The sequence below is a fragment of the Bos javanicus genome, chromosome 3, assembly GCF_032452875.1.
Source record: "Bos javanicus breed banteng chromosome 3, ARS-OSU_banteng_1.0, whole genome shotgun sequence".
NCBI lineage: Eukaryota > Metazoa > Chordata > Mammalia > Artiodactyla > Bovidae > Bos > Bos javanicus.
The window spans coordinates 93,426,630-93,629,461 of record NC_083870.1 but is presented as its reverse complement, the minus strand read 5'-3'; the positions used below and the strand labels follow the sequence as shown (position 1 = coordinate 93,629,461).

The 202,832-nt window shown below is 38.8% G+C and overlaps 1 protein-coding gene and 1 pseudogene across 2 annotated transcripts; both read left to right on the top strand.

Annotated features, from left to right (window-relative positions):
* Window positions 1-422: 422 nt before the first annotated feature.
* LOC133244577 (sterol carrier protein 2) lies at window positions 423-119,940 on the top strand. 2 transcript variants are annotated; one of them, XM_061411939.1, is made up of 16 exons: window positions 423-608; window positions 5,854-5,908; window positions 10,955-11,026; window positions 12,038-12,169; window positions 13,395-13,459; window positions 29,122-29,248; window positions 42,530-42,593; window positions 48,295-48,381; window positions 51,890-52,040; window positions 53,137-53,284; window positions 62,682-62,789; window positions 80,653-80,806; window positions 92,431-92,524; window positions 108,809-108,938; window positions 115,867-115,946; window positions 118,280-119,940. In XM_061411939.1, exons 1-16 carry the CDS (start codon window positions 540-542, stop codon window positions 118,373-118,375), a joined length of 1,632 nt encoding a protein of 543 aa, XP_061267923.1. In that variant the 5' UTR covers window positions 423-539; the 3' UTR covers window positions 118,376-119,940. The 2 variants fall into 2 exon arrangements, with proteins under 2 accessions (XP_061267923.1, XP_061267925.1); XM_061411941.1 differs by lacking the exon at window positions 48,295-48,381 and having other exon boundaries at window positions 451-608.
* Window positions 119,941-163,165: 43,225 nt separating this feature from the next.
* Window positions 163,166-197,676, top strand: LOC133244575 (sterol carrier protein 2-like; annotated as a pseudogene).
* The last annotated feature ends 5,156 nt before the right edge of the window (window positions 197,677-202,832 follow it).

Here is a 202,832-nt window from a genome sequence, read left to right as displayed (position 1 = left end):
TCATGGCTAGTGACAGGACTTTGGTTTTATTTTAGACATTCATATAATAAAACCCGTCCCTCCTCCCCCGTAGTGTATCTCTTCCAACTTCTCGACCTATAGGATACAGAGCAACTCCCAATATTTCAAAATATTTCCTCAGGCTACTCTCGTGAATCCAGTCTTCCTTCAATCTCAGGCCTTGCTGCAGGCCACAATAGCCCTCAGCATAGAAAACCTAAACCTGAAGTTTTGGTACTAGGCTATAGAGCCTTTTTCAAGGGCTGAAAGGGACGGAGTCTCCAACCAACCGGTGAATTCTCGCCTTGAACTTTGTCCGCTTAAGTCCCCTAGCACTTCCCTCCCTGCACGGTCATCGCCGGTGTCTCCGCGCACGCGCACGTTTCCAGTTCTGCCCGCCCCGCCCCGCCCCTCGGCCGCCTCCTGTTGCTTCCCTGACCCCAAGAGCTCAGGCGGAGCTGCAGCTTCAGTCTGTGTCAACCTCAGACCTGAAAGCTTTACGTCCGCTGCGCCCGCCTGTGCCCACAGTGGTTCGAACAATGTCTTTGGCCGCTTCACAGTCTCTGCTCCGGAATCGGGTGTTTGTGGTGGGGGTTGGGATGACCAAGGTAAATAGAGCCGTGAGTCCCCGGAGGTGGGCTCCATGCTCCGCTCAGCCTGGGTGAGGCCGCGGGAGCCCTGAGTGACCGGGAAGCGGGGGTTGGGGTGGGTTGTGGGGTGTCAGGACTTGTCGCCGTCCGTCTGTCTGCCCTTCCTACCGGAGGGCGCCACTGGCTTCCCACCGCCCAGCTCGGCTCCTTGTCTGTGAGGCATCAGAGTGGCGACTCGGATGGGTTGTGATGTTGATGTCTCTGCGGAATCATAATGTCTCAGTGTTGTTCTGCGGCTATATGTTCCTCCTTCTTCCCTTTTCTTCCTGGGGCGCAGTTTGTTAAGACCTCCTCAAGATGACCCAAACTCCGCACCTCCTTTGAATATGGGTGGAAACCTAAGTTGTGTGGACTTGTAACTGAGGCAAGGTTTGCCCCATACCCAGGAGGAAAGCAGGTCGTGAATGTCGCCAGCCCTGCACTTCCAGGAATACTCCGTGTTGGATCCCTTCTCAGTTGCAACTGTAGGAGTAGAAATCTCAGTGATGCTCAGCGTCTTGGCACAGGTGGCAGGTTTTCTACATCCTCCGACTTTTGCGTTTCTCGCATGGTACTCTGCTTGCTACTCAGGAGGCCAGAGGCAGCTACAGTCTCACTTGATTGTATTTCTTGACATGCTCACTACCTTTGTGCTGTGCTGCTGCTGCTGCTAAGTCGCTTCAGTCGTGTCCGACTCTTCGAGACCCCATAGACGGCAGCCCACCAGGCTCCCCCGTCCCTGGGATTCTCCAGGCAAGAACACTGGAGTGGGTTGCCATTTCCTTCTCCAGTGCATGAAAGTGAAAAGTGAAAGTGAAGTCACTCAGTCGTGTCCGACTCAGCGACCCCAAGGACTGCAGCCTACCAGGCTCGTAGAGAAAACAACAGAAAGCAAAGCAACAGAGGCATAACAAAGTTTGGGACGAAACTATCAGTACTTTAGCATCACCTCTGTGTTCTGTGCTCTGTACTCTAGTGATGCTAAAGTACTGATAGTTTCGTCCCAAACTTTGTTATGCCTCTGTTGCTTTGCTTTCTGTTGTTCTCTCTACTTAAGACCATTTGTCTTCACTTGGTTAACTTGTTTGCATTTTTAATACTCCCTTCCCAGGACGGAGCTCGGTCCCTACCTCTTTTGTCTGTTTTTTTTTTTTTTGGTCTTTTATATTTTTTCCTACCTCCTTTTGAAGAAAATGGGCTGCTTTTCTGGGTGCCTGATGTCCTCTACCAGCATTCAGAAGTTGTGGAATTTACTGGGCGTTTAAATGTTCTTTTGATGAATTTGTGGGGGAGAAAGTGGTCTCCCTGTCCTATTCCTCCGCCATCTTAGGACCACCCCCTTGTTTGCATTTTTTAAAAGATCAATTCAGATCTTCTAGGAGAAGTTCTGATTCTCCTGACTGTCCCATAGAGCCCTGTACTTAACCTCTGTCTTAGTACTTTATATTTTATCCTGAAATTCTGTTTATATGTCTATATTCTTCTTTTGCATATAGCCATCTCCCAGGTTAATTAATTGCTATACCTCTGCTGCTGCTGCTGCTGCTGCTGCTAAGTCACTCCAGTCGTGTCCCTCTAGCACTTTGAAAATGCCTTGTGCTTGAAGAGCTCAGTAAGTGTTAGTTGAACACTATTAAATGCATGTGCTTTGTGACAGAGGGTTCCTATGGGAAGTTCTCTTTCCACGAAAACAACCTTAAACTTTTAAGGTCCTGCTCTGTGTTTCATAGACAGCTATGTATGGCAGAAGGGCAAGGGAAATCTAGGGGCTCTTTTTATAAGGGCAGTAATCCCATTCTTTTTAAAAAAATTTTTATTTATTTGGCTGTGTCAATTCTTAGTTACAGCACATGGGATCTTTAGTTGTGGCATGTTGGCTCTAGCTCCCCAATCAGGGATCAACCCAGGGCCTCCTGCATTGGGAGCTCAGATTCTAAGCCACTAAACCACCAGGGAATACCGTCAAAAAAAAATTTTTTTTTTTTAATTTATATACTAGTCCCCTCTTGAGGGCTCCATCTACATGATTACCAAAGACCCAAGTTCTTAAGGAATGTATAATATGGAGAAGGAAAGGGTAAACCATTTAAATATGATGTATTAGGACATTTTGGAGAAGGCAATGGCAACCCACTTCATTACTCTTGCCTGGAAAATCCCATGGACGGAGGAGCCTGGAAGGCTGCAGGCCATGGGATCGCTAAGAGTTGGACACAACTGAGTGACTTCACTTTCCCTTTTCACTTTCATGCATTGGAGAAGGAAATGGCAACCCACTCCAGTGTTCTTGCCTGGAGAATCCCAGGGATGGGGAAGCCTGGTGGGCTGCCGTCTATGGGGTTGCACAGAGTTGGACACAACTGAAGCGACTTAGCAGCAGCAGCAGCAGGACATTTGGTTAAGTGTAGTAGATTGGAAATATGAATTTATCTCTTTTGGTGCTTTCCAACTCTCACAAAAAATGACAGTAAAGAAATTAAAGTATTAACCCATCGGGGTAAAGTGACTAGGAGAGGAAACAGTAGAACGATGTCAGAAAAACAGTGGATGATTAAAAGCTGATGGAAGTGTGGTTATTGATTCAAAACAGAAACTCAGAGCTCAAGTTCTTGAAGAAGGATTATACTGGTTGAGTCTTCCTTCAGAACTTGAGAAGGTTTAGGACCTGCATGTACTAGATGTCAAGTAAGGTGGGAATGAGAGGAGGGAAGAAAAGCACTTCCCTGGTATAATTGGATTCCAAGATCCTTTTTACCACTAGGTCACTATCAGTTCCTTGTCAAGGTATTGGAGACTTGTTCTCTGGAGAAACTGAACTGATGCGTCTCTAGAATCATCTGACCTTTAGGTTTAGTGGAAGACAGGAGTGAGGCCCAAGTTGAAAAAAGGGAATTAAATGGAATTCTGTATAGTATTAAATGATAGTAATTACCAGCCCTGTTCCCAGAGCACTGGTGATCAGATACATGCTAGCTTCAGGGCAAATTTTGGAAATTATGTGAAAAGACTCCAGAGAAAAGTCAGATTATCACTCTACTCAAAGGGAAAGATTTTAATGGACTTGAGTATAGCAAGAGTATGAAAAGTTGACTGATATTCTTTTAAATTCAACATTGCTTTTAGCCTGTCAGAAACTCCCACTTTTCACGTTTTAGTCTAGTATTAAAAAAGAATATCCACAATTATCTTAAAAGGCCATTAAAGTCCTCCTCCCTTTTCTAATCACATATCTGTGTGAGGTCAGATTTGCTTCATAGACTTCAACCTAAAAAATAATGCCAAAGGTTGAATGAAGAATCAGCTGTGTCAGATGAAAGAATTCACCTGCCTCCTATGAAAGCAGATATTAAAGAGAATTGCTCAAGTGCAAAACAATGCCCCTCATCAGTTTTTCTTGAGGGGAATATAATTATTTTTAATAAAATTATTTATGTTAACATATAATGGTTTTTTTTTTCTGAGTGAATTGTTATTTTAAATGTCCTGTTATACGTGCTAATAGGGTAAATATTGGTAACTATAACCCTCATGATCAAAGTTCTGGCATCTTCAGTGATTTTTAGGAATGTAAAGCTGTCTTGAGACTGAAAAGTTTTGAGAATTACTGGTTCTAATCATTGAGTACTAAGAGCTACTAACAACACAAAGAGAGAAAATCATATGCTTCCAGATGAAAAAATAGACCACTACTGATAGTTTTGCCAGAGAGATAGAGTGAGTCTGTAAGATTCTGGATCCAGCTGCCAATCTGTGGGACAGAGAACAGAGGAACAGGTTGAACTGTATGAGTATGCGATCTACAAAGTCCAGAGTGTGGGAAACTACTGTCCCAGCATCTGGGTTCTTTAATAGATGTGTTGAGAGGAAAAACATGTAGTGGAGGGGAACCTGTAAATTAAAAGAGAATTTAAAAGACCCATAATTTTTTTTAAAAGGCAAGGCTGAAATATAGTGTCCAAGACACTTGGGTGATAGAACTACGAAATACTACAAGGAAGCAATTATTATAAGGATCAGGATAATAATTACTTTGGGGGTGAGGCGGGGTTGAGGTAAGGGACAGCATGTTTAGAAGAGTGTGTGGAGTGGCAGGGAAAGTTCTGTTTTTTAGTTTGTGTGGTTGTTGTCAAAGATAAAGGTAGACACTAGGTAAAGTGTTAGGGCAGATTTTAATAAATAGTATGCTATTGCAAAAGTCCAATGTGCAGTAACTTTATATACATGTGAGTAGAGAAGAGGAATCAGAGAAGCTTGAATAGAATTTGGTGAAGGAGAGAATATTTGTCAATGATTTGTACAAGAGTGTTTGCTTAAACTTTAAAAAATGAGGCAGTTAACTCCAGGAAAAACAAAACAGATTGCTCAATGAACCACATATAATCATAATATACAAGCTGGCTCAATAATAAGCAACATTGTCTTAATAAGGTAAGCACTATGTAATGATTTAATTTAAAACTTATGTTTCCACTGTATAAGGAGGATGAAGAACTGTAAATATATAAGTGAGGTGGTCTAAGAGACCTAATTCTCATTGTCCCTTATTGAAGACTATGATATAATTTCTTAAATTGATAAGTCAAGAAATAATAGTATCAGAATATTTAGAAATGTGACATTTTATAAAAGAAATATCTGAAAGGATTGAAAATGGATGTTTTGGGAGCAAGTAAGACTAGTGAGTGGAGGGCAACAGATTGCTATTTTTATTATAGGCTTTAGGGTAGGTTTTTATTTATTTTTTGCATTTCTTAGGAGAAGGAAATGGCAACCCACTCCAGTGTTCTTGCCTGGAGAATCCCAGGGACGGGGGAACCTGGTGGGCTGCCGTCTATGGGGTTGCACAGAGTCGGACACGACTGACGGGACTTAAAAGCAACTGTTGACTTTCCTTTTCTTTTATTTACCTAGCTCCTACTCATCCTTAAATACCTTATTTAAATAAATATCAGTTCCTCTGGGAAGGCATTCTAGTCCTCTGAGGCTGGGTAGTTGTCTCTCCCAGATCATTCTGTACTTAGGACCCTGTTGCATAATTGCCTGTCTTCCATTAAATAAGTTCCCTGTGGGTACAAACTGTATATTATTTATTATCAGAGTCCAGCAACACTGACAGAGACTCAGATTTTTTTGTTTAAATGACTAGATGAATGTATTTCTGTGGTTCTCTCTTGTGAGAGACTATCACCATAGTGTTTCCTTTTGTTATCTTCTGTATTTCTAGTTCACAAAGCCTGGAGTCGAGAACAGAGACTACCCTGACTTGGCAAAGGAAGCAGGTAAAAGAGAATATTTAGATCTTTGAACATTGTAGTTTATTGTGTGGTCTGTCTTGATTGTGGAGCAGCCTTGCAACCTTCACGGGAAGTTTTTTCAGGGCCAAGCAGTCTAAGCTTAGGTATCAGTTGTTTAAAGGGAATTCTGGCTTCCAGAGATTAAATTGCCAACATTCAGTGGATCATAGAGAAAGCAAAGGAATTCCAGGAAAACATCCACTTCTCCATCATTGACTACATGAAAGCCTTTGACTGTGTGAATCACAACAAACTGTGGAAAATTCTTCAAGATTTGAGAATACCAGACCACCTTACTTGTCTCCTGAGGAACCTGTATGTGGGTCAAGAAGCAACAGTTAGCACCTTACATGGAACAATGGACTGGTTCAAATTGGGAAAGGAGCATGACAAGGCTATTGTCACCTGTTTATTTAACTTACATGCAGAGTGTATCATGGGAAATGCCAGGCTGAATGAATCATAAGCTGAAATCAACATTGTCAGGAGAAATATCAACAGTCTCATATATGCAGATGATACCACTCTAATGGCAGAAAATGAAGAGGAACTAAAGAGTCTCTTGATGAGGGTGAAAGCAGTGAGTGAAAACCTGGCTTAAAACTCAGCATTCAAAAACTAAGATCAAGGAATCCGATCCCATCACTTCATGGCAAATAAAAGAGGAAAAGGTAGAAGCAGTGACAGATTTTATTTTCTTGGGCTCCATAATTACTGTGGATGGTCACTGCAGCCATGAAATTAAAAGACGCTTGCACCTTGGAAGGAAAGCTATGACAAACGTAGACAGCATATTAAAAAGCAGAGACATTGCTTTGCTGACAAAGGTTTGTATAGACAAAGCTATGGTTTTTCCAGTAGTCATGTACGGATGTGAGTGTGAGACCATAAAGAAGGCTCAGTGCCGAAGAATCGATGCTTTCAAATTGTGCTGGAGAAGATTCTTGAGAGTCCCTTGGGACAGCAAGGAGATCCAACCAGTCCATCCTAAAGGAAATCAGTTCTGAATATTCATTGAAAGGACTGATGCTGAAGCTGAAGCGCCAAAACTTTGGCCACCTGATGCGAAGGGCTGACTCACTGGAAAAGATGTTGATGCTGGGAAAGATGGAAGGCAAACAGAGAAGAGGGTGGCAGAGGACAAGATGGTTAGATAGCATCACCGACTCAAGGGACATGAATTTGAGCAAACTCCGGGAGATAGAGAGGGACGGGGAATCCTGGCATAGTGCAGTCCATGGGGTCACAGAGTCGGACCTGACTTAGCGACTGAACAACAAAGGCTTCCCACACATGGAGACCTTGGAAACTTCGTGGTCCCATGAAGTTGTTTAGGTACAGTCCTCCTGTGAAGCCTTCCCCTTCCTCCTTTCCCTGTCAGATTGTTGCCAGGCAATTCAGAAAAGATTATTCTCATTTTTCATTAGACACTCCTTGTCTCTCCAAGTACTTGTGCACTCAGTGTTCATAAATTAGATTTCATTTCAACTCCATTATACAGGTCTGTGTTTACTATACGGGAATCAGAGCATCTCTGTCCCCCAAAAGGAAGGTTCATGAGATTTGATTAGCTGATGTTGATTCTCTAGGTGTATAATATTCATTCAGTGTTTATCGTTTGGTTGTTAAATCTTTTCCTCCTGACTATTGTCTCCAAACAGCTTCTACTTTTCTTTGAAATAGGAAATGCTTTAATCAATTTTTCTATGTATTTTTTGTCCTATTTCTTTTAGTTAGTTAAAAGTGGTTACTATAAAAATATATGGATGGAATATTTTGATTATAAGATGGTAATGTTGAAATGAAGTTATTAAGTTTGAGTTTACCTCTGGAATTGTCTAATAACAAGAAATTCAGCTTGATTGCCTCTATTTACTGATTACAATTTTCTTCTTTTGCAGACATTGTTAGGAAAATAAACTCAATTTAAAAAAAGGAATTTTTATGTAGAATATACTTTTAAAACATAGCTTTGTTTTTATAAAACCCCTTGGTTCCAACTGTGAGAAGTGAGAGGGAGGTGAGAAGTGCAAAAGGGTGATTCTGTTCACGTATCTGATGTAGTTCCAGGTGAGTATGTTCACCTTCAGCCTACATCAGTCATGTTTAGTTCAACATGTATCTAAACGTCACTTGGCGGGGAAGCCCCTGAGATCCTATAAATGATTTTGTTCTCAGCCCTTTGGGCTTACCTGTCAGCTGTGGTGGTGAGGCAAGAGAATTGGTTTAAGGGAAGTCTTACCCTCTAATTCTCCAAACTGGTTTAGGAGGAGGTTCTGCTACCTTCCCTGCCCTCATTATTTCCTAAATGCATAGTGTAGAGGGAAGCACAACCAGCAGGATTGTGTCCTGTCACATTATTTAGAGACTTCTTACTCTTTACACAGTCCTGCCCATCTTCTTTCCCTCAGAGAAAGGTTAGGAATCCCTCTGCAGCTAAATGCAAAGTGGTAAAGCCACACCACGTAACTCTCTGAAACTGTTTCTGATGTTGAAAGTTACTTCTGTGCTTCCTTTGTTTTCTAATCTCTTTAACATTTTTACTTAATAATGATTTAAATCTGAAAATATATGAAGACAACCTGGTGTTAGGAGAAAATGTTCAACAAATATTAAGGAGTACATCCGGGTCACTTGGGAAGATTCAGTCAAAGTCTGGTGTACAGATCTCAGAGCCTTTGCCCTCTAGTAGGGAAAATAAGGCAAGTTCACATACATGGTGAGTAGACCATGGGAGGTGCAAGATGCTTTGGCCACTTAGAGGAGTATCAGAGCACAGGCTAAACTTACACCTTTTCACCATAACTCATTCTCTCCTACTAATTATAAGAGCAATGCATGTTATTTATTGGAACATAGATATATATGTATATAATAATGAAAACAAAATTTGTAACCCAAGCCTGAGACAGTGCACTAAGTCGTGTCCGACTCTTGCGACCCCGTGGACTGTAGCCTGCCAGGCTCCTCTGTCTAGGGCATTCTCCAGGCAAGAATACTGGAGTGGGTTGCCAGCCTAGCAGCTGTTAATATCTTGGTGTGTTCTCTTTTAATATTTTTTTTCTATGGCTTTCTGGGATCATATTCTAAATGTGTATCATATTTCTAAAACTTACTATTATAAGCTTTTCCCTGTCACTTAAAACTGAAAAAAATTAAATTTTCATGTTTCTTTGTATATTTATGCCATATTAAAATTTTTTTTAATTGTTTATTTTTAATTGAAGGATAATTGCTTTACAATGTTGTTGGTTTCTGTCACACATCAGCCTGAAACAGCCATAGGTATACACATGTCCTCTCCCTCTTGAACTTCCCCTCTCCCTCCATTCTGACCCACCTGGCTAGGTTGTCACAGAATACTAGGCTGAACTCCCTGTGCTACAGAGCAGCTTCCCGTTAGCTATCTGTTTTACACACAGTTACATAGATATTTCAGTACTACTCTCAGTTCGTCTGACCCTCTCCTTCCCCCGCTGTGTCCATAAGTCTACTCTCTATGTTTGTAGGTTCATCAGTATCATTTTTCTAAATTCCATATATACACATTTATACATGATATTTGTTTTTCTGACTTACTTCACTCTGTATAACAGTATGCTATCATTTTTGTTGTATATTTGCTTTACAGCTTTTTGACATTTTAGAAGAATGATAGTGAACATCTTGCTGAACACAAATATTTGTTCTCATCACTGGTTATTTTTGAGGACAAAGCCTAGAAGTAGACTCATTGGAGCAATGAATATAAACAGTTTTATCAGTCTTGACAGATTATTTTTCAGACCATTATTAGTTTTACTGGGATCATATGAGAATGCTCTTTTTTTTTTTTTTTGCTCGTACATAAAGCAGGAAAAGAAAGCTGGTTTGACTAAATCAATCCCATGGTCAATCATACATATATCTTCTTAAGTTAAAAAATCTTTAAAGTGATACATTCATTTGGTTAGAACACACACACACACACAGACACACATACACACAGATGGTTTATACTTCCCAGACCTCTTCTGGGGCAACTTCTTTTAACTGTCTTGGCTTTAGTTCTTCTGTTGGTTATCTCCCTATCTCTAAATACTCTTTCCACCACAATTGTTCTCCTTTTCAATTTATCAGTTTTAGATATCTGTTTGCTTCTCACTATGGTAGATGAGGATTTAGGTCAACCTTTTCTCTAGCTTCCACTCTCCTCTTCTTATTTTCATAATTTTTCTCAATTCCTCCAGTGGTCATTTCTACACCTTTGGATAGCTTCCTTGAAGCTTCTTTTCTTGTTCCATAGACAGGGTCATCTCTTGATCCTGGCTTTGTAAGATGATCGTATGAATGCTCCCACAGTTCCCCTCCTCAGCACTGACATTCTATCTTATTTTGCCCTCTGGATGAGCGATAGAGCGACAGAAATGAATAAGACACCTTGTCATTAAGGAGCTTTAAGACTCTTGGGGTTTAATATATTTATAGTTAGGTGTACAGTTAGAATAGGAAATGTTAAATATCAAAAAAGTGGTGTGAAAAAGTGTTACAATAGCTTACAGGAAGAAATGATAATTTTTTTAAAAATTATTTTTTATTGAAGGATAATTGTTTTACAGAATTTTGCTGTTTTCTGTCAAATCTCAACATGAGTCAGCCATACATAGGTATACATATATCCCCTCCCTCTTGAAGTTCCCTCCAAATGATAACTTTTGAAAGGTAAGATAACTTCTGAAAGGCTGAGATGATTTGATGAAGGATTTTCATTTGAATCGATCCCTGGGTTGGGAAGATCCCCTGAAGAAGGAAATGGCAACCCACTCCAGATTACTGCCTGGAAAATCCCATAGACAGGTGTTGGGAGGATCCTGGCGGGCTGTAGTGCTTGGGGTCACAGAGAGTCGGACAGAAACAGCAACTGAACACACTAGAGTTAGAGAGTGACTAAACAGCAGCAACACCCTAGAGTTAGCTTTACTCTGGTCAAACTCTAAACTTATTTTTACTCACTTAAAGTGCTATGTGATAAAACTTTTTTTGTTTTTATAGGCCAGAAGGCTTTAGCGGATGCACAGATCCCTTATTCTGCAGTGGAGCAGGCATGTATTGGCTATGTGTATGGTACGTGGAGACTATATATTCTAAAAGTTGTTCACCTAAGTCTGTCATCAACTACATAAACAATACAGAAGAATTTGTGAATTTTAACCCTCAAAACTCAGAATTCAGGGTCTTATTTTCATTATTTTTAGAATTTCCTTATGTGTCAGCCTAGTTTAGTACACATATATATTTTGCCAATATTGTGTTGCCAATAAAGGGGACAAATTTACATTTCTTTTTCTTGGGGATGGTCTTGATCATTGCCTCCTGTACAATATCAGGAACCTCTGTCCATAGTTCTTCAGGCACTCTGTCTATCTGATCTGATCCCTTGAATCTATTTGTCACTTCCACTGTATAATCATAAGGGATTTGATTTAGGTCATACCTGAATGGTCTAGTGGTTTTTCCTATTTTCCTTAATTTAAGTCTGAATTTGGCAATAAGGAGTTCATGATCTGAGCCGTAGTCAGCTCCTGGTCTTGTTTTTGCTGACTGTATAGAGCTTCTCCATCTTTGGTGGCAAAGAATATAATCAGTCTGATTTCGGTAATGACCATCTGGTGATGTCCATGTGTAGAGTCTTCTCTTGTGTTTTTGGAAGATAGTGTTTGCTATGACCAGTACATTCTCTTTGCAAAATTCTATTAGCCTTTGCCCTGCTTCATTCTGTACTCCAAGGCCAAATTTGCCTGATACGCCAGAGATTTATATCTGATAATACACATGAAATATTGCTTCCTTTATCATGTAACCCTACCCAGATTGAGTTGTTTGCTATTACTTGGTCATTTCTCTACTTTCCTACCTCTGTGTTATATAAATAAAGTGCATATATATATACTATGTTTTGAAAATTTTTGTATTTGCAGAATAAGTGGTGCTTCATGCTGAAACTGTTTCTGAGTAAGATGTCCATGTTTTATGTTAGACAAGGGCATAATACTAGAAAAATATAATGTAGTGTTATATTGCTTTGCAGCTCCATAATTGTCATGTTGCATAGATAATTTTCTTTTTTCTATGTAGGTGACTCTGCCAGTGGGCAGAGGGCTATCTATCACAGTTTGGGACTGACTGGAATTCCTATAATCAACGTCAACAATAACTGTTCTACTGGTTCAACTGCTTTGTTTGTGGCCCGGCAACTGATTCAGGGTGGTGAGAAGTGCCTGTTTGTCTAGTGTACTTAAATAGATGTAGGGTTATTGCCCTTCTTTTATGATGTCTCCATATGACCCTCAGAGGGATTGCTTTTTAATGTATTTTTTTAAATAAAAATTTTGATATATACTTTATATAGCACAAAAGTGTAGAATTCAGTGTTTTCAATATGTTCCCAGGTTTATGAAACTATCAGCACTGTTTAATCTTAGAACATTTGTATCACCCATAGAAGAAAGCTCTACCCATTAGCGGTCACTTCCCGTTTCTCCCCACAACCCTTGGCAACCACTAATTTACTTTCTGTCTCTATGGATTTACATATTCTGAACATTATATTAATGAAATCATATAATATATGACCTTTTATGGCTTTTTTCACTTACCGGAATATTTTCACAGTTCATTCATGTTTTAGCATGCATCAGTACTGCATTCTTTTTTGTGGCCAAATAGTAATCCATTGTATGAATATACTACATTTTGTTCACCCATTTATCAGTTGATGTACACTGTGCTATTTCTACTTTTTGGCTTTTATGAATAATCCTGCTATAAACATTTGTGTACTTTTTTGTGGCCATATGTTTTCAGTTCTCTTGGGTATATATCATAGTCTGTATTTCCAAATGTTCTAGGCTCCCTCATTAGGCCTTTTATTCTTCTGATTGTTGATTATTGCTCTGCTACTTGGTATTTTAATTGTTGGAGCTTTATAATGTCTCACTGTTGGATAATACTAGTAGCCCTTTTACCCCCTACCTTGTTATTTTTTTTTTCTTTTTTTAAAGAAAAATTTTTGCTTGTTTTGCTGTTCATTTGAACTTTAACATCATTTTTAGAAGCCCCCTCTTTCCAAAAATAGTTCTGTTGAGATTTTGATCAAGATTCTTTAAAATTTTTTAAAATCTTATTTAATGTTTAAAAATTCACAATTAGCTATTTGTATTCGTTCTTCACTGGAACATATTTCCACATTAATAAAAAGTTTTGTTAACGCTCAAAATCAAGGAAGAAGTATATACTTTATTGATTTTTCCTTGTATCTAGAGGTGTATAAGAATTTTCTCTGTAATTTTCACTTATTACAAATTTTATAACCCCTACACTATGTTTTTACATTTTGTGTACATCGACATACTTGTTTAAATAGAAGTATTTAAGGGTATTTTGTTTGAGTCTAGAAATTTAATTTTTCAAGATAATTACATTTTCTTTCAAGGTCTGGCAGATTGTGTCTTGGCTCTTGGGTTTGAAAAGATGGAAAAGGGACCCATTGCAGTAAATGTGAGTCTCAATTATTTTTATTTCAGAACTGTTATAACACTATGAGAAAACTTTGCCCATCTGACTGCCATAAATAGAGCTCGCAAAAGCTGAAAAATGAGATTGTCTATGTATGCATGCATGTGTGCTGAGTCACTCAGTTGTGTCCAGCTTTTTGCGACTCCATGAATTGTAGCCTGCCTGTCAGGCTCCTCTGTCCCTGGAATTTAAGGCAAGAATACTGGAGTGGCTTGCCACTTTCTTGTCCAGGGAATATTCCTAATCCAAAGATCAAACCCTCATCTCCTGGGTTTTCTGCATTGGCAGGCAGATTCTTAACCACTGCACCACCTGAGAAGACCATATGTATGCATCGGTTCAGTTCAGTTCAGTTCAGCGCTCAGTCATGTCCGACTCTTTGTGACCCCATGAATTGCAGCACGCAGGCCTCCTTGTCCATCACTAACGCCTGGAGTTTACCCAAATTCATGTTCTTTGAGTCGGTGATGCCATTCAGCCCTCTCATCCTCTGTCATCCCCTTCTCCTCCTGCCCCCAATCCCTCCCAGCATCAGGGTCTTTTCCAATGAGTCAACTCTTTGCATGAGGTGGCCAAAGTATTGGAGTTTCAGCTTTAGCATCAGTCCTTTCAATGAACACCCAGGACTGATATCCTTTAGGATGGACTGGTTGGATCTCCTTGTAGTCCAAGGGACTCTCAAGAGTCTTCTCCAACACCACAGTTCAAAAGCATCAATTCTTTGGCGCTCAGCTTTCTTCACAGTCCAACTCTCACATCCATACATGACCACTGGAAAAACCATAGCCTTGACTAGACGGACCTTTGTTAACAAAGTAATGTCTCTGCTTTTTACTATGCTATCTAGGTTGGTCATAACTTTCCTTCCAAGGAGTAAGCATCTTTTAATTTCATGGCTGCAGTCACCATCTGCAGTGATTTTGGAGCCCCCCCCCCAAAAAATATGACACTGTTTCCACTGTTTCCCCATCTATTTACCATGAAGTGATGGGACAGATGTCATGATCTTAGTTTCCTGAATGTTGAGCTTTAAGCCAACTTTTTCACTCTCCTCTTTCACTTTCATCAAGAGGCTTTTTAGTTCCTCTTCACTTTCTGCCATAAGGGTGGTGTCATCTGCGTTCCTATTTGGAACCAGTCTGTTGTTCCATGTCCAGTTCTAACTGTTGCTTCCTGACCTGCATATAGGTTTCTCAAGAGGCAGGTCAGGTGGTCTGGTATTCCCATCTCTTTCAGAATTTTCCACAGTTTATTGTGATCCACACAGTCAAAGGCTTTGGCATAGTCAATAAAGCAGAAATAGATGTTTTTCTGGAACTCTCTTGCTTTTTCGATGATCCAGCGGATGTTGGCAATTTGATCTCTGGTTCCTCTGCCTTTTCTAAAACCAGCTTGAACATCTGGAAGTTCATGGTTCACGTATTGCTGAAGCCTGGCTTGGAGAATTTTGAGCATTACTTTACTAGCGTGTGAGATGGGTGCAACGGTAGTGTGAGCGTTCTTTGGCATTGCCTTTCTTTGGGATTGGAATGAAAACTGACCTTTTCCAGTCCTGTGGCCACTGCTGGGTTTTCCAAATTTGGTGGCATATTGAGTGCAGCACTTTCACAGCATCATCTTTCAGGATTTGAAACAGCTCAACTGGAATTCCATCACCTCCACTAGCTTTGTTCGTAGTGATGCTTTCTAAGGCCCACTTGACTTCACCTTCCAGAATGTCTGGCTCTAGGTCAGTGATCACACCATCATGATTATCTGGGTCGTGAAGATCTTTTTTGTACAGTTCTTCTGTGTATTCTTGCCACCTCTTCTTAATATCTTCCCCTTCTGTTAGGTCCATACCATTTTTGTCCTTTATTGTGCCCATCTTTGCATGAAATGTTCCCTTGGTATCTCTAATTTTCTTGAAGAAATCTCTAGTCTTTCCCATTCTGTTGTTTTCCTCTATTTCTTTGCATTGATCACTGAGGAAGGCATCTCTTCTTGCTATTCTTTGGAACTCTGCATTCAAATGGGAATATCTTTCCTTTCTCCTTTGCTTTTCGCTTCTCTTCTTTTCTCAGCTATTTGTAAGGCCTCCCCAGACAGTCATTTTGCTTTTTTGCATTTCTTTTCCACGCGGATGGTCTTGATCCCTGTCTCCTGTACAATGTCACGAACCTCCGTCCATAGTTTATCAGGCACTCTGTCTATCGGATCTTGTCCCTTAAATATATTTCTCACTTCCACTGTATAATCATAAGGGATTTGATTTAGGTCATACTTGAACGGTCTAGTGGTTTTCCCTACTTTTTTCAATTTAAGTCTGAATTTGGCAATAAGGAGTTCATGATCTGAGCCACAGTCAGCTCCCGGTCTTGTTTTTGCTGACTAGATCCTGGTAATTTAGACAGTAAAGAATCTTAGAGATAATTTTGCTCAACACTTTTATTTTGTGAAACTTATGTTCATACAAGTTAGATCATTGAATCTGAGATGGACCTGTGTATTTAATTTGAAACATTCAAATTTTATTCATTCATTAAAAAATTAATTCCATTCAGCAAACTGAAGAGTGTCAATAAAGTGGGACTTCTGTTTTCCATAATGACAAGTCAGGTTTTTAAATCATTTCTCCTAATGATCACAACTGAAATATTTGAATGGAATAGAAATAAGATACCCTGAAGACACTGAAGAACTAACAGGAGAGGAACTGCAGGTGAATGCCAGAAAATTAAGATCAGCATTAGAAATTGTTTTTGCCTCAGAGGCCTTTGATCAGGAAGCCTTGACCTTCCATTTTGATGGCCCCCTAGGATGAAGGGGAAAGTAGTCGAAGCTCAGGTGCTCCAAAGATGAGAAATTTAATACCCACTCTCCACCTTTAACTGGGTGGACTCTGTAGGGGTAAACCTTTTAGGTAAAGGTGAACACAAAGTAAAATTGCCCCCTTTGATCTGATCTGATCCCCTACATCCTCTTTTTCCCTTCAGGAGCTTACAGGGAGAATTGCCTTGGCACTGAGCTGAGCAAGGGAGAAAAAAAGAGGACAAAATAACCAGAAAACTTTTCACTGAGAATTAAGAAACCAAAGGCTATTTTTATCTGGGACTGCTGCCAAAATGCTCATTTACCTGGGTGGTGAAAGAAACATCAGGCTATGAATTGAGTCTGGACTTAGGCTCAGCAGGTAAAGAATCTGCCTGCAATGTGGGAGACCTGGGTTCAATCCCTGTGTTGGGAAGATCCCCTGGAGGAGGGCATGACAATCCACTCCAGTATTCTTGCCTGGAGAATCCCCATGGACAGAGGAGCCTGGTGGGTTACAGTCCATGTGGTGGCACGGAGTTGGACACAGCTGAGCAACTAAGTACAGTACAGCACATGAATTGAGTCTAAGTTGGTTCCAGTTTGGTACCAATTACTTTCTACCATTAAGTTGCACTCAACAGAAGCAACTGCAAATTTTCTTTTGGAGGAAAGCATCTTCCTTCTAGGCTTTGAGATCTATTCAAGTAAGTTTTCAAGGACCTGCAATTAAAGATAACCAAGTGTTAAAGAAACAAGGTACCATATTTGAGGACCAGGAGAAAAAAGGAACGGTAAAAAGTGATCTCTGCAGACCTCTAAAGCTAGATACATTGGATACAGATTTAGGCATACTGGACGTGAGTTTGAGTGAACTCTGGGAGATGGTGATGGACAGGGAGGCATGGTGTGCTGCGATTCATGGGGTCGAAAAGAGTCGGACTCGACTGAGCGACTGAACTGAACTATGTTTAAAAAAAAGAAAAGCTTGAAAATACCTCAGGGGTATAAGAAACTGCAAAAAGGGATATTGTAGGCTTTAGAAAAATACCAAATAGGATTTATAGAACAAAAATGAAATATTTAAAATTGAAAATTCAAAAGATAGGTTTGGTAGCCAATTATACATGATTAAAAAAGAATTTCTAGTGAAATGGGACTAGAAATAATTATTTAGAGTACACTCTAGAAAGAAAAAAGTTTGAAAATAGGCAGGAAGTTATGATATATGGAGAATAGTGTGATGTTATAATAAACAGATAATTGGAATTAATGGGGAGAAGTGGTGAGAGAGAAAATAGGGCATAGGCATTTTGTCTATCTTTTCAGAAAATTAGCTGTTAGTTTCATTTATCTTTTTAATTTTCTTTTAAGCCTCTATTTCATTTATTTCCTCTCTAATCTTTGTTATTTTCTTCCTTCTAATGATTTTAGGCTTCGGTTATTCCTTTTTTTCTAGTTCCTTGAGAGAAAAGTTAAGTTGTTTATTTGAGATCTTTCTTGTTCTTAATGTAAGCATTGTTTTGAATATCCCTCTTAGAACTGCTTTTACTGCATCCTACAAATTTTGATGTATTGTATTTCCATTTTTGTTTGTCTCAAGGTACTTTATGATTTCTTTTTTGACTTATTGGTTGTACAGTAGCATGTTGTTTAATATCCACATATTTGAATTTTATAGTTTTCTTTCTGTAATTGTTTTCTACTTTTAAACCACAGTGTTTTGAAAAGATGCTTCCTGTGATTTCAGTCTTAAATTTCTTAAGACTTGTTTGTGGCCTAACGTATGATCTATCCTGGAGAACATTTTGTGTGTGCTTGAGAAGAATGTGTATTCTGTTGATTTTGAATAGAATGTTCTACAAGTCTCTGTTAAATCTATCTTGTGTAGTATCTTGTTTAAGGCTGGTGTTTCCTTATTGATTTTCTGTCTAAATGATCTGTTTATTGATGAAAGTGGAGTATTAAAATCTCCTACTATTATTGTATTGCTATCTATTTCCCTCTTTAGATCTGTTAATATTTGCTGTATGTATTTAGGTGCCGCTATGTTGGGTGCACAAATATTTACAAATGTTATACCCTCTTGTTGGTCTGACTCATGTATCATTGTATAATGACCTTCTTTGTCTCTTAGTACAGTCTTTGTCCTAAAGTCTATTTTGTCTGATGTAAGTACAGTCAACCCTTGAACAATACAAGTTTAAACTGCATGGGTCCACTTTTACATGGATTATTTTTCAGCAGCAAATACTACAGTACTACAGTTGGTTGAACTTACTGATGTGGAACCGAAGATATGGAAGAGCCATGGATATGGAGGAATTGCACTCATAAATTATATATTATATGCAGACTATAAATTATATGCAGCTTTTCAACTGCATGGAGGGTCAGTGCCCCAACACTCATGTTGTTCAAAATTCATCAGTATATATCTACTGTAGCTTGGTTTTGGTTTGCAGTTGTGTGGACTATCATTTTCCATCTCTTCACTTTTAGTCAGTGGTATCCTTACATCTGAAGTGAGTCTCTTACAGGCTGCATATAGTTAGGTGTTTTTAAAAAATCTGTTATTAACTGTGTGTCTTTTGATTGGAGAATTTAGTCCATTTACATTTAAGGTGTTATTGTTAAGTATAGACTTACTGTGGAGAAGGAAATGGCAACCCACTCCATTACTCTTGCCTGGAAAATCCCATGGACGGAGGAGCCTGGTAGGCTGCAGTCCATGGGGTCGATAAGGGTCCGACACGACTGAAGCGACTTCACTTTCACTTTTCACTTTCATGCATTGGAGAAGGAAATGGCAACCCACACCAGTGTTCTTGCCTGGAGAATCCCAGGGACGGGGGAGCCTGGTGGGCTGCCGTCTATGGGGTCTCGAAGAGTCGGACACGACTGAAGCGACTTAGCAGCAGCAGCAGCAGCATAGACTTACTGCCATTTTGTTAATAGTTTTCTGGTTATTTTGTAGGGTATAGGTATTATTTGAAGAGATAATGGTTAGCATATAACTTGGACTGGCAAAGGACACTAATCTATAGATTGAAATTCCAGTGACTCCAAAGTAGAATAAATAAAAAGAAACTCATATATAGATATGTCACAGTGAACTGCAGAACAAAAGAAAAAAAAAGCAATACAAAAGTAAAGAGAATAGTGGGGTTTAATATCTTTGTTTTGGGGCCACACTGCATGGCTTGTGGTATCTTAGTTCTCCAACCAAAGATTGAACTTGGGTCATCAGCAGTAAAACACAGATTCCTAACCACTGGACTGCCAGGGAATTCTCTTTTAGTATTTTCTTTGTATGGAGACTATCAGTACAACACAGGTTATAGACATTCTTTTTGTGTATCTATGGATACTGAGTTTGGACACATTAGCTTTAGAATAATTTTACCTTCTATTTGTGAAAAAGTAATTAGAAAATTATTAAATGAGTGTTTTAAGCAATTTGAAGCAACTTCTAAATGAATTTTTTGACAATTTTAAGACTAAGGGTCTGTAAATTTGGTTATTGACATCATTTTAAAGAGTTGTATTTTAGTTAAGAGTTTCCTTCGTTGACTCAGTGGTAAAGAATCTGCCTGCTAATGTAGGAGATGCCAATCCCTGGTACAGGAAGATCCCCCAGAGAAGGAAATGACAATCTACTTCGGTATTCTTCCCTGGGAATTCCCACAGACAGAGCCTGGTGGGCTACAGTCCTTGTCAGATATGACTTCGAGACACTCGCCCACCACCATTTTAGTTAAACCATAGTCTCTTCATCTTAAAAGTAGTCTTAATTTTAGTAATAATCATTTGGTAATGGTTTCTACTTTTTAGTTTTGTTTCTCCAGTGTTAACTGTATAATTTCTTATATATATATGTTTTCCCCAAGAGGGGAGTTGTTTCTTTAATTATATACTTAATGATTCTTTAAAATATGAGTATCTAGGAACTGATCTCTCTGGTAAATTCAGATTTTCCTGTAGAAGGTGCTACATTATAAAAATAGAATCATTGTTAGAAAATGAGTTGAAGACTTTTAGCCTTTCACTTGGGATTATATTGTTACCTAATGCATGAGATCAATCTCATTCAATTTTCTGTGTTTTAACATTAAAGGACCTCTACCCCATATTAATTTAAATCCATGTAATATTATCTCTTAGAATCAAAAGAGTGGTTGGAACATCACAGGCCTTCCAATCAACAGAAGCTATTTCCCATTTTCCCTTAGAGAGCATTTTAAGAAAATGGTTTAAGCTAAGTTGGGTCTTAAATATAATTAAGGTATAGTAACAATTTTTTTTTGTTTTTGGTGGTGTGGTGTAGGTTTTGGGATGTTAGTTCCCCAACCAGGGATTGAACCTGGCCCTTGGCAGTGAAAACGTGGAGTCCTAACCACTGGACTGAGAGGGAATTCCCTAAAATTGCTATATAATAAATAAGAATAATAATAAAATAAAGGTAATTAATGATCCTCCTGGAGGAGGAAATGGCAACCCACTCAAGTATTCTTACCTGGAGAATTCCATGGACAGAGGAGCTTGCAGGCTATAGTCCATGGGGTCGCAAAAAACTGGACACAACCAAGCACATACATACACAATTAAAGGTCAAGGAAGACAAGTTGTTTCTAGTTATGGGATAAAACATCATAAGCCAAGTCATGAATGTTGGAATGAATATAGTAGGTTCAGGGGACAGTTTGAAAAACTGGATTGCAGGGTGGCAACAGGAAAAGATGCCAAATAAGATGGTTAGGTGATTGGCTAACAGAGGCACTTAATATTTATGTCACATGATAAATAGATGTTTTTTTTCCGTAGTTAATGGTAGGTACCTTGATAACTTTTATTAAAACTAGAAAATAGTAAAATTCATCCATAGTCTGGCAATTTTAAAAAGTAAATATGTTAAAAGTCGTTTTCTGATTGTTTAATATTGTTCAAAAGTATATATGTTAAAAGTCATTTTCTGCTTGTTTAATCCTATTCTTCAGAGGTAACCAGTATATTTATATGTCCTTTCTTTTTTCCATATTTATAGAGGTATCTAAATATATTCATGTACTACACTACACACACATACATACTAACAATGTTAAAAAAATTTGACATGTATGTGAAGAAGATGAAAAATTTTATACATATTGCTCTTTCACGTTACAAATGGACAGATTTCCTGGTTTGAACATGTTGATAAACTTCCTTATTTTTTTAAGAAATTATTATAGTTTTTAACTGAAGGATAATTGCTTCACAGAATTTTGTTGTTTTCTGTCAGACATCAAATGAATGATAAACTTCCTTATTTTTAACAACTTTCTAGTATCCTTTTTCATGGCCATAAGGTTTTCAATTGATCCCTTCTGCTTTTCTGGTTAGATGGTTTACTTTTAATTTTATACGTGTTTTGTTTTTTTGTTTTGCTGTTACAGTGCTCCAGTCAACATTCTTGTACATAATATCTTTACTTTCTCAAGCAGTTCTGTCTTTTTTTTATCCTTTTTTTCCCTCCCACCATCCTCAAGCTAGTACTTCTGTAGGACAGAAGTAATTTAGACAATGTTTTAGTTAGAGGTGGCCCTGAAGATGTTGTACCGGTAAAGTGAAACCATAAAGCCCAAAGTGAAGTAATTACCCAGTGCCATACGACCAAGTTAGCAGTTAGTGATACAACTGTTGGAGAAGGCAATGGCACCCCACTCCAGTACTCTTGCCTGGAAAATCCCATGGATGGAGGAGCCTGGTAGGCTGCAGTCCATGGGGTCGCTGGGAGTCGGACACGACTGAGCGACTTCACTTTCACTTTTCACTTTCATGCACTGGAGGAGGAAATGGCAACCCACTCCAGTGTTCTTGCCTGGAGAATCCCAGGGACGGGGAAGCCTGGTGGGCTGCCATCTATGGGGTCGCACAGAGTCGGACACGATTGAAGTGACTTAGCAGCAGCAGCAGATACAACTGAGACCAGGTCTTTTGATCCAGAGGTGCTTAGCTGAAACTGATGCCTCCTGGCTTGTACCAGCTTGCAAGATCTGATTATGCATGCCTTTTTTTTTTCTATCTTTGCTTTCAGTGACATCATGCTAGCATATTCAAATTGGTCACTGCAGGATTATTTACACCCCCAAAATCAACAAATACTATCAGTAAGACCTCCTTCATCCAACATAATGAGGTGGATGAAACTGGAGCCTATTATACAGAGTGAAGTAAGCCAGAAGGAAAAACACCAATACAGTATACTAACGCATATATATGGAATTTAGAAAAATGGTAACGATAACCCTGTATACGAGACAGCAAAAGAGACACTGACGTATAGAACAGTCTTATGGACTTTGTGGGAGAGGGAGAGGGTGGGAAGATTTGGGAGAATGGCATTGAAACATGTAAAATATCATGTATGAAACGAGATGCCAGTCCAGGTTCAATGCACGATACTGGATGCTTGGGGCTAGTGCACTGGGATGACCCAGAGGGATGGTATGGGGAGGGAGGAGGGAGAAGGGTTCAGGATGGGGAACACATGTATACCTGTGGTGGATTCATTTTGATATTTGGCAAAACTAATACAATTATGTAAAGTTTAAAAATAAAATAAAATTAATTAAAAAAAATATTTACTAGGAAACCACTGATTTAAATCTACCATCTTTCTACTTGTTTTCTTTTGTTCAATATCTTCTTTATTCCTTTTTTCCTCTTTGTCTTCTTTTCTGTTCATTGAGAATTCTTTATAATTTTATTTTGTCTGTTTTATGATCATATTAACTATACCTCTGGAGCTTTGTTTTTAGTGGTTTCATTAGGGTTTACATTCATCTTTAACTTATTCATAAACCCCCTTTAAATAATGTTATGACTGTTCACTGTAGTATGTTACATGAATCTTACAAAGTGTTTTTTTGGTTGCCTCTTCCTAGAAGCACATTTTACTATACATGTTATAAGCCCCTCCTCAGTGGGGCTTTTTGTCTTAAATAGTCAATATTTTTAAATTTTAATTAAAAAATTTTATTTATAGCTGCACTGGGTCTTCATTGCTGCACATGAGCTTTCTGTAGTTGCAGAGAACGGGGGCTGCTCTAGTATGTGGGCTTCTCATTGCAGTGACTTCCCTTGTTGCAGAGCATGGACTCTAGAGCCCAGGTTCAGTAGTTGCGGTGCATGGGCCCAGTTACCCCAAGGCACGTGGAATCCTTCCAGACCAGGGATCAAACCCCTGTTCCCTGCATTGGCAGGCAAATTCTCAGCCATTGGACCATCAGGAAAGTCCCTCATCAATTATTTTTTGAACAAATTCTTAAAAAAGGAACCCTTATATTTTTTTCCACATGTTTATCATTTTCAGTGCTCCTTATTCCTGTATTATTGATCCAGAATTTCCTTTAGGATTATTTTCCTTCTGCCTGGAAAATCTGCCTTACCACTTCATATAGTACTGATTTGCTGGTGATATATTCTCTCAATGTCTGTGAGTTCTACTAGGTCTTTATTTACCTTTTTTTTGAAAGATATATTTGCTGAGTACAGAACTCTCTGTCAGCTTTACTTTATCTTGGTTCACTGTCTTTTTGGCTTTCACTGTTTTCAATTTAAAGTCTGTTATCATTCTTATTTTTTGTTCCCCTATACTTAATGTATATTTTACTTTGGTTACTTTTAGTATTTTTCTTTCTCACTGGTTTCATACAGTTTTATTATGATGTACCTTGGTGTAGTTTTATCATGTTTTGTGTTATTGGGGTTTGTTGAGGCTCTTGACTATATGAGTTATAGTTTTCATCAGATTTGAAAATTTTTCATCCATTATGGCTTAAACTATTTTTTTCTGACTTTTGTCTCTCTCCATTGTCTCTTTTCCTGACTCCAGTTACAATATCTCTAAACTTCTTGATTGTTGTTCCACAATTCACTGATCTTGTTCATTTTTTTTAAGTTTTTTTTCCTCCTCGTGTTTTAATTTGTTACTTGCTCAGGTTTGCTAATCTGTGCTGCATTGTTTAGTCTGTTAATTTCATTGAGTTTACTTTTCAGACAATATATATTTTAGCTCTAAAAAAATTTCGACTCTTTTTTATATCTTCCATATTTTTCTTTGTCATGTTCATGCTTTTTTACCTTGAACAAATGGAGTATGTTTATAGTAATGTTGCAGGAAGAGGGACCTCTTCCAGGGCCCAAGAGTGGGCTCTTGTCTAACACTTGGAAATGAATTATCTGAGGAGACGCACGTGTTGACAAAGCAATATGACTTTATGGGGAAGGGGCACCCAGGTAGAGAGTAGTAGGGTAAAGGAACCCAGGAGAATTGCTCAGCAAAACTTTCAGTCTCAAGTTTTATGGTGATGGGATTAGTTTCTGGGTTGTCTTTGGCCAATCCTTCTTTGATTGGCCAAAGACTCAGTCTTTCCTGGTGGTGCACACATTGCTCAGCCAAGATGGATGCCAGTGAAAAGGATTCTGGGAGGCGGTCAGACACCTTTTGACTTTTCCCAAACTCTTCCGGTTAATGGTGGCTTATTAGTTCTGTGTTCCTTACCAGGACCTCCTGTTGTAAAATAACTCACACAAATGATTACTATGGTGCCTGGCCAGAGTGGGTGGTTTCAGTCAGTGTGCTTCCCCTAACAGTAATTGTTTTAGTGGAGTTTATTTATAGTAATTGTTTAACATTAAAACAATTCTGTCATCTGTATCATTTCTATTGATTGATTAATCCATTCTTTACAGGTTGTAGTCTTCATTTCATTGCATGCCTCATAACTTGTGATTGAATGTTAGACATTATGAATTTTGCTTTGTTGGGTGTTAACGGAATTTTTGTATTCCATTAACTATTTAGGAGTTTGTTCTGGGATAGTTGTTTTTTAGAAGTGGTTTGATCCCTTTGAGATTTGCTTCTGTGTTTTGTTAGGCAGAATCCAGAACAGTCCTTATTATTCCAAGGCTGAACTGAAGCTGCTATTCAAACAGTAACCTCAGGATTCCATTGATGCTCTTTGTGTTAGGAGATCTTTCCATTGTGGTTTTGAGAATAAAACTATTCCTGGCCCTACGGGAACATTGGGAATTATTGTGCCTGCTCCTTTTCAGTGACTCTTTCCCTGGTCTTATTAGTTTCCTCATATTCATGTGTTGATTCACTAAAGACTCAAGGGGAGCTCTCCAGATTTTCAGAGAGCTCTCCCTCTCTTCTCTGTGAGTTCTTTCAGAGATCCCTGTACTAAGCTTTATGTTGTCCATTGTTTGAAAACAGTCACTTTGTATATTTTGCTAGTTTTTAAATGTTTAAGATAGAAGGGTAAATCTGGTTTCTGTAGTCCATCATGGCTAAAAGCAGAAGTGTATATAATTGTTTTCATTAACATCCCTTTCAACATAGATATTATTTTCCATATTTAAAAAATTTTTTTTAGACTTCTTTTGACAGAAAAACTTTCCACTGATGGAAATCCAAACATAATTTTATATACTTATTTTAAAGATTTCTGTGTTCACAGATTCCACGGGACCCATTTATCAACTGATTTTATCTTTATCCTTTGGATTGGCAAGTTGCTTATCATATCTAACTAACTAATTCTCCTTGCATAAGCCTATTCTTTCTTAATATTATTTTTTATATTTATTCATTTGTTTGGCTGCACCGGGTCTTAGACCCTGCACACAGGATCTTTGATCTTCATTATGATGTGTGGGCTCTTTTCGTTAAGGCATGTGGGGTTTAGTTCCCCGACTAGGGGTTGTTGACTGAAAAGATGCACAATATGAGAGTTTTGAGTTAAGTTTTATTTGGGACAAAATCAGGACTGCAGTCCAGGAGCGGGTACCTCAGATAGCTCTGAGAGACTGCTCCAAAGAGGCAGTCAGACAAGGTCAATATATGATTTTGGTGAAGTGGGAGTTCAGTGCAGTCAAGCGCTTGCTTTACAAAAGGTTTTCTACTGGTCAGAAGGAGCTGATGTCACCCTGAAGGGATTTAGTGCTTTTCTACACATGAAGAGATGCAAAGACTGGGATCATCTGAAAAGATCTAACTATATAAACATCTGTTCTACCAGATTCTCTGGAGCACAGAGTGCCTCACTCCACCCTGAGCTCACTCTAGGGGAAGTGCTAAAGGTCGACAGATGCAGCAGCACAGGCTCAACCTCCACAGAGACAGATGGCAAATGCCTTTGTTTTGTTGTTCAGTTGCTGGCAAATGCTTTTGGCAAGTGCCAGTTTGTAGTTGACAGGATGAAAGTTGGCTCCCCTGCATTGGGAGTGTGGAGTCTTAGCCACTAGACCACCAGAGAAGTCCCTCTTAATCTTTTTTTTTTTTTTTTTGAGTTTTTTTGAATTGGAGAATTGGGAACATCCCCTGGAGATGGGCATGGCAACCCAGTCCAGTATTCTTGCCTGGAGAAGTCCATGGACAGAGGAGCCTGGCAGGCTATAGTCCATGAGGTCACAAAGAGTTGGACATGACTGAACAACTAACACACACACATAGTTGATTATAATGTTTTGCCAATTGCTGCTGTACAGCAAAGTGACTCAATTATGCACATATATACACTCTACTTTTTGTTCTCTTCCGTTATGATTGATCACTGGATATTGAATGTAGTTCTCTCTGCCATACATTAGGATCTTGTTGTAAACGTAACGTCTACCAACCCCAGACTCGCAGTCCACCCCTCTCCCTCCTCCTGGCCTTTGGCAACCACAAGTCTATCCTCTAGTTCTTTGAATCTGTTTCTGTTTTGTAGATAGGCTCATTGCACCATATTTTTGACTCCACATATAAGTGGAATCATAGTATTTTTCTTTTCTTTCTGATTTACCTCAGTTGGTATGATATTCTGTAGTTACATCGATGTTGCTGCTGCAAATAGCATTATTTCACACATTTTTGTGGCTGAGTAGTGTTCCATTGTACATACGTACCATATCTTCTTCATTCATTCATCTTTTGATGGACATGAGGTTGTGTCCATGTTTTCTCTATTTTGAACAATGCTGCTATGAACATAGTAGTGCATGTATCTGTTTGAATTATAGTTTTGTCTGGGTATATTCCCAGTAGTGGAATTGCTGGATTATATCGTAGTTCTGTTTATAGTTTTCTGAGACACCTCCATAGTGTTTTTCATAGTGGCTGTACCAACTTACATCTTCACCAACAGGGGATAGATATGAGGGTACCCTTTTCTTCACAGCCTCTTCAGAATTTGTTATTTTTAGACTTTTTAATGATGGCCATTCTGACAAGTGTAAGGTGGTACCTCATTGTAGTTTTGATTTGCATTTCTCTAATAATTAATGGTTTTTAGAAAAGGCAGAGGAACCAGAGATCCAGTTGCCAACATCTGCTGGATCATGGAAAAAGCAAGAAAGTTCCAGAAAAACATCTATTGCTGCTTTATTGACTATGCCAAAGCCTTTGACTGTGTGGATCACAATAAACTGTGGAAAATTCTGAAAGAGATGAGAATACCAGACCACCTGACATGCCTCTTGAGAAACCTATATGCAGGTCAGGAAGCAACAGTTAGAACTGGACATGGAACAACAGACTGGTTCCAAATAGGAAAAGGAGTCTGTCAAGGCTATATATTGTCACCCTGCTTATTTAACTTATATGCAGAGTACATCATGAGAAATGCTGGGCTGGAAGAAGCACAAGCTGGAATCGAGTTTGCCGGGAGAAATATCAATAACCTTAGATATGCAGATGACACCACCCTTATGGCAGAAAGTGAAGAGGAACTAAAGAGCCTCTTGATGAAAGTGAAAGAGGAGAGTGAAAAAGTTGGCTTAAAGCTCAACATTCAGAAAATGAAGATCATGGCATCTGGTCCCATCATTCCATGGGAAATAGATGGGGAAACAGTGGAAACAGTGTCAGACTTTATTTTTTGGGGCTCCAAAATCACTGCAGATGGTGACTGCAGCCATGAAATTAAAAGACGCTTACTCCTTGGAAGGAAAGTTATGACCAACCTAGATAGCATATTCCAAAACAGAGACATTACTTTGTCAATAAAGGTCTGTCTAGTCAAGGTTTTGGTTTTTCCAGTGGTCATGTATGGATGTGAGGGTTGGACTGTGAAGAAAGCTGAGCGCAGAAGAATTGATGCTTTTGAACTGTGGTGTTGGAGAAGACTCTTGAGAGTCCCTTGGACTGCAAGGAGATCCAACCAGTCCATTCTAAAGGAGATCAGTCCTGGATATTCTTTGGAAGGAATGATGCTAAAGCTGAAACTCCAGTACTTTGGCCACCTCATGCAAAGAGTTGACTCATTGGAAAAGACTCTGATGCTGGGAGGGATTGGGGGCAGCAGGAGAAGGGGAGAGAAGATGAGATGGCTGGATGGCATCACCGACTCGATGGACGTGAGTTTGAGTGAACTCTGGGAGTTGGTGATGGACAGGGAGGCCTGGCGTGCTGCAAATCATGGGGTTGCAAAGAGTTGGACATGACTGAGTGACTGAACGGAACTGAACTGAACTGAAGAGCATTATTATTTACATTTTAATCATTTTCATCCTCATTACTTTCTATTCCCTCTTCCTTCAAATATGAATGCTAGATGAGCCGGGAATTTATCTGTTTTGTTTATTGTTTTATCCCCAGAACATTTAGCAGTTATTTGCACATAATGGGATTCTTTATACATGTTTCTTTTTTTTTTTTTACTTAAAAATTATTTATTTTTAATTGAATGACTGATTTTAGTCATACTGTCACTTTTTGGCTTACTCCACACTTCTAATTAACAAACATCTTAAACACTGTAATAGTTGAAAGAGATACGTATCATGTCGAGTACTTATGAAAAAATTTTTTTCTTCTCTCTTAGATTCAAGATAAGGCTAATCCAATTGATAAACATGTTGAAGTCATGGTCAATAAGTATGGATTATCTCCCAGCCCAGTTGCTCCTCAGATGTTTGGGAATGCTGGAAAAGAGCACATGGAAAAATATGGTATGTTAAAAAAATTTAAGGCTTATTTTTAGTTATATACACATATTTATTAAGGAACTGTAGAGGATGCCAGTTTGTATAAAATATGAAATGGTTTTTCAATTAAGTTGAAATAGCCTTTGTTGAATTTAGTTGTATTTATACAAATGACATCATATTGGAAATACCTTGGATGTTCCAAAACAAGACACTAAAGTAGGAAAAATAACATAAATCTTCAACCATGGACTATAAATTGAGGCTTATCAGTTTTGAGTACAGTATTCTCAGTACTTGAATCCATCAGGAGTCCATCATCATTTGTCAATCCATAGTGTTTTATTTTAAATTTAATTAAATTAATTTATTTATTTTTGGCTACACAGTATCTTCTTTGCTGCATGGGCTTTTTCTTGTTTTGGCAAGTAGGAGCTACTCTCTAGTTCAGTGCACAGGGTTCTTACTGAGATGGCTTCTCCTGTTTTGTGAAGCGTGGGTTCTGGGGCATGTGAATCTTCAGTAGTTGTGGCACATGGGTTTACCTGCCCCGTGCCATGTGGACTCTGCCCAGACCAGGGATTGAGCCCATGTCCTCTGCATTGGTAGGCGAATTTTTAACCACTGAAGTACCAGGGAAGTCACATAATGTTTTGGGAGAATGAAATTGTGTAGTTGATTTTTATTTTGTAGGTGAGCATCCTAGCTTTTTGACTGATGATCAGTGATTGATCTGCATTAGCCAGTTAGTTAAAGCATGGGGTAGTGCAGAAAGAGTTTTTTTTGTTTTTTTTTTTTCCTTTAATTTTTATTATATGACCCTGTGTTCTGTGAGATGAGAAAGAAAACAGTTATGCTTGAAAGTACAACATTCCTATTCTTTGCAGGAGAAATACCATAGGTTTGATAACCAAGATCAAGTAATCAGAAACGAAAGAAATCTTCAAGGAAGATGGTAGGATGGCATAGAGGAGACTGATAGTTTGGGGCCATGGGAATTTTCTTCCTTGTAGCTATTTGTTACCATTTTAAATTCTGTTCATTCCAGTCTGGCTTCCCCTCTTTCTCAATGCTACCACTGATCACCACATTGCCATAGGAAGTAAATACTGCTCAATACTGTTTTAATAGACCTCAGCACCATTAGTCCCTTTTGATCACTTCTTTCTTAAAACATTTTTCTCTTGGCATTTGTAACACCTCATTCTTCTGATTTTCCTTACCTCTTTGGCTATTCCTTGTCCATTTCCTTTTGAATTAAATAATTTATTTAAAATATTTAGCTCTTACTGTATTGCAGGCATTGTTCTAGGCACTGAAATATACAAGTACTGTTGTTCGATCGCTCAGTTGTGTCTGATACTTTGCAACTCCATGGACTGCAGCACGCCAGGCTTACCTGTCCTTCACTATCTCTTGGAGTTTGCTCAAACTCATGTCCATTGAGTCGATGATGCCATCCCACCATCTTGTCCTCTGTTCCCTTCTTCTCCTTTTGCCCTCAGTTTTTCCTAGCATCAGGGTCTTTTCTCATGAATTGGCACTTTGCATCAGGTGGCCAAAGTATTGGAGCTTCAGCTTCAGCATCAGTCCTTTCAATGAATATTTAGGCTTGATTGCCTTTAGGATTGACTGGTTTGATCGTGCTGTCTAAAGGATTCTCAAGAGTCTTCTGCAGCACCACAGTTCAAAAGCATCAATTCTTAAACGCTCAGCTTTCTTTATGGTCCCACTCTCACATCTGTACCTGAATACTGGAAAAACCATAGCTTTGAATTTGTGGACCTTTTTGGCAAAGCAGTGCCTCTGCTTTTTAATACACTAGGTTCTTCATAGCTTTTCTTCCAAGGAGCAATTGTCTTTTAATTTCATGGCTGCAGTCACCATCCACAGTGATTTTGGAGTCCAAGAAAATAAAGCCTGTCACTGCTTCTACTTTTTCCCCATCTATTTGCCGTGAAGTGATGGGACTGGATGCCATGATTTTTGTTTTTTGAACATTGAATTTTAAGTCAACTTCATCACTCTCTCTTACCTTCATCAAAAGGCTCTTGAATTCCTCTTCACTTTCTGTCATTAAGGTGGTGTTATCTGCATATCTGAGGTTTTTGATATTTCTCCCAGCAATCTTGATTCCAGCTTGTGCTTCATCCAGCCCCTCATTTAGCATGATGTACTCTGCAAGTAAGTTAAATAGGCAGGGTGACAGTATAGAGCCTTGATGTACTCCTTTCCCAGTTTTGAACCAATCTGTTGTTCCATGTCCAGTTCTAACTGTTGCTTCTTGACCTGCGTACAGATTTTTGAGGAGACGGGTAAGGTGTTTTGGTATTCCCATATCTTTAAGAATTTTCCACAGTTTTTTCTGATCCATACAGTCAAAGGCTTTAGTGTAGTCAGTGAAGCATAAGTAGATGTTTTTCTGGAATTCGCTTGCTTTTCTCATAATCCAGCAGATGTTGGCAATTTGATCTCTGGTTCCTCTGCCTTTTCTAAATCCAACTTCTACGTCTGGAAGTTTTCAGTTCACGTACAGGTGAAGCCTAGCTTGAGGGATTTTGAGCATTACCTTGCTAGTGTGTGGAATGAGTGTAATTTTGGTTTAGTTTGAACGTTCTTTGACATTGCCCTTTTTTAGGACTGGAATGAAATTGATCTTATCCAGTTCTGTGGCCACTGCTGAGTTTTCCAAATTTGATGGCAATGAGTGCAGCATCATCTTTAGGATATGAAATAGCTCAGCTGGAATTCCATCCCCTCCACTGGCTTTGTTCATAGTTTGGCTTCCTAAGGCCTACTTGACTTCACACTCTATGGTATCTGGCTCTAGGTGAGTGACCACACCACTGTGGTTATCCAGGTCATTAACACCTTTTTTTTTAATGCAGTTCCTGTATATAATCTTGTCACCTCTTCTTAATCTCTTCTGCTTCTATTAGGTCCTTATCATTTCTGTCCTTTATTGTGCCCATCTTTGCATGAAATAGTCCCTTGGTATCTCTAATTTTCTTGAAGAGATCTCTAGTCTTTCCCATTCTATTGTTTTCTTCTATTTCTTTGCATTGTTCACTTAAGAAGGCTTTCTATCTCTCCTTGCTATTCTTTGGAATATCAGTATTCCAATATCTGCAAATATCCAATGTCTGCATATCAATTAACTATTGCTGTGTAACAAACTACTCCCAAATTCAGTTTTTATTAAACAATGATTATTATCAAAGTTTACAAGTTTGTAGATTGACTGGGAAACAGTGGATCTACGGAGAAGGAAATGGCAACCCATTCCAGTATTCTTGCTTGGAGAATCCCATGGACGGAGGCGCCTGGTGGGCTACAGTCCATGGGATCGCTAAGAGTCGGACACGACTGAGCGACTTCACTTTCACTTTTCATTTTCATGCATTGAAGAAGGAAATGGCAACCCACTCCAGTGTTCTTGCCTGGAGAATCCTAGGGACCAGGGAGCCTGGTGGGCTGCCGTCTATGGAATTGCACAGAGTTGGACATGACTGAAGTGACTTAGCAGCAGCAGCAGCAGTGGATCTAAGTCATGCTCAGCTCTTTTTGTCTGGGTTGATCATATGAGTGTAGGTTGGGTGTCCGTTTTACTCCTGTTTGGCTGGGTGTCTCATCCTCTTCCTGGGACCAGCGGGCCACCTCTGGCATGTCCTTTTCATAGTCACAGCAGAAGCAGAAGAGAGTAATCTGCAATATGCAAGGTATTTTGAGACTTGACCAAAGCAAGTCATATGAAAAACTTGGAATCAAGGGATAGGGAAATATACTCTACTTTTTTAAAGGTAGGAATCTGCAAAGTCAGATCATAAAGGGAAAAAGAATTAGGGATATCAATGAAGTCATTCTCAAGCAACAAATAAGCAGAGGAGATGTGTGGTATTTGCTTAAATTTCTAGTATGGGGAGACAGTAGCATATGAACAAAATAAAGATAATTTCAAATAATGATTAGTAGCTGTGAAGAAAATAAAACAAGGTAATGCATTTGTTGGGGGGGGCTAGGGTAGTCAATGATGGAGTGTTTACCTGTATATCCAGTTTTCACCTTCACATCTCTGCTTGTGTGTGTAACAGATGTCTCAAATTTCACATGTTTATGGGCAGACTCAAAGAGTCAAGGAATCATGGTGGTGACTGAACCCAGCATTTTTTAAAAATATGAAATTTGTTGTTGTGTAGTATAACTCAAGTCAGAGAAATGCACGCAACATAAATATACAGCTTAGTGAATTCTCCCAAAGCCCATATCTGTAACCTAATTTACCTCCCAGGTCAAAAATAGAATGCTAACACCTAAGAATCCTCTCTGTAGAAAATTTGTATCTTAAAAATTTTGTGGCTTTCGTTTTTATTGTAAAAACTTGTTTGGTCCTCCTGTCTACAAATTACACCTGCAAAATCTCTTTGGGTCCTTTCTGAGATGGCTGAGGGGCAACCTTCTTAAACTCCTAAGCAGTCCTTTGAGAGGAATTGTGAGGCACAGCTCTTTTCTCTTTAGAGAGCTTTTTTTCTGTATGAAAAGTATTCTGAGGCATCGTCTTTGTTTTTTTCTGAGTCTTAAAAGATTTGTCACAACCTGGACTTCATTTTTGGACCATGCTTTTCTGGCAGTGCACTGGCTTTGATCTTTGCTCAAAGACTATTTGTTAATTTTAGCATCTTTTACCACTTTGAGAGTCTGAGAATTTTTAAAACTATGAAGTCCTGGATTGTTTTTGTTTAATAGTCCTTTCTGCAATATAGCATTATAGAATTTTACTATAAGCAGCAAGAATCAGTCATGCGGCAGTTTCAATATTTTGTTTATTATCTAGTTTCTACATAACTTTTGGTAATAGTAGTATTATAATTTCTGCTTCTATTGTAACAGGGGTCTCCTTTTCCTCAGTTTTCAGGAAGATTTTGTTCTTTTGTAAACTGTCATCTGCAGCATCCTCAGTTTCTTTGGTTTCTTCGAGGCACTTCAGTTTTTTTCACTAGCAATGTTCCAAACTTTGGAATTAGAATGGTTCCAAAGCCATTCACATGTTTTACATTTTTGTTCAGTATAACTCCATTTCCACTGTATTAGTCTGCTTGGGCTGATATAGAAAATATCATAGACTGGGTAGCTCAAACAAGGAAATTTATTTCTCATAGTTCTAGAGGCTGGGAAGTATAAAATCAAAATGTATGATAGGGTTTATATCATACTAAAGCCTCTTTTCTTAGGTCATAGGTGACCTCCACCTCACTGTGTATTCACATGACCTGTTCTTTTGTGTGGGTGCAGAGACAGAGGGAGAGAGAGAATTCTCTGTGTTCTTTTTTTAAGGATTCTTATAAGAGCACTAATCCTGTCTGGAGAGTCTCACCCTCATGACCTCATATACCATGATTATTATACCTCTGCAAATACCCATCTCCAAATACCATCACATTGGTTGTTAGGACATCTGCAAATGAATTCTGAGGGGACACAGTTAAGTCTATAGCATTCAGGTACCAAAATATGTGTTAATATTATAAATTACTGTGTTACAGTGAGACTGTTTAAAAACCATTTCTTGTTTTAATTCCTGCTGTCTAGTCTTCCCATATGTAAGCTCACTGGCCTTTCAGTGTGTTCAATAAGCCAAATTTATTCCTTGTACCACAGTCTTATATTTTCTTTGGCTACAGTGCTCTTTATTCTTTTAAGGTCAACTCTTTTTGCTGTTTAGGTCTTTAAAAAAAACCTCTTATATCTACAACACTTTACAGAAGTATTTCTGCTTAGATGTCTGATAGATCTTTCAAATTTAATAGGTCTGAAACTGAAATACTAATTGTCTCCTTGAACTTCCACCTTCCCCATTGTTTCCTCCTGAAGTTTCTCCTATCCAGAAAATGATAACTCTGTCTTTCTAGGACCTATGACCCGCCTTTTCATTTTTCTTGTACTCAATATTCAATATATCAGCAAACCTTTTTACTCATTTCTCAGAATATCTATAAATATGAGAAATAGAAATATTTCTCTACATTTCCCCCACTTCTGTAGTGCAGACTATCATAATTTCTCACCTGGAGTATAGGAGTCTCCTAAATGGATTTTCTGCTTCTGCACATGCATCTGTACAGTCAATTTTTTCTTTTTTCCAGATCAGTGCTTTTCAAATATAAACTAGATCATTTCATTCCTCTGCTCAAAACTCTATTGTGTTCTTACCACACTCAGATTGAAACCTTCAGGTCTTTTTATGGCCTACAAACTTCTGTATGTTCTGACTTTCAACCCTCATTTTCTCTTTGACTTCATTTCCTACCATTTTTTTTCTTTCACCTCTCTGCTCCAGCCTCAAACACAGTAAGCACATTGCTACTTCATTCAGGGCCTTAGCCTTGCTATTTCAACTTCTGAAACACTCTAAGATATCAGTGCTAACTTTCTTACTTCCGTCAGGTCTTTGCTCAAATGTCATCTTCTGCTTTCTTTCATCACCCTCATTCCCAGAATTGCCTATCCTCTGTCTTCTGCTTTAACATTTTCTATAGCACTTATAAAAATCTGGCTCTATGTATTTTCTTATTTCTTGAATGTCTCTTCCAACCAGAATTGAAGTCCACAGTTCAGTCAGTTCAGTCGCTCAGTCTTGTTCGACTTTTTGCAGCCCATGGACTGCAGCACGCCAAGCTTCCCTGTCCATCAACAACATCTGCAGCTTGCTCAAACTCATGTCCATCGAGTTGGTGATGCCACTCAACCATCTCATCCTCTGTTGTCCCCTTCTCCTCCTGCGTTCAATCTTCCCCAGCCTCAGGGTCTTTTCCAGAGAGCAAGCTCTTCGCATCAGCTGGCCAAAGTATTGGAGCTTCAGCTTCAGCATCAGTCCATCCAATGAATATTCAGGACTGTTTTCCTTTGTGATTGACTGGTTTGATCTCCTTGCAGTCCAAGGGCCTCTTCTCCAACAACATAGTTCAAAAGCATCAATTATTCGGTTCTCAGCTTTCTTTATGGTCCAACTCTCACGTCCATACATGACTACTGGAAAAACTATAGATTTGACTAGACAGACCTTTGTTGGCAAAGTAATGTTTCTGCTTTTTAATATGCTGTTTAGATTTGTCATAGCTTTTCTTCCAAGGAGCAAACGTCTTTTAATTTCATGGCTGCAGTCACCATCTGCAGTGATTTTGGAGCCCAAGAAAATAAAGTCTCTCATTGTTTCCATTGTTTTCCCATCTATTTGCCATGAAGTGATGGGACTGGATGTCATGATCTTCATTTTTTGAATGTTGGGTTTTAAGCCAGCTTTTTCACTCTTCTCTTTCACTTTCATCAAGAGGCTCTTTTGTTCCTCTTTGCTTTCTGCCATAAGGGTGGTGTCATCTGCATTTCTGAGGTTATTAATATTTCTCCCGGCAATCTTGATTCCAGCTTGTGCTTCATCCAGCTCAGCATTTTGCATGATGTACTCTGCATATAAGTTAAACAAGCAAGGTGACAGTGTACAACCTTGATGTACTCCTTGCCCAATTTGGAGCCAGTGTGTTGTTTCATGTCCAGTTCTAACTGTTGCTTCTTGACCTGCTTACAAATTCCTCAAGAGGCAGGTCAGGTGGTCTGGTATTCCCATCTCTTGAAGAATTTTCCGGTCTGTTGTGATCCACACAGTCAAAGGCTTTTGTGTAGTGAATAAAGCAGAAGTAGATGTTTTTCTGGAACTCTGTTGCTTTTTCTACGATGTAACGGATGTTGGCAATTTGATCTCTGGTTCCTCTGCCTTTTGTAAATCCAGCTTGAACACCTGAAAGTTCTCGGTTTACATACTATTGAAGCCTCTCTTAGAGAATTTTGTGCATTACTTTGCTAGCATGTGAGATGAGTGCAATTGTGCAGTACTTTGAACATTCTTTGGCATTGCCTTATTGGGATTGGAATGAAAACTGACCTTTTTGAGTCCTGTGGCCACTGCTGAGTTTTCCAAATTTGCTGGCATATTGAGTGCAGCACTTTCACAGCATCGTCTTTTAGGATTTGAAATAGCTCAACTGGAATTCCATCACCTCCACTAGCTTTGTTCATAGTGATGTTTCTTAAGGCCCACTTGACTTCACATTCCAGGATGTCTGGCTCTAGGTAAGTTATCACACTATTGTGGTTATCTGGGTCATGAAGATCTTTCTTGTATAGTTCTTCTGTGTATTCTTGCTATTTCTTAATACCTTCTGCTTCTGTTAGGTCCTTACTGTTTCTGTCCTTTATTGTGCCCATCTTTGCATGAAATGTTCCCTTGGTATCTCTAATTTTCTTGAAGAGATCTCTAGTCTTTCCCATTCTATTATTTTCCTCTATTTCTTTTTATTGATCACTGAGAAATGCTTTCTTATCTCTCCTTGCTGTTCTTTGGAACTCTGCATTCAGATAGGTATATCTTTCCTCTTCTCCTTTGCCTTTAGCTTCTCTTCATTTGTCAACTCTTTGTAAGGGCTCACTGATTTTTGTTTGTTTTATTCCCTGCTCTTTGACTGTTACTTAGAAGAGTGCCTGGCATAGAACAGGTATTCTGTAATTAATTAATCTTAGAGGCCCTTTTCTTCATCATTCTAATTAAAGTGGATCCCTCCTGTTATTATTTTTAATAGATAGTTTCCTATTGCTTTCCTTCATAGCACTTAGCTCTATTTATATTCATATATTTATTGTATGTAGTTTTACTTGTTTAATTTTTGTGTTCCTTATTTCTCTTATAAACTTGTTTGAAAGTAGAAATTATGTTTATTTTGTTTACCTTCAATCCATGCAGCCTAGCAACAGTGGTTGGCATGTAATCTGGCCAGAAAAAAGGGTTTTTCCCCTCTTTTTTTCCTACAGTCTCTAGGATATTTAAATGTTCAGTAACTGTTTTTTTTAATGAATGAATGAATACATTTCCATACGCATATTATCTCATTCAATTCTCACAACAATCCATTGTAGGAAATGTTATTATTGTACTGTTATAATTGTACTATTAGTACAATTGTTACAATTGTACTATTAAGTACAATTCTGGCTTCAGGATCTCATATATATATTTAATATATATCTCATATATATATATATTATATATATATTTTTTTCTTTCTCTTTCATGGTTTCCTTCCTTCCTTTCTTTCTCTCTCTCTCCCCCCTTTGTTTCTTCCTTCGTTTGTCTTTGTTTCTTCCTTCCTTCCTTTCTTTCTTTAAATGGTGTTGAGAAAGTGTCCTTTAATTCTTTCAAAAGATTACACCACCTTGGATCTCCTGTACTTTTCTCACCCTTCCCTATAGTCATGATTTGATTTATTGCAACATTTTTTTCACTTTTTGCAGCAACATTTCAACATTTTTCTACAAGTGTTTCACTCTTAGGGGGAGTCTTTCTCTTCTGGGTGGTAGTTTCAGAGCAATTGTAAGCCTACCACTAACTCCCCACTCCTCTCCTCTGCAGTGTTTTCAGACTGCCCTTCTTCCCTAGAGGCATCCTGTGGACGTGAGAGCTGTTACTGTGGAAGTTATGGGCAGATATTTGGTTACTTTTCTTTTCACCTTTATCTTTTTTTTCCACTTATAGGTAATTTGAAGTTTTGTGTTTTCTTTTGTCTAGTTATGCTGAGGGTATGACTTTGTGCAGTTTTATTTGTTCTTCTTGTTTATTGGTATTGTTTTTGAGGATACAGAGATTTTGGCCACTTCCATTGCCCTCAGCTAGCTGGAAATCCTGTGTCTGGTGCGTTTTCAATCTTTTCTAAAGTTTTACATTAGTCATAGTAGTTGGACAGTTTTTTCTAGCCTAAAATTTGAAGTATAAATGTACGAAATGTTATTCTTCATCCAGTAGATTTCTAGTGAATTGTAGAATTTCATTGAGTTTCAAGTTGTCACTTGAAATTGCCATTTTTGAATGTGTCCTAGAAATGAATAGGTAAGAATGTTTGTAGTAGCTTACATTCTGCCATAGAGTCAGGAGATTTTTGTGGCTTCAAAGTTTGATTCCAGGAGATTGAGATCTTCTTATACCATGCATATTCTTAAAACAACCAAAAGTGTGAATTGGCAGTTCAGAATCAGGAGTCAGCAAGCCCTCTATCTGTGTCCTGGCTTCATAAATACATGGTAAGGGATTGGCCGAATATTTTTCAAAGGGTTGCTACCTTGTATAGATTAATTTGATCCCATAGTAAGAAAACAAGAAGGAAAGACATAATATCTACTGAATATCTCCATTTTAGACACTATACCAGGTGCTTTTATATAGTTTATCTGCCCTTCTTCCTATAAATCCGTGTATGAATTGCTTATAAATCTTCTAATGGATGATAGTAAAGCATTTGTACTTCCTGTGACAAGAAACTTGCCACAGACACTACTCATTCCATTTTTCTGGGTGATTCTAATTGTTACAGTGCCCTTTTTCATGTTGAATTCAAATCTCTCTCCCTATAGTTTCTGTCTTCTGAGACTCATATTAATAGAACAAGCCTCTTTCACCTTATTGCCTGTCAAATATCTGAAGCCAGACAGACCTTGTTCCTTTAACTGTTTCTCATTATGTTACTGAAATGCACGTCCATGTGCCTGATGCACAGAGAGGCCAAACAAGTCTGAAATTTTAGAGTTTGGAACAGAGAAAGGTTTATGGAGGAGATGCAAGAAGGGTGGCTCATGCCTTAAAACCCCAAAAGCTTTCATCAAATCTCTTTTATAGGAAAGGTGAGGAGGGGTGTGGTTAGTTATCGTAAACTTCTTGGGGCCACGTCCTTTGTTCTAGAAGTCAGGTCATAGTCAGGTAATGAAGTTCCTGTAAATCTCTACCAGCAAATGTTATTTTTTTCTTCTAATAAGAACGGGCAAGGTCCCAAGGGCCAGTTTCGCCCTCTGAAGTCCTAGTCCTGGCTAAGAGGAGGAGGTAGACCTCAGTTGGTCCCCAGACCCTGCCCAGCTGTCATCACTGAGGGAGCCAGGCACCCAACCCAACTGGCCCTGAGGCTCCTCATGTCTCCCAAATGGGGAGGAGGAAGTGGGTAGGGACAGGTCCCACAGACTGTGACCCAGGCAGACTGCCATTGCTATTAGGTCTCAGAGACAGGAATGGGGGAGAGGTTCACTGCTGCTTCAAGGCCTGGCCCTGCCAGTGTGTGATCTTGGGGAGGGTTCTAGAGCCTTGCAGGACATAGCCCCTACCTGTTCCCTGGGCCCTCCAGCTCATCCACTGGTCCAAGGCCAGGTGAGCTAGAAGGCCCCTGGAAGAAGACCGGGATTTGCCTTTTAATTCACTCTACACCTGATGACCACCACTCCAATGGGCTCATTGACAGTTGGCTGTTTATGGGAGGGGCCCACTAATGATATTGCAGTAACCTTTGCCTCCTAATGACTGCATGCTAATGTCTGCACTTGTCTGGGTTCTATTACAATTGTTTCATTACCCACATCACCAGACTAATTCCTGTACTGTGATCGCATGTAAGCTTTTCTGGTAATCTCATCACACTGGTGATTCACATTGAGTTTATAGTGGAACAGACCCTCAGAGCTTTTCTCATGGCTGCTGCTCCTTTTCTTAGGCAGTTTTGGGTATTCAAGAATAGAACTGGGCATTTAATTAATTATATTCTGAGCCATCTCATTGATAAATCTCTTCGAAGTCTATTTGAATCCAACATTGTAGCAGTCTCTCCCAGTTTCAGATTTGATGAGCATAACTTTAATTTTCTAATCCAATTTTTAGAAATATTACCCAGAGCATGGCTGAAGTTAGAGATTAGTAGTAGAGACTTTTCTCTAAGTTACTACATTGATCAGTGCCTTTCATTGATCAGCGATTCTGTGTTCTGTTGGCTCTTAAAATCCTCTTATGATGTGGTCAGTTAAGTTGGAAAATGCTTCATACTTTAACTCCCTTTTGGACAGTCATAATACACATGCAATGGTAAAGGCTCTGAATGTTTTGCCATAAAGAAATTAGTTTAACTTTGTTTAAGCAAGTGCTACATAAACTTGACAGAAGAATCTGTATATTTTTAATAACATCCCCAAGCCCCTGAAAACCAAAAGGAAACAAAGCTCACTTTACAGTATTTCCTTATCTTGTCCCAAAAGATGATCTTAAAGATTGTCCATTGTTGGGACTTCCCTGGTGGTCCACCTGGCTAAGACTTCATGTTCCCAGTGCTGGGGGGCCTGGGTTCAATCCCTGTTCAGGGAACTAGATCCTGCATGCTGCAACTGAAAGATCCCACATGCTGCAACTAAGACCTGGCACAGCCAGATAAGCAAAAAATAAAATAAATACTAAAAAAGAAACTTCAGTTATTAAAAAAAAAAGATTTTGTCTTTTTTATCTAGATGCTATGTTTCATTTGATCTACTAGCCAATATGAAAAAGATATCATTAATAATTTGATATGGCTTGTTCTTACTGAACTCATACCATCTGTTTCTGGAGCACTCACTAGTGTTACTGGTATGAAATAACCAGTGTGGTCTCTGCCTTCTTCCATTTTTATTAGAATTGAGAGAATATTCGCTTAGTTATATGTGTCATTTCTGCTCTGAGGATTACCCTCTTTGATAGAGAGAAAACAGAAATGGGAACTCTCCACGTTATTATGCTGTCTATGAACATAATATTATCAACTCCAGTCAGTGGACTTTTTCCTTCCTTGGTCTTTCTGCTCCAATGGAGGATTCAAAATCTATTTTATTCTTTCATCTCCTTAAAAATAGTAAAAAAGATTTTTGCAGATCATGCTTCAGTAGCGTGCTTGCTTTTGTTTTCTCATAGTAATCTCTAAACTTTCTGTTAATTTGAAAAGCACACACTTTTTCATTAGACTGTAACTTTTCTATAGGCCCTCCTGCCTTATTATAAGGAAAAAGAAGATCAGGCCCTGGAAGTTATGAATTGGAAAATTCACTTTGTCCAGGGGATTGGGATCTTTTGGCATGGGGATTGAACTTCTTGAAGAATTGCTGGCAGTGCTTTCCTGCCTTATAACCACTCGGCCCTAAACTGTAGTTTCTGGTTTTTGAAACTAGATCCTAGTTGTATGAGGTAGAATAGGCCCGTTTGAACTATTTTCGTATCATATGATTATTAGTTGATTCAATTCATTAAATATACCCATTTAATTATAAAGAAATGTTTATCTGAAGGGTCAGTGTTGAAGTTTTCAATACTAATATCTGCACATGGGAACATGTGGAAATATTTAGCAGGATACTGAGTTCCACTGCGACATTTGTTAATAAGCAGCAGGAAGACATTAACTTGCTAATAGAAGTTTGCTTTCTCTACAGGAACAACACTTGAACACTTTGCAAAAATTGGATGGAAAAATCATAAACATTCAGTTAATAACCCGTAAGTATTTCGGAGACAAGAAGTAGTGAAAATATGGGTTATTCGCTTATGTAATGTGCAGCTTTATAGTTGAAAAGCAAATGCAAGAACTCAAAGATGTCATTAATAACTTGAAATTTTTTTCCTTAGGAAAAGCTTGTGCCCAAGTAAACTTTTGACTACTTTTCAATTTAGATTTTGGTCTGTTTATATTTTTGTTGTTGTTGTTTAGTATTTGGGATGCCATTTGAGTTTAGTGGCTCTTTTAAGAAAGAATGTGAATGGCTTATGTTAAAAGATGTAATTTGTCATTGGTTCCAACCCTAGTACATGAAATTTATTATAATAATTTTAATTGGAAATAACCAGGCCCCATTTTAGAACATTTTTAAAAACGTTTCCTAGTTTGTTTTGATCAATTAGAATGTTTGTAAAACATTTGTTGGTAGTTTTAATGACTTTATATTACATTATTTGTGTTTTAATCATGTTAGTTTCATTAACTCTTACTCTGGTACAATAATATTGTGATTTGTATAGTAAAATATAGTCTGAAGTAAAATTACATTATATGTATTACTGATAATTAATCTTTGAATCCCTAATACCTAGTGAAATGTGTGGCTCATGGCAATATACTTAAAGGTTCCTAAATAAAATAGGTTCATTGGGAATTGAATTAGTGCCATACCACTGGAATCTCTACAAAAGCAATGCCACTAGGCAATAAAAGAATAGTGGCTAATTTTATTAAATGCCAACTCTGTGTCACTGTGCTGCGTACTTTTATGTATATTTTCATTTAATCCTCTCAAGGACCCTATAAGGTAGTTATTTTTATTTTTATTTTATAGATGATGAAAATGAGGCTTACTGAAATTAGGCACCTTGTTCAGTATCATCCTAAATAGAGGCAAAACAATGTTTATATTTTTCCTTCTAGACTATAAACTTCTTGAGAACAAGAATCATCTCTTATCTTTATGTTCTTAATGTTTAGTGCAGAGTCTGGAACATAATAGGTGCTCAGTAAATTGTTTCTGAACTATTAAAATTTACCATGTTTAATAAACATAAAACTATGATAAGGGAGATTTTATATCACAGTGGATCATTACCACCTATGTCTAATACTTCATGCTACTTCTCATTCATGTTCTTCTCATTCTTCTGATTTTAAATTGATGTTTGAATTCAAGGCATACCTAACTAACGAATAATATCCAATCCCATGCCCTAAATCTAAGGGTATTTTGTGAAATAAAGGGTATTGTGGAAGGTTTGGTTAATTCCCTTGCTTATCTAATAAAATGGCATTTAAGATAAGAAGCCTGTTATAATTTGGCCGCATTCTACTTTATTGGTCTTATTTCCTTCTTCCCTGATTATTCTCAATCTCTCCCTTCACCAGATAACTTGGTATTTCCTAAGTGTACTATGTAGTGCTTATTTCTGTGTTTTTAGTTATGTGTTAGCTCTCCCTGGAATGTCTTTCTGTCTTTCTGTTGTTTGATGAGTATCTACTTATTCATCAAGTCCCATTCCAAGTATCATTGCTTCTCCTAATACTTTCTTAGAACTTCCTGGTCATAATTATTTTTTCTTATAAGCTTCATTGTACCATCTGTATACCTCTATTATAACATATCACACTGTATCTTATTTATAAATCTTTTTCTCTGATGATGATGGTTCTTGAGCAGAGATTATATCTCTGTATCTTTTCTGTATCTTTCGTTCCTATTAGGGTATTGGAACATAGTATATGCTCAACAAACTTTGCTGTTACTGAAAAGCAGTTAGGATGAGCTGTCTTAAGCTCATAAATATGATCTAGAATTGACTTCTTTGTCCTCAGAATCTGGAGAACCATTAAAAGTCCTTGTCATTTCCCAAAACAGGTAAGGAACTATACCAACATACTGAGGAATTGACAGTACTGTAGTTCCTGGCTTTGAGGCTCCAAAGCTCAGCTCTGGACTTTCCCCAGAGAAGCAAAGCTTCTAAGTCTTGCTGCTACTGCTGCTGCTAAGTCACTTCAGTCATGTCTGACTCTGTGCGACCCCATAGACGGCAGCCCACCAGGCTTCCCGTCCCTGGGATTCTCCAGGCAAGAACACTGGAGTGGGTTGCCATTGCCTTCTCCAATGCATGAAAGTGAAAAGCGAAAGTGAAGTTGCTCAGTCGTGTCCGACTCTTAGCGACCCCATGGACTACAGCCCACCAGGCTCCTTCGTCCATGGGATTTTCCAGGCAAGAGTACTGGAGCGGGGTGCCATCGCCTTCTCCGTTCTAAGTCTTTCTTTTACTTAATTCCTTGCCTAACCAGGCACTCATTTATCCACTCATTACAGCATTCTTCTAAAGGAATTTCATTCACTCAGATAATATGTATTCAGTAGCTTGCTATATGTAAGACACTCATTAAGCTGCTAGTGTTATAGCAGTGAGCAAGAAGGATAAGTTCCATGTCCTCATGGATCCTCTGCTATGTATTATAAGTCCTCAATTCTGTTGAATAGGCCAATATTATCTCTGAATTTCAGCTTCTTCATTTAGAACTCATTGAAACAGCCCAAGAATAGCCTTCTATTTAAGTTGCTAACTTCTTATACTAGATTTTGCTTGGCTAGTGAAGAAAGATAATTCTGTGTTTGCTAATCAGTCATTAGAAATACCTTGTAACGTATTTCTAAGAAGGTTAAGAATTATTCTCGAGTGCTTCCTCACAAATTATAAGAACACCTAAAGGCAGTGAGAATCTGTGATCAGTAAATAATAGGATTAGGGGTAGCTTCTGCCACTTGAGCCTTCAGACCTGTGTCTATAATTCTGTCCTAGTTGTCTTCACTTAGATGTCCCATAGGTGCCTCAGAGTCAACATGTCCATACAGAATTTCCCATTTCCCCTCCACAGTGTTTTTCCTTTAGTATTTTTCCTCTTGGTGAATCACATCAACATATATCCAGTGATTTAAGGTAGAAAACTAGAAGTCATCCTTGACTTTCCCTTCTTCCTCACTGTCCCATATGAAATGCAGATGAGCAGGGATGAATGGTTGCCTGGAGAATCCCAGGGACGGGGGAGCCTCGTGGGCTGCCGACCCTGGGGTCGCACAGAGTCGGACACGACTGAAGCAACTTAGCAGCAGCAGCAGCAGCAACAAGGATGAATGGAATCCTAGTGATTCTGTCTCTTTACTATCTCTTGAATTCGTTGGTTCACTTCATCTTTCACTTGTAATTTCCTATTTTAAACCCTTGTCATTTCTTGCCTTAGTTATTGCCCTAATCTCTTCGTTGATTTACCTGCTTTTGGTAATGTCTTTTAACTGTCTCTTTTCCATTACACAGCCTTCTTACTGAAATACAAATCTGGTCATGTCACTCCCCAGCTTAATCTCCTTTATAAGTTCTTTCTTGTTTTCAGTATCAAATGGAAACGCTATATACTGGACTTTGATGATCTGATCCTGTTCATGTCTCCTGCCCCAGGTGCTGACCTTTTTGCCAGGAATTCTCTGTCTCCCACTTCCTCTTATTTGCAGCCTTGGAAAGGAAGCCTTTTTGGTATCTGGGTTTGATGCATATCCTGTTGCTCCCATGGCACCTTGTATAACATTTCTATCATGGCATTTATCATACTAGAATGGTGTTTTTTATTGCTGTGGGTTCAGACTAAGCTCCTTGAGAATAGGGACTGTGTTCATATCCCCATCATCTAGTACAGGATCTGGGTTAAATAAAGTCCTTTTTTGAAAGTTGGTGATGGACAAAGTTGACATTAGAAGCAAAGGTATAGATAGTAGTGTGCAGATCTGAGTTACATGGGCTTTGTTTCTAAACACTGGAATTGCTTGTTAACTTTCACAACAGTTGGATTTTGCTTTTGGAAACTCCCCTACTGTGTCTATTTGTTTTTGCCAGAGCAATTTCTGAAACCATTTTATTATATTGTTAGATGCACCAAACAGGGTAAAAATGAGTTTCTTCTTTGCAGTGATCAAAAAAGGAAATGTGTTTTAAAAAATGTAGACATTTTATTAAAGACTCTGTACATTTATTTAGGAACTCTGTTAGCCTTTATTAAATGTAGTTGTATAATGTCATTACCACAAAAGTTGGCTGAATTGCAAGTCATTTAGTTGTACTTTTAAGGAAATAGTGTTTTTATAATTCTCCAACTGGCCTGACACCAGCTGGATGTATTGCGATTTAATTCTGGTACTAACCACCTGGAGTTAATACACACACATGAATTAAGGCTTCACAAGACTGCCTTCATGTTAGATGGCAGTCTGAGCAGGGCCCCCAGGCCACCTGCCCTTTTGACCAAGTGACTATTAATTCAGGGATTCCCATGATCCTCTCATGTTTGATAATTCAGTAGAATGACTCACAGAACCCAGAAAAGTACTGTGAAGTGAAAGTCTCTCAGTCGTGTTTGACTCTTTGTGACTCCATGGACTGTATAGTGGGTAGCCTTTCCCTTCTCCAGGGGATCTTCCCAGCCCAGGGATCAAACCCAGGTCTCCCTCATTGCGGGCAGATTCTTTACCCACTGAGCCACAAGGGAAGCCCAGGGGAACCCAGGGATCAAACCCAGGTCTCTCACATTGTAGGCAGATTCTTTACCAGCTGAGCCACAAGGGAAGCCAGAAGGGAAGAAGAGTACTGTATGTACTTACAATTAAAGTATTATCATAAAGGGGTTTCCCTGCTAGCTCAGCTGGTAAAGAATCCGCCTTCAGTGCAGGAGATGCTGATTTGATTCAGTGAGGAAGACCTGGGTTTGATCCCTGGGTTGCAGGAGGGAAAGGCCACCCACTCCAGTATTCTGGCCTGGAGAATTTCATGGACTGTATAGTCCATGGCATCGCAAAGAGTTGGACATAACTGAACGACTTTCACTTCACTTCACTTCACAATTGAGGAACAGTCAAAAGAAGAGTCACATAAGGTGAGGTCTGGAAAGGTTCCTAGTGAAGAGCTTCCATGCCTTCTTCCTGTGGTGTCGCAGCACATCACCGTCCTGGTATGTGAAGGTACTCACCAACCAGAGGGCTTCACCAAGCTTCAGTGTCCAGAATTTTCATTTGTTGTTCAGTCGCTGTCATGTCTTATTCTTTGTGACCCCATGGACTGCAGCAATCCAAGCTTCCCTGTCCATCCCTGTCTCTTGGAGTTTGCTCAAAGTCATGTCCATTGGGTTTTCATTGGGGTTTCATTATGTAGGTATACTCCATTAAATCTTGGCCACTTGATTGAACTTGATCTCTAACTGTCCCTTTTTTGCCTAGGGGTCACACTGGCTCAAAAGTCCAAATCCTGTGTTGGCATGGGTGGTCTTTCTGGTGACCAGGCCCCTGCCTCACCCCTTCCTTATCCACCAGCTAACAAGGGGACCCATGGAAGTCACCTAATTAGCATAGCAAACATACTCCTGTTACTTAGGAAATTCCAAGGGTTTCAAAATTTCCATGCCAGAAATCCAGGACAAAAATTAGACACAATTTTTATTATATAATGTGGTATTTTAGAGTTAGGAATTTAAAAAATTAATTCAAATTACTTATTTAGAAATGGTTGATGAAAGCATGTCTTTTGTTTTTGAAAATAATATTTCCATATTAATCTCTCTTTAACTTCTAAACCAGAACATCTTCAACAAAAATTGAAATTGCTACCCCACATTCTGTAACTATTTATTTTATATATTTAGGTATTCCCAGTTCCAAAAGGAGTACAGCTTAGATGAAGTGATGACGTCTCGAAAAATTTTTGACTTTTTGACAGTCTTACAATGTTGGTAAGAAAAACACATTTTAATATTTAATAGAAGTACTATCCCTTCTCCCCGACTCCCACCCCTTGGGTAAACCTTAGGCTCTGTATCTGGGTATATCTGTGTCTGTACGTGCTTTTATAGAACTCCTGTGTATAGAACTCCTAAGTATAGTCCTTACACTGGAGTGAGCACCCTTACTTTCTGTTTTTGTCTAGAGACAGGCTGTCTTTTCTCTTTGAATATTATATATTTTACTTCCTTCTCTCATGCCTTTCACCTACTCTGTTCTAATAGTGTTTATTCATTTAAATGCAACTTGGGACAGTGGAAACCAAAGATTTTTCCCTTGATCATTTCATTTCCTCTGTTGTATATTTCTACTGTAGGAAATTTTACTCAATTATAGTAACTAAGAATAAAGGTAAAACAAGAAAAAAGTTGTAGCTCTAATAATGATAGCAGCCCCATCTTGAAAATTGCTTGACATTATCTGTCTCCTAGAAAACTGAATTAATATTGCATAGCTCCCACCTATGTTTAATAATCACCTGGGTGTGTCCTGGAGATCCTGGCTGGGATGCAAATGAACAAGTGGTGTTCGTTTTGATCTGTTGCAGTATAAAGATCTGCCCATTTTTAAAGTACAACTCAACTCAGAGAGAGCTTCCCTGATAGCTCAGTTGGTAAAGAATCCACGTGCAATGCAGGAGACCCCGGTTCAATTCCTGGGTCGGGAAGTTCTGCTGGAGAAGGGATAGGCTACCCACTCCCGTATTCTTGGGCTTCCCTTGTGGCTCAGCAGGTAAAGAATCGGCCTGCAATGTGGGAGACCTGGGTTTGATCCCTGGGTTGGGAAGATCCCCTGAAGAAGGGAAAGGCTACCCACTCCAATATTCTGGCCTGGAGAATTCCATGAACTGTACAGTCCATGGGGTCCCAAAGAGTTGGACATGACTGAGTGACTTTCACTTTCACTTTCAATTCAGAGAAAGCTTCTTGTATTTGCTACCTTCTTTCACAGCCTGCTGTAAGGAGAAGGCCTATTTTGAGATCAGTTCAGTTCAGTCACTCAGTCATGTCCTACTCTTTGCAACCCCGTGGACTGCAGCACACCAGGCTTCCCTGTCCATCACCAACTTCCAGAACTTACTAAAACTCATTTCCATCGAGTTGGTGATGCCATCCAACTATCTCACCCTCTGTAGTCCCCTTCTCCTCCCACCTTCAATCTTTCCCAGCATCAGGGTCTTTTCCAATGAGTCAGTTCTTCACATTAGGTGGCCAAAGTGGGAGTTTCAGCTTCAGCATCATTCCTTCCAATGAATATTCAGGACTGATTTCCTTTACAATTGACTGGTTTTATCTCCTTTCAGTCCAAGGGACTCTCAAGAGTCTTCTCCAACACCACAGTTCAAAAGCATCAATTCTTCGGCATTCAGCTTCCTTTATAGTCCAATTCTCACATCTGCACATGACTACTGGAAAAACCATAGCTTTGACTAGATGGATTTGTTGGCAATATGCTTTTTTTGAATATGCTGTCTAGGTGGACTTCCCTGGTGGCTCAGACGGTTAAGCGTCTGTCTACAATGTGGGAGACCTGGGTTCGATCCCTGGGTTGGGAAGTTCCCTGGAGAAGGAAATGGCAATCCACTCCAGTACTATTGCCTGGAAAATCCCATGGACAGAGGAGTCTGGTAGGCTAAGTCCATGGGGTCGCAAAGAGTCAGACATGACTGAGCGATCTTCACCGTAATCATTGCTGTCTAGGTTGGTCATAGCTTTTCTTCCAAGAAGCAAGTGCCTTTTAATTTCATGGCTGCAGTCACCATCTGCAGTGATTTTGGAGCCTAAGAAAATAAGTCTGTCACTGTTTCCATTGTTTCCCCATCTATTTCCCATGAAGTGATGGGACTGGATGCCATGATCCTCGTTTTTTGAATGTTGAGTTTCAAGCCAGCTTTTTCACCCTCCTCTTTCACTTTCATCAAGAGGCTCTTTAGTTCCTCTTTGCTTTCTGCCATAAGGGTGGTGTCATCTGCATATCTGAGGTTATTGATATTTCTCCCGGCAATCTTGATTCCTGCTTGTGTTTCATCTAGCCCAGCATTTCTCATAATGTACTCTGCATATAAATTAAATAAGCAGGATGACAATATACAGCCTTGATGTACTCCTTCCAATTTGGAGCCAGTGTGTTGTTCCATGTCCAGTTCTAACTGTTGCTTCTTGACCTGCTTACAGATTTCTCAGGAGGCGGGTCAGGTGGTCTGGTATTCCCCTTTCTTGAAGAATTTTTCACAGTCTGTTGTGATCCACGCAGTAAATGGCTTGGCTTAGTCAATAAAACAGAAGTAGATGTTTTTTCTGAAACTCTTGCTTTATCAATGATCCAGCAGAGGTTGGCAATTTGATCTCTGGTTCCTCTGCCTTTTCTAAATTCAGCTTGAACATCTGGAAGTTCATGGTTCATGTATTACTGAAGCCTGGCTTGGAGAATCTTGAGCATTACTTTGCTAGTGTGTGAGATGTGTGCAATTGTGTGGTAGTTTGGGCATTCTTTGGTATTGCCTTTCTTTGGGATTGGAATGAAAACTGTCCTTTTCCAGTCCTGTGGCCACTGATGAGTTTTCCAAATTTGCTGGCATATGGAGTGCAGCACTTTCACAGCATCATCTTTTAGGATTGAAATAGCTCAACTGGAATTCCATCACCTCCATTAGCTTTGTTCGTAGTGATGCTTCCTACGGCCCACTTGACTTCACATTCCAGGATGTCTGGCTCTAGGTGAGTGACCACACCATCGTGATTATCTTGGTTGTGAAGATCTTTTTTGTATAGTTCTTCTGTGTATTCTTGCCACCTCTTCTTAATATCATCTGCTTTTGTTAGGTCCACACCATTTCTGTCCTTTATTGTGCCCATCTTTGCATGAAATGTTCCCTTGGTATCTCTAATTTTCTTGAAGATATCTCTAGTGTTTCCCATTCTATTATTTTCCTCTATTTCTTTGCACTGATCACTGAGGAAGGCTTTCTTATCTCTCCTTAAGCAGATCACAAAAGTCTTAACCAAACCATGGATTTTCTGGTATCTCCTATTCCATCATTTCCCATTTTTCAAAAGGATTTCAGGACTGATTATTTGAGAGAGAACAAAGTTGGAGCTAGTTAGGCCTAGAGTAAAATCTTTATTGTATTAGCTTAGAAATAACATTGTGGACTCCTCAGAAGTCACCAGAAAATACCTTGTGTGTCTGCAAAGGCAAACCTGGAATTCTTTGCAGTAAGAACTTTTGGGGAGAGACCCATAGAGTCTAAGCAGTGATCGGCAGCCTTTAAGTTCTTGCTAGAGGTTCAATCTTCAGATGAGAAGCATGTGTAATTTTTAACTACGGGTATTACTAGGACAGTCCAGTGACCAGCAAGCATCCTCTCCCTGCCTGTCTTTCCACATTGTAAGAACTCCTAGTCTGAAATCCTAGGATTGAAGTGAACAGGATATCAATAACCATTTTACCTCCTCTTAGTCCCACTTCAGATGGTGCTGCCGCAGCAATTTTGGCTAGTGAAGCATTTGTACAGAAGCATAACCTGAAACCCAAAGCTGTGGAAATTTTGGCTCAAGAGATGGTGACTGATATGCCAAGCTCATTTGAAGGAAAAAGCATTATTAAAATGGTGTGTCTCAGGTTCTGTTTTATTAATCAGTTGAGGGATTTCTTTTTAAAAGTTTAAAGTGACATCATGTCATCAGCTCTGAAAGTTTATTTACTTGAAAAAAATTGGTCTAGAAAATTTAGTATTGTAACCCATCATTTAAGAATCTAAGGGAAAATCACTTATGAGAACATATGGACTTCTAACTAACTAGTGTTCTATTTTAAAAAATTATGGAATGATTAAATATGCCCAGAACTCCAGTCTTATAGAATTTAAAAAAAAAAAAAAAACAAGGATGTTTTGAGGAACTTTTTGACCCTTAGCACTTTAAAAATTCTGACTGCAGATTGAGTACAAAATGGAGGAAGTAAAAAAAATGAGAATTCTGAGCCAGAACTCTAGGTTGAATATTTGAAGATACATACATATATACATATAAAAATATGCATTGTGTACACACATATATGTAAGTAAGCATATGGTTTACATTAGAGTTTATAAAATGATTTTATAATAAGTCTTTGAATTTTAAAATGTTTCTATAAGTTCCCCAAGATAGGGTATGGTAGAGGTAGAACTTAGGTTTTTCCAATTGTAGTACATTTTCCATTATATCACAATTTTATTGCTTGGAAAAGAGTTGAGTTTGCAAGTTAAAGGGTGTTAAAAGCATGAATATTGGAAAAATGATTTGAATCCTACATGATCTTCTGTTGATAAAAGAAGATTATTTACTTTCATGTAGAAATTCACCCATATTTTTCAGTGAATCATAATAGTCTCTTGATAAATCTCTTCAGTCTACCACAACTGTATATTGTGGTTTAACAGAGTTTTGTAACAGCACTGGATATGGCATGAGGAATTATAAATCCTTTTTATATATCTGATTTAAAATTCTATTCTTTATAGTACAGAATTTAATGTATATGTCCATTGTCTCTCCTGGATATTTTATTTGGACTTTCTGTATAATATAGAATTAACTGAGATTTCAACATTTATGGACAATCCTTAACTGTAAAGGTTATACATATATTAATCTTTTATAATCCTTACATGAAAGTCCCTGTTTTGATACCTTTAATTTATTTATATATGATTTTGGTTTTAGGTTGGTTTTGATATGAGTAAAGAAGCTGCCAGAAGGTGCTATGAGAAATCTGGCCTGAGACCAAGTGATATTGACGTAATAGAACTTCACGATTGCTTTTCTGCCAATGAACTTATTACTTACGAAGCACTGGGACTGTGTCCAGAAGGTAATATCTCTGATGAGGTGCAGATTAACTTACTACATTTCACTAAGAAAATTTCACTTTCATCATCGAAACAAAATAATTCACTAATTGCTTTCCCTTCTATGTTGGCTCTGCCACACTGTGCTAAGTGAATGTAAGCTCTCTTAATGCTGGACTTTAAGAATTGTAGTTTTGGACAGTACCAAACAAGATGACAGAATATATAAATGGTTTAATTTATGTAAATCAAGGGTACTTGTAATACACTGTTAAGTAAAAAAAAAAAGAAAAATCACTTATGTAATTATAGGTATTTCAGATGTGTTTGAACAAAGACCTGCAGAAGGGAAAATGAGAAGACTAGTTGGTGGGATCTGGAGATTTTTTTTGTTTGTTTCTAAAGTGGTTGTACCATTTTCCACTACTACTAACAGTATGTGAGATTTTACTTGCTTCATGTTCTTGTCAACAGTTGATGTGATCAGTTTTTAAAATTTGAATCATTTAAGAGACTATATACTGATGTTTTAATTTTCATTTTAATTTGCTTATCCCTGATTACTAATGATGTTGAGCATCTTTTCTTGTGTTTGTTGATATTTCATGTATCTTTTGTGAAGTGTTTGTTCAGATCTTTTGCCTTTTGATTATTGGGTTAGTTTTCTTCTTTATTATGTTGTAAAATTTATATATATTCTGGATACAAGTAATGTATCTGATATATGTGGGCTGTGAACTTTTTCTCCCAGTCTGTGACTTGTCTATTGTTTTTTTATTTTTGGCTGTTCTAGGTCTTTATTACTACACTTGCTGTCTTTTTGTTTTATTAATGATGTCTCTTGCAGGACAAATTTAAAACATTTTGATTATCAGTTACATATATTTTAATCAATTTTTAAAGATTTATTTTTTAATGGAAGGATAGTTGCTTTATAGCAACTATTGTTTTCTGTCAAACATCAACATGAATCAGCCATATGTGTACATGTATCCCCTCCTTCTTGAACCTTCCTCCCATCTCCCTCCTCATCCCACCCCTCTAGGTTGATACAGAGCCCCTATTTGAGTTCCCTGAGACATAGCAAATTCTCATGGGCTATCTATTTTACATATGGTAAGGTAAGTTTCCATGTTACTCGCTCCATGCATCTCACCCTCTCCTCCCCTCTCCCTGTGTTCATAAATCTGTTCTCTATGTCTGTTTCTCCATTGCTGCCTTGCAAATAAATTCAATGGTACCATCTTTCTAGATTCCACATATATGCGTTATTATATGATATTTATCTTTCTATTTTTGAATTACTTCACTCTGTATAATAGGCTCTAGGTTCATCCACCAATTAGAACTGACTCAAATGCATTCCTTTTTATGGCTGAGTAATATTCCATTGTGTATATGTACCACAACTTCTTTATCCATTCATCTGTTGATGGACATCTAGGCTGCTTCTGTGTTCTAGTTATAATAAATAGTGCTGCAGTGAACATTGGGTACCTGTGTCTTTTTCAATTTTGATTTCCTCTGGGTGTATGCCTAGGAGTGGGATTTCTGGATCATATGGTGGTTTTATTCCTAGTTTTTTAAGGAATCTCCATACCATCTTCCAAAGTGACTGTATCAGTTTATATTCCCACCAACAGTGCAAGATGGTTCCCTTTTCTCCACACCCTCTCCAGCATTTATTGTTTGTAGACTTTTTGATGATGGCCATTCTATCTGGTGTGAGGTGATATCCCATTGTAGTTTTGATTTGCATTTCTCAAATAATGAGCGATGTTGAGCATCTTTTCATGTGTTTGTTACCATCTGTATGTCTTCTTTGGAGAAATGTCTGTTTAGGTCTTTCCCCACTTTTTGATTAGGTTGTTTGTATTCCTGGTATTGAGTTGTATGAGCTGCTTATGTATTTTGAAAATTAATCCTTTGTCAGTTGTTTCATTTGCTCTTATTTTCTCCCATTCTGAGAGTTGTCTTTTTATCTTGTTTATAGTTTCCTTTGTTGTGCAAAAGCTTTTAAGTTAATTAGGTCTCACTTGTTTACTTTTGTTTTTATTTCCATTACTCTAGGAGGTGGGTCATAGAGGATTTTGCTTTGATTTATGTCACTTATGATTTATGTCAGTGTTCTGCTTATGTTTTCCTCTTAAGAGTTTTATAGTTTCTTGTCTTACATTCAGGTCTTTAATCCATTTTGAGTTTATCTTTGTGTATGGTGTTAGAAGTGCTCTAATTTCATTCTTTTACATGTAGCTGTCCAGTTTTTCCAGCACCATTTATTGAAGAGGCTGTCTTTGCCCCATTGTATATTCTTGCCTCCTTTTTCAAAAATAAGGTACTTATAGGTGCATGGGTTTATTTCTGGGCTTTCTATTTTGTTCCATTGGTCTATATTTCTATTCTTGTGCCAGTACCATACTGTCTTGATGACTGTAGCTTTGTAGTATAATCTGAAGTCAGGAAGGTTGATTCCTCCAGCTCCATTCTTCTTTCTCAAGATTGCTTTGGCTATTTGAGATCGTTTGTGTTTTCATATGAATTGTGAAATATTTTGTTCTAGTTCTGTGAAAAATGCCATTGGTAATTTGATAGGGATTGCATTGAATCTATAGATTGTGTTTGGTAGTATAATCATTTTCACAAGATTGTAGTCATTTTCACAAGATTGATTCTTCCTACCCAGGAATGTGGAAATCTCTCCATCTGTTTATGTCATCTTTGATTTCTTTCATCAGTGTCTTAAAATTTTCTGTGTACAGCTCTTTTGTCTCCTTAGGTAGGTTTATTCCTAGATATTTTATTCTTTTGTTGCAATGGTGAATGGGATTGATTCCTTAATTTCTCTTTCTTATTTTTCATTGTTAGTATATGGGAATGCAAGTAATTTCTGTGTATTGATTTTGTATCCTGTGACTTTGCTAAATTCACTTTAATCAACTTTTTAATGGTTCAGGCTTTTTATATTCTAAGAAACTCATCTACCCCAAGATTGTAAAGATTATCTTCTGTTTTTATTCTAGGGTTTCTATAGTTTTAATTTTACTTTGAAGTATATGATCTATTTTGAGTCAGTTCTTATGTTTGGTATAAGATAAAGGTTGATACTGTTCTTTTTATTCCTATACTCAACCATTTATTGGAATGACTTTTCTCTCCATTGAATTGCTTTGGCAGCTTTGTCAAAAATTGCCATATACATGAAGATCCATTTTTAGATTCTATCTTCTGTTCCATTGATCTCCATGTCTATCTTTCACCAATATCAAATTATTTTTGGCTACTATGTTTATTCTACTCTACTATATTAGATGGGATAAGTTCTCCACCTTTGTTCTTTTTAGAAATCATTTTGCATGTTTTAGGTCCTTTGTATCACCATGTACATATCAGAATTAATTTGTCAATTTCTATAAAGTAAAAAGCTTGTTGGAATTTTCATTGTGATTTTATTGAGTCTTGCATCTGTGATTTTATTGAGTCTTCCCATCACTTCATGGCAAATAGATGGGAAACAATGGAAACAATGGATTTTCTTGGGTTCCAAAATCACTGTAGATGGTGACTGCAGCCATGAATTTAAAATATGCTTGCTCCTTGGAAGAAAAGCTATGACCAACCTAGACAGCATATTAAAAAGCAGAGATACTACTTTGCCAACAAAGGTCTGTCTAGTCAAAGCTATGGTTTTTCCAGTAGTCATATATGGATGTGAGAGCTGGACAATAAAAAAGACTGAGTGCCAAAGAAATGATGCTTTTGAACTGTGGTGTTGGAGAAGACTCTTGAGAGTCCCTTGGACTGCAAGGAGATCCAACCAGTCAATCCTAAAGGAGATCAGTCCTGGGTGTTCATTGGAAGGACTGATGCTGAAGCCAAAACTCCAATAGTTTGGCCACCTCATGCGAAGAGTTAACTCATTTGAAAAGACCCTGATGCTGGGAAAGATTGGGGGCAGGAGGAGTAGGGGACAACAGAGGATGAGATGGCTAGATGGCATATCTGACTTGATGGGCATGAATTTGAGCAAGCTCTGGGAGTTGGTGATAGACAGGGAAGCCTGGCATTCTGTAGTCCACAGGGTCACAAAGACTCAGACACGACTGAGCGACTGTACTGAACTGAGCTAGATTCATTTAGAGAGAATTGTCATCTTAACAGTGTTAACTCTTTAAACCATTATATGTGTATATCTCCTTTAGCTTCTAACAGGATGCTTCTTGTTTTCAGTATAGGTCTTTTGTTAGGTTTTATTCCTTGGAATTAAAATTCCAATGATTTTTGGTGTATTTTAACCTTCATTTCCCAATATCTGCTGATAGTATGAAAGAATGCAATTGATTTGAAAAAAGGTTGAAAACTGTGACTTTGCTAAATCCATTTATTCTAATAGTTATTTTCCAGATTATGAGTGATTTTTCTATGTAAACAATCATGCCATTTGCCAATGACAGTTTTACATCTTCCTTTCTGATATTTTTATTTTTTCTTACCTTACTGCAATGACTGTGAGCTTTAGTATCATATTGAATAGAAGTAGTGAAAGTGGTCATCATTACCTTGGTCCTGATCTCAGGGGATACAATTTAATCTTTCACCATTATGTGTGTTAGACACAGTTTTTTTGTTTGTTTGTTTGTTTTGTTTTTGTTTTTGGCTGTTGTTGATGCCATTTATCATGTTGAGAAAGTTACCTACTATTCTTTGTTTGCTGAGTTTTTTTTTTTTTTAAATCATGAAGGGGTGTTGGATTTTAAAAATTCTTCTACATCTATTAAAATGATCATATGGGTTTTTCCTTTGTTTTGTTGACATGAATTACATTGATTGATTTCAAATGTTAAATTAAGCTTGTGTTTCTGGGATTAATTTTACTTGGTCATATTATTTAACCTTTTAATATATTGTTAGATTCAGTTTACTAGCATTTTGTGAATAATATTTGCTTATATATTCATGAAGTATATTTATCTATAGTTTTCTTTTCCTAGTTGTTTTATGCTGATCCCTGAAAATAAATTGAGTAGTGGTCGCTCATTCTAATTTTCTAAAATTGTTTGTATAAATTAATGTTACTTCTTCTTTGACTATTTCATAGAATTTACTGGTATAATCACGTAGTTTAAAGTTTTCTTTGGCAGTATGTTTTCAACAAATTAATATTTATTAATAGAGACAGACATATTTATATTTTTTGTTTCTTCCTGTGTCTATTAATTTTGGCAAGATACCTTTTTTCAAAAAAGTTGTTTATTTCATTTAAGTAGTCAGATTTGTCAGCTGAAGTTGTTCAGAGTGTTCTGTTTTTATTCTTTTAATTTCTATAGAATCCATGGTTACTTTTTTTTATTCCTGATGTTGATGTTTTTTGTTCTTTATCCTTTTTTTCCTTCATCTGCCTACCTAGAGGTTTGCCACTTTTGTTGAGCTTTAGCAAGATTTGGCTTTTGACTTTGTTGTTGTCTTTTTTCCCCCTCTACTTCACTGATTTTTGCTTTTCATTATTTCTCTCCTTTAATTTACTTTGGGTTTACTTGACTTTTTTTTTTAAGTTTCTTATGACAGATGATTTATTTTAGATCTTTCTCCATTTCTAATGTAGTATGTAAAGCTATATGTTTTTCTCTGAGCAGTATGTTAGCTGCATTCCACAGATATTTTTAAAAATTTATTTATTTATTTTAATTGGAGGCTAATTGGAGTACAGTATTGTAGTGCTTTTTGCCATACATTGACATGAATTAACCATGGGTATACATGTGTTCCCCATCCTGAACCCCTCCCACCTCCCTCCGCATCCCATCCCTCAGGGTCTCCCAATGCCCCGGCCCTGAGCTCCCTGTCTCATGCATTGAACCTGGACTGGCAATCCATTTCACATATAGTAATATACATGTTTCAGTGCATTTCTCTCAAATCATCCCACCCTCGCCTTCTCCCACAGAATCCAATAGTCTGTTCTTTACATCTGTGTCTCTTTTGCTGTCTCACATATAGGGTCATCATTACCATCTTTCTAACTTGCACATATATGCGTTAATATACTGTATTGGTGTTTTTCTTTCTGAGTTACTTCACTTTGTATAATAGGCTCCAGTTTCATCCACCTCATTAGAACTGATTCCAATGCTTTCTTTTTAATAGCTGAGTAATAGTCCATCCAACTAAAAAGCCTCTTGATAAAAGTGAAAGAGGAGAGTGAAAAAGTTGGCTTAAAGCTCAACATTCAGAAAACTAAGATCATGGCATCTGGTCCCATCACTTCATGGGAAATAGATGGGGAAACAGTGGAAACAGTGTCAGACTTTATTGTTCTGGGCTCCAAAATCACTGCAGATGGTGACTGCAGCCATGAAATTAAAAGACACTCCTTGGAAGGAAAGTTATGACCAACCTAGATAGCATATTCAAAAGCAGAGACATTATTTTGCCAATAAAGGTCTGTCTAGCCAAGGTTATGGTTTTTCCAGTAGTCATGTATGGATGTGAGAGTTGGACTGTGAAGAAAGCTGAGCGCAGAAGAATTGATGCTTTTGAACTGTGGTGTTGGAGAAGACTCTTCAGAGTCCCTTGGACTGCAAGGAGATCCAACCAGTCCATTCTAAAGGAGATCAGTCCTGGGTGTTCTTTGGAAGGACTGATGCTAAAGCTGAAACTCCAGTACTTTGGCCACCTCATGCAAAGAGTTGACTCATTGGAAAAGACTCTGATGCTGGGAGGGATTGGGGCAGGAGGAGAAAGCGACAACAGAGGATGAGATGGTTGGATGGCATCACTGACTCGATGGACGTGAGTTTGAGTGAACTTCCGGAGTTGGTGATGGACAGGGAGGCCTGGCGTGCTGCAATTCATGGGGTCACAGAGTCGGACATGACTGAGCGACTGAACTGAACTGAATAGTCCATCATGTATATGTACCACAGCTTTCTTATCCATTCATCTGCTGATGGACATCTAGGTTGCTTCCATGTCCTAGCTATTGTAAACAGTGATGCAGGTAACATTGGGGTACACGTATCTCTTTCAATTCTGGTTTCCTCGGTGTGTATGCCTAGCAGTGGGATTGCTGGGTTGTATGTCAGTTCTATTTCCAGTTTTTTAGGAATCTCCACACTGTTCTCTATAGTGGCTATACTAGTTTGCATTCCCACCAACAGTGTAAGAGGGTTCTCTTTTCTCCATACCTTCTCCAGCATTTATTATTTCTACAAAAGGTCCACAGGTTTTTAATATCCATTGTCATTTAGTTCAAAATATTTAAAATGTCTCTTTAATGTCTAATTTTGTCTTTGACCTGTAAACTATTTAGAGATGAGTTGTTTTGTATCCAAATATTTTGAATTTTCATAGGTATCTTATTGCTTTCTATTGTAATTTTGTTGTAGTCAGAGATTATGCTTTATTTGGTTTTGATCCTTTTAAATTAGTTGAAATTTATTTTATGGCTCAGCACATGGTATATACTGGTGAACTTACATGTACTTGAAAAACAATGGTGATTTCAAGATTGTTAGATGTAGTGTTCTATATGTGTCAGTTAAATCAAGATGATTGATAGGACTTTTCAGATCTTCTGTGTCTCCACTAATTTATTAGATGTGCTCTATCACTTGCTGAGAGAGGGGTGTTAGAATCTCATATTGTAGTTGTACTACAGTTGTGGAGTTATCTCTTTTTTTAATTTTATCAATTTTTGCTTTTTTTATTTTGAGGCTCTGCTATTTATGGTTTTTACGTCTTCCTGATGAGGTTTTTTTTTTTTTTTTTCATTATCAAGTATTCTACTTTATCTCTGGTTATATTCTTTGTCTAGAAGTCTCTTTTATCTGACTAACATAGCCATGTCAGCCTTCTTATGCAGCAACCAGAGAAAAAGCTGTGCAGCAGCAAAGATCCAGCACAACCAAAAATAAATATATAAATAAATGATTGTGTGTATGTTAGTCACTTAGTCATGTCTGACTCTTTGTGACCCCATGGACTCTGGCCTGCTAGGCTCCTCTCTCCGTGGAATTCTCCAGGCAAGAATACTGGAGTGGGTTGCTGTTTCCTTCTCCAGGGAATCTTCCCAACCCAGGGATCAAACCCGGGTTTCCTGCACTGCAGGCAGATTCTTTATGGTCTGAACTACCATCAAAAGCTATTAGATGCCTCTGGTAGCATCACCATGACCATTATCATCATTATTTGGACACATTTCACCTCTCATTACCAGAAATATCATCTGGAAGAATATTTTATACTATGCATGCATTATTGTTTACTCCTTAACCACCTGGATGAATGACCACAGAATTGATAAGAATGTTGAGGCTGCCAAGCATGTGATGTAATTTTTTTTCTTTAAGCTTACATTCACAGATGTAAGCTGCAGATGGTGACTGCAGCCATGAAATTAAAAGACGCTTACTCCTTGGAAGGAAAGTTATGACCAACCTAGATAGCATGTTGAAGAGCAGAGACATTACTTTGCCAACAAAGGTCCATCTAGTCAAGGCTATGGTTTTTCCTGTGGTCATGTATGGATGTGAGAGTTGGACTGTGAAGAAGGCTGAGCGCTGAAGAATTGATGCTTTTGAACTATGGTGTTGGAGAAGACTCTTGAGAGTCCCTTGGACTGCAAGGAGATCCAACCAGTCCGTTCTGAAGGAGATCAGCCCTGGGATTTCTTTGGAAGGACTGATGCTAAAGCTGAAACTCCCATTACTTGGGCCACCTCATGCGAAGAGTTGACTCATTGGAAAAGACTCTGATGCTGGGAGGGATTGGGGGCAGGAGGAGAAGGGGACGACAGAGGATGAGATGGCTGGATGGCATCACTGACTCGATGGATTTGAGTCTGGGTGAACTCCGGGAGTTGGTGATGGACAGGGAGGCCTGGCGTGCTGTGATTCATGGGGTCGCAAAGAGTCGGACGCGACTCAGCGACTGAACTGAACTGATGCTTAACAGTGTTTTCAGCCATTTTATTTCATGAAAGTGCTCTTTTTTTCTCTCTCTCTCCCCTCTCCCCACTGTTGTTTACTAAGAATATTTCTATATCATGTAATGTACAGTTGAAAATGGAAATGAATACATTTTGGCAAAATTATGAATTTTTAAACCTAGTATTATTTTATTGTGTCTATTTCAATGTTTTTCTTATGATTCTCTGAATCTCTGTTATATTAAGAGCAATTTTGGAAGCAGAGAGCTCTTAGGAACTAATAGGAGCTTTGTTTCATGCAGGAAATGTTCTGAAAATATAAGCCTTTAATACCCAATATTTATTACCTCACTTTTAGAAGTGTGCATGTCAGTTTGATGTTAGTTTGAGCCATCAAGAAATGTTTGGTCCAAGAAATTCTTGGCTATCCATAAGTTAAAAAAAAAACATATCATTTATCCCAATGTTATTTTTTACATTTATTTTTCCTTCTGTAGGTCAAGGTGGAAAACTGGTTGAAAGAGGAGATAATACTTATGGAGGAAAGTGGGTCATAAATCCTAGTGGCGGATTAATTTCAAAGGGGCACCCACTTGGAGCTACAGGTAATGATACACATAGATTTCATAATTTTTAAATCATTTTTGGCATAAGTGTGAATGATTTGGTCATTGATTTAAGTGAATGATTTTATTCTCTGATTTTGGTATGCAGTGTTTTAAATGACTATTTAACTATGATATTTTCAATTTTTGTTAAGTATAGTATAGTTCAAAAATCTTGATTAATTGTTGAGAATTTGAATTAGTTGAAACTCTAAGTTCAACAAAAGGCATATTTAAAAGTCTGATTATTCTAAAATAGGTGTACAACTTAATTAACAAGATGTTTCCAAATAGGGATACTGCTAGATCTGCTAGATAGGATCATCTGAAATAAGCACATTATTTACGTATAGTTGCATATGTGGTTGGTGTTGTATAGAAATTTTTATAGAAAGTTATAAGAATTTTACTGTGGCTCTACTACTAACTGGCCATATGACTCTTTTGATTAATTTTCAGTTGTTAATGATTAGTCAGTCACTCTGACTCTTAGTTTCCTTAATTGTTAAATGAAGAAATTGTACAAAGTGGTTTCCAAAATAGCTTAGCACTAAAATTCTGAGATTTATTTTATGAAGACAGGTAGGTTTTGTATTTTTTTTATATTGTCTTATGTATTAAGTAAAATTGTATAAATTATCAGAAATTCCAAAATAGAGAAGAATTAGAATTCATAGTGTATTTATTTCAGCAATTAATTTTGGTTTATTTCTATTTATCACTCAAATTAGGTAATCTTATAAACTAGTAACAAAAATGAGTGTACATTGATAGAGTGTACATTGATAGAAATAGGTAGACAGGCACATACAATTGTAGTATAATATGCCACTTTTTGTTTTCTATTCTGTCTGTTCTTTGATTCTTTTCTCTCTTTCATACTATCTTGTTATTAACTAAATATTTTTTAGTATTTTATTTTCTCTCTTCTATTGAATTGTTTCCTTTTCTCATTTTTTTAGTGTTTGCTCTAGGATTTACAACATGCATCTTTAATTTACCATGGTCTACCTTCAAATAATGTCATAAAATTTCACTTATAGGAATTTTTCTAACAGCGTATTTCCATATACCCTGATACTGTGCGCTATTATCATCATACATTTACTTCTGAGTGTATTATAAACCCCACACTATACTATTACTATTATTATTGCTTTAAATAGTTTAATATGTTTAAAATATCTTTAAAAGTAATCTAAAAATGAGGTGAATGAGAGTGATGTTACTAAGAGTGGCAGAATAACAACATCTGAAAATACTCTCTGTTACAAAATTACCAAGAACACTTGAAAAAATTGTCAAGATCAACTTTTTCAGTTGATTAATTAACAAAGGCTTACAACAGTCTGAGCAACATTTATTAAAAAGAAGTCAACAGCTCTATCTGTAAGAACAGCAAGCTTTGTGGCACTTTTTACTTGCTCTGATATCAGTCCTTTTCTCCAGCTCCATGGTAGCCTTGCAAACAAGAGCCTGCAGTCATGGTGAAAACTAGCAGATTACCCAGCACTAGAGAAGGCAAAATTGAGCTGAAGTTCTTTCAAAGCCCCATACTTAGAGGCTTGTCATTATTTGACCTGTCTGGAAGTTCTTTGGTAAACCATTCTCAAAAAGCTTGCCTTTGTGTAACCCAAAGAGAACATGCCCAATGCAAACAGTATTTTCCTCAGAGTGATTTGTCAAAAACAATCAGCAACAACTGTTTAACAATGTAGTTGCTTAAGATGTCAAAAACAGATGGAGCAAACAACAAATTAAACACTCCCACCCCAAAAAAAAGCTTAAAAGGAAAGCTGGTGAATGAGTTGTCCATTTTGTTGTTGTTCAGTTGTGTCCAACTTTTTATGACCCAATGGACTGCAGCATGCCAGGCTTCCCTGTACTTCACTATCTCTTGGAGTTTGCTCAGACTCATTTCCATTGACTCAATGATGCCATCCAACCATCTCATCTTCTGTTGCCCCCTTCTCTTCATGCCCTCAAGCTTTCCCAGCATCAGGATCTTTTCCAGTGAGTCAGCACTTGGCATCAGGTGTCCAAAGTATTGGAGCCTCAGATTCAGCATCAGTCCTTCCAATGAATATCCATGATTGACTTCCTTTATGATTGATTGGTTTGATCTCCTTGTAGTCCAAGGGACTCTCAAGACTCTTCTCCAGTACCATAGTTTGAAACCATAAATTCTTTGGCACTCAGCCTTCTTTATCATCCCATTCTCACATCCATACATGATTACTGGAAAAACCATAGCTTTGACTATATGGACCTTTGTTGGCAAAGTGATGTCTCTACATTTTTTTAAATTTATTTTTTTATTGAAGGATAATTGCTTTACAGAATTTTGTTGTTTTCTGTCAAACCTCAAGAAGAATCAGCCATAGGTATACATATATCCCCTCCCTATTGAACCTCGCTCCCATATCCCTCCCCATCTCACCCCTCTAGGTTGATATAGAGCCCCTGTTTGAGTTTCCTGAGCCATACAGCAAATTCCCATTGGCTATCTTTTTTACATATGATAATGTCAGTTTCCATGTTACTCTCTCCATATATCTCACCCTCTCCTCCCCTCTCCCCTGTCCATAAGTCTATTCTCTATGTCTGTTTCTCCACTGCTGCCCTGTAAATAAATTCTTCAGTACCATTTTTCTAGGTTCCGTATATCTGTGTTAGAATACAGTATTTATCTTTCTCTTTCTGATTCACTTTACTCTGTATAATAGGTTCTGAGTTCATCCATCTCATCAGAACTGACTCAGATGCGTTCCTTTTTATGGCTGAGTAATGTTGCATTGTGTATATCTACCACAATTTCTTTATCCATTCATCTGTTGATTGACATCTAGGTTGCTTCCATGTTCTAGCTATTGTAAATAGTGCTGTAATAAACAATGGGATACATGTGTCTTTTTCAACCCTGGTTTCCTCAGGGTATATGACTAGGAGTGGGATTACTGGGTCATATGGTGGGTTTTATTCCTAGTTTTTAAAGGAATCTTCATACTGTCTTCCATAGTGACTATATCAATTTACATTCCCACCAACAGTGCAAAAGGGTTCCCTTTTCTCCACACCTTCTCCAGCATTTATCGTTTGTAGGCTTTTTGATGATGGCCATTCTGACTCGTGTGAGGTGACATCTCACTGTGGTTTTGATTTGCACTTCTCAAATAATGAGTGATGTTGAGCATCTTTTATGTGTTTGTTAGCCATCTGTATGCCTTCTTTGGAGAAATCTCTGTTTAGGCCTTTTCCCCACTTTTTGATTAGGTTGTTTGTTTTCCTGGTATTGAGTTATATGAGCTGCTTGTATATTTTGAAAATTAATCCTTTGTCAGTTGTTTCATTTGCTGTTATTTTCTCCCATTCCAAAGGTTGTCTTTTCATCTTGCTTATAGTTTCCTTTGCTGTGCAAAAGCTTTGAGTTTAAGCAGGTCCCACTTGTTTACTTTTGTTCTTATTTCCTTTACTCTAGGAGGTGGGTCATAGAGGATCTTGCTTTGATTTATGTCGAGTGTTCTGCCTATGTTTTCCTCTAAGGGTTTTATAGTTTCTGTTCTTACATTTAGGTCTTTAATGCATTTTGAGTTTATCTTTGTGTATGGTGTTAGGAAGTGTTCTAACTTCCTAAGTGTTTCATTCTTTCACATGTAGCTGTCCAGTTTTCCCAGCACCATTTATTGAAGAGGCTGTCTTTGCCCCATTGTATATTCTTGCCTCCTTTGTGAAACATAAGGTACCCATAAGTTCATGGGTTTACTTCTGGGCTTTCTATTTTGTTCCATTGGTCTATGTTTCTGTTTTTGTGCCAGTACCATACTGTCTTAATGACTGTAGCTTTGTAGTATAATCTGAAGTCAGGAAGGTTGATTCCTCCAGCTCCGTTCTTCTTTCTCAAGATTACTTTGGCTATTTGGGATGTTTTGTGTTTCCATATGAATTGTGAAATTTTTTGTTCTAGTGTGAAAAATGCATTGGTAATTTGATAGGGATCACATTGAATCTGTAGATTGTGTTTGGTAGTATAGTCATTTTCACAAGATTGATTCTTCCTACCCAGAAACGTGGAAATTTCTCCATCTGTTTATGTCATCTTTGATTTCTTTCATCAGTGTCTTATAATTTTCTGTGTACAGTTCTTTTGTCTCCTTAGGTAAATTTATTCCTAGATATGTAATTTTTTTGTTTCAATGGTGAATGGGATTGATACATTGATTTCTCTCTGATTTTTCGTTGTTAGTATATAGAAATGCAAGTGATTTCTGTGTATTGATTGTGTATCCTGCAACTTTTATAAATTCATTGATTAGCTCTAGTAATTTTCTGATACTAGCTTTAGGGTTTTCTATGTACAGTATCATGTCATCTGCAAACTGAGAGCTTTACTTCTTCTTTTCCGATCTGGATTCCTTTTATTTGTTTTTATTCTCTGATCGCTGTAGCTAGGACTTCCAGAACTATGTTGAATAAAAGTGAACACCCTTGTTTTGTTCCTGATCTTAGGGGGAATGCTTTCAGTCTCACCATTGAGAATAATGTTTGCTGTAGGCTTATCATATATATCTTCTCTGGTGGCTCAAATGGTAAAGCATCTGCCTACAATGCAGGAGACCTGGGTCCGATCTCTGGGTTGGGAAGATCCTCTGGAGAAGGAAGTGGCACCCCACTCCAGTACTCTTGCCTGGAAAATCCCATGGATGGAGGAGCGTGGTAGGCTACAGTCCATGGGGCCGCAAAGAGTAGGACACGACTGAGCGACTTGCTTTCACTTTTCACTTTATCATATATAGCCTTTAATATGTTGAGGTAGGTTTCTTCTATGCCCATTTTTTGAAGAGTTTTAATCATAAATGGGTGCTGAATTTTGTCAAAGGCTTTTTCTGCATCTATTGAGATAATCATATGGTTTGTATCTTTCAATTTGTTCATATGGTGTATCACACTGATTGATTTGAGTATATTGAAGAATCCTTGCATTCCTGGAATAAACCGAACTTGATCATGGTGTATGAGCTTTTTGATGTGTTGCTGAATTCTATTTGCTAAAATTTTGTTGAGGATTTTTGTATCTATGTTCATCAGTGATATTGGCCTGAGTTTTCTTTTCTTGTATTGTCTTTGGTTTGGTATCAGGGTGATGGTGGCCTCGTAGAATCAGTTTGGAAGTGTTCCTTCCTCTGTAATTTTTTGAAGAGTTTTAGAAGGATAGCCATTAGCTCTTCTCTAAATGTGTAATAGATTTCTCCTCTGAAGCCATCTGGTCCTGGGCTTTTGTTTTTTGGGAAATTTTTGATCACATCTTCAATTTCCGGGCTTGTAATTGGGTTGTTCATAATTTCTGTTTTTTTCTGGTTCAGTCTTGGAAGATTGAACTTTTCTAAGAATCTGTCCATTTCTTCCAGGTTATCCATTTTATTGCCATATAGTTGTTCATAATAGTCTCTTATAATCCTTTGTATTTCTGCATTGTCTGTTGTAACCTCTCCTTTTTCATTTGTAATTTTTTTGATTCGATTCTTCTCTTTTTTCTTGATGAGTCTGGCTAAAGTTTTGTCAATTTTGTTTATCTTCTCAAAGAACCAGGTTTTAGTTCTATTACTCTTTACTATTGTTTCTTTCATTTCTTTTTCATTTATTTCTGCTTGGATCTTTATGATTTCTCTCCTTCTACTTATTTATTTATTTATTTTTGTTCTTCTTTTTCCAGTTGTTTTAGTTGTCAAGTTATGCTATTTGATGCTTTTCTTTTTTCTTGAGGTAGGATTGAATTGCTATAAACTTCCCTCCTAGAACTGCTTTTGCTGCATCCCATAGGTTTTGAGTAGTTGTGGTTTTCATTGTCATTTGTTCGTAGAAATTTTTTGATTTCCCTTTTAATTTCTTCAGTAACCTGTTGATTACTTAGAAACGTGTTGTTTAATCTCCACATGTTTGTGTTTCTTACAGTTTTTTTCTTGTAATTGATATCTAGTCTCATAGTATTGTGGTCGGAGAAGATGCTTGATATGATTTCAATTTTGTTAACTTTACTGAGGTTTGATTTGTGACCCAAGATGTGGTCTATCCTGAAGAATGTTTCCATGTGCACTTGAGAAGAAGGTATATTCTTCTGCATTTGGATGGAATGTCCTGAAGAAATCAGTGAGATCCATCTCATCTAATGTATCATTTAAGACTTGTGTTTCCTTATTAATTTTCTGTTTTGATGATCTGTCCATTGGTGTGAGTGGGGTGTTAAAGTCTCCTATTATTGTATTATTGTCAATTTCTCCTTTTCTGTCTGTTAGTGTTTGTCTTATGTATTGAGATGCTCCTGTGTTGGGTGCATAGATATTTACAATTGTTATGTCTTCCTCTTGGATTGATCCCTTTGTCATTATGTAGTTTCCTTCCTTATCTCTTGTGATCTTCTTTATTTTAAGGTCTATTTTGTCTGATATGAGGATTGCTACTTCAGCTTTCTTTTGCTTCCCATTTGCATGGAATACATTTTTCCATCCTCTCACTTTCAGTCTGCACATGTCTTGAGGTCTAAAGTGGGTTTCTTGTAGACAGCATATATACAGGTCTTGTTTTTGTATCCATTCAGGCAGTTTGTGTCTTTTGGTTGGAGTATTTAATGTATTTATATCTAAGGATTTAAAGTAATTATTGATATATATGTTCCTATTGCCATTTTCTTAATTGTTTGGGGTTTATTTTATAGATCTTTTTTCTTCTCTTGTATTTCTTGACTATATAAGTCCATTTAACATTTGGTGTAAAGTTGGTACTGAATTCTCTTAACCTTTGCTTGTCTGAAAAGCTTTTGATTTCTCCATCAATTTTGAATGAGATCCTTGCTGGGTACAGTAATCTTGGTTGTAGATTTTTCCCGTTCAGTACTTTACATATATCCTGCCATTCCTGCCAGAGCCTGCAGAGTTTCTCCTAAAAGATCAGCTGTTAAGTGTATGGGGTTTCCCTTGTATGTTACTTGTTGCTTCTCCCTTGCTGCTTTTAATATCTTTCTTTGTGTTTAGTCTTTGTTAGTTTGATTACTATGTGTCTTGGCATGTTTCTCATTGGGTTTATCCAGAATGGGACTCTTTGTGCCTCTTGGGCTTGATTGACTATTTCCTTTTCCATATTGGGGAAATTTTCAACTATAATCTCTTCAAAAATTTTCTCATACCCTTTCTTTTTCTTTTCTTCTTCTGGGACCCCTATTATTCGAATGTTGGTGTGGTTAATATTGTCCCAGAGGTCTCTGAGACTATCCTCAGTTTTTTTCATTCTTTTTACTTTATTCTGCTCTTCAGAAGTTATTTCCACCATTTTATCTTCCAGTTCACTGATTCGTTCTTCTGCTTCAGATATTCTGCTATTGATTCCTTTGAGCGACTTCACTTTCACTTTTCACTTTCGTGCATTGGAGAAGGAAATGGCAACCCACTCCAGTGTTCTTGCCTGGAGAATCCCGGGGAAAGAGGAGCCTGGTGGGCTGCCATCTATGGGGTCGCATAGAGTCGGACACGACTGAAGCGACTTAGCAGCAGCAGCAGCAGAGTATTTTTAATTTCAGTAATTGTGTTGTTTGTCTCTGCATGTTTATTCTTTAATTGTTCTAGGTCTTTGTTAATTGATTCTTGCATTTTCTCCATTTTGCTTTCAAGGTTTTTAATCATCTTTACTATCATTCTGAATTCTTTTTCAGGTAGTTTGCCTATTTCCTCTTTATTCATTTGGACTTCTGTGTTTCTAGTTTGTTCCTTCATTTGTGTAGTGTTTCTCTGCCTTTTCATTATTATTATTTTTTAACTTATTGTGTTTGAGGTCTCCTTTTCCCAGGCTTCAAGGTTGAATTCTTTCTTCCTTTTGGTTTCTGCTGTCAAAGTTTGATCTAGTGGTTTGTATAAGCTTCTTATAAGGTGAGGTTTGTGCTGAGTTTTTGTTTGTTTGTTTTTCTTCTTATGGGCAAGACTGAGTGAGGTAGTAATCCTGTCTGCTGATGATTGGGTTTGTATTTTTGTTTTGTTTGTTGTTTAGATGAGGTGTGTAGTGCAGGGTGCTATTGGTGGTTGGGTGATGCCAGGTCTTGTATTACAGTGGTTTCCTTTGTGTGAATTCTCACTATTTAATACCTTCTAGGGTTAGTTCTCTGGTAGTCTAGGGTCTTGGAGTCAGTGCTCCCACTCCAAAGTCTCAGGGCTTGATCTCTCTTCTCAGTCTCTCTACCAGCCCCCTCTGCATTCACACAACCAGTGTCTTCTTTTTAATAAACTGCCTAGATTCATCATAGCTTTTCTTCCAAGGAACAAGTGTCTTTTAATTTCATGGCTGCAGTCACTGACTGCAGTGATTTTGGAGCCCAAGAAAATAAAGTCTGTCACTCTTTCCATTGTTTCCCCATCTATTTGCCATGAAGTGATGGAACCGGATGTATCTTAGTTTTTTGAATGTTGTGTTTTAAGCCAGTTTTTTCACTCTCCTCTTTGATCTTCATCAAGAGGCTCCTTAGTTCTTCTTTGCTTTCTGCCATTAGGGTGGTGTGATCTGCATATCTGAGACTATTGATATTTCACTGAGCAGTCTTGATTCCAGCTTATGATACATCCAGTCTGGGATTTTGCATGATGTATTTTGCATATAAATTAAATAAGCAGAGTGACAATATACAGTCTTGATATACTCCTTTCTCAATTTTGAACCAGTCCATTGTTCCATGCCTAGTTCTCACTGTTGCTTCTGGACCTGCATACAGGTTTCTCAGGAGGAAGGTAAGGTGATCTGGTATTCCCATCTCTTTCAGAATTTTCCACAGTTTGTTGTGATCCACACAGTCAAAGGCTTTAGCATAGTCAATGAAGCAGAAGTAGATATTTTTCTGTAATTCCTTTGCTTTTCCTATGATTAATGGATATTGACAATTTGATCTCTGGTTCCTCTGCCTTTTCTAAATCCAGCTTTTACATCTGGAATTTCTCAGTTCACTTACTGTTGAAGCCTAGCTTGAAGGATTTTGAGCATTACCTTGCTAGCATGGGGAAGACTGAAGGCAAGAGAAGGGGATGACAGAAGATGAAATGGTTGGATGCATTGGTTGGATGGCATCACTGATTCAATGGACATAAGTTTGAGCAAACTCCAGGAGATAGTGAAGGACAGGGTAGCCTGGCATGCTGCAGTCTATGGGGTTTCAAAGAGGTGAACACAACTGAGCAACTGAACAACAACAAGGGGAGTGAGTGCAATTGTGCAGTAGTTTGAACATTCTTTGGCATTGCCTTTCTTCGGGATTGAAATGAAAACTGGCCTTTTCCAGTCCTATGACCACTGCTCAGTTTTCCAAATTTGCTGGCATCTTGAGTGCAGCACTTTAACAGCATCTTCTTTTACTATTTGAGCTCAGCTGTACTTCTGTCACCTCCACTAGCTTTGTTCATAGTAATGCTTCCTAAGGCCCACTTGACTTCACACTCCAGAATGTCTGGTATAGGTGAGTGATTACCCCATTGTGGTTATCTGGGTCATTAAGACACAATTCTTCTGTGTATTCTTTTCACTTCTTTTTAATATCTTCTGTTTCTGTTAGGTCTATACCATTTCTGTCCTTTATTGTGCCTGTCTTTGCATGAAATGTTCCCTTGGTATCTCTGATTTTCTTAAAGAGATCTCTAGTCTTTCCCATTCTATTGTTTTCCTTTATTTCTTTGCCTTGTTCACTTAAGAAGGCATTTATCTCTTTGCTGTTCTTTGGAACACTGCATTCAGATGGGTATATCTTTCCTTTTCTCCTTTGCCTTTCACGTCTCTTCCTTTCTCAGAAGCCTTACAGCCTTCTCAGACAACCATTTTGCTTGCTGCATTTCGTTTTCTTGGGGATGGTTTTGTTCACTGTCTCCTGTACAATGTTGCAAACTTCTGTCCAAAGTCTTCAGGCACTCTAAGTTGCTCAGTCATGTTTGACTCAGCGACCCCATGGACTAAAACCCACCAGGCTTCTCCATCCATGGGATTTTCCAGGCAAGAGTACTGGAGTGGGTTGCCATTGCCTTCTCCAAAATTTATTTTTCTTTTTGTTGAATTGTAAGAATTCTTTCTAGTCCTGTGTAAAAGTTCTTTACAAAATATATGCTTTGCAAAGATTTTTCTCCCAGTCTGTGACTTTCCTTTTCATTCTCTTACTAGTGTCTTTAAAGAGCAAAAGTTTTTACTTTTGGCTAAGTCCTATCTAAGAAATCTTTTTCTAACCTTGGGTCACAAAGATCTTTTCCTGTGTTTTTTTCCCTAAATGTTTTATGCTTTCAGCCTTACAGTTAGATTTGTAACCCATTTTGAGTTAATTTTTATGGATGATACAAAGTATTAATTTGAGCCCATTTTTTACATGGTGATTTCCAGTTGTTGGAGTGCCACTTATTGGAAACTCTGCTTTATCCATTGTATTGCCTTTGTCAAAGATCTACTGATTTAGTTCCTAAATATGTGGGCATTATTTCTGGTTCCTCTTTTCTTTCCAGTTAACCAATTTGTCTGTCTTTACATGAGTACCGTGCTGTTTTGATTACTATACCTTTATAACAGTTCTTGAAATTAGGTAGCTTTAGCCCTCAATTTTATTCTTTTTCAGAGTTGCTTGGCTATTCTAGCTTCTTTGCATTTCTATAGAAATTTAAAATCAGCTTGTTGATTTCTACAGAAAACCTTCCTGTAATTTTTTATTAGGGTTAAGTTGAATGTATAGATTTATTTGGGAGTGAATTGAGACTCAAACAATAGTGAATTTTCTGACCCATAAACAAAATATATATCCCCATTTATTTAGGCCTTTAACTTTTTCCAGAAATATAGTTTTCATCATATAGGTCTTGCATATCTTTGTCAGATTTATCCCTAAGTATTTCATATTTTTGGTGCTGTTGTGAATGGTATTTTTTTCAGTTTCAAATTTTTATTCCTAGTATATAGAAATATAATCAAATTTTTGTATATTCATCTTGTAGCCTTGCCAAAACTGACTTGTTAATTTGAGTAGTTGTTTAAAAACGCTATCAGGTTTTCTGCATAGATAATCATATCATCTGTGGATAAAGACAGTTTTACGTTTTCCCCTGTATCTTCATGAAATGGTCTTCTTTGCTCTGTCAAGTCTTTGCACTGAGATCTACTTTGGCTGATTTAATATGGCCACTCTAGCTTTCAATTTTTAACCCGTGCTAACATGGTAGGCCTAATGCTAAAGCTGAAACTCCAGTACTTTGGCCACCTCATGCGAAGAGTTGACTCATTGGAAAAGACCCTGATGCTGGGAGGGATTGGGGGCAGGAGGAGAAGGGGATGACAGAGGATAAGATGGCTGGATGGCATCACCGACTCAATGGACATGAGTTTGAGTAAACTCCAGGAGTTGGTGAGGGACAGGGAGGCCCAGCGTGCTGAGATTCATGGGGTCGCAAAGAGTCGGACACGACTGAGCAACTGGACTGAACTGAACTGAACATGGTATACCTTTTTTTTTATCTTTTAAGCTTTAACCTATTTGTGATTTTATGTTTAAAGTGCATTGGCAGGATTTAGTTGGTTCTTGTTTTTCTGCTCTGCACTGGCAATGTCTGCTTTTGGTTGGGATATTTAGACTGCATTTGATGTGATTATTAATATGGCTGTTTATGTTCTCTTTGTCCTAGCTGCTCTTTATTCCTGTTTCTCTCTTTTTTTCGGCCTAGTTTTGGATTGCTTTTTGTTTCTCCATTTTATCTTTATTATTATGGCCTATCTTCAAGTGTTATTATACTACTACACCAGTAGTAAAAGAACATTACAACAGTGCATTTCCATTTCTCCTGTCCAGGCTTTACAATACTGTAGTTGTGAATTTTTCTTTTACATATGTTATAAAGCCCACAAGAAATTATTATTTTTGTTTAATAAGAAAACCTTATCTATTTAAGGTTAATGTAGTTGCCGCTTTATTCCTTTGAGTAAATTCATATTTCCACTTGCTGTCATCACATAGAATGTGCTTTTTCAGTGTATACTGAGTCCATTAAAGCATTTTGCCCTTTGAAACTCAACAAATCTTTGCTTTCTCAAAAAGCCAGGCTCCAACAATAGAAAAACATGCTTTTTTATGTTATTTATGCCAAGACTTTTAGATGTCTAATTTGAAACTAAAGCTGCTGCTGCTGCTGAGTCACTTCAGTCGTGTCCGACTCTGTGCGACCCCATAGACGGCAGCCCATCAGGCTCCCCCGTCCCTGGGATTCTCCAGGCAAGAACACTGGAGTGGGTTGCCATTTCCTTCTCCAGTGCATGAAAGTGCAAAGTGAAAGTGAAGTCGCTCAGTCGTGTCCGACCCTCAGTGACGCCATGGACTGCAGCCTACCGGGCTCCTCTGTCCATGGGATTTTCCAGGCAAGAGTATTGGAGTAGGGTGCCATTGCCTTCTCCAGAAACTAAAGCTAAATGATTACTTTTTTGTACTTGGCTGTCTTAATGGCATATGAAGAGTTATGTGTTCAAGGAGGCAGGACGAACAAAAGAATACAGATAATATCTCAAGATATTATTTCCTGTAATTTTTTTCATTCTGTAGATTTCCATAGCATTTTGTACTCATCTTAATAGCACTGTGAATCCTCTGTATCTTCAGTACTTAGTGGAGTGGTTGATACGTGTTTAAATAGTTTATTTTCAGTAGCAACCAGACTTTATGCCTATGTAGCTGAGTCCTAAGCTATTTATTTTTATATAAAAAGACTGTCCAACATCTTCTGAGGAAATTTTTGAAGCAAGATGGTAGTAAAATGAGGTAATAAGGTTAAAAATTTTTTTATCCTTCACAAGAGATTTTAAGAAGTATGTTACCATTTGAATATACTTCTTTGACAGGATGCCTATTCCTGTGCCCATTCACAGTTTATAAAAGTATCATGTTCATGTTTGATAGTCTGTTTTTTTCCAAGGAGAGGAAAAGTATGGTTTTCGATTCAGTGCCAGAAATTATCCAAGGAAGGAAAATTAAAAAAAAAAATGTTACTCATGTAAATGCTTTTGTAACTGTCTGCTGCGCCTTCTTGGCAAATGGATTTCTGAGGCCAACTTTTGACTTCCACCCTTTACAGATCTATTATAGATTCTAGAAGTATAAGAAGTGCCAGCTTATTCTGAAGCAGATAAACAGAAAGCTCATATAATTAGTATGTTTTCTCAGTGTCAGTCCTCTTTTGTTAAAAGCAAATAAATAAGTTAACATCAATCTTTATTCCCTTCCTTCCTTCTTTTCTTGCCACATGTGAGTTAAGCAAATCATGAGTAGAGATTTAATGCAGTGTACCACATCTTCTAAAATATCAGTGGTAGGTGTGACTGAGATGACTGCAAAATCTGGTGCTTCCAGGGTATTCATGTTCTCTCTCTCTCTGTCCCTCCCCACCCCCTCCACTCTCTTCTCTTTCATTCCCCTTGGCTGTCTTGAATACCCTCTAGCCTCATTACTTAACTTTCTATTTCTAGGCTGTGTTCCTTTATATGCCTATCTTATTTATTAGATCTTCTGAGCCTTGAGCAGTATCAGCACAGAATAGGCATTCTGTAAATATTTGTTGGATGAATGGGTAGATGAATATCTAATTGGTTCCTTGCATTTTTTACTAAGACTATATCATAAGCATTTTCCTAAATTTAAAAAATTTTTGTAAACTCATTTCAAATAGGAATATAGTACCTTGTCATATGAATAGATCATACTTTATTTAACTATGTCACAGTTATTTCACTTGTATATATCTAGTTTTTCACTGTTCTAAGAATGTGATGAACAGATAGCTTTGTGTGTAAGACTTTTCCTATACCTGATTATTTTCATAGAATGGTTTTCAAGGCATTTTAAATGCTCTTAATAATTTTGTACTTTGCTTTCTAAAAAGATTGTGCATTTGAACTATTATCCATAGTGTATGAAGGTGACTGTGTTGCCATAGTCTCCATAGCATTGATAAGCTCCATTTTTAAACATCCTGACTAGTGAGGTTGGTTAAAGTGGTATCTTTCTATTTGATCAAGGTGAAGTTGATATTTTTCTCAAATATTTGTAAACTATGTATATTTATTCTTTTGGGACAAGAACTAGCCCTATTTCCCCACCTGTGTATTCATAAGACCAGTTTGAATATTGTTTTTTTATCTTAAGTATGCGTGAATGTTTAAACTTTTTATTTGGCAAATTTCAAGTAAAACTGATTGCTCCAAAATTTGGATATATTAGAATTATTCACTTTGACCTTAATATTCAAAATGTTCACAATTCAAAAAAATCATTCCAAGATATAGAATTACCTATTTTAAAACAATGTTTAAAATATATATTCTGTAAAAATATGTAGACATTGCCTACAAAGGAGAAATGGCAGTTAAATTTCCTGAGGAGGTTGAAGTTGTATAGAAAACTGTCTTGTTTTCCAATTTCCCCACTCTTCTTTTTTTTTTTTTTGATGTTCTTTCTCAAGACTTTATCAAGCATAGTAGAAAACTTGTATACATATATATAAATAATATGTATAATATATATATTTTAGAAAACTTATGAATTTTTGCCTAACATTTTGATTCCATTTGTTTGACTTAGTATGAATAGAATGCTAGATTTCTAATTTAAAAAAATAGATATGCAACAAGCAACAAAGATTTACTGTATAGCACAGGGAACTATAGTCAATATCTTGTAATAACCTATAATGGAAAATAAAACTAATGTGTAGTGTATAACTGAATCACACAATAAAAGAATTCTACTTTTTAAAATTTAGTAATGTTTATCTTTTTGCCAGTTTTTCTAAATGTCCTATGGACATCTATTAACAATATATTAGATATAAAATTTTAAATATATTTGTATAGAATATAAGATTAATATAAATTAATATAAATAGAAATCTATTGTATTTAAACTATTAATGACATCATTCAAGATGCTTTTGTAACTTTTTCCGCACTTGATAAAATATTCTCAGAGAAATGTTGATATGTGTCACTATGATTATATATATTTTTCTTTTCCCTTCTATTTCTTCTGACTTTTGCTTTATGTATCTTTGTTTCTTTGTTGTTAGGTGTCTAATGGTTTATGATATCTCTCTTCTTTGTGAATTGTACCTTTTATCATTAAAAATGCTCATCTTTGTTTTCATTTAAAATAAATAAATTTAATTAAAAAAAATAAAACTGTCATAGGTACTTGGGAATCAGATACTGTGATTGGGGGTGGGTGTAAGAACAGATATTACAGGTAGACCTGTTTGCTGTGCCTTCAGGGAAGACAATGAAACCAGTCTTTCCTGATAGAACATTCTTAAATAGCTGGTATGGGAGAAAAACAAATGTAAATCAGGAGATCTAGATTCTAATCTCAACTCTGGAATTAGCCTGCTTTGTCTCCATTCACAAATTACTTAATCTTACAGTTTTCTTACAGTTTCTCATTGCTAATGTTTTAACTAAACAAGGGCCATACACCCATGGTTTGGTGTATAAAGCCAAACTCTAACAGTGGGCGTTTGCAGCAAAGTAAGGGTTTATTTACAGGGTGCCATGAGAGTGAGAAACAAGTCTCAGATCTACTCCAGATTAGTCTTTGAATTAGGGATGTTTTAAAGAAGAAGGACAAAGACTGGAATTAATCATCATGTTGTGACATTTATGTGACATTTTTCAATCATGGTTTTGGGAGTCAGAATGTGTTTGGTTTATGATTCTCAGGGCAGGTGGTCCATGGCTTGGGGGTCTGTGAGTTCATCTGGCCAGGAAAAATAACCTGAGTTTGTATGTTAATAATGGTATATACAACAGCAATTTTATTACAGTAACTATGTTATCAACAACAGTAATCTTAGTCATCTGACTCTAATTAGTGTTCAGTTAGCAGAGGATTGAGGGGACAAGAAAGGGATTGAGGGCAAAGGAGACAAGTTTTGGATAAAGAGATTAATCATAAATTCAGAAAGGGAACTCAGTTTTAGGGGGGGCTCATAAGTTCTTCCCAACTCTAAAAATCTGATTTTATTATCCAGAGGACAAAATACAGTTTTTATGAATCCAGTGCTATTCTTGTGAATAGGTCTGTAAAACAACTTATTCTTTCTAGGAACTTTTTGAGAAGAGTAATAGGAAAATTTCCTATACTAGCTAAATTTTTTAGGTGAAGCCAATTACCAATCCTGGATTATATTCTTTTGATATATTAAGAATGGCAAAATTAAATTATTTTTATGCTCTTTTGCCTCAGCCAAAGAACTGTATATTCAGTGTTTTCTCTTTCAACATTGCCAAAAAATGACAGGTTGGGTAAATTTAAAGAGCACAGGGAATTTCTTTGTTGTAGTTTAGTCACTCAGTCCTGTCTAAGTCTTTGCGAGCCCATGGACTGCGGCATGCCAGGCTTCCCTGTCTTTCACCATCCCCTGGACCTTGCTCAAACTCATGTCTATAGGACCTTTGTTGGCAAAGTGACATCTCTGATTTTTAATATGCTAAGTTTGTCATAACTTTCCTTCCAAGAAGCAAGCATCTTTTAATTTCATGGCTACAGTTAACCATCTGCAGTGATTTTGGAGCCCAATAGTCTTTCACTGTTTCTATTGTTTCCCAGTCTATTTGCCATGAAGTGATGGGACTGGATGCCATGATCTCAGTTTTTTGAACCCTGAGTTTTAAGCCAGCTTTTTCACTATCCTCTTTCACCTTCATCAAGAGGCTCTTTAGTTCCTCTTCACTTTCTGCCATAAGGGTGGTGTCATCTGCATATCTGAGGTTATTGATTTTTCTCCCAGCAATCTTGATTCCAGCTTGTGCTTCTTCCAGACCAGCATTTCTCATGATGTATTCTGCATAGAAGTTAAATAAGCAAGGTGACAGTATACAGCCTTGACATTTCCGAATTTGGAACCAGTCTGTTGTTCCATGTCGGGTTCTAACTGTTGCTTCCTGACCTGCATATGGCTTTCTCAGGAGGCAGGTAAGGTAGTCTGGTATTCCCATGTCCTTCCCCCCCCCCCCCCCCGCCTTTTTTTTTTCCCATGTCTTTTTAAAGAATTTTCCAGTTTGTTGTGATGCACACAGTCAAAGGCTTTAGCGTAGTCAATGAAATACAAGTTGATGTTTTTCTGGAATTCTCTTGCTGTTTCTATGATCCAGTGAATGTTGGCAATTTGATCTCTGGTTCCTCTGCTTTTTTTAAATCCAGCTTGAACATCTGGAAGTTCTCGGTTCATGTACTATTGAAGCCTAGCTTGGAGAATTTTGAGAATTACTTTGCTAGCATGTGAAATGAGTGCAATTGTGCAGTAGTTTGAACATTCTTTGGCATTGCATTGCATTGGGATTGGAATGAAAACTGACCTTTTCCAGTCCTGTGGCCACTGCTTTTTCCAAATGTCTTAAGCTTGCATATCTTCTAAATACAGAGATTATTCAGGGAGAAAAAATGACTAGCTGCAAAAACCCTCCAGGCTTTTAAGAGAAGTTATTACTTAGGTAATCATGGTCTTGGCTGAATAAATTGGGTTAGTTAAAAATCACACTTAAATGTTAGCCGTTCCTTTGCTTGAGAAAACTGATTGGGGCTTGGGGCTTCCCTGGTGGCTTAGACGGTAAAGAATCCGCTCGCAATGAGGGAGACCTGGATTTGATCCCTGGGTAGGGAAGATCCCCTGGAGAAGGGAACAGCTACCCAAACGAGTATTCTGGCCTGGAGAATTCCATGGACAGAGCAGCAGGCTAGAGTCCAAGGGATCGCAAAGAGTCCGAGGTGACTAAGGGACTTTCACTTTCTTTCACTTTTCTAAACCAAGGGAATCTGACTGTTCTGTGTTCGATTTGTTAGGTCTGGCTCAGTGCGTTGAACTCTGCTGGCATCTGAGAGGGGAAGCCGGAAAAAGGCAAGTTCCTGGTGCAAAGGTTGCTCTGCAGCATAATATAGGCATCGGAGGAGCTGTCGTTGTTACGCTGTACAAGATGGGCTTTCCTGAAGCTGCCAGGTAAGTGGCGTTCTGGATTTAGTTTGGCAATGAACCCTTCTGACTTCTCGCAACTGTTACATTGTACATGTAAAAAAAAGTCCCAATTTTATTGTGTTAGTACTTAAAGAGACCAAGTATCTCATTACCTTGCTTTAACAACTTGGCTTTAAAATGTTAAAGCTGGTAATTAACTTTCAACCTTAACCAGCCTTAGGAAAATTTTGTTCAAAAAGGAGGCAGCATAGTGAAAAGAGAATGCTAAACCAGAAGCCAGAGCTAGCTGGTAATATGTTTAACAGCTTTATTGGGGCGCAGTTCACATGGCACAAATTCACCATTTTACCTGTATATGGTTTTTAGGATATCATAGAATTGTGCATTCTTCACCACAGTTAGCTTTAGAACATTTTTAATACCCCCAAAGAAGAGGAACCATGTACCCATTAGTAGTCATTCCCCATCCTCACTTTTTGCAGGCTCTGGCAACCACTAATCTATTTTCTGTCTCTAAGGTTTTGCCTATTCTGGACATTTTATATAAATGAAATCATAAAATAGGTGGCCTTTTGTGATTGCTGCTTTCATTTAGCATAATGTTTCAGGGCTCATCCGTGTTATAAAAAGGAATGTAATACTTCATTCCTTTTAATGGCTGAATAATATTCCATTATAAGGGTTCTGATTTCTTCAAATTCTCATTGACACTTGTTATTGTCTGTTTTTTTATTTTAGGTATCCTAGTGGGTATGAAGTCATATCTCATTGTTGTTTTGGTTTGCATTCCCTTAACGGATACTGATGTTGAACATCTTGTCATTTGCTCATTGGCCATTTGTATATCTTAGGAGAAATACCTATTCAGATATTTTGGCTATTTTAAAATTGGGTTGTCTTTTGTTATTGAGTTGTAATAGTTCTTTAACAACCACTTTTTGAGGGCCTGATGTGAGCACTGAGACTAAAATAGGTGTTTTGTCTGCACATCTTTGTTTAATCCTCATAAAAGGCGCACATGGCAAGTTTTGTACCTTGTTTATAGGTGAAAAAATTGATGGTCAAAGTTAAAATAATTTATCTAAAGAGTCTTAAGTGGTAGCAGTCAAGACTCTGACCTTCATCTATCTGAGTACAAAGTTCCTGGTTTTTGGCTATTCTGTGCTTCTGATCTTTGATATTGTTGAAACAGTGCCTGTGTTCCAGACCTTAGAATGAAAATTTCAGCAAACATAGAAGGAATTCATACACTAAATAGTTAACCCTCAAAGTCCCTTCCAACTTTCTAATCCTTATCTATCGAAGTTCAAATTTCCTGTTTTGTTGGCTACTATGTGCTGATCTTTGACATTGTTGAAACATGCCTGTGTTCTAGGCCTTAGAATAAAAATTTCAGGAAGCATAGAAGGAATTCATATACTAAACAGTCTTCAGAGTCCCTTCTAACATTTTATATACTAGATTTCTTCCAGAAAACTTATGGATAAACCAAGTAAAAAAATATAGTCAGACTTCAGTTTCTACTAAAAAAACTTTGAATATTAAGATATCATGAGGAGCATCCTTTTGTAAGATGAGTAATCTCTTTTCTGAGTTTGTGTAAGTTCAGCTTCCCTAAAGCAGGGAACATATCAAATAAATTGTAAGATATGAAGAATTTTCAGAAAACATTGTTATAACTTTATATATTAATTTTTTTCCTAATCTGGATGAAAAGTTGCTTAATCATTATTAGCTTGATAAGCTTTCAACACAGGCAAGATAATTACCTGTGATTTGTTGGAACTAGTCTGGACTCTCCCCCAATGAAGTGTCAAGATACTTTGTATGTACACGCAAAAGTGTTCATTATTTTATCACATACAATTAGGAAGAAGTGGCAAGCTTGCAGAAGGGCACAGTGATGATTATGAGTAAAGGCTGAAAAATTAGACTATTAATAAAATGAAATTGGCTTGTGGAGGATTTTAAGCCACTCATTCAGACTTTTGACTGAGAAGATGGTATACCACAGATAACTCTGCTCTCAGTGGAACAGAAAAAAATTAGAATTTAGCTAAGGGAGAATTCAGTGTAATTCAGTTCCATTCAGTCATGATTTACTGAATACCTACTGTGTGCCAAGAATTGGGGATATAAATAAGATTTTTTTTAAAGCCGTGGTATCTGATTCTTGAGAAGCTGACATTTAGTACGGTTTCGTAGAAAGTGAGTTTCCTGGCCTGGATCTTGAAGGGTAAAATGGAGTTTGCTAAGACAGGGGTATTCCAGACACAGGGAGTAGCAAGGGCAAATGGATGGAAGGATGAAGTAGCCTTGGGCTTCCCATGTGGTGCCAGTGATAAAGAACCCTCCTGCCAATGCAAGAGATATGAGAGACAGAGTTTCTGTCCCTGAGTCTGGAAGATCTCTTGGAGGAGGGCACGGCAACCCACTCCAGTATATATGCCTGGAGAATCCCATGGACAGAGGAGCCTGGCAGGCTACAGTCCATAAGGTCGCAAAGTTGGACATGACGGAAGCGACTTCTCACGCTGCAGGCATGCATGAGGTAGCCTGCCAGGGTCTGAGAGCTGTGTGCATTTCATTCAGCTTTGGTGGGAGCGTACCTCCACTCCTCATTGTGATGTTAATATGACTCCTCTAGTAGGTTCACTTTTCAACCTCTTAGACTTTCCAAGGGCTTCTCAGGTGGTGCATAGGTAAAGAATCCATCTGCCAATCCAGGAGACACAGGAGACTTGGGTTCTATCACTGGATCGGGAAGATCCCCTGAGGAAGGGAATGGCAACCCACTCCAGCATTCTTGCCTGGAAAATCCCACAGACAGAGGAGCTAGGTGGGCTACAGTCCATGGGGTTGCAAAGAGTCGGACATGATTGAGCATACACACAGGCTTTCCAAAACCATCTTTGACCTTCCGTCTTAGCTGGTTACTTTTCCTTGTACCTTGTTGAAAAAACAGAAGCTATTAGACCCAAACTCCCTCATCGTCCATCCCAAGGCTTCCTGACCTATTTAGAATTCAGTTCAGTCGCTCAGTTGAGTTCTACTCTCTGCTACCTCATGGACTGTATGTAGCATGCCAGGCTTCCTTGTCCATCACCAACTCCCAGGACTTGCTCAGACTCATGTCCATTGAGTCGGTGATGCCATTCAACCATCTTATTCTCTGTTGTCCCCTTCTCTTCCTGCCTTCAGTCTTCCCCAGCATCAGGGTCTTTTCAAATGAGTCAGTTCTTCGAGTTAGGTGGTCAAAGTATTGGAGCTTCAGGGTCAGTCCTTCCAATGAATATTCAGGACTGATTTCCTTTGCGATTGGCTGGTTGGATCTCTTTGCAGTCCAAGGGACTCTCAAGAGTCTACTCCAACACCACAGTTCAAAAGCATCCATTCTTCAGCACTCAGCTTTCTCTATAGTCCAGCTCTCACATCCATACATGACTACTGGAAAAGCCCACGGCTTTGACTAGATGGACCTTTGTTGGCAAAGTAATGTCTCTGCTTTTTAATATGCTGTCTAGGTTGGTCATAGCTTTTCTTCCAAGGAGCAAGCGTCTTTTAATTTCATGGCTACAGTCATCATCTGCAGTGATTTTGGAGCCCAAGAAAATAAAGTCTCTCACTGTTTCCATTGTTTCCCCATCTATTTGCCATAAAGTGATGGGACCGGATGCCATGATCTTCGTTTTTTGAATGTTGAGTTTTAAGCCAGCTTTTCACTCTCCTCTTTCACTTTCATCAAGAATCTCTTTAGTTCTTCTCCGCTTTCTGACATCTTAATTCCAGCTTGTGCTTCATCCAGCCTGGCATTTCTCATGATGTACTCTGCATGTAAGTTAAATAAGCAGGGTGACAATATACAGCCATGATGTACTCCTTTCCTAATTTGCAACCAGTCTAGTGTTCCATGTCTGGTTCTAACTGTTGCTTCTTGACCTGCATATCTAGAATTACACCCATCTAATCTCTTCTGTGAGTCTCATCTTTCACAGGCTGCTAGATCTCATCCCCCTTCACCTTCTTAAGACTTCTCTCCTCTTTTCCCCTGGTTCATCATCATCATCAGACAAACATGCTATGATATGTTCATCTAAAAACAAAAGCAAATCTTCCTTAATGCCACCCTCCCCCTCCAGAGACCACTCCATTTCACTCTTCCCTTGAAAGTAATGTCTCAAAAGAGCCACAATGTCTATATTTCCCTCTCCTATACACTCTTTAATTTACCATTTTCTGACTTCTGTCTTCCAGCATTCACTTAAAATTGATTTTGTCAAAGTCACCCGAAAAATCCTGTTGCCAGTCCAGTGGGAGTTTGCCCTTTGACATAGTTTCCTCCTGCTTCCCTCCTCCCTCCCTCCAGAATTCTTTCTCACCTCTGTTACACCTTGCTCTTCTGGTTTTCCTCTTGCATCACTGGCTGCTGCTTCCTCTTCTCTCCCAGACTTGTAAATAATCAAGTCCTAGTCTTCTTTCTCTATAATGCCCTTAAGATGAACTTGTTTGTTCACATGGATTTAAATGCCTTCATTATGCTAATGATTACCCACTTTATCTCAGCCTAGACCTATTCTGGCTCCAGACTCTCATACCCAGCTGCCTTCTTGTCTCACATATTGACTGTGCTTGAGATGGAACTTTGATCCCCTTTATTCAAATTTAACTCAGATGACCATTATATCTACTACTGTGGGCAGGAATCCCTCAGAAGAAATGGAGTGGCCATAATGGTCAACAAAAGAGTCCGAAATGCAGTACTTGGATGCAATCTCAAAAACGACAGAATGATCTCTGTTCGTTTCCAAGGCAAACCATTCAATATCACAGTAATCCAAGTCTATGCCCCAACCAGTAATGCTAAAGAAGCTGAAGTTGAACGGTTCTATGAAGACCTACAAGACCTTGTAGAACTAACACCCAAAAAAGACGTCCTTTTCATTATAGGGGACTGGAATGCAAAAGTAGGAAGTCAAGAAACACCTGGAGTAACAGGCAAATTTGGCCTTGGAATACGGAATGAAGCAGGGCAAAGACTAATAGAGTTTTGCCAAGAAAATGCACTGGTCATAACAAACACCCTCTTCCAACAACACAAGAGAAGACGCTACACACGGACATCACCAGATGGTCGACACTGAAATCAGATTGATTATATTCTTTGCAGCCAAAGATGGAGAAGCTCTATACAGTCAGCAAAAACAAGACCAGGAGCTGACTGTGGCTCAGACCATGAACTCCTTATTGCCAAATTCAGACTGAAATTGAAGAAAGTAGGGAAAACCACTAGACCATTCAGGTATGACCTAAATCAAATCCCTTATGATTATACAGTGGAAGTGAGAAATATATTTAAAGGCCTAGATCTGATAGATAGAGTGCCTGATGAACTATGGAATCAGGTTCGTGACATTGTACAGGAGACAGGAATCAAGACCATTCCCATAGAAAAGAAATGCAAAAAAGCAAAATGGCTGTCTGGGGAGGCCTTACATATAGCTGTGAAAAGAAGAGAAGCGAAAAGCAAATGAGAAAAGGAAAGATATAAACATCTGAATGCAGAGTTCCAAAGAATAGCAAGAAGAGATAAGAAAGCCTTCTTCAGCGATCAATGCAAAGAAATAGAGGAAAACAACAGAATGAGAAAGACTAGAGATCTCTTCAAGAAAATCAGAGATACCAAAGGAACATTTCATGCAAAGATGGGTCCGATAAAGGACAGAAATGGTATGGACCTAACAGAAGCAGAAGATATTAAGAAGAGATGGCAAGAATGCACAGAAGAACTGTACAAAAAAGATCTTCACGACCCAGATAATCACGATGGTGTGATCACTCACCTAGAGCCAGACATCCTGGAATATGAAGTCAAGTGGGCCTTAGAAAGCATCACTACGAACAAAGCTAGTGGAGGTGATGGAATTCCACTGAGCTATTCCAAATCCTGAAAGATGATGCTGTGAAAGGGCTGCACTCAATATACCAGCAAATTTGGAAAACTCAGCAGTGGCCACAGGACTGGAAAAGGTCAGTTTTCATTCCAATCCCAAAGAAAGGCAATGCCAAAGAATGCTCAAACTACCGCACAATTGCACTCATCTCACACGCTAGTAAAGTAATGCTCAAAATTCTCCAAGCCAGGCTTCAGCAATATGTAAACCGTGAACTTCCTGATGTTCAAGCTGGTTTTAGAAAAGGCAGAGGAACCAGAGATCAAATTGCCAACATCGGCTGGATCATGGAAAAAGCAAGAGAGTTCCAGAAAAACATCTATTTCTGCTTTATTGACTATGCCAAAGCCTTTGACAGTGTGGATCACAATAAACTGTGGAAAATTCTTTAAGAGACGGGAATACCAGACCACCTGATCTGCCTCTTGAGAAATTTGTATGCAGGTCAGAAGCAACAGTTAGAACTGGCCATGTAACAACAGACTAGTTCCAAATAGGAAAAGGAGTACGTCAAGGCTGTATATTGTCACCCTGTTTATTTAACTTATATGCAGAGTACATCATGAGAAACACTGGACTGGAAGAAACACAAACTGGAATCAAGATTGCCAGGAGAAATATCAATAACCTCAGATATGCAGATGACACCACCCTTATGGCAGAAAGTGAAGAGGAACTATAAAGCCTCTTGATGAAAGTGAAAGAGGAGAGTGAAAAAGTTGGCTTAAAGCTCAACATTCAGAAAACGAAGATCATGGCATCCTGTCCCACCACTTCATGGGAAATAGATGGGGAAACGGTGGAAACAGTGTCAGACTTTATTGTTCTGGGCTCCAAAATCACTCCAGATGGTGACTGCAGCCATGAAATTAAAAGACACTTACTCCTTGGAAGGAAAGTTATGACCAACCTAGATAGCATATTCAAAAACAGAGACATTACTTTGCCAACAAAGGTTCGTCTAGTCAAGGCTATGGTTTTTCCTGTGGTCATGTTTGGATGTGAAAGTTGGACTGTGAAGAAGGCTGAGCACCAAAGAATTGATGCTTTTGAACTGTGGTGTTGGAGAAGACTCTTGAGAGTCCCTTGGACAGCAAGGAGATCCAACCAGTCCATTCTGAAGGAGATCAGCCCTGGGATTTCTTTGGAAGGAATGATGCTAAAGCTGGAAACTCCAGTACTTTGGCCACCTCATGCGAAGAGTTGACTCATTGGAAAAGACTCTGATGCTGGGAGGGATTGGGGGCAGGAGGAGAAGGGGACGACAGAGGATGAGATGGCTGGATGGCATCACTGACTCGATGGATGTGAGTCTGAGTGAACTCTGGGAGTTGGTGATGGACAGGGAAGCCTGGCGTGCTGCAATTCATGGGGTTGCAAAGAGTCGGACACGACTGAGCGACTGATCTGATCTGATTCCCACTACATTCTTCCTTTTGTCTATAAATGGCACTACCATCCCCTCAGTTATTCAAACCAAACACTTAAATCATCCTTGGTCTTTCCCCTCCCCCTTAGATCTCCCTCATTCCCAGCAGCAAGGCCTTTGAAAATCTATTTTGAATCCATTTCCTTCTCTTCATCTCCTCTGGCATACTGCTTCCACTGTAGTCCATACCACCACCACTTCCTATCTGGACCACTTCAGCAGCCTCATAACTCTCTCCCCACCTAAGTTCTTGCATCCCAGCCTGGCCACTGCACACTGTTTTAAGAATAAGCACAGATCAAACTATTTCACTTTCCTGTTGAATCATTTCAGGGAGTTTCTGAATTCCCTGCTTTGGTGCATGGTCTGGTCCCTGCCCAATTCTCCCCCCACTTACTGGACTCTAGTGACTGGTCCTGTTTTACTTTCTTTGAAACACAAACTGGAATCAAGATTGCCAGGAGAAATATCAATAACCTCAGATATGCAGATGACACCACCCTTATGGCAGAAAGTGAAGAGGAACTAAAAAGTCTCTTGATGAAAGTGAAAGTAGAGAGTGAAAAAGTTGGCTTAAAGCTCAACATTCAGAAAACGAAGATCATGGCATCCGGTCCCATCACTTCATGGGAAATAGATGGGGAAACAACGGAAACAGTGACAGACTTTATTTTGGGGGGCTCCAAAATCACTGCAGATGGTGACTGCAGCCATGAAATTAAAAGACACTTACTCCTTGGAAGGAAAGTTATGACCAACCTAGATAGCATATTCAAAAGCAGAGACATTACTTTGCCAACAAAGGTTCATCTAGTCAAGGCTATGGTTTTTCCTGTGGTCATGTATGGATGTGAGAGTTGGACTGTGAAGAAAGCTGAGTGCCGAAAAATTGATGCTTTTGAACTGTGGTGTTGGAGAAGACTCTTGAGAGTCCCTTGGACTGCAAGGAGATCCAACCAGTCCATTCTGAAGGAGATCAGCCCTGGGATTTCTTTGGAAGGAATGATGCTAAAGCTGAAACTCCAGTACTTTGGCCACCTCATGCAAAGAGTTGACTCATTGGAAAAGACTCTGATGCTGGGAGGGATTGCGGGCAGGAGGAGAAGGGGATGACAGAGGATGAGATGGCTGGATGGCATCACTGACTTGATGGACGTGAGTCTCAGTGAACTCTGGGAGTTGGTGATGGACAGGGAGGCCTGGCGTGCTGCGATTCATGGGGTCGCAGAGTCGGACACGACTGAGTGACTGATCTGATCTGATCTGAACATTACAAATTCTTTTTTCTCTTTCAGAATCTTTGCGGTTTCCTTGTTGAATGGTTAGCTCTTTTTCTTTATTTTATTGGGTCTTAGCTTAAATTCATTTGGTCAGAGACATCATTCCTTGACTGCTTTACCTAAAGTAGATTCCTGTTTTTGTTTGCTTTCTAATATTTTCAATTATTTTTCTGTGCTTATTTCTTTGTGTCCTGGAAAAATATAAACTCAGTGAGGACTGGGACTGGGTCTGGCTTGTTTGCCTTTATACTCCCAGTGCCTCTAACAATGGCATTTGGCAAGCAGCCATTAAATATGTATGAAATGACAGAAAGAAGGGAAGAGGAGGGAGAAATGGGTGGGATCAGTGGGGAGAGAGAAAGAGAGAAGGAAGGAGAGAGGATAGAGAAATGAAAGGCTTTGCTTACTGAGAAGCTGCTACACTCTTTGACTCCTTCAGGTATATATTTCTTGTGTTTACTTGTCCCAGCCCAACCACAACCAGCATGCTTGTGTTATTTCAGAGGAGTTAAAATCCTAAGGCTCCCTCATCTTCCACAGGTCTTTGAGTTTACTTCGGCCTCTAACACTTGAGCCTCTGCAGCCTGTAATCGTTGCGGCTCTCATTTTTTAACCATGGGCCAGTATCTCTGCAAGTTACCTTCTGCACAGGATTCCATTTAATTCTGCAAAGTCATTGGCACTGACTACCTTCTTGCCTGCCTCCCCACAAGAGGTTGTACAGAGATGAAGTAGCTCGCTCAGCATCATATGGCTACCGAATGGAGGAGCCTTGGGATTCTAACCCAGGCCTTTGTACCTGTAGGGACTATGTTCCTTCTGCCATATCAGGTCATTTATCTGTAGTTGTTCCCTAAGTAACAAACAACCAATAGGCAGATGTTGTTAAATTCATGTCTTATAGCTAAAAAATAAATTTTCAGTCCAGCCTCTGCTTACTCTTCTTATACCCTGTTTAATCACCATCGTCTCTTGCCTGGGGATTTGTAGCCTCTAAATTGGTCTTCCTGCCTCCCACTTGCCCTTTTATAGTCCATTTTCCAGGTGGCAGTCAGATTTATTTTTTTAGACATGTAAATTGGATTGTGCTACTCTCCAGGTTATATATACCCTACAGTTCTTCTCACAGTACTTAAAATAAAACCCGCACTCTGAACTATGATGTATAAAGCCCCTTGTTATTTTGCCCTGTGTGTTCCTGTGACCTTAGATCCTTCTCCTCTGCCCTGCTCCAGCCATGCTGGCTTTCTTATACTTCCTTTAACTGCCAAGCTAGTTTCTGTATCCCATTCTTCACACTGAAAATGTAGAACTGACTTTCCTGCCTAAATCTTTACATCAGTTCAGTTCAGTTCAGTTCAGTCGCTCAGTTGTGTCCGACTCTTTGCGACCCCATAAATCACAGCACACCAGGCCTCCCTGTCCATCACCAACTCCCGGAGTTCACTCAAACTCATGTCCATTGAGTCAGTGATGCCATCCAGCCATCATATCCTCTGTTGTCCCCCTCTCCTCCTGCCCCTAATCCCTCCCAGCATCAGGGTCTTTTCCAATGAGTCAGCTCTTCGCATGAGGTGGCCAAAGTACTGGAGTTTCAGCTTTAGCATTGTTCCTTCCAATGAACACCCAAGACTGATCTCCTTTAGAATGGACCGGTTGGATCCCCTTGCAGTCCAAGGGACTCTCAAGAGTCTTTTCCAACACCACAATTCAAAAGCATCAGTTCTTCGGTGCTCAGCTTTCTTCACAGTCCAACTCTCACATCCATACATGACCACAAGAAAAACCATAGCCTTGACTAGACGGACCTTTATTGGCAAAGTAATGTCTCTGTTTTTGAATATGCTATCTAGGTTGGTCATAACTTTCCTTCCAAGGAGTAAGTGTCTTTTAATTTCATGGCTCTAGTCACCATCTGCAGTGATTTTGGAGCCCAGAAAAGTAAAATCTGACACTGTTTCTACTGTTTCCCCATCTATTTCCCATGAAGTGATGGGACCAGATGCCATGATCTTAGTTTTCTGAATGCTGAGCTTTGAGCCAACTTTTTCACTCTCCTCTTTCACTTTCATCAAGAGGCTTTTTAGTTCCTCTTCACTTTCTGCCATAAGGGTGGTGTCATCTGCATATCTGAGGTTATTGATATTTCTCCTGGCAATCTTGATTCCAGCTTGTGCCTCTTCCAGTCCAGCGTTTCTTATGATGTTCTCTGCATGTAAGTTAAATAAGCAGGGTGACAATATACAGCCTTGATGTACTCCTTTTCCTATTTGGAACCAGTCTGTTGTTCCATGTCCAGTTCTAACTGTTGCTTCTTGACCTGCATACAGGTTTCTCAAAAGGCAGCTCAGGTGGTCTGGTATTCCCATCTCTTTCAGAATTTCCCACGGTTCATTGTGATCCACACTGTCAAAGACTTTGGCATAGTCAATAAAGCAGAAATAGATGTTTTTCTGGAACTCTCTTGCTTTTTCCATGATCCAGCAGATGTTGGCAATTTGATCCTCTGCCTTTTCTTTACATGGCAGGCTCATTTACAAAATTTAAGACCTAATTTAAATATCACCTCCCCAGAGAGGAAGAAGCCACCCGACACACATAAATATACTTTCATTATATCCTCTTAACTTGCCTTATTTTCTTCATAGTAACTATATTCTTTATTTTTTTGCATGTCCATTGTCTCCCCCACTGGCATAAAAGCTTCATGAGGATAGGTTCATTGGTTTACCTTTTTTTCAGGACGGCGCCTACCACCTGGTGAGCAATCAGTATTTGTTGAAAAATGAGAATAAAAGTTTAATTGTTTTATTGCCCTAAAAACAATTTCCTTTGGGTGAAAGTCCGAACATCTCTCTTAGAGTTTTTGAAAATTACTACATTTATACAGCATTTACTATATAAACGTTGGAAAAAAAAAAAAACCCAGTACCTAGTACCTATGTGGCTCCATGGATTGAAATCTATTATTTTCCTCAATTCTTCTAGAACTCATCAAATTGAGGCTGCTCCAACCAGCTCTTCAGTTGATGGATTTAAGGCAAATCTTGTCTTTAAGGAGATTGAGAAGAAGCTTGAAGACGTAAGTACAATTTATGTAAAATACTACCAGGAGGACCGTGGGCTAGTGGAAGTGGATACAGATTTCGGGTGTTGCCATGAAGTGGTATAAGTTGAAAATTTATAGCATATTGTCAAGTACTGAGTGTATCTTAGATTTCTCAGTGTCTGTTATGGCTTCCTTGTAATTCTGGTAAAAGTGCATTCAGAGATAGTAAATCTCCAGATTTGAGTTATATAAAGGGATTAAAATCTATTTTGGTCTAATTTCCTTTTGGATTAAAAAGATCTTACTTAGAATCATTCAAAAGAATAATATTTAAAGGAGCCTTAAAAGCATCTAATATTAAAAGTCCTTTTAAAAAGAATTTTTTTGCGTTTGAGTTTTTCAGAGTTTTCAGATCTGTTTTTCTTGTTGTAAAAATGAGCTCATCAAGAGAATTATACAGAAACATACAAATAAAAATTTTTTTAAATTTAATTTTATTTAACTTTACAATATTGTATTGGTTTTGCCATATATCAAAATGAATCTGCCACAGGTATACATGTGTTTCCCATCCTGAACCCTCCTCCCTCCTCCCTCCCCATACTATCTCTCTGGGTCGTCCCAGTACACCAGCCCCAAGCATCCAGTATAGTGCATCGAACCTGGACTGGCGACTCGTTTCATATATGATATTATACGTATTTCAATGCCATTCTCCCAAATCATTCCACCCTCTCCCTCTCCCACAGAGTCCAAAAGACTGTTCTATACATGAGTGTCTCTTTTGCTGTCTCGTATACAGGGTTATTGTTACCATCTTTCTAAATTCCATATATATGTGTTAGTATACTGTATTGGTGTTTTTCTTTCTGGCTTACTTCACTCTGTATAATAGGCTCCAGTTTCATCCACCTCATTTGGACTGATTCAAATGTATTCTTTTTAATGGCTGAGTAATACTCCATTGTGTATATGTGCCACAGCTTTCTTATCCATTCATCTGCTGATGGACATCTAGGTTGCTTCCATGTCCTGGCTATTATAAACAGTGCTGCAATGAACATTGGGGTACACGTGTCTCTTTCAATTCTGGTTTCCTCAGTGTGTATGCCCAGTAGTGGGATTGCTGGATCATAAGGCAGTTCTAGTTCCAGTTTTTTAAGGAATCTCCACACTGTTCTCCATAGTGGCTGTACTAGTTTGCATTCCCACCAACAGTGTAAGAGGGTTCCCTTTTCTCCACACCCTTTCCAGCATTTATTGCTTGTAGACTTTTGGATCGCAGCCATTCTGACTGGTGTGAAATGGTACCTCATAGTGGTTTTTATTTGCATTTCTCTGATAATGAGTGATGTTGAGCATCTTTTCATGTGTCTGTTAGCCATCTGTATGTCTTCTTTGGAGAAATGTCTGTTTAGTTCTTTGGCCCATTTTTTGATTGGGTCATTTATTTTTCTGGAATTGAGCTGTAGGAGTTGCTTGTATATTTTTGAGATGAGTTGTTTGTCTGTTGCTTCACTTGCTATTATTTTCTCCCATTCTGAAGGCTGTCTTTTCACCTTGCTTATAGTTTCCTTTGTTGTGCAAAAGCTTTTTAAGTTTAATTAGGTCCCATTTGTTTATTTTTGCTTTTATTTCCAATATTCTGGGAGGTGGGTCTTAGAGGATCCTGCTGTGATGTATGTCAGAGAGTGTTTTGCCTATGTTCTCCTCTAGGAGTTTTATAGTTTCTGGTCTTACGTTTAGATCTTTAATCTATTTTGAGTTTATTTTTGTGTATGGTGTTAGAAAGTGTTCTAGTTTCATTCTTTTACAAGTGGTTGACCAGTTTTCCTAGCACCACTTGTTAAAGAGATTGTCTTTAATCCATTGTATATTCTTGCCTCCTTTGTCAAAGATAAGGTGTCCATATGTGTGTGGATTTATCTCTGGGCTTTCTATTTTGTTCCATTGATCTATATTTCTGTCTTTGTGCCAGTACCATACTGTCGTGATGACTGTGGCTTTGTAGTAGAGCCTGAAGTCAGGCAGGTTGATTCCTCCAGTTCCATTCTTCGTTCTCAAGATAGCTTTGGCTACTCGAGGTTTTTTGTATTTCCATACAAATTGTGAAATTATTTGTTCTAGCTCGGTGAAGAATACCGTTGGTAGCTTGATAGGGATTGCATTGAATCTATAAATTGCTTTGGGTAGTATGCTCATTTTCACTATATTGATTCTTCCGATCCATGAACATGGTATATTTCTCCATCTGTTAGTGTCCTCTTTGATTTCTTTCACCAGTGTTTTATAGTTTTCTATATATAGGTCTTTAGTTTCTTTAGGTAGATATATTCCTAAGTATTTTATTCTTTTTGTTGCAATGGTGAATGGAATTGTTTCCTTAATTTCTCTATTTTCTCATTATTAGTGTATAGGAATGCAAGGGATTTCTGTGTGTTGATTTTATATCCTGCAACTTTACTATATTCATTGATTAGTTCTAGTAATTTTCTGGTAGAGTCTTTAGGGTTTTCTATGTAGAGGATCATGTCATCTGCAAACAATGAGAGTTTTACTTCTTCTTTTCCAGTTTGGATTCCTTTTATTTCTTTTTCTGCTCTGATTGCTGTGGCCAAAACTTCCAAAACTATGTTGAATAGTAATGGTGAAAGTGGGCACCCTTGTCTTGTTCCTGACTGAAAGGTTGTTGTTGAATCACACGAATACACCGGGATTCTTGGCCCCCGGAGGAGAAGAATTCAATCCGGGGCCAGAGACGAGGCTTGATCACTCGGAGCTTTTGTGTAATAAAGGTTTATTAAAGTGTAAAGGAGATAGAGAAAGCTTCTGACATAGGCATCAGAAGGGGGCAGAAAGAGTACCCGCTTGCTGGTATTAACAATGAGGTTATATAATCCAAACAATGTCTGGAGTTTGTAAAGACCTCCTACGACCTACTCCCATAATTTACATTTTAAGATAACACTGTCCTCAGGCAAGATACATCCTTGTAAAGACCAGGTATACTCCCATAATTAACATTTTAAAATAACAGAAGGTTGAATCCAAAGACTGTCCTTAGGCAGGATACATTATTGGTATATAATCCTAAGGAATGTGGAGAAAGAAAAAAAGTTTGTCCTTTTTTCCTCCTTGAGAATTCCAGACCCCTCTCTCCTTGGGGACCCCTAGACTTCCTATCAACCTGCCTAGGAACTGACTCTCTCACTGACTTTAGGGGAAATGCTTTCAATTTTTCACCATTGAGGATAATGTTTGCTGTGGGTTTGTCATATATAGCTTTTATTATAAGTTGAGGTATGTTCCTTCTATTCCTGCTTTCTGGAGAGTTTTTATCATAAATGGATGTTGAATTTTGTCAAAGGCTTTCTCTGCATCTATTGACATAATCATATGGTTTTTGTTTTTCAATTTGTTAATGTGGTGTATTACATTGATTGATTTGCGGATATTGAAGAATCCTCGCATCCCTGGGATAAAGCCCACTTGGTCATGGTGTATGATCTTTTTAATGTGTTGTTGGATTCTGATTGCTAGAATTTTGTTAAGGATTTTTGCATCTATGTTCATCAGTGATATTGGCCTGTAGTTTTCTTTTTTTGTGGCATCTTTGTCAGGTTTTGGTATTAGGGTGATGATGGCCTCATAGAATGAGTTTGGAAGTTTACATTCCTCTGCAATTTTCTGGAAGAGTTTGAGTAGGATAGGTGTTAGCTATTCTGTAAATTTTCAGTAGAATTCAGCTGTGAAGCCATCTGGACCTGGGCTTTTGTTTGCTGGAAGATTTTTGATTACAGTTTCAATTTCCGTGCTTGTGATGGGTCTGTTAAGATTTCTATTTCTTCCTGGTCCAGTTTTGGAAAGTTGTACTTTTCTAAGAATTTGTCCATTTCTTCCAAGTTGTCCATTTTATTGGCATATAATTGCTGATAGTAGTCTCTTATGATCCTTTGTATTTCTGTGTTGTCTGTTGTGATCTCTCCGTTTTCATTTCTAATTTTATTGATTTGATTTTCTCCCTTTGTTTCTTGATGAGTCTGGCTAATGGTTTGTCAATTTTATTTATCCTTTCAAAGAACCAGCTTTTGGCTTTGTTGATTTTTGCTATGGTCTCTTTTGTTTCTTTTGCATTTATTTCTGCCCTAATTTTTAAGATTTCTTTCCTTCTACTAACCCTGGGGTTCTTCATTTCTTCCTTTTCTAGTTGCTTTAGGTGTACAGTTAGATTATTTATTTGACTTTTTTCTTGTTTCTTGAGGTATGCCTGTATTGCTATGAACTTTCCCCTTAGGACTGCTTTTACAGTGTCCCACAGGTTTTGGGTTGTTGTGTTTTCATTTTCATTCGTTTCTATGCAAATTTTGATTTCTTTTTTGATTTCTTCTGTGATTTGTTGGTTATTCAGCAGCGTGTTGTTCAGCCTCCATATGTTGGAATTTTTAATAGTTTTTCTCCTGTAATTGTGATCTAATCTTACTGCATTGTGGTCAGAAAAGATGCTTGGAATGATTTCAATTTTTATGAATATACCAAGGCTAGATTTATGGCCCAGGATGTGATCTATCCTGGAGAAGGTTCCGTGTGCACTTGAGAAAAAGGTGAAATTCATTGTTTTGGGATGAAATGTCCTATAGATATCAATTAGGTCTAACTGGTCTATTGTATCGTTTAAGATTTGTGTTTCCTTGTTAATTTTCTGTTTAGTTGATCTATCCATAGGTGTGAATGGGGTATTAAAGTCTCCCACTATTATTGTGTTATTGTTAATTTCCCCTTTCATACTTATTAGTATTTGTCTTACATATTGTGGTGCTCCTATGTTGGGTGCATATATATTTATAATTGTTATATCTTCTTCTTGGATTGATCCTTTGATCATTATGTGGTGACCTTCTTTGTCTCTTTTCACAGCCTTTGTTTTAAAGTCTATTTTATCTGATATGAGTATTGCTACTCCTGCTTTCTTTTGGTCCCTATTTGCATGGAAAATCTTTTTCCAGGCCTTCACTTTCAGTCTGTATGTGTCCCCTGTTTTGAGATGGGTCTCTTGTAAACAACATATGTAGGGGTCTTGTTTTTTTATCTATTCAGCCAGTCTTTGTCTTTTGGTTGGGGCATTCAACCCATTTACGTTTAAGGTAATTACTGATAAGTATGATCCCGTTGCCATTTACTTTATTGTTTTGGGTTCGAATTTATACACTCTTTTTGTGTTTCCTGTCTAGAGAAGTATCCTTTAGTATTGGTTGGAGAGCTGGTTTGGTGGTGCTGAATTCTCTCAGCTTTTGCTTGTCTGTGAAGCTTTTGATTTCCCCTTCATATTTGAATGAGATCCTTGCTGGGTACAATAATCTGGGCTGTAGGTTATTTTCTTTCATCACTTTAAATATGTCTTGCCATTCCCTCCTGGCTTGGAGAGTTTCTATTGAAAGATCAGCTGTTATCCTTATGGAAATTCCCTTGTGTGTTATTTGTTGTTTTTCCCTTGCTGCTTTTAATATTTGTTCTTTGTGTTTGATCTTTGTTAATTTGATTAATATGTGTCTTGGGGTGTTTCGCCTTGGGTTTATCCTGTTTGGGACTCTCTGGGTTTCTTGGACTTGGGTGATTATTTCCTTCCCCATTTTAGGGAAGTTTTCAACTATTATCTCCTCAAGTACTTTCTCATGGTCTTTCTTTTTGTCTTCTTCTTCTGGGACCCCTATGATTCGAATGTTGTAGCATTTAATATTGTCCTGGAGGTCTCTGAGATTGTCCTCATTTCTTTTAATTCGTTTTTCTTTTTTCCTCTCTGATTCATTTATTTCTACCATTCTATCTTCTAATTCACTAATCCTATCTTCTGCCTCTGTTATTCTACTATTTGTTGCCTCCAGAGTATTTTTGATCTCATTTATTGCATTATTCATTGTATATTGACTCTTTTTTATTTCTTCTAGGTCCTTGTTAAACCTTTCTTGCATTTTCTCAATCCTTGTCTCCAGGCTATTTATCTGTGATTCCATTTTGATTTCAAGATTTTGGATCAATTTGACTATCATTATTCGGAATTCTTTCTCAGGTAGATTCCCTATCTCTTCCTCTTTAGTTTGGTTTGGTGGGCATTTATCCTGTTCCTTTACCTGCTGGGTATTCCTCTGTCTCTTCATCTTGTTTAAATTGCTGAGTTTGGGGTGTCCTTTCTGTATTCTGGCAGTTTGTGGAGTTCTCTTTATTGTGGTGTTTCCTCACTGTGTGTGGTTTTGTATAGGTGGCTTGTCAAGGTTTCTTGGTTAGGGAAGCTTGTGTCGGTGTTCTGGTGGGTGGAGCTGGATTTCTTCTCTCTGGAGTGCAATGAAGTGTCCAGTAATGAGTTATGAGATGTCTATGGTTTTGGGGTGACTTTGGGCAGCCTGTATATTGGAGCTCAGGGCTGTATTCCTGTGTTGCTGGAGAATTTGCTTGGTATGTCTTGCCCTGGAACTTGTTGGCCCTTGTGTGGTGCTTGGTTTCAGCGTAGGTATGGAGGCATTTGATGAGCTCCTGTCAATTAATGTTCCCTGGAGTCAGGGTTGGGACTTAAGCCTCCTGCTTCCAGTTATCGGTCTTATTTTTACAGTAGTCTCAAAACTTCTTCTTCTATACAGCACCATTGATAAAACATCTAGGTTAAAGATGAAAAGTTTCTCCACCATGAGGGTCACCCAGAAAGGTTCACAGCATTACATGGAGAAGAGAAGAGGGAGGAGGGAGTTGGAGTGACCCAAATGAGATGAGGTGGAATCAATAGAGGAGAGAGCAGGCTAACCAGTAATCACTTCCTTATGTGCACTCCACAACTGGACTGCTCAGAGATGTTCACGGAGTTATACAGAGAAGAGAAGAGGGAGGAAGGAGACAGAAGTGGCCAGGAGGATAAAAGGAGGGAATGAAAAGGAGAGAGACAGATCCAGCCAGTAATCAGTTCCCTAAGTGTTCTCCACCATCTGGAACACACAGAAATTCACAGAGTTGGGTAGAGTAGAGAAGGGTTAGGGAGGAGACACAGGCGACCTGGTGGAAAAAAAGGACAGTCTGAAGGGGGAGAGAGCAGTCAAGCCAGTAATCTCACTCCCTAGTAAAAAATGGGTACTGAAGATTGGGTTCTTAAAGGTACAAAATTGATAACGAATTCCTAAAAGCAAAAATTAAAAATCTAGAGTAGAGTTTGGAATTTCAAAAATACAATGTTAAAGAAAAGAAGAAGGAAAAGAAAGAGAGAAAAAGAAAAAAAAAAGTCACAAAAATTATAAAGAAAATATAGGTACAAAATTGATAACTAATACCAAAAAGCAAAAGTTAAAAAATCTAGAGTAGAGTTTGGAATTTCAAAAATACAGTGTTAAAGAAAAGAAGAAGGAAAAGAGAGAAAAACAAAAACAAAGTCACAAAAATTATAAAGAAGATATAGGTACAAAATTGATAACAAATACCAAAAAGCATAAATTAAAAATCTGGAGTAGAATTTGGAATTTCAGGAATACAGTGTTAAAGAAAAGATGAAGAGAAAGAAAGAGAGAAAAAAAAAAAGTCACAAAAGTTATAAAAAAATATATAGGTACAAAATTGATAACAAATACCAAAAAGCTAAAATTAAAAATCTAGAGCACAGTTTGGAATTTCAAAAATACAATGTTAAAGAAAAGAAGAAAAAAAAAAAAAAAAGGTCACAAAAGTTATAAAAAATATATATATGAAGTTTGCTTTTTTTAAAAAAAAGGGTCTTTTTTTTTTTTTGCAAAGTAATAGTAGGTTATAAAAGTGAAAATTAAAGGAGTAATAGAGGACTTAAAAAAATTTTTTTAATTTAAAAAAAAGAAAGAAAGAATGATCGTAAAAATAGTAAAAATATATATAGGATTTTCTCTGATGTTGTTGTGGGTATTGTGGGTTCAGTTCATTTTTGGCTAGTTCCTTGTTCCGGCTTATATTTCTCAAGATCTATAGGCCCCTTCCTATGTAGTTGGTACTAACCACGGGGTTTTAATCTATTGCCTGTCGCTTCCAAAGTGGTTCCCTCTGTTATAGCTTCTTCTGTTTGCTTGTCTCTTCAGTGTCTGATTTCCGCCCTGATACAAAGGGGGCGGTGGTGGACACCTTTTTTTTTTTTTTTTAAGGCTCACTTGTTCAGTCGTGCTGTGGGGAGGGACTGCTACTGCTGCTAAGTCACTTCAGTCGTGTCCGACTCTGTGTGACCCCATAGGCAGCCCACCAGGCTCCCCCGTCCCTGGGATTCTCCAGGCAAGAACACTGGAGTGGGTTGCCATTTCCTTCTCCAATGCATGAAAGTGAAAAGTGAAAGTGAAGTCGCTCAGTTGTGTCGGACTCTTGGTGACCCCATGGACTGCAGCCTACCAGGCCCCTCCATCCATGGGATTTTCCAGGCAAAAGTACTGGAGTGGGGTGCCATTGCCTTCTCCATGGGGAGGGAGGGACGCTGCAAATAAATAAGACTGGCATGTGCGCAGGGCCTCAGCCACACTGGGCCTGTCCCCGATCACGGTGCGTGTAGACTCCCTGCCCACACTGCTCAGGCTCTAGATTGCTCCGCCAGGAACCATCCGTGGCCAGCCCTGGGCTGCTTGAACCTCCCAGGTCTAAGCTGCTCAGGTTCAGGCACTCGGGTAGTCCTCAGAGGCACAGATTTGGTTGGGCCTGCGTTTTGTGCCCTTCCTAGGTCCGAGCAGCTCAGAGAAGAAAGACAAGACATATACTTGTCTTTCAATGATGAAGTGTTTGGCGAGCGCAGTTGCTGCAACTTATCGCCTCCCCGCTGCTCGGTTATCTGGGTGTACAACTGGCACACCTTTGCAGGCGGATGTTGACTGTCCAGAACCCCAAGAACTTTTAGTTAGCAAAGAAGCCTGCTTACAGTTTTGTAGATAATGTCTCTCTGGGGCTGCGATTGCCCCCTTCCGGCTCTGGCTGCCTGTCACCGGAGGGGGACGGTCTGCAGCCAGCTATCTCTGTACAGTCCTTGTTCCGTGTGCGGGCCTGGCAATGTCTTAGGTTAGGGCTGGCTTTTCGCGTGGTAGATATCCCACAGTCTGGTTTGCTAGCCCAAATTATTTCCCTCAGGTAGTGCTCAGGGTATTCAGGCCAGATCCTTACTCTAAGCAATGCAGCCCGCGCTGGGCTTCCCTGCCCAGCCCCCGCTTGCTAATGGCAGATGCAGGCGTCTGCGCTGCTTCTCCGCTGGGGGAGTTAACGTAGGGCTCGTAATCTGGGGGTTTTAATTGTTTATTTATTTTTCCTCCCTGTTATGTTGCCCTCTGTGCTTCCAAGGCTCGGCACAGACTCGGCAGTGAGAATGTTTCCTGGTGTTTGGAAACTTCTCTCTTTTTAAGACTCCCTTCCCAGACGGAGCTCCGTCCCTCCCTCTTTTGTCTCTTTTTTTGTCTTTTATATTTTTTCCTACCCCTTTCAAAGACAATGGGTTGCTTTTCTGGGTGCCTGATGTCCTCTGCCGGCATTCACAAGTTGTTTTGTGGAATTTACTTGGCGTTTAAATGTTCTTTTGATGAATTTGTGGGGGGAAAAGTGTTCTCCCCGTCATATTCCTCCGCCATCTTAGCTCCTCCAAGAAAAATTTTAAATATCCTGAAATGCCATTACTGAGCACTCCCTAAAGTATTAACGGTGGTTGATATTCTTTCAGACATCTCTCTGTGTATCTGAATAAACAGTTTTACACAACTAGGATCATACAGTACATGCTGAATTTTTAAATTTGTTATATGTGGACCTCTGTTTATGTACAGTAATTAGTTCTTGATAGATAATAGTCATACTAAAGCAACCTAATAGTAACTCTTTCTCCAAAAAGAGAGTTGTTCCCTTGGGTAAAATTAGACATTTACTTCATTGTTTCATTAAAGACATCTTGGAATTTCATAATTGATTTTAATTTTACACATCTGTGAAACTGACCAGTGGGCTCAAATAAAAAGATTCAGAATATTTAAGGTGTGCAGTTCACTCATGTTAGAGGCACAGAGTGAAAACAGACATTGTGCATATCTCGAAACTCCCTTATTGTAACACAAAGGATTTCTTAACATCTTAAGGTGATTGTGCTGTGGGTGTGATTGCACTAAATAGCTAACGTGAATGACATGTCTTGACAAAATACCCTACATTTCTAGAATTTTTGTAACGATCATCAGTCTTCTTGAGGTAGAGAGGGCCAGGGTTGACTGTTTCCAGCAGGCAGGCACTGGCCCAGCAGCTTGCAGACCTGTTCTGCCACCATTTTGCAAGGATACACCTGCATTGGTCTACCTGTTGTTTTATAACCAGCTTCTTATTTCTTGATAGTACGTTCCCTACCCATAAATATGAACCCTTACCATGAGTTTTAATGACCCCATAGTATATGTTTGATTATAAATATACTCTATTTAACTAGCCTCTTATGATGAACATTAGGTTGTATTTAAGTCTTGCAAAAAATAAAGTTATAATAAATTTCCATTTGTACTCATCTTTAGGTACTTAATGCCATGATACATATTGCCAGACTATCCACCAAAAAGAGGGTATTAATTTCCAGACTCAATGATAGTTCATGAGATTGACTGTTTTTTCTTCACTCTATCTCCAGTGCTTTGTTGACTGGTTTTTTAAAAAAAACCTTTCCCAAGAGTAGAAAAGTATATCTGCTTATTGTTTTTGAAATTTCTTTCATTACAAGTATCCACTAAAATGAAGTTGAACTTGCTAAGGCCTGAAAAAAAATTTTTTAATGACACCAATATTTGCCTGCAGAGTAGCCCATAGGATAGTTAACTTCTGCCAGGTTGTCCCATTTTTTAACATTATTCTGTCAAAAAAAAAAGTTTAGAGAGTATCTGATATGGCTGTATGTCAGCCATTGAATACTTCATTATTGGGATTAACAGTGGTGTTTTTATTTCACAGTGTTCTTTTAACTTTGCACATGTTTGCCTCTTGCTCCCATTTTAATTCTTCTCCCTCTGTAACCTCTCTTGTGTCAACCTTGTCCCCTTATTTTTTTCTCTCCTTCTCACGACTGTCAGTTTTCTAAATGTTTGCCACACCAGAAAATGAAAGTATTGGAATCTTTTGTCAATTCATGCATTTTCTTCATTGGGAAAAAAGAAATCTGGCAAGAGATTTTATTTCCACTTTTGTCTTTGTTAGCAGTACCCTATTGCCCTTCTTTGAATTCTGTCTTAATTTTTTGTTCCTGTTCAGTTTACCACAGGACCTACTCCTTGACCTTTTGCTACTCAAAAAGAATTACTTTTCTTCAAGTACGGAAGGCACTTAGAACTATTTGTGATCTCCAGTTTCACAAAAGATGTGTAGTTTCTTTACCCTTTTAACTCTCTCCTTGTCCATTTCCTTACCCTCTCTCACTCCCTCTTCAATTGAAACTGTCTTATTGGCTAAAGGATTTGATTTTATAAGAGGATCAGTTGGTTCTCAAAAGTAACAGCAGATGCAAAGTTAATCTACATCTGTCTTAAAGAAGTGGAAGGAGTTTCTAAGTATTGGGGTAGTTTCTAAACATTTGCTGTGTTTTCCTGCTCTAACTTGGCATCTGCCATAACTATTCCTGAGGCATTGTGCAAGCAGATGTCATAGATGTAGCTGTTCATGGGCCGTTGGCTCCAGAGGAGGCCTGGCTCTTTGGGTGGCCCAGACCCCAGCATTACTAATCTACTTTTCTAGGTTACCTCCGCAGAACCTTGAAGGACAAAAGATTTTAAGGAATGTGGAAAAGACTTTGAACTTTCTTTCAATTTATGCATGGTGACAGAAACTACTTTTATAGGCTAAAGTTTGAAAGTATTGATGTAACCACCTTTGCCATATGATAGCAAATGGAAAGAGCATTGAATTTGAAGTTAAACCGACCTGAATTTGAGTTCTGGTTGTATTACTTACTTGTCATATGTTACCTCCCCTCAGGGAACATTAGAGTTTAGTGGCAAGACAGACATGGAAAAAATTTCCTAGGAAAAAAAAGAAAACGGCTTTGACAAGAAACATGCGTGTGGATTATGTGCAAAGGGCTATCAAAGTGTCCAATAGAGACAGAAAGCCTTTCCAGAGGAGTTAGCATGTGAACTGAGGACTTGACTTGGTGAAGTTGGGTAGGAATGGAGAAAAGGAAGAGGTGAGTGAATTCGGGCAGGGCATAAGTAAGGGCACAGAAGCACGTATGTTCATGACATTAAAAATGGTCAGAACAAAAAAGCCCTGAGGAGTATGAAAAAGGGGCTGAAGGTAAGAGCATTACCTTCCGGTTACGAAGACTCTAGAATGAATGTAAAGACATGCATTATCCTGTGGGCTGTGGGGAGCCATCTAAATTCAAATCTGAAAGTGATAATTCTATTAGTGTTAGGTGGGTTTGTATTAGGTGGATTAGTTGGCAGCAGGATAGAGAATAGTCTAAAGGGTTCTTAACCGTTTAGAACCCTAGTTGTTTCTGCCTAATGAGGTAATATTAATACCTGTCCAGTTACTTACAGGGTTTTATGAAAATTAAATAATGATATAAAAAGCATTAAAAAAAAAAAGCACTTGAAAACTTTATAGCCGCCCAAAGATTGTTATTGTTGTTAATAATTTTTCCTAGAGTTAGCTTAAAAATAATTTGAGATCTTTTAAGGGAAGCAAAATAAGAGAATTTCTCTCCTCCACTTTAAAAAAATCTGACAGTCATTTTGGTTTTTTGACTTAACTAGAAAATGTTAGTAGTTGGTCTCAGGACACTCACATGTGAGATTTGCCTCCATGGAGGTTGAAATAAGTAGGCCTAGACTCAATAATTTTAGAATAGCTTCTTTGGAATCCTAAGACCTGTGGTTGATTCCAGATAGGTTCGGGCTTATTATCTGTGTCCAGGAAAAAGGTCAACACACCCACTAGGATGACTAAAATAAAAAAGACAGAAGTGCTGATAAGGATGTGCAGAAATTGGAACCTTCCTTTGTTGCTGGTAGGATGTAACATGGTACAGCCACTTTAGAAAACAGTTTGATAGTTCCTCAAAAAGTTACACATCACCCTAAAATAACATAAATTTTAACTTCTAAATGTAAACCTAAGAGGAATTAGAGCCTATCAATGTCCATGTGAAAACCTGGACACAAATGTCCATAGCAGTATTACTGATAATAGTTAAAAAGGGGAAACAGCTGCCAATTGATGAATGGCTAAACAAAATGTGCTGCCTGCATACAATGGAATGTTACTTGGTCATGAAAAGGAATTAATTTCTGAGACATGCTGCCGCGTGAATGAACCTTAAAAGCATTATGATAAGTGAAAGAAGCCAGTCACAAAAGATCATATATTGTATAATTCTGTAAACAGAAGGTAGATAAGTGGTTGGTAGGGGTTGGTGGAAAGAGAGAATGGTGAGGTAGAGGGTGACTGCTAATGGGTGTTGGCTTCTTTAGGGGGCGATGAAAATGTTTTAAAGTTAGATACTGGTGTTGGTTGCACAACTTTGAATATACTAAAATACCACTAAACTACTTTAACAGGATACATTTTATGGTATATGAATTATATCTCAGTGAATTTGTTATAAAAAGCAAGGCACAATAAGAACTTAGGTCAGTATCTCTGCCTACATAGAAACAGAGGTGAGTATCTAGTAATGATTATTTGAGTGTTTCAGGTAGTTAGCACAGTGCCTGAGCGTAGTAAACACTGAAATCTTTGTTAGAAGAACAAATACTGTGTTCTTCTAACCAAAAGAAAGAATCTTGGATATAAATTATTGCAGGATGTAAGGCTAAAAAAAAAAAAAAACGTGGGAAGTAAAAGCTATTAGAAATTGTAAGAAGACTCAAAAGGTAGTCAATTCTAAAATAAATATAAAAAGATCAATATATTTTCTATGTATTTTCAGTAATTCAGTAAAAATATAATGAAAAACATATTACTAACAAGAGCAATATAAAATAACTAATAATAAACTTAGCAAGAAATGTACAAAAGCTTATATGGGGGGAAATGACAGAATATTGCCAAGGGACATCAAGGAAAACTTGAAGATAGAACATATTCGTGAATGGGAGGACTTAATATTATAAGGTAATTATTCTCTATCAAACAGATCCATGTATTTTATGTAACCCTGTTTAAATCCAACAGCATTTTGGGGCAAAAAACTAAATAAATGATTATCATGTACATCTAGAAGAAAAAAAAGGTTCAAACAAATCCAAGATTAGTGAAGAATATTTGGAAGATTATGGAAATGTTTGGATTCCCTATAATAGCTCAGATAATAAGGAATCCTCCTGCAGTGCAGGAGACCCAGGTTCTATCCTTGGGTCAGGAAGATCCCCAGGAGAAGGAAATGGCAACCCACTCTAGTATTCTTGCCTGGAGAATCCCAGGGACAGAGGAGCCTGGTGGGCTGCAGTCCATTGGGTTGCAAAGAACTGGACACGACTGAGTGACTAACACACACACGTGGAAATTTACTATATTAAAGAGTAAAGTAGATTTATAAAGCTATAATACTGGCACAGAAATAGCAGACAGATCATAGAGTGAAATAATGGGAAAAAATACTAACATTTATTAAGCAGTTACTCTGTGTTTTGTGGGTATTTAAGTATTGTACAACTTTATGAGGATAGCTGCTATTATTAACTCTGTTTCACAGAAAAGAAGACAGAATGAGAGAGGTTTATTAACTCGCTCAGGGTTACATAAGTACATGACAGAGCAAGAATTCAAACTTACGCTGTTTCAAATTTATTGTTATTAATTAGCAAAGTTGAATTCTTGGAGTTTAACTTTATATAAATGAGTTTATATAAAAATACTTAGATACAAGAATGTTATTTACAGCGTTGTTTTAATAGCCAGAACTTAGGACTAACCTAAATATCAAGCAACAGCTGTGCTGTGCTGAGTCGCTCAGTCATGCCCGTTTCTCTGCGACCCCATGGACTGTAGCCCGCCAGGCTCCTCTCCCATGGGTATTCTCCAGGCAAGAACACTAGAGTGGGTTGCCATGTCCTGGATCAAACCCAGGTCTCCCACATTGCAGGTGGTTTCTTTACCAGCTGAGCCACCAGGGAAGCCCATGAGTACTGGAGTGTAGCCTATCCGTTCTCCAAGGGATCTTCCCAACCCAGGAATCGAACCAGGGTCTCCTGCATTGCAGGTAGATTCTTAACCAGCTAGCCACCAGGGAAGCCCATCAAGCAACAGAGAATAAAGTATAGTGAATTTCTACAATTAAAGACTATGTATAGTCATTTAAAATTATGTAGAAGAATTCTTAATGACACAGTAGTAAGGATAGATATATTAAACTGAAAGGTGGATTACAAAACACTATAGTATACACTGTGATCCCATTTAAAAAGTATATATGCAGAGAAAAAAAGATAGAGGGGATTTATATCAACATGTTATTTTCTTGAGTGGTGATGAAATTGTGAATGATTTCTATTTTCTTTTTCTTTATCAGTATTTTCTATTTTTCTGCAGTATGATATATTTAATTGCAATGAAGTTATTGTGTCTATGTGCTTTTTCAGGGGGAGGTGTGTGAGTTATTCACCCTGACAGCCAACTTAGGGCGTCCTCTGTGCTCTGCTTCATCATAGAGATCATAGTGTGTTATCATTTACCCTTCTAACTCTGTAAAGCCTGAAACAAAGTTTGGGGACAGTCACGGTTTCAGTCAGTCAGTATTTCAGTAAGAAAAGGGGAAACAGAGTGGGAATGAAGGGAAGAGGGGAGGAGAAAGGAAACCACCCTACAGAGATACGGATCTGAGGTTATTTTTTCAGCCTCATTCCCCAAGATCCAAAAGTAGGTGGTGGATGGGATATTATATAATTCTTTATAGTAATCCAGAAAATGAGTTAAACCACTTATCTTTAAATTCTGATTGTGGAACACCAAACATATATGTGAAGGAATTTACCTGCTAGAAAAAAAGAGGGGATAGGGTTCCTATGTTTTGAGAGGCCAGAGTGAATCTTCCAGAAATTATTGAGACAAATGAAGCCTATTTCAATAGAAAGTGCTGCTGTGCCACTCACTCCCCAATTCCCCCACCCTTCTACCGGTTGTATCCCAGAAAGACATTTTCATCAGAAGATCTGGCAGATGAGGGAGTTGCTGCCTGGTTACCTTTTGGATTTTCTGGGTAAAAGATCCTAAGGGAGCCTGGGGACTGCCTGCTGCCCAGCAGCTCATGTCATATATCTGCTTAAACATTTAATTTGGGGGCAAAACCAGAGGAATGAACTTAATATAACTCTGTGTTATTTTTCTTTCCAGGAAGGAGAGCAGTTTGTGAAGAAAATCGGTGGTATTTTTGCCTTTAAGGTGAAGGATGGCCCTGGGGGTAAAGAAGCCACCTGGGTGGTGGACGTGAAGAATGGCAAAGGATCAGTGCTCCCTAACTCAGGTGAGTGCAGTGATGACTTCATTGATTAAGCACTGACAAGTTCACAAAGGAAAATGGGGGCCTGCTTTGGTGTCCCCCAAAGGGCTGGCTTTAGAGTTAGAGAACCTTGTCAAGGACTGGGGAATCTTTGGGACTAGGAATAGGTCCTAGGTTTTCTCCCAAAGATTGAGAGGCTCCATCACTGTTGCTAGCATTAGGCTTTGGCATTAGACAGCTTGGGTTTAGAGTCCTGGTCCTGCCACTCACAGATTCTGGCCTTAAATTATTTCACTCCGAGCTTTTTTTTTTTTTTTAATTTGTAAATGGAAATAATAAATGGTTCCTATTTCACAGGATTTGTGTGGGGATTAAGAGAATTGTCTGCTAATTAACCTGTGAAGCACATGGGTCAGTGTATGGCTACATGTCCTCAAAAGACCTGTCTATACTCACTATCTCCACTTCCTGTCATCTCGGTGTTTCTTGAACCTACTTCAGTCAGTCTTTGTCAGCTCATCATTATTCCAAAACTGTTCTTGTCAAGGTCACAAGTAACCACCGTATTGCTAACTTCAGTGGTTAGTTCCCAGTTTTTATAATATTACTCTTCTAGGCTTTCTTCCTACCTACTGGGTGTTCCCTCTTGGCCTCTCCCTGTTTTTTCCTTATCTCTCAGTGTATAAATGTTGGTGTGCTCTAAGGCTCAGTTCTATCTACATTCACTGCCTGGGGCTCTCATCTAATCTCATGCTTTTCAAACCGTCTCTACACTGATGACTCCCAGATCTCTTGGTGTGAACTCAGGCATTGAACTCCAAGGTGTATATCCAGCTGCTTAACTAACAGATTTTACTTGGATACTTACTAAGTATCCACTGATATTCCATTTTGATAAATTTCCCCTTTGTTTAACCAGTTCCTCCGTCTAAAATCCTTGAAGTCATGCTTGGCCCTTCTTTTTTTAATTGAAGTATCATTGACTTACAGTGTTGTTCCAGTCTATGCTGTACATACCATGTAATTGGCCCTAGTCTCTTTCTTACTACATCTTCCTCACTTTGCTCCAGTCACAGTGGCTTCCTTGCTGTGGCTTGAGTGTAAGGTATTCCCAGTTCAGGAACTTTCTACTGCCTGGGATCATCATCCTTCAGATATCCTCATGACTGGTCCTTGCATTTGCTTTGGATTTTTGCCCAAATGTCACCTTCTCAGTGAGCGTTTCCCCAGCCACACTTCTAAATCATACCTCATTATCATTCCCTATTGTCCTTTTCTGCCTTACTTTTATTTATAGTACTTTCCTCCATCTGATATACTGTATCTTATTTATTTGCTTATTGTCCATCCCCCCCTTGAGTTGTAAGCTACGTGAAGGCAGAGCTTTTGCCTCTTAGGTTCACTGCTGCATTCACAGTGCCTAGAACAATATCTGATACCTGGTAGGCCTTCAATAAAATAGATAATAAAAATGAACAGCAGAACGAATGAGTGATGCTTAGTAAGCATTCAGTAAATGGTAGCTATATTGTATGTTATGTTTCTCTCTTTGGAGAGAACCTGGTGCAATTGAGAGAGGTGATCTAGGGACACTAGCTTTTTTGAAAAAAATGAAAGTCAGAGCTGTGTTTTAGAGGATGAAGCTGCTGTATTAGACCTGATGAATTAGAAAGGAAGAAATCAGAGGCAGAGAGCGCAATTAGGAGAATGGATGATACCACCATCTAAGTAAGCAAAAAGGATAGCTTGAGTGTTGGCAGTGAGAGAAGTGTTAGGTGGAGTCACCAGGTCACCAGGAGTGTTTGGGGTGCAATTGATGGTACCTGGACTGTGAAGGAGGAAGAGTTCTGTCAATACTCATAGGGTTATTAAGATCAAATAAAGTCCAGGTATGTGAAGCTCTCAGCATAGAGAGAGCTCAGTAAGTGCTGGTATAGTAACAGCAGCAGCAGCACTTTATTTCCTAAAGTCACTAGGAGTCCTTTCTTGGAATATTAAGATCTAATCCAGCTATAAATCAAGTCCAGCTATCTCAGTTTGCTAACTTTTTTTTCTCCCTGCTCTTTGATGTTATCTATCTACAAGAGAATTGGATTTTCTAAATTGTAAATACCTTAGTGTTTTTTAAAACACAATAGTATTAATATTATTAGTTTTCTACAAAAAATTAAATACTTAGATTTACACTTAAAAAACATGTACAGAATCTATATGCTGAAAATTATAAAACATTAACAAAGGAAATCAAAGAAAACCTAACTGAATGGAGGGAAATAGCATATTCTTAGATTGGAAGACTCAGTTGAATAAAGGTGTCACTTCTCAAATTCATCTATGTACTAAATACAATTTCTACCAAAATTCCAGCAAGACTTTTCTTAGTCATGCTGCTGCTGCTAAGTCGCTTCAGTCGTGTCCGACTCTGTGCGACCCCATAGACGGCAGCCCACCAGCCTCCCCCATTCCTGGGATTCTCCAGGCAAGAACACTGGAGTGGGTTGCCATTTCCTTCTCCAGTGCATGAAAGTGAAAAGTGAAAGTGAAGTCGCTCAGTCGTGTCTGACTCTTAGCGACCCCATGGACTGCAGCCTACCAGGCTCCTCCGTCCATGGGATTTTCCAGACAAGAGTACTGGAGTGGGGTGCCGTTAGCTTAAAAATCATTACAAAAAATAAAGTGGGGAGAATTACTCTACCTGATATTAAGGCTATTGTTGTTATTTTTTATTATTGGAGTGTGCTCATTTTATACTACCATATCAGTTGCTGCTATGTAGCAAAGTGAATCAGCCTTATGTAAACATGTTAGTGTTAGTTGCTCAGTTGTATCTGACTCTGTGACCCCATGGACTATATAGTCTATCAGACTCTTCTGTCCATGGAATTCTCCAGGCAGGAATACTGGAGTGGATTGCCATTCCCTTCTCCAGGGGATCTTCCCAACCCAGGAATTGAACTCGGGTGTCCCACATTGCAGGCAGATTCTTTACCATCTGAGCCACCAGGGAAGCCCTATAATGTATACATACATCCCTTCTTTTTTCAATTTCCAGACATTTAGGTCACCACAGGGCACAGAGTAGAGGTCTCTGTGCTACAGTAGATTCTCATTAGTTATCTATTTTATACATAGTAATGTGTATATGTTAATCCCAATCTCTCAATCCATCCCACCCCTCTCCCCCATAAATACCTTAATTTTTAAAACTTTAGACTTTTTCTCATGTAATGAGAAAATTTTGTTACAGCCAAAGATGAAATGGCTGTTAAATCACAGTCCTTTTAAGGGTTACCCCTGCATTCTAAGACATACAAAAATTTTTAATTTCCAACATTGTTTTAGTTAATAATATGGGCATCATATGCTTTAATAGTTTATTCCCATCCTAGTCCGTTTGAGTTGCTGTATTGAACATACCACAGCCTGGGCGGCTCATAAACAACAGGAATTTCTGTCATAGTTCTGGTGACTGGAAGTCCAAGATCAGGACATTGCTATGGTCACATTTAGTGAGGCCCTTCTTCCTGGTTCATAGCCAGTGCTTTCTTACTGTGGGCTCACATCATGGAAGGGCTCAGGGTCTCTCTGAAGCCTCTTGATAAGGCATAAATCCATTCATAAGGGCTCTACCATCATGACCCTTGGAGGCCCTCCATATTAATACTATAGCATCAAGCATTAGGATTTCAACATACGAGTTTTGGGAGGATACAGACATTCAGACCATAGCAACTGCTATGTTTTTTTTTTTTTTTTTAATTAAGGCAAAGATTAGCTAACTGTTGGGCCATAATTTGATATTATTACTGTTATCAGTTGTAGTGCTATTAGAGTACTGTTATTATACTGATTACCTAAAACACTGACTGCTGAAAATTTTAATTTCTTGGTGAATTTTTCCTTTTACACTTGAAACTTCTCATTTGTCCAGAGTAGACATGGCTGCTTTTGCAAGAAGAATTTAGAGTCTTTGTGATATGGCATTTTTGCCATTATATTTTGATTATAGTATTAAAATTATTATTTTAAAAACTTTGTTTTTATATAAGTAATACATAATCAAGTGTAAAAAATTTGGAAAAGATAGAGAAATAAAATGAAAAAATTACTTTCCTATAATTTTACCATCTATATCAAGAGTTGACAAATGATGGCCTGTGGGGCAAATTCATCCCGCCACCTCATTTTTTGTTTTGTGTAAAATTTTTTTGAGGTCTAGCCCATAAAGAAAGGCATAAATCTGAGTGTATAGGCAAATAAATGTTAACAAATGAATACATCTCCCAGCTCAAGAGGTAGAAAGTTGCCAGCACTCTAGAAACCTCCCACATATCACCTCCCATCTCTAATCATTCCCCAAAGGAACCACTATTCCAAGTTCTATCACCGTAAGTTGAATTTTATTTATTTTGGAAATTCATACAGATGGAGCCATACAATATTTACTGTTTGAGGTGTGGCTTCTTTCATCATTGTAAGATCCATTATATTATTGCATGTAGCGTCAGTTCATGTTTACTGTGTGACTCCATCAGAATTTATTTATTCAGTTCATGGTTGATATATCTTTACATGTTTCCATTTTGGGGTGTTAATGAATACAGCCATTACAGACATTCTCATGTGTGTCTTTTAGTGGACATATGTACTTATCTCCATTTGGCATATAACCAGGAATAGAAATATTAACTCATGAGCTACCATATAGCCAAGTTTCCTTGTGGACATACTGTTTTAATTCTCTTCTGTATTACTCTTCAATATTATATGAGAGTTTTATTTGTTCCACATTTTTGACAGTACTTTGGTAATTTAGTTTAGTCTTTTTTTTTTTAAGTCAAATTCTTTAAGGTATAATTTATGTACAATAAAATCTACCATTTTTAGATTACAATTCTATGAATTTAGACAAATGCCTACAGTTGTGTAGCCACTACCAAAAATCAAGATACAGAATATTTCCAAAAAATGTCCTCGTCTCCTTTGGTAGTCAATCCCCTTCTCTCATGCTCGGGTCCTGGAAACCACTGATCTGATTTCTGTCCCTGTGGTTTCACTTTTTCCAGCATGTCATAAACTGCACATGGAATCATAATAGCCTGCAGCCTTTGAGCCCACATCTTTCACGGACTGTCCGTAGTGTGTTCCTGTTTGTTGCTGAGTAGTTTATCCACTCACTGGCTGATGTATATTTGTCTTTTTTCCAGATTTTGGCAGTTTGAATAAAGCCTCTGTGAACATTCACATACAGGTCTTTGTGTGGATTTGTGTTTTCATTTCTCTTGAGTAAACACTGAACACTTAAGAGTGGGATTACTAGGTCATATGCCATATGTGTTTGTAGCTTTCTAAGAAACTTCCAGGCTGTTTTCTAAAGTGACTGTAACATCTTACAGTCCCTCTAGCATTATATTGACCTTTAGCTGTTCATCCGTACCAGCACTGGGTGTTTTTGAAGCTCTTCATTGTAGTAGGTATGTTGCAGTGTCTCATCTATACTTTCAGTTTGCATTTTCCTGATGACCAGTGGAACCGAGCGGTGTTTCATGTGCGTCTCTGGCCATTGGGAGATCTTTTGTATGTGCCTGTTTGCCCATTTTTGTATTGGTCTATCCACCCTTTTCTAATTGAGTGATAGTTTTTTTATATTTTCTGGCTACAAGTTCTTTGTTCGATATATGAGTTACAAATATCTTCTCCCTCTTGGTCTGCTACTGTTTTGAAAACAGTTTTGTTGGAATACAGCTGCCTGCATTTGTTTATGTATTATCTGTGGCTGCTCTTGTGCTGTAGGTGCAGGGTTGAGTCACTGCAGTAGAGAGCTAATGGCTCACAAAGCCTAGAGTATGTAATGTCTGATCCTTTGCAGAAAAATTTTGTTAAGTTCGGATAGCGCTAGGTATGCCTCTTCTGTTACCGCACAACAAATGACCACAAACTTAGTGGTTTAAAACAAAACACTCATTTATTACCTCACAGCTTCCATGGGTATGTTGGCTGAGGACAGCTTAGCTGGGTCTTCTGCATAAGGTCTTACAGGCTGCAGTCAGGGTGTTGTCCAGGGCTGGGTTGTCATCTGGAGACTTGGCTGGAGAAGGGGTTTATATCCAAGCTCAATCATGTTGCTGCAGAAGTTACTTCCTTGCAACTGTAAGAATGATAGCTTTAGGGTTTGTTTTTTTTTTTTACTGGTTATAGTCCAGAGTCTACCCGCAGCTTCTAAAGGCCAGTACCCTGCCATGTAGCTCTTTGCCTGTGCGGTATGTAGTTCACAGTATAGGAGCTAGCTTATTCAAGGCCAGCAGGAGAGTGAGGCAAACTTGGCCAGCAAGAGAGAGTCTTATATAATGTAATACAACACAAGAATGACAGACCGTCACCTTTCTCACTTTCTGCAGGCTAGAAGCAAGTCACAGGTCCTGACCATACTCGAGGGTAGGGGATTATACGAAGGCATGAATGAAAACCAGAAGGCAACGATCGCAGGGGTCACCTTAGAGTCTGTGTGCCCCAGTAGCTATTATTATTATATTGGTCTTCAAGTTTACAGATGTTTTTCCTATACATATATAATTGAATATCTGTTTTTAAGCAAAACATGGGTTCATGCTTACAGTTCGTTTTGTAACTGGCTTGTGTAACAGTATCATGAACAGTATAATATGAATATCTTTTCAGGTCAGTGAAATGTAGATCCTCATCATCTAATGGCTGCATTGTACCCCACTGTATGAATATACCATGATTATTTAATGTATTCCCTCTTGTCGAATATCAAGATTGCTTGTGATTTATGCCACATTTTACCAGGCTGCTGTAGAGTGTATGGGAGTGCCCATGTGCCCACACTAACACTGAGTATGATTCTGTTGCAGTCAATGACTTTTGACTAAAATGTACACATGAAACTGAACACTCCCCTTTTCTCCTTCTTTCTGCATGTCTGTTTTAGATAAGAAGGCCGACTGCACAATTACAATGGCCGACTCGGACTTATTGGCTTTGATGACTGGTAAAATGAATCCTCAGACGGTACGTATAATGGTGCTTATATTCTTGTATTAGGTGTGTTTTGGTTTTTTCCTGATGGCTCAGTTAGTAAAGAATCTGCCTGCAATACAGGAGACCTGGGTTTGATCCCTGGGCTGGGAAGATGCCCTGGGGGAGGGCACTCCAATATTCTTGCCTAGAGAATCCCCATGGACAAAGGAGCCTGGCCGGCTACAGTTCATGGGGTTGCAAAGAGTTGGACATGACTGAGCGACTAAGCACAAACACACACATAGGTGGGTTTTAGCCCATTTGATTTCATCACCTGTCTCAGCCTCATCCCATAAAATCTAAAGCGGTCAAACCCACAAAACTCAGTGTTCCCCAAATGTCCACTTAATGAATGACAAACAGTTGTGGATATAACCGTGTGCCAGCCACTGCCTTGTGTGCTAGAAATGTTCAGATGAATAAGAAATAGCTCACTTGTTCAGGGCATCCACAATTTGGTACAAGACAGGTTTGTAGAAGAGTAAGTGCACCAAATAGCCATGGTGCCCTGTCTGGCTTGTGGTTGAGGAGGGTGGAAGAAGAGAAGCCACGTCTTCCTGGGCTGTCAGAGAAGGCTTCACAGAGGAAACAACACTTGGCTTTGTCCTGGGGGTGATCAGGAGTCAGCAGTGTACAGGTGGAGAATAGGAGTCATTCAGATAGAAGGAGGGGCCGGTGGTCACAGAGGCAAGACCTTCTACTTTCGTATCTTTGCCGGTGCTTTTTTTTTTTTTTTGTCTGAACTGTGACTTCCTTGACAAACTTCTTGTCTTTCAAAATGAATTTAGGGACTTCCCTGGTGGTCCAGTGGTTAAGACTCTGCACTCCCAATTCATGGGGCTTGTGTTCGATCCCTGGATGGGGAGCTAGATGCCACCTGCTACAACTAAGAGTTCACATTCTGCAACTCAGGGTCCCTTATGCTGCAAGTGAGACCCGACACAGCCAAATAAATAAATATTAATATAACAAACAAAAGGAATTTAGATGATATGTTTGAAGACCTCCTACCACATTGTTGGGGAGCTATAGTCAGTCCCTCTTTGGGGCCACTTGCTGGGCTACTAGCCTAGCACTTGTTTCATTATGGTAGTCATAATGTGCCTGTCTCTTCCCCATTAGATTTAGATTGTGTTTGTCTCAAGGAAACAAAACACATCTTGTTCATCCTTGTGTCTTTAGAACTTAACATGCTGCCTGGTGTGCACGCGTGCTAAGTTGCGTCAGTCGTGTCCGAGCCTTTGTGACCCTGTGGACTGTAGCCTGCTGGGCTCCTCTGTCCATGAGATTCTTCAGAGCTGGCACGTCCCCCTTCCCACCCACTGCAGCTCAGCCACCGTGCACTCCATACACTTCCTTGGTAGCGTGGCCAGGCTTCACACTCAGCTGCCTTTGTTCTCTCAGTTTATCTGTTTACCACCCGTTTGGAGAGTGTCAGCTTGCTTTTCCTGAACACCTGTTAGCACCCAGAGGAATTAAAGATAAATGTGGGAGACCTTTGCATTAATGTGCTAATGGTCATTTCTTCTCTAGAGTGCGCAGGCTTTAGTAGTTGTGGTGCACAGACTTAAATTTGCCCTGCAGCATGTGGAATCTACCTGGACCAGAGTTCAAACTCATGTCCCCTGCACTGGAAGACAGGTTTTTAACCACTGGACTACCAGGAAAATCCTCCCAGGCAGTTGTTAAATGCAACAAGTGTGTCTCTGCACTTGGGACTGTTTTGAGTCTCTTTATTGAGCCAAAGATTCACACAGGCACCTCAGTCTCAGCAAGCTGCTCTGCCTCCTTCTGTAGGGAACACAAAAAAGGGAGAAAAATGCTGATATTTCATTGCATAGATGCATCTGTAATCGAATCCCAAGTTTCTGAGTGTGTTACACATGTGCTTTTCCTCCCTGCTGGCAGACCCACTGAATGTGTAATGTTTTTAAATAAAATCAGTCTAGTATGAACCCACTCTGCCTAAGATGTGGAAAATGTACCTTCTTTGAGGAAAACAGGTAATGGCAGACTCAGTTTCTAAGAGAACAGACTTTGGAAAAATGTCCCTTTTGACTGCTCTGTGTAAAGCATGACTTTTACAAATTCATCCTTGTGACGAATCAGGTGCAAACTCTATTACAGAAAGCCAAGTTTCATATTCTGAAGAAAGTTTGAGACCTGGATAAATAAATCATCTTGGGGCTGGATGGTTGAGTGCATGTGTGCTAAGGCGTTTCAGTCATGTCCAATTCTTTGCGACCCTATGGATAATCTAGAAATATCAGCGATCTCAAAACAAAAAAAGCAAATAATAAATGTTCTTTTTTTTTTCCTCACAGGCCTTCTTTCAAGGCAAATTGAAAATCAATGGCAACATGGGTCTGGCTATGAAGTTACAAAATCTCCAGCTTCAGCCTGGCAAAGCTAAGCTGTGAACTCCCTTTGCCTCCTTTGAAAATCAAGATGAGATATATAGATATATATCCATATATTTCATTGTCAGAACTTAGATTGAAACTATACATTGGGAAATAGCATGAGGTTTGTTTTTAAATGGGTGTGATCAATTCTGTTTTTTCTAAGTGCTGGGTGAATAGAACCTGATGGTTTACTACTGCTTTGCTGAGTTGCAAACAACTGTGCATTACAAAGTTAATATGGTAATCATGGTTTGGGGTAAAATTGAGTTTTAGAATAAAGTTAGAAATAGCAAAATACAAAAAGTATGTAAACAGAAGCTCTCATTTTGCTAATAATGTATATTTGAAGATTATTCTGCCGAAATTTCAAGTTTTCCTTGGGAGAATGAAGAAACAGAATATCATTATTAGCTGACCAGTAATTAATGTTGTGCATTTAATGACCTTAATATATTTCTCAGTGATAATTTTTAAAATTCTGTACTGGGATTTTTGTTTTTAAAAAAATAAACTTTAAAATTTTGAATTTCTTGCCATCAAAGTGGCATTTTCTTCCCAAATCAAAGAAATGTGATCAAAGCTTGGGAGTAAAAATCCATCACTGAACCCAGGCCTATTTTTTAAAATAAAAATATTTTAAAATGAGATTTGTTCTTGAAAAAAATTAGTGTATAAGAGTCACAAAATGCTGTTTTGAAAGTAATTCAGTGAATGGAGTTTGCTTTGAGATGCACAGTTTTCAAATTATAATCTTGTATTAATTTAAATTTGTAGCATTCTTAATTATAATTTTCCTTTTTCCATATGTTAGTTTAACCACATTTATCTTCCTAGTTTTTCTGATGCTAATGTTATTTCTAATTACTCAGTAAAATGTGGGGTAAAATAATGTTTTTGGAAGAATATTCAATATCAAAATTAAAATAGTTCTTCCTCATTGCCTTTGTTTTTATTGTGTATATTATTTTTGTTCAAAGTTTTCCAGATGACAGAGAGTAAGAGAAAAATTTGAGATTTACAATCTGTGTTACCTAGACTGCTATCTACTGGTACTTTGGCATAATCAGTCACTAGTTCTTGATTAGGGAGGTGCTGTGTTGTGGTGGAAAGAGCACTTGACTAGAAATTAGGAGTCTTGTTTTTTTAGGCAAATAAGTAACTGCCTATCTGAGCCCATATTGTAACCTGTTAAAAGGGTCTCTAAGGCTCCTTCTGCTCTGATAATCTTGTGAGTCTCTTAGTAGAACCTTTGGGAGACATCCAGACCCCACCTTTCTTCTGTTAAGATGGTTACTTCACCCAAAGGTGGTTGGAGGTAAAAAGCCAGGTGGTTTAATTTGTTTGTTTAAATGCTGGGAGTCTCTAATAATGAAATCAGGACTGTGGATCCGACCCCCCTAGACCATTTAACTTTGCATGTTCTACAACCAGCAGAACAGTGTTTGGGGCTAGGGAAAGGTGGTAAATTAAGTCAGTATAAGTTGACCTCAGGTCCCCCAAAATGAATTCAGAACACAGACTTACTTCCTAATCATGGTGGCTTTTTACTCTCTGAAGAAATAAAGACTTCAAGAAAATCATTCCAACAAAATGTGTGACTTATTTGTAGTTTGAATTTGCTGCTGCATTCTGCCTTCACTTATTGCAGGTATCAGGAGATATTTGTTATAGCCTTTAGGAGAAACCTGGAAAAACAAACAAACAAACAAATAAAAACAACAACAACAGGTTCTTGGGGGTAGGGATAGATTCGTGTGTAAATACAATTTATATGTATAATAGAGAAGTACTTCATGATAAAAATACAGCAGCAGTTTAATTTCTAGGGAAGCATCATGGTTTGGAAGAAAGAAGTTGACAAATCTGGGGTAAAACTGATGCTGTTACGTGTTTTGCTACTTGAGAGGATTGAGCTTCAGTTACCTCATCTAGAAAGTGGAGATATTAATATTGACCTCCTATGATTATTGAGACTCTAGAAAGAGAACATATGTAAAATACCTAAATTAGTGTTAGAATCCCATGGATGGAAGAGCCTGGTAGGCTGCAGTCCATGGGGTCACGAAGAGTTGGAACAGGACTGAGCGACTTCACTTTCCCCTTTTCACTTTCATGCATTGGAGAAGGAAATGGCAACCCACTCCAGTGTTCTTGCCTGGGGAATCCCAGGGATGGGAGCCTGGCGGGCTGCCATCTGTGGGGTCGCACAGAGTCGGACACGACTGAAGCGACTTAGCAGCAGCAGCAGTGTTAGGTGTACATCCTAGTCATTCTTAGTTCCTGTACTGAAGTGTGAGTTCCTTTATTCTCCCTGCCTTTTGTCTCTGTGATGTATGATATGATGTGAGTCTTTTCTCATCTGTTGATTCACTGAACATATATCTTGAGTGCCTACTGTCTGTAGGGTACCATATTGAGGGTAATGCTAGGCACTGGAGATAGCAGTGAGCTCCTCCCCTAATAGTGCTTACAGCCTAGTGGGAGAGACAGTCAGTCAAAGAATTATTGTTACAGACTGATATGCCATATGAGGGATAGTCAGGGTGCTGTGATGGAGGGTCATAGTAAGGGGCCTCTTTTGATACAGTGAGGGAGACATCTCTGAGGAGGTAATATTTAAGCTGAGATCTACAGTTTGAGGAATGAACCATGCAAAGAATCATTCAGGAAAGGAAAGATGCCTGGCTTGTTCTAGAAATTGCAAGAGGGCCAATGTGAACGGAATACAATGACCTGGAACTAAAGGCCCAGGATGAAGTTGAATAGATAAACAGGAGCCAGTTATATTGGCATTTGTTTATTACGGTAAGGTCGGGTTCACCAACCCCCCAGGCCATGGCCTGTTAGGAACTGAGCCGCACAACAGGAGATGAGCAGCCAGTGAGCAAAGCATCATCTTTATTTACAGCTGCTCTGCATCGCTCACATTACTGCCTGAGCTGCTCCTCCTGTCAAATCAGCAGGAACATTAGATTCTCATAGGAACGTAAACCCTATTGTGAACTGTGCACGCAAGGGACCTTGACTGCAAGCTCTTTAGGCATGCTGCGATTCATGGGGTCGCAAAGAGTCGGACACGACTGAGCGACTGAACTGAACTGAACTGAATGCCTAATGATCTGAAGTGGTCTGATGAGGTTAGCCCTTGTAAGTGGCTGCAAATACAGATTATTGTTAGTTTGACTGCACAGAGACCAAAATCAATTGCTTGCAGACTCATATCAAAGTCCTATCAGTGAGTGGCAAGTGACAAGCTGCATCTAGTGGCAGGCTTTCAGTCAGAATCCAACGCTTATTTTAGTCCACGTGTAGCCCTGCCCATTATTTTATTCACCGCTTCCATCCGTGCTCTTTCCTGCACTGCTTACTTGTCTCAGTCACAGTTTTAAGTCCACATGCTTAACACTAGTCAAAATGAATAACAAACCTTGCTGGAGAGCTTCTTTGAAAACAGGGAAAAACTCAATGATGAGACAGCAGAAGACTCTTAAGATTGTTAACAAAAAGGAAGCTGCATTTAAAAGAAAATACCAAGAGTCCTACTTAAATGATGGGTTCATTGCAGAGGTGATTCACTTTCTCCAAGCCCACTTTGTTGGTGGGCTATCCAGTGAAGCCATGAAATATTAAAACTGCTTCACCACATAAAGACCAAGCACCCTGCATTAAAACACAAAACTTTGGAGTTTTTCAAAAGAAAAAAAATGTGAACATGAAGAACTGAAGCAATTATTGAAGGCCACCACTTCATCAAATGTGTCTGCCCTGAGAGCATCATTTTTAGTGCCTAACTGCATTGGTAAAACTAAGAAGCTCTTTACTATTGGTGAAGAGTTGATCCTGCCTGCTGCTATGGACATTTGTCGTGAACTTTTATGAGAGACTGCAGTTCTAAAGGTGGCATGTGTTCCTCTTTGGGCTAGCACTGTAACTAGACGACTTGATGAAATAACAGAAGACATTGAGGCTCAATTGTTAGGATTAGTGAGTCACCATGGTATGCAGTCCAGTTGACGAGTCCACCAGTGCTGACAACAAGGCAACGATTCTTGTTTTTGTGCTATATTTTTTCAGGAGGATATGCAGAAGATATGTGTATTCTTGTTGCCAACCAACACTGCAGCTGCAGAGCTACTCAAGTCTTGGATTATATATAAGGAAAACTGACTTGGTCATTTTATGTTAGTGTATGCATGGATGGAGTGTCTGCCGAGACTGGACAGCTTTCTGGTTTCACTACCCGGGTCAAAGAGGTTGATTCTGAGTGTGAGGCCATGCACTGGGTCATCCATAGAGAAATGCTGGCTAGGCGAAAAATGTCACTTGAACTTAACATTTTGCAGAATGTGATGAAAATTATAAACTACATTGAAATACGTGCCTTTAACTCACGTCTGCTCATGCAGCTCTATGAGGAGATTGACGCAGAGCACACACATCTTTTCTTATACACGAAAGTGAGATGGCTTTCTAAAGGTAGATCACTGGCCAGAGTTTTTTTTAAAAAGTTGGATGATAATTACCTTACAACGTTGTGTTCGTTCCTGCTGTACCACAACATGAATCAACTGTGAGTATACATGTATCCCCTCCCTTGGGAGCCTCCCTCCCACTGCACCCCCACCGCTCTAGGTCATCGCTGAACATTGAGCTGAGCTCCCCGTGCATCTTCCCAGTGGCTGTCTGTTTACACGTGGTGCTGTATGTATGCTAGTCCCACCCTCTCCTTTGCCCCTCTGTCCACATGTCTCTTTTCTGTATCTGTGTCTCTATTCCTGCCCTGCAAATAGGTTCATCTGTACTATTGTTCTATGGCCAGATATTGTAAAGTAATTAGCCTCCAATTAAAAAAAAAACCACAAGAGCCACTCCAGAGATTTCTTTCAGAAAAATAGTCACCACTGGCAGCACATTTTAGTGACACAGAATGGGTTGCAAAACCTGCTTACTTGTGTGACATATTCAACCTTCTTAACACACTGTATCTGTCACTTCAGGGGAGAACAACAATTGTGTTCAAGTCAGCAAATACAATGGCTGCATTCAAAGCCAAACTGAACTTATAGGGGCAGTGAATGAATATTGGGGTTTTTGACATGTTTAAAACATTAGGAGAGATTTTGAAAGAGACTGAGCTAGGGCCGTCTTTCTCCCAGCTGGTGCATGGTCACCTATCTTAGCTTTCAAGAGAGTTTAAGCATGACTTCAAAACCACAAAACACCCTCAAACTGGGAAGGAATGGATCTGTGGCCCATTTGTGAATAAGCCAGGTTAATTGACTTTGTCCATGCTAAAAGAGGATCAACTGGTTGAGATCGAAAATAATGGTGGCCATAAAGTATGTTTGAGATAACTTCACATCTCCATACTTTCTGGATTAAAGTCAAGGCACAATATCCTGAGATAGCCACAAGAGCACTGAAAAGCCTGCTTGCATTTCCATCTTGTCTTTGTGAAACAGGGTTTTCTGCAGTGACAGCAGTTAAAATGATATTATGGAGTAGATTCTGTGTGTAGTAAGTCACTTCAGTAGTGTCCGACTCTGTGCGACCCTATGGACTGTAGCCCGCCAGGCTCTTCTGTCCATGGGATTCTCCAGGCAAGAATACTGGAGTGGGTTCATGCCCTCCTTCAGGGTGTCTTCTTGACCCAGGGATAGAACCCAGGTCTCCCACATTGCAGGTAGATTCTTTACCATCTGAGCCACCAGGGAAGCCACAGAGTAGACTGGACATAAGCAACACATTTCGGGTGTTACTGTCTCCCATCACCCTGAGATGGGACCGTCTAGTTGTAGGAAAACAAGTTGAAGGGTCTAACAGATTCTGCATTACGGTGAGTTGACTAGATTTTTGTGTTGTTAGCTAACCAGACTCTGGAATGCTATATATATATATATTTTGAGTCACTCCATCCTGTCTGACTCTTTGTGACCCCATGGACTATATAGAATTCCCCTGGAATTCTCCAGGCCAGAATCCTGGAGTGGGTAGCCATTCCCTTCTCCAGGGGATCTGGGTTGGCTAAAAGGTTTGTCTGGGTTTTTTAATTCTCCTCATTTAACAGATGAGGGAAAGAAGTTCAGCAAGGTGGTTACTGTCCTGAGTAGGCGGATAACTGCTTATGTGGTTGGTGCTGATTCCTAAGATTTGGGCTCTTCTGTGTTACTCTCCCAGGAAATGAGCAAAACCATGGGGCACATTTGTATTTAGCAGCGGGTCGACAATGTTACTGGTCTGTGTCCATGCCCATGGCTTAGTGACTCCTGAACCTGGCCAGGCATAGACTTAGGAAGCTCAGATCAGTTAGAGTGACCACATGGGGACTTCCATGATGGTCCTGTGGTTAAGAATCTGCCTTGCAATGCAGGGGACATGGATTCAATTTCTGGTCAGGGAACCAAGATCCCACATGCTGCAGAGCAGCTAAGCCCTCACACCGAAACTACTTAAGCCTGCCCACTCCAGAACCCGTGTGCCACAACAGGACAGTCTGTGTGGAGCAATGAAAGATCCTGCATGACACAATGAAGATCCTGCGTGCCCCAACCGAGACCCGATGCAGCCAAAAAAAAGAGTGGCAGCATGGCTGTGTCTTGCCCTTCCTTGGTACAGGATGGGGGCTGCTGATGTGCATATCAGCCCCACTTTATTTCTAAGTGTCGTCATCTTGCTCACTTTTGCTCATGCTGTTCACTTCAGCCTTCCTCTTCTTTGCCTCCAATGCCTATTGATCCTTCAGCCTTCAACTCCAGTGTTACCTGTCCATTTCTTAACCCTCCATGTTATCCATCTGAGTTAATTGTTCCCTTCTCAGGGCTTCTGAAAGCTATTTAATGCACCATCAAAGATTTGCCTGCCAACCTACAGTTTACAAAAGGTTTTTCACAGCAGTGATTTCACCTGGTTCTTAACACTGTGCTTGAATAATAACTCATGTTTATGGAACATCAGGTATATTATTATTATTATTTTTTAATCCTCACAACAGGTTCATTGTAGTTGAGGAGGCTGAGGCAAACAGTGAGTAACTGGCAGAGAGCTGAGTCTATTCAACCACAACCAGGGTTTCCTTATTATCTCTGTTGTACTGAGGAAGAAACGGTCATTGCAGGGTGGTTCTTACACCCTCTTGTCATCTCTGGTGAGCGCCTAATAACCGAGATGCAGAGGTCAGACTTGGGTGCCAGTGCTATAAGGGCCCAGAGGGGTCTGTTTGATCCTTAGTTTATTGTTCTATTAGGGAGAGACAGGTATGCTCCAAAGCAAATCTGACCCCAGTAATGAGCTCACCTGGGTGAGGAGTAATGAAGGGAGCAGTAGGTGGCATAGTCAGCACCCTAGTACCAGGCACCATGCCTGTTATTTCCTATCCATCATTGTCCTTGTGAGGAATCTGGAACCCAGAGAGGTGAAATGATGAGGGCAGAGGTGAAATGATGAGGGCAGAGGTGCTGCACATCTTCCTTCTGGATCCTGCCCTGTAAGCTGTGCATCTCCCTTGCTTCAGGGTTAAATGGAGGTCACTTGCCAACAAATCAGCAGTGGGGGTGGGGAGTGGTGCTTCTCCCTGAAGACAGCCATGCCTTCCAGCCGATCCCAGGTTGGGACGTTCTGAAACAACACACAGAGTATCATTTTGCAGGGGCAGGACCAGTGGCCAGTAAAGACTCACTCAAGCTTGGTCATCCCATGATGAGTCTAGAATCCAAGTCTTTCACTGCCTCTGGACTCTGGGGTTGGGCCATGCAAATGTGTGGGCCGTGGTGGCTCCTTGGTTTCCTCACGCCAGCCTCTATTTGTGCACAGTGTGCATGCCTCTGAGAGCTCACAGTCTCATGCAGCAGTCTGAAATGAGGATACTATGCTTTGCAGTAAGAACTCTGGTGTGTAGTTGGTTCATATCAGGTCCTACAAGTCCCTAAACCCCTGTTTAGGAGGATTTTCATTATTTATTAACCAGGAGATTAGTATTTTTGACTCACCTGGGAGTAAAGAACTAAGTAGGTCAGCTCCAGTTTATGGTGCCACCATTGAGCATATACAGTCTATAGGCAATAATCAAGGCCTTGTCATCCCACTCCAGCCTGGCCTCTACAGTAGCCCCTGGTACAGAGATCTCAGAAGCTGCTATTCTCTGTCTGGTTTCTCCATGGTTCTCTGGAGACCAAAGTAGGGCAGGATCAGTTCAGTTCAGTTCAGTCATTCAGTCATGTCCAACTCTTTGTGACTCCATGGACTGCAGCATGCCAAGCATGCCTGTCCATCACCAATTCCCGAAGTTTACTCAAACTCATGTCCATTGAGTCAGTGATGCTATCCAACCATCTCATCCTCTGTCAGCCCCTTCTCCTCCTGCCTTCAATCTCTCCCAGCATCAGGGTCTTTTCAAATGAGTCAGTTCTTCACATCAGGTCGCCAAAGTGATGGAGTTTCAGCTTCAGCATCAGTCCTTCCAATGAATATTCAGGACTGGTTTCCTTTAGGATGGACTGGTTGGATCTCCTTGCTGTCCAAGGGACTCTCAAGAGTCTTCTCCAACACCACAGTTCAAAAGCTTTGATTCTTCAGTATTGAGGTTTCTTTATAGTCCAGCTCTCACATCCACACATGACTACTGGAAAAACCATAGCTTTGACTAGATGGGCCTTTGTCAGTAAAGTAATGTCTCATTTTCTATATGCTGTCTAGGTTGGTCATAGCTTTTCTTCCAAGGAGTAACCATCTTTTAATATCATGGCTGCAGTCACCATCTGCAATGATTTTGAAGCCCAAGAAAATAAAGTCTGTCACTGTTTCCATTGTTTCCCCATCTATTTCCCATGAAGTGATAGGACTTGATGCCATGATCTTCATTTTTTGAATGCTGAGTTTTAAGCCAACTTTTTCACTCTCCTCTTTCACTTTCATCAAGAGGCTCTTTAGTTCTTCTCCACTTTCTGCATAAGAGTGGTATCATCTTCGTATCTGAGGTTATTGATATTTCTCCTAGTGATCTTGGTTCCAGCTTGTGTTTCACCCAACCTAGCATTTCGCATAGTGTACTCTGCATATAAGTTAAATAAACAAAATGACATTATACAGCCTTGACATACTCCTTTCCTGATTTGGAATCAGTCTGTTTAGTTCCATGTCCGGTTCTAACTGTTCCTTCTTGACCTGCATAGAGATTTCTCAGGAGGTGGGTAAGATGGTCTGGCACTCTAACCTCTTGAAGCATTTCCAATAGTTTGTTGTGATCTACACAGTGAAAGGCTTTGGTGTAGTCAGTAAAGCAGAAGTAGATGTTTTTCTGGAACTCTCTTGCTTTTTCTATGATCTAACGGATATAACAATTTGATCTCTAGTTCCTACCTTTTCTAAATCCAGCTTGAACATCTGGAAGTTCTCCGTTCACATACTGTTGAAGCCTGGCTTGGAGAATTTTGAGCATTACTTTGCTAGCATGTGAGATGAGTGCAACTGTGCAGTAGTTTGAACATTCTTTAGCATTGCCTTTCTTTGGGATTGGAATGAAAACTGGTTCCATCATTTCATGGCAAATAGAAGGGGAAAAGGTGGAAGCAGTCACGGATTTCCTCTTGGGCTCTAAAATCACTGCAGTGGTGACAGTAGCCATGAAATTAGAAGACATTTGCTTCTTGGCAGGAAAGCTATGACAAACGTAGACATTGAGTTAAAAAGCAAAAGCATCACTTTGCCAACAAAAGTCCATGAAGTCAAGGCTATGATCTTTTCAGTATTCTTGTATGGATGTGAGAGCAGGACAGTAAAGAAGGCAGAGCACCAAAGAACTGATGCTTTCAAACTGAGGTGCTAGAGAAGACTCTTGAGAGTCCCTTGGACAGCAAGGAGATCAGGCCAGTCAACCTTAAAAGAAATCAACCCTGAATACTCTTTGGAAGGACTAATGCTGAAGCTGAAGCTCCAATATTTAGACCACCTGATATGAACAGCTGGCTCATTGGAAAAGATCCTGATGCTGGGAAAGGTTGAAGGCAGAAAGAGAAGAGGGTGACAGAGGATGAGGTTGGATGGCATCATCAGTTAAATGTCCATGAACTTGGGCAAACTCCTGGGGATGGTGAGGGACAAGGAAGCCTGGTGTGCTGCAGTCCATGGGATTGCAAAGAATTGGACATGACTTGGCGACTGAACAACAATAGCAATAAACCAATAACTTGGATGGAAGGGAAAGATTTATTTTTCCAGGTGCATCAGAATGTCCCAGCATTTGCATTAGTGATTCTAGTGCTAGTTTTTGATATTCTGGTGTTTTGGTATAAAAAGCAACTTCTAAATACTGAAATACTAGTAATTACATTAGTAGACTACTATTATTTCAAGTATTGAAAAATCTGAAGCCTGAATCATCTTGAGATCAAGTTCAAAGACCCAGTATTTATTTTATGCAAAAAGCAAAGCCCTAGAGTCTACAAGTCTTGCTGGATAGGCCCCTCTGTGGAAGCACAATCAACTACTACCTTGGATCACTCAAATATTAGAGAAACATGACAACATTAAAATTAACAGCATTAGGTTCTTAATTTATGTGGAATGAAACTAAAAGGAAGAAATGAAAACAAAACAAATGCTTTCTTTTAAACCAAACTCACTATCAGTTTTTTACAGTCCTTGACCTCAAAGAAGGCCTCAAAGTTATAAAAAGAGTAGGATTATTTAAAGGAGATAGAATTTTTCTTTCCAAAATAAAATACTTCTTTTTTAATTTACTTTTTATTATTAATTCAAATACTTTTATCTGTTAATGATATTAAAATGATAGAGTGTGGTTAACATTTTTATAGGCTTATATTTTAACTTAGTTTTGTAACATGTCTGTATTTTTTGTATTTGAAATTCATTAAATATTGTTTATATTTTTAAAAAGGTCTTAATGACCCAGATAACCATGATGGTGTGGTCACTCACCTAGAGCCAGACATCCTGAAGTGTGAAGTAAAGTGGGCCTTAGGAAGCATACTACCAGTAATGCTAGTGGAGGTGATGGAATTCCAGCTGAGCTGTTTCAAATCCTAAAAGATGATGCTGTGAAAGTGCAGTACTCAGTATGTCAGCAAATTTAAAAAACTCAGCAATGGCCACAGGACTGGAAAAGGTTAGTTTTCACTCCAATCTCAAGGAAGGGCAAGCCAAAGAATGTTCAAACTACCGCACAGTTGTGCTCATTTCACATGCTAGCAAGGTAATGCTCAAAATCCTTCAAGCTAGACTTCAGCAGTACATGAACTAAGAACGTCCAGATGTACAAGCTGGATTTAGAAAAGGCAGAGGAACCAGAGATCAAATTGCCAACATCTGTTGGATCATCAAATAAGCAAGAGAGTTCCAGAAAAACATCTACTTCTGCTTTATTGACTAAGCCAATGCCTTTGATTGTGTGAATCACAAAAAACTATGGAAAATTCTTCAAGAGATGAGAATACTAGACCACCTTACCTGCCTCCTGAGAAATCTGTATGCAGGTCAAGAAGCAACAGTTAGAACTGGACATGAACAACAGGCTGGTTCCAAATTGGGAAAGAAGTATGTCAAGACTGTATGTTGTCACCCTGCTTATTTAACATATGCAGAGTACATCATGAGAAACGCTGGGCTGGATGAAGCATAATCTAGAATCAAGACTCCGGGAGAACTATCAATAACCTCAGATATGCAGATGACACCACCCTTATGGCAAAAAGCAAAGATGAACTAAAGAGCCTTTTGATGAAAGTGAAAGAGGAGAGTGAAAAAGTTGGCTTAAAACTCAACACTCAGAAAATCAAGATCATGGCATCCAGTCCCATCAGTTCATGGCAAATAGATGGGTATACATTGGAAATAGTGAAAGACTTTATTTTGGGGTCTTCAAAATCACTGCAGATGGTGACTGCAGCCATGAAATTAAAAGATTCTTGCTCCTGGGAAGAAAAGTTATGACCAACCTAGACAGCATATTGAAAGGCAGAGACATTACTTTGTCAACAAAGGTCTGTCTAGTGAAAGCTATGGTTTTTCCATGTATGGATGGATGTAAGAGTTGGACTATAAAGAAAGGTGATGAACATTGGGGTACATGTGTCTCTTTCAATTCTGGTTCCCTCGGTGTGTATGCCCAGAAGTGGGATTGCTGGGTCATAAGGCAGTTCTATTTCCAGTTTTTTGTAGTACATAAATCATTGCCTGGTAAATGATAAACACTTAAAAATTATTTGCTGAATAAAATTTATAAAAATGAAAAAAAAAAAAGGTAAATGCTGAAGAATTGATGCTTTTGAACTGTGGTGTTGGAGAAGACTCTTGAGAGTCCCTTGGATAGCAAGGAGATCCAACCAGTCTATCCTAAAGGAAATCAGTCCTGAATATTCATTGGAAGGACTGATGCTGAAGCTGAAACTCCATCACTTTGGCGACCTGATGCGAAGAACTGACTCACTTGAAAAGACTCTGATGCTGGGAAAGATTGAAGGCAGGAAGAGAAGGGGATGACAGAGGATGAGATGGTTGGATGGTATCACTGACTCGATGGACACATGAGTTTGATTAATCTCGGGGAATTGGTGATGGACAGGGAAGCCTGGCATGCTGCAGTGCATGGGATCGCAAAGAGTTGCACACAACTGAGTGACTGAACTGAACTGCCTCCAGTCTTGCTCCATTCATTCATTTCTCAACATTGCATTTAGAATGATCTAACCATCTAACCTGCAAGTCTTCTCAGCCCAGTCTTCCCAGGGAAAGTGAAGTCGCTCAGTCGTGTCCGACTCTTTGTGACCCCGTGGATTGTAGCCTACCAGGCTCCTCCCTCCATGGGATTCTCCTGGCAAGAATACTGGAGTGGGTTGCCATTTCCTTATCCAAGGGATCTTCCCAACCCAGGGATCAAACCCAGGTCTCCTGAGTTGTAGGGAGACGCTTTAACCTCTGAGCCACCAGGGAAGCCCATCTCTTCTTAAAGTAAGGTTTTAGTTTTCAAAGCAGTTTTATGTTCATAGCAAAATTGAGCATAAAGTACAGAGAGTTCCTTCCCTCCCCCCTTCCACCAACAGGCACAACCTTGTCCACTATCCGCCTCAGAGTGGCACATATGTTACAGTCAATGAACTTGCACTGATAACATCATTATCACGCAAAATCCATAGTTTAACATTAGGGCTCACTCTTGATGTTGTATAGTCTATGGATTTGGACCAATATATGATGACACGTATACATTATATTTTCATACAGAGTAGTTTCACTGACCAGAAAGTCCTCTGTACTCTGCCTCTTCATCCTTCCCTCCCCTCAGTCCCTGACAACTACAAAACAATTTTTTAAACTGTCTCCATAGTTTTGCCTTTTCCAGAATGTCATGTAGTTGGAGTAATACAGTACATAGCCTTTTAAAGATTGGCTTATTCCTTTAGTAATATACACTTAAAATTCCTCCATGTTTTCTGTGGTTTTGAGAGAGTCAATTCCTAGGCAGGTTGATAAGAAGTCTGGGGTCTCCGAGAAGGAGAAAGGGGTCTGGGGCTCTCAAGGAGAAGATAGGGGTCTGGAATTCTCAAAGAGGAGGAAAGGACAAATTTTTTTTTCCTTTGTATTCCTTAGTCTTAGTCACATAAAAAACTTTTTTTTCTTTAAGCCTCAAACTGATGATTACACAACAAACAACTCAGTTTAAACTCTGTACTAGGAATTATATAATGACAGTGTATCCTCCTTAAAGACAGTTTCTCCTTCCTGAAAACCTTCTGACTAATCCTGATATTTTAGAATGTATATTATGGGAGTAGGTCTGGTAGGATCTTTCTTTTGTTAAGTTCTAATCCTGTTACCTTAAAATGTAAATTGTGAGAGTGGGTCTGGTAAAATTTTTACAACCTTGAAACATTCTTTTGATTAATTGTAATAACCAATTTTAAAAAGTATATAACTCCCTTGCTGACACCAGCAAAGGAGGGTACTCTCCGTCCCCCTTCTGATGTTTATGTCAGAAGCTTTCTCTGTCCCTTTTTTTACTTTAATAAAACTCTGCTACACAAAAGCTCTTGAGTGATCAAGCCTGGTCCCTGGTCCCAAAGCTAAATCTTCTTCGGAGATCACGACTCTGACATCGTTCATCGTAAGCCATAAGTTTGGTAGTTCATATCTTTTTAGTGCTATATAATATTACATTGTCGGAGAAGGCAATGGCACCCCACTCCAATACTCTTGCCAGGAAAATCCCATGGATGGAGGAGCCTGGTGGGCTGCAGTCTATGGGGTCTCGAAGAGTTGGACATGACTGAGCGACTTCACTTTCACTTTTCCCTTTCATGCATTGGAGAAGGAAATGGCAACCCACTCCAGTGTTCTTCCCTGGAGAATCCCAGGGATGGGGGAGCCTGGTGGGCTGCTGTCTATGGGGTCGCACACAGTTGGACACGACTGAAGCGACTTAGCAGCAGCAGCATCAATATCACATTGTATGGTTTTACTACAGTTTTTATCCTTTTATCTACTAAACACACCTTAGCTGCTTCCAAATTTGGCAATTATAAATAAAGCTACTACAAACATCTGCGTGAGGTTTTTGTGTGAATGTAAGTTTTTAACTCATTTGATAAACACCAAGGAGCAGAACTGCTGAATCATTTGTTAAGAGGATGCGAAACTGTCTTCCACAATGGCTGTACTGTTTTGTTTTCCAAGAGCAATGAGTCAGAGTTCCTGCTACTCCATATCCTGTCAGCTTGTGGTGTTGCAGTGTATCTCATTGTTTTATTTCAGTCTTTAAAAAAAAAAAAAATTGTGTTCGAGTTAAAGCCCAGGTGTCATCAGAGGGCATCTAAGTTCATTTGTGAGTTGGCTCTAGAACCAGATTGAAGTCAATTCTACTAATTATTCACTGTGTGTCCTTGGACAAGGACTTAATCTCGTTTACTTATCTCAAAATGGTGCTAAAAATCAGATCAGATCAGTCGCTCAGTCGTGTCCGACTCTTTGCGACCCCATGAATCGCAGCACGCCAGGCCTCCCTGTCCATCACCAACTCCCGGAGTTCACTCAGACTCACGTCCATCGAGTCAGTGATGCCATCCAGCCATCTCATCCTCTGTCGTCCCCTTCTCCTCCTGCCCCCAATACCTCCCAGCATCAGAGTCTTTTCCAATGAGTCAACTCTTTGCATGAGGTGGCCAAAGTACTGGAGTTTCAGCTTTAGCATCATTCCTTCCAAAGAAATCCCAGGGCTGATCTCCTTCAGAATGGACTGGTTGGATCTCCTTGCAGTCCAAGGGACTCTCAAGAGTCTTCTCCAACACCACAGTTCAAAAGCATCAATTCTTCGGCGCTCAGCCTTCTTCACAGTCCAACTTTCACATCCAAACATGACCACAGGAAAAACCATAGCCTTGACTAGCCAGACCTTTGTTGGCAAAGTAATGTCTCTGCTTTTGAATATGCTATCTAGGTTGGTCACAACTTTCCTTCCAAGGAGTAAGCATCATGGCTGCAGTCACCATCTGTAGTGATTTTGGAGCCCAGAAAAATAAAGTCTGACACTGTCTCCACTGTTTCCCCATCTATTTCCCATGAAGTGGTGGGACCGGATGCCATGATCTTCGTTTTCTGAATGTTGAGCTTTAAGCCAACTTTTTCACTCTCCACTTTCACTTTCATCAAGAGGCTTTTTAGTTCCTCTTGACTTTCTGCCATAAGTGTGGTGTTATCTGCATATCTGAGGTTATTGATATTTCTCCTGGCAATCTTGATTCCAGTTTGTGTTTCTTCCAGTCCAGCGTTTCTCATGATGTACTCTGCATATAAGTTAAATAGACAGGGTGACAATATACAGCCTTGATGTACTCCTTTTCCTATTTGGAACCAGTCTGTTGTTCCATGTCCAGTTCTAACTGTTGCTTCCTGACCTGCATACAAATTTCTCAAGAGGCAGATCAGGTGGTCTGGTATTTCCATCTCTTTCAGAATTTTCCACAGTTTACTTTCCACAGTTTATTGAGTGATGCACACAATCAAAGGCTTTGGCATAGTCAATAAAGCAGAAATAGATGTTTTTCTGGAACTCTCTTGCATAGTACCTACCTACTAGGATTGTTGTGAAGATTAAACATGTTTATATATATGAGGTGCTTAGTACAATGGGCAACACAGTAAGTACCCAATAAATGTTAGAAATAATAATCATTTGGTCCTAAGTAACCTTTCTGTCCTTATCACTTGCCGTTTCCAACCATGTGTTTCAGCCTCTACAATATAAAATTGTTTGCATATTTAATTGTCATAGTCTATCATTTCTAGGCCTTTGCTCTAGATTTTTCCTTTTCATTCACTCGGCTAACTCTTACTCATTCTTAAAGACTTAATTTAAATGTCAGTGCCTCTGGAAAGCCTTTCTAGTCCCTGAAGCTGGGTAATTGTCACTCCCAAATCATTCTGTATTTAAGACACTGTGGTGTAAATGCCTGTTTTCCAGTAGATCGTAAGCTCCTCGAGGATATGAACTGTTTATTATTTATTATCAGAGTCCAGAAACACTGATAAGCGCTCAGTATATTTTTGTTTAAATGAATAGACAGATGAATTGTTATGGTTGTGAGGAAGTGTAACTCTCTGTTGTGAGAAAATCTAACTATATTTGTTTCTATTTAGTATCTCCTTCTATATTCTAATTCACAAAGCCTGGAGTTGAGAATGCACGAGACTACCCTGACTTGGCAAAGGAAGCAGGTAATATAGAACATTTAGATCTGTGACCATGGTGGTTTATTGTGTGTTCTGTCATGATTGTGGAGCAGCCTTGTAACTTTCGCAGGCAGCTTAATCAAAGGAGATGTTTTATTTTCAGGGCCAAGCAGTCTAAGCTTAAGTATGAGTTATTTAAGGGACATACAGACTTCCCACACGTGGAGACCTTGGAAGCTCTGTGGTCCCATGAAGTTGTTTAGGTACAGTCCTCCTCCTAGAAAGTCTTCCACTTCCTCCTATTTCTGCTGGCTTGATATCAGGCAACCCAAAAAGGGTCATTATGGCTTCTTATTAGACCCTCCATGCCTCCACAAATACCTACTGCAGTCAGTGTTCATAAATTAGATTCCATTTCAACTCCATCGTGCAGCTCAGTGTTTAGATATTAGTATTCAGGGAATTGGAGAAGGCAATGGCACCCCACTCCAGTCCTCTTGCTTGGCAAATCCCATGGATGGAGGAGCCTGGTAGACTGCAGTCCATGGGTTGCGAAGAGTTGGATACAACTGAGCGACTTCACTTTTTCACTTTCATGCATTGGAGAAGGAAATGGCAACCCACTCCAGTGTTCTTGCCTGGAGAATCCCAGGGACGGGGAGCCTGGTGGGCTGCTGTCTATGGGGTTGCACAGAGTTGGACACGACTGAAGCGACTTAGCAGCAGCATTCAGGGAATTAGAGTATCTTTGTTCCCCAGAAGGAATGTTAGTGAGATTTGATTAGCTGATGTTGATTCTCTGGGTGGACAGTATTCATTCAATGTTTATCTTTTGGTTTTTAAATCTTCTCTTTTAAAAAGTAATTTATTTATTTTAATTGAAGTCTAATTACTTTACAATATTGTAGTGGCTTTTGCTATACATCTACATGAATCAGCCATGGGTGTACATGTGTCCCCCATCCTGAACTCCCCTCCCACCTCCCTCCCCATCCCATCCTTCAGGACTGTCTCAGTGCATCGAACTGTCTCTTACATCAAACCTGGACTGGAAATCTATTTCACATATGGTAATATATATGTTTCAATACTGTTCTCTCAAATCATCCCACCCTTACCTTCTCCCACAGAGTCCAAAGGTCTGTTCTTTAAATCTGTGTCTCTTTTGCGTCTCGCATATAGGGTGTTCGTTACCATCTTTCTAAATTCCGTATATATGCGTTAATATATTGTATTGGTGTTTTTCTTTCTGACTTACTTCACTCTGTATAATAGGCTCCAGTTTCATCCACCGCATTAGAACTGATCCAAGTGCATTCTTTTTAATAGTTGAGTAATAGTCCATTGTGTATATGTACCACAGCTTTCTTATCCATTTGTCTCCTGATGGACATCTAGGTTGCTTCCATGTCCTAGCTATTGTAAACAGTGCTGCGACGAACATTGAGGTACACATCTCTCTTTCAATTCTGGTTTCCTCAGTGTGTATGCCCAGCAGTGGGATTGCTGGATTACATGGCAGTTCTATTTCCAGTTTTTTAAGGAATCTCCACACTGTTCTCCATAGTGGCTGTACTAGTTTGCATTCCCACCAACAGTGTAAGAGGGTTCCCTTTTCTTCACACCCTCTCCAGCGTTTATTGTTTGTAGACTTTTGGATAGCAGCCATTCTGACCAGCATGAGATGGTACCTCATTGTGGTTTTGATTTGCATTTCTCTGATAATGAGTGATGTTGAGCATCTCTTTATGTGTTTGTTAGCCATCTGTATGTCTTCTTTGGAGAAATGTCTGTTTAGTTCTTTGGCCCATTTTTTGATTGGACCATTTATTTTTCTGGAATTGAGCTGCAGGAGTTGCTTGTATATTTTTGAGATTAATTCTTTGTCAGTTGCTTCATTTGCTATTATTTTCTTCCATTCTGAAGGCTGTCTTTTCACCTTGCTTATAGTTTCCTTTGTTGTGCAAAAGCTTTTAAGTTTAATTAGGTCCCATTTGTTTATTTTTGCTTTTATTTCCAATATTCTGGGAGGTGGATCATAGAGGATCCTGCTGTGATGTATGTCAGAGAGTGTTTTCCCTATGTTTTCCTCCAGGAGTTTTATAGTTTCTGGTCTTACATTTAGATCTTTAATCCATTTTGAGTTTATTTTTGTGTATGTTGTTAGAAAGTGTTCTAGTTTCATTATTTTACAAGTGGTTGACCAGTTTTCCTAGCACCACTTGTTAAAGAGATTGTCTTGTCTCCATTGTATATTCTTGACTCCTTTGTCAAAGATAAGGTGTCTGTAGGTGTGTGGATTTATCTCTGGCCTTTCTATTTTGTTCCATTGATCTATATTTCTGTCTTTGTGCCAGTACCATACTGTCTTGATGATTGCAGCTTTGTAGCATAGCCTGAAGTCAGGCAGGTTGATTACTCCAGGTCCATTCTTCTTTCTCAAGATTGCTTTGGGTAGTCAAAGCTTTTTTTTTGTATTTCCATACAAATTGTGAAATTATTTGTTCTAATTCTGTGAAAAATACCATTGGTAGCTTGATAGGGATTACACTGAATCTAAAGATTGCTTTAGGTAGTATACTCATTTTCACTATATTGATGCTTCCAATCCATGAACATGTATATTTCTCCATCTATTTGTGTCCTCTTTGCTTTCTTTCATCAGTGTTTTATAGTTATCTATAGATAAGTCTTCTGTTTCTTTAGGTAGATTTATTCCTAAATATTTTATTCTTTTTGTTGCAATGGTGAATGGAATTGTTTCCTTAGTTTCTCTTTCTGTTTTCTCATTGTTAGTGTATAGGGATGCAAGGGATTTCTATGTGTTAATTTTATATCCTGGAACTTTACTATATTCACTGATTAGCTCTAGTAATTTTCTGGTGGAGTCTTTAGGGTTTTCTATGTAGAGGATCGTGTCATCTGCGAACAGTGAGAGTTTTACTTCTTCTTTTCCAATCTGAATTCCTTTTGTTTCTTTTTTTCTCTGATTGCTGTGGCCAAAACTTCCAAAACTATGTGGAATAGTAGTGGTGAGAGTGGGCACCCTTGTCTTGTTCCGGACTTTAGGGGAAATGCTTTCAATTTTTCACAATTGAGGATAATGTTTGCTGTGGGTTTTTCTTATACAGCTTTTATTATGTTGAGGTATGTTCCTTCTATTCCTGCTTTCTGGAGGGTTTTTATCATAAATGGATGTTGAATTTTGTCAAAGGCTTTCTCTTCATCTATTGAGATAATCATATGGTTTTTATCTTTCAATTTGTTAATGTGGTGTATTACATTGATTGATTTGTGGATGTTAAAGAATCCTTGCATCCCTGGGATAAAGCCCACTTGGTCATGATGTATGATTTTTTTTAATGTTGTTGGATTCTGTTTGCTAGGATTTTGTTAAGGATATTTGCATCTATGTTCATAAGTGATATTGGCCTATAGTTTTCTTTTTTTGTGTGGCATCTTTGTCTGGTTTTGGTATCAGGGTGATGGTGGCCTTATAGAATGAGTTGGGCAGTTTACCTTCCTCTGCAATTTTCTGGAAGAGTTTGAGTAGTATAGGTGTTAGCTATTCTGTAAATTTTTGGTAGAATTCAGCTGTGAAGCCATCTGGTCCTGGGCTTTTGTTTGCTGGAAGATTTCTGATTACAGTTTTGATTTCTGTGCTTGTGATGGGTCTGTTAAGATTTTCTGTTTCTTCCTGATTCCGTTTTGGAAAGTTATACTTTTCTAAGAATTTGTCCATTTCTTCCAAGTTGTCCATTTTGTTGGCATATAGTTGCTGATAGTAGTCTCTTATGATCCTTTGTATTTCTGTGTTGTCTGTTGTGATTTCTCCATTTTCATTTCTAATTTTGTTGATTTGATTCTTCTCCCTTTGTTTCTTGATGAGTCTGGCTAATGGTTTGTCAATTTTATTTATCTTCTCAAAGAACCAGCTTTTAGCATTGTTGATTTTGGCTATGGTCTCTTTTGTTTCTTTTGCATTTATTTATGCCCTAATTTTTACACTTTCTTTCCTTCTACTAACCCTGGTGTTCTTCATTTCTTCCTTTTCTGGTTGCTTTAGGTGTAGAGTTAGTTATTCATTTGACTTTTTTCTTGTTTCTTGAGATAAGCCTGTATTGCTATGAACCTTCCCCTTAGCACTGCTTTTACAGTGTCCCATAGGTTTTGGGTTGTTTTGTTTTCATTTTCATTCATTTCTATGCATTTTTTTGATTTCTTATGTGATTTGTTGGTTATTCAGAAGCATGTTGTTTAGCCTCCGTATGTTGGAATTTTTAATAGTTTTTTTCCCCCCTGTTATTGACATCTAATCGTATTGCATTGTGATCAGAAAAGGTGCTTGGGATGATTTCAATTTTTTTGAATTTACCAAGGCTAGATTTGTGGCCTAGGATGTGATCTATCCTGGAAAAGATTCTGTTGCACTTGAGAAAAAGGTGAAATTCATTGTTTTGGGGTGAAATGTCCTAGAGATATCAATTAGGTCTAACTGGTCCATTGTATCATTTAAAGTTTGTGTTTCCTTGCTAATTTTCTGTTTAGTTGAGCTATCCATAGGTGTGAGTGGGGTATTAAAGTCTCCAACTATTATTGTGTTTTTGTTCTTTTCCCCTTTCATACTTGTAAGCATTTGCCTTACATATTGTGGTGCTCCTATGTTGGGTGCATATATATTTATAATTGTTATATCTTCTTGGATTGATCCTTTGATCATTATGTAGTGTCCTTCTTTGTCTCTTTTCACAGCCTTTATTTCAAAGTCTATTTTATCTGATATGAGTATTGCTACTCCTGCTTTCTTTTGGTCTCTATTTGCATGAAATATCTTTTTCCAGCCTTTCACTTTCAGTCTGTATGTGTCCCTTGTTTTGAGGTGGGTCTTTTGTAGACAGCATATATAGGGGTCTTGTTTTTGTATCCATTCAGCCAGTCTTTGTCTTTTGGTTGGGACATTCAACCCATTTACATTTAAGGCAATTATTGAAAAGTACGACCCCATTGCCATTTACTTTGTTGTTTTGAGTTCAAGTTTATACACCTTTTCTGTGTTTCCTGACTAGAGAAGATCCTTTAGCATTTGTTGAAGAGCTGGTTTGGTGGTGCTGAATTCTCTGAGCTTTTGCTTATCTGTAAAGCTTTTGATTTCTCCTTCATATTTGACTGAGATCCTTGCTGGGTACACTAATCTGGGTTGTAGGTTTTTCTCTTTCATCACTTTAAGTATGTCCTGCCAATCCCTTCCGGAGAAGGCAATTGCACCCCACTCCAGTACTCTTGCTTGGAAAATCCCATGGACGGAGGAACCTGGTAGGCTGCAGTCCATGGGGTCACACAGAGTCGGACACGACTGAGTGACTTCACTTTCACCTTTCACTTTCATGCATTGGAGAAGGAAATGGCAACCCACTCCGGTGTTCTTGCCAGGAGAATCCCAGGGATGGCGGAGCCTGGCGGGCTGCCGTCTATGGGGTCGCACAGAGTCGGACACGACTGAAGCGACTTAGCAGCAGCAGCAGCAGCCAATCCCTTCTGGCCTGAAGAGTTTCTATTGAAAGATCAGCTGTTATCCTTATAGGAATCCCCTTGCGTACTATTTGTTGTTTTTCCCTTGCTGCTTTTAATATTTGTTCTTTGTGTTTGATCTTTGTTAATTTGATTAATATGTGTCTTGGGGTGTTTCGCCTTGGGTTTATCCTGTTTGGGACTCTCTGGGTTTCTTGGACTTGGGTGACTGTTTCCTTCCCCATTTTAGGGAAGTTTTCAACTATTATCTCCTCAAGTATTTTCTCATGGCCTTTCTTTTTGTCTTCTTCTGGGACTCCTATGATTCAAATGTTGGGGTGTTTGACATTGTCCCAGAGGTCTCTGAGGTTTTCCTCATTTCTTTTAATTCTTTTTTTCTTTTTTCCTCTCTGCTTCATTTATTTCCACCATTCTATCTTCTACCTCACTTATCCTATCTTCTCCTTCAGTTATTCTACTGTTGGTTCCCTCCAGAGTGTTTTTGATCTCATTTATTGTATTATTCATTATTGGTTGACTCTTTTTTATTTCTTCTAGGTCCTTGTTAAACATTTCTTGCATCTTCTCGATCCTTGTCTCCAGGCTATTTACCTGTAACTCCAGTTTGTTTTCAAGATTTTAGATCATTTTTACTCTCATTATTCTGAATTCTTTTTCAGGTAGACTCACTATCTCATCCTCTTTTGTTTGGTGTGGTGGGCATTTATCATGTTCCTTTACCTGCTAAGTGTTTCTCTGCCTTTTCATCTTATTTAGATTGCTGTGTTTGGGGTGGCCTTTCTGTATTCTGGCAGTTTGTCGTTCCTCCCTGTAGGTGGAATGATTGGATGAGTAGCTTTTCAAGGTTTCCTGGTTAGGGAAGCTTGCATTGGTGTTTTGGTGGGTGGAGCTGTATTTCTTCTCTCTGGAGTGCAATGAAGTGTCCGGTAGTGAGTTTTGAGATGCGTGGGTTTGGTGTGACTTTGGGCAGCTTGTATATTAAAGCTCAGGGCTATTTTCCTGTGTTGCTGGAGAATTTTCATGGTATGTCTTACTATGGAGCTTGTTGGATCTTGGGTGGAGCTTGGTTTCAGTGTAGGTATGGAGACTTTTGGATGAGCTCTTATCAATTAATGTTCCCTGGAGTCAGGAGTTCTCTGGTTTCTCAGGTTTTGGACTTAAGCCTCCTGCCTCTGGCTTTCAGTCTTATTCTTACAGTAGCTTCAAGACTTCTCCATCCATACAGCACCGATGATGAAACATCTCCTTTTGAAGACAATGGGCTGTCTTTCTGGGTGCCTGGTGTCCTCTGCCAGCATTCAGAAGTTGTTTTGTGGAATTTGCTCAGTGTTCAAATGTTCTTTCGAAGAATTTGTGGGGGAGAAAGTGGTCTCCCCATCCTATTTCTCTGCCATCTTAAGACCGCCCCCTCCACTAACATTTCATACAGTGCTGGTCTGCTGCTGCCAAATTCTCTCAGGTTTTGTATGTTCAAATAGGTCTTTACCTTATTTTTTGGAAGATATATTTGCTGAGCATGGAATTCCATTTTAGCTTCACTTTTTTTTTTTTTAAGTACTTTAAGGATGTTGGTTCACTGCATTTTTGGTTTTCATTGCTTTTGTTTTAAAGTCTGCTGTCATTCTTATTTTTTGTTCCTCTACACTTAATGTGTATTTTCCCTTGATTACTTTTAAGGTTTTCCTTTGTCACTGGTTTGAGACAATTTTATTATGATGTACCTTGGTGTAGTTTTATCATGTTTTGTATGCTTGAGGTGTGTTGTGGTTCTTGGATATATGCATTATATAGTTTTCATCAGATTTAAAATTTTTTCATCCATTAAATCTTAAAATATTTTTTCCCTAAATTTTGTTTCTGTCTTCTCCTTTTATGGGACTCCAATTGCATATCCACTAAACTTTATTGTTGTTCCTCAGCTCACTAATTTTGTTTATTTTTTTTTTATTTTGAGATTTTCCCCCCTCCTTATGTTTTAGTTTACTGCTTCTTCAAGTTTACTAAACTACACTGCATTGTCTAATTTGATATTAATTCCACTGAGTTTACTTTTCATTTCACACAATGTATATTTTATCTCTAAAATTTCATGTGGATCAGTTTTTAAATACATTTCATATTTTTCTTTGTTATGTTCATGCTTTCTTCTACCTTTTTGAACAAATGGAATATTTGTAGTAATGGTTTTAAAGTTCTCATCTACTACTTCTGTTATATGTATCTTTTCTGTTGACTGATTAATCCACTCTTAGCAAGTTGCACTTTTCTGCTTCATTGCATGCTGTGTAACCCAGGTGGTGCTAGTGGTAAAAGACCTGCCTGCCAATGCAGGAGTCACAAGAGATGTGGGTTCAATCCCTGAGTCAGGAAGATCCCCCGGAGGAGGAAATGGCAACCCACTCCAGTATTCTTGCCTGGGAAATCCCATGGACAGAGGAGCCTGGTGGGCTACAGTCCATGGGGTTGCAAAGAGTGAGACTCGACTGGGCACACACACGTGCACATGTAATTTGTGATTGAATGCTAGACATTGTAAATTTTACTTTGTTGGTTGTTGAATTTTTATGTTCCATTAACTTTAGGAGTTTTTTTTAGGATAATTGTTTTTTTAGAACTGGTTTAATCCATTTGAGATTCGAATCCAAATCTTTAATCCATTTGAAGCTTTTTAGCTTCAATGGAATGGACTTTATTATTCCAAGGCTAAACGGACACTGCTACTGATGTAGTAACCTCAGGATTTCACTGATGCCCTTTGTGTTAAAAGATCTTACCATTGTGGTTTTGAGAATAAAAATCATTCCTGGCACTAAGGGAACATTGGAAATTATTCTGCCTGCTCCTTTCCAGTGACTTTTTCCCTGGTCTCAGTAGTGTTGATTAGACTCATTGAAAACTCAAGGGGAACTCTCTTCAGATTATCAGAGAGCTGTCTTCTATCCATTACTCTTCTCTGCGAGTTCTTTCAGAGATCCCTGTACTAAGCTTTATATTGTACATTGTCTGAAAACATTTGCTTTCTATATTTTGTCCAGGTTTTTGGCTTTTTTAGATAGAAGGGTAGTCTAGTGGTTAAACAATCTGCCTGCCAATGCAGGGGACAGGGGTTCAGTCCCTGAGAAGATTGCACATGTGGTGGGACAACTAAGTCCATGCACCACAACTACTGAAACCCACACACTCTAGAGCACATGCTCTGCAGCAAGGGAGGCCACTGCAGTGAGAAGTCCACAGCTAGAGAAAGCCCATGTGCAGCAATGAAGAACCAGCACAGCTAAAAATAAATAAAAATTTTTTAAAGTAAAAAAAAAAAGTTAGAAGGGTAAATCTTTTTTCTGTAGTCCATCTTGACTAGAAACATGCATTGTGTATCTTTGTTTTCATTCATACTTCTTTTCATCTTAGATATGAACATTTTCTGTATTTTAAGGTGTTTTTGTTTGGATTTCTTTTTCAAAAAAAATTTCTACCTATGGGAATCCAAATACATAATTCTATATACTTAAAGACTTCTGTGTTCACAGATTACACAGTACCCGTTTATCAGCTCATTTTGTCTTTATTGTTTGGATTGTCAAATTGCTTTTCGTATTTAACTAAATAATTTTCTTCTTGTAAGCCTGTTTTTTCTTATGTTGAGGTTTTTAAACATTTAAGTATGATTCATTTACAGTGTTGTGACACAGTCTGCTGTGCAGCAAAGTGACTCATTGTATACATATACACATTTTTTTTATATTCTTTTCCATTATGGTTTATCACAACATACTGAATCTAGTTCCCTATGCTATACATTAGGACTTTGTTATTTATCCATTCTAAATTTAATAGTTTGCATCTACCAATCCCAAACACCCAGCTCATCCCTCTCACTCTCTACCTTCCCCTTGGCAACTGCATGTGTGTTCTCTATGTCTGTGAGTCCATTTCTACTTTGTATATAGGTTTATTTGTGCCATATTTGAGGTTCAATGTATAAGTGATATGGTATTTGTCTTTCTGACTTATTTCACTTTGTATGATAATCTCTAGTTGAATCCATGTTGCTGCAAATGGCATTATTTCATTCATTTTTATGGCTGAGTAGTATCCTATTTTATATATATATATATATATATATATATATATACACACACACACACACACATACATACATATACATACATACACAACATCTTCCACATCTTCTTTATCCATTCATCTGTTGATGAACATTTAGATTGTTTCTATGTTTTGGCTATTGTGAACAGTGCTTCTGTGAACATAGGGGTGCATGTATCTTTGTGAATTATAGGTTTGTCTGGATATATTCTGAGGAGTGAGATTGCTGGCTCATATAGTAATTCTATTTTCCAGTTTTCTGAGGAATCTCCATACTGTTTTCCATAATGGCTGTAGCAACTTACATTCCCACCAACAGTGTAGGAGGGTTTCCTTTTCTCTATAGTCTTTCCAGCATTGTTATTTTTAGACATTTTGATGATGGCTGTTCTGTGAGGTGGTACCTCACTGTAGTTTTGATTTGCATTTCTTTACCGATTAGTGATGTTGGACATCACTAGTTCACATCATTAGTAATGTTCAACATCTTTTCATGTGCCTACTATTCCCTTTAGAACCCATTTGTGGACCAGGAAAAAAAAAATCTCTGTTTACCAATTACTTATGTAATGTTTACCATGTAGCAGGCTATATGCTAGATTTTGGATACATATTCAGAGGTTGATGAAGAAGAGTTCCTGTGCTCAAAGTGTTTGCAGTCTAGTAGGTAAAATAGCAAGAAACAGCCTCCCCTTTGTAGAATATTTGCAGTAGGAACTGTGTTTCTCTATTCTAGAACCATGGAAACAGATGTGACTGCACTCTGAGTGTTACTTTATCCTAATCCTAATTCATTTTTTCTCAAACACCCAAGACTGGTCCTGCCTTGGGACTTTGCTCTTGCTTTTCTGTCTGCCTAGAATTCTCCTCTCCAAAAGTTATCCAAATGACTTACTCCTGCTCCTTCACATCCCTGCTGAAATGTCACTTTATTAATGTGATCTCCCTAGACTATTTTCTATAAAATAACACTTTCCACCTTCTGTCTTTTATCCCTTTATTTGAATTTATTTGTTATATTGATAGCATTACTATTTACATTTTAATTTCTGTCCTCATTATGTTTTATCTCTTCCTCCCTCAAATATAAATACTAGATGAGCAGGGACTTTATCTGTTTTGTTCACCATTTTATCCCCAATGTCTTGAGTAGTTATTGTCACATAACAGGATTCTTTATACATGTTTCTTGAAAGAATTAACACCTCTTTGGGCACTTGATTATTTTTCCTTCTCATGTTTCCCTGGAAAGCATTTTCTGACTGATTTTATTCACATTGTATATTTTTAGCTTATTCCAGACTTCAAATAAGCATAAAAAAGATACCTATCATGTTAAGTACCTATTACAATTTGTTTCCCCCACTCTCTTAGTTTTCATATAGGACCAGTCCACTTGATAAACATCTTGACATCCTGAACAAAAAGCATGGACTATCTACCCACCCACTTGCTTCTCAGATATTTGGGTGTGCTGGGAAAGAGCATATGGAAAAATTTGGTATGTTGAAAAACTTTGAGGCTTACTGATAGTTATATAAATGTGTGAAAAGCAATATTTATTTATTAAGAAACTGTGGAGGATGCTAGATTGTATAAAAATGAAATGTTTTTCAATTAAGTTGAAGAAATAGTGTGGTAGAATTTAGTTGTATTCTTACAAATGACATCATATGGGAAGCACCTAGAATGTTCCAAAATAAGACATTGAAATAGAAAAAATAACATAAATCTTGTCTCCTTTAATCATGGATTATAAATTGCTGCTTATCAGTTCTGAATATGGTAATGAGACTTAAGGCTTGCTCTTGGTATTAGATTTATATAGCCATATTTTATTCTTGTGCTTGAATCTAACAGGAGTCCATCATTATCTGTCAATCCATAGGGCTTTATGAGATTTAAATTTCATGGTTGATTTTTATTTTTTAGGTAAACATCCCAGGTTTTTGACTGATGATCAATGATTGGCCTGCCTTAGCCAGCTAGTTAAAACATGGAGTAGAGCAGCTAGAGTTCTTGTCTTTTATCTTTTGTTTTAATTGTATGACCCTGAACCAGTGCCTTGTTGTATACTGTGAGATAAGAAAGAAAATAGTCATGCTCATTCCTATTCTTTGTAGGAAAAATATCCCAGGTTATATAACCAAGATTAAGTAATCAGAAAGCAAAGAAATCTTCAAGGAAGAATGGTAGGATGGCATAGAGGAGACTGACAGCTTGGAGCCATGGGAATTTTCTTCCTTGTAGCTATTTCTTAACATTTTAAAACTCAGTCCATTCCAATCTGGCTTCCCTCCTTTGGGCTACCACTGATAACCACATTGCCATATCGAATAAATACTTCTCAATCCTGTTTTAATAGACCTCAGTACCATTACCCCGCTTTGATCACGTCTGTCTTAAAACATTCTCTTCTCTTGGCCTCTGTGATATCTCACACTTCTTGTTTTCCTTACCTCTTTGGCTATTCCTTATCCATTTCCTTTTGAATTAAATAATTTATTTAAAAATTGAGCTCTTATTATATTGTAGGCACTATTCTAGGCACTGGAAAATAGAAGTATATAACTTAGTTATTGCTGTGTAATAAGCTATTCCCAAACTCAGTGATTTTAAATAATGATTTTTTATTATTATAGCTTGCAAGTTTGTAGACTGACTGGGAATCAGTGGATCTAAGTCATGATCAGCTATTTTTGTCTGGTTTGATATGACTGTAGCGTGGTTAGAGGCTCCATTTTACTCGTGTTTGGCTGGGTGTCTCAGCCTCCACTTGGGGCCAGAAGGCCAGCTCTGGCATGTCCTTTTTATGGTCACAGCACAAGCATAAGAGCATAATCTGCAACATGCAAGGCATCTTGAGACTTGACCAAAGCAAGTCATATGAAAAACTTGGAATCAAGGGAGAGGGAAATATACTTTACTTTTTTAAAGGTAGGAAACTGCAAAGTCAGACCATAAAGGGAAAAAGAATTAGGGGTATCAATGCAGTCATTCACAAGCAACAAATAAGCAGATGAAATGTGTGGTCTTTGCTTAAGTTTCTAGTAGAGCGGGACAGTAGCATATGGGAAAAAAACTAAGATAATTTCAAATAATTATTAGTCCTGTGAAGAAGTAAAACAAGGTTATACACTGGTGGGGAGATGGGAACAAACTTAGAATAGTCAATGATGAGCTCTATACCTGCGTATCCAGTCAGCATCTTTACATCTCTGCTTGTATGTGTAACAGGTGTCTCAATTTTCACATGTTCATGTGCAGACTCTTAATTCTGTTCCCCCATCAGCTTAAACTTACTCCTCTTCTACTTTTCCTCATCTTAGTCAGTGGCATTTCCACCCATTCAGTTGTTTAAAGCAAAAACATGAATCATGTCAGACACTTCTCCCAACTCTTCCCCGGCTCTAGTCCCTCAGTATCCTTAGTTCTACCTTCAAACTCCAAATTATGTTTTTTCCCTAGTTTCTTTTATTACCACAGCTCTTACCCCAGACCATAATTTTCAAGCTGTGATCTGTGACCTGAGAAAAATAGAATGCTAACACCTAAAGCTGACTTTATTCTGGGGGGCTCCAAAATCATTGCAGATGGTGATTGCAGCCGTAAGCGTTAAAAGACGCTTACTCCTTGGAAGGAAAGTTATGACCAACCTAGACAGCATATTAAAAAGCAGACATTACTTTGCCAACAAAGGTCTGTCTAGTCAAGGCTATGGTTTTTCTGGTGGTCATGTGTGGATGTGAGAGTTGGACTATAAAGAAAGCTGAGCACCGAAGAATTGATGCTTTTGAATTGTGGTGTTGGAGAAGACTCTTGAGAGTCCCTTGGACTGCAAGGGGATCCAACCAGTCCAACCTAAGGGAGATCAGTCCTGGGTGTTCATTGGAAGGACTGATGTTGAAGCTGAAACTCCAATACTTTGGCCACCTGATGTGACGAGCTCACTCATTTGAAAAGACCCTGATGCTGGAAACGATTGAGGGCAGGAGGAGAAGGGGATGACAGAGGATGAGATGCTTGGATGGTATCACCGACTCAATGGACATGAGTTTGGGTGAACTCCGGGAATTGGTGATGGACAGGGAGGCCTGGTGTGCTGCGGTTCATGGGGTTGCAAAGAGTTGGACATGACTGAGCGACTGAACTGACTAACACATAAGGATCCCCTCTGGATAATTTTTATCTTAGGAATTTTGTGGATGTCCTGTGAATCTTGGTTTGTTGCTCCATTAGTCAACAAGCTACACATGCAAATTTCTTTGGGTCTTTTCTGAGCAACATTGTTTTTAAAAATTTTTTTCATTTATTTGTTTACCTGTACTGGGTCTTAGTTGCAGCATGTGGGATCTTTAGATGCAGCATGGGAGATCTAGTTCCCCGACCAGGGACTGAACCCAGGGCCCCTGCCTTGGGGGCGCAGAGTCTTAGCCACTGGGCCACCAAGCAAGTCCCAAGGATCAACATTCTTGTTTCCTAGCAGCCCTTTGATTGAGAGGTTTGTAAGGCACAGCTTTTTTTCTGTCTGAACAGCATTCTGAGACATCTTTCTGAGTCTTTTACAGAAGATTTGTTACAACTTAGGCTTCAGTTTTGGACCATGTTTTCCTGACAGTACCCTGGATTTCATTTTTGCTCAAAGATTATTTCTTAATTTTAGCATTTTTTACCACTTTGAGAGGCTGAGAATTTTCAAAACTATGACGTTCTGGATCCTTTTTGTTTAATAGTTCTCTCTGCAATATAGCACTGTAGAGTTTTACTATAAGCAGCAAGAAGAAACCATGTAGCAGTTTCAATATTCTGCTTATTGTCTGGTTTCTTCTAAACTGTGGTAATAGTATTACCATAATTTCTGCTTCTATTGTAACAAGGATCTCCTTTTCTCCAGTCTTCAGGAAGATTTTGTCCTTTTGCAAACTCTCACTTGCAGTGTCAGAGGATCTTGAGGCTACTACTAATGTTTTCTTCAAGATATTCAGGCTTTCACTGGTAATTTTTCCAAACTTTGGAACTAGAATGATTCCAAAGCCATTCATATATTTTACATTTTTGTTCAATATAACTCCATTTCTACTGTATTAGTCTGCTTGGGCTGACATAGCCAATACCATAGACCCAGTGCCTCAAACCTTATAGGTCTAGAGGCTGGAAAGTCTAAAATTCAGACACAAGTTAAGTTTTATACTAAGGCCTCTTCTCTTGGGTCACAGGTGGCTCCGTCTTACTGTGTATCATCACATGAGCTCCTCTTTTTTGTGAGTGCAGAGAGGGAGGGAGAGAGAAACATATTTGTCTTCGTCTTTTTGTAAGAATTCAAAGATTACAACAAACTGAGACACCGTATTAAAAAACAATGACATGACTTTGCTGACAAAGTTCCGTATAGTCAAAGCTATGGTTTTTCTAGTAGTCATGTATGGATGTGAGAGTTGGAACATAAAGAAGGCTGAGTGCCAAAGAATTGATGCTTTCAAATTGTGGTGCTGGAGAAGACTCTTGAGAGTCCCTTGGACTGCAAGGAGATCAAACCTGTCAATCTTAAAGGAAATCAGTCCTGAATATTCATTGGAAGGGCTGATGCTGAAGCTGAAACTCTAATACTTTGGCCATCTCATGTGACGAGCAAACTCACTGGAAAAGTGATGCTTTCCCTGATGCTGGGAAAGATTGAAGGCAAGAGGAGAAAAGGGTGGCAGAGGATGAGATGGTTAGATAGCATCACCGACCCAATGGACAGAAATTTGAACAGACTGCAGGAGATAGTGAAGGACAGGGGAGCCTGGCATGCTGCAGTCCATGGGGTTGCAGAGTTGGACACAACTTAGGGATGGAATAACAATGAACAACAAGAGCACTAATCCTATCAAGAGGGACTTACCCTCTTGACTTCATTGACCATAATTATCCAAAGCCCATCTCCAGATACCATCACGTTGGGGGTTGGGACATCAACAAATGAATTTTGAGGGGACACAATTCAGACCATAGCATTCAGATACCAAAATGTATATTATCTAGTACTATGTTATAGTGAGATTCTTTTTTTAAATCATTTATTTTTTTAATTCCTGCTGTCTAGTGTTCCCATGTGTAAGCTCACTGGCCTTCCAGTGTGTTCTGTAAGCCCAACTTAAACCCTGTACCACAGTCTCAAATTTCCTTTGGCTACAATGCTCTTTATTCCTTCAAGGTCAACTCTTTTCATGCTTTAGGTCTTTAAAAAAATCTTATCTCATATCTCTAACACTTTGCAAAAGTATTTTTGCTTTGATGTCCAATAGGCCTTTCAAATTGAACAGGTCTAAAACTGAAGTACTAATTCTCTCCTTGAACTTCTACCTTCCTTGTCTGTTCCTCCTGAAGTTTTTTCTGTTCAGCAAGAGATAACTCCATATTTCTAGGATCTTTGGCCAAAAATCTTAGAGCCAGTCTTGATTTTTATTGTCCTTAACATTCAGTAGATCAGTAAGCCTTTTTACCCATTTCTTAAAATATCCAGAAATATAAGAAAGAGAAGTGTTTCTCCACATTTTCCCCACTTTTCCTGTAGAGCAAATTGTCATAATTTCTCACCTGGAGTATAAGAGTCTCCTACATGATTTTTAGCTTCTGCTTGTGCACCTGTACAATCAATTCTTTATGTCCAGAGCAATGCTTTTCCAATATAAACTAGATCATTTCACTCCTCTGCTCAAAACTTTGCTGCATTCTTTCCACACTCAGATTGGAACCTACAAGCCTTATTATGGCCTATAAGTTTCTATATAGTCTGACTCTCCACTCTCACCGGATTGTGATGTATTGATTTTTTTTAATGTGGAGTTAGATTTTGTCACTTTTCTTTAGTATTTTCAAATCCATATTCATAAGTGATATTGGTTTATAATTTTCTTTTTTCTTATGTCCTTAACAAGTTTAAGTGTTAATTTTATACTTACTTCTTAAAAGGAAATAGGAAGCCTTTCCTCGTTTTTTATGCTTTGGGACAATTTATGGAGCACTGGGACTATTTGATCTTTGTAGGTTTGATTTAATACTCTGTAAAAATATCTGAGCCTGGTTTTTTTTTTTTTTTTGATGTGTGGGTTTTTCTTTTTTTTGTTGTTTTGGTGGTCGCTTGGTAATTATTTCTTTTTGTTTAAACATTCCATCTCCCATGGGGTCAGTTTTGGTAGTCTGTATTTCTCTTGGAAATTATATATTTCATTTAGAATTTCAAATCTAAATGTATAGAAGTCCTGAAAAGTAGTCTTTTACAGTTTTCAATTTTCTGTTTCAATGGTTTTTCTCTCCTGTTATTTCTTATATTTGTGTATATATACTTTCTCCTTTTTCCCCCATTAAGTTAGGGTAAGAGTTTGTTTCTTTTATTAAATTTCTCAAAACAATAGAGTTTTGATTAACTACGTCTGTTCTTTATTTCTTTGGGCTGCCCTGGGTCTTCGTTGTTGCTCATGGGCTTTCTCTAGCTGCCGCGAGTCGGGGCTACTCTCTAGTTGTGGTGCATGGGCTTCTCATCGCGGTGGCTTCACTTGTTGCCGAGCATGAGCTCCAGGGCTTGCCTGGGCTTCAGTAGTTGTGGCTTGGGGGCTCAGTAGTTGCAGTCCCCAGGCTTTAGAGCACAGGCTCAGTAGTTGTGGCTCATGGGTTTAGTTGCTCTGCAGCATGTGGGATCTTCCCAGACTAGGGACTGAACCATTGTCTCAACATTGGAAGGCAGATTCTTAGCCACTGCACCATCAGGGAAGTCCATGCCTACTCTTTCTAATTCTTTATCCCTTTATTTTCTGCCTTTATCTTCCTTGTGCTTTCTGTTGGTTTACTTTGTAGTTGTTTTTCTAGTTTTTTAATTGGGAACATAACTCATTTTTTATCTTTGTAGTAAATAACAGCTGTATTGAGATGAAATTGACGTACCATAAAATGGATTATTTTAAAGTGTACAACTCAGTGTACACTTTAATATATTCACAGAGTTGTGAAATCATCTCCACTATCTAATTTCAGGACATTTTCATCTCCAAAGGAAAACCCATACCCATTAATACTCCTTTCCTCTGAGGCACCTGGCAACCACTAATCTACTTTCTGTTATTATGTATTTGCTTATTATGAACATTTTATAAAAAGATAGCTAAGTATATGACCTTTTGTGACAGGCTTCTTTTAATCAGCATAGAAAACATTCACAGTTCATTTGTCTTGTAGCATGGATCAGGACTTCATTGTTTTCAATTGATGAATATGTTCCATTTTAATCATCCTTAGTGTTTAGTCCTATATCCTTGTTATTGCTATAAGCATATATATACACATTGGTTCTGAGGTGTAGTGTTTTAATTTTTCAGTATCATTTTCTCAGAAGCTTTGCAGTCATTTGTATTTCCCCCTTTTGCCCAAGAGTTGTTTTATGGAAATAGTTTAAAATTTTCCAGGTAGACTTAATTTTTACATTTCATTAATAATTTCTAATTTTATTACATTGTGATTTGAGAGTGTTGTTTTAGATTTTGGGGAATTCCTAGTTCTGAGATGCCCTCTCATGTCAATGGAGTAAAGTCCTCATTCTGTAGTGGGTTTTTGAAAGATGGATTAAGTATCCTCTGATTTTTTGTTTTGTGGGTTTTTGTTTGTTTGTTTTCTTCTTGCAGAAACCTAAAAATTACTCTGTTAGTTTCTTTTCTCTTTCACCATTCAGTTGCCAAAGGGACCTTTCCTTTTTTTTCCCACCTGTTTTCTTCTCTTAGAAGCTATGACTTTCAAAGGTTAGCAACATGGATCTCCTGTGCTTTTCTAGCCCTTCCCTGCAGTAACGTTTTAATCTATGGGAATATTTTTTCAATATTTCACTCTTGTGGGGAGTCTTTCTCTTCTGGGTGGTTGTTTCAGAGCAGTTGTGGGCCTGCTGCTAGCTCCCCACGTCTCTCCTCTGCAGTATTTGCAGACTATGCTTCTTCTCTAGGAGGCTTCCTGTGGGAGCGTGAATAATTACTAACAGGGATTTGGTCACTTTTTCCTTTCCCACTTTTTTTCACTTATAGATAACTTGAAGTTTTGTGGGGTTTTTCTTTGTCTACGTATACTGAGGGTATGGTTTTGTGCAGTTTTATTTGTTCTTCTTGTTATTCCATGTTGTTTTTGAGGATATGGAGATTTAGGCCGCCCCCATTGCCCTCAGCTAGCTGGAAACCCTCTGTTTGGTGTTTTCAATCTTTCCTAAAGTTTTATATTACTCAGAGTAGTTAGATGGGGTTTTTTTTGTAGTCTAAAATTTGAAATATAAATGTACAGTATTTTTGTTGGAATGTTATTCTTCATCCAATAGACTTCTAGTGAATTGTAGAATTTCATGGAATTTTAAATTGTCCCTTGAAATTGCCATTTGTGAATGTGTCCTAGAAATAAAGTAAAAATGTTTGTAGTAGCTTACATTCTGTTATAGAAATAGGAGATTTTTGTGGCTTCAAAGTGTGATTCAAGGAGATTGAGATCTTTTTATATCATGCATATTCTTAGAACAACCAAAAGTCTGAACTGGCAGTTCAGAATCAGGAATCAGCAAACCCTCTGTCTGTGTCGTGGCTTCATAAATACAAGGTAAGGGACTGGCAGAATATTTTTCAAAGGGTGGCTATCTTCTGTAGATTAACTGGATCCCATAGTAAGGAAGTAAGAAGGAAAAACATAATACCTACTGAATATCTCCTATTTCAGACACTGTGCCAAGTGCATTTATATAGCTTATCTGCCTTTCTTCCTATAAATCCATGTGTGAATTGCTTGTAAATCTTCTAATAGATAATAGTAAAACATTTGTACTTCCTGTGACAAGAAACTTGCCACAGAAGCTACTCATTCCATGGGTTTTTTTTTTTTTTTTTTGGTGATTCCAATAGTTACAGTGCTCTTTTCCACATTGAAGTCAAATCTTTCTCCCTATAGTTTCTGTCTTCTGAGATTCACAGAACAAGACTCTTTTACCTTCTAGCCCTTCAAATATCTGAAGCCAGCCTGACCTTGTTCCTTTCAGTGTTTCTCATTAGATTTATCCCATGACCTATCACCACCAGGGTAATTTCTGTACTGTGATCGCAGGTAAGCTTTTCTGGTAGTTGTGTCACACCGTTGAATCATATTGAGCATATAGTAGAACAGAACCTCAAAGACTTTCTCGTGGTAGCTGCTTCTTTTCTCATGTAGTTTTGTGTATTCAGCAATAGAACTGGGCATTCATTAATTAAATTCCAATCCATTTCATTGATAAAACTCCCTGAAGTTTATTTGGATACAACATTGTAGCAGTCTCTCCCAGCTTCAAGTTTAAAAACCTTTAATTTTCTAATCCAATTTTTGGTAGAAATATTACCCAGAGTATGGCTGAGGTTAGAGGTTAGCAGTAGAGACTTTTCTCTAGGTTAATACATTGATCAGGTATGAACTGTAAAATTCACTTCGTCCAGGGGCATTGGGATCTTTTGGCATTGAGATTGAACTCCTTGAAGAATTACTGGCAGTGCTTTCCTACCTTATAACCACTGAGGTCCTAGGCTATATTTTCTGGTGTTTGAAATTGGACCCTAGTTGTATTAGGTAGAATAGGCCAGCTTGAAGTATTTTCATATCATATGCTTATTAGTTGATTCAATTCATTAAATATATTCAAGTTTAATTATAAAGAAATGATTATCTGAAGGGTCAGTATTGAAGTTTTCAATACTGTTATCTATGCATGGGAACATGTGGAAATATTTAGCAGGATACTGAGTACCTTTGCAACATTTGTTAATAAGCAGCAGGAAGACATTAACCTGCTAATAGAAGTTTGCTTTCTCTACAGGAACAATACTTGAACACTTTGCAAAAATTGGATGGAAAAATCGTAAACATTCAGTTAATAACCCATAAGTACTTCAGAGATAAGAAGTAGTGAAAATCTGGGTTATTCTCCTATGTAATATGCAACTTTATAGTTGAAAAGCAAATGTAAGACCTCAAAGATATTAACTAGAATGTTTTTATCTTCTTTTGAAAGGCTTGCACCCAAGTAAACTTTTGACTCTTTTACAGTTTACATTTTGGTCTGTTTATATTTAGAATACCATTTAAGCTTAGTGGCTCTTTTAAGAAAGAATGGTATTAAAATGTGAAATTGTCATCGATTGCAGCCCTAGTAAATAAACTTATCATATTAATTTTAATTGGAACTAACAAGTCCCCATTTTAAAAACTTTTCTAAACACAAAACTTTTCTCAGTTAGTATTAAAACATGCATTAGTTGTTTTAATTATTTTGTTAAATTATTTGCATTTTAGTTATGTTAGTCTCATTAACTCTTACTCTGATAGACTAATATGGTTATTTATATCCTTAGAAATAATCTGAAGTGCATAGAGAACAAACTTGTGGTTGTCAAGGGGAGGTGGGTAGGGGAGGGAAGGAATGAGTGTGTGAGACTAACAGATGTAAACTACTATATATAAGACAGATAAAAAACCAAAGTCGTAGTGAATAGCACAGAGAACTATTTTCAATATTTTGTGATAAGCCATAATGAAAAAGAATATGAAAAAAGAATGTCTGTATGTGTATAACTGAGGCACTTTGCTGTACAGCAGAGATTGGTGCAACACTATAAATCAACTGTACTTCAGAAAAGCTAATATACTATAAAAATAGCTTGAAGTAAAATTGCATCCTGTGTATTACTGATTAATTAATCTCTGAACCCTTAATGCCTAGTGCAGTGCGTGACTCATGGCATATACTGAAGGGCTGCTGAATAAAATTGGTTCACTGGGAATTGATTTAGTGCCACATAACTAGAATCTCTACGAAAGCAATACCACTAGGCAATAAAAGTAGTTAACTTTATTAAATGCCAACTCTCTGTCACTGTGCTGGGTACTTTTACACACATTCTCATTTAATCCTCTCAAAGACCCTAAAAGGTAGTTATTTTTCTTCTTATTTTATAGATGAGGAAAATGAGGCTTACAGAAATTAAGCAACTTACTCAGGATCACTCTAAATAGTAGAAAAATAATATTTATATTTTTCCTCCTATAGATTATAAACTTATTGAGGAAAAGAGCCATCTCTTTATGTTCTTAATGCTTAGCATAGAGTCTAGAACATAATAGGTGCTCAGTAAACTGTTTCTAAACTATTAAATTTTTCCATGTTTAATAAACATAAAACTGTGATAAGGAACATTTTATACCACAAGTGGATCATTACCACATATTTCTAATACTTCATGCTACTAATTCTCTTCATTCTTCTAATTTTAAATTGATGTTTGAATTCAGGGCATACTTAATTAACAAGTAATATCTAATCCAATTCCCTAGATCTAAGGGTATTTTGTGAAAGATCAAAGGGTATTATGGAAGCTTTGATTAATTCCTTTGCTTATATAATAAAATAGAAATTTCTTCATTTGAGATAACAAACCTGTTATAATTTGGCCCCATTGTACTTTACTGGTCTTGCTGCTGCTGCTGCTGCGTCACTTCAGTCGTGTCCAACTCTGTACGACCCCATAGACGGCAGCCCACCATCCCCCGTCTAGGGATTCTCCAGGCAAGAACACTGGAGTGGGTTGCCAATTCTTACCATTTCCCCTGTTATTCTCAATCTCACCCCTTCACCAGGTTTTTTGGTATTTCCTAAGTCTACTATACAGTGCTTGTTTCTGTGTTTTTAATTATGCTGTTAGCTGTCCCTGGAATGTTCTTCTTTTTTTAAAAATTTTTTTAAAATATAAATTTATTTAATTGGAGGCTAATTACTTTACAATATTGTATTGGTTTTGCCATACATCAGCATGAATCCACCACAGGTGTACACGTGTTCCCCATCCTGAACCCCCCTCCCACCTCCCTCCCCATACCATCCCTCTGGGTCATCCCAGTGCACCAGCCCCAAGCATCCTGTATCCTGCATCGACCCTGGTCTGGCGATTCGTTTCACATATGATATTATACATGTTTCAATGCCATTCTCCCAAATCATCCACCCTCGCCCTCTCCCATAGAGTCCAAAAGACTGTTCTATACATCTGTGTCTCTTTTGCTGTCTTGCATACAGGGTTATCATTACCATCTTTCTAAATTCCATGTATATGAGATTCTATCTTTTTTTGTTTGGTGAATATATACTTACTCATCAAGCCCCAAACCAAATATCACTGCTTCTGTTAATACTTTATTAAAGTTTCCTCCAATTAAAATAAATAATTAGTAAAAATAAAATAATTAGTAAAAATAAATAATTAGTAAAAATAAAAATAAATAGTAAAATTAAAGTTTCCTGGGCATAATTATTTTTTCCTATGAACTTCACTGTAGTGTCTGTATGCCTCAGTTATTATATAACACACTGTATCATGCATATTTATAAATCTTTCTCCTCTGATTCTGATGATTCTTGAGCAGAGATTGTATCCCATCTTTGTATCTTCAGTACCTATTGAGGTATTGGAACATAGTATATGCTCAACAAAACTTTGCTATTACTGAATAGTATTTAGGATGAGTATACTATTTAGTCTTAAGCCCATAAATAGGATCTAGAGCTGACTTCTTTGTCCTTAGAACTTGGAGAACTATTAAAAATCCTTAAATAAGGTGAGAAATCTTTGTGATTTCCTGAAACTAGTAAGGAACTATACCAACATATTGAGGAATTGAGGGCACTGCAGTTTACTGACTTTGAGGCTTCAGAGAGCAGCTCTTGACTTTCCCCAGAGAAACAAAGCTTCTATTTCTTTGTTTTACTTTACTTCCTGCCTAACCAGGCACTCATTTATCCACTAATTATAATATTCTTCTAAAGGAATTTCATTTATTCAGCTAATATGTATTTGGTAGCTTACCTTTTGCAGTCAGTGCTTAAGCTGCTAATGATACAGCAGTGAACAAGGTGATTAAGTTTCTTGTCCTCATGAATCCTCTCTAGTCTTGCCTTGGAAATAGGTTCATTTGCACCATTTTTTCTAGATTCCACATATATGCATTAATATATGATATTTGTTTTTCTTTTTCTGACTTACTTCACTCTGTGTGACAGATTCTAGATTCATCCAAACCTCAACAGATGACCCAGTTTCATTCCTGATGTACATGTGTCATTTTGACTTTGGTTTTCTCAGGATATGAGCCCAGTAGTGGAACTGCTGGGTCATATGGTAGTTCTACTTTTAGTTTTTTAAGGAACCTACATACTGTTTTCCATAGTGGCTGTATTACATTCTCACCAACAGTGTAAGAGGGTTCCCTTTTCTTCGTACCATCTCCAGCATTTATTGTTTATAGATTTTTTTTCTTTTTTTAATTTTTTTTATTGAAGGATAATTGCTTTACAGAATTTTGTTGTTTTCTGTCAAACCTCAGCATGAATCAGCCATAGGTATACATATACCCCCTCCCTTCTGAACCTCCCACCCACCTCCTTCCCCATCCCACCCCTCTAGGTTGATACAGAGCCCCTGTTTGAGTTTCCTGAGCCATACAGCAAATTCCCCTTGGCTATCTATTTTACATATGGTAATGTAAGTTTCCATGTTACCCTTTTCATACATCTCACCCTCTCCTCCCCTCTCCCCATGTCCATATGTCTGTTCTCTATGTCTGTTTCTCCATTGCTGCCCTGTAAATAAATTCTTCAGTACCATTTTTCTAGATTCCATATATGTGAGTTAGAATACAATATTTATCTTTCTCTTTCTGACCCACTTCACCCTGTATAATAGGTTCTAGGTTCATCCACTTCATCAGAACTGACTCAAATGTGTTCCTTTTTATGGCTGAGTAATCGTCATGACCCAGATAATCACAATGGTGTGATCACTCACACTCTCCTAGAGCCAGACATCCTGGAATGTGAAGTCAAGTGGGCCTTAGGAAACATCACTACGAACAAAGCAAGTGAAGGTGATGGAATTCCAATTGAGCTATTTCAAATGCTAAAAGATGATGCAGTGAAAGTGCTGCACTCAATATGCCACCACATTTGGAAAACTCAGCAGTGGCCACAGGACTGGAAAAGGTCACTTTTTATTCCAATCCCAAAGAAAGGCAATGCCAAAGAATGCTCAAACTACCGCACAATTGCACTCATCTCACATGCTAGCAAAGTAATGCTCAAAATTCTCCAAGCCAGGCTTCATTCAGCAGTATGTGAACTGTGAACTTCCAGATGTGCAAGCTGGTTTTAGAAAAGGCAGAGGAACCAGAGATCAAATTGCCAACATCCGCTGGATCATCAAAAAAGCAAGATAGTTCCAGAAAAACATCTATTTCTGTTTTATTGACTATGTCAAGCCTTTGACTGTGTGGATCACAATAAACTGGAAAATTCTTCAAGAGATGGGAATACCAGACCACCTGACCTGCCTCTTGAGAAACCTGTATGCAGGTCAGGAAGCAACAGTTAGAACTGGACATGGAACAACAGACTGATTCCAGATAGGGAAAGGAGTACATCAAGGCTGTATATTGTTACCCTGATTATTTAACTTATATGCAGTTATAGGCTATGTATCGTCACCCTGATTATTCAACATCATGCAAAATGCTGGTCTGGGTGACTCACAAGCTGGAATCAAGATTGTTTGGAGAAATATCAACAGCCTCAGATATGCAGATGACACCACTGTAATGTCAGAAAGCAAAGAGGAACTAAAGTGCCTCTTGATGAAAGTGAAAGAAGAGAGTGAAAAAGCTGGCTTAAAACTCAGCATTCAAAAAACTAAGATCATGGCATCCAGTCCCATCACTTCATGGGGAAGACGTGGGGAAAAATGGAAACGGTGACAGATTTTATTTTCTTGGACTCCAAATATATGGGAAAAAACTGGAAACAGTGGTGGATTTTATTTTCTTGGGCTCCCAAATCACTCTGGACCATGACTGCAGCCCGGAAATTAAAAGTCACTTGCTCCTTGGAAGAAAAGCTATGACAAACCTAGATAGTGTATTAAAAAGCAGAGACATTACTTTGCCAAAAAGGTCTGTATAGTCAGAGCTATGGTTTTTCCAGTAGTCATGTACAGATGTGAGAGTTGGACCATGAAGAAGGCTGAGCATTGAAGAATTGATGCTTTCAAATTGTGGCACTGGGGAAGACTCTTGAGAGGAGAGCAAGGAGATCGAACCAATCAAACCTAAAGGAAATCACCCCTGAATATTCATTGGAAGGAATGATGCTGAAGCTGAAGCTCTGATATTTTGGCCACCTGATGCAAAGAGCTGACTCATTGGAAAAGACCCTGATGCTGGGAAGGATTGAAGGCAGGAGGAGAAGGGGCTAACAGAGGATGAGATGGTTGGATGGCATCACTGACTCAATGGACATGAGTCTGAGCAAGCTCCAGGAGATAGTGAAGGATAAGGAGACCTGGCATGTTGCATGGGTCTGCAGAGTCGGACATGACTTAGAGACTGAACAACAAGAAAGGAAGTGGGCGACAAATCTCTGATCCATCTTGGTCTTTGAGTTAGGGATGTCTTGAAGGGGAAGAACAGAGAAACTGGAAGTAATTATTTTCTTGTGACATTTCTTAATCATGGTTTTGGGAATAAGAATGTGTCTGGTTTATGATTCTTGGGGCTGGTGGTCCATGGCTTGGGGGTGTGTGAGCTCATCTTGCCTGGAAAAACAGCCTGAGTTTGTATGTTAATGATGGTATCTACAATAGCAATCTTTGTCATCTGACTTTAATTAGTGTTCAGTTAGCATAGATTGAGGAGACAAGAAAGGGATTGAGGTTAGAGGAGATAAGTAAAGGAATAAAGTTTTAGATAGAGAAATTAATCATAAACTCAGTAAGGGAACACTGTTTTAGGGGGTTTGGTGTCAATATTATTAAGTTCTCTCCAACTCTAAAAATGTCTGATTTTATTATCCAGAGGACAAAATGCTATTTTTGTGAATCTAGTGCTATTGTTGTAAATAGCTGCAAATAGGTCTGGAAAATAATTCATTCTTTCTGGGAAATTTTTGAGGAGAATAATAGGAAAATTCCCCAGAGGAGCTGAATTTTTTAGGGAAAGTCAACCCCAAATTCTAGATTATATTCTTTTGATATGTTAAAAATGGTAAAATTAAACTATTTTCATGCCAATTTGCCTCAGCCAGAGAACTGTATATTCAGTGTTTTCTCTTTCAATATTGCCAAAACAGGTTGGATAAATTTAAAGAGTACAGGGAATTCCCAGAAATGGTATGGACCTAACAGAAGCAGGAGATATTAATAAGAGGTGGCAAGAATACACAGAAGAACTATACAAAAAGATCTTAATGACTTAGATTACCATGATGGTGTGATCACTCACCTGGAGCCAGACATCTTAGAGTGAGAAGTCAAGTGGGCCTTAGAAAGCATCACTACAAACAAAGCTAGTGGAGGTGATGAAATTCCAGCTGAGCTATTTCAAATCCTAAAAGATGATGCTGTGAAAGTGCTGCACTCAATATGCCAGAAAATTTGAAAAACTCAGCAGCAGCCACAGGACAGGAAAAGGCCAATTTTCACTCCAATCTCAAAGAAAGGCAATGCCAAAGATTGTTCAAACTACCACACAATTGCACTCATCTCACATGCTAGCAAAATAATGCTCAAAATTCTCCAAGCTAGGCCTCAACAGTACATGAAGCAAGAACTTTCAGATGTTCAAGCTGGATTAAAATTAGAAAAGACAGAGGAACCAGAGATCAAATTGCAAACATCCACTGGATCATAGAAAAAGAAGAGAATTCCAGAAAAACATCTACTTCTGCTTCATTGAAGATGCTGAAGCCTTTGTGTGGATCACAACAAACTGTGGAAAATTCTTAAAGAGATGGGAATACCAGCTCACCTTACCCACATCCTGAGAAATGTGTATGCAGGTCAAGAAGCAACAGTTAGAACCAGATGTGGAACAATGGACTGGTTCCAAACCGGGAAAGGAGTATGTCAAGGCTGTATATTCTCCCTGCTTATTTAACTTATATGCAGAGTACATCATGCAAAATGCCCCAGTAGATGAAGCAGAAGCTGGAATCAAGATTACCGGGAGAAATATCAATAACCTCAGATGTGCAGATTACACGACACTTATGGCAGAAAGCTAAGAGGAACTAAAGAGACTCTTGATGAGAGAGAAAGAGGGGAGAGTAAGTGCTGGCTTAAAACTCAACTTTCAAAAAAAAAAGATCATGGCATTCAGTCCCATCATTTCATGGTAAATAGATGGGGAAACAATGGAAACAGTGACAGACTTTATTTGGGGGGACTCAAAAATCACTGCAGATGGTGACTATAGCCATGAAATTAAAAGACGCTTGCTCCTTGGAAGGAAAGTTATGACCAACCTAGACAGCATATTAAAAAGCAGAGACATTACTTTGCTGACAAAGGTCTGTATAGGCAAAGCTATGGCTTTTCCAGTAGTCATGTGTCGATGTGAGAGTTGGACCATAAAGAAGGCTGAACACCAAAGAATTGATGCTTTTGAACCATGGTGTTGGAGAAGATTCTTGAGAGTCCCTTGGACTGCAAGGAGATCAAACCAGTCAATCATAAAGGAAATCAATCCTGAATATTCACTGGAAGGACTGATGCTGAAGCTGAAGCTCCAATACTTTGGCCACCTGGTGTGAAGAACTGACTCATCCGAAAAGACCCTGATGCTGGGAAAGATTGAAGGCAGGAGAGAAGGGGCTGACAGAGGATGAGATGGTTGGGTGGCATCACCGGCTCAATGGACATGAGTTTGAGCAAGCTCTGGGAAATGGGCAAGGACAGGGAAGCCTGGCGTGCTGCAGCCCATGGGATCGCTAAGAGTCGGACATGACGGAGCAACCGAATAACAACACCACCACCACATGGAATTTCTTAAGCCTGAATATTGTCTAAATAAAGAGATTACTCGGGGAGAAAAATTAGCTAGCTGCAAAAATCTTCCAGGGTTTTAAGAGAAGTTATTAAGCAATCATAGTCTTGAGCGAATAAACTGGGCTAGTTAAAAGTCACAACTGAACGTCAGCCCTTGTCTTGCTTGAGAAAGCTGGTAAGGGCAGTTTCTAAACCAAGGGAATCTGACTGTTCTGTGTTCGATTTGTTAGGTCTGGCTCAGCGTGCTGAACTCTGCTGGCAGCTGAAAGGGGAAGTCGGAAAAAAAGGCAAGTTCCCGGTGCAGAGGTGCTCTGCAGCATAAAACTGGCATTGGAGGAGCTGCCGTTGTCACGCTGTACCAGATGGGCTTTCCTGAAGCTGCCAGGTAAGTGGCATTCTAGGTTTTGTCTGGCAATGAATCCTTCTGATTTTTCACAACCAATGACGTTGTACATGTTAAAAAAAAAAAAAAAAAAGTCCTAATTTTGTTGTCTTAGTTCTCAAAAGAACAAGTATCTCATTACCTTGCTTTAATAGCATGGCTTTAAAACTTTAAAGATGACAGTTAACTTACAAACTTAACCAGCCTTAGGAAAATTTTATTCAAAAAGGAGGCAGCATAGTCAAAAGAGAATGTTGAACCAGGAGCCAGAGCTGGCCGGACCCTTGTCTCAACCTTGCCAACCTGAGTAATTGTAATTTAGGCAAGTCATTTTTGGTTTCCTTTCCCACAACTTGTTTTCTCCCCATAGTGTCCCAGGCTTCTGAGGTTGTTTGGAGAAAGTCCTCAAATATGCTGAGTGTATCTCTGCAGATTTATGTTTATGAATCCAGCTAAGCCCTCACTGAGGCTAGACTCCCGCTAGACTCCTTTCTATTCACCTCTTGCTGATTTACTTCCTGCCCTTGTCAAATGACTGTGCTCCTCAAATCTCCAAACACTTATCTTTTCCAGGCCTTTTCAGGATCCCTCAACTTCCTTACTCTTCTCTCAGAGAAGTGCTCATCATTTTACAGAAGGAAAAAGCCCCTTTTCCTTTCCAAGGCACAGTTTTTCTTTGCTTCCTTTTCTTCCCAATCATTTTCTGTAACTTTATTCCAAATAATAAGTACACCCTCCTTTGGACTCTTTTCCTTGTTGCCTTTCTATTGACTCCTTTCCCTCTGTCAGCAAGCATGTTCAGATCTTCAAATCTTCCCTGTCCTAAAGCTCTGTTTTTCTCCCTACCTTAATTACTTTTTTTTCTTTTTTCATGGTGAGCCTTTTATATTGAGCCACTTTTGTTTCTACTCTGAAATGTCTTTAGTTTCTTATCTCACCATTGAGATCAGGTAAGACCACCAATGGTCTGATTATGATATGTTCTTGTTTTTATTTTCCATCTTCATTCTCTTTAACCTTATTGTAACTTTCAACACTAATTGTGAAATTCCTTAGCCAAGGCTCTAAGTTCTGCCCAAGTCCAGAGACAGAGTGCTAGCAGCCTTTTATAATTTATAAGCTTCCAGATTCCAATCAAAATAAGCATTCCTTTCAGTCTGTTTGATCTTACCACCGGGTTTTTCTAACAGTGTACACAAAAATAGCAGTTTTGAAATATCTAAAGAACCCCAATTTGGACATTTTAGATTGATATCTCCTTTAGTATATTTTTCCTAATTAAGTACTTGCAAACATGAGCTCTGTACATACTTACATGAATCTGGCTGGAGTGTTAGTGGGAGGGTTAGCTAGCACGAAACCTGATAGCACTCTGTCTCTGACTCTGTCTCCCCCCTCTGCTCTGCCAGTATCCTCTTCTATCCAAATTGCCTGGCCAAGAGGCTATCTCTTTTTCTTTTCCAACTCTTCTGCTCCCTCCTCCCAGTAAAGAAAATTAAAAGTGAATCAGAAGTGTTTGTGATTCCCTTTAAGGAGAAACCTATTACAGTTCAGTTCAGTTCAGTTGCTCAGTCGTGTCCGACTCTTTGCGACCCCATGAATCACAGCACGCCTCCCTGTCCATCACCAACTCCCGGAGTTCACCCAGACTCACGTCCATCGAGTCAGTGATGCCATCCAGCCATCTCATCCTCTGTCGTCCCCTTCTCCTCCTGCCCCCCAATCCCTCCCAGTATCAGAGTCTTTTCCAATGAGTCAACTCTTCGCATGAGGGAGAGGTGAATTGTCCTTGGTGCTTACATACACACCCTGGACCCAAGTAGCATATTGAGCCTTGGCTAAGGAATTTCCCAATTCAAGTCAGGGTCCATTGGGATTTGCTAAGGAGTTTGAGTTCAATATCCAGACCTATGAGCCCAGGTTTTCAGATCTATATCCATTAATACAGCTATTAGTTTCTAAGGCAAAGCAAGGAGTGGGTAAAGAAAGAAGAATGAGAACACCCCCTTAATGGCTTTTGAACCAAAGGCTCACACTGAATGCAAGGAATTAGCTCAGAAATTATACGATCTTATTCCAGAACTTTCCCCCAAACCCATTGATTGGACAAAGACTCAACAGTTCAAGTAAAGATCGGATGAATTAATTCTGGACTATTATGAAAGGTTTGAAAAAAACTTAAGCAGTATTCTGGCTTGACACCCTGAATAATTCTCTAACCAACAAAATTATCTTTTGCTTAACTCCACCTTTTTAGAAGGCTTTAATGAGGATTTAGCTAGTCTTGTCAAAAGACATGATCTAGATTGGTCCGAGTTACATACAAACACCTTTGTTACTGGCTAACCAAATTTTCAAGACCATGAAAAAGAAATAAAAGGGGGTATCTATGAAAATAGAAGCCCTTCTATGAAAATTAAGAGTGTTCAATTGTGCCAATTAAATACACAATGCCAATTGAAGGTTAACTGATCTCTTTAATTCCCGACCCCTAAAGAAAGCTAGTTTGAAGGAAAAAAATATAATCTCTTCAGAATTCTGGCCCTGAGGGAATAAGTCCTAATAGGAGAAACTTGATTTTCTCTCCCTGTGTCTTTAGACCAGAGCTCTCAGGATCTGATTGAAGGGGAAAAAAAGGACAGAAAAAAAATTCTTTTTTAAATTCAGCTTATTCTATCTGCTACTTGTAGCTAGTGAGTTTTACATTGGGTATATTTACATTGTGAGATCTGATTCATAACTGAGTTCAGAAAATGAAGCTAGCCATGAGACCTCTTGTTGCGTCTGTCTATATGTTTATGTACATTATCTCTGCTTTTACCTTTGCATGATATTGTCAAACTCATTGTCAATGAGCTCTGCTTAACTGGATTAAAGGAAATTAAGTCCTTGGATAAATTCTGAAAAGTATAGGAGGTAATTGGCCAGAATTAATTTCAGGTTCCCATGAACTGGGAAATAGTATTGTTAATAAATTAATATCTGGTATTAATGTTTGAGTTTGTTGATCTAATTAATATAGACATGACTTTAGAATCATCAACATTAAGCATAGTAATTTGTGCCTACGTTTGATAAAAATTAAATAGAATCTTCTTGTATTCATAGCAAATTTGTCACCAAAGGAAGTAACTTGATGTAAAGAAACTTTTAAGGAAAGAAAATGTAAATGAGATAAGAGCTTTTAGATAAACTCTATTAAAAATAATTATGCTTTTGGAATGTCTATCTAAAATAGTCTCTCCAGATTCTGGTAACTTGAAATTCTAGGTGCTAAATTAAGTGATGGAAATTTATTGAATAGCTAGGTCATTCCCACATAAAATAAGGTACTGAAATATTAATTACTGAACATTGGCTTCCTTTTACAGAGAAACTAAAGGCATTTAGGACTATTATTAATGAAAATTCTTGGTGTTATGCTCTTTATAAGAAAGCAAATGTTTTTAGAAATTATTACTGGAATTTATGTTCACCAATCTAAATAATACTAATGTAAAGGACAATTCATAGTTGCTTACACCTTCAGTTTCATAAGAAATCAAGGTTTTAAGAGCTGAGACCTCTAATTTAAACATGTCATTAAAGCTGACAAAAATAATAAAGGTAACATTTCAGCACAATAGGAAAGTAGAATGTTTTTAGTAAAGAAGGTATGAGGAATGCAATTGCATTTTATTAAGGGAAAAGGAGGTAACTAACCCTGGTGGCTCAGCGGGTGAAGAATCTGCCTTCATTGCAGGAGACACAGGAGATGGGGGTTTGATCCCTGGGTTGGGAAGATTCTCCTAGAGGAGGTAATGGCAACCCATTCCAGTTCTTGCTTGAAAAATCCCATAGACAGAGTAGCCTGGCAGGGTACAATCCAAAAAGATCACAAAGAGTTGGACAGAACTGAGCGACTAAGCACGTATCAGCACGTGTGCACTGTAGCACAAGGGGAAAGGAGGTAGGTCTGACTTGGAGCTGGCTATCTCTGGATGGATAGAGAAAGTGATACGGTGATACACTGATGGATACAGAAAGTGATAAAAGGTTTGTGGAAAGTAGACCCTGAGAAAAGTTTTGTGTATGATCAGGATTGACTAAGTTTAAAATAAATTTAATTGAGTAAATGAATTTTAAAAGTAAGTTGGTGAAAAACTTGAATCCAGCATTTTCTCTCTGCTAAGAAAACAAGTTTTCTTAAGATGCTGAACTGCCTTTGATAACAGATTTTAAGTTTCCCTACCTTTTAAGTGATCTGTTCTGTATTTGCCTTTGAAATCTTTTATTACTTTGATTAAGTGAGTAGCTATTGTTTCACAGTGACCTGTGATCCTGTCTATTTGAGTGTTCTAAATCCTTTTGATATTTATTGACGAAACTTGCTATGTCAAATTCTAATGAAGTCCTTTTGATGTCTAGTCAACTTTAGGATGCTTCAGAGGCTCTCTGAAACATCCCAAAGAGAGATATTCAACTAATTAGGTTCATTTGATATATTCAATTACATGGTAAGTATTATCAAATGAGTAATAAATCTTCTTAGGTTATTTTGTGTGGTGGATGTTACTAATATAGATATTCTATAAATTTTATGAAATTCCTAAAGCTTGAATATGTCCTAGTAAAATGTTGTCAGTCATAAATCTAGTCATTATCTTAGTGTTCTATGTCACAGCAGTAACCAAGTTTCTTTGTCAACTGCATCATAATCAGATTTTAAACATGCCTTCTTAAGCCTTTTATCATTATAGACAATTATGGTTTTATTCTAATACCTTTGCAAAAACGCTCCCTTTATAAGAAGATGTATAAAATGGACTTCTGGATAATTAGAGTGTTCTGATTTTCAGACCATAGTGCTGAACTGGGTAAGAAATTAAAGAATTCTAATGGAAAACCTGATGACTTCATAAAATTGTTAGCAACAAGGATTAGTTACATAGGACTTAGTGAACTGGTGAATATGGTTATAATTTTTGTGGTTTATATCTGAAAAATTACTGGCTTGAATATATATTTTCCAGGTAAAAGGAAAACATTCCCCTCAAAATAATTATGACTTACAGCAATTTGGTAAATTATACCTTTGTAAGAAGAATTTAAACATTTATCTTTTCTCTCTATCTGCTCTCTCCAGAGACTGGAAACTCTTGGGTTCCCAGCAGCCTCATCAGATAAATTAGAAAGGCTACCTCAGTAGCAGGTATAGAAACCTCCAGGTATTTTGGGAACCATGGAAAGGAAAGAATTCACCTAGATCTGTCGGACAAAATCTGTGGCAAGCTCTTGTCATGACTTTCCTAGCCCTGAGAAGCTTTTTAAAAAATTCAGTCTGGGACTCCTTATAAAAATTACGGCAAAGCACCTCTTTGAGAAAAACTTGGTTGCCACTGAAGCAGAGCCCCATGCCACCTGCTCCTGTTCCTGCCTCACTGCTCTTCACTCTCCCCGAAGAACAAGTCTATCAGGAAGCCATGCTGCAGCCATGGCCTTTAAAGACACCAGCAAGACTCTCATGGAGCCAGAGGTGGCCATTCACCAGATTAGGATCACCTTCACCAGCCACAGTGTGAGGTGTCTGGAGAAGCCATGTGCTCGTCAGCGGTGCAAAGGAAAAGAATCTCAAAGTGAAAGGACCTGTTCCGATGCCTAGCAAGACTCTGAGAATAACTATAAGGAAAACTCCTTGTGGTCAAGTTTATTGAGACCAGATTTATTTTGCAAACAAATTAGTCTTAATTTGGTTATATTTGGTAGAAATGAAGGTAATTTTAGAGAGAAAAAGATTATGTTTCAATGAATGTTAAATCCCAATTTTATTAATGGAGGTCTGTATTTACTAAGACTCTCTTCCTGGATAGTTCCTTGTTGTTATGTTATATTAATATGAAGGTTAATTGAATTACTAAAAGGATACTCTATAATTTTTTTCTGAGCTTATCTCAGTGATTTATCTTTGAATGAAGGTCAGATGCCTCACGATCTATGACCAGGGATTGTGCATACTGGAAAAGAGAATGTAAAGGACTGTCTCCAACCTAGATGGAAGGACACTTCATCAGGTCCTCTTAACTAGCTCATGCACAGTGAAACTGAAGGGAATTAACTTTTGGATTAATTCCCACTTGCAAAGACCCTTACATTGGACTAGCCTATAGGGAAGATGGCCACCCACAACATCACCTTAGAATAGCACTCAAATGGAGAGAGACTACACTCACACTAGGAGGAGAAGAAGACATCAGAAGTGGACAGCTAGCCCAAGATCCTGGACCTGACTCACATGATCATTTATAATGTTTTCTTGACTTCTTGGCACTTTGTATATGAATCAAACGTTTTCCTATCATGAGCATGATCATATGCTAATTTTAAAAATCAATACAGTTGTTGAGTTTGCTGCTAGTTAGCTATGTTAGTACTTTTGTGTTACCATGGTGGATTTCTCTCCTCCAAGGCTCTGATTGAATAGCCCTTAGGAAATTATTTTAGAAGAAAGAAAGTTCAGTCCTATTCAGGCTACTCTTGATATTACTAGATGGGATCCCCTCATCTGGCCAATTAATAATACTTGCTCTGACCCTGGCCATAAAAATGAATTTTTCTGGACTTCTCTGATGTTCCATTGGTTAAGACTCCACACTTCCAATGCTGGGATCATGAGTTCTATCCCTAGTCAGGGAACTAAGATCCCACAGATGAGCACAGGTGAAAAAGAAATAAAAAAGTTTTTTTTCCTCTAAAGTTACTCAAGCTTAATCAGAGTAATAAGCAAAATTTCAGCCAAGGAATAAAACCTGCCACAATTATGGAATGGATTTATGAGGTTAACACCAGGCTATGCTTATTTAAGTTTTAAGGTCCCTATTTTCTTGGGAACAATTAAATTTTACTAAGGATAACCAGCCTAATAACACTAGGAAGTTGGGCTGGGAACCTTATGGACAGTGCCAATATATCATTTCCCTGAAAGATAAGGCTTGGAACAGAGCAGAATAAATCAGATGACCTGGAGATATACTGGACTCCACCTAATGAAAGTTCTTGGCTTATGGCTTTAATAATACCTCTGTTGTGTGTTAGCCACTCAGTCATGTCTGGCTCTTTGTGACCCCATGGACTGTAGCCTGCCAGGCTCCTCGGTCCATGGAATTCTCTAGGCAAGAATACTGGAGCATTCCCTTCTCCAGGGGATCTTCCTGACCCAGGGATTGAACCTGGGTCTCCTGCGTTGCAGGCGGACTCTTTATTGTCTGAACCACCAACCCAATAGTACTGCTATCTGTGTTATGCTATGTTATTTGTATTTGCCTGTTTTACAAGATTATTGTTTCTTGCATTACCAGATGTGTGACTGAGCCTCTGACTATATAGTTCTATATGTGACCAATGATTGTAATAGTATAACTCTACATGTGGGAAGATACAATAAGAGGGTTTTTTTTTTTTTCTGAATCATAATAGATTAGTAAGACAGGTGGTCTGGAGACCTTTGACTATTGTTAAATAAGACCTAGCCCAATAGTAGCACATTGAGCGGACTATTAGCAAAATCTTCACCAGACCTAGGAATGAGCCTTTCTAGCACCATGGGATGAAATGGTCATGAAATGCCTCCCAAAACATGGTCAAATTTATAACCATGAGGGGGCCCTGTAACCTACAAATTGGCATTTGTCATGGGCACTTGCCATATACCTCTACAAGGATTAAATCATGTGCTACTGCAGCAGCTGATTTTCAACACCCCCTGAAAGGAATTCAGGGTAGAGAGTAGAGATGAAGCATTGTGTGCTCTGAGAAAAATTGGCAGAACAGGTCTTCAGATAGGTATTTTCAGAAGTCAATTTTATGAGCCCAATTCTTGTATCTCCTCATATCTAGAAAAGCACAAAAGTTCTTAATGGTGATGACTGCTCCTTCATGAGTAGCAGAAACCTTCTGCAAAAAAATAAGTGATTGCATGTACTTCCCCTTCACGAAAATCACATATATACTGACCTTCCCCGCTTTGGAGCAGTTTCTCAAAGCTATCTGAAATGCTGCCTCAGGCTACAGTCCTCATTTTGCTGCAAATAAACTTAATCACAGCCTTCACATTGTGCATTTTTAAGTTGGCAAATCTTTGAGATCTAAGACTTTGATTCTGCCCTTGTGTTTGAAGATCTCCCTCATACTGAGTAAATGTTTATTGAGTTGTATCAAATAAAAAGCTGTTGAATTTTGTTTCCACTTTAATCTGATTCATTTGTTCTGTATCATCTTCTGGAATTCCATCTAGTTCATATTTGGAATTGAAAACCCTCAGTAAAAGCCAAACAATAAAGAGCTACCAGAGTCAGCACATTAGTATAGCCATCTAATTAGCTCAGAATAGAAGATTATGCATTTAGGGCAATAAATTCTGTTTTAAACATGGAATTCTCATAGTTCTTTTATTTTCAGGAGATTAAATAATTGGGAGATAGACTTGTTCACAAAACTCCAGTTGATGTTTCTGAGAAGGCAGAAGGATGAAAAAATCCAGATGTTATATTAATGACTGAAAGAAATTGGCTGGAAGTACTGAAGATAGTTTTGATAGTTTTAGTGATAGAACATAACCCACTTCAAAGGCCAAAGTTGGGAAAATAATTCTAACTCTGATGGTACAAATAAAATTTCAAGTGAGGATTTAAGTACTCATTGTACATAATCTGATTTCCTTAGTTTCTTGTTTGGCTAACTTTGATGGAGCAGATGCTTCATGCCTAGGCCCCTAAGTATGATCCTCTGAGTATATAAGGAAAGGCAGACATACCTTTTTCAAAATGCTACAGAAGCCCAGAGGAAGAAATTAGTATGAAGAACCTAACTTTGAACTGGGGTGACTAGGACTGTCCAGCAGAAGGTAGAGGAAGGGCATCCCAGGCCTGTACACAGGTGTGGAGATTTGCAAATGCAAGATCTGGTGAGTGGTGGTCCTGTGCCGGTAGAGGGTAGATTATTCTGTTGTGCCTGGGTAGAGGGGCAGAGTCAGCACGCAGGTGACAGTAGATTGGATCAAAGTTTTGAAATGCTCCCAATGCTGTGCTCAGGAGTTTGACATTTATCCTGCAGAATAGGAGTTTTAGCAAAAGATGATGTGATTATATTGCACTTTAGGTAGATCATTCTGGTATTACTTTGAGTTGAGTGATGGAGGGACCAGAGGCCAGGAATCCTTAGCAAACAATTGTAGTAGTGTGGGTAAGAGATGTTTAGTGCTGCAACAGGGACCATGAAAATGAATAGGAGAGGTCATATTTAAGAGCTGTGACCAATTTAATTTACAGTTTTAATGAATTGTGCATTTAATTTACAGTTAAACTTTTCTTTCCTTTAGACCGCTTCTGAATGTATTAACTTTGTATTATAACATCATATTCATTTTATACAAGACACAGGCTGGGAATAGATTTGCTGCCTTCTTGTCTCACAAGCATCACATGCTGACTGTCCTGAGATGGAACTTTGATTTTTCTTCACTCCCACTGCATTCTTCCTTTTGGCACTACCATCCCCTCAGTTATTCAGGCCAAACACCTACATCATCCTTGGTCTTTCCCCTCCCCCTTAGATCTCCCTCATTCCCAGCAGCAAGGCATATGGATCCTACGTCCAAAATATATTTTGAATCCACTTCCTTCTGTTCATCTCCACTGGCAGACTGCCTCCACTGTAGTCCAGACCACCACCACTTCCTATCTGGACCGCTTCAGCAGCCTCATAACTCTCTCCCCACCTAAGTTCTTGCATCCCAGCCTGGCCACTGCACACTGGTGTAAGAATAATCACAACTATTTCACTTTCCTGTTGAATCATTTCAGCGGGTTCCCGAATTCCCTACTTTGGCCTGCATGGTCTTTTCCCTGCCCAGTTCTCCAATTTCATTTCTTGCCATTCTCCCCCCATTAACTCTACTCTAGTAACTGGTACTGTCTTACTTTCTTTTAACATAACAAACTGTTTTCTCCCTTAGGATCTTTGCCGTTTCCTCTTTGAATGGCTAGCTCTTTTTCCTCCATTAATTGGGTCTTGAAATGGCAACCCACTCCAGTGTTCTTGCCTGGAGAATCTCAGGGATGGGGGAGCCTGGTGGGCTGCCGTCTATGGGGTCGCACAGAGTCAGACATGACTGAAGGGACTTAGCAGCAGCGGCTTAAATTCACTTGTTCAGAGACATCATTCCTCGACTGCTTTACCTAGAGTAGGTTTCTCTTTTTGTTTGTTTTCTAATACTTGCAATTATTTTTGTGTGTTTACTTCTTTTTCTCCTGGAAAAATATAAACTCGGTGAGGGACTGGGTCTCACTTGTTCACTGTTAGACTTCCAGTACCTCGAACAAGGCTTGGCATGTGGCAAGCAGTCATTTAACATGTATGAAATGATAGAAGGGAAGGGAAAAGAAGGGAGAAATGGATGGAATGAGTGGGGAAAGAGAAAGAGAAAAGGAAGGAAAGGGGGTAGGAAAAGAGGACAGAAAGGCGTTGCTTACTGAGCAGCTGCTAGGCCCTTGACTCCATCAAGAGTATATCCATTTGGTGTTTGTTGTTCCAATCCTAGGCCAACCACTACCAGCATGCTTGTATTATTTCAGAGGAATTACAAATCCCAAGGTGCCTTCATCTTTCACAGATCTTTGAGTCATCTAACACCTGATCCTCTGCAGCTTGTAATAGTCATGGTTGTCATTTTTTACCATGGGCTAGGGTCTCTGCTAGGTACCATCTCCAGGGGATCTTCCCAACCCAGGGATCGAGCCCAGGTCTCCTACATTGCAGGTGGATTTTTTACTAGCTGAGCACAAGGGAAGCCCATCTGACTGACTAGGCTATCTAAAATAAACCAACACACAAATATGCTTTCTTTATATTCCCTTAACCTGCTTTATTTTCTTTATGGTAACTACATTCTTCTTTTTTTTTTTTTTTTTGCATATTCATCGTCTCTTCCACTGGCACAGAGGCTTCATGAGGGTGAGTTTGTCGGTTTTTCATATTTTTTAAGACAATACCTACTGCCTAGTAAGCACCCAGGATTTGTTGAAAAAATAGGAAGAAAATCTTGTGGGTTTTTTTTTTTTTAAGCTTTTTATGACAATACCAGTTTCCTTTGGGTAAGAGTCACAACATCTTTCTTAGGGTTTTTGAAAGTTACTACATTTATACAACATTTACTGTATAAATGTTAAAAAACCTAGTACCTGTGTGAGTCCGTGGATTGAAATAGATTATTTTCCACAGTTCTTTTAGAACTCATCAAATTGAGGCTGCTCCAAACAGTTCTGCAGTTGATTAATTTACGGTAGATCTTGTCTTTACAGAGATTGAGAAGAAGCTTGAAGATATGATTTATGTAAAATACTACCAGGAGGGCCTTGGGCTAGAGGAAGCAGATATAGATTTCAGGTGTTGCCATGAAGTGATACAAATTGAAAATTTATATCATATTGTCAGAAGATGTAAGTAAAATTTATGTAAAATACTACCAGGAGGCCCCTGGGTTAGAAGAAGCAGATATAGATTTTGGGTATATCTGTGAAGTGGTATAAGTTGAAAATTTATATCATATTGTTAAGTATTGAGTGTATTTTACGTTTCTCAGTGTCTCTTATACCTTCCTTGTAATTCTGGTAAGAGTATATTTCAGAAATTTATAAATCTCCAAGTTTCAGTTATGTAAAGTGATTCTAATTTATTTCGGTGTAATTTCTTTCTGAATAAAAAGGTCTTACCTAGAACCATTCAAAAGAATAATAATTAAAGGAGCCTTAAAAGTGACTTCCCATGTGACTCAGTGGTAAAGAATCCACCTGCCAATGGCAAAGAATCCACTTGCCAAACAGGAGATGCAAGTTTGATCCCTGGGTTGGGAAGACCCCCTGGAGGAGGAAATGGCATCCCACTCCAATATTCTTAGCTGGATAATCCCATGAACAGAGGAGCCTGGTGGGCTACAGTCCACAAGGTCACAGAGAGTCAGGCAGGACTGAGCACATGTATATGCAAGGGTACCTAATATCAAAAGTCCTTTTAAAAATAATTTTTTTGTGCTTGAATCTCAAAGTTTTAAAATCTGTTTTTCTTGTTTTAAAAATGAGCTGATTAAAAGAATCATACAGAAACATACAGAGAAAAAAAATTTTAAATCTCCTGAAATGCCATTACTAAGAGCTCACTAAAGTGTTAACAGTAACTGATATTCTTTCAGACAGCTCTCTGTGTATATGAACATACAATTTCCCCATAACTAGGATCATACAATACATGAGTTTTTAAATTTATATTACATATGTGGACCTGTGTTTATGTACAGTAATTAGTTCTTGATAGATAATAATCATACTAGAGCAATCTAACAGTAACTCTTTCTCCAAAAAGAGAGCTGTTCTCTTCAGGCAAAATTAGAGATCTACTTCATTGTTTCAAACTTAAAGACATCTTGGTGTTTCATAATTGATTTTAATTTTGCGACCAACAAGGCAATTACAGCAAGAGTCATGTAATTACAATTACCCATCTATGAAGCTAACTAGTGGGCTGAAATAAAGAAAATGATTCAAAACATTTGAGGTGTGCATTTCACTTATGTTAGGGGAGCATTGTGAAGACAACCTATGTGCATATCTCGAAACTCCCTTACTGTAGCACAAAGGATTTCTTAACATCTTAAGGTGATTGTGCTGTGGGTGTGATTGTACTGAATAGCTAATGTGATTGACGTGTCTTGACAAAGTACCCTGCATTTCTAGGATTTTCATAATGATCACCAGTCTTCTTCAGGTAGAGAGGGCTAGGGTTGATTGTTCCCAGCAGGCAGGCACTGGCTCAGCAGCTTGCAGACCTGTTCTGCCACCATCTTGCAAGGATACACCTGCATTGGTCTACCTGTTGTTTTATAACGAGCTTTTATTTCTTCATAGTATATTCCCTGCCCATAAATGTAAAACCTTACCATTGGTTTTAATGACCCCATAGTCCCAAAGAAAGGCAATGCCAAAGAATGCTCAAACTACCGCACAATTGCACTCATTTCACATGCTAGTAAAGTAATGCTTAAAATTCTTCAAGCCAGACTTCAGCAATACGTGAACCGTGAACTTCCAGATGTTCAAGCTGGTTTTAGAAAAGGCAGAGGAACCAGAGATCAAATTGCCAACATCCACTGGATCATCGAAAAAGCAAGAGAGTTCCAGAAAAACATCTATTTCTGCTTTATTGACTATGCCAAAGCCTTTGACTGTGTGGATCACAACAAACTGTGGAAAATTCTTCAAGAGATGGGAATACCAGACCACCTGACCTGCCTCTTGAGAAACCTGTATGCAGGTCAGGAAGCAACAGTTAGAACTGGACATGGAACAACAGACTGGTTCCAAATAGGAAAAGGAGTATGTCAAGGCTGTATATTGTCACCCTGCTTATTTAACTTGTATGCAGAGTACATCATGAGAAACGCTGGACTGGAAGAAACACAAGCTGGAATCAAGATTGCCGGGAGAAATATCAATAACCTCAGATATGCAGATGACACCACCCTTATGGTAGAAAGTGAAGAGGAACTAAAAAGCCTCTTGATGAAAGTGAAAGAGGAGAGTGAAAAAGTTGGCTTAAAGCTAAACATTCAGAAATTAAGATCATAGCATCTGGTCCCATCACTTCATGGCAGATAGATGGGGAAACAGTGGAAACAGTGGCTGTTTTTCTGGGCTCCAAAATCACTGCAGATGGTGATTGCAGCCATGAAATTAAAAGACACTTACTCCTTGGAAGGAAAGTTATGACCAGCCTAGACAGCATATTAAAAAGCAGAGACATTACTTTGCCAACAAAGGTCCGTCTAGTCAAGGCTATGGTTTTTCCAGTGGTCATGTATGGATGTGAGAGTTGGACTGTGAAGAAAGCTGAGTGCTGAAGAATTGATGCTTTTGAATTGTGGTGTTGGAGAAGACTCTTGAGAGTCCCTTGGACTGCAAGGAGTCCTGGGTGTTCATCGGACTGATGTTGAAGCTGAAACTCCAATGTTTTGGCCACCTGATGCGAAGAGCTGACTCATTTGAAAAGACCCTGATGCTGGGAAAGATTGAGGGCAGGAGGAGAAGGGGACGACAGAGGATGAGATGGTTGGATGGCATCACCGACTCTATGGACATGGGTTTGGGTAGACCATGGGAGTTGGTGATGGACAGGGAGGCCTGGCGTGCTTCGGTTCATTGAGTCGCAAAGAGTCGGACATGACTGAGCGACTGAACTGAACTGAAGTACACATTTGAATATAGGTATCATAATCTGTTTAACTAGCCTCCTCTGATGAACATTGGGTTGTATCTAAGTCTTGCAAAAAATAAAGGTATAATAAATTTCCTTTTGTACTCATCTTTGAGTACTTAATGCCCTGATCAGGTTAGCACAAATAATTACAAGGGGGAATTGTTAGGTTGTGTGATATGTATGTCTAGCTTTCGATACAAATTGCCAGTATATCCACCCCAAAAAAGGGGTACTAATTTACAAACTCAATGACAATTCATGAGCGTTAGTAGGAAATTATATCTCCGTATTGTTTTTTAAATTTCTTTCATTACAAGTGTCTATTAAAATGCAGTTGGACTCTCTAAGGCCTGAAAAAAGTTTTTTCATGCCACCAATATTTGCCTGCAGAGTAACCCATAGAATAGTTACTTCTGCCAGGTTGTCCCATTTTTTCAACATTATTCTGTCCAAAAAAAAAGTTTAGAGAGTATCTGGTACGGCTGTATGTCAATGATTGAGTACTTCATTACTAGAATTAACAAAACAGTGTTGTTTTTATTTCACAGTCTTTTTTAGATTTTCAAGTGTATGCCTCTTGCTCCCATTTTAATTCTTCTCCCCCTATAACCTCTCTTGTGTGGACCTTGTCCCCTTATTTTTTCTCTCCTTCCCACGATTGTCAGTTTCCTAAATGTTTGCAGCACTAGAAAGTGAAAGTATTGAAATCTTTTGTCAATTCATACATTGTCTGCTTTAGCAAAAGAGGCCTGGCAAGAGATTTTATTTCCACTTTTGTCCCCATTAGCAGTACTCCATTGTCCTTCTTTGAATTCTGTCTTAATTTCTTGTTCCCATTAAGTTTTAGTACAGGACCTACTCCTTGACCTTTTGCTACTCAGAAGTGCTTTTCTTCAAGCAAGGAGGCACTTAGAACTTTCTTGGTATTCGTTGTCTCCAGTTTCGCAAGAGATGTGTAGTTTCTTTACGCTTTTAACTCTGTCCTCCCTGTCCTTTTCCTTACCCTCTCTCATTTCCTCTTCAAATGAAAATGTTTTATTGACCAAAGGATATGATTTTCTAAGGGGATCTGTTGCTTTTCAAAAGTAATAGCAACTGCAAAATTAATCTACATCTATCTTAAGGAAGTGGGAGGAATTTCGAAGTATTCAGGTGGAATTCCTAAACGTTTGCTGTGTTCTCCTGCTCTAATTTGTTGCTGTCTGCCATAACTATTCCTGAGGCATTGTGCAAACAGATGGCACAGATGCAGCTGGAAGTTCATGGGTCACTGGCTTCCAGAGGAGTGTGGCTCTTTGGGCGGTCCAGCACACCAGTATTGCTAATCTACTTTTCCAGATTACCTCCACAGAACCTTGAAGGATAAAGGATTTCCATGAATGTGGGAAAGACTTTGAACTTTCTTTTAATTTATGTATGGTGACAGAAACGACTTTTATAGGCTAAAGTTAGGAAGTATGGATGTAACCTAATTTGCCTTTGGTATGAAAAAATAGAAAGTGCACTGAATTTGAAGTTAAACCAACCCGAGATTGAGTTCTGGTTGTATTGCTTTACTTGTCATATGTCCCTGTCTCTCAGGGAACGTAGAGTTAAATGGGAAACAGACAAGAAAAAATTTTCCTGGGGGCGGGGCAGGGGGGTGCGGAATCTGTTTTAACAAGAAACTTGCCCATGGTTGCATGTGCAAAGAGCTATTGAAGTGTCCAGTAGAGACAGAAAAGCCTTTCCAGAGGACTTAGCACATGAACTGAGACTTGAGTTTATGAAGCTGGGTGGGAATGGAGAATATTAATACCTCTCCAACTACTTACAGGGTTTCATGAAAAGTAAAGAAATAATGTTTATAAATAAGTGCTTGTAAACTTTATAGCCCCCAAAAGATTATTATTGTTATTAATTTTTCTTAATGTTAAAATAATTTGAGTGAGATCTTCTAAGGGAAGCCAAAATAAGAGAATTTCTCTTCACTTTAAAAATCTGACAGTCATTTTGGTTTCTTTATTTAACTAGGAAATGTTGGTAGTTGATTTCAGAACACTCACTTGTAAGATTTGCCTCAATGGCTGTTGAGATAAGTAGGCCTACACTAAATATTTTTATAATAGCTTCTTTGAAGTCCTAAGACTCAGGGTTGATTCTAGATAGTTCAGGAGTGTCATCTATGTAGAAGAAAAAGATTTACACACCCACTAAGATGACTAAGATAAAAGAGACAGGCATAAATATTGGTAAGGATGTGGAGCAATCGGAACCTTCATTGACTGCTGGTAGGATTGTAATGTGGTGCAACCACTTTAGAAAACAGTTTGATAGTTCCTCAAAAAGTTAAACATCACCTTATGATCCAAAATTCACTTCTAAATATATGCCCTAGAGGAATTAGAGCTTATGTCCATGTCAAAACTTACACACAAAAGTCCATAGCAGTATTATTTATAATAGCTAAAAAGGGGAAACAGCCATCAAAGATGAGAGGCTAAGCAAAATGTACTGTGTCTGTACAATGGAATATTCTTTGGTCATGACAAGTAATTAATTACTGATACATGCTTCAGTGTGGATGAACCTTCAAAGCATTATGCTAAGTGAAAGAAGCCAGTCACAAAAGAACATATATGTTTGCATTTGTGTGAAATATCCAGAATAAGCAAATCAATGAAGACAGAAAGTAGATTAGTGGTTGCCAGGGGCTAGAAGGAGGAGAGAATGGCAATGGTAGAGGGTGACTGCTAATGGATATGGGTTTTTGAGGGGCTGATAAGTATCCTCTAAAATTAGATAGTGATGCTGGAAGGAGAAGGAAGGAAAAAGGAAACCACCCTACAGAGATACGGATCTGAGGTTATTTTTCCAGCCTCATTTCCCAAGATCCAGAAGTAGTTGATGGATGGGATATTACTTGTGTAATTCTTCATACAAACCCAGGAAATCAGTTAAAACACTTATCTTTAAATTCTGATTGTGAAACACCAAAAACATATGTGAAATTTACTTGCACACAAACACAAAAAATAGAAGAGTTAGGGTTGCTACATTTTGAGAGGCTGAGTAAATTTTTCAGACATTATTGAGACAAATGAAGCCTATTTCAATAGAAAGTGCTGCTGTGCCACCCACTCCCCCATTCCCCCGTCCTTCCACCGGTTGTGAGCAGAAAGCCATTTTCATCAGAAGATCTGGCAGATGAAGGAGTTGCTGCCTAGTTGCCTTTTGGATTTTTCTGGGTGAAAGATCCTAAGGGAGCCTGGGGACTGCATGTTGATCCAGCCGCTCACGTCATGTATCTATTTAAACATTTAATTTGGGGAGAAAGCCAGAGGAATGAACTTAATATAACTCTGTGTTGTTTTTCTTTCCAGGAAGGAGAGCAGTTTGTGAAGAAAATTGGTGGTATTTTTGCCTTCAAGGTGAAAGATGGCCCTAGGGGTGAAGAAGCCACCTGGGTGGTGGACATGATGACCAGAAGGACCTGTGCTCCCTAACTCAGGTCAGTGCAGTGATGACTTCATTGATTAAGCACTGACAAGTTCACAGAGGAAAATGGGGGCCTGCCTTGGTGTCCCCAAAAGACTGGCTTTCGAGTTATAAAACCTTGTCAAAGAACTGGGGAATCTTTGGGACTACGACTAGGTCCCAGCTGCTTCTTCCCAAAGATTGAGAGGCTCCATCACTGTGGCTAGCCTTATGCTTTGGAATTACACAAACTTGGATTTAGAGTCCTGGTCCTGCCACTCACAGATTTTGGCCTTAAAAATTATTTCACTTCTCTGAGCTTTGTTTTTTACATTTGTAAATGGAAGTAATAAACGGTACCTATTTCATAGGATTCATCTGCAGATTAAGAGAAATAATGATCTCCTAATTAACCTGTGAAGTCCATGGTTCAGTGTATGGCTACATGTCCTCAGAAGACCTAACTGTACCCACTGTCTCCACTTCATCTCATCCCAGGCTTTCTTGAACCTACTCCAGTCAGCTTTTGTCAGCTCATCATTATCCCATAACGGTTCTTGTCAAGGTCACAAGTTTTCACTGTGCTGCTAGCTTCAGTGGTTAATTCCCAGCCCTTATAATACTACTCTTCTAGGCTTTCTTCCTCCTATGGGCTGTTCCTTCTTGGCCTCTCTTCCCGTTTTTTTTTCTTATCTCTAAGTATGTAAATATTGGTGTGCTCTAAGGCTCAGTTCTGTCTATATTCACTCCTTGGGGCTCTCATCTAATTTCATGCTTTTCAAACCAAGTCTACACTGATGATGCCCAGGTATCTTCAGTGTGAACTCAAACACTGAACTCCAGGTATATATTCAGCTGCTTAACTAATGAGTTTACCTGTATACTTAATAGGTTTCTCAAAGCTAATATGTCTGGATCCAAACTGTTGATCTTCCTTCCACTCCCCTTTAATTGTGTTCTCCTTCCACTGTCTTCTCCATCTTGGTAAATTGCTCTTCTGTCTTACCAGTTCCTCAGTCTAAAATCCTTGAGGTCATGCTTGGCTCTTCTTCTTTTTGTTTTTTGAAACTGAAGTATAGTTGACTTACAATGTTGTGCCAATCTCTGCTATATAGCAAAGTGACTCATTGTACACATATATACCTTCTTTAAAAGTTCTTTTCCATTACAGTTTATCCCAGAGACTGGATATAGTTCTCTGTGCTATACAATAGGACCTTGTTGTTTATCTATTCTAAATGTAATAGTTTGCATCTATGTTGACTCTTCTTTTTCTCACCCTCCGCAGTCTCATCCACCAGCAAATCCTTTCCTCTACTGCCACCTTGGTTCTCCATCATTTTTGCCTGATCTCCACTTCTAACCTTGCCCCCTGTAGGTTCTTCTTCACGCACACCCGCTGGAGTGATCATTTTAAAACTCAGATTCTCACCCTTCTCGGCTCAAAACCATTCAGTGACTTTCAACTCAGAATACAAGTTAGAGTTCTTACTCTCACATCACATAATTGGCCCTAGTCGTCTTTCTTACTACCTCTTCCTCGCTTGGCTCCAGTCACACTGGCCGCCTTGCTATTGCTTGAACACGGGGTGTTCCCAGTTCAGGAGCTTTCTACTGCCTGGGATTGTCATCCCTCAGATATCCTCATGGCTGGTCCTTTTATTTCCTTTGGATTTTTGCCCAACTGTCACCTTCTCAGTGAGACTTTCCCTGGCCACACTTTTAAATCACACCTCATTACCATTCCCTATTGTCCTTTTCTGACATATTTTTTTTTAGCACTTACCTCCATCTGATATACCATATCTTATTTATTTGCTTATTGTCTACCCCCACTAGAGTTGTAAACTGCATGAACGCAGAACATTTGCCTCTTAGGTTCACTGCTGTATTCACAGTACCCAGAATAATACCTGATACCAGGTAGGCCTTCAATAAAATAGATAATAAAAATGAGCAGCAGATGAATGAGTGATGCTTAGTAAGCATTCAGTAAATGGTAGCTATATTGTATGCTATGTTTCTGTCCTTGGAGAGAGCCTGTTACAGTTAAGAGATGTGAGGGATAAGAAGTAGCTTTTTACAGGGCTATACTATGAACTTTGAAAGTGATTTGATATATAATCTATCCATTAAAACTTTTTGAGTAGAAAAGAAAAGTCAGAACTGCATTTTAGAGGATGAAGTTGCTGCATTAGACCTGATGAATTAGAAAGGAAGAAATCAGAGGCAGAGAGAGCAATTAGGAGGATGGATGATACCACCATCTAAGTTAAGCAAAAAGGATAGCCCAAGTGTTGGCAGTAAGAAAAAAGGATGTTGTTACATGGCAGTTGCCCAGGAGTGTTTGGAGTGAAATTGTTGCTACCTGGAAGCTGCAAAGTAGGAGGTCTGTCAAAGATGGTAGAATTCATTGGTGGTGGTGGTTTAGACCCCGTGAACCATATCCCACCAGGCTCCTCTGTACATGGGATCTCCCAGGCAAGAATTCTGGAGTGGGTTGCCATTTCCTTCTCCAGGGGATGTTCCTGACCCAGGGATCGAACCCAGGTCTCCTGCATCGCAGGTAGTCTCCTGCATTTCAGGCCGATTCTTTACCGACTGAGCCACCAGGGAAGCTCAGAGTTCATTGCCACAACATAATTGAAGAAGGTCCCGGAGGAGAGGATGACATCATGAACACATGTGGAAGGAAGGTTAGCCTTAGCAAGGAGGGAGGGATACTTCTTTCTTTGAGAGGGCAGATAAATACTCAGGGGCATTTTGAGGTACGGAGGAGGTTGACAAAGTTCTTAGAATAGAGTTCAGAGCTTGGAGAAAATATTAAGAGCAGTGTTCCATGCACTGTTGAATAAGGAACTAACTAGAGATAATGAAGGAAAAGCTGAGCAGCAGTGAGGGCATCTGGTGTGGGCAGCATTTTCTTTCTCAGAATGAGTGGGCAGAAAAATAATTACACTTGCATTCTATGAGCTTCCATCTAACGTAATGTAGGAAGGAAAACTAATGTTTCATCTAGATTCTAGCTTCAAGAAATAACAAGAACTTTTGGGAAATAATGCCGAGTTCTTAAATGACTGACTTTTAATGGTTACTGCAGGATTATAAATTGATATGCCTAGACAGACGTAGTTTTTAGAGAAAATTTTTCTTATTTTATTATTAGTATTTGTTTGTTTTGAAAGGTTATATGCTTATGGAAACATACTAAAAATTTCAGAAAAACCATGTTCGCTGTATATGGACTCTAGCAGTGAGCTCTCCCCACATTAGGTGCCCCAACCCAAACCTGCAGGAATTTTACTCTGAATTTCTGCTGAAACTGATACTTGTTGGCAGCCGGGAGTGGTGTTGAAATATGGACTTACCAGTAAAAGCTGCCACGGGAAATTGCCAGCTCTTTTTACATCATCCAACAAATGACCATTTGTTAGAGATCAGCTATGTTAAAGCGTTAATAACCTGTCCTAGTTTGAACCGACATCTGAAAGAGAATTGTTAATTCTTTTGACATGTACATACTGTTGAGAGGTTTACTTTCTGCAAACATAGTAAGATTGGCTTAAATGTATTTCACTTGCCTATATTCTAAGAGCTTGGTAATGATACAGATGGTTGTATCAAGGACTTTTAGATTTTGTACATTTTCCATACTCCTTTCTTGCTGCCTGGGTGCTTCTCTATCAGTTCTGCCCCTCCCTCCTCTCCTTTGAAACAACTCACATAGCATGTCTCCAGGAAGCCAACACTGATTAATTTAATATGACATATTATTCTTTCATTCCTGTAGTCTGCCCCCTCAGCACCCACCTGAGTTCTCAACCCTGCCCCTTTGTGGGGAACATGATATAGAGAGCCTCAGAGTCTCCCATCCCCAGTGTACAGGAGAAAGAGCATAGTCTTTGGAGATACCCAAACCTGGGTTCACACCTTGGCTTTGTCATTCATTAGATATAAACTTTGCCTGAGTCCAATTGTCTCACCTAGAAAATGGTGAGAATATTGTCTGTCTGTGGAGCAGTTGTGGGGATTAAATGAGATAAGGTATGTAAAGACCCTAGCATGGTAAGTGCTCAGTAAGTCATTACGTCCTTCCCAACCTATAAATTAAACGTTAATTTTGCTTAAATGCATTGGAATTGTCTGTGATTCTTTAAAAGGACATAGGGAGCCGAGGAAGCATCTGGGATGCATCAGATGCTGATGAATTGGTGAAGGCCCAGCGAAAACTGAGCTGTTGAATGTTTGTATTTTTCCTGTAACAAGAGGAGCCATATAACTTAGGAGCTGGGAGTGTAGGCTTTGGCAGCAGGAATCTGCTTCCCTACCTAGCTCAGCCACTTACTAGCTGTGTGACCTTGAGCAAGCTGTTTGACCTCTCTTACCCTTATAGGGTTCTTATTAAGATCAAATGAGTCCAAGTATGTGAAGTTCTCAGCATAGTAAGAGCTCAGTAAGTGCTGATATAATAGCAGCAGCAGCAGCAGCAGCATTTTATTTCCTAAAGTCACTAGGAGTTCTTTCTTGGAATATTAAAATCTAATCCAACTGTAAATCAAGTCCAGCTATCTCAATTTGCTAGCTTTTCTTTTTTTTTTTCTCCCTGCTCTTTGATGTTATATATCTACAAGGGAACTGGTTTTTCCAGACTGGAAATACTTGAATTTTTAAGACTTCAGACCTTTTTTTCAAGTAATGAGAGAAAATTTAGATAGACGCAGAGATGGAACGGCCATTGAGACACAGTCTTTTTAGGGGTTATTTCTGCATCCTAAGACGTAAAAGAAAAATGTTTAGTTTTGAATCTTGTTTTAGTTACTTAATAAAAGGACATGCTATGCTTTAATAGTTTGCCCCCATCCCAGTCTGTTTGTACTGCTGTTTGAACATACCACACTTGGGTGACTCAAAAAAACAGGAATTTATTTGTCATAGTTCTAGTGACTGCAAGTCCAAGATCAAGGCATCAGCATGGTCACCTTTTTTGAGTATCCTCTGCCTGGTTCATAGCCAGTGCTTTCTTGCTGTGGGCCCACATTGTGGAAGGGCTCAGGGTCTCTCTGGAGCCTCTTTATAAGGCATAAATCCCATTCATAAAGGCTCTACCCTTATGACACCCGAAGGCCTCCCTGCTGATACGATCGCACTGTTGTTCAGTCGCTAAGTTGTGTCTGGCTCTTTGTTACCCCATCGACTGCAGCATGCCAGGCCTCCCTGTCTCCTGGAGTTTGCCCAAGTTCATGTCCATTGAATCCATGATGCTATCTAACCATCTCATCTTCTGCCGCTCTCTTCTACTTTTGCTTTCAATCTTTCCCAGCATCAGAGTCTTTTCCAGTAAGTCGGCTCTTTGCATCTCGTAGCCAAAAGTATTGTAGCTTCAGATTCAGCTTGAGTCCTTCCTGTGAATATTCAGAGTTGATTTCCTTCAAGATTGACTGGTTCCTTCAAGATTGACTGGTTTGATCTCCTTGCTGTCCAAGGGACTCTCATAATTTGAAAGCATCCATTCTTGGCTCTCAGCCTTCTTTATGGTTCAACACTCACATCTGTACATGACTACTGGAAAGACCATAGCTTTGACTATACGGACCTTTGTTGGCAAAGTGATATGTTTTAATATGCTGTCTAGGTTTGTCATAGTTTTCCTTCCGTGAAGCAAGTGTCTTCTAATTTCAGGACTGCAGTCACCATCCACAGTGATTTTGGAGCCCAAGAAGAAAAAATTTGTCACAGCTTCCACTTTTTCCCATTCTATTTGCCATAAAGAGATGGGACTGGATACCATGAACTTCGTTTTTTGAATGTTGAGTTTTAAGCCAGCTTTTTCACTTTCCTCTTTCACCCTCATCAGGTGACTCTTAGTTCCTCTTTACTTTCTGCCATTAGAGTGGTATCATCTGCATATCTGAGGTTGTTGCTATTTCTCCCAACAATTTTAATTTCAGTTTGTGATTCATCCAGTCCAGTATTTTGCATGAAGTACTCTGCATATAAGTTAAATAAACAGGGTGACAATATATAGCCTTGTTGTATTCCTTTCCCAATTTTGATGCAGTCAGTTGTTACAGATAAAGTTCTAACTGTTATTTTTGGTCCACATACAGGTTTCTCAGGAGACAGGTAAGATGGTCTGGTATTCCCATCTCTTTAAGAAATTTCCACTGTTTGTTGTGATCCACAGTCAAAGGCTTTCACATAGTCAATGAAACAGAAGTAGATGTTTTTTTGTGAAATTCCCTTGCTGTCTCTATTATCCAATAAATGTTGGCAATTTGGTCTCTGGTTCTTCTGCCTTTTCTAAACTCAGCTTATACATCTGGAAGTTCTCGATTCAAATACTGGTGAAGCTTACCTTGAAGGATCTTGAGCGTAACCTTCTAGCATGGGAAGTTAGTGCAATTGTCCAGTAGTTTGAACATTCTTTAGCACTGCCCTTCTTTGGAATTGGGATATAAACTAATCCTTTCCAGTCCTTTGGCCACTGCTGGGTTTTCCAAATTTGCTGACATCTTGAGTACAGCACTTTAGCATCATCCTTCAGGATTTGAAATACCTCAGCTGGAATTCCATCCTCCACTAGATTTGTTGGTAATAGTGCTTCTTAAGGCCCACTTGACTTCACACTCCAGGACGTCAGGCTCTAGGTGAGTGACCACACCATTGTGGTTATATGCATCATTAAGACCTTTTTTGTATAGTTCTTCTGTGTGTTCTTGCCACCTCTTCTTAATTTCTTTTGCATCTGTTGTGTCCTTACTGTTTCTGTCCTTTATCATGCCCATCCTTGCATGACATGTTCCTTTGATATCTCCAATTTTCTTGAAGAGAGCCCTAGTCTTAGCCATTCTATGGTTTTCCTTTATTTCTTTGCATTGTTTATTGAAGAAGGCCTTCTTATCTCTTCTTACTTTTCTCTGGATCTCTCCACTCACTTGGTTATATCTTTCCCTTCCTCCTTTGCCTTTTGCTTCTCTTCTTTCCTCAGCTATTTGTAAAGCCTCCTCAGACAACCACTTTACTTTCTTGCATTTCTTTTACTTAGGGATGGTTTGGGTCACCACCTCCTGTACAATGTTATGAACCTCTTTCCATAGTTCTTCAGACACTTTGTCTCCCAGATCTAATCCCTTGGATCTTTTTAGCACCTCCACTGTATGACCATAAGGGATTTGATTTAGGTCATACCTGAGTGGCTTAGTGGTTTTTCCCACTTTCTTTAGTTTAAGCCTGAATTTTGCTGTAAGGAGCTGATGATCTCAGCCACAGTCATCTCCAGGTCTTCTTTTTGCTGACTATATAGAGCTTCTCCATCTTTAGCTGCAAAGAATGCAATCAGTCTGATTTTGGTTAGGGCATAGGCTTGGGTTACTGTGATGTTGAGTGGCTTTCCTTGGAAACAGACCGAGGTCATTCTGCTGTTTTTGAGATTGCACCCGTGTATTGCATCTCAGACTCTTTTGTTGGTTATGAGGGCCACTCCATTTCTTCTAAGGGATCCTTGCCCACAGTGAAAGAAAAGAAAGAAAGAAAGTGTTAGTTTTGTCGGCTCTTTGTGACCCCATGGACTGTAGCCTGCCAGGCTTCTCTGTCCATGGAATTCTCCAGGCAGGAAAACTGGAGTGGGTTGCCATTTCCTTCTCCAGGGGATCTTCCTGACCCGGGGATCAAACCCAGGTCTCTTGCATTGCAGGCAGTTTCTTTACCATCTGAGCTGCCAGGAGTAGATATAATGGTCATCTAAATTAAATTGGCATAAAAATGTACTCCAGTCCATTTTAGTTCACTGATTCCTAAGACGTCAATGTTTGCTCTTTCCATCTCCTGTTTGACTACTTCCAATTTACCTTGATTCATGGACCTAACATTCCAGGTGCCTGTGCAGTATTTTTCTTTACAGCATCGGATTTTACTTTTACCACTAGACATATCCACAACTGAGCATCTTTTCCACTTTGGCCTAGCTGCTTCATTCTTTCTGGAGCTGTTAGTAATTGCCCTCCACTCTTGAACAGTAGCATATTGGACACCTATCCTCAGGGGGGCTCATCTTCCGATGTAATATCTTTTTGCCTTTTTTTATCGTTCATGGGGTTCTCCTGGCAAGAACACTGGAGTGGTTTGCCATTCCCTCCTCCAGTGGACCATGTTTTAGCAGATCTATGACCCGTTTGTCTTGGGTGGCCCTGCACGGCATGGCTCATAACTTCATTGAGTTATGCAAGCACCTCCACCTCAACAAGGCAGTGATCCATGAAGGGGACTATCACAGTAGGTATTAGGATTTCAAAATAAGAGTTTTGGGGTATACAAGCATTCAGACCATATATAGCAAGTCCGATCTTTTTTTTTTTAATTAAGGCACAGATTAACTATTGTGCCATGATTTGATATTATTACAATTATTAGTAGTAATACTATTAGAGTACTATTTTTATATAGATTACCCAAAGAACTGACTGCTGGAAATTCTGATTTCTTGGTGAAATTTTCCTTTTGCATTTGAAACTTCTCTTTTGTCCAAGGAAGAAATGGCTGGTTTAGCAATGAGGTTAGAGTCTTTGTGGTATGGCCTTTTTTTCTTTGATTATACTATTAAAATTGATATTTTTAAAACTTTGTTTTTATATAAGTAATATATACTCAAGTGCAAACAAAATGAAAAATTACTCTCCTATAATCCCACCCATCTATATCATGAGTTCACAAATGATGGCCTATGCGCCAGATTCATCCCACCACCTGTTTTCTTTATTTTGTTTTGTGTAAAAATTTTCTGAAGTTTAGCCCATAAGGAAGGGTATAAATCTGAGTGTTTAGCTTGATAAATGTTAACAAATGAATATATCTCCCAGCTCAAGATGCAGAATGTTGCCATCACTCTAGAAACCTCCTCACACCACCTCCCATTACTATTCACTCCCAAAAGGAACCACTATTCTGAATTCTACCACCATCGGTTGATTTTATTTATTTTAGAAATTCATATAGATGGAGCCATACAATATTTACTGTTTGAGGTGTGGCTTCTTTTGCTCATCATTGTAAGATTCATTATATTTTTGCATGTAGCATTAGTTCATCTTTACTATGTGAATGCACCAGAATTTATTTATTCAGTTCAGTTCAGTTCAGTCGCTCAGTCGTGTCTGACTCTTTGCGACCCCGTGAATCGCAGCATGCCAGGCCTCCCTGTCCATCACCATCTCCCAGAGTTCACTCAGACTCACCTCCATTGAGTCGGTGATGCCATCCAGCCATCTCATCCTCTGTCATCCCCTTCTCCTCCTGCCCCCAATCCCTCCCAGCATCAGAGTCTTTTCCAATGAGTCAACCCTTCGCATGAGGTGGCCAAAGTATTGGAGTTTCAGCGTTAGCATCATTCCTTCCAAAGAACACCCAGGGCTGATCTCCTTCAGAATGGACTGGTTGGATCTCCTTGCAGTCCAAGGGACTCTCAAGAGTCTTCTCCAACACCACAGTTCAAAAGCACCAATTCTTCGGCGCTTAGCTTTCTTCACAGTCCAACTCTCACATCCATACATGACCACAGGAAAAACCATAGCCTTGACTAGACAGACCTTTGTTGGCAAAGTAATGTCTCTGCTTTTCAATATGCTGTCTAGGTTGGTCATAACTTTCCTTCCAAGGAGTAAGCGTCTTTTAATTTCATGGCTGCAGTTGCCATCTGCAGTGATTTTGGAGCCCCCCAAAATAAAGTCTGACACTGTTTCCACTGTCTCCCCATCTATTTGCCACGAAGTGATGGGACCAGATGCCATGATCTTTGTTATTTGAATGTTGAATTTTAAGCCAGCTTTTTCACTGTCCTTCCTAGGGGAATATACAGAGGCATGAATGAATACCAGAAAGCAGAAATCACAGGGGTCACCTTAGTGCCTGTGTGCTACAGTAGCAATTATTAATATATTGGTCTCCAAGTTTGCAAGTTGGAATCTACAAGTTTATAAGCTTCTTCCTATATGTCTATCAGGGCTTCCCTGATAGCTCAGTTGGTAAAGAATCCACCTGCAATGCAGGAGACCCCAGTTCTATTCTTGGGTTGGGAAGATCCACTGGAGAAGGGATATGTTACCCACTCCAGTATTCTTGGGCTTCCCTTGTGGCTCAACTGGTAAAGAATCCTCCTGCAATGTGGGAGACATGGGTTTGATCCCTGGTTTGGGAAGATCTCCTGGAGAAGGGAAAGGCTACCCACTCCAGTATTCTGGCCTAGAGAATTCCATGGACTGCATAGTCCATGGGTTGCAAAGAGTTGGACATGACTGAGCAACTTTCACTTTCACTTTATACATATATAATTGAATATCTGTTTTTAAGTAAAACATGGGTTCATGCCTACAGTTTGTTTTGAAACTGGGTTATGTAACAATCTCTTCAAGAATTTCCCATGTCTTTAAGAATTTTTAAAGAGATGGGAATGCCAGACCACCTTACCTGTCTCCTGAGAAATCTGTATGCAGGTCAAGAAGCAATAGTTAGAACTGAGCATGGAACAACAGACTGGTTCCAAATAGTGAAAGGAGTACGTCGAGGCAGTATATTGTCACCCTGCTTATTTAACTTATATGCACAGTACCTCATGAGAAATGCTGGCCTGGATGCAGCACAAGCTGGAATCAAGATTGCTGGGAGAAGTATCAATAACCTCAAATACACAGATGACACCACCCTTATGACAAAAAGTGAAGAAGAACTAAACAGCCTCTTGATGAAAGTGAAAGAGGAGAGTGAAAAAGTTGGCTTAAAACTCAGCATTCAGAAAAATAAGATTATGGCATCCAGTCCCATCATTTCATGGAAAATAGATGGGGAAACAATGGAAACAGTGACAGACTTTATTTTCTTGGCCTGCAAAATCACTACAGATGGTGACTGCAGCCATGAAATTAAAAGACACTTACTCCTTGGAAGAAAAGCTATGACCAGCCTAGACAGCATATTAAAAAGCAAAGACATTACTTTGCTGACAAAGGTCCATCTAGTGAAAGCTATGGTTTTTCCAATAGTCATGTATGGATGTGAGAGTTGGACTATAAAGAAGGCTGAGCACTGAAGAACTGATGTTTTTGAACTGTGGTGTTGGAGAAGACTCTTGAGAGTCCCTTGGACTGCAAGGAGATCCATCCAGTCCATCCTAAAGGAAACCAGTCCTGAATATTCATTGGAAGGACTGATGCCGAAGCTGAAACTCCAGTACTTTGGCTACCTGATGCAAGGAACTCACTGGAAAAGACCTTGATGCTGGGAAAGATTGAAGTCAGGAGAATAAGGGGACAACAGAAGACAAGATGGTTGGATGGCATCACTGACTTGATGGACATGAGTTTGAGCAAGCTCCTGGAGTTGGTGATAGACAGGGAAGCCTGGCATGCTATAGTCCATGGGATTGCAAATAGTCAGACATGACTGAGCAACTGAACTGAACTGAACTATATAACAATATCATGAACTGTATAATGTGAATGTGTCTTTTCAGGTCGTGAAATGTAGATCCTTATCATTGAATGGCGACATTGTACCCCTCTATATGAATATACCATGATTATTTAATGAATTCCCTCTTCTTAAATATTGCAGTTGCTTGTGATTTATGCCATATTTTACCAGGCTGCTGTAGAGTGTATGTGAGTGCCCATGTGCCCACACTAACACTGGGTGTGATTCTGTTACAGTCAGTGACTTTTGACTAAAATGTACACATGAAACTGAACACTCCCTTTTTCTCCATCCTTCTGCACGTCTCTTCTTTAGATAAGAAGGCTGACTGCACAATCACAATGACTGACTCAGACTTACTGGCTCTGATGACTGGTAAAATGAATCCTCAGATGGTAAGTATGACGATACTTATGTTCTTGTATTAGGTGGATTTTAGCCTGTTTCACTTCATCACCTATTTCAGCCTCATCCCATAAAGTGTAAAGTGGTCAATCCCACAAAACTCAGTGTTCCCCAAATATTCACTTAATGGATGACAAATAGTTGTGGAGCTAGCCATGTGTCAGCCATTGCCCTATGTGCTGAAAATGTCCAGATGAATAAGAAATAGTTCACATGCTCTGGGCATCCACAGTTTGGTATGAGACAGGTGTGCAGAAGGATAAGTGCAACGAAATATCTGTGGTGCCCTGTCTGGCTTGTGGTTGGGGAGGGTGGACGAAGGAGAAGCCATATCTTCCTGGGCTCTCAGAGAAGGCTTCACAGAGGAAATAATGCTTGACTTTGTCCTGGGGGTGATCAGGAGTCATCGGTGCACAGGTGGAGAGTAGGAGCCATCCAAATAGGAGAAAGGACTAGTCGTCACAGAGGCAAGACATTTTACCTTTTGCATCTTTGCCTGTGCTCCTTTTTTGTCTGAGCTGTGATTTCCTTGACAAACTTCTTATCTTTTAAAATGATCTTAGGGACTTCCCTGGTGGTCCAGTGGCTAAGACTGTGCTCCCAGTTAATTAATGGGGCTTATGTTTGATCCTTGGTCAGGGAACTAGATCTCACATGCTACAACTAAGAGTTTGCATTCTGCAATTAAAGGTCCCTTATGCTGCAGGTAAGACTCAGCACAGCCAAATAAAATAAATGAATATTAATCTAACAAAACAAAATGAACTTAATTGCTATGTTTAAAGACCTCCTACCACACGGTTGGGGAGCTATAGTCGGCACCTCTTCTGGGCCACTTACTGGACTGCCAGCCTAGCACTCGTCTCATCACACCAGTCGTGATATGCCTGTCTCATCTCCCAGTAGAATGTGCATGTCTCAAGGGAACAAACCACATCTTGTTCATCTTTGTGTCTCCAGAACTTAGCATGATGCCTGGCAGTTTTAAATTTTCACAATCACTGGATTAATTTGTATTTCTCTAAAATGTATTCATGGCTTGTATAGATTTTTCAGGCCCCCAGATTGTCAAGGGTCTTCTTGTATTCTTTACTGGCACAATGTTGAGCAGACTTGATATACGTTATCCATAGATAACACAAAGGAAGCTAAGATGCTGCTTTCCATTGTAACCTTATTTTTTTTGTTGTTGCCTCAACCTTATTTGGGCTTCCCTGATAGCTCAGATGGTAAAGAATCTGCCTATTATTTGGGAGACCTGGATTCAATCCCTGGGTCAGAAAGATCCCCGGAGAAGGGAACAGCTACCCACTCCAGTATTCTTTCCTGGAGAATCCCATGGACAGAGGAGCCTGGCAGGCTATAGTCCATGAGATCGCAAAGAGTCAGACAGGACTGAAGCGACTAACACTTTCAGCCTTATTTGTTTTAGATCTTGTTCCTGTGGTGAAGTCACTCAGTGGTGTCTGACTCTTTGCGACCCCATGGACACCAGGCTCCGCTGTCCATGGGATTTTCTAGGCAAGAGTACTGGAGTGGGTTGCCATTTCCTTCTCCAGGGAATCTTCCCGACCCAGGGATAGAACCCAGGTCTCCTGCATTGTAGACAGACGCTTCACCGTCTGAGCCACCAGGGTACCCTCATAATTTGAAAGATTGGATAAAACAACTAAATCTGACTCCTACTTGTATTCCTTTTAAAAATGCTTATTCTAAGCAACTAAGCACATTTCAACTGATGCATTGACAAGTAAGAGACTTGTATCTATGATGTTTCAGTTGAATATGTACCATTGACACTGACATTTGCACCCACTGAGCTGTTTTCAAAATCTGGACAGAACAGAGGCCATCAGTCTCGGAGCTGGCACATTCCCCTTCCCACCCACCACCACTCATGCCACTGTGCACTCCATACATTTCCTTGGTAGCGTGGTCAAGCTTCACTCTCAGCTGCCCTCGTTCTCTCAGTTTATCTGTTTACCACCCATTTGGAGAGTAAAATGTCAGCTTACTTTTCCTGAACACCTGTTAGCACCCAGAGGAATTAAAGATAAAAATGGGAGACCTTTGTGTTAATGTGCTAATGGTCTTCCCTTATGCTCAGAAGAGGATTTGACTGGAAACCGTTAAATACAGTGGAAATTATAATTTATATGTTTGGCTACAGTTGAAGCAAAGCAATATGCTCTCTAGCAGAAAGCACATATGAAGAGTACCTTAGGGCCCAAATTTAAATGATTCTTTTGTTTGGAGTCTCTAAAAGGTGAAGACTCATTTTTTCTCTGTAATCATTATTAAATAAAATGTAATTTCTTCTTTTAATTAAGAAAAGGGAAATATGGTGAGTTTCTCTGGTAGGAACTACTGGTCCATATTTTTTAAAGACATATGTTAAATATATTGTGTTCTGAGACACTTGACCTTTAAGTCATCAGACAGAAGGCTATGTGCCATATAGAAAGGAAATATTTAGTTTGTCCAGACAGAGGAGGGGGGAAAAAAAGGAATTAGTCACCCTCACCAGAAGGTGTAGAGAAAGCAGAGCTCTGCACTTTCCTACTAGTGAGGCAGAAGAACTCCTCACTTCTTAATGTACTTGTTAGGAAGTGAAGACTACCAGCAACTTTTCCTCTATTTTAAGAATTGAGTAAGAAGACTGAGATCATAGCAGAGAAATCATGCTATGTTCCCAATTTTGCTATTTCTTTAAAGTTTTCCTGGGATTTTGTTACATGATAAATTTAGCAAACATCATGTGATCTAATCCCAGGCTGTTGTTAAGTGGAACAAATTGTGGCTCTGCATTGGGGACTGGTTTGAGTCTCCTTATTGAGCCAAAGATTCACACAGGCACCTCAGCAGGCTGCCTGGCCTCCCCCTGTAGGGAATACATCTCCATCATGTAGACCAAAAAAGGGAGAAAAATGGTGACATTTCATTGCATAGATGCATCTGTAATGGAATCCCAAGTTTCTGAGTGTGTTACACATGTGCTTTTCCTCCCTGCTGGCAGACCCACTGAATGTGTAATGTTTTTAAACAAAATCAGTCTAGTATGAACCCACTCTGCCTAATATTTGAGGAAGACAGGTAATGGCAGACTCAATTTCCAAGAGAACAGATTTGGGAAAGCTGTGTCTTTTGACTGCTCTGTGTAAAGCGTGACTTTTACACATTTACCCTTGTGAGGAATCTGGTGCTAACTCTATTCCCGAAAGCCAAGTTTCATATTTTGAAGAAAGTTTAAGAGACTTGGATAAATAAATCATCTTGGGGCTGGACAGTCTAGAAATATTAGCAATCTCAAAACACAAAATAATAAATTTTCTTTCTTCTTCCTCACAGGCCTTCTTTCAAGGCAGATTGAAAATCACTGGCAACATGAATCTGGCTCTGAAGTGACAAAATCTCCAGCTTCAGCCGCAGGCAAAGCTAAGCTGTAAAGAACTCCCTTTGCCTACCTTTGAAAATCAAGTTGAGATATATAGATATACATATATTTCATTGTCAGAACTTAGATTGAAACTACACATTGGGAAATAGCATGAAATTTGTTTTTCAATGGGTGTGACCAATCTTGTTTTTCCTAAGCCCTGGGTGAACAGAGCCTGATGGTTTACTACTGCTTTGCTGAATTGCATTCAACTGTGCATTGCAAAGTTAATATGGTAATTATGGTTTGGGGTGAAATTGAATTTTAGAATAAAATTAGGAATAGCAAAATCCAAAAACTATGTAAACAAAAGCTCTCATTTTGGTTATAAAGCACATTTGAGGATTATTGTGCTGAAGATTCAATTTAAGTTTTCTTTGGGAGAACTAGGGAGGAAACAGAACGCCAGTAGCTGGCCAGTGTTCAGTGTCGTGCACTTAATGACCTCAGCCGATTTCCCAGGGACAGTTCTTTAAATTCTGTATTAGGATTAAAAAAAAAAAACTTTAAAATTTTGCATTTCATGCCATCAAAGCAGTATTTTCTTCCCACATTAAAGAAATATGATCAAAGTTTGGGAGTAAATATCTATTTTTAAATGAGTTTCTTTCTTGAAAAAAATTCAGTGTATTAGAACCATAAAATGCTGTTGTGAAAAATAATTGAACAAATAAAGTTTGCTTTAAGATGCACAATTTTCAAATTATACTCTTGTATTACTTTAATTAAATTTGTAAAACTCTCTTTTCTTTGTTATAATTTTCCTTTTCCATATGTTTAGTTTACTAGCCACATTTATCTTCCTAGATTTTCTCATGCTAATGCTGTTTCTAATAATTCAGTAAGATATGGAGTAAAATAATGCTTTCAGAAGAATGTTTAATAGAAAACTGTTCTTCCTCACCTCCTTTTTTTTTTTTCTTGTGTATCTTCTTTTGATTCAGAGTTCTCTAAATGATAGAGAGTAAGAGAAACATTGGAGATTTACAATCTGTGTTATCTAGACCTCTATTTACTGCTACTTTCCCATAATCAGTCACTAGTTCTTGGTTAGGGACGTGCTGTGTTGTGGACGAAAGGGCACTTGACTAGGAGTCAGGAGTCTTGTTTCTCTTAGGCAAATAAGTAATGTCTGACAGTTTCTAACCTGTTAAAATAGGGCATTTAAGATGGTCCCTAAGGCTCCTTCTGCTCTGATAAGCCTGTGAGTCTACTCAGAGCCCAGCAGAACTGTTTGGGAGTTATTCGGGGCACACCTTTCTGCTGGAACACAGTTACTTTACCAAAGATGAGTCAGAGGCAAAGTGCTGGGTGGTTTCAGTTGTTTGTTTAGATGTTCGGCATCTCTACTAATCAAATCAGGACTGTGGATACCATAGCCCTTGGCCACTTAACTTTGCATGTTCTGCAACAAGCAGCACAGTGTCTGGGAATGGGGCAATATGCTAAATTAAGCCAGTATAAGTTGATTTCAGGTTTCCCAGGTGGCTCGGCAGTAAAGAATTCACCTGCCAGTGCCAGAGCTGCAGGAGATGCGGGTTCGATCCCTGGGCCAGGAAGATCCGCTGGAAGAGGAAATGGCAACCTACTCCAGTATTCTTGCCTGAAGAATCCCATGGACAGAGGAGCCTGGCAGGCTACAGTCCATGAGGTCGCAAAGACTCGTACATGACTAAACAATTGAACAGGAGCACAAGTTGATCTCAAGTCCCGAAAATAAATTCAGAACACAGACTTACTTCCTAATCGTGTTGGCTTTTTATTCTGTGAAGAAAAAAATAGTTCAAGAAAAAAGTTCCAACAAAATGTCTGATTTACTTGTAGTTTGGATTTGCTGCATTATTCTGCTTCCTGTTGTTCAGGATAACAGGAGATATTTGTTATAGGCTTTAAGATGAACCTGAAAAGAAAAAGAAAGAAAAGAAAGCCAAAAACTGGTTCTTGGAGTAGAGATGTATCCATATATAAGTGCAATTTATATTATTCAAAAAACTAAGATCATGGCATCCAGTCCCATCACTTCACAGCAAATAGATGGGGAAACAATGGAAATAGTGACAGACTTTACTTTCTTGGGCTCCAAAATCACTGCAGATGGTGACTGCAGCCATGAAATTAAAAGACCCTTGCTCCTTGGAAGAAAAGCTATGACAAACCTAGACAGCATATTAAAAAGCAGAGACATTACTTTGCCAACAAAGGTCTGTCTAGTCAAAGCTATGGTTTTTCCAGTATTCATGTATGGATGTGAGAATTGGACCATAAAGAAAGCTGTGTGCCAAAGAATTGATGTTTTTGAATTTTGGTGTTGGAGAAGACTCTTGAGAGTCCTTTGGATTGTAAGGAGATTCAACCATCTCCTTCAGCCCATCCTAAAGGAAACCAGTCCTGAATATTCACAGGAAGGACTGATGCTGAAGCTGAAGCTCCAATAATTTGGCCACCTGATGCAAAGAACTGATTCACTGGAAAAGACCCTGATGCTGGGAAAGATAGAGGGCAGGAGGAGAAGGGGACGACAGAGGATGAGATGGTTGGATGGCATCACCAACTTGATGGACATGAGTTTAAGCAAGCTCTGGGAGTTGGTGATGGACAGGGAGGCCTGGTGTGCTGCAGTCCATGGGGTCACAAAGAACCGGACACGACTGAGCGACTGAAAGCCTGCATGCCCTAGAGCCCATGCTCTGCAACAAGAGAAGTCACAGCAATGAGAAGCCTGTGTACTGCAACTAGAAAGTAGCCCCTGCTGGCCACCACTAGAGAAAAAGCCCAGGCAGCAGCAAAGACCCAGCACAGCCAAAAACTGAACTGAACTGATATTATAATAGAAAAGTACTCGATAAAAATGTAATAACAATTTAATTTCTAGAGAAGCATCATTGCTTGGAGGAAAAAGATTAACTGGTCTGAGTTAAAACTAATGCCATTACTGGTTTTGTTACTTGAGCAAGTTGAGCTTCAGTTACCTGACTTAGAAAGTGGAGATACTAATATTGACCTCCTAGGATTATTGAGAATCTAGAGAAATAACATGTAAAGTACCTAAATGAATGTTAGCTATACATCCTAGCCATTCTTAATTTCCTTACTGTAAGTGCAAGTTCCCTTTTTCTCCCCACCTTTTGCCTCTGTGATGTGCAATATGATGTCTATAGTTTTTTTTTAAAATAATTTTATTTATTTATTTTTGGCTGTGCTGGGTCTTTGCTGCTGCCTGGGTTTTTTCTCTAGTAGTGGTGAGTGGGGCTACTTTCTAGCGGCAGTACATGGGTTTCTCATTGCCGTGGCTTCTCTTATTGCAGAGCATGGGCTCTAGGGCATGCGGGTTTCAGTAGTTATGGTGTGTGGGCTCAGTAGCTGTCGTTCACAAGTTCTAGGGCACAGACTCAGTAGCTGTGGTGCATGGGCTTAGTTGCTCTGAGGCATGTGGGATCTTCCTGAACCAGGGATCCAACCATGTCTCCTGCATAGGCAGGTGGATTCTTTAGCACTGAGTCACCAGGGAAGTCACTGTAGTTTTTTTGAATCTTTTCTCATTTGTTCATTCACTGAACAAATTATCTTTGAGTGCTTACTGTCTATAGGGTACCACATTAAGGGTAATGCTAGGCACTGGAGATAGCAGTAAGCTCCTCCCCTAATAGTGCTTACAGCCTAGTGGGAGAGACAGTCAGTCAAAGAATCATTATTATAGACTGATCTATTTTTCAGGAAATGATCAAGGTGCTGTGATGGAGAGTCACAGTGAGGGGCCGTCTTTGAGACAGTGGTTGAGGGACACATCTCTGAAGAGGTAATATTTAAGCTGAGATCTACAGGGTGAGGAATGAACCATGCAAAGAACCATTCAGGAAAGGATGAAAGATGAAAGATGCTTGGCTTGTTCTAGACATTGCAAGAGGGCCAATGTGAGTGGAATATCGTGATCTGGAAGGACAGCTCCAAGATGATGTTAGATATCTAACATCACAGGAGCCAGCTATATTGGCATTTGTTCGTTAAGTAAGCCATTTGTGTTTCATTCTTTGTGCATTTGGAAGCTTTTGAAGGTGTAGTATTACATATATTTATTTCTCACTCATGCTATATATCAGCTTTGCCATCATATCTTGTCTAGAACCCAGTCCAATGGAGCCGCAGCTTCCGTCTGGAGCACTGGGATTGTCAGGACCAAGGAAGTAAAAAGCTGAAGTATGTGTTGATTCTTAAAATTACCTTTAAGTGATGCTTATCACTTTTGCTCCCATTTCATTGTCCAAATAATGTCACATGCTCCTAACTTCACAATCTTACCATGTACCAGAAGAAGGGAATGGAGTTAAACTATTTCTGAAGGAACTGATGACCATAACCCAAGGGCTCTCAGCAGGGGAATGAAATGATTTAAACTGTCACTGTGCCTGCTGTGAGGAGAATGTACTGAGCTCCCGGGTTGGAGAATGGAAGGTGGAAGAAGATAGTGTCCTGGAGTGTCAGTAATGGAGGCGTTGGTAGATGGGCAAAAGTATGCAGAGGTAGAGCTGATGGAACTTGGTGACCAGATAGGGGAAGAATGATTTCCATTGACTGGCCAGGTGAATGGTGGGTCATGACTGGAATGACGAAGGGACAGCAGATTTTAGGGAGAGTGGTTGAAATAGTAAGCTCCAGCTTTGAACTTGTTGTTAACTTTGAGGTACCTGAAAATATTTCCTGGTAGAGACACCGAGGAAGCAGCTGGATTTATGAGACTGGAGCTCAGAGGCGAGGTCAGCTTGTAGAGGCACATTTGGAGGGCTTGAACACTGGGTGGTGTGTAAAGCCACAGGAATGGATGGTATTGCTTGGGAAGGGGAGAAGTAGGGTTAGATGAAGCCTTGAGGAACTTCAGCTTTTAGAGATCAGGTTGAGGAGGAGGATCTGTCAAGGGGGACGAGAACGAGGAACTAAAGAGGTGGAAGAAAATTTCGCAGGAAAAGAGTATAGCCTAAAAGTGGCAATTGTCAACTGTGTCCTATGCAGGTCGATCAGGATGCTATCTAAGAAGTGTCTACTGGATTAAACTTGGCAACATGGAAGTCACTGGTGATTACTGCAAAATCAGTTTCAGTGCTAGATTAGAACTGGTTTCGTAAAGAGCTATGAATAATAAAAACAAAAAAGTTCCATTGGGTAGTGATATGTTCAGTTTCCAAGTCATTAATAAAGAGCAAGGACATTAGCTAATACTCTTAGTTCTAGATTAGGTCATCTTGCACATGCTGCTTTCTGTGCCCACCCTCACCATTCTCTCCCTCTTGTCCCCCACCTGATCCACTTGGCAAATTCCTTTTCATTCTTTTTGTGTCTTAGCTTTCATGGAGTTTTCTCTCTTTGCCACACACACACAAACCCACAAAGCAAGCAAGCAAACAGAAAAACCCCCAGGGCTGTAATCATTCCTTTGCAGTAATTTGTTTCCCACTGAACAGAGTTCCTTAAGGGCAGAGACTGCATTTCATATATCCATTTGACACTCCCAGCACAAAGTCTTGGCTTTCTGTCATAAAGCGAATGAATGAGATAAGCTGAATAACAATTTTATATTCACAGGGGACATTTTTGAAAATAGGAACCTCATCATAGAAGTGCATTCTCTATGACAATGATCTTCCGCTGCCCCGATGATGACAGAGAACATTAAAAATTCTTCAGCCAGACTTATCTGGTTCTTTCTTTGAAAATACTTGTAGCTTCTCAGGATAGCCTTTCAATTTAATATTGAAGCAGCCTGAAGTAATCAGAAAAATCAGTTTATTTGTAGTTTTAGTACATGTTTATAAAACAAAGTGGCTCAGTGGGTTCTGTGTACATTAAAATCTTTAGTCTTGTTGCCATACC

Coding starts and splice junctions, on each gene's coding strand:
- LOC133244577 (XM_061411939.1), top strand. CDS start 540: ATGTCTTTGGCCGCTTCACAGTCTCTGCTCCGGAATCGGGTGTTTGTG. Junction 609..5,853: donor TGGGGGTTGGGATGACCAAG/GTAAATAGAGCC, acceptor CTGTATTTCTAG/TTCACAAAGCCTGGAGTCGA. Junction 48,382..51,889: donor TTGACAGTCTTACAATGTTG/GTAAGAAAAACA, acceptor ACCTCCTCTTAG/TCCCACTTCAGATGGTGCTG.